The sequence below is a fragment of the Gadus morhua genome, chromosome 12 (assembly GCF_902167405.1).
Source record: "Gadus morhua chromosome 12, gadMor3.0, whole genome shotgun sequence".
NCBI classification, from domain to species: domain Eukaryota; kingdom Metazoa; phylum Chordata; class Actinopteri; order Gadiformes; family Gadidae; genus Gadus; species Gadus morhua.
In genome coordinates, this window is record NC_044059.1 from 14,654,852 (window position 1) to 14,943,209 (window position 288,358).

A 288,358-nucleotide genomic window follows, 5' to 3' on the forward strand; every position below is an offset into this window, starting at 1 on the left:
GCGTGATTTGAGTCCTCCTGGTAGAACTACCAGCAAGCTTACATTTCTCCCATAAAGACTCGATCACTGATAAGTATGAACAGGATTTATTTAAATAACGACATGGGAATATTTTGCATGGTAAATCTTTGGCATGAGCCCCGTCACTGATCCAGGGTGACGTGCGGACTCGGCGTATCCTGCCAGGACTAGCAGGGGCGGAGCCTTCCCCAAAAGAGAGGACGTAGGCCTACGCCGGAAATAGGTGATTACTCGGCATGTCCTGCCGGGACTGGCAGGGGCGGAGCCGACCCCAAAAATAGAATAGCGAAAGGGGGTAATGAGACCATACATACCCGCGTAGAAGAAGTGGACAAGGATCTATACTGCTTCTGGAAGATAAAAGGCATACCCAATATACGACATATTAAGAGTCAATCATACATACCGTAAAACGATAAGCTTAAGACCGTCAGCAAGATCGATGAATCACGTAAAAGCAGTTGACTTAAAATACCTCAGCGAGATCAATTAAAATTTAGAGCACTCTGCAGCTGTTACGCAGCGAGCCACGAGTGCTTTCGTGCTGTACCAACTGCCGTGGTCGATTCACTCTCCGGGGTCGCTGCGTGACCTGAGTGCTTTCGCGTTGAACCACCGATGTGGTCAACGAACTCACGAGTGCCCTTGATGTGCCACCGACGTGGTCACGCACTCACCGGTATTGCTGCAGCAAATATTGTGAACTTCCATGTTGAACACCGACGTGATCAATGAACTCACGAGTGCCCTTGCTGTGCCACTGACGTGGTCACGCACTCACCGGTGTTGCTGCAGCAAATATTGTGTACTTCCGTGTTAAACACTGACGTGTTCAATGAACTCCGAGTGCCCTGCACTTGAGTGTTTGATATTATGCCACCGACGTGGTAATTAAAGGTGCATGTGCCCGAGTTGTGCCCACCGACGTGGTCAACGCACTACCGGGGTTGCTGCAGCGAACGTGGAGTTCTGTGTTGTACCGCACCGACGTGCGCAACGAACTCACGAGTGCTTGAGTTGTTCCCACCGACGTGGGCAACGCACTCACCGGGGTTGCTGCAACGAACGTAGAGTTCTGTGTTGTGCCGCACCGACGTGCGCAACAAACTCACGAGTGCTTGAGTTGTTCCCACCGACGTGAGCAACGCACTCACCGGGGTTACTGCAGTCAAACCATGAGTATTAGATAACGTTCCACCGACGTGGTCATACTCACGAGTGCCCGAGTTGTTACCACCGACGTGGTCAACGCACTCACCGGGGTTGCCGCTGCAACCTTGAGTTTTATTTTCCTATGTTACGCCACTGACGTGACAGCGAACTCAAGAGTGTTTTCTAGATGATCCACCGACGTGGTCACACTCGCCGGGGTTGCTGCAGGTTAACCTGAGTTATGAAACCGAATTTGCTTTATCAATTTAGTACCTGATAACCAACACCGCCGGTAGTTGCAAATAGTGTTGCTTTTGGCAATGAAAATTATGACTAAGAGTCGTCATCAACAAACCTTTATCGCGTGAGAAAAACGAGACTGGACGCAACGTGGATGCTGGGCATGTGACAATAGCAGTGATTAAATGCATAGTACAATATAGTTGGCGAATAAAACAAGACTAAAAGTGTTTTACGAAAATAAGACTGCTAAAATGTCTCTTCATTTTCGTTGACCTAATCTAGGCGATAAAGACTTATAACGTTATTTTGTTCAACTGGAACTTCAACTGTTCCAGACATAACATCAATTTTCAACCATTTACCTTATTTAACAAAATTACGCACTTGTAACTTCGATAATATCTAAATGGAATTACAATAACACTGGAAAGAGTATGAATGCAACTAAAACTAATAAAAACTAAAATGACAGCTTGACACAAGACTAGACCAACACTAGAAAGGAAACAGGCCACCAAAAACAGCTATGGTTGCAAACGTGTAAAACCTGTCTTAACCGACGTTAGAGAGCATCGTGTGCGCTTGAAGAAAGAACCTTGAATTCGACCGGATGTAGGACGTCGAGTTCTGTGTTGTACCACACAGACGTGTGCAACGAACTCACGACTAGTGCCCGAGTTGTGCCCCAGTTGTGCGTTGACGTGGTCAACGCACTCACCGGGGTTACTACAGTCAACCATGAGTAATAGATAACGTGCCGCCGACGTGGTCATAGTCACGAGTGCCCGAGTTGTTACCGCTGCGCTTTGGTCAACGCACTCACCGGGGTCGCCGCTGCGAACCTTGAGTTTTATTTTTTCCATGATATGCCACCAACGTGACACCGAACTCAAAGAGTGTTTTCTAGATGATCCACCGACGTGGTCGAACTTGCCGGGGTTGCTGCAGGTTAACCTTGAGCTATATAGCCGAATTTTGCTTTATGAGTTTAGTACCTGATAACCACCACCACCAGTAGTTGCAAATAGTGTTGCTTTTGACACCGAAAATTATGACTAAATGTCGTCATCAACAAACCTTTATCGCGTTAGGAAAACAATGCTGGTCATATGACAATAACTATAATTAAATACGTAGTGCAATGTTGTTGGCGAATACAAACGAGACTGAAAGTGTTTTACAAAATAAGACTGCTAAAATGTCTTCATTTCCGTTGACCTAAACTAGGCGATAAACTGTAATAACGTTTTGTCCAAACGGAACCTCAACTGTTTAAGACATAACATCAATTTTCGACCGTTTACCTTATTTAACAAATCTACGCACTTGTATCTTTGATAATACCTAAACGGAATTTCAATATGTTGCATATTCTTGAAGAAAGTTGTCCAATCCCGGGATGCTTTTAACTGACTTCATTTATTATAAAGTCGGCATGTTTCGGTATGGTAACTGAAGCTTAACGGAGGGACTTGTATCTAACGCGTGTGAGGAAAATACCGTGATCTACTTCAAGCCCCCGGGCTTAGGCCCGGGGTGGCTCTCTGCCGTCTACCTATTGATCTCTGGCCTCTCGAGTTCGAAACCACCCGCTAGAGAGGACGTCAAGTGGGCGTGGCCGGGGTGACGTAAAGGCTTCGGCTCCTTCTGTGATGGAGCAGCCTTCAATAAGGTCTTGCTCCCCTTGTGGCTATGTGAGAGAAATGCAGCTTCTTAAAATACTTATCACATATCACTAGAAAGAGTATGAACGTGTCTAAACTAATAAAAACAAAAGTGACACCTTGACACAAAGACTAAAACTAGAATGGAAACAGGCCGCCAAAAACAGCTGTAGTAGCAAACGTGATAAACCTGCCTTAACCGACGTTAGAGCATCGTGTGCGCTTGAAGGAAGAACCATGAATTCGACCGGATGTAGGATTCGTAAGCTGTGGAAGACCGCCTTCCCAGCCGTTTGATAGACGCGACCGGCAACCCTTGTTCAGCGGCTGTGGTTGCCGCTCCAATCCGGAAGGAGTGGCCAATGTAGAGGGGAGATGGTGGGCCGCACCCTTCTACCACCGTCGCGAGATTGACTCTGAACCACCCTTTAGTCATTGGCAGGCCGCAAATAAACAGGTGATTCGGGGACGTGCGTTGCCGAAGCTTGAGATAAAGGAACATGGAAGCGTAAGGACAGAGAGTTGTTGATTCTTGAAATGATAATAGTAACAGCTGCTCCTAGGCTATCGCTTTTAGATGAAAAATGCCTTGCAGAGAAGGTGACATCAGCGAAAGTCAGGCCCCGTGTAGGGGAAAAAGTCTGAGTAGGAGACGTGTACGCATTTGCGCATAAACCCGAGAACGCCTAAACCCGTAGAACGCATGAACCCGTAGAACGCATGACCCGGTAGAACACATGAACCCGTAGAACGCTGTGAGAAACACTGACTCGAGTAATATGTTAAAATAAGGATGAAAAACTCCCAGAGAGAGCACGCCAATCTATTCAAAATATCGAGTGAGTTGGAGTGGCCAACACACATAAATAATTGTAATACACCAAAATTGTTAACTGACATACATGGCTAAACAAGCAAATGAAAAATTAAATACCCCGTGTAGGGGAAAAAGTCTGAGTAGGAGACGTGTACGCATGAACCCGAGAACGCATGAACCCGTAGAACTGAGAAAACACCGTCTCGAGTAATATGTTAAAATAAGGATGAAATCTCCCAGCTCTGAGAGAGAACACTAATCTTTTTGAAATATCGAGTGAGTTGGAGTGGCCTACACGCGTAAATAATTGTAATAGGCCTACACCAACATTGTTAACTGTCATACGTAGCTAAACGAGCAAATGAAAAATTAAATACCAACGCGACTGAAGCTATTAACAATAAGACTATAAATAATTTATAAAATGATACCATAATGTACCTGTTCTTTGTCTTTGGATCTTTTGATAAATTGAACGATATGTGAATCGCATTGCGAGCAGAGGAACCTGAGCGTTAGTGAGCAGCAGCTGAACCAATCTAAAAGGCCCTTCGTCAATAAAAACCTTTTAGTAATAATCAGTTACCACAGTGCCTAAAACCCATCAACTTCATTCATGTTAAAGTGAAGGGAAAAACCTCAGACACAAGGAGTTAACCGAACAGTGCACGGTATAAAGATAATTATGAACCTTTGATTGCGAACGTAGAGTTCTGTGTTGTACCACACCGACGTGTGCAACGAACTCAACGAATTCAACCGGATGTAAAATCCGTATGCTGTGGAAGACCACCTTCCCAGCCGTTTTGACGCCGCTTTGTTATCGCAAAACATGGTTATACGTTAACGCCGCCATGCTTTGCCCCACAGAACGCTAGCTGCTACGATAGGGTAAAGCTCGAACAGCGCAGACGACTCTGACCCGAGGTCGAACGTACCAGCTTCGACTGGCCATCCCTCAGCAACCATTGCCCTTGGAAGAAACCCCCTAACCCAACCGAGGGAGCCGCATCCTGAAGCTGGACTGGTAGAGCTGTAAGAGAAAATACGCTGCGGGGGCTAACGCGGGGACTGCAGTAGCCATGGTAGCAGGGCACGTGCCAGGTGCGTAGCCTGTGAAGGCGGAGGAAGCCGAGCCTGATGGTTGCTGGAAGTAGAAAGGCGCCGTGGCGACCGACGACAGCGGGTTGGGGGCCTGGACCCGTCCGGGAGTTCCGCATGGCGTTTCGACGGCGTCCATCCTGGCGCCAATGCTTTGCACCAACTCGGCGAGGGTTTGTGGAACCAGGCGGATGTCCGTGTTGGGAACTTGTTGGTGGTGTTGTTGAGGATACCGGGGACCGAAAAGAACGGCTTTCTGCGCTCGCTTGCCGGGACCAGAAGTAGTAGGCCGACCAGCACGAATCCGAAGTTATGACCTCTTGGTGTGTATTAACCGACGTAGCAACTAAGCGACGAGATATTCGAGATAATCAGAAGCACAGTAAAGCAGCAGCATGCGTCGAACGAAGACCTGAGCAGCAAAGACATATGTTAGACTACTCTTTATAGAGCAGGTGTAGGCAGGTGATTGGTAGCTGGTGATTGGTGATTGGCGGCCAGCCGCGCGTGATTTGAGTCCTCCTGGTAGAACTACCAGCAAGCTTACATCTCTGACTACTCTTGTATTGCAATTCAATATGGATGGTCTACCTTTATTCAAAAGTTCAAAGCTTCAGTTCTGGCCCATACTTGGGTGTCTGAATTGTGATCACACTAATTCGCCTTTTCTTGTTGGTATCTTTTGTGGTGAAGGCAAGCCAAAGATTCTTTCTCAGTACCTTGAACAATTTGTTGGAGATCTTAAGAATGTACTGAGTACTGGCATTATGTATCTTGACAAGCAGTTCGAAGTTCTGGTTTCCTCTTTTATTTGTGATGCTCCAGCCAGAGCCTTCATTAAACAGACTAAGTCACATAATGGATATGCAGGATGTGACAAGTGTTTTCAAGAGGGAGTATGGCGAAAGAAAATGACATATCCAGAAACCAAAGTGAGGCTAAGGACAGACGTCAGTTTCAAGGATAGGGTTGATGAGGAGCACCACATTGGAACCAGTCCTTTATCTGGGGTGGTTAATATGGTGTCCACGTTTCCGATAGACTATATGCATCTCAGCTGTCTCGGGGTCACTCGAAAACTTTTGAATATGTGGTTAAAGGGGAAGAAGACAACAAGGCTTCCGTCACAAACTGTAGGGACAATTTCTGAGAAACTCCTTAAGCTGCGCTCCCACATGCCCTGTGAATTTAATCGAAAACCAAGGGCACTAGCTGAACTGGATCGGTGGAAAGCCACTGAGTTACGTTCATTTATGCTTTATTGGGGCCCAATTGTTTTGAAGGACTGTGTTCCAAGTGACATATATGACATGCTGATATGCTTTCCCCAGGTATTTCTGAGGAAATGCTATCTTTTGCAGAGAGGTTAATGGTGTCTTTTGTTCAGCACTATGGGCAGTTATACGGAACGGATGAAATTGTTTACAATGTACACCAGCACATTCATTTGGCTGAGGAATACAAGAACTTTGGCTCTCTTGATAGTATTTCAGGATTCCCCTTTGAAAACTATCTGGGACAAATTAAAAGACTTGTGCGCAAACCACACCAGCCTCTACAGCAAATAGTTAAAAGGTTATCGGAAATTCCATATATTGAGGCACCACATCCCAAAAATGAACCAATATTACACAAACTCCACACTGATGGTCCTTTACCCCACCAGTTCACATCCTCTCAACAGCACAAGAAGGTATCCACTGATCAGTTTACTTTATCAACAAAGGTGGGAGACAATTGTATTGAAGTGGGAGATTGCTTTGCGTTAGTGGTGAATATTCTGAAGTCAGATAATGATGTTTATATCATTTACAGAAGATTCAGAAACAAACAGCCATACTATATGTACCCCTGTGATTCAACTTACATTGGAACACACAAGGTCAGTAGGCTTGAAGAAAACACAGGGATAGGCAAACTAAGCTGTATCAAGCGAAAATGTCTTCTTCTTCCAGACGGAGATGGTGGCATAACAATACCACTGCTTCATCATGGAATGATGCATTCATAGGGGTTCTCAAGGCAGGGGGGGGGGGGGGTTAACTAGTTCCATTTAGTTTAGTTAATTTAGTTCCTTTTTATATAGTTGTTAGGGGAGATGGAGTAGGGTAATTCTTCTTAATTTTTCTTTAAAGATGGATCAGGTGCTGTACAATTCTCTAATGGTGGGACGGCCATAGTTCTGCAGAGCTGGCTGAGAGAGAACACATTGTTATGGCCACCCAAAAAAATCCCAATTGCAAAAGCTCTTCAGCACAAGATGGAGCCAGATATCACATGGGTCACCTACAATGATGTCCGCCAACTGATTACATGTCGTGAGTATAGTGCAACCCATATGAAAATGTATGGAAAAACTTGTAGGATACACACTACAATTTACTCTTGAAAGTGTCCCATTTTTCATTTCTGTCATACATAATGTACATACATTTAGGTATGGTATAAGATGTATAGGTTTTGCAAGAGCCAAAATGTATGTATATGATGTATGCTAGATGTATGACAAATGTGTGACAGAAATGAGAAATGGGCTTGCTGACTGGAAACTTCTCAAGTACTAGTGACTGGAGTTTTAAGAGCTAGCTGAGAAAATGCTGTTTCTTTCTTCTGCATTCTCCAGAAACGTACGAAGAAGCTAGAAGAGGTGAACATAAGTACAACTCGACCATGTGTGCAACAACTGAAATTGAATCCCAGGAGGAAAAAGAAGGTCGAGAAAAAAGAAAAACAAAGTAAGTGATGTGCACTGAAAGTTACTTCTGTCCCCTCATAATTGAACTAGTTATCTATTATTATTTATTATAATTAATAATAAGGAGGTCACAGCATCATTATTTTATCTTGACTTTGGCTTGATATAAAATGGACTGAATTTTTTAATTGATTATTTTTATTCAGGCAAAATCCACTGTATAGGGACTCGGACTCTGATGAGCCATCTGGTGAACCGAAGAAACCACGTCTTTCACGCCCGCCTGCTGTGAGAGTTCCAGCAGCATGGTCCTCACACCTGGCAAGAAATGGTAAGTCACATGTATTGTATGCCCCTTTTGCAGATATGTTTGCAGGGCCCAGTGCGCGATTTCACCATGGTAAGCTCTCAAATAATGGTCAGTAGTCACATAAACCTCTGTATGTCTTTTGTAAAATAATTTCATTCACTGACTTTTACATTTCTTATTATGTGATTCAGAAACAATGGCAGCATCCACCAGCGGCACTGGGCGGTCCCACAGAGAGAGGGTATGATGTCATACTTCCAGCAACACTTTTAGTACAGCCGTGGACACAGAACTCCACAATGAAACTGACACATTAGCATGACATAAAATTACTTTCTTTGTTATGACACCAGCTGCAGGTCCCACAGAGAGAGGGTATGATGTCATACTTCCAGCAACACTTTTAGTACAGCCGTGGACACAGAACTCCACAATGAAACTGACATATTAGCAAGACATAAAATTACTTTCTTTGTTATGACCTCCCCCTCTCAAAGTTTTGTTGATGCTTCCAAATATACAAATTAATATCTCTGTTTTTGCAGGTACCAGTACATCACCATACGGTTCCATGCACACCCCATTTCGTGACCCACAATATGCACAAAACGGTAATGGTTATTTGGTCTTGTTGTAATACCACCGGAAAGGATTTCTGTGTATGTCTTTATAGTAGAGAAATGCATTAAATTAACATACTGTAAATTACTTATATTTATAGATGTGACCATGCAAGGTGACAACGGGCAGCTTTTGAAAGACAAGTCTATTAGAAAATGTTGTGCTATGTAACCACAGAAGTATTTTGCACATTTTTATCTCAATTTGTTTGACGATTTGTTTTTATCCTTGTTTAAGACCTTGCCATCCAAAAGATGACAAAAATGCTTGCCGAAGTGCTGGTGGTTGTCAATGAACTGTAAAGGGATGTGCAGTTCATCAAGGGTGAATTGGCAGAGGCTAGAATGACCCCATCTTGTGGCCCAGGGCCAGCCGCAAGCCAAGAAATGTTCCCCATCCAGCTGCCGATCACCAACGAAGAAGACTTCAATGAGGCCGAAACGTTGTTGGGAACTGAGCCAGTCCGACAAAGATGGTAATTTGTTTGATAAACTGAGCTGCATAATGAGACATTCTCCATATTAGGCGGGGCCTTACCGGGCTTTACTGGGCCTTACCGCGCACCCCACCTCCCCCCCCTTAATCCAACAAAAAAAACTTTTTTTGAAAGGTCTGACCATGCTGAACATTGATCAGAATGGTAAGTAAGGGATAATGTAAAGAACGCCAGTCATTATCGGGATTTGCCCTGTGAATCAAGTAGAAAGACTTTACATTTTGGTCTCTACTATTTAGGGAAAGCCAATATACCTCTCAAACCATACATTTTCTGAAAGCTTGTGTCCTCTAGAAGTAATTAAACATGCAAAGACAGATGTCACACCTGCCCCTAGCTCATGGAGAGTCATGTTCCTGTAATGCATTTCCAATGTATTCCAATGAAACATGTAGTGCAACCCAACATTTTCACTGTTAACATTTTTTATCCATGTTCCGCATGGTTGGACCTTTAACACCGGTGTTCCAATTGAGTCACATCAACAGGCAAACTGGCATTGTATTCATGTCTTTCAGTTGCTTCTCGGCAGTGTGACCGCAAACTCACACAGCAGGCCTTCAGCGACATTGTGAAAAATTGGCTACGTTACGCCCCTTGGCGTGCAGGAGGCATCAACAAAAAGTAGATGTAGGTGAATTTGATATTCCTAATATTCCTAAAAAGCTGTTGCATAAGTTGCTCTGCAAAGCTTTTCATCATGAGTCTTGACATGTTGTCTCTGCTTCTCTCCCACAGTGTCCTCTTCAAATGGGCTATGGCCCTTGTTGGTCTGTGATTACACATGTGATTACACTAATTCGCCTTTTCTTGTTGGTATCTTTTGTGGTGAAGGCAAGCCAAAGATTCTTTCAGTACCTTCAACAATTTGATTATTAGGGGTCCAAGCCAACAGGTTGGATCCCTATTGTTTTTGTAAGGATTTTTTTAGGGGTCCAAGCCAACAGGTTGGATCCCTATTGTTTTTGTAAGGATTTTTATTATTATACTTCCCGCGCTAAAAGTGGGCCCACAGCCCAAACCGTAAATGGTGCCGACACGCCAATTGCATGACTAGATCCAGGTCCGGCACCGCTACTCAGATAACAAAATCCAGACACGCCGGCCACTAGGTGGCGCTATACCAAGGAAAGACGCGTTTGGGGCTATAACTCCCACACCGAACCTCCCACATTCAAAACCTTGTACACGCATGTTCACTGGAGTCTGCTGCATCTTTTGGCATAGGCCACGCCCATTTGCGTCTAGATTTTTTTTTCGCAAAATCGCGAAAACCGCAAAACTGTTTTTTCCCTACTCCTCCCACATTTCTTGACCAATCGACACCAAACTTTGCACACCACATCTTCACACGCACACGCAAAGAATGCATGAAAACACTTTTTTGATCCGTCCTTCGATAACGAAACGGTAGCGTTTTGAATATTGGTATATTAGCTAAATTACACGTGGAATATCAAAAATCCAAAGAAATCCAAAATTAGCCATCGGATCGAGTCCACATTTTACACACATGTTGGTGCTAACCTTAATGTCGTTCGATACAAATTTCGGAAATTTGGCCATTAGGGGGCGCAATAAACGAGGAAATTGTATATCTTCTACAAAATTTCGCCACGAAAACGCCACACTGACTTCTCGCTACTCCTACCACAGTCAAATCCTTTGTATCCACATGTTCAGGGTAGCGTTTTGAACACATGCTTCGCGTCGTGCCGGCGAAACGCACATTTCTTGTCGCGTTGTGCCGGCGAAATGCACACTTCTTGGACCCCTGCATAACTGCTTGCAGTTCTAGTTAGGGGTCCAAGCCAACAGGTTGGATCCCTATTGTTTTTGTAAGGATTTTTCCTATTATTATTATTCTTCCCCCCGTACTTGTGGGACTACAGCCCAAACCGTAAATGGTGCACACGCGCCAATTGCATGACTAGATCCAGGTCCGGCACCGCTACTCAGATAACCAAATCCAGACGCGCCGGCCACTAGGTGGCGCTATACCAAGGACAGACGCGTTTGGGGCTATAACTCCCACACCGAATCTCCCACATTCAAAAACTTGTACGCACAGATTCACTGGAGTCTGCTGCATCTTTTGGCATAGGCCACGCCCATTTGCGTCTATAATTTTTTTTCGCAAAATCGCGAAAACCGCAAAACTGCTTTTTCCATACTCCTCCCACATTTCTTGACCAATCGACAGCAAACTTTGCACACGACATCTTCAGACGCACGCGCAGAGAATGCATGGAACACTTTTTTGATGCGACCTTTGACGACGAAACGGTAGCGTTTTGAATATTGGTTTATAAGCTAAATTAGACGTGGAATATCAAAAATCCAAAGAAATCCAAAATTAGACATCGGATCGAGTCCAAATTTTACACACATGTTGGTGTTAACCTTAACGTCGTTCGATAAAAAAATCAGAAAAATTCGCCATTAGGGGGCGCAATAAACGAGGAAATTGTATATCGTCTACAAAATTTCGCCGCGAAAACGCTACACTGACTTCTCGCTGCTCCTACCATGGTCAAATCCTTTGTATCCACAGGTTCAGGGTAGCGTTTTCAACACATGCTTCACGTTGTGCCGGCGAAACGCACATTTCTTGTCGCGTTGTGCCGGCGAAATGCACACTTCTTGGACCCCTGCATAACTGCTTGCAGTTCTAGTTTATTATTATTTTTCCCCCCTAGAAGTGGGTCCACAGCCCAAACCGTAAATGGTGCCGACACGCCAATTGCATGACTAGATCCAGGTCCCTGAGTTCTACGCAGACGACAAAATCCAGACACGCCGGCCACTAGGTGGCGCTATACCAAGGAAAGACGCGTTTGGGGCTATAACTCCCACACCGAACCTCCCACATTCAAAACCTTGTACACACATGTTCACTGGAGTCTGCTGCATCTTTTGGCATAGGCCACGCCCATTTGCGTCTAGAATTTTTTTTCGCAAAATCGCGAAAACCGCAAAACTGTTTTTTCCCTACTCCTCCCACATTTCTTGACCAATCGACACCAAACTTTGCACACCACATCTTCACACGCACACGCAAAGAATGCATGAAAACACTTTTTTGATCCGTCCTTCGATAACGAAACGGTAGCGTTTTGAATATTGGTATATTAGCTAAATTACACGTGGAATATCAAAAATCCAAAGAAATCCAAAATTAGCCATCGGATCGAGTCCACATTTTACACACATGTTGGTGCTAACCTTAATGTCGTTCGATAAAAATTTCGGAAAATTTCGCCATTAGGGGGCGCAATAAACGAGGAAATTGTATATCTTCTACAAAATTTCGCCGCGAAAACGCTACACTGACTTCTCGCTACTCCTACCACAGTCAAATCCTTTGTATCCACAGGTTCAGGGTAGCGTTTTGAACACATGCTTCGCGTTGTGCCGGCGAAACGCACATTTCTTGTCGTGTTGTGCCGGCGAAATGCACACTTCTTGGACCCCTGCATAACTGCTTGCAGTTCTAGTTAGGGGTCCAAGCCAACAGGTTGGATCCCTATTGTTTTTGTAAGGATTTTTCTTATTATTCCAGCAGCTAAAAGTGGTACTACAGCCCAAACCGTAAATGGTGCACACACGCCAATTACATGACTAGATCCAGGTCCGTGAGGTGACGGCAGACGACAAAAACCAGACACGCCGGCCACTAGGTGGCGCTATACCAAGGAATACGCGTTTGGGGCTATAACTCCCACACCGAAACTCCCACATTCAAAAACTTGTACACACAGATGCACTGGAGTCTGCTGCATCTTTTGGCCTAGGCCACGCCCATTTGCGTCTAGAATTTTTTTTCGCAAAATCGCGAAAACCGTAAAACTGTTTTTTCGCTACTCCTCCCACATTTCTCGCCCGATCAACACCAAACTTTGCACACAACATCGTCAGATGCACACGCAAAGAATGCATGAAACACTTTTTTGATCCGTCCTTCGACGACGAAACGGTAGCGTTTTGAATATTGGTTTATTAGCTAAATTAGACGTGGAATATCAAAAATCCAAAGAAATCCAAAATTAGACATCGGATCGAGTCCAAATTTTACACACATGTTGGTGTTAATCTTAATGTCGTTCGATAAAAATTTCGGAAAAATTCGCCATTAGGGGGCGCAATAAACGAGGAAATTGTATATCTTCTACAAAATTTCGCCGCGAAAACGCTACCCTGACTTCTTGCTACTCCTACCACAGTCAAATCCTTTGTATCCACAGGTTCAGGGTAGCGTTTCGAACACATGCTTCACGTTGTGCCGGCAAAACGCACATTTCTTGTCGCGTTGTGCCGGCGAAATGCACACTTCTTGGACCCCTGCATAACTGCTTGCAGTTCTAGTTAGGGGTCCAAGCCAACAGGTTGGATCCCTATTGTTTTTGTAAGGATTTTTATTATTAGGGGTCCAAGCCAACAGGTTGGATCCCTATTGTTTTTGTAAGGATTTTTATTATTAGGGGTCCAAGCCAACAGGTTGGATCCCTATTGTTTTTGTAAGGATTTTTCCTATTATTATTATTCTTCCCCCCGTACTTGTGGGACTACAGCCCAAACCGTAAATGGTGCACACGCGCCAATTGCATGACTAGATCCAGGTCCGGCACCGCTACTCAGATAACCAAATCCAGACGCGCTGGCCACTAGGTGGCGCTATACCAAGGACAGACGCGTTTGGGGCTATAACTCCCACACCGAATCTCCCACATTCAAAAACTTGTACGCACAGATTCACTGGAGTCTGCTGCATCTTTTGGCATAGGCCACGCCCATTTGCGTCTATAATTTTTTTTCGCAAAATCGCGAAAACCGCAAAAATGCTTATTCCCTACTCCTCCCACATTTCTTGACCAATCGACACCAAACTTTGCACACGACATCTTCAGACGCACGCGCAAAGAATGCAGGAAACACTTTTTTGATGCGACCTTTGACGACGAAACGGTAGCGTTTTGAATATTGGTTTATTAGCTAAATTAGACGTGGAATATCCAAAATCCCGAAAAATTCAAAATTACACATCGGATCGACTCCAAGTTTTACACACATGTTGGTGCTAACCTTTACGTCGTTCGATAAAAATTTCGGAAAATTTCGCCATTAGGGGGCGCAATAAACGAGGAAATTGTATATCTTCTACAAAATTTCGCCGCGAAAACGCTACACTAACTTCTCGCTACTCCTACCACAGTCAAATCCTTTGTATCCACAGGTTCAGGGTAGCGTTTTGAACACATGCTTCGCTTTGTGCCGGCGAAACGCACATTTCTTGTCGCGTTGTGCCGGCGAAATGCACACTTCTTGGACCCCTGCATAACTGCTTGCAGTTCTAGTTATTATACTTCCCGCGCTAAAAGTGGGTCCACAGCCCAAACCGTAAATGGTGCCGACACGCCAATTGCATGACTAGATCCAGGTCCGGCACCGCTACTCAGATAACAAAATCCAGACACGCCGGCCACTAGGTGGCGCTATACCAAGGAAAGACGCGTTTGGGGCTATAACTCCCACACCGAACCTCCCACATTCAAAACCTTGTACACGCATATTCACTGGAGTCTGCTGCATCTTTTGGCATAGGCCACGCCCATTTGCGTCCAGAATTTTTTTTCGCAAAATCGCGAAAACCGCAAAACTGTATTTTCGCTACTCCTCCCACATTTCTTGACCAATCGACACCAAACTTTGTACACGTCATCTTCAGACACACACGCAAAGAATGCATGAAAACACTTTTTTGATCCGACCTTCGACGACGAAACGGTAGCGTTTTGAATATTGGTTTATGAGCTAAATTAGACGTGGAATAGCAAAAATCCAAAGAAATCCAAAATGAGACATCGGATCGAGTCCAAATTTTACACACATGTTGGTGCTAACCTTAATGTCGTTCGATAAAAAATTCGGAAAATTTCGCCATTAGGGGGCGCAATAAACGAGGAAATTGTATATCTTCTAATTGGCAGAAGGAATGTTCTTCAAACTCAAGGGAAACCATCAAGGGGCAAACCCGAGTCTATATAGAAAATATGGCCAAGAATTATTAATGTGGGCGGGAGTTATTTGGCAAAGGAAAATTGTCTTTGCAAAATTTCGCCACAGGGCGGCGCCAAAAAACCACGACATTGTCTATCTCCTATTTGGCCAATGTTCTGAAAACGCGTTTTAGGCTATAACTCCCACACCGAAGCTCCCACAGTCAAAACCTTTATATCCACATGTTGTTCACGGTAGCGTTTTGAATACTTGCTTCGCGTTGTGCCGGCGAAATGCACATTTCTTGTCGCGTTGTGCCGGCGAAATGCACACTTCTTGGACCCCTGCATAACTGCTTGCAGTTCTAGTTAGGGGTCCAAGCCAACAGGTTGGATCCCTATTGTTTTTGTAAGGATTTTTTTTTTATTATTATTATTATTCCCCCCTAGAAGTGGGCCCACAGCCCAAACCGTAAATGGTGACGACACGCCAATTGCATGACTAGATCCAGGTCCCTGAGTTCTAGGCAGACGACAAAATCCAGACACGCCGGCCACTAGGTGGCGCTATACCAAGGAATACGCGTTTGGGGCTATAACTCCCACACCGAACCACCCACATTCAAAACCTTGTACACACATATTCACTGGAGTCTGCTGCATCTTTTGGCATAGGCCACGCCCATTTGCGTCTAGAATTTTTTTTCGCAAAATCGCGAAAACCGCAAAACTGTTTTTTCCCTAGTCCTCCCACATTTCTTGACCAATCGACACCAAACTTTGCACACAACATCCTCAGAAGCACACGCAAAGAATGCATCAAACACTTTTTTGATCCGTCCTTCGATATCGAAACGGTAGCGTTTTGAATATTGGTTTATGAGCTAAATTAGACGTGGAATATCAAAAATCCAAAGAAATCCAAAATTAGACATCGGAACGAGTCCAAATTGTACACACATGTTGGTGCTAACCTTAATGCCGTACGATAAAAATTTCGGAAAATTTCGCCATTAGGGGGCGCCATAAACGAGGAAATTGTATATCTTCTACAAAATTTAGCCGCGAAAACGCTACACTGACTTCTCGCTACTCCTACCACAGTCAAATCCTTTGTATCCACAGGTTCAGGGTAGCGTTTTGAACACATGCTTCGCGTTGTGCCGGCGAAACGCACATTTCTTGTCGCGTTGTGCCGGCGAAATGCACACTTCTTGGACCCCTGCATAACTGCTTGCAGTTCTAGTTATTATACTTCCCGCGCTAAAAGTGGGCCCACAGCCCAAACCGTAAATGGTGCCGACACGCCAATTGCATGACTAGATCCAGGTCCGGCACCGCTACTCAGATAACAAAATCCAGACACGCCGGCCACTAGGTGGCGCTATACCAAGGAAAGACGCGTTTGGGGCTATAACTCACACACCGAACCTCCAACATTCAAAACCTTGTACACACATATTCACTGGAGTCTGCTGCATCTTTTGGCATAGGCCACGCCCATTTGCGTCTAGAATTTTTTTTCGCAAAATCGCGAAAACCGCAAAACTGTTTTTTCCCTACTCCTCCCACATTTCTTGACCAATCGACACCAAACTTTGCACACGACATCTTCAGACACACACGCAAAGAATGCATGAAACACTTTTTTGATCCGACCTTCGACGACGAAACGGTAGCGTTTTGAATATTGGTTTATTAGCTAAATTAGACGTGGAATAGCAAAAATCCAAAGAAATCCAAAATGAGACATCGGATCGAGTCCAAATTTTACAAACATGTTGGTGCTAACCTTAATGTCGTTCGATAAAAATTTCGGAAAATTTCGCCATTAGGGGGCGCAATAAACGAGTAAATTGTATATCTTCTAATTGGCCAAAGGAATGTTCTTCAAACTCAAGGGAAACCATCAAGGGGCAAACCCGAGTCTATATAGAAAATATGGCCAAGAATTATTAATGTGGGCGGGAGTTATTTGGCAAAGGAAAATTGTCCTTGGAAAATTTCGCCACAGGGCGGCGCCAAAAAACGACGACATTGTCCATCTCCTATTTGGCCAATGTTCTGAAAACGCGTTTTAGGCTATAACTCCCACACCGAAGCTCCCACAGTCAAAACCTTTATATCCACAGGTTCAGGGTAGCGTTTTCAACACATGCTTCGCGTTGTGCCGGCGAAACGCACATTTCTTGTCGCGTTGTGCCGGCGAAATGCACACTTCTTGGACCCCTGCATAACTGCTTGCAGTTCTAGTTAGGGGTCCAAGCCAACAGGTTGGATCCCTATTGTTTTTGTAAGGATTATTATTTTTATACTTACCTCCCTAAAAGTGTGCCCACAGCCCAAACCGTAAATGGTGCCGACACGCCAATTGCATGACTAGATCCAGGTCTCTTCGGACTATGCAGACGACAAAATCCAGACATGCCGGCCACTAGGTGGCGCTATACCAAGGAATACGCGTTTGGGGCTATAACTCCCACACCGAACCTTCCACAGTCAAAAACTTGTACCCACATATTCACTGGAGTCTGCTGCATCTTTTGACATAGGCCACGCCCATTTGCGTCTATAATTTTTGTTCGCAAAATCGCGAAAACCGCAAAACTGTTTTTTCCCTACTCCTCCCACATTTCTTGACCAATCGACACCAAACTTTGCACACGACATCGTCAGACGAACACGAAAAGAAAAACTCAAACACTTTTTGATCCGACCTTCGACGACGAAACGGTAGCGTTTTGAATATTGGTTTATAAGCTCAATTAGACGTGGAATATCAAAAATCCCAGAAATACCAAAATTAGACATCGGATCAAGTCCAAATTTTTGACACATGTCGATGCTGCCCTTTATGGCGTTCAATAAAAAATTCGGAAATTTTCGCCATAAGGGGGCTTAATAAACGAGGAAATTGTATATTTTCTAATTTGCCAGAAGAATGTTCTTCAAACTCGGGGGAAACCATCCCGAGTCTATATAGAAAATATGGCCAAGAATTATTAATGTGGGCGGGAGTTATTTGGCAAAGGAAAATTGTCTTTGGAAAATGTCGCCACAGGGCGGCGCCAAAAAACGACGACATTGTCTATCTCCTATTTGGCCAATGGAACGTTCTGAAAACGCGTTTTAGGCTATAACTCCCACACCGAAGCTCCCACAGTCAAAACCTTTATATCCACATGTTCACGGTAGCGTTTTGAATACTTGCTTCGCGTTGTGCCGGCGAAATGCACATTTCTTGTCGCGTTGTGCCGGCGAAATGCACACTTCTTGGACCCCTGCATAACTGCTTGCAGTTCTAGTTATTATTATTATTATACTACCTCCCCGTGAAAATGGAACCACAGCCCAAACCGTAAATGGTGCACACGCGCCAATTGCATGACTAGAACCAGGTACGGCACCGCTACTCAGATAACCAAATTCTGACACGCCGGCCACTAGGTGGCGCTATACCAAGGAAAGATGCGTTTGGGGCTATAACTCCCACACCGAACCTCCCACAGTCAAAAACTTGTACGCACATATTCACTGGAGTCTGCTGCATCTTTTGGCATAGGCCACGCCCATTTGCGTCTATAATTTTTTTTCGCAAAATCGCGAAAACCGCAAAACTGTTTTTTCCCTACTCCTCCCACATTTCTTGACCAATCGACACCAAACTTTGCACACGACATCTTCAGACGCACACGCAAAGAATGCATGAAACACTTTTTTGATCCGTCCTTCGATCACGAAACGGTAGCGTTTTGAATATTGGTTTATGAGCTAAATTAGACGTGGAATATCAAAAATCCAAAGAAATACAAAATTAGACATCGGATCGAGTCCACATTTTACACACATGTTGGTGCTAACCTTAATGTCGTTCGATAAAAATTTCGGAAAATTTCGCCATTAGGGGGCGCAATAAACGAGGAAATTGTATATCTTCTACAAAATTTCGCCGCGAAAACGCTACACTGACTTCTCGCTACTCCTACCACAGTCAAATCCTTTGTATCCACAGGTTCAGGGTAGCGTTTTGAACACATGCTTCGCGTTGTGCCGGCGAAACGCACATTTCTTGTCGTGTTGTGCCGGCGAAATGCACACTTCTTGGACCCCTGCATAACTGCTTGCAGTTCTAGTTAGGGGTCCAAGCCAACAGGTTGGATCCCTATTGTTTTTGTAAGGATTTTTCTTATTATTCCAGCAGCTAAAAGTGGTACTACAGCCCAAACCGTAAATGGTGCACACACGCCAATTACATGACTAGATCCAGGTCCGTGAGGTGACGGCAGACGACAAAAACCAGACACGCCGGCCACTAGGTGGCGCTATACCAAGGAATACGCGTTTGGGGCTATAACTCCCACACCGAAACTCCCACATTCAAAAACTTGTACACACAGATGCACTGGAGTCTGCTGCATCTTTTGGCCTAGGCCACGCCCATTTGCGTCTAGAATTTTTTTTCGCAAAATCGCGAAAACCGTAAAACTGTTTTTTCGCTACTCCTCCCACATTTCTCGCCCGATCAACACCAAACTTTGCACACAACATCGTCAGATGCACACGCAAAGAATGCATGAAACACTTTTTTGATCCGTCCTTCGACGACGAAACGGTAGCGTTTTGAATATTGGTTTATTAGCTAAATTAGACGTGGAATATCAAAAATCCAAAGAAATCCAAAATTAGACATCGGATCGAGTCCAAATTTTACACACATGTTGGTGTTAATCTTAATGTCGTTCGATAAAAATTTCGGAAAAATTCGCCATTAGGGGGCGCAATAAACGAGGAAATTGTATATCTTCTACAAAATTTCGCCGCGAAAACGCTACCCTGACTTCTTGCTACTCCTACCACAGTCAAATCCTTTGTATCCACAGGTTCAGGGTAGCGTTTCGAACACATGCTTCACGTTGTGCCGGCAAAACGCACATTTCTTGTCGCGTTGTGCCGGCGAAATGCACACTTCTTGGACCCCTGCATAACTGCTTGCAGTTCTAGTTAGGGGTCCAAGCCAACAGGTTGGATCCCTATTGTTTTTGTAAGGATTTTTATTATTATTATTATTATTATACTACCTCCCCGTGAAAATGGAACCACAGCCCAAACCGTAAATGGTGCACACGCGCCAATTGCATGACTAGAACCAGGTACGGCACCGCTACTCAGATAACCAAATTCTGACACGCCGGCCACTAGGTGGCGCTATACCAAGGAAAGATGCGTTTGGGGCTATAACTCCCACACCGAACCTCCCACAGTCAAAAACTTGTACGCACATATTCACTGGAGTCTGCTGCATCTTTTGGCATAGGCCACGCCCATTTGCGTCTATAATTTTTTTTCGCAAAATCGCGAAAACCGCAAAACTGTTTTTTCCCTACTCCTCCCACATTTCTTGACCAATCGACACCAAACTTTGCACACGACATCTTCAGACGCACACGCAAAGAATGCATGAAACACTTTTTTGATCCGTCCTTCGATCACGAAACGGTAGCGTTTTGAATATTGGTTTATGAGCTAAATTAGACGTGGAATATCAAAAATCCAAAGAAATACAAAATTAGACATCGGATCGAGTCCACATTTTACACACATGTTGGTGCTAACCTTAATGTCGTTCGATAAAAATTTCGGAAAATTTCGCCATTAGGGGGCGCAATAAACGAGGAAATTGTATATCTTCTACAAAATTTCGCCGCGAAAACGCTAGACTGACTTCTCGCTACTCCTACCACAGTCAAATCCTTTGTATCCACAGGTTCAGGGTAGCGTTTTGAACACATGCTTCGCTTTGTGCCGGCGAAACGCACATTTCTTGTCGCGTTGTGCCGGCGAAATGCACACTTCTTGGACCCCTGCATAACTGCTTGCAGTTCTAGTTAGGGGTCCAAGCCAACAGGTTGGATCCCTATTGTTTTTGTAAGGATTTTTCTTATTATTCCAGCAGCTAAAAGTGGTACTACAGCCCAAACCGTAAATGGTGCACACACGCCAATTACATGACTAGATCCAGGTCCGTGAGGTGACGGCAGACGACAAAAACCAGACACGCCGGCCACTAGGTGGCGCTATACCAAGGAATACGCGTTTGGGGCTATAACTCCCACACCGAAACTCCCACATTCAAAAACTTGTACACACAGATGCACTGGAGTCTGCTGCATCTTTTGGCCTAGGCCACGCCCATTTGCGTCTAGAATTTTTTTTCGCAAAATCGCGAAAACCGTAAAACTGTTTTTTTCGCTACTCCTCCCACATTTCTCGCCCGATCAACACCAAACTTTGCACACAACATCGTCAGATGCACACGCAAAGAATGCATGAAACACTTTTTTGATCCGTCCTTCGACGACGAAACGGTAGCGTTTTGAATATTGGTTTATTAGCTAAATTAGACGTGGAATATCAAAAATCCAAAGAAATCCAAAATTAGACATCGGATCGAGTCCAAATTTTACACACATGTTGGTGTTAATCTTAATGTCGTTCGATAAAAATTTCGGAAAAATTCGCCATTAGGGGGCGCAATAAACGAGGAAATTGTATATCTTCTACAAAATTTCGCCGCGAAAACGCTACCCTGACTTCTTGCTACTCCTACCACAGTCAAATCCTTTGTATCCACAGGTTCAGGGTAGCGTTTCGAACACATGCTTCACGTTGTGCCGGCAAAACGCACATTTCTTGTCGCGTTGTGCCGGCGAAATGCACACTTCTTGGACCCCTGCATAACTGCTTGCAGTTCTAGTTAGGGGTCCAAGCCAACAGGTTGGATCCCTATTGTTTTTGTAAGGATTTTTAGGGGTCCAAGCCAACAGGTTGGATCCCTATTGTTTTTGTAAGGATTATTATTCTTATACTTCCTACCAAGAAAGTGGTACTACAGCCCAAACCGTAAATGGTGCACACACGCCAATTACATGACTAGATCCAGGTACGTGAAGACTATGCAGTCGACCAAATCCAGACATGCCGGCCACTAGGTGGCGCTATACCAGGGAATACGCGTTTGGGGCTATAACTCCCACACCGAACGTACCAGAGTCCAAAAACTTGTACACACAGATGCACTGGAGTCTGCTGCATCTTTTGGCATAGGCCACGCCCATTTGCGTCTAGAATTTTTTTTCGCAAAATCGCTAAAACCGCAAAACTGTTTTTTCGCTACTCCTCCAGCATTTCTTGACCAATCAACACCAAACTTTGCACACGACATCTTCAGACGCACACGCAAAGAAACCCTCTGACAGTTTTTTGATCCGACCTTCGACGACGAAACGGTAGCGTTTTGAATATTGGTTTATTAGCTAAATTAGACGTGGAAAATCAAAAATCCAAAGAAATCCAAAATTAGACATCGGAACGAGTCCAAATTTTACACACATGTTGGTGCTAACCTTAATGTCGTTCGATAAAAATTCCGGAATTTTTCGCCATTAGGGGGCGCAATAAACGAGGAAATTGTATATCTTCTAATTGGCCCAAGGAATGTTCTTCAAACTATAAGGAAACCATCAAGGGGCAAACCCGAGTCTATATAAAAAATATGGCCAAGAATTATTAATGTGGGCGGGTGTTATTTGGAAAAGGAAAATTGTCTTTGGAAAAATTCGCCACAAGGGGGTGCAAAAAAACGACGACATTGTCTATCTCCTATTTGGCCAATGGAATGTTCTGAAAACGCGTTTTAGGCTATAACTCCCACACCGAAGCTCCCACAGTCAAAACCTTTATATCCACATGTTGTTCACGGTAGCGTTTTGAATACTTGCTTCGCGTTGTGCCGGCGAAATGCACATTTCTTGTCGCGTTGTGCCGGCGAAATGCACACTTCTTGGACCCCTGCATAACTGCTTGCAGTTCTAGTTATTATTAGGGGTCCAAGCCAACAGGTTGGATCCCTATTGTTTTTGTAAGGATTTTTCCTATTATACTTACCTCCCTAAAAGTGGGACCACAGCCCAAACCGTAAATGGTGCCGACACGCCAATTGCATGACTAGATCCAGATCTCTTCGGACTATGCAGACGACAAAATCCAGACACGCCGGTCACTAGGTGGCGCTATACCAAGGAATACGCGTTTGGGGCTATAACTCCCACACCGAACCTCCCACATTCAAAACCATATACACACAGATTCACTGAAGTCTGCTGCATCTTTTGGCATAGGCCACGCCCATTTGCGTCTAGAATTTTTTTTCGCAAAATCGCGAAGACCGCAAAACTGTTTTTTCCCTACTTCTCCCACATTTCTTGACCAATCGACACCAAACTTTGCACACGGCATCTTCAGACGCACACGCATAGAAACCCTCTGACAGTTTTTTTATCCGACTTTCGACGACGAAACGGTAGCGTTTTGAATATTGGTTTATTAGCTAAATTTGACGTGGAAAATCCAAAATCCCAAAAAATCCAAAATTACAGACCGGATCGACTCCAAGTTTTACACACATGTTGGTGCTAACCTTAATGTCGTACGATAACAATTTCGGAAAATTTCGCCATTAGGGGGCGCCATAAACGAGGAAATTGTATATCTTCTAATTGGCCAAAGGAATGTTCTTCAAACTCGAGGGAAACCATCAAGGGGCAATCCCGAGACTATACAGAAAATATGGCCAAGAATTATTAATGTGGGCGGCGGCGAAATGCACATTTCTTGTCGCGTTGTGCCGGCGAAATGCACACTTCTTGGACCCCTGCATAACTGCTTGCAGTTCTAGTTATTATTATTATTATACTACCTCCCCGTGAAAATGGAACCACAGCCCAAACCGTAAATGGTGCACACGCGCCAATTGCATGACTAGAACCAGGTACGGCACCGCTACTCAGATAACCAAATTCTGACACGCCGGCCACTAGGTGGCGCTATACCAAGGAAAGATGCGTTTGGGGCTATAACTCCCACACCGAACCTCCCACAGTCAAAAACTTGTACGCACATATTCACTGGAGTCTGCTGCATCTTTTGGCATAGGCCACGCCCATTTGCGTCTATAATTTTTTTTCGCAAAATCGCGAAAACCGCAAAACTGTTTTTTCCCTACTCCTCCCACATTTCTTGACCAATCGACACCAAACTTTGCACACGACATCTTCAGACGCACACGCAAAGAATGCATGAAACACTTTTTTGATCCGTCCTTCGATCACGAAACGGTAGCGTTTTGAATATTGGTTTATGAGCTAAATTAGACGTGGAATATCAAAAATCCAAAGAAATACAAAATTAGACATCGGATCGAGTCCACATTTTACACACATGTTGGTGCTAACCTTAATGTCGTTCGATAAAAATTTCGGAAAATTTCGCCATTAGGGGGCGCAATAAACGAGGAAATTGTATATCTTCTACAAAATTTCGCCGCGAAAACGCTAGACTGACTTCTCGCTACTCCTACCACAGTCAAATCCTTTGTATCCACAGGTTCAGGGTAGCGTTTTGAACACATGCTTCGCTTTGTGCCGGCGAAACGCACATTTCTTGTCGCGTTGTGCCGGCGAAATGCACACTTCTTGGACCCCTGCATAACTGCTTGCAGTTCTAGTTCTTATTATTCCAGCAGCTAAAAGTGGTACTACAGCCCAAACCGTAAATGGTGCACACAAGCCAATTACATGACTAGATCCAGGTCCGTGAGGTGACGGCAGACGACAAAATCCAGACATGCCGGCCACTAGGTGGCGCTATACCAAGGAATACGCGTTTGCGGCTATAACTCCCAAACCGAACCTCCCAGAGTCCAAAAACTTGTACACACAGATGCACTGGAGTCTGCTGCATCTTTTGGCCTAGGCCACGCCCATTTGCGTCTGGGAATATTTTTCGCTAACTCGCGAGAACCGCAAAACTGTATTTTCGCTACTCCTCCCACATTTCTTGACCAATCGACACCAAACTTTGCACACGACATCTTCAGACGCACCTGCAAAGAATGCATTAAACACTTTTTTGATGCGACCTTTGACGACGAAACGGTAGCGTTTTGAATATTGGTTTATTAGCTAAATTAGACGTGGAATATCAAAAATCCAAAGAAATCCAAAATTACACATCGGATCGAGTCCAAATTTTACACACATGTTGGTGTTAACCTTAACATCGTTCGATAAAAAATTCGGAAAAATTCGCCGTTAGGGGGCGCAATAAACGAGGAAATTGTATATCGTCTACAAAATTTCGCCGCCAAAACGCTACACTGACTTCTTGCTACTCCTACCACAGTCAAATCCTTTGTATCCACAGGTTCAGGGTAGCGTTTTGAACACATGCTTCGCGTTGTGCCGGCGAAACGCACATTTCTTGTCGCGTTGTGCCGGCGAAATGCACACTTCTTGGACCCCTGCATAACTGCTTGCAGTTCTAGTTAGGGGTCCAAGCCAACAGGTTGGATCCCTATTGTTTTTGTAGTGTTTTTATTATTCCCCCCTAGAAGTGGGTCCACAGCCCAAACCGTAAATGGTGCCGACACGCCAATTGCATGACTAGATCCAGGTCCCTGAGTTCTAAGCAGACGACAAAATCCAGACACGCCGGCCACTAGGTGGCGCTATACCAAGGAATACGCGTTTGGGGCTATAACTCCCACACCGAACCTCCCACATTCAAAAACTTGTACCCACATATTCACTGGAGTCTGCTGCATCTTTTGACATAGGCCACGCCCATTTGCGTCTACAATTTTTTTTCGCAAAATCGCGAAAACCGCAAAACAGTTTTTTCCCTACTCCTCCCACATTTCTTGACCAATCGACACCAAACTTTGCACACGACATCTTCAGACGCACACGCAAAGGAATCGTAAGACAGTTTTTTGATCCGACCTTCGACGACGAAACGTTAGCGTTTTGAATATTGGTTTATGAGCTAAATTAGACGTGGAAAATCAAAAATCCAAAGAAATCCAAAATTAGACATCGGATCGAGTCCAAATTTGACACACATGTTGGTGTTAACCTTAATGTCGTTCGATAAAAATTTCGGAAAAATTCGCCATTAGGGGGCGCAATAAACGAGGAAATTGTATATCTTCTACAAAATTTCGCCGCGAAAACGCTACACTGACTTCTCGCTACTCCTACCACAGTCAAATCCTTTGTATCCACAGGTTCAGGGTAGCGTTTTGAACACATGCTCCGCGTTGTGCCGGCGAAACGCACATTTCTTGTCGCGTTGTGCCGGCGAAATGCACACTTCTTGGACCCCTGCATAACTGCTTGCAGTTCTAGTTATTATGCTTCCCGCGCTAAAAGTGGGTCCACAGCCCAAACCGTAAATGGTGCCGACACGCCAATTGCATGACTAGATCCAGGTCCGGCACCGCTACTCAGATAACAAAATCCAGACACGCCGGCCACTAGGTGGCGCTATACCAAGGAAAGACGCGTTTGGGGCTATAACTCCCACACCGAACCTCCCACATTCAAAACCTTGTACACGCATATTCACTGGAGTCTGCTGCATCTTTTGGCATAGGCCACGCCCATTTGCGTCTAGAATTTTTTTTCGCAAAATTGTAAGGATTTTTATTATTATACTTCCCGCGCTAAAAGTGGGTCCACAGCCCAAACCGTAAATGGTGCCGACACGCCAATTGCATGACTAGATCCAGGTCCGGCACCGCTACTCAGATAACAAAATCCAGACACGCCGGCCACTAGGTGGCGCTATACCAAGGAAAGACGCGTTTGGGGCTATAACTCCCACACCGAACCTCCCACATTCAAAACCTTGTACACGCATATTCACTGGAGTCTGCTGCATCTTTTGGCATAGGCCACGCCCATTTGCGTCTAGAATTTTTTTTCGCAAAATCGCGAAAACCGCAAAACTGTTTTTTCCCTACTCCTCCCACATTTCTTGACCAATCGACACCAAACTTTGCACACCACATCTTCACACGCACACGCAAAGAATGCATGAAAACACTTTTTTGATCCGTCCTTCGATAACGAAACGGTAGCGTTTTGAATATTGGTATATTAGCTAAATTACACGTGGAATATCAAAAATCCAAAGAAATCCAAAATTAGCCATCGGATCGAGTCCACATTTTACACACATGTTGGTGCTAACCTTAATGTCGTTCGATACAAATTTCGGAAATTTGGCCATTAGGGGGCGCAATAAACGAGGAAATTGTATATCTTCTACAAAATTTCGCCACGAAAACGCCACACTGACTTCTCGCTACTCCTACCACAGTCAAATCCTTTGTATCCACATGTTCAGGGTAGCGTTTTGAACACATGCTTCGCGTCGTGCCGGCGAAACGCACATTTCTTGTCGCGTTGTGCCGGCGAAATGCACACTTCTTGGACCCCTGCATAACTGCTTGCAGTTCTAGTTAGGGGTCCAAGCCAACAGGTTGGATCCCTATTGTTTTTGTAAGGATTTTTATTATTATTATTATTTCCTGCTAGAAGTGGGCCCACAGCCCAAACCGTAAATGGTGCCGACACGCCAATTGCATGACTAGATCCAGGTCCGTGAACATTACGCAGACCACAAAAATACAGACACGCCGGCCACTAGGTGGCGCTATACCAAGGGAAAACGCGTTTGGGACTATAACTCCCACACCGAACCTCCCACAGTCAAAAACTTGTACCCACTTATTCACTGGAGTCTGCTGCATCTTTTGGCATAGGCCACGCCCATTTGCGTCTATAATTTTTTTCCGCAAAATCGCGAAAACCGCAAAACAGTTTTTCCCCTACTCCTCCCACATTTCTTGACCAATCGACACCAATCTTTGCACACGGCATCTTCAGACCTACACGAAAAGAAATGCTGCATTACTTTTTTGATCCGACCTTCGACGACGAAACGGTAGCGTTTTGAATATTTGTTTATTAGCTATGTTTTACGTCGAAACGCAAAAGTTCGAAAAATACCAAAATTAGGCATCGGATCAAGTCCAGATTTTAGACACATGTCGGTGCTACCCTTAATGGCGTTCAATAAAAACTTCGGAATATTTCACCATTAGGGGGCGCAATAAACGAGGAAATTGTATATTTTCTAATTTGCCAAAGGAATGTTCTTCAAACTCAAGGGAAACCATCAAGGGGCAATCCAGAGTCTATATAGAAAATAGGGCCAAGAATTATTAATGTGGGCGGGAGTTATTTGGCAAAGGAAAATTGTCCTTGGAAAATTTCGCCACAGGGCGGCGCCAAAAAACGACGACATTGTCTATCTCCTATTTGGCCAATGTTCTGAAAACGCGTTTTAGGCTATAACTCCCACACCGAAGCTCCCACAGTCAAAACCTTTATATCCACAGGTTCAGGGTAGCGTTTTGAACACATGCTTCGCGTTGTGCCGGCGAAACGCACATTTCTTGTCGCGTTGTGCCGGCGAAATGCACACTTCTTGGACCCCTGCATAACTGCTTGCAGTTCTAGTTTATTATTATTTTTCCCCCCTAGAAGTGGGTCCACAGCCCAAACCGTAAATGGTGCCGACACGCCAATTGCATGACTAGATCCAGGTCCCTGAGTTCTACGCAGACGACAAAATCCAGACACGCCGGCCACTAGGTGGCGCTATACCAAGGAAAGACGCGTTTGGGGCTATAACTCCCACACCGAACCTCCCACATTCAAAACCTTGTACACACATGTTCACTGGAGTCTGCTGCATCTTTTGGCATAGGCCACGCCCATTTGCGTCTAGAATTTTTTTTCGCAAAATCGCGAAAACCGCAAAACTGTTTTTTCCCTACTCCTCCCACATTTCTTGACCAATCGACACCAAACTTTGCACACGACATCTTCAGACGCACGCGCAAAGAATGCAGGAAACACTTTTTTGATGCGACCTTTGACGACGAAACGGTAGCGTTTTGAATATTGGTTTATTAGCTAAATTAGACGTGGAATATCCAAAATCCCGAAAAATTCAAAATTACACATCGGATCGACTCCAAGTTTTACACACATGTTGGTGCTAACCTTTACGTCGTTCGATAAAAATTTCGGAAAATTTCGCCATTAGGGGGCGCAATAAACGAGGAAATTGTATATCTTCTACAAAATTTCGCCGCGAAAACGCTACACTAACTTCTCGCTACTCCTACCACAGTCAAATCCTTTGTATCCACAGGTTCAGGGTAGCGTTTTGAACACATGCTTCGCTTTGTGCCGGCGAAACGCACATTTCTTGTCGCGTTGTGCCGGCGAAATGCACACTTCTTGGACCCCTGCATAACTGCTTGCAGTTCTAGTTATTATACTTCCCGCGCTAAAAGTGGGTCCACAGCCCAAACCGTAAATGGTGCCGACACGCCAATTGCATGACTAGATCCAGGTCCGGCACCGCTACTCAGATAACAAAATCCAGACACGCCGGCCACTAGGTGGCGCTATACCAAGGAAAGACGCGTTTGGGGCTATAACTCCCACACCGAACCTCCCACATTCAAAACCTTGTACACACATGTTCACTGGAATCTGCTGCATCTTTTGGCATAGGCCACGCCCATTTGCGTCTAGAATTTTTTTTCGCAAAATCGCGAAAACCGCAAAACTGTTTTTTCCCTACTCCTCCCACATTTCTTGACCAATCGACACCAAACTTTGCACACCACATCTTCACACGCACACGCAAAGAATGCATGAAAACACTTTTTTGATCCGTCCTTCGATAACGAAACGGTAGCGTTTTGAATATTGGTATATTAGCTAAATTACACGTGGAATATCAAAAATCCAAAGAAATCCAAAATTAGCCATCGGATCGAGTCCACATTTTACACACATGTTGGTGCTAACCTTAATGTCGTTCGATAAAAATTTCGGAAAATTTCGCCATTAGGGGGCGCAATAAACGAGGAAATTGTATATCTTCTACAAAATTTCGCCGCGAAAACGCTACACTGACTTCTCGCTACTCCTACCACAGTCAAATCCTTTGTATCCACAGGTTCAGGGTAGCGTTTTGAACACATGCTTCGCGTTGTGCCGGCGAAACGCACATTTCTTGTCGTGTTGTGCCGGCGAAATGCACACTTCTTGGACCCCTGCATAACTGCTTGCAGTTCTAGTTAGGGGTCCAAGCCAACAGGTTGGATCCCTATTGTTTTTGTAAGGATTTTTATACTTCCCGCGGTGAAAGTGATACTACAGCCCAAACCGTAAATGGTGCACACGCGCCAATTGCATGACTAGATCCAGAATCGGCACCGCTACTCAGATAACCAAATCCAGACACGCCGGTCCCTAGGTGGCGCTATACCAAGGAATACGCGTTTGGGGCTATAACTCCCACACCGAACCTCCCACATTCAAAAACTTGTACCCAAATATTCACTGGAGTCTGCTGCATCTTTTGACATAGGCCACGCCCATTTGCGTCCACAATTTTTTTTCGCAAAATCGCGAAAACCGCAAAACAGTTTTTTCCCTACTCCTCCCACATTTCTTGACCAATCGACACCAAACTTTGCACACCACATCTTCACACGCACACGCAAAGAATGCATGAAAACACTTTTTTGATCCGTCCTTCGATAACGAAACGGTAGCGTTTTGAATATTGGTATATTAGCTAAATTACACGTGGAATATCAAAAATCCAAAGAAATCCAAAATTAGCCATCGGATCGAGTCCACATTTTACACACATGTTGGTGCTAACCTTAATGTCGTTCGATAAAAATTTCGGAAAATTTCGCCATTAGGGGGCGCAATAAACGAGGAAATTGTATATCTTCTACAAAATTTCGCCGCGAAAACGCTACACTGACTTCTCGCTACTCCTACCACAGTCAAATCCTTTGTATCCACAGGTTCAGGGTAGCGTTTTGAACACATGCTTCGCGTTGTGCCGGCGAAACGCACATTTCTTGTCGTGTTGTGCCGGCGAAATGCACACTTCTTGGACCCCTGCATAACTGCTTGCAGTTCTAGTTAGGGGTCCAAGCCAACAGGTTGGATCCCTATTGTTTTTGTAAGGATTTTTATACTTCCCGCGGTGAAAGTGATACTACAGCCCAAACCGTAAATGGTGCACACGCGCCAATTGCATGACTAGATCCAGAATCGGCACCGCTACTCAGATAACCAAATCCAGACACGCCGGTCCCTAGGTGGCGCTATACCAAGGAATACGCGTTTGGGGCTATAACTCCCACACCGAACCTCCCACATTCAAAAACTTGTACCCAAATATTCACTGGAGTCTGCTGCATCTTTTGACATAGGCCACGCCCATTTGCGTCCACAATTTTTTTTCGCAAAATCGCGAAAACCGCAAAACAGTTTTTTCCCTACTCCTCCCACATTTCTTGACCAATCGACACCAAACTTTGCACACGACATCTTCAGACGCACAAGCAAAGAATGCATGAAACACTTTTTTGATGCGACCTTTGACGACGAAACTGTAGCGTTTTGAATATTGGTTTATGAGCTAAATTAGACGTGGAAAATCAAAAATCCAAAGAAATCCAAAATTAGACATCGGAACGAGTCCAAATTGTGCACACATGTTGGTGCTAACCTTAATGTCGTACGATAAAAATTTCGGAAAATTTCGCCATTAGGGGGCGCAATAAACGAGGAAATTGTATATCTTCTACAAAATTTCGCCGCGAAAACGCCACACTGACTTCTCGCTACTCCTACCACAGTCAAATCCTTTGAATCCACAGGTTCAGGGTAGCGTTTCGAACACATGCTTCGCGTTGTGCCGGCGAAACGCACATTTCTTGTCGCGTTGTGCCGGCGAAATGCACACTTCTTGGACCCCTGCATAACTGCTTGCAGTTCTAGTTTATTATTATTTTTCCCCCCTAGAAGTGGGTCCACAGCCCAAACCGTAAATGGTGCCGACACGCCAATTGCATGACTAGATCCAGGTCCCTGAGTTCTACGCAGACGACAAAATCCAGACACGCCGGCCACTAGGTGGCGCTATACCAAGGAAAGACGCGTTTGGGGCTATAACTCCCACACCGAACCTCCCACATTCAAAACCTTGTACACACATGTTCACTGGAGTCTGCTGCATCTTTTGGCATAGGCCACGCCCATTTGCGTCTAGAATTTTTTTTCGCAAAATCGCGAAAACCGCAAAACTGTTTTTTCCCTACTCCTCCCACATTTCTTGACCAATCGACACCAAACTTTGCACACGACATCTTCAGACGCACGCGCAAAGAATGCAGGAAACACTTTTTGATGCGACCTTTGACGACGAAACGGTAGCGTTTTGAATATTGGTTTATTAGCTAAATTAGACGTGGAATATCCAAAATCCCGAAAAATTCAAAATTACACATCGGATCGACTCCAAGTTTTACACACATGTTGGTGCTAACCTTTACGTCGTTCGATAAAAATTTCGGAAAATTTCGCCATTAGGGGGCGCAATAAACGAGGAAATTGTATATCTTCTACAAAATTTCGCCGCGAAAACGCTACACTAACTTCTCGCTACTCCTACCACAGTCAAATCCTTTGTATCCACAGGTTCAGGGTAGCGTTTTGAACACATGCTTCGCTTTGTGCCGGCGAAACGCACATTTCTTGTCGCGTTGTGCCGGCGAAATGCACACTTCTTGGACCCCTGCATAACTGCTTGCAGTTCTAGTTATTATACTTCCCGCGCTAAAAGTGGGTCCACAGCCCAAACCGTAAATGGTGCCGACACGCCAATTGCATGACTAGATCCAGGTCCGGCACCGCTACTCAGATAACAAAATCCAGACACGCCGGCCACTAGGTGGCGCTATACCAAGGAAAGACGCGTTTGGGGCTATAACTCCCACACCGAACCTCCCACATTCAAAACCTTGTACACACATGTTCACTGGAATCTGCTGCATCTTTTGGCATAGGCCACGCCCATTTGCGTCTAGAATTTTTTTTCGCAAAATCGCGAAAACCGCAAAACTGTTTTTTCCCTACTCCTCCCACATTTCTTGACCAATCGACACCAAACTTTGCACACCACATCTTCACACGCACACGCAAAGAATGCATGAAAACACTTTTTTGATCCGTCCTTCGATAACGAAACGGTAGCGTTTTGAATATTGGTATATTAGCTAAATTACACGTGGAATATCAAAAATCCAAAGAAATCCAAAATTAGCCATCGGATCGAGTCCACATTTTACACACATGTTGGTGCTAACCTTAATGTCGTTCGATAAAAATTTCGGAAAATTTCGCCATTAGGGGGCGCAATAAACGAGGAAATTGTATATCTTCTACAAAATTTCGCCGCGAAAACGCTACACTGACTTCTCGCTACTCCTACCACAGTCAAATCCTTTGTATCCACAGGTTCAGGGTAGCGTTTTGAACACATGCTTCGCGTTGTGCCGGCGAAACGCACATTTCTTGTCGTGTTGTGCCGGCGAAATGCACACTTCTTGGACCCCTGCATAACTGCTTGCAGTTCTAGTTAGGGGTCCAAGCCAACAGGTTGGATCCCTATTGTTTTTGTAAGGATTTTTATACTTCCCGCGGTGAAAGTGATACTACAGCCCAAACCGTAAATGGTGCACACGCGCCAATTGCATGACTAGATCCAGAATCGGCACCGCTACTCAGATAACCAAATCCAGACACGCCGGTCCCTAGGTGGCGCTATACCAAGGAATACGCGTTTGGGGCTATAACTCCCACACCGAACCTCCCACATTCAAAAACTTGTACCCAAATATTCACTGGAGTCTGCTGCATCTTTTGACATAGGCCACGCCCATTTGCGTCCACAATTTTTTTTCGCAAATCGCGAAAACCGCAAAACAGTTTTTTCCCTACTCCTCCCACATTTCTTGACCAATCGACACCAAACTTTGCACACCACATCTTCACACGCACACGCAAAGAATGCATGAAAACACTTTTTTGATCCGTCCTTCGATAACGAAACGGTAGCGTTTTGAATATTGGTATATTAGCTAAATTACACGTGGAATATCAAAAATCCAAAGAAATCCAAAATTAGCCATCGGATCGAGTCCACATTTTACACACATGTTGGTGCTAACCTTAATGTCGTTCGATAAAAATTTCGGAAAATTTCGCCATTAGGGGGCGCAATAAACGAGGAAATTGTATATCTTCTACAAAATTTCGCCGCGAAAACGCTACACTGACTTCTCGCTACTCCTACCACAGTCAAATCCTTTGTATCCACAGGTTCAGGGTAGCGTTTTGAACACATGCTTCGCGTTGTGCCGGCGAAACGCACATTTCTTGTCGTGTTGTGCCGGCGAAATGCACACTTCTTGGACCCCTGCATAACTGCTTGCAGTTCTAGTTAGGGGTCCAAGCCAACAGGTTGGATCCCTATTGTTTTTGTAAGGATTTTTATACTTCCCGCGGTGAAAGTGATACTACAGCCCAAACCGTAAATGGTGCACACGCGCCAATTGCATGACTAGATCCAGAATCGGCACCGCTACTCAGATAACCAAATCCAGACACGCCGGTCCCTAGGTGGCGCTATACCAAGGAATACGCGTTTGGGGCTATAACTCCCACACCGAACCTCCCACATTCAAAAACTTGTACCCAAATATTCACTGGAGTCTGCTGCATCTTTTGACATAGGCCACGCCCATTTGCGTCCACAATTTTTTTTCGCAAAATCGCGAAAACCGCAAAACAGTTTTTTCCCTACTCCTCCCACATTTCTTGACCAATCGACACCAAACTTTGCACACGACATCTTCAGACGCACAAGCAAAGAATGCATGAAACACTTTTTTGATGCGACCTTTGACGACGAAACTGTAGCGTTTTGAATATTGGTTTATGAGCTAAATTAGACGTGGAAAATCAAAATCCAAAGAAATCCAAAATTAGACATCGGAACGAGTCCAAATTGTGCACACATGTTGGTGCTAACCTTAATGTCGTACGATAAAAAATTTCGGAAAATTTCGCCATTAGGGGGCGCAATAAACGAGGAAATTGTATATCTTCTACAAAATTTCGCCGCGAAAAACGCCACACTGACTTCTCGCTACTCCTACCACAGTCAAATCCTTTGAATCCACAGGTTCAGGGTAGCGTTTCGAACACATGCTTCGCGTTGTGCCGGCGAAACGCACATTTCTTGTCGCGTTGTGCCGGCGAAATGCACACTTCTTGGACCCCTGCATAACTGCTTGCAGTTCTAGTTAGGGGTCCAAGCCAACAGGTTGGATCCCTATTGTTTTTGTAAGGTTTTTTTTTCCTATTATTATTATTTTTCCCCCCTAGAAGTGGGTCCACAGCCCAAACCGTAAATGGTGCCGACACGCCAATTGCATGACTAGATCCAGGTCCCTGAGTTCTAGGCAGACGACAAAATCCAGACACGCCGGCCACTAGGTGGCGCTATACCAAGGAAAGACACGTTTGGGGCTATAACTCCCACACCGAACCTCCCACATTCAAAACCTTACACGCACAGATTCACTGGAGTCTGCTGCATCTTTTGGCATAGGCCACGCCCATTTGCGTCTATAATTTTTTTTCGCTAAATCGCGAAAACCGCAAAACTGTTTTTTTCCCTACTCCTCCCACATTTCTTGACCAATCGACACCAAACTTTGCACACGATATCTTCAGACGCACACGCAAAGAATGCATGAAACACTTTTTTGATGCGACCTTTGACGACGAAACGGTAGCGTTTTGAATATTGGTTTATTAGCTAAATTAGACGTGGAATTTCAAAAATCCAAAGAAATCCAAAATTAGGCATCGGAACGAGTCCAAATTCTACACACATGTTGGTGTTAACCTTAACGTCATTCGATAAAAAATTCGGAAAATTCGCCATTAGGGGGCGCAATAAACGAGGAAATTGTATATCATCTACAAAATTTCGCCGCGAAAACGCTACACTGACTTCTCGCTACTCCTACCACAGTCAAATCCTTTGTATCCGCAGGTTCAGGGTAGCGTTTTGAACACATGCTTCGCGTTGTGCCGGCGAAACGCACATTTCTTGTCGCGTTGTGCCGGCGAAATGCACACTTCTTGGACCCCTGCATAACTGCTTGCAGTTCTAGTTAGGGGTCCAAGCCAACAGGTTGGATCCCTATTGTTTTTGTAGTGTTTGTTATTATTCCCCCTGAAAGTGGGTCCACAGCCCAAACCGTAAATGGTGCACACGCGCCAATTACATGACTAGAACCAGGTCCGGCACCGCTACTCAGATAACCAAATCCAGACATGCCGGCCTCTAGGTGGCGCTATACCAAGGAGAAACACGTTTGGGGCTATAACTCCCACACCGAACCTCCCAGAGTCCAAAAACTTGTACACACAGATTCACTGGAGTCTGCTGCATCTTTTGGCATAGGCCACGCCCATTTGCGTCTAGAATTTTTTTTCGCAAAATCGCGAAAACCGCAAAACTGTTTTTTCGCTACTCCTCCCACATTTCTCGACCAATCAACACCAAACTTTGCACACGGCATCTTCAGACGCACACGCAAAGAAACCCTTAGACAGTTTTTTGATCCGACTTTCGACGACGAAACGGTAGCGTTTTGAATATTGGTTTATTAGCTAAATTAGACGTGGAATAACAAAAATCCAAAGAAATCCAAAATTAGACATCGGATCGAGTCCAAATTTTACACACATGTTGGTGTTAACCTTAACGTCGTTCGATAAAAAATTCGGAAAAATTCGCCATTAGGGGGCGCAATAAACGAGGAAATTGTATATCGTCTACAAAATTTCGCCGCGAAAACGCTACACTGACTTCTCGCTACTCCTACCACAGTCAAATCCTTTGTATCCACAGGTTCAGGGTAGCGTTTTGAACACATGCTTCGCGTTGTGCCGGCGAAACGCACATTTCTTGTCGCGTTGTGCCGGCGAAATGCACACTTCTTGGACCCCTGCATAACTGCTTGCAGTTCTAGTTAGGGGTCCAAGCCAACAGGTTGGATCCCTATTGTTTTTGTAAGGATTTTTCCTATTATTATTATTCTTCCCCCCGTACTTGTGGGACTACAGCCCAAACCGTAAATGGTGCACACGCGCCAATTGCATGACTAGATCCAGGTCCGGCACCGCTACTCAGATAACCAAATCCAGACGCGCTGGCCACTAGGTGGCGCTATACCAAGGACAGACGCGTTTGGGGCTATAACTCCCACACCGAATCTCCCACATTCAAAAACTTGTACGCACAGATTCACTGGAGTCTGCTGCATCTTTTGGCATAGGCCACGCCCATTTGCGTCTATAATTTTTTTTCGCAAAATCGCGAAAACCGCAAAATGCTTATTCCCTACTCCTCCCACATTTCTTGACCAATCGACACCAAACTTTGCACACGACATCTTCAGACGCACGCGCAAAGAATGCAGGAAACACTTTTTTGATGCGACCTTTGACGACGAAACGGTAGCGTTTTGAATATTGGTTTATTAGCTAAATTAGACGTGGAATATCCAAAATCCCGAAAAATTCAAAATTACACATCGGATCGACTCCAAGTTTTACACACATGTTGGTGCTAACCTTTACGTCGTTCGATAAAAATTTCGGAAAATTTCGCCATTAGGGGGCGCAATAAACGAGGAAATTGTATATCTTCTACAAAATTTCGCCGCGAAAACGCTACACTAACTTCTCGCTACTCCTACCACAGTCAAATCCTTTGTATCCACAGGTTCAGGGTAGCGTTTTGAACACATGCTTCGCTTTGTGCCGGCGAAACGCACATTTCTTGTCGCGTTGTGCCGGCGAAATGCACACTTCTTGGACCCCTGCATAACTGCTTGCAGTTCTAGTTATTATACTTCCCCGCGCTAAAAGTGGGTCCACAGCCCAAACCGTAAATGGTTTTGACACGCCAATTGCATGACTAGATCCAGGTCCGGCACCGCTACTCAGATAACAAAATCCAGACACGCCGGCCACTAGGTGGCGCTATACCAAGGAAAGACGCGTTTGGGGCTATAACTCCCACACCGAACCTCCCACAGTCAAAAACTTGTACGCACATATTCACTGGAGTCTGCTGCATCTTTTGGCATAGGCCACGCCCATTTGCGTCTATAATTTTTTTTCGCAAAATCGCGAAAACCGCAAAACTGTTTTTTCCCTACTCCTCCCACATTTCTTGACCAATCGACACCAAACTTTGCACACGACATCTTCAGACACACACGCAAAGAATGCATGAAACACTTTTTGATCCGTACCTTGACGAACGAAACTGTAGCATTTTGAATATTGGTATATGAGCTAAATTAGACGTGGAAATATCAAAAATCCAAAGAAATTCAAAATTAGCCATCGGATCGAGTCCACATTTTACACACATGTTGGTGCTAACCTTAATGTCGTCGATAAAAATTTCGGAAAATTCGCCATTAGGGGGCGCAATAAACGAGGAAATTGTATATCTTCTACAAAATTTCGCCGCGAAAAACGCTACACTGACTTCTCGCTACTCCTACCACAGTCAAATCCTTTGTAATCCACAGGTTCAGGGTAGCGTTTTGAACACATGCTTCGCGTTGTGCCGGCGAAACGCACATTTCTTGTCGTGTTTGTGCCGGCGAAATGCACACTTCTTGGACCCCCTGCATAACTGCTTGCAGTTCTAGTTTATTATTATTTTTCCCCCCTAGAAGTGGGTCCACAGCCCAAACCGTAAATGGTGCCGACACGCCAATTGCATGACTAGATCCAGGTCCCTGAGTTCTACGCAGACGACAAAATCCAGACACGCCGGCCACTAGGTGGCGCTATACCAAGGAAAGACGCGTTTGGGCTATAACTCCCACACCGAACCTCCCACATTCAAAACCTTGTACACACATGTTCACTGGAGTCTGCTGCATCTTTTGGCATAGGCCACGCCCATTTGCGTCTAGAATTTTTTTTCGCAAAATCGCGAAAACCGCAAAACTGTTTTTTTCCCTACTCCTCCCACATTTCTTGACCAATCGACATCAAACTTTGCACACCACATCTTCACACGCACACGCAAAGAATGCATGAAAACACTTTTTTGATCCGTCCTTCGATAACGAAACGGTAGCGTTTTGAATATTGGTATATTAGCTAAATTACACGTGGAATATCAAAAATCCAAAGAAATCCAAAATTAGCCATCGGATCGAGTCCACATTTTACACACATGTTGGTGCTAACCTTAATGTCGTTCGATAAAATTTCGGAAAATTTCGCCATTAGGGGGCGCAATAAACGAGGAAATTGTATATCTTCTACAAAATTTCGCCGCGAAAACGCTACACTGACTTCTCGCTACTCCTACCACAGTCAAATCCTTTGTATCCACAGGTTCAGGGTAGCGTTTTGAACACATGCTTCGCGTTGTGCCGGCGAAACGCACATTTCTTGTCGTGTTGTGCCGGCGAAATGCACACTTCTTGGACCCCTGCATAACTGCTTGCAGTTCTAGTTATACTTACCCCCCTAAAAGTGGTACCACAGCCCAAACCGTAAATGGTGCACACACGCCAATTACATGACTAGATCCAGATCTCTTCGGACTACGCAGACGACAAAATCCAGACACGCCGGTCACTAGGTGGCGCTATACCAAGGAATACGCGTTTGGGGCTATAAGTCCCACACCGAACCTCCCACATTCAAAACCTTGTACACACTGCTTCACTGGAGTCTGCTGCATCTTTTGGCATAGGCCACGCCCATTTGCGTCCATAATTTTTTTTCGCAAAATCGCGAAAACCGCAAAACTGTATTTTCGCTACTCCTCCCACATTTCTTGGGCAATCGACACCAAACTTTGCACACGGCATCTTCAGACCTACACGAAAAGAATTCCTGCATTACTTTTTTGATCCGACCTTCGACGACGAAACGGTAGCGTTTTGAATATTGGTTTATTAGCTAAATTAGACGTGGAAAATCCAAAATCCCAAAAAATTCAAAATAACACATCGGATCGACTCCAAGTTTTACACAAATGTTGGTGCTAACCTTAATGTCGTACGATAAAAATTTCGGAAAATTTCGCCATTAGGGGGCGCCATAAACGAGGAAATTGTATATCTTCTACAAAATTTCGCCGCAAAAACGCTACACTGACTTCTCGCTACTCCTACCACAGTCAAATCCTTTGTATCCACAGGTTCAGGGTAGCGTTTTGAACACATGCTTCGCTTTGTGCCGGCGAAACGCACATTTCTTGTCGCGTTGTGCCGGCGAAATGCACACTTCTTGTTTTTATACTTCCCGCCATAGAAGTGGTACCACAGCCCAAACCGTAAATGGTGCCCACGCGCCAATTGCATCACTAGATCCAGGTACGGCACCGCTACTCAGATAACCAAATCCAGACACGCCGGCCACTAGGTGGCGCTATACCAAGGACAGACGCGTTTGGGGCTATAACTCCCACACCGAATCTCCCACATTCAAAAACTTGTACGCACTTATTCACTGGAGTCTGCCGCATCTTTTGGCATAGGCCACGCCCATTTGCGTCAATAATTTTTTTTCGCAAAATCGCGAAAACCGCAAAACAGTTTTTTCGCTACTCCTCCCACATTTCTGGACCAATTGACACCAAACTTTGCACACGACATCTTCAGACGCACACGAAAAGAAAAACTATATACTTTTTTGATCCGACCTTCGACTACGAAACGGTATTGTTTTGAATATTGCTTTATTAGCTACGTTTTACGTTGATACGCAAAAATTCAGAAAATACCAAAATTAGACATCGGATCAAGTCCAAATTTAAGACACATGTCGGTGCTACCCTTAATGGCGTTCAATAAAGAATTCGGAATATTTCGCCATTAGGGGGCGCAATAAACGAGGAAATTGTATATCTTCTAATTGGCCAAAGGAATGTTCTTCAAACTCAAGGGAAACCATCAAGGGGCAAACCCGAATCTATATAGAAAATATGGCCAAGAATTATTAATTTGGGCGGGAGTTTTTGGCAAAGGAAAATTGTCTTGGGAAAATTTCGCCAACAGGGCGGCGCCAAAAAACGACGACATTGTCTATCTCCTATTTGGCCATGGAATGTTCTGAAAACGCGTTTTAGGCTATAACTCCCACACCGAAGCTCCCACAGTCAAAACCTTTATATCCACATGTTGTTCACGGTATGGTTTCGAATACTTGCTTCGCGTTGTGCCGGCGAAACGCACATTTCTTATCGCGTTGTGCCGGCGAAATGCACACTTCTTGGACCCCTGCATAACTGCTTGCAGTTCTAGTTATTCTTCCCCCCGTGCTTTTGGGACTACAGCCCAAACCGTAAATGTTGCACACGCGCCAATTGCATGACTAGATCCACGTACGGCACCGCTACTCAGATAACCAAATCCAGACACGCCGGTCACTAGGTGGCGCTATTCCAAGGAAAGACGCGTTTGGGGCTATAACTCCCACACCGAACCTCCCACATTCAAAACCTTGTACATACAGATTCACTGGAGTCTGCTGCATCTTTTGGCATAGGCCACGCCCATTTGCATCCACAATTTTTTTTCGCAAAATCGCGAAAACCGCAAAACTGTTTTTTCCCTACTCCTCCCACAGTTCTTGACCAGTCGACACCAAACTTTGCACACGACATCTTCAGACGCACACGCAAAGGAATCGTGAGACAGTTTTTTGATCCGACCTTCGACGACGAAACGGTAGCGTTTTCAATATTGGTTTATGAGCTAAATTAGACGTGGAAAATAAAAAATCCAAAGAAATCCAAAATTAGACATCGGATCGAGTCCACATTTTACACACATGTTGGTGCTAACCTTAATGTCGTTCGATAAAAATTTTGGAAAATTTCGCCATTAGGGGGCGCAATAAACGAGGAAATTGTATATCTTCTACAAAATTTCGCCGCGAAAACGCTACACTGACTTCTCGCTACTCCTACCACAGTCAAATCCTTTGTATCCACAGGTTCAGGGTAGCGTTTTGAACACATGCTTCGCTTTGTGCCGGCGAAACGCACATTTCTTGTCGCGTTGTGCCGGCGAAATGCACACTTCTTGGACCCCTGCATAACTGCTTGCAGTTCTAGTTATTAGGGGTCCAAGCCAACAGGTTGGATCCCTATTGTTTTTGTAAGGATTCTTCTTTTTAGGGGTCCAAGCCAACAGGTTGGATCCCTATTGTTTTTGTAAGGATTATTATTATTTCGTACGCCTTAGAAGTGGTACCACAGCCCAAACCGTAAATGGTGCACACGCGCCAATTGCATGACTAGATCCAGAATCGGCACCGCTACTCAGATAACAAAATCCAGACACGCCGGTCCCTAGGTGGCGCTATACCAAGGAATACGCGTTTGGGGCTATAACTCCCACATCGAACCTCCCACAGTCCAAAAACTTGTACACACAGATGCACTGGAGTCTGCTGCATCTTTTGGCCTAGGCCACGCCCATTTGCGTCGATGAATATTTTTCGCTAAATCGCGAAAACCGCAAAACTGTTTTTTCGCTACTCCTCCCACATTTCTCGCCCGATCAACACCAAACTTTGCACACGGCATCTTCAGACGCACACGCAAAGAAATCGTAGAACAGTTTTTTGATCCGACCTTCGACGATGAAACGGTTAGCGTTTTGAATATTGGTTTATATAGCTAAATTAGACGTGGAATATTCAAAAATCCAAAGAAATCCAAAATTAGACATCGGATCGAGGTCCACATTTTACACACATGTTGGTGCTAACCTTAATGTCGTTCGATAAAAATTTCGGAAAATTTCGCCATTAGGGGGCGCAATAAACGAGGAAATTGTATATCTTCTACAAAATTTCGCAGCGAAAACGCTACACTGACTTCTCGCTACTCCTACCACAGTCAAATCCTTTGTATCCACAGGTTCAGGGTAGCGTTTTTGAACACATGCTTCGCTTTGTGCCGGCGAAAACGCACATTTCTTGTCGCGTTGTGCCGGCGAAATGCACACTTCTTGGACCCCTGCATAACTGCTTGCAGTTCTAGTTATTATTTCTTATTATACTTACCCCCCTTAAAACTGGTACTACAGCCCGAAACCGTAAATGGGTGCAGACACGCCAATTGCATGACTATATCCAGGTCTCTTCGGACTACGCTGGTCCAAGCCAACAGGTTGGATCCCTATTGTTTTTGTAAGGATTTTTCTTTTTATTATTATTCCCAGCTAGAAGTGGTACCACACCCCAAACCGTGAATGGTGCCGACACGCCAATTGCATGACTAGATCCAGGTCTGTGATGTGTACGCAGACGACAAAATCCAGACACGCCGAACACTAGGTGGCGCTATACCAAGGAATACGCGTTTGGGGCTATAACTCCCACACCGAACCTCCCCCATTCAAAACCTTTTACACACAGATTCACTGGAGTCTGCTGCATCTTTTGGCATAGGCCACGCCCATTTGCGTCTAGAATTTTTTTTCGCAAAATCGCGAAAACCGCAAAACTGTTTTTTCCCTACTCCTCCCACATTTCTTGACCAATCGACACCAAACTTTGCACACGACATCTTCAGACGCACATGCAAAGGAATCGTGAGACAGTTTTTTGATCCGACCTTCGACGACGAAACGGTAGCGTTTTGAATATTGGTTTATGAGCTAAATTAGACGTGGAAAATCAAAAATCCAAAGAGATCCAAAATTAGACATCGGAACGAGTCCAAATTGTACACACATGTTGGTGCCAACCTTCATGTCGTACGATAAAAATTTCGGATAATTTCGCCATTAGGGGGCGCATAAACGAGGAAATTGTATATCTTCTAATTGGCCAAAGGAATGTTCTTCAAACTCAAGGGAAACCATCAAGGGGCAAACCCGAGTCTATATAGAAAATATGGCCAAGAATTATTAATATGGGCGGGAGTTATTTGGCAAAGGAAAATTGTCTTTGGGAAATTTCGCCACAGGGCGGCGCCAAAAAACGACGACATTGTCTATCTCCTATTTGGCCAATGGAATGTTCTGAAAACGCGTTTTAGGCTATAACTCCCACACCGAAGCTCCCACAGTCAAAACCTTTATATCCACATGTTGTTCACGGTAGCGTTTTGAATACTTGCTTCGCGTTGTGCCGGCGAAATGCACATTTCTTGTCGCGTTGTGCCGGCGAAATGCACACTTCTTGGACCCCTGCATAACTGCTTGCAGTTCTAGTTATACTTCCCGCGCTAAAAGTGGGCCCACAGCCCAAACCGTAAATGGTGCACACGCGCCAATCACATGACTAGAACCAGGTCCGGCACCGCTACTCAGATAACCAAATCCAGACATGCCGGCCACTAGGTGGCGCTATACCAAGGAGAAACACGTTTGGGGCAATAGCTCCCACACCGAACCTCCCAGAGTCCAAAAACTTGTACACACAGATGCACTGGAGTCTGCTGCATCTTTTGGCCTAGGCCACGCCCATTTGCGTCTAGAATTTTTTTTCGCAAAATCGCGAAAACCGCAAAACTGTTTTTTCCCTACTCCTCCCACATTTCTTGACCAATCGACACCAAACTTTGCACACGACATCTTCAGACGCACACGCAAAGAATGCATGAGACACTTTTTTGATGCGACCTTTGACGACGAAACGGTAGCGTTTTGAATATTGGTTTATTAGCTAAATTAGACGTGGAATATCAAAAATCCAAAGAAATCCAAAATTAGACATCGGATCGAGTCCAAATGTAACACACATGTTAGCGCCACCCTTAACAACGTTCGATAAAAAAATCGGAAAGTTTCGCCATTAGGGGGCGCAATAAACGAGGAAATTGTATATCTTATACAAAATTTCGCCGCGAAAACGCTACACTGACTTCTCGCTACTCCTACCACAGTCAAATCCTTTGTATCCACAGGTTCAGGGTAGCGTTTTGAACACATGCTTCGCGTTGTGCCGGCGAAACGCACATTTCTTGTCGCGTTGTGCCGGCGAAATGCACACTTCTTGGACCCCTGCATAACTGCTTGCAGTTCTAGTTATTATTTTTATTATACTTACCCCCCTAAAACTGGTACTACAGCCCGAACCGTAAATGGTGCAGACACGCCAATTGCATGACTAGATCCAGGTCTCTTCGGACTACGCTGACGACCAAATCCAGACACGCCGGTCACTAGGTGGCGCTATACCAAGGAATACGCGTTTGGGGCTATAACTCCCACACCGAACCTCCCACAGTCAAAAACTTGTACGCACATATTCACTGGAGTCTGCTGCATCTTTTGGCATAGGCCACGCCCATTTGCGTCTATCATTTTTTTTCGCAAAATCGCAAAAACCGCAAAACTGTTTTTTCGCTACTCCTCCCACATATCTTGACCAATTGACACCAAACTTTGCACACGACATCTTCAGACGCACACAACAATTTTTATACTTACCTCCCTGAAAGTGGTACCACAGCCCAAACCGTAAATGGTGCACACACGCCAATTGCATGACTAGATCCAGATCCGTGTAGACTACGCAGACGACAAAATCCAGACCTGCCGGCCACTAGGTGGCGCTATAACAAGAAAATCGCGTTTGGGGCTATAACTCCCACACCGAACCTCCCACAGTCCAAAACCTTATACCCACAGATGCACTGGAGTCTGTTGCATCTTTTGGCATAGGCCACGCCCATTTGCGTCCATGAATATTTTTCGCTAAATCGCGAAAACCGCAAAACAGTTTTTTCCCTACTCCTCCCACATTTCTTGACCAATCGACACCAAACTTTGCACACGACATCTTCAGACGCACACGCAAAGGAATCGTGAGACAGTTTTTTGATCCGACCTTCGACGACGAAACGGTAGCGTTTTAAATATTGGTTTATGAGCTAAATTAGACGTGGAAAATCAAAAATCCAAAGAAATCCAAAATTAGACATCGGAATGAGTCCAAATTGTACACACATGTTGGTGCTAACCTTAATGTCGTAGGATAAAAATTTCGGAAAATTTCGCCATTAGGGGGCGCCATAAACGAGGAAATTGTATATCTTCTACAAAATTTAGCCGCGAAAACGCTACACTGACTTCTCGCTACTCCTACCACAGTCAAATCCTTTGTATCCACAGGTTCAGGGTAGCGTTTTGAACACATGCTTCGCGTTGTGCCGGCGAAACGCACATTTCTTGTCGCGTTGTGCCGGCGAAATGCACACTTCTTGGACCCCTGCATAACTGCTTGCAGTTCTAGTTATACTTCCTACCAAGAAAGTGCTACTACAGCCCAAACCGTAAATGGTGCACACACGCCAATTACATGACTAGATCCAGGTACGTGAAGACTATGCAGACGACAAAACCCAGACACGCCGGCCACTAGGTGGCGCTATACCAAGGAAAGACGCGTTTGGGGCTATAACTCCCACACCGAACCTCCCACAGTCAAAAACTTGTACCCATATATTCACTGGAGTCTGCTGCATCTTTTGGCCTAGGCCACGCCCATTTGCGTCCATAATTTTTTTTCGCAAAATCGCAAAAACCGCAAAACAGTTTTTTCCCTACTCCTCCCACATTTCTTGACCAATCGACACCAAACTTTGCACACGACATCTTCAGACGCACACGCAAAGAAGGCATGAAACACTTTTTTGATGCGACCTTTGACGACGAAACGGTAGCGTTTTGAATATTGGTTTATTAGCTAAATTAGACGTGGAAAATCAAAAATCCAAAGAAATCCAAAATTAGACATCGGATGAAGTCCAAGTTTTAGACACATGTCGGTGCTACCCTTAATGGCGTTCAATAAAAATATCGGAAAATTTCGCCCTAAGGGGGCGCAATAAACGAGGAAATTGTATATCCTCTAATTGGCCCGAGGAATGTTCTTCAAACTATAAGGGAACCATCAAGAGGCAAACCCGAGTCTATGTAAAAAATATGGCCAAGAATTATTAATGTGGGCGGGAGTTATTTGGCAAAGGAAAATTGTCTTTGGAAAATTTCGCCACAGGGCGGCGCCAAAAAACGACGACATTGTCTGTCTCCTATTTGGCCAATGTTCTGAAAACGCGTTTTAGGATATAACTCCCACACCGAAGCTCCCACAGTCAAAACCTTTCTATCCACATGTTGTTCACGGTAGCGTCTTGAATACTTGCTTCGCGTTGTGCCGGTGAAACGCACATTTCTTGTCGCGTTGTGCCGGCGAAATGCACACTTCTTGGACCCCTGCATAACTGCTTGCAGTTCTAGTTATTATACTTACCTCCTTGAAAGTGGTACCACAGCCCAAACCGTAAATGGTGCCGACACGCCAATTGCATGACTAGATCCAGATCCGTGGGGACTACGCAGACGCCAAAATCCAGACATGCCGGCCACTAGGCTGACTTCTCGCTACTCCTACCACAGTCAAATCCTTTGTATCCACAGGTTCAGGGTAGCGTTTTAAACACATGCTTCGCGTTGTGCCGGCGAAACGCACATTTCTTGTCGCGTTGTGCCGGCGAAATGCACACTTCTTGGACCCCTGCATAACTGCTTGCAGTTCTAGTTTCCATAATCTTTGTTCAGTGAACGCATAAACCCGTTTGTTAGTTAGCAGTTAAACAAAATGCGATCTCTTTGTTTACAGTTACCAACGACCAACTGATTATTGGGGGTTCGATTCCCTAGTGATGCAAGGTTTTTCTAGACAACCGAAGTTTAAAGATTGTCAAGTGGTTAACTCTTGAATCGCATGTACTAAGACCTGATGGGTTAGTGGTCAGAGAACAACTCATTAATGCGGGGATAAGGGGTTCGATTCCTTAATGAAGCTAGCTTTTTTCTTTCATATTGGACTGGATGTTTGTATGCCATTTTGCGTAACTTGTAGTTTATGATGAAGAAATGTTACTGGGGTTAAGGTTAGGGTAACGCTAAGGGTAAGACACAAAGTGTTTTTGCAACACAATATTATAATAACAAAGTCTTGATGACTCCAGTAGGAAACTTAAGATACCTAGAGAAATGCGTGAGTGCTCACAAAACATCAACAAGTCAGCAGTGTGGTACAGGGTGATCATTTCTGATATACAGTACAAAAGCTGAAACGATTAGCCAGGAGTGGGAAAGATGCAGACGCAGACGCAGACGTGGGAAGCAATAAGACGCACCAACACACAGTTGCCTGTTGCAAAATGGTTCAGAGTTTAATATAAATAGTTAGGGTTAGCTGGTATGGCGTTATCTGGTATGGCTATAGTCTAATGTTAGCTTAGTTTGTGTTGTTTCGTCATGTTAATCGCTAGTAATAGTAAGTCATTTGTAGAAATATAGCCTACCATCACAGACTGTAGGAGTGTCACCCACCCTCCATCGCGTACGACACTGACGCTCGTAATCTGTAGTGCAAGGGAGTTCGTGCACAGATCCCTGAGACAAACGGCTACGCGCACACATGCAAACCCATAGCGAGTGACGTAGGACGTAAAGTCCCGCCCAGGTCGAAGTGGCGTCGATTTAGAGAGTCCGTCTTCTCCAGACCTAGCCTGGCTCCGCCCGCCTAAGTACTTCCGCTCAATTTGAATTTCCCTTCAGTACTAGTACTATCTGTACAAATGAAATGAAATGAAGTGAAGTACGAGAGTCTGGTAGAACCAGGCTACTCCAGACCCTTGGGCGAACTGAAATCGCCGGCAGAATGGGCGGGGCTACCCAGTCTAGTTCTGCCCAATATCAACCTGACAGTCTAACCCTAGTCTAACCCCAATCCGTGTATGGTTCGTTCTTTGACTATTCCGATTTAAAACAAAATCAGAAAGACCAAATAACAGAGTCGTATTTTGGTTTTTCTGATTTGGTTTTGAAACGGAAAAAGGGCAAAAGGAATAAACAAATAAACTGCATTTTTCTGTTTTTTAAATCAAAACGGGAATACTGAATAATCCAGTTGCTTGTTTTGTTTGCGTGATATTTAGATAAAATGAATGCCGGGAAAAGGGGACACGGATTAAAAAAAAAAAACATATAAAGACGTTTCAAACGTTCCATCCAGTCTCGCATTCTACAATGGCCAGCTTTATTGTTTTCCGTGGGAGCCGGCAACTTATGCCGCTTTTCCACCGCACATGTAGCTCGACTCGACTCGACTCGACTCGACACGACTCGACACGGCAGCAGCACGGGTCTTTTTCCACCGCAAATAGTACCTCCTGGACGTGGGCGGGGTCGGCTGCGCGAAAGGGCCGTGACGTATTTTTGTACGCGACGCAAACAACACCTACGCAACCCACACATGGGGTGTGTTCGAAACCGCATACTTGCTTACTACGCTTACTAACTATGACGTCAAATTGAGTAAGCATAACGTAGTAAGCGAGTTTTAGGTAAGCGAGTAGTATCCGAATGTCTTCTACTTCCGGAAAGATTTTGTGTAAGCATCGCTAGCTTACTAGACGTACTCAACTGCCCCAGAATGCAGTGCGTCTATTCAAAAGAACAGTGGAAGCAATGGCGCTAAACGGGGAGCCGCAGCAGCAGAGCCCACAGCCATACCGATGTAATTGTTTAATAATTGTTTTTAACACATCACCGCAAATCCTTAGGTTGAAGATGTACTGTGACGTTACATGTGACGTTTATATATTTATTTATAATATTTATTAACGGCGCCCGGCCGGTAGGTTATTGACACGTCATTTGATTCACGTCATCTGAGGTGGTTAAGTAAGGACGGTCTTCTGAACGTCGATTACTCAAATGGATTACTCAATCATTATTTAAGGATTCGAGAAGTAAGCCAAATATTTAGTAGGTAGTAAGCAGTAAGCAAGTAGGCGGTTTCGAACACACCCATGGAGAGAACCCACATAACAACAATGGAGGACATCGATAACATTACTATTATTAGCTGGCATGTTGAAGAAGTTGAAGAAGTGGAATATGTTGGCTGGTAACAGCTGCTATGGCTGTTACCAGCATGGTTGCCATGTCGCTCTCGTGACTTCGTCACACTCTCTGGCCAATCAGTGGCCGGCCATCTGCCGACGTCACCTTTTAGCATCGGCTCAGCCGCTTGGAACCTAGAGCGAGGCGGTACTAGAAAAAGCAGCCACTTCAGGTACCAGATACCATGTTTTCGCGGTGGAAACGCAAAAAATGCGAGCTGAGTCGAGTCGAGTCGAGTCGTGTCGAGCTGGTACCATGCAGTGGAAAAGCAGCATTAGTCTGCGAGTGGACAATCTGAAACTAAATTGGAAACTAGATTTCTTGTGCTCCACACAGAACCTCCTCACTGTCATAACGGAGCACATCGGGGCACCAGATTACTTTAGAGCGGTACTGAACGCGTTGTGTGTCTTTCCAGTGTCAAATAGTTCACGAATAAAATCACCATAAGGTTCAAGTGCGGCCATAACTAAGGCTAAATATAATTAGACAATCTATTGCTGGTTTAGGTGGTTGGCTCTTTTTTCTTCGCTGCGTTCTGCCTTCTGGTGTAGCCTATAGCTATAAATGTATCTATTTTTGTTTTTCTGTTTCGGGTTTAAAAAACCGGTAACCCTTCCTTTTACAGTCCCCTAATTACTAGGTATTTACCCGGTACATACATGGTAAATCATAGTGTATTACTGGGTAATTACCACTGGTAATAAGAAGGTAAATACAGAGGTAGTTACCCAGCAAATACATGATAAATCATAGTGTATTACTGGGTAATTACCACTGGTAATAAGAAGGTAAATACAGAGGAATTATCCGGTAAATTATAGTGTATTACTGTGTAATTACCACTGGTAATAAGAAGGTAAATACAGAGGAATTACAGGTGAAGTACTAAGTAAAACCTCCACTATTACCCCTCAACTCAACTAGGTAGGGTGTAGTTGTATCTGTTTTAGGTTGGTAATAACTCTGTACTTCCTAGGAAATTAGGCAACCAATTCTTATAAACACCCATTATCCAAGGTTTATGTTGGTAACAGCCCAAATTTAATGATGTACTATCTAGAAATTAGAATAGTGCTTTCCAATAAAATACTTTATCTTAGTTATTATTCATAGCTACACCCATTTAGAAAGGGTTCATTCGATTTACCACTATGGAATTACTTACCTGGTAACAACCTCAGCAGGAACAGTTTTCCTCTAGTGTCATGGTACATCTTCTTAAATACTGGGTACGAAGCCGTTTGTTTCCATGGTATTACCAGGTTCTTACCATATAATTTATAATAGATTCCATTATCCATGCAGTCAACACAAACATGTACCATGTACGTTCTGCGACGTTACCAAGTAAAACACTACAATTTACCCAGTAATTAAGCTGAAACTGTACTGTAAAGGGAAGCCTCTTTTGTTTCCATGGTATTACCAGGTTCTTACCATATAATTTGTAATACATTATTCCCTTTTCCATGCAGTCAACACAAACTTGTACCATGTACGTTCTGCGACGTTACCAAGTAAAACACGACAATTTACCCAGTAATTAAGCTGAAACTGTACTGTAAAAGGAAGCCTCGTTTATTTCCATGGTATTACCAGGTTCTTATATAATTTGTAATACATTATTCCCTTTTCCATGCAGTCAACACAAACTTGTACCATGTACGTTCTGCAACGTTACCAAGTAAAACACGACAATTTACCCAGTAAGTAAGCTGAAACTGTACTGTAAAAGGAAGCCTAGTTTGTTTCCATGGTATTACCAGGCTCTTACCATATAAGTTGTAACTGGTTATTCCCTTTTCCATGCAATCAACACAAACCATATATGTTCTGCAAAATCGTTCACCAGTAGTTAAGCACTTTAATTGTTGTTACCCCAAACCACTGTTGATGAAAGGCATATTAAAATTAAACAAAATCAAAGGCTTATCTTTCAAACAATGCATATCTCACAAACAGGCACTGAACACTGAAGAAATCTGACAAAAAAAAGAGCCGTCCACATCAACTCAATTTAAATGTTACTGATGGTGTTTTCATAAAACACATGACATTGTTATGGCAAGTGACCACAAGGAAGACTGCTTCAACCTCTTCAATTTGAATAAGCGGTGAATGCCATGCAGCAATCTGCCTATGGGAGCATCTTTGTGGTCATTCGCAAACCAATGAGTACACTCGATGAATGAGAGATGACTCTTTAGTGTCTTCTCTGTGAGGTATCCCTGCAGTCTCCACATCTGGGATTTGAAGGCTGACCAAGACCTGACCAGGTACATCCAAATCTCCCCTTCCATACTGTAATAAAGAATCAGAAGACAAGAAAATAAACATTAGGACTGTCAATTAATGAACATTTCTAGAACATGTAGAACTCAAAGATTATTTTGTTTATTAGTTAAAAAAGGATGCTGGTCCTCTGGCCATTGTGTTTGGTCATATTGAAAAGAGAAAAAGGCATAGCCATAAATACAGTTAATAGGACGGGAGGGGACAGGCTGTTAGCTCCGGTTAGCACTTTAGCATCGAGCTAGTGGAGCTTCTGTCATTCAAATAACTCGGACATGTTGTTTAAAACCTATAACACCCAATTTATTAAAATATCCGGATTTAATCGGGCTCTCTCCCATAAGTACAGTTAATAGGACGGGAAGAGACAGGCTGTTAGCCCCGGTTAGCGCGATGCTAAAGAGCAGCTCTACCGGAGCATGCCACCTCAACAGGTGCAAGTTAGCCTCCGGTTAGATATTCGCCGGATATTCGGTTTACCACCCAATCGGATTCATCAACATAAGTGCAATACATTACGGGCTTAGTATGTTGAGGACGGTTTAGGACACCGTATCGCGAAAAATCACAAATACATGTTGGCGCCATCGATGTCTGTGCAACAACGTCATTTACGTTCTGGCTGCTACCTGTTTTAGGGACCGTCAGCAAATTACACTCACCGACTGGTGGCAGAGACGTTACCATGGAATTGTTTCAGGAAATTAATTACACAAATATATTGCAATATAGTTAATCATAATGCAGTTAATAGTTTAATATTCGACAAAAATCGACTAAACTATATTTGAAATTATTAATTGCATCCCGTTTAACAATAATGCAATATATTAGCAAAGTTACCTGCAGTAAGTAGCAGCCCACCATTGGCAACTACTACTACAATCAGGTGACAAAATGTATTTTTTAGTGATTTTTATGTTATTTTATATGATTTATTTCCAGAAACAATGGTAACGTCTCTGCCACCAGTCGGTGAGTGTAACTTGTTGACGGTCCCTAAAACAGGTAGCAGCCAGAACGTAAATGACGTTGTTGCACAGACATCGATGGCGACAACATGTGTTTGTGATTTTCGCGATACGCCGTCCTAAACCGTCCTCAACATACTAAGCCCGTAATGTATTGCACTTATGTTGATGAATCCGATTGGGTGGTAAACCGAATATCTGGCGAATATCAAACCGGAGGCTAACTTGCACCTGTTGAGGTGGCATGCTCCGGTAGAGCTGCTCTTTAGCATCGCGCTAACCGGGGCTAACAGAGCCTGTCTCTTCCCGTCCTATTAACTGTACTTATGGGAGAGAGCCCGATTAAATCCGGTTATTTTAATAAATTGGGTGTTATAGGTTTTAAACAACATGTCCGAGTTATTTGAATGACAGAATCTCCGCTAGCTCGATGCTAAAGGGCTAACCGGAGCTAACAGCCTGTCCCCTCCCGTCCTATTAACTGTATTTATGGCTATGCCTTTTTCTCTTTTCAATATGACCAAACACAATGGCCAGAGGACCAGCATCCTTTTTTAACTGATAAACAAAATAATCTTTGAGTTCTACATGTTCTGGAAATGTTCATTAATTGACAGTCCTAATGTTTATTTTCTTGTCTTCTGATTCTTTATTAAAGTATGGAAGGGGAGATTTGGAGGTACCTGGTCAGGTCTTGGTCAGCCTTCAAATCCCAGATGTGGAGACTGCAGGGATACCTCACAGAGAAGACACTAAAGAGTCATCTCTCATTCATCGAGTGGACTCATTGGTTTGCGAATGACCACAAAGATTCTCCCATAGGCAGATTGCTGCATTCACCGCTTATTCAAATTGAAGAGGTTGAAGCAGTCTTCCTTGTGGTCACTTGCCATAACAATGTCATGTGTTTTAAGAAAACACCATCAGTAACATTTAAATTGAGTTGATGTGGACGGCTCTTTTTTTTGTCGGATTTCTTCAGTGTTCAGTGCCTGTTTGTGAGATATGCATTGTTTGAAAGATAAGCCTTTGATTTTGTTTAATTTTAATATGCCTTTCATCAACAGTGGTTTGGGGTTTTATAACAACAATTAAAGTGCTTAACTACTGGCGAACGATGTTGCAGAACATATATGGTTTGTGTTGATTGCATGGAAAAGGGAATAACCAGTTACAACTTATATGGTAAGAGCCTGGTAATACCATGGAAACAAACTAGGCTTCCTTTTACAGTACAGTTTCAGCTTACTTACTGGGTAAATTGTCGTGTTTTACTTGGTAACGTCGCAGAACGTACATGGTAAAAGTTTGTGTTGACTGCATGGAAAAGGGAATAATGTATTACAAATTATATGGTAAGAACCTGGTAATACCATGGAAATAAACGAGGCTTCCTTTTACAGTACAGTTTCAGCTTAATTACTGGGTCAATTGTCGTGTTTTACTTGGTAACGTCGCAGAACGTACATGGTACAAGTTTGTGTTGACTGCATGGAAAAGGGAATAATGTATTACAAATTATATGGTAAGAACCTGGTAATACCATGGAAACAAACGAGGCTTCCTTTTACAGTACAGTTTCAGCTTAATTACTGGGTAAATTGTCGTGTTTTACTTCGTAACGTCGCAGAACGTGCATGGTAAAACTTTGTGTTGACTGCATGGAAAAGGGAATAATGTATTACAAATTATATGGTAAGAACCTGGTAATACCATGGAAATAAACAAGGCTTCCTTTTACAGTACAGTTTCAGCTTAATTACTGGGTAAATTGTCGTGTTTTACTTGGTAACGTCGCAGAACGTACATGGTACAAGTTTGTGTTGACTGCATGGAAAAGGGAATAATGTATTACAAATTATATGGTAAGAACCTGGTAATACCATGGAAACAAACGAGGCTTCCTTTTACAGTACAGTTTCAGCTTAATTACTGGGTAAATTGTCGTGTTTTACTTGGTAACGTCGCAGAACGTACATAGTACAAGTTTGTGTTGACTGCATGGAAAAGGGAATAATGTATTACAAATTATATGGTAAGAACCTGGTAATACCATGGAAACAAACGAGGCTTCCTTTTACAGTACAGTTTCAGCTTAATTACTGGGTAAATTGTCGTGTTTTACTTGGTAACGTCGCAGAACGTACATGGTACAAGTTTGTGTTGACTGCATGGAAAAGGGAATAATGTATTACAAATTATATGGTAAGAACCTGGTAATACCATGGAAACAAACGAGGCTTCCTTTTACAGTACAGTTTCAGCTTAATTACTGGGTAAATGGTCATGTTTTACTTGGTAACGTCGCAGAACGTACATGGTACATGTTTGTGTTGACTGCATGGATAATGGAATCTATTATAAATTATATGGTAAGAACCTGGTAATACCATGGAAACAAACGGCTTCGTACCCAGTATTTAAGAAGATGTACCATGACACTAGAGGAAAACTGTTCCTGCAGAGGTTGTTACCAGGTAAGTAATTCCATAGTGGTAAATCGAATAAACCCTTTCTAAATTGGTGTAGCTATGAATAATGACATAGCTAAGAAGAAAAAGTATTTTATTGGAAAGCACTATGCTAATTTCTAGATAGTACATCATTAAATGTGGGCTGTTACCAACATAAACCTTGGATAATAGGTGTAAGAATTGGTTGTGTAGTAGGTAATAGTGGAGGTTTTACTTAGTACTTCAGCTGTAATTCCTCTGTATTTACCTTCTTATTACCAGTGGTAATTACACAGTAATACACTATAATTTACCGGATAATTCCTCTGTATTTACCTTCTTATTACCAGTGGTAATTACCCAGTAATACACTATGATTTATCATGTATTTGCTGGGTAACTACCTCTGTATTTACCTTCTTATTACCAGTGGTAATTACCCAGTAATACACTATGATTTACCATGCATGTACCGGGTAAATACCTAGTAATTAGGGGACTGTAAAAGGAAGGGTTACCAAAAAACCAACACACAAACACAAATACAATGCCGTTTACTTGTTTATTCCTTTTGCCCTTTTTCCGATTCAAAACCAAATCAGAAAAAACAAAAAACGACTCTGTTATTTGGTTTTTCTGATTTTGTTTTAAATCTGAATATTCAACGAATGAACCATACACGGATTTAACCCCGACCCCCAGCTCTAATTGTGGTTCACAGCGCTCTGTTATCAGAAGAACATTTTAGAACATTGCTAGGGTTCTTTAAGAGTTGATATCTTTTAGATATCATCTTCGGTGTAAAAGTGACTGTCGGATGGATGGAATGCAAACTGTTAAAATACGACAGGGATGAACGTCACTTTCACATTTGAGCCTGCAGCGTGAGCTGAACTTCCAAGCTGTATCCTGTGCTTCTAATGATAAACTTGTGTACTTGTGAATCGTATACATAATGCACACAATGATGCAAGATCACAGTAACACAAAGCACTAACCATTCCTGCCATGCTTGTGCATTAAGCTATCTTTCAAATGCCAAAAAATAAAAATAGAACACATAATTGTTGGCCGGAGTTAATTTACCACAACTGCATTACATATCAGGTCCAAATAACCACAAAGTACCATTCCACATGAGAATATTCATGGTTCATTGTTCGCCTTCGCCAGGAAGTGTTACTTTCACAGGAGTTTTCATATTTTTCCATTTCAAACTTAAGGCCTCTCCTTTTGCAATTGTATATCAAAACAAATGCCAGTGTAGACTAAATCTGGGCGATATGCAACACAGCATTATACCAACTAGGCATCTGACGTACAGACCTACGTCACTGTGTGTGTGTGTGTGTGTGTGTGTGTGTGTGTGTGTGTGTGTGTGTGTGTGTGTGTGTGTGTGTGTGTGTGTGTGTGTGTGTGTGTGTGTGTTTGTGTGTGTGTGTGTGGGGGGGTCTGGCAAACAACATGGCAAATGCATGCATTTGCTTGCTTTCAACATTAATCTAAGTTGGAATTGGAAAATCATAATGTCTTGCCTCTTTGGCGAATACGGTCTTTCAGTGATGTCCTTTTCATAACAGCAGCCATTCTTGAAGATGATTGAAACCCTTTTCCTCACGTTTCCTCATCCCAGAAGTCTTTTTTCACAGGTCTATTGACCTCTAATCGAACTACATCTGCCACTTAAACATTGTGATAATTCTCATACCGACCAGCAGGTGTCTCTTTCTTATTGCAAGCGGCTCTGCTCTCTGTTTGGAATGCCAGTCTCTAAACCTCCTACATGCCCCTGTGTTCCCTATAACAGTGGATAATAAACTGTGGTTATGGACAAGGGGCCTGTAAATTAGCTGACATCAGTGTTAGATGGCTTCCAGAATGCTGCAATGGTTGCTTGCTCTCTCACACGTTAGCTTTTAGGTACACTGCATAACGTAATGCTTAATTATGTCTTAATGCTTATGTCTTCATATCAACACATGCTGGGTTCAGAAAATGAGGTAGTCGTCAGTCGCTCAGTGATGTAATCAGCTTTTGCAAGATCAAAACAATGCATTTCCTTTTAACTTGAGGCAGAAAGTTGCTCAAGCTACCTTTGCTTCCCTTCGCTTCTACATCCCAGGGGAATTCTATGGATGAACAAAAACCCTGCTCATGTAACACATCCATTACATAACCAACTTAGCTGCATTGCGACAGATCAAATGCCTGATGATTGCACTGTATTTTCCAAACTTAGATGGACCAACAGTTAACCCCACCCCATCTCACCTCACCACTTTGGAGTCAATAAATGAGCTCCTTGAAAGGGTCATGACTTAATCCAGACAAGAGGGGCAGCCACACATCTTTCTGATTAGGTAAACCCCAGAAGCCTTTCAACTAAGCGATCTGTAAAACCTCAGTGAGCACATTCTATGCGGGATGCAGGTCAATCAAAGGCAAGATGTCCAATTCAACCTTCTCTGAAATGCACACGATGAAGCTTTATTTCAAGCAGCCCGGTTTGGCTGCACTAACACTGGTGCCTACTGTCTTGGGCAGGCCTAATTTTGTGTTGCATGCATATTCTTCATTCTTTGGGAAGCGTTAAATCACACATTTTTAGATGGATGCAAGTGAGTACTTGTGAATGTTTGTGTACACTTTGAAAGGCTCCTGCACTCAAGTGAACATCTCTGAAATATTTTCCAACATCTGCTGCCCATCAGGATGTGTGCTCTCCAAGCCACAGCTGCATTCCTCTGCTGCTCCCTCTACCTGCATCGAAAACACCCTCACTAGCACTGCCTCACCTCTCTCCCTCTCTTTGAAACACATCCTCAAACTTTAGCTTCTGAGTAATTGAGTCATTAAGTTTTCCGTTTAATTATCTTAAAATAACCCCTTTTATCAAAAAAAGCTAAAAGAAGATGAATATGTTGTATGTACCTTTGTTACATGGGTCTACTTACCTAATAGGTTTTAAATGATCTAATTGGCCATGATGTCATGAAAATACGAGATATATGAAAGAGGCATTAATAGTAAAATCAGTGTAACATAGTGTGGTCTTTCATGAGAGGGCAGCGAACCTTCTCTGTAGCGGCTGTGTTTGAACATTCAGTAGCCATGGAGACAACTATGTCACCTTGGTTCCCTGCCCCAACCAGTTTTTCACCATATAACAGTTTTTCAGCAATATTTCACCATGCCTGCTATGGTTGAACATGGAAAGGCAACCTTTAGACCTTCCTCAAATTAGTGGGACTACATACAACACTTGGAAGATCCCATTCAGTTCAAGCAGCCTAGAAGGCCAATGCAACTAATACATTCTTAAAGAAAACAGTTAATGAATTTGGTCAAACTGGGATTTTGCTCCTATTGTGTGAAAAAGTGGACTCCCGGTTACATTCATTGTATGCAAACCATTGTGTGCAATAATACTCATTGTCCATGCTGCAGGGTCTAATCCAGGCACATTCAGAGCAGCATTTAAGATTCTTAGCATTCTCCAATACTCTGTGTGCTTTGGAATGCCCCTCTGTAGCGGGGTAACTTGCTTTCACTAAATCTGGCTAAGCCAGTAGCAAAAATTCAGCCCGAGATGCTATAAAAGTTATATTATATAAGCGCAAGTCTGTTGTTTCCACACAATATTATAACTATCAGATCCTTATGCTGAAAATAACAGCTTTGAATAACCTCAAATGCGTGGATCGCAATATGCTTAATGGTGCTTCAAGGTAAAAATAAGATGTTTAAAGGTATTCAGAATCAAAGTAATATATATCAGTGTTATATTTCATAAATAAGTCAGTTTTATTTCATAACATATCAAATATAATAATTTCACTATTTATTCCAGTACAACACATGTTATTCATTAGCTACATTTTTGATAAATAATATTGATGACATTAACAAAATAAAACATTCATTGTTTTGACATGTTTTGCTTCTCTTTTTCTAATAAAGAGAGTTCAATAGCTGCCACAAAACAAGAACACTACTGCCCACGTCAGGAAGGAATGCCACCACACACTTGTGGTTGGCATATGGTTGGTTTCTTCTGGTATCTTGTTCTTGAGTTACATTATAGTATACTTTTCAGTTTCTTAAGTGCATAGGTCCTATATGCACACACAGGTCTACCCTCTGAAGTTAAAGGTCAAAATATACATAGCACATTGATATCAACAACTTACATCGATTTGCAAATTTAAATTACACGTTGCTTCTTAACGAAGCTACTAAAGGATGCTCCAGTAATATGAAGCGGTTTATAAGTTAAGTATGCTGATGTAGTCACAGCAAACAGTGCACTTCATTAAGTCCTCATGATGTAAGCACACAATTCCTTGGGAATCTTGTTACAACAAGAAGTTTGTAATTGTTCGGTTTTTTTAACCACCCCAATATTTGAATAGAATGCAAATGGCTGCCCATTCACCCAACGGCCTACAGCGCATTTGGACTTCCTTAGCCTATGGGATTTAGTCTCTGAACTTGTGGATGTCGTTGGAGAGGCGGTAGAAGGGGTAGGAGGCTTCGCTGGCGTGGGGGCAGTTGTAGGTGCACTTGCATGACTCGATCATCATGATGTTCTTGTTGAAGGTCTCGCCGTCATCACAGCGGAATTTGACACGGATGGTCCGGGTGTTGTGTGGGCTGCAGCAGCGGCCGTCCACGCAACCACCGCAGTACTTGGGCCTGTACTTCTTTAGACTGGAGCAGCCGGCATAGGTGAACTTGACCGGCTGGCTGGACTTCTTGGTTCTACTGCACTTCTTTCCTTTCTATATGACAGGAAGAGAGTTTTAGTGATTTACATATCAAAGAAACACGACAATATGTTGTTTTTCAAAATGTTTAAATGTTTGTATTGTTTTGGGGTTTCCCTCTTGTGCGGCGATGCTAATTCAAGCTCACCTTAAGACTGGAGTTAGTGGACTGGGTGCATGGTCGCACATCACAGATCCTTGACTCTTTGGCCAGCCTGCAGTCACTGTTGTTGTTGGTGACTCTGGTGGAGATGCCAGTCCCACAAGTCTTGGAGCACTGGGACCAGGCAGTGGTTTGGACGATGCACTTCTGGTTGTCAAACATTTCGCCCTCAGGCTGCAATCTAAATGCTTTATGAAGAAGAAATGAAAGGGAAAAACTTTAGAATCTAGGATCATGAGGTAATCCAATCATAATTTAAGTTTAAAGAAATGACTACTGGTAAACAAAAATGACTTCCTCACCTGGTAGGGATTTAAGGCCGCCCTTGACAATTTCAATGAGCTCGTTCCTGTTGATGAGTTCTCTCTCTGACTCATCCGTCGGCGTGTCTTTGGCAAAGAGCTTCTCAAGGATGTCTGTCTCCTTGCCGTCTTCACACACCCACTCCTCACAGCACTGGCCTTTCACCTTCACCAGTCTGGGATTGGCACAGCCAAGGTTGGGAAGGGAGAGCTCCTGATGGCACAGCGGGACGCAGCCCACAGCCCCGTCGATGCACGTGCACTGGTGTTTACAGTTGGGCTGGAAGCTCTCGCCGTTCTGGTAGATCCTGCTGTTGTACTCACATGGCCTGCCATCCGACTTAGCTACAAAGAAGAAAGAGGTAAAGAAAGGATGTTATTCTGCTCTGCAAAAATAAACATCTGATGACATCACATTCATCCAGATATAGATTGGTCCAACTAAAATTCTTCAGCATGCATATTGAGGGTCGTTTTTCACCAAAGAGGGTTACTGTTATTCAAGGGTACGATAACGTTTTCCCCAAGCTATATTTTTTCTTCACGTAAGACTATTAGGAAGAGAGTATTGTTTAAATACATACCTCGGCAGATTCCACGGCTAATAGCAGCAAAACTGGCCCCAAAGTTGCACTCCAGTCCTTTGGTGGGATCACAAGGTTGGGTCAGGCTACAGTCTTCATTCAGCTGCCTTGCACACACTTTAAAGCAGCCGCAGCCATCAAGCGCTAGACTAACTCCAGGCGCGCACTTGGGGATGTCCTGCTGGCGCTCACACACGGAGGGGCAAGAAGTAGAGAGGACCTGTACAGCCCAAAGCAAAATAAGATATGTTTAGACTTTACCCTACTAGATTTTTTACACACTGTTGATCCCAGTATCGTACAACTGTATGCCTTGTATTAAAAAGCTATGCATAATATGTGGATAGCCTGTGTTCCCCATGCCTTAAATTGGCTTAAATCAAGCCGATAATTTTACGTCGAATATGCTACTCACCAAGTCAAAAGTCCCCACGAAGATAACGATGACGGTAAGCATCAGCATCTTGAATCTTAAATCTTAAATCAGATAACAACGTCCGAAAGTCAATCTTTCTTCCTAGGAAAAAGTGTTCCAAGCAGTCGTCGATGTTAGTGCCGTAGATTGTGATTTGTTTTGAAGTATGTGGTATAAAGAGGCTTCTTAGTTAGGACTTCAAGCTCCCGTAGCAATTGCAGTCTACTGGGGTCCGGGCACCTCCGGACTTATATACCGTAGTGAGCTGACGTCGTTCTTGGCTGCCTGCTGAACTGTTCCAAAACTATGCAAGGAATGTTTCTTGGCGCGTTTTCCATCCACGACTTCGCTCCTCCCTGTCTAACTTTCTTTTTTTTTCTCAGTGTTTCTCGAATCAATTTTCCCCCCATGGATCCCTTCTGAACACACTTTTCCGCATCACATTTTCCATTCTTGTCCCTCTGTATTTTTCCCATGCTGACTTTTCATGTCTACCCACGGAGTTCACTCCGGTTTTATTTTAAAATAAAAACAATAATAATCTAATAAAAGTCAGCATTTAATTTTCATCTCACCATATAAATACAAATCTATGGTATCTGCGTTTAAGTAGGCCCATTAGTTGAGCAAATTATGTGAACGATATGGATGGTTCCGTTTGTTGCTGTTCACTCTTAAACCTACCCCCCCCCCCCCCCCCCCCCCCCCCCCCCCCCCTAGGAGTAGGAGAAATAGGCCTACAGTGTCTATTTCTGGCTCGCCATTCCCTTGATTCAGGAGAGCTACGCATATCCAGATGCGTACCAGACCTCAGACGTAACAATATTGCCATATTTGGTATGGTAGTAGGCTACATTATTTACATATTTCCTCCATGGTCAGCCAACCACAAAGCATTCCTATCAGTTTAAAGCGTTGTTAAATATGTTTTTGCAGGAAATTATTTTGAATTCGGTGAGTTAATTTACTTTTCACGTTATCTGTCCATCACAGTTCAGAAAGAAGTGGAAATAGTAGTGGTCCTATTTTCCACAAGACAAATTAGTATCGCCTTCTTTTCTTCAGGGTCAGGGTCAAAATGATACCCATTATTACAGACTTGATTTTGTCCAAAGAGTAGCCTAAAGAAATGTTTCAATGAAGAACAAGCGATTCTATTTTTATAAACGTTATTTTTTGGATAGCCTTCGGATTGCTTAGGTATTTACAGTTAAACAATGTTTGGCAATAACTAGGCCTACCTCATTTTTTAACCTTATATGTTGGGTTAGGGAGGTATTTAGCCAACAACCCAAAACAATAGCACGAGTAACGAGAGACCGCAGTGAAGTGCTTCAATGAGTCTCCTATTTCAAACGCTCTTATGTGTTACGCAGATCGACTTTAATCCTTTTCGTATTTCCGTGACAGTGAGTTTGCAATGTCATGAAAAGATTGCTTATAAATCACCACTTTCAAAATACATAGTAGTTTTCTTTATTTGACATTTAAGAAACTAGACGAAGATAAGCCCCATTCTGGCTTGAGTGAGATAACATGAGCATATTATATATACAATTGAGTGTGATATTGAAGTAGACTACGCACATTTATATTAGTTTTTTTGTGTGGCTTAGTGTGTCTTTAGAGTTCCCCTACAATGTTTACACACATGTATTGCACTCTTTGCAATACATTGCATTAAATACAATTTGTATTACGACATCAAAACACAGCATACGTATGTGAAAAGACAATACAACATGGATTATGATTTTGTACACTACTTTTACACTTTGTTTGTTGTTATGACCTCTCTTGTTTTTCAGGATTCGCTAAATGAATGAACGCAGTTTAGTATTTGGCATTTAAAGTTGTTTGTAAGGTATGTAACAGCGTGTGGGCCGTTCACTCCTGTGCTAATATAGGAAACAATGTTGTCATCGCACGTCAATGGAGAAAATATGTAGTAATATTCCTTCCGTAATTACACATTCAGTACAGGAAACAGTCCCCAAGCTGGACATGTGTCTATAGTAATTGCACTGGCACTCATAATATTTTCCACAAAGGCTGTCTGAGAAGCCCCCAATCCTTACTTCCTTTACACACACACACACACACACACACACACACACACACACACACACACACACACACACACACACACACACACACACACACACACACAAACTTACTTTAAGGGAGGGATTCCTTTACATAACTTGTTATTGCACTTTTATGGGAAGAAAGGGAAGACTTTATTTTATTCACTGTTGGCAGTAAACGTGTGTGTGTGTGTGTGTGTGTGTGTGTGTGTGTGTGAGTGTGTGTCTGTGTGTGTGTGTGTGAGTGTGTGTCTGTGTGTGTGTGTGTGTGTGTGTGTGTGTGTGTGTGTGTGTGTGTGTGTGTGTGTGTGTGTGTTTGAAAACAAATAGGCCTGTTATCGGCAGTGGGGACTCATTGTAACATAAACGTAACAACATAAAGAACAGGGACACATACACTGGAAACATAACTCCTCCCCTCTGCCATTGGCGTTCCAATTGACGCTGTGTATCCAAAAAATATGTTAGAACACGTTTGCAGTGTGTACAAGCCATGCATCCTCCCTGTGTCAGCTTTAGGGAGTTCTATAGAGCTAGATGAGATAATCGTTCGATTTTTGGGGGATAAATATTCTCTACAATAGGTGTATCTTATGTAATACACCTATACAGGTGTATTATAAAAATGTAGCCCATGCTGCTGATGAGGTATGGGTCTCTTTGAACCCTGTTGCCATTTGACAATGACACATTACATCAGACTTTTCAATTGTAAACAATATAACTAATGCAAAATCATTTCAAAGGAAACATCCACCACGCACACAACGATTTTTCTTGCTCAATGTTTTTCTAAGATATTCACAGAAAACACTACCTTCAAGATAGACAAATGGTTATGTGAAATTCAGACTAGGTTGGATCTGGGGTATAATTGAAGAGCGAGAACGTGAAGAAACCCCTCTTGAGGTAAGGCAGGCATTTATAGGATGGATATATTGGCATGTTCAACCATGGTAAGTGAACTCAAAAAAGGGATTTTGGATGCACTCCAACACAGAGATCAGAGAAGCAGGAAAGAAGTCTTTCCTTTTCTGGTGGAAGAATGTGTCCTTTCCAGAGTTGTATGCCCTGAAAACCACTCAGGGTAGAAACTCAGTACATAAATAATAATTATAAAAATAATTCTAAGAGCAAATAGCAGAAAGACAGTGGTATTATAGGCATCACCTCCTGTATTCCTCCTCCAGATCATTCAGCATATAAGGGCAAAATCAGACACAATGAAATCAGAAATCAGAATAACAGGAAGCCCTGAAATATTTTCAAATAAAGAGCATGAGTTATTTAAGTAGCGAGCTGTTAGTCTATTCCATTTTACTGCTACATAAAGGAAAGTGGTCTCTGGCCTAAAAGGGTTTTATGTGGAAGAACATTACCTTGTTGTGAATAATTAGAAGTCAGCCACCCCCTACAAAATGATTTGAAGGGAATAGTACAAAATACTTTACTAGCAATAATTGGGTACACAGTGCACTTAATATGCTTTTTACTAACCGCATCAATGTTAGCACTTCTGTCCCACTTATTCTTTTCAGATTCCGACTGTTTACCAGAGTGCGAGTTTAACAGACAAATAAGAGGTGTGGCTTTTAGTTCTCCTTTCATAGAGGAGATGGATGGAGATCTCTGCTTTCACTCATTTTGTTTGTGGCCACAGGATGTACCAGCCAGGTGTGCATATGAGGGTTTTCCTTCATCTAAACTAACCCAAATTCCTAAGAACAGAGCACGAGACAGAAAAGGGAAAAGAAGGGAGGGTCACGGGTATAGTCTCCTTCAAACCAGACATCCATCCACTATGTGAAATTATGGAAAATCGTCTGGGATGGGGGCGCAGGTGGGGAACTAGATCCTTGCTGAAGTGGAAAATGGAATGTGGAGCTTGTGGAATGTTTAAAGCAGTCAGGGATAATTGAGTGAATCTGGGACAAGAAATGACTAACGTTAAAGGGTGTGGAAGAATGTGCCTCTGGGATGTCTGACGAATAATTCCATCCGGGCTTTCTTTCGAGCTAGAGCCTCAGATTGGACTGTAGGAGGATAAACACTGTTGGCTCCGTCAACTTTTTTAAACATTCGCTTCTCATTTGGGCTTATTTATCACTCGGGAAATATTAAGAAAACGTTGTTAATTCCATCATAACATATGCCTTTTATTACAAATGCATCTAATCCACATCATGTCATAAAACAACACAAAACAATGAGGTTGGTTAAAAAGTAAATTTTGCCAATTATTATGTTACAAACCCCATTTATTTGTAATCTTGACAAAATGAATGAACTCGATTACACATGTCTGTTGTGAATCGTCACCTCGTTGACAATATTTTTGTTCGGATAAAGCTTGGGGTCTGGAAGAATGTGTCTCTGGGATGACTGGATAGCTTCTGAGATGCCTATTTGCGACTAAATAAAAACGCATCGATTAAATTCAACTGTTAGCCTGCCTGCCTGTATTGCTGCTCAGGGCTACACCATGGGCTACACTGGGAGCTCATACAATTCTTACACGTGACGATTTATGCGCGTCATCAACAGAGGGCCGTCGCTTTCCTAAATATTGGATTTGTAGCACGCTGCTGTAAAAAATCACAACAAATCTAAGAAAAAAACACACAAAAGGATGCCAATCATCAATTCGTAATCGGGTTAACTTATAGAAGGCATTTCCATTCATCCGCGGTTCGTAGTGTTTCTTTCTTTTGGAAATAGGCCTATAGATAGAAAAACATGGCAGGTTTTGGTAAGTTCACCCACGCTGTCGTCCGGGGTATCCCAACATCGCTTGCGAAAGAAGCACTCAGGACGGACCAGTTGGACGTGGTGGACCTCGAGAAGGCTCAGAAGGAGCATGAAGTGTATGTGGATGTCCTGAGGGAGAAACTCGGTCTGCAAGTGATCCAACTCCCCGCGGACGAGTCCCTTCCCGATTGCGTGTTTGTTGAAGATGCAGCCGTGGTTTGCGGTGACACCGCGCTCATTACCAGACCCGGAGCACAGAGCAGGAGGAACGAGGTAAAGTGTCAGAACATTTTCCCTGCCGATGACATAGGCTACGTCAAAACAGAATGAATAATATGTTGATTTAATCTGGGAGGATCTAATCATTTCCGTGCCTATAGGCGCTTAGTGTCCATTCTTCTGATATCGAGATTACAGTTAAACCAAAACAATGTGGATAAAGGGATATGGTCAAGGGCCAAGGCACCTGATAACCACCAGTCGATGACATACAGTGATGTGGGTTAATATAAGCTACATGTATAAGCTTTAAGACGTCGTACTCTACGCCCTTAAACTAAGGCTAACAATTGCATTAAAGGGGTGGTTCGGAATTTTGGACATAGGGCCTGATTCCCAAGTGAGCATTGGTATTCTTTATCATTGGAGACAGTTTTCAACACATTTCATTCCGTCCTTCTAGTTACAGAGTTCGCTCGTGCTAGGCTAGCGCACGTCAACGGGCAATGCTAGCCTGCTATTAAAGGTCCCATGACATGAAAACCTCACTTTATGAGGTTTTCTAACCCTAACCCTTACTCTGCCTGGCCCGCCCAGAGACGTTGGCCCGCCAATGAGACTCGGCCGTGTGTGTGTGTGTGTGTGTGTGTGTGTGTGTGTGTGTGTGTGTGTGTGTGTGTGTGTGTGTGTGTGTGTGTGTGTGTGTGAATACACACACTTTAACGCAAGTGTTTCTTGTCGGTTCTTTGACGTGTCTTGTATTTCCACAACAAGACTGTTGTGGGGGTTATCTGAGCCATAGTTGAGAAGAAATTGGGGGAAAGGAACTTTGGCTTTGACTCGCTGAAGTACATGAACTGCGTCATGCCGCCGGTTACCGCGAGGCACCATCGCCCGGCAGCGGGCAGCCGGCAGCAGGCAGCGCCCGGTTCAGTCGACTTCAGGTTGATGTGAAAGTGGAAGAACCAGAGGCGTCGCAGAACCCGACAAAGTCGTTTGTGATTCATAATATCGTCTGGAGGCGCACACAGCTTTTGGCCGTGATAATATGTATTAAATGATATAGATTTCTATGTATTATATGATATTATTTAGATATAGAGCTCCACGACTGTAACGCAAGTGTTGTACACTTCCTTATTATTTGGATAACCGTTCTGCTTTTGGTGTTATGGCGCATAACACGTCGGACTCTCGTCTCTGGTATTTCTACAACGAGACTCGTATTGGGGGTTATCTCAGCCATGGTTGAGAAGGAATTGGGGGAAAGGAACTTTGGCTTTGACTGGCTGAAGTAGGCCTACATGAACTGCGTCATGCCGCCGGTTGCCGCGAGGCACCATCGCCCGGCAGCGGGCATCCGGCAGCAGGCAGCGCGCGGTTCAGTCGACTTCAGGTTGATGTGAAAGTGGAAGAACCAGAGTCGTCGCAGAACCCGACAAAGTCGTTTATGTTTCATAATATCGTCTGGAGGTGCACACAGCTTTTGGCCGTGATAATATGTATCAAATTATATAGATTTCTATGTATTATATGATATTATTTAGATATAGAGCTCCAGGACTGTAACGCAAGTTGTTATCCTTGTTATTTGGATAACCGTTCTGTCGGACTCTCGTTTCTGGTATTTCTACAACGAGACTCGTATTGGGGGTTATCTCAGCCAAGGTTGAGAATGAATTGGGGGGAAGGAACTTTGGCTTTGGCTCCCTCAAGAACATGAACCACGACATGGAGGAGAAAGGGATTGTTGGCGGCGAATGTCTCCCGCTTGAGACCCGCTGAGGGACCACCGCCGGAGGCGGAGGTGCCTAAGCGCTGCCCCTCCTTGTCGCGGTTCAGTCTACTTCACATTGATGAGGACGTTGAAGAACCATGAACGTCGGAGAACCCAACGCGGTCGTTTGAGATTCATAATATCGGCTCACACAGCTTTTGGCCGTTATAATATATATTATATGATATAGATATCTATGTAGGCTATATGATAATATTTAGATATAGAGCTCCAGGACTCGCGTGTGTTCTAGAATATTTACAGAACACGGCTAAAGGCTGTGTGCGCCTCGCCATTGCGATACATCCACTGTAAACAGAGCGCATGGTACCGTGGCTGCAAGCTGCACAGGGCCACACCCCCACCCTCCTCCTTGACCCGCCTCGCTCCTCCTCATTTGCATTATAGCTACAGACACCAAAACAGCGCATTTGGGGGAAGCTCAATGTGCGACTGGCTCGGAGTGGCTGTAACTCTGCACCACGGCTGGATTTCGGGAACGTCTTTGAATACTGTGTTAGTTGCCCACTAATACCTATATTAAAGAATACATAAAATAGCATGTCATGGGACCTTTAAAAACAGTGTTACCCACTCCACAGTACACCCGAGGTAAATCAATTATAACGACAGACTATAAATTTAAATGTCTGTTTATAGAATAATGTTAGAAATAAAACCAACCTTGCATTGCATTTTGAGGGTATTGCTGGGTCACAGCAGCAGTGTTATATTCCTGGTACTACGCTACGGCAGCGGCGGACTGATACCTAGGTTACCGGCTCTAGTTTGTTTACCTGCCGCTGTCATTGCTACAAACGCAGAGTTCAGTGAACGAAGGAATTCTATTAGCGTATTCAATTAACAACAAGATATGGCCACGTTTGGAGGACTTAGCGATGCATCTGCTTTTGAAGACGATTATGAGGAATTTGTTGTATTCAACGAACAGTACATGTACGAGCCGGTGTTTTGATGTCCAAGCCAGCAGCAACAAGCCACAGTTGAGTCCTTTCTGGATCTTGCACTGGAAATTGGTGGAAACTTTGTGGTGCCCATCTGTAGCGTATATTTCCACAATTTCTAAAAGCACATCTAACCACCATGTTGCCTAGTCGTTCAATTGCGCTTCTGTCCCACGCTTCTCTGTTTACGTTCTTCTGTCGTGATTCGGTTACAAAACTAACCGGCGCATAGTAAAATTCCGCTTCTGCTGAGCAAGTAGTCCCTCGATGATTCATGCGATGCAAGGTAAGTTTTATTTCTAACATTATTCTATCAACACAGACATTTAAATCTATAGTCTGGCGTTATAATTGATTTAACTCGGGTGTACTGTGGAGTGGGTAAGACTGTTTTTAATAGCAGGCTAGCATTGCCCGTTGCCGTGCGCTAGCATTGCCCGTTGCCGTGCGCTAGCCTAGCACGAGCGAACTCTGCAACTAGAAGGACTGAATGAAATGTGTTAAACTGTCCAATGATAAAGAATACCAATGCTCACTTGGGAATCAGGCCCTATGTCCAAAATTCCGAACTACCCCTTTAAGCACACCTTACATGCATAATTAATAAATTATTAAAAACACTTGGGTGAGTCGTGTTTGACACTTATGGGAAAGAGCTGGAGTAACGGAATACGATGCAGCTGGGCAGGGCGCTGAGAAGTGATGCATGGGGCATGATGGTGGCACAGCAGACAAGTAGGGGAGCATCATGGACTGGGATCTGATGAGGAAGCAAAGATTTTCTAATTTAAGATAAAATATGCTCTGAAGTTTCCAGTTTCTGAAAACAGAAGAGAAGGGGTTTAGTTAAGGCATTGTATCATTAATAAGCTAGACTGTGACAATCAATAACAAACAAAAAAATAAAACTAAGTCTTAGTTTAAAGCCCACTCACCACATCAAGGTGCAGGCCAAGAGAGGGAACATAGAACAAAGACTCACATCACAAACTCAGTCACAACATGAACAAAACATATAAATACATGAAACATGTACATAAATACGAGACCATAAGATATGTTTGGGTTTCTCTTGTTTTATCTTAAAAACGAAATACACATAAGATTAAGAAAAGGGAAGAAAATAAAAGTAATAATAGATAAATCTAAATCTAAATCTAGTTAGTGATGGGCATACATTTAAATGTACAAAAATCACAGAGGTCATGGATCGGATGTGCTGTTCAAAAAGAAATGCACTATTAAACTATGCCTTGTGCTCCGTTATGCAAGCTCCAAGTCTTCAATTGAACAATGTGTTTTTGCAGTTTTGAGTGCTTTGTGCCAACTTGTGCTCCGTCATGCAAGCTCCAAGTGTCACACTGCTTAAGAAACAGATTCCTTCCAACTAACTATTTACGAAAAATGCAATCAATAACTTATGTACAAATAATTGGTTACATTTCAACCAGCAACGAAGTTGGAGTGGCCTACACACATAAATAATTGTAATACACCAACATTGTTAACTGTCATACATAGGTAGCTACACAAGCTAATGAAAAATTAAATACCAACGCTGAAATGTTGGACTATTAACAATAATATAAATGATACCGTAATGCACCCGTTCTTTGTCTTTGGATCTTTTGAATAAATGGATCTATATATGGTGAATCACAATGATCTGTCACGGTAAGCGGGTGGCAGGCAGGCAGGTAGGACAGTTCGGGTAAAAGGATAATTTATTAACTCAAAAGGCAAGGAACACGGGGGATGCGGGTTACGCGGGTAACACAGGGAACACCGGGAACACAGGTAACACACAGGACACAACTCACCACAAACTAAAATGATCCAACAAGGAACAAAGGAAAGAGAAGGGCTTAAATACAAAACACACACGGGGCACGCAACGAGTAACAGCTGAAACACATTAGGGGAGGGAGCAGTAATCACACAGGAGGGAAACCTGACGTGGAGAAACCGATACCCAAGTAAAACAGGTAAAACACCAAAACAAGACAAGGAAACCGACAGACCATGACATGATCGCAAGCAGAGGACCGTGAGAGTTATTGAGCAGCAGCTGAACCAGTCTAAAAATCGGACACGTTAACGGAGCACTGAACTAGGCCTTCTCGGATGCCATTTGTTTCACTACGACTCCTTTCAGCTGCACATCCCTCTTCTCCAGCAAAAAATAATTAGAGATAACGGCTAATAAAACGCTTGAGGTGGCGTTTTGAAAAGAAAAAACGTACATTTTTTTAGGACGTGGCATGAAGGTAATTATGAGCCTTTGATTGATATCCAGGCATTTTTTGCGGGGACACATTCCTGTACCCCACTTGTATTGGAGTGAACGGAGATATCTACTTCTGGGTCCCATGATTTGAGGGACCCGTCCACAGCCCGCTTAAACAGCTGCAATACCAGGCTTGGCCGCTGAGCACTGGTGGATTGCGGAAGTATGCAGTGTTCCTGGGGGCTTGGTTTATATCGAGCCGGTTCCGTGTTTGGGGGTCTGTGCCGTAAAGCAATTCGTTACTTCGCGAGACCCGAGACTCCTGCGAGAGTGGGCGGCGGGTCGCCGGCAGAAACGTATTCCTTTTCTCCAGCAAGATTCGAAAGGGGGTAGGGGTGTGACGATACACTCAGCTCACGAGACGAGACACGATATTGGGTTCACGAGAACGAGACGAGACGAGATTTTACGAAAACTACAATGACAAATTATATGACTGGACCAACAGACTTTTATTTAACCAAGTCGCGCATGCATTTTGAAATGTTTTATTATAACTCTTTACATGCATGAAATTGAAACTAAAACTAAAATTTATAAAAGTTGAATTAAAATCAATTAAATCAAATAATTCTCTTTTTTTCAAGTGCAAACAATATTATGTGCAAAACCAAATCAAAGTATCCAAATTGTACCTTGATTAAATGTATTCGTTTTCGCGGTTATTCAGCCTCTTCTCCTCCGGAAAAACACGAACGCATTGCATTGTGGTATACGGGAGTAACATGTAGGCTATGTACGTATGTACACTCAAATTTTGGGTATTTTAAGTGCACTATATAGTGCATGAAATTAACCACTGAGAATTCGAACACCACTACAAAATGGCGAGCACCCTATGTAGTACACTATATTCGTAATAGGGAACGATTTCGAACACACCTTATGGCTGCTTTCGATGCTTCCCCTGCTTCCCCTCCTTCTCCTCTTCTTTTCCTTCTCCTTCTTTAGGTTCTGGCAGGCTAGATGTAGCAAAGGCGCATTACTGCCCCCACAGGCGACAAATAGAAGTTTGGATAAATCACAAATCTCGCGAGACAGATTTTTAACGCAACGGGTAATATCGTCGCGAGATCTCGTGGCACCCCTACAAGGGGGAGTCGAAAAAACGAACAATCAAACAAAAATATATAATAGAGCCATCGCAATGACTCTTAGCCTGTTATGACTCTTGCATAGTTCCCCTTTCACTCGTGTCTGATCTCTTTTCTGGTCCATTCTTCTTTTGTTCCACCGACAGTCGCCTCTTGGGTCCCTTATCAGTCGATTGATCCATGATGAATCCAACAATTGCCTCGCAACTGGCTGTTTATATCTAGCCGGTGCCATGTTTGGGTGTGTGTCTGTGCCGTAAGCATTTTCGAAACTACAATCTGACTACATTTTCGAGGCGCGATTGGATACTTCCGCTGCGTCAAATCCGGATTGTGTCGGTCCGAACAGAGCAAGTTGCATGTGCGCTTTTTCCTTGGAGAGGCGACATGGGGCAATGACACACCCACCAAACGACCCAGAAATGGTTGCAGAACCATCAGAATAACTCTCAACCAGTATAATTAATGTAATTTTGGCTAAAAAAGTTGCATAGTGGGCCTCTAAGCTTGGTAACAGTGCTACCACCTAATTTAGTAAGCCTACAGCAATTCTAAGACATTGCAGATATTTCTGACTCGCTCTGCTTCGATCCTGGTACTACCAAGTGGCAATTGATGAGATCCTGGTCAGTATTCCAAAATAAGCAAATATGGCCCCAATGTTAATGATCCTTAATCGAAGTTGCAATTTATTAATTCTATACAACTGACCATATTTTGTAAGAAGTCTTTAGTAAGTGGGCCTGATGTTTATTGAGAATGGAGTGGTACCAGCAGCTACTATGGAAATTATAGTATCTAATTAACCAGCCTATAGTAATCTGCTTGACCAGTTCGTAAATTAACTTTTCTGTGTGATAAGTACATTTGTCAGAAGAAAGAGGAACAATATATCGCTGTCGGTACAGTAGTACAGTCATATAGTAAGATATTCATAGAAACTATTGCTAAGCATTTACAATTTATAGGTGAACCCATTCCCTGTATACAACAATATGGCTAGGATAAGATGCTGCACAATGCTTAATACTATTTTTAAGTGTTGTGACCCTGAGCAGAGAAGAGTTGTGACCCTGTTCGACCTTTGGTTGCTCTTAGCGATTGCTGTACCAGGCGTCCAGCTGAGGTATTTGAGCAGAGCTGTTGAGCATGGGTGTGTGGCCTGACTAAGGCCTGGAGGCAGGCAGGTGCCGTTCAATTGACCGCCCTGTAGGCCACTACAATCGTCTTGAATCTGATGCAAGCTACTAAAGGGAGCCAGGGGAGCTCACGGAATAGGGGGGTCACATGGGAGAATTTTGGTAGGTTGAACACCAGGCATGCTGCAATGATATGGATTAGCTGCAAAGGATTGAGGCAGGGAGTCCAGAGGATTGATTTGGAGAAGTCTAGTCGGGAGATTACGAGCGCTTTGACCAGGACCTGAGTTGCTCCCTTCCGAATCCTGCTAATGTTGTAGAGAGCACAGTGTTTGCCCTAGGATGGAGTTGCAGCGGCGGAGGTGAAATGTTTTTTTTCTGCTCCCAATTTCTTTTGTGTGCTCGCAAAGCGCACCCTGCCGGGAGGTTACTATGTATCTGCCGGCAACAGAAGGATGTACATACTGTAAATGTGTGCACAGTAATGAGCAGGGGAGATATGGAGCGATTGAATATATTACAAGTATAATCTTTAAAACCATTATTTACATTTATTTCGCAAAAAATATATTGTATCAACAACCACCCCATACAATAAAATCACATAACACAAATACTACAACAATCGAAAAGGTCTGTGCCTCAAACCAATTCATCTTCCCACTCGATCCCCTCTCCCCATCACAAAGGTTGTAGTAGAGTAGTTGTAATAAAGAGGCCATGCCTCTATTGAACAACTTTCGGGGCTCTAGAATCAATAATGGCGACGCTTCTGAAATTGTTGCTAAAAATTTATATTGACATTTTGCTAAAAATAAATTCCTTAAAAATAAGAAGAGATATAATTTTCAAAACTTTAAGGGAAACTTCACCAATTTCCATTAAGCTTTGTATCGTTAGAAACCCACTCATATTTTTTAATGGTCGTGAATAGGGCTGCAACAACGAATCGATAAAATCGATAAAAATCGATCGTCGATTCGTTGTGTCGCGCGATTAATAAGTTACTCATAGGCGCAGCACTGTTTACAGCCAGCCACCGACAGGTTGGTTCACGGTTCATGCACGCCCACAGCAAGCTTTAGTGTGAGCGACCACAGCTTGTATTTTGGTCATATCTTAAAACTGGACTGTAGGCCTTACATAAAAGTGTTGTACCTTCACTGTCTTTGGGTTAAAAAAACTCCTTCAACTCAGTATCCATCTAGTCCAACCGAAAACTCTGTCAGCTGCTGCTGCTGCAGACGTTGTGCAGACGGGCTCGGAGTCGGCACCGCGTGTATCAAGTCATTCAAAGCAGCGGTATTAATCACACAACCGGACGGTGTAGAAAGTCCCGTCAGTTAATAATAGTAATGCAGTTTTTAAATCCATGTTATAATCGGCAGGATATAGAGCTAGTTAGCTTAAAAAAACCAACTAACCAATGATCACAAACAGTGTCAAATGTGATGTGTTCAGGTCGGCTCAGTAATATGATTGATGCGTAACGCGTTCAAAAGCAGCAGTAAAAAAATAAAAAAAATCTGATTTTGGTGAAAACTTGTTTTCCCAGTAATATAAAATAGATAGTAAAGATAGAATTATGACCTGTTTAATGTCCTATCTTGAACTATCATCATCTTATCATGATGATAGTTCTATTTCAAGGAGTCTGGAAAATGGTATCAATAGGTTTGACCGGTTAACCATGGACATCCCTTATATACATATAAAAGTATATCATACATTGTATGTTTTTTTTTTTTGTGTTATCCCAGTTATGTTTTTTTAATCTTTTTATTATTTAATATTACTTTTAATAGTTCCGGGACGTTGGAGCAATAACCTGGTGTTTTTACACTTCAGTCTGCACTGTGAATTTGAAGTAATGTTCAGTTCTTGAATAAAGATGCGGCAATTCCAATTTTTTTATTTTATTTTTTCTATCCGATTCATCGATTAATCTGAAAAATAATCGACAGATTAATCGATTATTAAAATAATCGTTAGTTGCAGCCCTAGTCGTGCATCATTCCCTTATTTTCTCGAGAGACTGGAGAGATCCGTATCGATCTCCAACACTTCCTGTTTAAGATGACGCAATATGACGATTTTTGCGTAGAAGTAAATAGGAAGTGTAAGAGGGGAGGATCCTCGTAAGACTACAAGCACTAGTCCCACCCCCCTTTAGGTGGTGGGACCCACTGACGCTACAGACCTATTAGAGCACTGCCAGTGGGTGGGACTTCACCAGCAGAAACTAACATCCACAGCGACTGAAGCTAAGCTAACAGAGGCTGTTGATAAAACTGAAGTACAATGGCGGAAGGTACTGGATCTGACATAGAAGATGGGGATTTTGAAGATCTGATGCTCGAATCAGATGTTCGTGGCTACCTCTACGAGCCGTTAAGGAACAGCAAGGTGTTGAATAGGCGGAGATCTAGATCAGCGGGAGTGGCCAGCGAAGCTGTGCATCATGGTGCATGGTGGGAGTTGTCTTCAATCCACAAGCGCCAAAAAGTCACTTTATGCCTTTTCTCGGTCAAGACGGCACCAAATTTGAATTTTATTTTATTATTCGACTACATATAGGACCCAATTTCAATACATATTCATGCCTCCACCGGTGAAATGCTCCTTTAAGGTTGCAGTAAGACCATAAAGAGCCCATGCCTATTTGGAAAACGTTTTGGGGAACTAGAGTCAATAATGGCAAAGCTATTGAAATTGTTCCTAAATAAAAAATCCTCAAAAATAAGAAGAGATATATTTTTAAAAACTAAAGGTTGTATTAGGACCATAAAAAGGCCATACCTCTATAGAATTAGTTTTGGGGCTCTAGAGTCAATAATGGCGACGCTATTGAAATCTTAACATTGTGGTCGTTACCAGTTTTGCAGACTAAGCTCGGGCTGAAAGCGGGCAGCTCATAGAAGCCAATGCAAATCACCGTTCGCTAAAGACGGCTTGTTTGGATGAAAACAATGTTGTAGCTGGTTCTCTGGGTTACTACACTCAATTGTGTCTGATCAATGTTTCACTGATGATCTATTGAACCACAAACTCAGAATCTGCCAATTCATTTCCAACTTTACGGAATTCCTCTCCGTTTATATGCTTTACTCACAGAGTGAATTGACCTGGATGGGATGCATCCGTAGCGCAAAATAACATTTGTTTCTAAAGAGAAGACAGAGCTCTCCTCTCCGTTTATATGCTTTACTCAGGTGTGTGAATTGACCTTGATATGAAGCGTCCGTAGTGCAAAATAATATAACATTAGTTTTTTAAAGAGATAAGAAGGAGCTCTCCTCTCCTCTCCGTTTACATACTTTAATCACAAGTGTGTGAATTGACCTCGATATGAAGCGCATATCCAGCGTCCGTAGCGCACGGAATGCCATATTATTTTGCATAGCGCAAAATAATATAACATTCGTAATTTAAAGAGATAAGTTGAAACTCTCCTCTCCTCTCGTCAAAAAAAAGAAATTCAGCAGCGGCGGTCCTATGCGTACCGCCGCTGCTAGGTGCATATAGGGGAAACACTGGAGCAAATCTGCAGGATTGGGCCAATGCGCTGATGTTTGCGGTGCAGCATAACTGATTGTCCAGTACCACACCAAAGTTTCCGCAGTTGGCGATGGAGATACCGCAATGTCCTCAACAGTGACCTATAAGTCCATGTGAGGGCTGTCTTTCGCTGGCACGAGGAGGTTAATCTTTAAGTGATGGGCAGTCGTCTAAGTCTGGATGTCAGCCAGACATTCTGAGATGCGTGTTGCAATCAGGGTGCTGTCAGAGTAGGGGAAAATTAGGAATAGTTTTTGAAGAGTGTCGTCAGTTTTTGAAGAGCGTCGTCAGCGTAGCAGTGATGGGAGAAACCTTGTGATTTGATTACAGAGCCCAAGGATCTGGTATATATGGGGAACAGTAGAGGGGACACCGGTGTGCAGAGGGCATGGTTAGGACAAGGAGCCATTCCATGGGACCTGATAGTTGCGTTTTGTTAGGTAGGATGTGAACCAGAATAGCGTAGTCAGAAATGGCAAGTTCAGCGAGAGTGGCAAGGAAGATCTGGTGGTTCATGGTGTTGAATGTCGCGGACAGGTCGAGGAGAATGAGAACCGAAGAGAGGGACAAGGCTCTGGCAGCACGGAGTTACTCTGTCCCCGCGAGGAGGGCCGTCTAAGTGGAGTGTCCAGTCTCTTGAAGCCTGACTGATGAGGGTCAAGCCGATTGTTTTGTGAGAGATAGGAGGACAATTGGTTAAAGATAGCTTGTCCAGTGTTTTAGAAAGGTATGAAAGAAGAGATACAAGTCTGAGTTCCGGATGTCATTGGTGTTAAGGGTCAGTTTCTTAAGGATCGGCTTGATTCTAGCAGTCTTAAAGGAGGTGAAATATATTAATTATTTGCCGTTGATCATCACTGTTTGTGTGTGAAACACACACACACACATACTTTTGAAGTTGATCTCTGCTTCCCAATACACTGACATCCATTAGATTTTACAGGCAACCAAACATATTCAGAATTACCACAATCAGGTTCTGTACTACCATCACAGCTAATTGTTTGTTAAAACCATATTGTGTCACACCTTTGATGTTCCAACAAACTGCTTGAGTTCAACTTCAGCATTATTTAGTTGATACTAGTTAAGACATTACTTGCGTATTGGTTGTGCAAACGAATAAAGTAAACTGCTGGTTGAAAACAAACTAATGGTTACTCAAAGTTTAAGAGTGACGGTTCGCTACTGACTTATATGTATCTCTTCATAATATAGTTTTTCTTCTTTATTAAATATAATGAATAAGAGGAATCTTGTTTTTATCAAGACTGAAAACTGAATGCATTAATGTCGTCTGGTTTGTAGGGCTGGCCCGAATTATTCGAATATTCGAATGCTCTTTTTTTTTTTTTTTTTTTCTTTTTTTTTTTTTTTTCACGTACGTGGCGTTACCAGAGCGAGGGAGGCAAACTATAAGCGTCAGCGACACCGAGCAGAGAAGCGAGAGAGGTGGAGGAAGAATAGATATCTTGTTTCCCTTTACTTTATAACACAACATTAGCGGGATCTCTGGAGGAAAAGTAATACTTAAAACCTTAGTTTAGTTTTTTGTTTACGTTCGCTGTACAGCGCCGCGCCAATCAACTGTGACTGGCTTGCTGCAGAGCGTGAGTGTCTTGGGAATACCCGGTCAATATAATGGATATAATATGGACACATAAGACAATCAATATTCGGTATTTGTTATGGATTTATTGTACAAATTCCCTGAAAAGATGCACGTTCCAGGATGAATTGAAAAGCTCCCGTAAGGGCTGAGATGGCAGAGAACAGCTGATTTGGAACGGAGCAACAGCTGTTCGCTTTCACAGGGAAAAACTAAGCAACTTCAACCTACTTAGGCCTACTAATTAACGTTCAAAAGCTATTAAATCTTCAACAAAATATGCAGATACTGTCAAAATCGGTTTCAGGGAGTATATAGGGATTATTAATGTTGTTTTTGATGGTGTTTTTTTCTGGAACGAGTATTCGAATATTCACTCGGAAAAACCAACGAGTATTCGAAGCCTGAAAAATGGCATTCGGGCCAGCCCTACTGGTTTGACAACATTCTGTCCTTCGTAAAAAAAACTATGACTTAATGCGTAAAAAAACTATGACTTAATGCTTAACTCAGATAGCTTGCTGCTTAAAGGAGAACTCCGGTGTAAAATGGATCTGGGATATGTTTAGTATGATAACGAGTTGGAGTGTTCGTTTGGTAGCAAAAAAGCGCATGTAGACGCATTCTTACGTTGGCTTTTTTGGGCCATTCTACCAAAACGCTATAAACCGGGAACGATGGGGGTATGTGTTATGGTAGATTGGCAAACACAGAGCTTGCGTGTTGTTCACGGATGTCACAAGCTCTGTGTTCGTCAATCTACCTATTGAGTCTTAAAGACAAGATGGCGTCGCCGGGTGAACTACTGATGGTATTGTTTGTTTAAAATGTCCTTTATAATAAACAAGTGCCGGGCTAATCCTAACCTTTTAAGATTTAGTTTTTACCATAACACATGCCCCCATCGTTCCAAGTTTATAGCGTTTTGGTAGAATCTGCTAAAATAAGCCAACTTAAGAATGCGTCTACACGCGCCTTTTTGCTCCCAAACGATCATCCCAACACGTTATCATATTAAACATATCCCAGATCCATTTCACACCGGATTTGTCCTTTAAGCCCAGGCTTTTTTTTCACGAAAAAATAATGATAGGGCCTTTTTCGGAAAATATAATTCCAATGTTAATGTTTAAAAAAAAATAACTCGACAATATAAATTCCCAGGTGGTACTATTTAGCGTCAAAACAGGAGGGAATTCTGCTCCAAAGACACAAAGTTTATGACACATTCTCACAGTCGTAATATTTTGGTCGAAGTTCATGCTGTTTATTTGCCCTTGCCGGGCCCCCCTTACGGTCACGCCTCGCAAGGCCTGCCCCAAACTAATGCCAGACAAGCACGGAAGTAGTGTTTTGACTAGACAGGGCGGCAGATGCAGATTCTTCAGCGCCCACACTCCAAACCTTCCTTTCCATCTTCATCGGGTTTTCCACACGGAACCAGCCTGGCTTCCTTCAGGGTAGCTTGACATCCAAATGTGAAGGAAGAAAAGCAGGAGGCGTGAAAGTGCGGGGGTTGGGGGGCAGTGTTAGCCTGCAAGTTCGATTTTAGGCAGAGGTCAATGATCAATCTCCAACCGTCTGTCACATTCCTGCGACTTCTAGCCTGAACTGTCTGTCTGTTTGACAATCTTTCGGAGAAAGGGATTGCACTCCCGGAGCTGAGCTGCCGGGCTGCCGCTGAGCAGAGGGGGGTGGGGAAGTGGTTGGTAATATTCAAATGTGCCCCCTACCTACGTAGGAGGGGGCGTCAAAACTGACTCGCTTGTTTGGTAACTGTAGGAGCAAGGTACGTTTTATTACTCGGTTTTCTGGGAATAATTGACATAAGCAGAAACCAAAAACCAGCCGTTTTTTCGTTTTGTCAAAAAAAACGAAAATCAAAATTTCAGTTTGTTTATTCGTTTTTTGGTTCTTCTTAACAAAACAAATTTACCACTCAATATCTGGTTTCCGCCGGTGGGCGGGTCCTCTTATTGGCTAGTGTGCTTCGTTGCCCTGCAGCTCTTCAAAATAAAAGTTATTCTGTTTGATAATGTCTACAAAAATATTACTGTATTATAGACACTAGCAGACACAGAGGACCACACCACCCACAGTCAAGACTGACACGGCTTCAAATAACAAAGTATTCATAATCATTTGAAAATGAGAACTTCTGAAGTTATGATGACTTCAGTGCAGTTGATGTTTAGCCACAGTTAATACATGCAGAGTAGACCTGAGGGCTTTACTACGACATCATGGTCCGGCTTTGAGCTTTGCGCTCTGTGCGCGTTCACATCAAAGGAGCTGCGATCGCGGGCTGCTGATTTCCTCACAGCCTGAGTGCTATGAGGAATACAAGTGATCACAACACATTTCTGACAGCTGAAAATTGCGTATCTGTTGACCTTTAGCCATTTACAGTAAACAAATTATTTTTTCTTGTTGAAAGATATTATTTTATATTGTTTTCATATTATTATTTACTAATGGTGTTTACAGAATGCGAGTGTGTGTTATATTGAAAGCGAGGCTGGGTGTGCCTATGAATATAGGCTACAGTGAGTTTTTTAAGGTGCTGTACAAGCAAATCATATCGTCTACTCTGTACAGTGACAAAGAGTACAGTAACCTACTTCATTCAATATTGAATAGGCTACTGTAGCCTACACTATAAACAAATGGTTTTGCTCATGGCAGTTGTGACAGTCATTTTAACATGTCAGCAGGCAAGCTTCACTCATTCCAGGATGCATTATGCTTTGTACTATAGCCTTCTTGGAACATGTTTTGAAATGGATCTATAGTAGCCTATAGAAATGTGCTCATAACAGGCCAGCTGGAATACAAAGCAAACTCTTTGTATTCCAGCTGTTTTTTTTGTGATGTTTTATGATGTTTTAATGTTGCGTTGGCAATGTGTTAGACGGCTTAGATGTTCTTAGATGTTTTGTTAACCTGATTCCTATCCCATTCTGTTTAAGTAAAAGTGTGCTACTGCTGCAAAATCTCTTTGCTTTTGTTTTTTTCTTTTCTTTAACGTGTTTGGAAATGACTTTTAATGATGTTAACTAGATCTCATAAATGGCCCAAACACATGAAATTTGTATATACCCTATACCGTTTGACTATAAGACCTCTATAAGAATCTCCGCTGTGCAACTATTCATGTAGACAGTCAATGATCAAACTAGTAGCATGAATATGAATTACAGTCCAAGCAGGTTAAGCAAGGCAAGGCAGTTTTATTTTTATAGCCCGTTTTTACAAACAGTTTGTTTCAAAGGGCTTTACATAGCATGAGCATCATAACAACATCCTCTTCCCTTCAACCCTCACATCCACTGAGTAAAAACTCCCAGGAAAATCCTTTTAACAGGGGAAAAATTGCAGTTGGTTCAGAGGGATGGAGCTGTGGAGAATATGTGGAAACACAGAGAGACTGCGAGATGCCAAGGCCAAACTACAAGGTGCGAAAGGTGAGGGGGGGGGGGGGGCTGTACTTACATTTAGTTAGAGTGTCTGCCTATCTGATCCATGGGGAGAGCTGGTTCCACAGTAAAGGGGCCCAGTAACTGAATGCTCTACTTCCCAGTCTGTTTTTAGAGATACTGGGAGTCACTAACAGACCTGCATTCTGGGGGCCAATAAAAATATTTGATAAGTCATAATAATAATAATGACTCATTATTGTGCATTTAAAGATGTATATTATTACATTGCAGCATTATTTGGGGATGACATTACAAGACTTGAATGTGCATTTGAGGGAGAGTTTGCTTTGTATTCCAGCTGGCAAATTTCTATAGGCTACTATAGATCCATTTCAAAACACGTTCCAAGTAGGCTATAGGACAAAGCATGGACAAAGCATGATACATCCTGGAATGAGTGAAGGTTGCCTGCTGACATGTTAAAATGACAGTCACAACTGCCATGAGCAAAGAGCAAAACCATTTGTACATAGTGTAGGCTACAGTAGCCTATTCGATATTGAATGAAGTAGGTTACTGTACACTCTTTGTCACTGTACAGAGTAGACAATATGATTTGCTTGTACAGCACCTTAAAAAACTCACTGTAGCCTATATTCATAGGCACACCCAGCCTCGCTTTCAATATAACACACAATCGCATTCTGTAATCACTGTCAATAAATAATAATATGAAAACAATATAAAATATCTTCCAGCAAGAAAAAATAATTTGTTTACTGTAAATGTATAAAGGTCAACAGATGCGCAATGCTGGGCTCTCCAGTTTTGAACTGAGTTCAGAGTTTTTGTTGGCGGGGGGGATATATTATATGTGACTGCATACAAATTGCATACAAATTTGTCCACAGACATGGTGACTAATGTATGATAGCAGGCATTATTGGCCCTTAACACTAGGGGACCTATTATGCTTTTTCGACTTTTATGACCTATAAACGACCTATAAACGTAGTTATAATGATTGATAGTCATGTTTAAAGGGGACCTATTATGCTTTTCGACTTTTATGACGTATAAACGTTGTTCTAATGATTGATAGTCATGTTTAACCATACACAAAAAACGATGTAGATTTTCGGGAAACTCTTCCTCTCATCTGGGCGCTTTCAGCATTCTCTGTCAACGATCGGTTTCGTCCTATTCCGCCCCCTCGCCACCCTCCTGCCAACCCAACTCCGTTGTGATCGGTTACCTTCCTTGAAGCGCGCGCGGGCAGATTTGACCAGGCATATGGGGGCGCGGCAGGAGTGCATCTACGTAGATGATTTCCCGGAAATGTGAACAAGTGAATGCAAACGTTGTCCCGAGTGTTTAGCGCCCTGCACAGCCACCCCAGACTGTCAGCAGGGAATACGTCGAAATGCATGTACGTCATTATTCAAGTATGGTTAAACATGACTATCAATCATTATAACATCGTTATAGGTCATGAAAGTCGAAAAAGCATAATAGGTCCCCTTTAACCATACTAAAGTGTCAAATAATGACGTACATGCATTTCAACGTATTCCCAGCTGACAGTCTGGGGTGGCTGTGCAGAGCGCTAAACACTCGGGACAGCGTTTGCATTCACTTGTTGCTTCAAGGAAGGTAACCAATCACAACAGGAGGGGGGCGGAGAAGGACGAAACCGAGCGATGACAGAGAATGCTGAAAGCGCCCAGATGAGAGGAAGAGTTTCCCGAAAATCTATATCGTTTTTTGTGTATGGTTAAATATGACTATCAATCATTATAACAACGTTTTTAGGTCATCAAAGTCGAAAAAGCATTATAGGTCCCCTTTAACACTAATATTCAGAAACAACACTGCCTCAAAAGGATATTGGCCTAAGCAACACCAGTAGAGGCATATACCTTTCCCTGAACTTTTAAACGTTGCAAACGTGCAAAAAACATAATTATATATTTAAGTGGCATTCAGTCCAATGCTTAAAATTATATCTGTGGCATTCAGTAGGCCAATGCTGTGGTAAAGTGTGCAAAGTATGAGTATGAATATTTGATGGAGTATGAGTAAGTGTTTCTTTCTGTTACATAGATAGAACTTTATCAATCCCCTGTAGGAGAAATGTGTTAATGTTTGTCCCTATAAAACAATAATGATAAAGAAATGTATACAAAACATGATGGCTCTAAAGTCAAACCTTCCAATCTGAAGGCTCTACTTAACCACTCCCCCTACTCACTTCCACCAATGCAAAGCGAACAGAACTGAGTAGGGGAGGGCGTAGCCCAACTAGTTTGTGACCGACCCAGAGGAACGCAACGCAAATTAAGTGTGAACATGTATTGAGGCTTTAGTAAAATCCCGGGCAATTATGAAATTTCACCCGGACGCATTTGATTACTACCCTTATACTGTTAAATAGCGGCGCAAGTTGTTGGGCGCTATCCTGGTAATTTCTCTGCGTGAGAAATACGAAGTTTGACGTGTGAGCGTGTGCATGGGTTGAATTGCGTGTGTCTCACGGAGAGCCCTGCGCAATGTTCAGCTGTCAGAAATGCAGTGGCGGCTCGCCTAATAGAGGGCGCCGCCCTCCCGCCGACCGGACATCTTTTCTTTTTTAAATATATTTATATATATTTTTTTAAATAATCTTCTCATTTTGAGAATTAATCTATTTTAATTGCATTCGAATAATGCATTTACTTTAGAATATCTTTTGAATCCCCCATCATTAAATATTCATTCACTTACATGTTCAACGTTCATTTTGGTGAAGTAGATGGCTTCCGTGGGGCGCAGTTCGCTCAGCCCCACATGCCTGAATTATTAGCCAATGGTTCCCCCGTTGCTAGGCAGAATAGTACATAATTTCGCCAATCAGGGTCGTCGAATTTGGGCGCTCAAGATATAGCCCCAAGCGCAGTGCACTGTCCACTGCGCGTAACCGCGCATTTGCCATTACCTCAGAGATCAGCAAGATGGCGACTTTCAGTACTGCTACTGCTACTTGTGAGGGTTGCAGACCCTCACAACCTCCCCCCACCCCTTTCAAGTTTACTGTATATAGTTATCTGCAAACCTATGGTGGTACCAGGCCTTCATTGTGCATATTGTATATAGTCCTCTGCAAACCTATTCAGTGTACATAATGTATATAGTTCTCTGCAAACCTATGGTTGCTTCAGGCCTTCAGTGTTCATATTGTATATAGTCCTTTGCAAACCTATTCAGTGTACTACATACAACCACACAGAAAAGTTTGCACATTTACATGAATTTTGTGGAATTCATATTTCATTTTATTTGTCTAAATGCATACTAATGCAGACTGTAGATATATTTATGACGTTTACCAACACAATGGCTTGGCCACACTCACCCATTCTCACACACACACACACACACACACACACACACACACACACACACACACACACACACACACACACACACACACACACACACACACACACACACACAGAGAGAGAGAATGTTACCTTGTGTGTAATTCAAAGTTATTGTTGATGTATCTGCACTCTTAATGTTGCTGATTTCTACAAGGCAAAAAATTAACTTAAAACTTAGATCCCTGGCCCCATTCGTCTTTGTAAGTAAATGTTCTTTTTTTGCCTTTACTATTTTGTCAGAATGCACCAGAATGCTTCGTTTGTTTGTGAAAATCACAAAAAAATCTTGTGGGGGAGGATGCCCCCAGACCCCCCCTACAGGGGTTTGGAATGCAAACGTTCAGCCCCCCCTCAAATAAATTCCACCAGCCGCCGCTGCAGAAATGTGTTGTAATCACTTGTATTCCTCATAGCTCTCAGGCTGTGAGGAAATCAGCAGCTCGCGATCGCAGCTCCTCTGATGGGAACACGCACAGAGCGCATAGTTCAGAGCCGGACAATGATGTCGTAGTAAGGCTTTCTTGGGAAACCTGGCTCGACAGAGCCGCAACTCACAATCAGAGTTAAATGGTACCACGAAGCTCACTTTAGATTCAATTAGTTGAACCAGGTTTTCCACTTTAGGTTCAATGCGCATTCACATAAAAGGGGAGTTTCTCGCGTCATTTGACTCACCCTTATGCAAAGTAAATCGCGCGAGAGCGGTGTATTTCATCCAAGGCGAGCAGTGTATTATTATGAACTCCTACGAGGAATTCAAAGTTCTAATCACAGCCAAGGGGAACACGGTTGCCCATAATATGGCTAGGGTGGCGTGCTGGCAAAAAATAGCCGACCGTGTTAATTCGTAAGTGAAAAGATTCTGCATATTGTCTAAAAAATATTATGCATCATCCCTTGAAATCCCTTTTACCCCCATATATGTGGGGTTAGGGTTAGGGTTAACCCTAACCAATTCTCACAGCTATAATATGAATTTGTAGAATAAAAAATGCCTAGGCCTAATTGTGTCACTGACATAGCGGTTATATAAGGGATAATGGACAACACGGCACTTGACTATAGGTTAATGTACGTTGAACGTGTGGGGCCACCTTCGAACTTGAAACACAGACAAACTGCGCAACACTAGCCGTGTTTACATGGCACATCTGATCCGCATAGATTTCTATGCGGAATAGATCTGTTCCTAAAATGTGATCCCCTACTGTATACATGGCAGTAACAAAAGTGTCCGTTATGTCTCTCGCGCACACCTGACACATCTCTGGACCGGCGGCGACATAATGGACGTCTTACCACTATTTGGCATTGTGAATTTGATTTTAATGAAAGCACAGCAGGAGAAACTTTTCTCTGCCTGCTCCTTAAATTAAGTAGGAGGACAGCACAGCTACGTCCGATCTTTATATTTACCCCCACCTCCGCCGCAAACAAGAGGAATTTGAATGCGAGTCTGCAGCCAAGACTGGTGGGAGAGAGTGGTCTCTCTAAGTTAAGAAGTATTTTAACGTTCAGCCTCATTTACAGTTATCTCGGACGCGCGCGGACACTATGATACGCGAACACGTCATTAATTAACACCCATGTCCCGTCGCTTAGCAACCGGACCCGCTTACCGGACTACTTATGAAGAAAGACGTGAATCAGGCAATAAATCCACTTTCTTTGACAGCGGTCAAGTTCGGTCTGCATAAAAGTACCAACGGACCTCAGTGGACCAATTGCGAACTACTGCAGCTGCTCTAAATTAAACCCCAATCTGTTCGGAATAAGTGTATACATGTCGATTAAAACGGACTACACCACCTCTTCTATTCGGCATAGAATGCCGAACAGATAATTGTATTCCGAATGAGGCGTATATATGATAATTTTCTATTCCACATAGAAATCTATGCAGATCAGATGTGTCCATGTAAACGCGGCTAGTAAGTGCACGGCTTCTTTGTGTAGCATTGACTACATACGGTTGATCAGATAACGAATACCCTCTGATGAGAATCTGTATCTCTCATAAAGAATTTGGTCAGAAAATGCCAAGGGATCAGTTCTGTCCCGAAAAACCCTCTGTCTCCGGAGAGACGCCTGTACAGTGCGCCGAGGTCCACGGTAACACCCAAAAATGGTGACGCCATTGTAGGAGGAGGGGCTAGGAAGCTGCGCACGCCGATTTAAGTAGCCGATCTCCGGCAAGACTAAGCCGAAAAGCTGCTCCCGACCAGGTTTGGTTGTGAGCATAAGTCACCATGGTGATACAGCGACGCTTAGAGATCGACTTTCGTGGTACAACTAACCCAGGCTTTCAGCTCAACATACCTCGCTAACCCTCTAATCGAGCTTCGTAGTACAGGCCCCAGGTCTACTCTGCATCTATTAACTGTGGCTAAACATCAACAATGAAGTCATCATAACTTCATAAGTTCTCATTTTCAAATGATTATGAATGCTATTATTGTTATTTGAAGCCGTGTCAGTCTTGACTGTGGGTGGTGTGGTCCTGCTACTGTCTATAATGCAGTAATATTTTTGTCGACATTATCAAACGGAAGAACTTTTATTTTGAAGAGCACAGGGCAACGAAGCACACTAGCCAATAAGAGGACCCGCCGAATAGGAACGAAAAAACGAATAAACGAACTAGAGCCCGACCGATATAGAATTTTTAAGGCCGATACCGATACAAATATTTTGTGATTAAAATTCCGAAATGCCGATATATCGGCCGATATATATATATGAAAAAAAATCCAGAAACGCGCAACAAAACAAACACATTTCCCTAACATTGGTTATTTGTAGTTATCCTTTAAATCCTTTTCACTCTCAGCTAACACGTAACAACAGCAAAACTGGACATGGTAGTCATGAATTAAGTCATGCTTATCGTCGTTAGAGAATTGATGGGGATGTTTTTTTAATTGTTATTCAAGCAATGTATGTCTCGTGACAGTTGCCAACTTACCATGAACACACTTGCACACATGAACAACACCGATGATCTCCGTCGATCTCCGTCATTCAGTCTGCCTAAATCAGCGGGTTTGGGGTGTTAGAGCGCCCTCTGGTGGACAAACTTTATCTTTTATTTTTTTATATTCATTTATCGGCCATTATAAATGCCGATACCGAATAGTTTGAAAAATGCCTAATATTGGCCGATAATATCGGCCTGCCGATGTATCGGTCGGGCTCTAAAACAAACTGAAATCTTGATTTTCTTTTTTTTGACAAAACGAAAAAACGGCTTGTTTTCTGATTTCTGCTTGTGTCAATTATTCCCAGAAAACGGAGTCATAAATCATACCTTGCTCCTGTAGGCGGGGTACTTTGAGAAATGCATATCTCACTCAAAAAAATCATGTACAGAATTTTTTCAAAGTTTATATGCATGTGGGAGCACCAGAGACCCAAAACAACACCCCAAATCCCAGGCAGTGATGTTGATAGGTTTTCAATGTAGTGAGTCCCCGGGACCCACAGGTGGCGAGTTGGGTGGGTCCCTGAGAAATTCAATGGGTCCCGACTCCCCAGTTTAAAAAATGTGTTTCTTTTTTATTATTATTCTATTTCTTAAATTAAATTAATAGTGTTAAACACGGTTAAACAGTGTCGACACGAATGAGCACAGCATCGAGCAGTGGAAATGTGGGTTTATTTACTATGAAGTTCGTATTTTTAATTGTTGAAATGAAATCAGCGGCGACGAGCTAGTTGTTTTGGTAGCGGCTAAATTAGCATGTCGCGATACTTTGTACAGGGGATCACGTCTGCGCCGAGTAGATGCGCAGAGGGTGGAAACAGCGCTTGTCCGGTCTGCTCACAAGAAGGTTTCTTTGGCCTGTTACTGTGATTAAACACGAGTTGTTTAATGTTCACAATGTATCGTTTTTCATGGGGAAAATGAGATGCGTCCCCGGGACGCATGGATAGTGAGATTAGTGCGTCCTTTCAGATTTTAATGCGTCAGGGACACAGGACGTGTACCTAGCAACATCACTGCCCAGGAAAAGTGTTGTTTTCATAATATGTCCCCTTTTAATGAGTTTTAATTTTGCATTTGTTTTACATGGTAAGCCCCCTGATCTATTTTTCAGAGAAGCCTTCCTTGCCCAGTATGCACCAGGACATTAAGTAAAAACATTGAAGTAGAAAGAAGTACTATCACGATTATATATTGAATGACATGGAAGAAGAGGGAAGATAAGCTGTCGCAGTCACTTATTTATTATTAGGCCGAAAGATTAATTTTTTTTGAATGTTTATGAAATGTTGTGCTGCTGTGTGAGGCACATGCTGCACTGCCCTCCTCTTCATGTGTGCAGTGCAGGCTGTTTTGTAAAGAGGTTTGCCACGTGATCAAATGACACAACCCTCTCCTCCTCACTCACCATGACCTTAACCCCACATACACACTCGCACCAAGACACTATCCCCTTAACCACCTCCTTCAAGTTCGGTTTCCCCAAACACAACGGGCGAACTGCCGGTCTGCCACATAGCTACAGAACAGCTTGCATACAGGAAGTCCCCTCAGCCGAATAGGACTCAGGACAGAGGGGTCACAGACAGGTCATAGGGCGGTTTGTGAGAAAGGAAAGGAAGGAAAGTGGGGATTTGAGAGCTGGTGACTTGGCTGGGAGAGCTAGCCTAGTAACGCTAACGTTAATCCCATCTGAGCTCGACGTGGCTAGCTTTAGCCTAGCTGTGCATTCTAGAACAGTCAATGTTTTTTCGTTGCTGGATTTCAATCGGGTACCTCTGGCTTTTCCAAAACCAAACCTTTCACAGAGTATCAGGTAGGGTGAAACTTGTTTTTGTTGTATTTCTAAGTTGGAAAGGTGTTGTTTATTCAACAGATATTCACGCTATGAAATAAAGCCATGCGACAGGAAACTAAATCCTATTTCTAGCCCTTACCCCTTCCCCTTACCCCTCCCCCTTACCCCTCACCCTTACCCCTTCCCATTACCCCTTCCTCTTGCCCCTCAATACAGAGGGGTAAAACTTTCCCCTAAGAAATGAGACGCCCCTCCATTACGTGGCTTCATCGTCGCTGACTGTGGACAGCTGACTGCTATTTCAACAGAGGCCAAGAGTAGGCATGTTTCAGATCAAGCATACGTTGCGTTGCCTCACATAACATAATGAATTAGTGGATAAAAACGTCAGAAATGCTGGCGTTAACTTCCCTATGTGATGTGACGCGTCACATTGCTTTAAAAACTCGCAGGATCTCCATTGTAACTCCGTCCGTCTCCTTTTCTGTGCATATGCTCTTTCAAATAAATGCAGACATAAGACACTCCCCTCAACATATCAAAACATTGCCATAGTTGGTTGGAATGAAATCTAACCAAGCTCCTTCAATCGATAGTGTACACACACATCGCTAGGAGGAGCTATGCAAAAGAAGACGTGTCTTGTCTTGAATAATTAGTTGATAGGCTACAAAAATCCATGTCTTACACGCACAAACACATTATGGTCACTGGAATGTGATTTGATCTTCACTCTAACTGACCACTATATCAAAGCACAACAGTACAAGAACATATTGCATTTGGTTTCTTTATTAAAAGTAGACAATAACCGATGAAAACACGCAAAATGTGCCGGTGGAAGAGCATGAAGATCCTAAATGATGTTAAAACGTTAATTTCTATTAGTTACGATCAGTGGGTGTTCAGAAGGAAAAACACAAAAAACATCCAATTACGTAACAGAACATTACACTACCTTGATATAGGGTATGTCTACAGTTGAGTTCCACGCGCACAGACCCCTCTCAAAGGCGGCAATTGAGTCGCATTAATTATTAATTCATGATACCGTCCTCACCGTTTATAATGTTGGTTGCCTTGGCCATTTTTCTGTTTTTACGCCTGTCTGTTGCTAAAGAAAGACACCGGAGGCGACGAATGTATCACCGACGCATACGTCTGCTGACTAATCAAATGATGGTACGTATAACTTCTTTATTATTTCCCGCGATATGAAAATCTTAGCCAAATGATTTATGAATTCTCAAATGATTTGATCGAACCACTTTGGTGGTTCATCTGGCTGAGAGGCTTTGACATTTCATGAGGCATCAACTCGACCCCAGTTTGAACATCAGTCTTTTTTTTTCTCCAGGTGGATCGTCCACCTATGTATTGAAGGGTGGATGCGACTGTGCCCATCCTGCGGATATGGCGCGATGAGGGGGCTGAACTGTGGAAAGACTTTCGCCTGTCCAGACGTGCCATGAACAGCCTGCAGAGGCTCCTGGACAGGGGGCAAGATCATGGTTGGGGGAATCAATTTGAAATCCTGATCTACACATATTGGCTTGCCAATGGTTTGTCATACCGGGTGGTATCCAGTGTGTTCAGTGTACCGAAGGCAACTGTGCACAGAGTTATACACCGGGTGGCACAAAGTATCTGGAACAATTTGAACAGGGTGAACTCCTTCCCACAGGCCTATGTGGAAAGCAGTAGGGCAAGGGTTTGCTGATCTATCAGGGACCCCTGCTTTTGCAAATGTTGTCGGGGCAATCGATGGAACACATATTCGGATCAAGCCACCACAACTACATCGATTAGACTATCTAAATTACAACAACTTTTATTCAATTAACATGCAGGCCATATGCGATGCAAAGGGGACATTTTTGGACATTTTTGTGGGCTACCCAGGGTCTGTCCATGACACAAGGGTAATGAAAAACAGTTATTTTTATTTGACTGCCAGGTATCCACCGCGGGGTTACATGCTTTTAGGTGATGGTGGGTACCCCTGCCTCCAGACGCCCGTATGTCTGTTGACTCCCTATAAAGAGCCGGTGATTGGGCGGGTGCAGCAGCGCTTTAATTACCGCCAATCCAAGGCGCGTTCTGTGATAGAGCGGGCCTTCGGGATGATGAAGACAAGGTGGAGGTCAACCCTTTTCCGGGCACTAGAAGTCAAGCCTACCTTTGCCCCCCAGGTCATTGCTTCCTGTGCCTTCTTGCACAATGTTTGCTTAAATAATGGAGACACACTGGATCCTGATGAAGACATTGCCAGGGATGACCTTGACCCCCATCCCCCTCAAGAACAAATTGGACTCAATGAAACACCAGGATTTGTTATCCGAGACTCACTGGCTGCCCAAGTCTCATATGAATTTTAAATGTTATTACGCTTATTTATCACTTGTAAATCGTTTTTCTACAGTTCCCTGTTGGTTTTTATGTTCCCTTACAAGTTTATCCTGATGATTATGTTCATACCTTGTTATTTATTTGTTGATTGATTGTTAGAAAAAAAATGTTTGAAATCTATCTGCTAGTAGATAGTTACTATAATAGTTACTATCTAAACTATCTACTAACTATTTTAAATGTAATTACGCTTACTAATCACTTGTAAATAGTTTTTCTACAGTTACCTGTTGGTATTTATGTTCCCATACAAGTTTATCCTGATGATTATGTTCATACTTTGTTATTTACGTATTTGTTGATTGATAGTTAAAAAAAGAACGTTTTAAAACGATCTGCTTCTTGTAGCATTTATCACACATAGAAAAAACCTTTTTAAACAAGAATATTTATTTGTTCAACAAGTAACATTAAAATTAGAAATATATATAACAATAATAAATAGGAATAATAAATAGCATAAATTAATAAATAGCAAGAATAAAAAACATAGGAACAACAATAATCAATAATTATAATTTGTTGACCATCCTCTCAAAGAGATCCAGAAAGCGATCCGTCTTGGCCTCACTTTCTTTATGGCGCCTCTGCTCCTGAAGGGCCTCCTCAGCCAGGAGTTCTGCCACTGTTTTTGACCTCCTTCGTGGTGGTATGATGGATGTGGTAGGGTGTACTGGGGTGCTGGCTGCTGTCGGGGGTGCTTGGGTGTAGGGCTCCACCATCTCCTAAAGAAATGGGGTCTTGAATAGATGACACAAGGACTGGTGGGTCAATTGCTGGCCGGGCACCAAGAACCTTGTGCATCAAATCAAAATACTGCCAAGTCGCCACAGTCACCTCTCCACTTTCAGTCCCCGACCCAGTTTTGGGAGTCCTCAAATCCTGACAAAACAAACACACACACACACACACACACACACACACACACACACACACACACACACACACACACACACACACACACACACACACACACACACACACACACACACAGCAAATACTCAATTACAACAAAAACAATGGTCTCGTTTGGTTGATACATTCATTAGGCAATTGGTAATTGTTTATTTCAAACTAGACACATACCTTGTACTTCTTTTTAAGATTCTCCCACTTCTTAGAAGCCTGTTGCCTGGTCACTTTCCCCTCCATCCCCATTTCTTCCAGAAAAAGCCTACATCACAGCCAACGTACAGTATAACGACACAGACATTCAGTGGGCTGAGCTCAACACAGAAATACCAAAGTAGAAAACAGACGCAAGAATGAAAAGATTGAACAACGTAAGACTCACTCCCACTGTTTTCTGGCGATCATTTTTGATTTTAGGAACTAATTTTCCCTGGTCGCTCTGAAATTAATGAGCCTGGTCTGGTCTGGTCTCCTGTGGTGTCCCTGAGGTAAAAGTGGAAAGGAAATCTTCAGTTTGACAGGAGAGTGACGTAGCCTAGGTGGCAGCTTTAACGATATCAAAGCAGTGCGACGGTATAATCAACCAAGGAATAGTAGTAGTAAGCAAATCCACTGCACACAAATTTTACTTGAAACCTTAACATGTCATGTCATGTCAAGGGTTATCGGATATCTATCTCAGCAAATAGCGATAGCGGAACACATTAGCATCGGCTTCTAGTGATTCAAAACAAACTTGACTAGTGAATCAAAACAAACTTGACTAGTGATTCAAAACTAACTTCACAATTAAAAACCACTCGAAAATAGTATTATTACACCAGCCTGCCGTAATTAAAGTGCTGAAAACACTTACATTTGTGCGTGTCCTTCGCTTGAGACATCGCTGCTGTTTGTTTATTTGGCGATTTCGGTTGGCCACTAGAGAGCGCCAAAGTCTTGTATGTATAGTTCAACGGTTATTTACCGTTATGTCATGTTTTATATCGAGCTCAGAGATCGCAGTGTCCGTGTATGACTTTGAGCCGAATATACAGTCAACTTTACAGCACAGGTCTGAATGATAACAACTAGTAAAAATGCATTTTCGGCTGGATTTTCCTCGAAGCCCTCCCTTTAAAGTGTGGTCCTTGGAAAGCTTCGTTTCAAGGGCTACGTAGCCTTTTGTCTTCGCCCTACCCCTTAACCCAAATGAGAATTGGGACACCCTTACCCCTTCAAAACAAGGGGGAGGGGTAAGGGGTAGAAATGGGACGCACCCTTAGTGTCTCTTACTTTTCTAAATGTTCCCAATGGATGTAAATGACTTTTAAGAAGTGTATCCCACTAGCTCAACAACAGTAATAAGCAGGTAAAGCACTGCATGGCCAATGGACCTCTAGTGTAACGCAAGTATGTATACAATACCAATTAAACTGACTTTACATATGTGACATTGGTGGAAACTATCTGAGACTTTCACACCAAAAAAATCACCTATATAATGTTTGTATGGGAAGCAGTATAGATCACTGATGGTGTCGTTCTCTCAGAAGCGAAAATTATATACACGCCAAAGTTAAATGTATGTGTGGGAAAGGAATGAGCAACTTGGTAAATAAGTACATTGTAGTAAGATAGATCAATCTTGAAATATCATGTCTCTACTGGATTTATGTTTTCGAATGTTTCCCCCGATACTAGGGGGTAAAAGGTATATGACGCCATTTACATGACAAAATGACAGACCCTTACCATGAATATTAAGACCGTTATCTGGGTTAGAGCATTGTTGGAAACAATTTAAATGAATGGAGGTACACATTCATTTAAAAGTATTTTTATCGAACAGAGAATCTTTTTTAATGGGGACATATTATGTAAACAACACTTTTCCAGCGGATTTTGGCTGTTGTTTTGGGTCTCTGGTGCTCCCACACGCATACAAACTTTGAGTTTGTACATAATTTTTTGACAGACATTTTTGGAAAGTACCCAACCTACAGTTACCAAACGAGTGAGTCCGTTTTGGCGGGGGGCATTTGAATATTACCACCCACTTCCCCACCCCCCTCCAATCAGAGCTTGGATAAGACTTTGTGATCCAGCGGACAAGCGCTGGGCAGAGATGTTTGCGCATTTCAGTAGCGGGGAGATTCCATTCAAAAATTGATGTCTAACTTCAATTTGCCATGTGACTGCCGGGCAGGGAGTCCGGCAGCTCCAGCGGGGGGAGCTCGACGGCAGTCCGGCAGCTAAGCTCCGGGAGTACAATCCCTTTCTCTTCAATGTCACGGTTTGATCTTGACTTCTGATGAAGAGAAAGTTCTCTCACGGACACGTCGGACAGCGAAATATTTGATTTAATCTTAATTCATGATCATGGGAAAAGTACTGGCAACAAAGGTTATCAAGAACACATTTGACGAGACAATATGTGAACAAGATTCTTATAGCCAAACGTTTTCATTGTGGGTAGGGAGTGGGAGTGACCTTAGGCCAAGTAAATTTGTAATACAATGGGTGGATATTGGACATGTCTGCAGGTTTGTAAGACATGGCTGTAAACAGTTTACACAACAAAGAAGTCAGTTGATTGGCCTGATCTCAATACCAGACTGGCTGGCTCCAGTGGAGGAAGGGATGTGTTTTAAGATACAGGGAGAATGAATACAGTTCTTTCTAATGTAATAATTATATAAACAAGGTTAATATAATTTGTATGTGATTGTATATTTATAGTTATGATTGATATTTCCACGACAGTTCCTCCCTTTTTGATCATAAGATCAACACTTATTACAGGTGATATATTATGGCACAGGATTACAAATGATGGTAAAACAAGTTAAAACACAGAATAATAGGAACAAAATTCAAAGAAATTAGTAAAAATCAATCGTTAATAAAGTAATCAATATGTACATTAGTAAAATTGCAAATTCAAAGAAATTAGTAAAAGTAATCATTAAAAAGAAATAAAATGAATTTCAAAGAAATTAGTCAAAATAAACAATAAAGCAATAAATATGTACATTAGTAAAATTTGTAAATAGAGAGCTTAAAGATTAACTATGTGTCAATCAATAATAAGGCCATAAAAATGTACAATAGTAAAAATTATGTTTGGTATGTTAGGTCACTCATTTTCCATTTGGTTTCCTTCATTGGAGTAAGGGGCCTATTCTGATTTGTAGTAGGAGTAGAAAGCGTCTGCCATAGCGCATGGGGATAGCGCTACGGCCATCAAGGGTAATTCTGAGGATACAGAGTGGGGTCTGATTCCACAGACCTTGGTGGTGTTGAAGTGGGTTTGAATTGCAGCAAGTGGGCTTGTAAACTGATGATGTGTGATGATGTGGTTAGCTGGGGTTCCGCTATGGTCGGGAGTCGGTCGTTGTTACTGGTGGTTGCGTTGCATCGGTCTGCTGGGCTCATCAGGAGTATTATGCAGATCAGGGTAGGGGTGGTCCATCCGAGGCGTTGGTGCTTTCCTCTTCCGGAGGTGTGGTCCATCCGAGGCGTTGATGCTTTCCTCTTCCGGAGGTGCTGGTCGGCATCGGCTTGCATGGATCCATTCTGGTTTTCCTTGGAGTTTGACTGCAGTCCTCGTGGTCAGTAACACCTGGATTGGTCCTTGCCATCTGGGGAGGAGAACATTTGGGTTAAGTGACTTTAACATGATCATATCACCAGGATGAATGCCATGGGTAGGGCTGTCAGATGGTATTGGAATAGAGAAAAACGCTGAGCACAGATCAATTACTGTGTAATGTGTGGAATCTGAAGGGATTGATGACAGTATTGTATGTGTGTCTGGTACTATGGGTGTGATAGGAACAATGCAATTGTGGACTGCTCTCAAATCTTGTACAAATCTCCCTTCATCTGGTCTCCCTGGCTTCGGGAGGGGCAATATGGGTGTGTTACAAGGACTAGTGGTTGTTTCCTTGAGAATACCTTGAGATAAAAGAGAAGTTATTACCGGCTGAATTCTATCTAAAGCTTCGGGGACAAATGATACTGTCGAATACAAGTCAAAGTAGCATCTGACTTTAATGTAACTTTAAGAGATGGTGAAGAGGTTACAAATCCTGCATGATTTTTATGCATGGCCCATAGTTTAGATGGTACCTGGGATAAACTCTGGCGTGAACTGTAATCAGGAGACGGTGCTGGAGAGTGTTTTTCGAATGCACAACTCGAATTCGCAAACAACAGGGTTTTCAAATCTAGTCTCCAACCGTCAGACTGGAGTGTGTGCAGTATACCTGTAGAGTTCGCTGATGAACTAATGGGTTTTGTGTTGTGTATGGTTTTAATCATGTTTTCTAATTCTTGGGGTGTATGTGTTGGTGAAATAGCTAGTATGATGTGTGGTACAGTTGTATTGTCGTGAAGGAGAAAAAAATTTGTCTTTTGTGTGAGACATAACTGCAGAACAACCGGCCGGACCAATGTATAGTTGCGTGATAGGATTAAATGCATCAGTGTGATTTAGAAACAAGCGCGGATTCTCTTGATATTCTATTGGTATGACGTTGTTAAACAATGTAGCGTTACAATGAAAGGTTTCAAGAGGCAACATTTGCATTAGACCAACGGCGAGAGATGGGGACGTTTTAGACAAACTTTGAATGTTTTCGATATTGCAGATATCAACACTAGGTTTTCCTAACAATCTCCACAAGTAAGCAGTAGTTACTTCGGTATGCGTTAACAATTGGGAAGCCTGAATAAACGTATCATTGGGTATTCGCATAAACAAACCATCCGGAGTGCAAACGATTACTGCATTTAGTTTGCACAACATATCTCGTCCCATTAAATTAGGAGAGGAGGGAGAGATTAAAAACTTCTGTTCCAACGGGACATGTGATACGATAGTAGGAACCGGCTTTGATATTGTTTCACTCATCGCAATGCCAGCAATACCAACCGTTTTCAATGTTTGGTTACTTTCTTGTAAAATACCAGTTTTGTTAATAGCTGATACTGTAGCACCAGAATCGACAAGAAATTCAAAATGGTTTTGTCCTACCTGCACGGAGCATTTTGGATTTTCGGTGGGGGTGGAAGACAGTTGAAGAAGCGTTGCCTGGATCGTTGTTTCCTTCTCCAAGGGGTCCTAGTAATGATTATACTCACCTGGGCGTTGGAGCGGGTTCTTCATGGTGTGGGGGGCGCAGACCGGTTCCATATTTGTCTAAAACGTTGAGAAAAATCTACGGGGGCTTCATCTGGTTTCTGTATGGTCTGAGTAACAATGGAAAAGTCAGCTTGACCTGATGCTTCGGCTTTTACCACTCTTTCACAGACTGTGTCCAACCAAATGTCTAGGGAGATGTTGTTTCCCCTTTCTTCTGATCCCCATTCGGCTCATTGAGGGACATGAAACAATTCTCGAACTAACTGCCATTTTGAACCGTATGCCAATTTTAGAATGATTAACACGTCTCCTGGTAATGGACTGTAAATTGTACACATTTGATTCAACCAATGTAAAAAAGGTGTTGGCGCGCGAAGGGGATCTGGAGCATCTTTGGCCATTGATTGCGCTTCACTTGGTGACCAACGTTTCAATATTGCGGTGTCGCCTATTGTTATTTTCGGACATTGCTCAATTTGACACGGCTGTGAAGAGGTTGTAATGGGTATTGTTGGTGCAGCGTTAGACACTGTACCTGAAGCACCGAGTTGATTCGATTCTATGGATTTTCGGGTGGCGATTGCTATTGCGGCGAGTTCGGTGTCGTCTTGTCCGTTATCTGTGGTCAGTTTGGGAAACAATCCTGTACAGTCTTGGTTAACGGAAAGTCCTACTTTACGCGCTAGTTTCTGCAATCTGTTTAGGTCTATAACGAGTTGACGTTGGCTCCATACACAAAGTGTAGCGAGGACGGTTTTGTCTTTTATGTTGTTTTGCGCTGTTTTAATAGCGTCTACTTCGGCGGCTGTTAACTCTATTTCAGTCATTAATTTATCAACATGTTCTGCATTACTAGTTGCAGTTATGTTTAACAGAGCTGTTCTATACACTTCTGGCCAATCTGGGTTGATTTGCATCGTTTTTTTGAAAATGTTAGACGCGATTTCTGGAGTTACTTCTTGTTTAGCTGGTTTCGGTATTGGGTGACGTTATTGTTTCTTTTAATTCTTGTAGTTTGCACAAATCAAAAGAACCACCTATTGGCCAACAGCCATCTGTCCATTCGTACACATCATAAGTAAATGGAAAGACCGAGTATATGCCTTCTTCTCTCAAGACTATATCTGCGGGGGATCTTGGTGGCACTATAGGATCGTTTTTTTTCTTACCATAGCGGGTTCTTACCACTTCCGCTCTTTTTTTAATTTGCTTAGATACCGTTATTGTCATCTTAGCATCCCCTTTTGATGAATGGGCGCCCATTTTACTCTTCCTTATGATTGTGGAAGTCAGACATTCTTTTGGAAAGAATACACAAACAAATTAATACAAATAAAGGAATACACACACAGCTGATACAACAGATAGGGATATACGAAACAAAACACAATCACTTTTGTTATAGTTTTACGTCATGAATTCTTTAATGCTAAAAATAGGCTATGTTAATGTTATTTATTAATAATTATTAATTATTATTAATTAAAACATGTGGAACTCAACGTAAATGGAGACCACAGATCTGTTTGATAAAGAAACAAAGAAATGTTACCCAACTGAATGATATGAATATATTTTGTACAAATTTGTAAATCAGAGTAAAGTCAATGTCTCAAAGGAGCCCGATTTATTTATTTCTATGTTAGTTTCAGGGTACTCACTCGTGGTTTGTCAATCAAACCTGTTTTAAGAATAAACTTCTGTGGAGTTGAATTGTCCTCTGGCTCTGGATCAGTGTCCTGAACTGCTACGTTTTTTCAGGCATTCGTTCCTTGGACATTGCTATTTATCTGAAAAAAAATCTATACGATCTCTCAGATCATTTTAATACAACTCAGCAGTAAATCTATTACAATCGCATTCAAATACATTTAGAATTTCGGGACGGCGTAAAACTGCTTCTCCAGCGCTGTGGAGAGAAGAAGGGTCTACAAGAGGTTGTAGACAACATGAAAGCAAAGCATGGAAAGAAAGGATAGAAATACGGCGCGAAAAATACATAACATAACAATTGGGATGAGACACAACGATATTCTTTATTAGGGGTCCAAGCCAACAGGTTGGATCCCTATTGTTTTTGTAAGGATTCTTTTTATTAGGGGTCCAAGCCAACAGGTTGGATCCCTATTGTTTTTGTAAGGATTTTTATTATTATTCCCAGCTAGAAGTGGTACCACAGCCCAAACCGTAAATGGTGCACACAAGCCAATTACATGACTAGATCCAGGTCCGTGAGGTGACGGCAGACGACAAAAACCAGACACGCCGGCCACTAGGTGGCGCTATTCCAAGGAATACGCGTTTGCGGCTATAACTCCCACACCGAACCTCCCAGAGTCCAAAAACTTGTACACACAGATGCACTGGAGGCTGCTGCATCTTTTGGCCTAGGCCACGCCCATTTGCGTCTATGAATATTTTTCGCTAAATCGCGAAAACCGCAAAACTGTTTTTTCGCTACTCCTCCCACATTTCTCGCCCGATCAACACCAAACTTTGCACACGCTACTCCTCCCACATTTCTCGCCCGATCAAAACCAAACTTTGCACACGACATCTTCAGACACACACAAAAAGGAATCGTATACACTTTTTTGATCCGACCGTCGATGACGAAACAGTAGCGTTTTAAATATTGGTTTATTAGCTAAATTAGACGTGGAAAATAAAAAATCCCAAAAAATAAAGAATTTGACATCGGATCGAGTCCACATTTTCCACACATGTGATACTACAGCCCAAACCGTAAATGGTGCACACGCGCCAATTGCATGACTTGATCCAGAATCGGCACCGCTACTCAGATAACAAAATCCTGACACGCCGGCCCCTAGGTGGCGCTATACCAAAGAATACGCGTTTGGGGCTATAACTCCCACACCGAACCTCCCACAGTCAAAAACATGTACCCACATATTCACTGGAGTCTGCTGCATCTTTTGGCATAGGCCACGCCCATTTGCGTCCATAATTTTTTTTCGCAAAATCGCGAAAACCGCAAAACTGTTTTTTCGCTACTCCTCCCACATTTCCAGACCAATTGACACAAAACTTTGCGCACGACATCTTCAGACGCACACGCAAAGAATGCACGAAACACTTTTTTGATGCGACCTTTGACGACGAAACGGTAGCATTTTGAATATTGGTTTATGAGCTAAATTAGACGTGGAAAATCAATAATCCAAAGAAATCCAAAATTAGACATCGGAACGAGTCCAAATTTTACACACATGTTGGTGCTAACCTTAACGGCGTTCGATAAAAAATTCGGAAAATTACGCCCTCAGGGGGCGCAATAAACGAGGAAATTGTATATCTTCTAATTGGCCAAAGGAATGTTCTTCAAACTCAAGGGAAACCATCAAGGGGCAATCCCGAGCCTATATAGAAAATATGGCCAAGAATTATTAATGTGGGCGGGAGTTATTTGGCAAAGGATAATTCTCTTTGGAAAATTTCGCCACAGGGCGGCGCCAAAAAACGACGACATTGTCTATCTCCTATTTGGCCATGGAATGTTCTGAAAACGCGTTTTAGGCTATAACTCCCACACCGAAGCTCCCACAGTCAAAACCTTTATATCCACATGTTGTTCACGGTAGCATTTTGAATACTTGCTTCGCGTTTTGCCGGCGAAATGCACATTTCTTGTCGCGTTGTGCCGGCGAAATGCACACTTCTTGGACCCCTGCATAACTGCTTGCAGTTCTAGTTAGGGGTCCAAGCCAACAGGTTGGATCCCTATTGTTTTTGTAAGGATTTTTATTAGGGGTCCAAGCCAACAGGTTGGATCCCTATTGTTTTTGTAAGGATTTTTAGGGGTCCAAGCCAACAGGTTGGATCCCTATTGTTTTTGTAAGGATTTTTATTATTATACTTCCCGCGCTAAAAGTGGGCCCACAGCCCAAACCGTAAATGGTGCCGACACGCCAATTGCATGACTAGATCCAGGTCCGGCACCGCTACTCAGATAACAAAATCCAGACACGCCGGCCACTAGGTGGCGCTATACCAAGGAAAGACGCGTTTGGGGCTATAACTCCCACACCGAACCTCCCACATTCAAAACCTTGTACACACATATTCACTGGAGTCTGCTGCATCTTTTGGCATAGGCCACGCCCATTTGCGTCTAGAATTTTTTTTCGCAAAATCGCGAAAACCGCAAAACTGTTTTTTCGCTACTCCTCCCACATTTCTCGACCAATCAACACCAAACTTTGCACACGACATCTTCAGACGCACACGCAAAGAATGCACGAAACACTCTTTTGATGCGACCTTTGACGACGAAACGGTAGCGTTTTGAATATTGGTATATTAGCTAAATTAGACGTGGAATATCAAAAATCCAAAGAAATCCAAAATTAGACATCGGATCGAGTCCAAATTTTACACACATGTTGGTGCTAACGTTAATGTCGTTCGATAAAAATTTCGGAAAATTTCGCCATTAGGGGGCGCAATAAACGAGGAAATTGTATATCTTCTAATTGGCTGAAGGAATGTTCTTCAAACTCAAGGGAAACCATCAAGGGGCAAACCCGAGTCTATATAGAAAATATGGCCAAGAATTATTAATGTGGGCGGGAGTTATTTGGCAAAGGAAAATTGTCTTTGGAAGATTTCGCCACAGGGCGGCGCCAGAAAACTACAACATTGTCTATCTCCTATTTGGCCAATGTTCTGAAAACGCGTTTTAGGCTATAACTCCCACACCGAAGCTCCCACAGTCAAAACCTTTATATCCACATGTTGTTCACGGTAGCGTTTTGAATACTTGCTTCGCGTTGTGCCGGCGAAACGCACATTTCTTGTCGCGTTGTGCCGGCGAAATGCACACTTCTTGGACCCCTGCATAACTGCTTGCAGTTCTAGTTCCTATTATTATTATTAGGGGTCCAAGCCAACAGGTTGGATCCCTATTGTTTTTGTAAGGATTTTTATTATTAGGGGTCCAAGCCAACAGGTTGGATCCCTATTGTTTTTGTAAGGATTTTTATTATTAGGGGTCCAAGCCAACAGGTTGGATCCCTATTGTTTTTGTAAGGATTTTTATTATACTTCCCATCTAGAAGTGGTACCACAGCCCAAACCGTAAATGGTGCACACGCGCCAATTGCATCACTAGATCCAGGTCCGTGAACACTACGCAGACGACAAAATCCAGACATGCCGGCCACTAGGTGGCGCTATACCAAGGAATACTTGTTTTGGGCTATAACTCCCACACCGAACCTCTCAGAGTCCAAAAACTTGTACACACAGATGCACTGGAGTCTGCTGCATCTTTTGGCCTAGGCCACGCCCATTTGCGTCTAGAATTTTTTTTCGCAAAATCGCGAAAACCGTAAAACTGTTTTTTCGCTACTCCTCCCACATTTCTCGCCCGATCAACACCAAACTTTGCACACAACATCGTCAGACGCACACGCGAAGAATGCACGAAACACTTTTTTGATCCGTCCTCCGACGACGAAACTGTAGCGTTTTGAATATTGGTTTATTAGCTAAATTAGACGTGGAATATCAAAAATCCAAAGAAATCCAAAATTAGACATCGGATCGAGTCCACATTTTACACACATGTTGGTGCTAACGTTAATGTCGTTCGATAAAAATTTCGGAAAATTTCGCCATTAGGGGGCGCAATAAACGAGGAAATTGTATATCTTCTAATTGGCCAAAGGAATGTTCTTCAAACTCAAGGGAAACCATCAAGGGGCAAACCCGAGTCTATTTAGAAAATATGGCCAAGAATTATTAATGTGGGCGGGAGTTATTTGGCAAAGGAAAATTGTCTTTGGAAAATTTCGCCACAAGGGGGTGCAAAAAAACGACGACATTGTCTATCACCTATTTGGCCAATGGAATGTTCTGAAAACGCGTTTTAGGCTGTAACTCCCACACCGAAGCTCCCACAGTCAAAACCTTTATATCCACATGTTGTTCACGGTAGCGTTTTGAACACTTGCTTCGCGTTGTGCCGGCGAAAAGCACATTTCTTGTCGCGTTGTGCCGGCGAAATGCACACTTCTTGGACCCCTGCATAACTGCTTGCAGTTCTAGTTAGGGGTCCAAGCCAACAGGTTGGATCCCTATTGTTTTTGTAAGGATTATTATTATTAGGGGTCCAAGCCAACAGGTTGGATCCCTATTGTTTTTGTAAGGATTTTTATTATACTTCCCGCGGTGAAAGTGGAACCACAGCCCAAACCGTAAATGGTGCACACGCGCCAATTGCATGACTAGATCCAGAATCGGCACCGCTACTCAGATAACAAAATCCAGACACGCCGGCCACTAGGTGGCGCTATACCAAGGAATACGCGTTTGCGGCTATAACTCCCACACCGAACCTCCCAGAGTCCAAAAACTTGTACACACAGATGCACTGGAGTCTGCTGCATCTTTTGGCCTAGGCCACGCCCATTTTCGTCTAGGAATATTTTTCGCTAAATCGCGAAAACCGCAAAACTGTTTTTTCGCTACTCCTCCCACATTTCTTGACCAATTGACACCAAACTTTGCACACGACATCTTCAGACGCACACGCAAAGAATGCACGGAACACTTTTTTGATGCGACCTTTGACGACGAAACGGTAGCGTTTTGAATATTGGTTTATTAGCTAAATTAGACGTGGAATATCAAAAATCGAAAGAAATCCAAAATTAGACATCGGATCGAGTCCAAATTTTACACACATGTTGGTGCTAACATTTATGTCGTCCGATAAAAAAATCGGAAAATTTCGCCATTAGGGGGCGCAATAAACAAGGAAATTGTATATCTTCTACAAAATTTCACCGCGAATACGCTACACTGACTTCTCGCTACTCCTACCACAGTCAAATCCTTTGTATCCACAGGTTCAGGGTAGCGTTTTGAACACATGCTTCGCGTTGTGCCGGCGAAACGCACATTTCTTGTCGCGTTGTGCCGGCGAAATGCACACTTCTTGGACCCCTGCATAACTGCTTGCAGTTCTAGTTCTTATACTTCCTACCAAGAAAGTGGTACCACAGCCCTGACCGTAAATGGTGCCGAAATGCCAATTGCATGACTAGATCCAGGTCCGTGAAGACTATTCAGACGACAAAATCCAGACACGCCGGCCACTAGGTGGCGCTATACCAAGGAATACGCGTTTGCGGCTATAACTCCCACACCGAACCTCCCAGAGTCCAAAAACTTGTACACACAGATGCACTGGAGTCTGCTGCATCTTTTGGCCTAGGCCACGCCCATTTGCGTCTGGGAATATTTTTTGCTAAATCGCGAAAACCCCAAAACTGTTTTTTCGCTACTCCTCCCACATTTCTTGACCAATCGACACCAAACTTTGCACACGACATCTTCAGACACACACGCAAAGAATGCATGAAAACACTTTTTTGATCCGACCTTCGACGACGAAACGGTAGCGTTTTGAATATTGGTTTATTAGCTAAATTAGACGTGGAATAGCAAAAATCCAAAGAAATCCAAAATGAGACATCGGATCGAGTCCAAATTTTACACACATGTTGGTACTAACCTTAAAGTCGTCCGATAAAAAATTCGGAAAAATTCGCCATTAGGGGGCGCAATAAACGAGGAAATTGTATATCTTCTAATTGGCAGAAGGAATGTTCTTCAAACTCAAGGGAAACCATCAAGGGGCAAACCCGAGTCTATATAGAAAATATGGCCAAGAATTATTAATGTGGGCGGGAGTTATTTGGCAAAGGAAAATTGTCTTTGGAAAATTTCGCCGCAGGGCGGCGCCAAAAAACCACAACATTGTCTATCTCCTATTTGGCCAATGTTCTGAAAACGCGTTTTAGGTTATAACTCCCACACCGAAGCTCCCACAGTCAAAACCTTTATATCCACATGTTGTTCACGGTAGCGTTTTGAATACTTGCTTCGCGTTGTGCCGGCGAAACGCACATTTCTTGTCGCGTTGTGCCGGCGAAATGCACACTTCTTGGACCCCTGCATAACTGCTTGCAGTTCTAGTTAGGGGTCCAAGCCAACAGGTTGGATCCCTATTGTTTTTGTAAGGATTTTTCTTCCTATTATTATTATACTTACCCCCCTAAAAGTGGTACCACAGCCCAAACCGTAAATGGTGCACACACGCCAATTACATGACTAGATCCCGATCTCTTCGGACTACGCAGACGACAAAATCCAGACACGCCGGTCACTAGGTGGCGCTATACCAAGGAATACGCGTTTGGGGCTATAACTCCCACACCGAACCTCCCACAGTCAAAAACTTGTACGCACATATTCACTGGAGTCTGCTGCATCTTTTGGCATAGGCCACGCCCATTTGCGTCCATAATTTTTTTTCGCAAAATCGCGAAAACCGCAAAACTGTATATTCCCTACTCCTCCCACATTTCTTGACCAATCGACACCAAACTTTGCACACGACATCTTCAGACACTCACGCAAAGAATGCATGAAACACTTTTTTGATCCGACCTTCGACGACGAAACGGTAGCATTTGGAATATTGGTTTATTAGCTAAATTAGACGTGGAATAGCAAAGATCCAAAGAAATCCAAAATGAGACATCGGATCGAGTCCAAATTTTACACACATGTTGGTGCTAACCTTAATGTCGTTCGACAAAAAATTCGGAAAAATTCGCCATTAGGGGGCGCAATAAACGAGGAAATTGTATATCTTCTAATTGGCCAAAGGAATGTTCTTCAAACTCAAGGGAAACCATCAAGGGGCAAACCCAAGTCTATATAGAAAATATGGCCAAGAATTATTAATGTGGGCGGGAGTTATTTGGCAAAGGAAAATTGTCTTTGGAAAATTAAAAATTTCGCCACAGGGCGGCGCCAAAAAACAACGACATTGTCTATCTCCTATTTGGCCAATGGAATGTTCTGAAAACGCGTTTTGGGCTTTAACTCCCACACCGAAGCTCCCACAGTCAAAACCTTTGTATCCACATGTTGTTCACGGTAGCGTTTTGAATACTTGCTTCGCGTTGTGCCGGCGAAATGCACACTTCTTGGACCCCTGCATAACTGCTTGCAGTTCTAGTTATACTTCCTTCGTTAGAAGTGGTACTACAGCCCAAACCGTAAATGGTGCACACAAGCCAATTACATGACTAGATCCAGGTCCGTGAGGTGACGGCAGACGACAAAATCCAGACATGCCGGCCACTAGGTGGCGCTATACCAAAGAAAACTTGTTTGGGGCTATAACTCCCACACCGAACCTCCCACAGTCAGAAGAGTTAGACACACAGATTCACTGGAGTCTGCCGCATCTTTTGGCATAGGCCACGCCCATTTGCGTCTAGGAATATTTTTCGCAAAATCGCGAAAACCGCAAAACTGTTTTTTCCCTACTCCTCCCACATTTTTTGACCAATCGACACCAAACTTTGCACACGACATCTTCAGACGCACACGCAAAGAATGCATGAAACACTTTTTTGATCCGTCCTTCGATAACGAAACGGTAGCGTTTTGAATATTGGTTTATTAGCTAAATTAGACGTGGAATATCAAAAATCCAAAGAAATCCAAAATTAGAAATCGGATCGAGTTCACATTTTACACACATGTTGGTGCTAACCTTAATGTCGTTCGATAAAAATTTCGGAAAATTTCGCCATTAGGGGGCGCAATAAACGAGGAAATTGTATATCTTCTACAAAATTTCGCCGCGAAAACGCTACACTGACTTCTCGCTTCTCCTACCACAGTCAAATCCTTTGTATCCACAGGTTCAGGGTAGCGTTTTTAACATATGCTTCGCGCTGTGCCGGCGAAACGCACATTTCTTGTCGCATTGTGCCGGCGAAATGCACACTTCTTGGACCCCTGCATAACTGCTTGCAGTTCTAGTTAGGGGTCCAAGCCAACAGGTTGGATCCCTATTGTTTTTGTAAGGATTTTTCTTATTATTATTCCCAGCTAGAAGTGGTACCACAGCCCAGACCGTAAATGGTGCACACGCGCCAATTGCATCACTAGATCCAGGTCCGTGAACACTACGCAGACGACAAAATCCAGACATGCCGGCCACTAGGTGGCGCTATACCAAGGAATACGCGTTTTGGGCTATAACTCCCACACCGAACCTCCAAGAGTCCAAAAACTTGTACACACAGATGCACTGGAGTCTGCTGCATCTTTTGGCCTAGGCCACGCCCATTTGCGTCTAGAAATATTTTTCGCAAAATCGCGAAAACCGCAAAACAGTTTTTTCCCTACTCCTCCCACATTTCTTTACCAATCGACACCAAACTTTGCACACGACATCTTCAGACGCACACGCAAAGAATGCATGAGACACTTTTTTGATGCGACCTTTGACGACGAAACGGTAGCGTTTTGAATTTTGGTTTATTAGCTAAATTAGACGTGGAAAAACCAAAATCCCAAAAAATCAAAAAATTACACATCGGACCGACTCCAAGTTTTACACACATGTTGGTGCTAACCTTAATGTCGTACTATAAAAATTTCGAATTGATGCGACCTTTGACGACGAAACGGTAGCGTTTTGAATTTTGGTTTATTAGCTAAATTAGACGTGGAAAAACCAAAATCCCAAAAAATCAAAAAATTACACATCGGATCGACTCCAAGTTTTACACACATGTTGGTGCTAACCTTAATGTCGTACTATAAAAATTTCGGAAAATTTTGCCATTAGGGGGCGCCATAAACGAGGAAATTGTATATCTTCTACAAAATTTAGCCGCGAAAACGCTACACTGACTTCTCGCTACTCCTACCACAGTCAAATCCTTTGTATCCACAGGTTCAGGGTAGCGTTTTGAACACATGCTTCGCGTTGTGCCGGCGAAACGCACATTTCTTGTCGCGTTGTTCCGGCGAAATGCACACTTCTTGGACCCCTGCATAACTGCTTGCAGTTCTAGTTAGGGGTCCAAGCCAACAGGTTGGATCCCTATTGTTTTTGTAAGGATTATTATTGTTATACTTACCTCACTAGAAGTGGTACCACAGCCCAAACCGTAAATGGTGCCGACACGCCAATTGCATGACTAGATCCAGATCTCTTCGGACAATGCAGACGACCAAATCCAGACCCGCCGGCCCCTAGGTGGCGCTATACCAAGGAATACGCGTTTGGGGCTATAACTCCCACACCGAAACTCCCACATTCAAATCCTTGTACACACAGATTCACTGGAGTCTGCTGCATCTTTTGGCATAGGCCACGCCCATTTGCGTCCACAATTTTTTTTCGCAAAATCGCGAAAACCGCAAAACTGTTTTTTCGCTACTCCTCCCACATTTCTCGTCCAATCAACACCAAACTTTGCACACGGCATCTCTAGACGCACACGCAAAGAAACCCTAAGACAGTTTTTTGATCCGACTTTCGACGACGAAACGGAAGCGTTTTGAATATTTGTTTATTAGCTAAATTAGACATGGAAAATTAAAAATCCAAAAAAATCCAAAATTAGACATCGGATCGAGTCCAAATTCTACACACATGTTGGTGCTAACCTTATTGACGTTCGATAAAAAAATCGGAAAATTTCGCCATTAGGGGGCGCAATAAACGAGGAAATTGTATATCTTCTAATTGGCCAAAGGAATGTTCTTCAAACTCAATGGAAACCATCAAGGGGCAAACCCGAGTCTATATAGAAAATATGGCCAAGAATTATTAATGTGGGCGGGAGTTATTTGGCAAAGGAAAATTGTCTATGGAAAATGTCGCCACAGGGCGGCGCCAAAAAATGACGACATTGTCTATCTCCTATTTGGCCAATGTTCTGAAAACGCGTTTTAGGCTATAACTCCCACACCGAGGCTCCCACAGTCAAAACCTTTATATCCACATGTTCACGGTAGCGTTTTGAATACTTGCTTCGTGTTGTGCCGGCGAAACACACATTTCTTGTCGCGTTGTGCCGGCGAAATGCACACTTCTTGGACCCCTGCATAACTGCTTGCAGTTCTAGTTAGGGGTCCAAGCCAACAGGTTGGATCCCTATTGTTTTTGTAAGGATTTTTCTTATTATTATTCCTGCGCTAAATGTGCTACCACAGCCCAAACCGTAAATGGTGCCGACACGCCAATTGCATGACTTGATCCAGGTCCGGCACCGCTACTCAGATAACAAAATCCAGACACGCCGGCCACTAGGTGGCGCTATACCAAGGAAAGACGCGTTTGGGGCTATAACCCCCACACCGAACCTCCCACATTCAAAACCTTGTACACACATATTCACTGGAGTCTGCTGCATCTTTTGGCATAGGCCACGCCCATTTGCGTCTGGAATTGTTTTTCGCAAAATCGCGAAAACCGCAAAACTGTTTTTTCCCTACTCCTCCCACATTTCTTGACCAATCGACACCACACTTTGCACACGACATCTTCAGACAAACACGCAAAGAATGCATGAAACACTTTTTGGATCCGTCTTTCGATAACGAAACGGTAGCGTTTTGAATATTGGTTTATTAGCTAAATTAGACGTGGAATATCAAAAATCCAAAGAAATCCAAAATTAGACATCGGATCGAGTCCACATTTTACACACATGTTGGTGCTAACCTTAATGTCGTTCGAAAAAATTTCGGAAAATTTCGCCATTAGGGGGCGCAATAAACGAGGAAATTGTATATCTTCTACAAAATTTCGCCGCGAAAACGCTACACTGACTTCTCGCTACTCCTACCACAGTCAAATCCTTTGTATCCACAGGTTCAGGGTAGCGTTTTGAACACATGCTTCGCTTTCTGCCGGCGAAACGCACATTTCTTGTCGCGTTGTGCCGGCGAAATGCACAGTTCTTGGACCCCTGCATAACTGCTTGCAGTTCTAGTTATTATACTTACCCCCCTAAAAGTGGTACCACAGCCCAAACCGTAAATGGTGCACACACGCCAATTACATGAATAGATCCAGATCTCTTCGGACTATGCAGACGACAAAATCCAGACACGCCGGCCACTAGGTGGCGCTATACCAAGGAAAGACGCGTTTGGGGCTATAACTCCCACACCGAACCTCCCACAGTCAAAAACTTGTACGCACATATTCACTGGAGTCTGCTGCATCTTTTGGCATAGGCCACGCCCATTTGCGTCTAGAATTTTTTTTCGCAAAATCGCGAAAACCGCAAAACTGTTTTTTCCCTACTCCTCCCACATTTCTTGACCAATCGACACCAAACTTTGCACACGACATCTTCAGACACACACGCAAAGAATGCATGAAACACTTTTTTGATCCGACCTTCGACGACGAAACGGTAGCGTTTTGAATATTGGTTTATGAGCTAAATTAGACGTGGAAAATCAAAAATCAAAAAAAATCAAAAATTACACATCGGATCGAGTCCAAATTTAACACACATGTTAGCGCCACCCTTAACAACGTTCGAATAAAAATTCGGAAAATTACGCCCTAAGGGGGCGCTATAAACGACAAAATTGTATATCTTCTAATTGGCCAAAGGAATGTTCTTCAAACTCAAGCGAAACCATCAAGGGGCAAACCCGAGTCTATATAGAGAATATGGCCAAGAATTATTAATGTGGGCGGGAGTTATTTGGCAAAGGAAAATTGTCTTTGGAAAATTTCGCCACAGGGCGGCGCCAAAAAACGACTCCTATTTGGCCAATGTTCTGAAAACGCGTTTTAGGCTATAACTCCCACACCGAAGCTCCCACAGTCAAAACCTTTATATCCACATGTTGTTCACGGTAGCGTTTTCAATACTTGCTTCGCGTTGTGCCGGCGAAATGCACATTTCTTGTCGCGTTGTGCCGGCGAAATGCACACTTCTTGGACCCCTGCATAACTGCTTGCAGTTCTAGTTATTCTTCCCCCCGTACTTTTGGGACTACAGCCCAAACCGTAAATGTTGCACACGCGCCAATTGCATGACTAGATCCAGGTACGGCACCGCTACTCAGATAACCAAATCCAGACACGCCGGTCACTAGGTGGCGCTATTCCAAGGAAAGACGCGTTTGGGGCTATAACTCCCACACCGAACCTCCCACATTCAAAACCTTGTACATACAGATTCACTGGAGTCTGCTGCATCTTTTGGCATAGGCCACGCCCATTTGCGTCCTCAATTTTTTTTCGCAAAATCGCGAAAACCGCAAAACTGTTTCTTCCCTACTCCTCCCACATTTCTTGACCAGTCGACACCAAACTTTGCACACGACATCTTCAGACGCACACGCAAAGGAATCGTGAGACAGTTTTTTGATCCGACCTTCGACGACGAAACGGTAGCGTTTTCAATATTGGTTTATGAGCTAAATTAGACGTGGAAAATCAGAAATCCAAAGAAATCCAAAATTAGACATCAGAACGAGTCCAAATTGTACACACATGTTGGTGCTAACCTTAACGTCGTACGATAAAAATTTCGGAAAATTTCGCCATTAGGGGGCGCCATAAACGAGGAAATTGTATATCTTCTACAAAATTTAGCCGCGAAAACGCTACACTGACTTCTCGCTACTCCTACCACAGTCAAATCCTTTGTATCCACAGGTTCAGGGTAGCGTTTTGAACACATGCTTCGCGTTGTGCCGGCGAAACGCACATTTCTTGTCGCGTTGTGCCGGCGAAATGCACACTTCTTGTATTTTTTTTCTTTTCACAACTGAGGGGGGCCTATTCCCTCAGTTGTTTCAGTGCCATACTTACCCGCTGGCACTGTTTGCGTCCGTAAAGGCCGGACGTTATTTCTCTATTATATTTAGTTTTACCACTCGTCCACTTTTCTGAAAAAAGATACGTTTAGTAACATGACAAGAAAAGTTGAACAGTGGTTAAATCAAATTCTCCGCCGTCGTTGGTGTCTTTAGGTTGGGAGGCTCCTCTATTTTGTGTACATTCATTCAGGTTCAAACAACATGAGGCCGCTCAATTCATCCTACTTGGTCTTCCCGTGGGTGCAATCATCAGCCCTATTTGAAATAGATCTCTGTCTATTCATCATACCAGTGAAAGGTCTGTCAGTGCAAAACGGTGTTCAAAGGTCCGGGTCAGAATTGCATAACTTCCGAGGGACATACACTACCCATTCATCTGAGGTCCAAGACTGGTTGGCCGTATGTGGGGTCCCAAACTGTTTTATTACTGGACTTACTGAATGGGCTTTACTTGGGATGCACAGTTTTTCACACCAACGTAACTCTTGTAATGTACGTAGTTCTTTGGAGGGTTATTACCCTTACTGAGAGTAATCAAAACGTCCTCCGCCAACATTCCTGCATTCGTCACATAACAAGAGTTAGTCTGCAGTGCGAAATCTTGCTAATGATTCACAAAGCACAAGCTTTCCATTCGTAGGAACAAACAGTCTACTACCGGCCAATCCTTGATGCCTACTTAGTACGGACTAGCAATTCGTAGGGATTCCTAATTCTTGGATATTTTAGCAAAAAATATCAGACAGAGCCTCCGCCTAAATAAGAATTTAAATGAAACCTCATGCTTTTAGATCGATCTTCCCGAGGGCGTTATCTTAACCCTTATATAAAATAAACCACTAGTTTACATTCATCATACCAGAGGCAGGCAACTATTTCCACTTATCCCCTCTTTAGCTGAATAGTTGTTATAGTGCTAATCGCCTCCAAAGGTCCGGGTCAGATCCTACTCGCATGCGTTTATCTATTTTCCAAATTCCGGATCCCGTCAGAGGGTCAGAATGGCAAGATAGTCATTTAAAAAAACATAACTTACCAGTCTGATGATCTCATATTGGGATCCTGCCGACAACGCCATTTGATAAAGAGAAAGTTCTCTCACAGACACGTCGGACAGCGAAATATTTGATTTAATCTTAAGGCATGATCATGGGAAAAGTACTGGCAACAAAGGTTATCAAGAACACATTCGACGAGACAATAGGTGAACAAGATTCTTATAGCCAAACGTTTTCATTGTGGGTAGGGAGTGGGAGTGACCTTAGGCCAAGTAAATTTGTAATACAATGGGTGGATATTGGACATGTCTGCAGGTTTGTAAGACATGGCTGTAAACAGTTTACACAACAAAGAAGTCAGTTGATTGGCCTGATCTCAATACCAGACTGGCTGGCTCCAGTGGAGGAAGGGATGTGTTTTAAGATACAGGGAGAATGAATACAGTTCTTTCTAATGTAATAATTATATAAACAAGGTTAATATAATTTGTATGTGATTGTATATTTATAGTTATGATTGATATTTCCACAACAACTTCCGAGAGTCAAAGCCAAAATTCTCTCCCCCTTTATTTGCATTTAAGCTTCAGGGTGCACTCACACTGGGCCATCTGGCCGTGGCCGTTGGCCGTTTTCACACCTAACCGTGCTCAACTGGCCCTATTGTTCTCTGGCCTGAACTCACACTAGGCCATCTGACCGTGGCCGTTGGCCGTCGTAACTGTGGCCTGGCCACGGTAGGTTCTTGTAAATACGTCATCACTACGTAACACGTCATCACCAAGCGTCCGCTGCATGGATATTTGACACTGTTTGCAACTTTCTTTTAAGCTAACTAGCACTATATCCTGCCGATTTTAACATTGATTTAAAAACTGGATTACTATTTTTAACTGACGGGACTTTCTACACCGTCCGGTTGTGTGATTACTTCTGCTGCTTTGAATGACTGTTGATGCACACATTGCTGACTCCGAGCCCGTCTGCACACCGTCTGCAGCAGCAGCAGCAGCTTACAGAGTTTTCCGTTGGACTAGACGGATACTGAGTTGAAGGAGGTTTTTTAACCCGAAGACAGTGAAGGTACAACACTTTTATATAGGCCCATAGTCTGTGGTCCAGTGTTAAGATATGACCAAAATACAAGCTGTGGTCGCTCACACTAAAGCTCGCTGTGGGCGTGCATGAACCATGAACCAACCTGTCGGCGGCTGGCTGTAAACAGTGCCGCGCCTACGAGTGACGAATTAATCGTGCGACTCTACGAATCGATGACCAAATTCGTTGCCATCGCTTTTAATAATAGATTTTTATCGATTCGTTGTTGCAGCCCTAGAAAACACCATAATATGTCTCCTTTAAGAATTCCAACAACACCACAAACAGGATTTACGCAAACTTAATGGCTTAACCTAAATATCTGAAGTACAATGTTGACATTCACAAAGACAACCTGTGTTTAAGCGTAATCTGAAAGTACAATGAGCTCAAGTGAGTTATTAGCCATAGAATCTTCTAGCACCTTGGAGATATTTGTCAAACCAAAATTTCTTAAGTTGCCCCAGAAGACCCACACCGCACACCTTTCTCTAACAATTTTTTTAAATTTCACTAGGAGTTACTGTATTATGAGGCCCTGAAGATCAACTCCACTCTGGGGGCTTCTCTGGGATTATGATGCCTCCTAGCAGACAGTTGTGCACATTGGCCTAGTAATGGGGACGCTGGCGAGTCTAACGCCGCTCTTTCTGGCTTGTTTTTATTCAGTATTTTTATTGTTTTTCGTGAATACTTTGAACATTTTGTTGATTTTTTTTTGTCTGTAGTGGATTGGCTAGGTTTTCTAGTTGTATGTGGTGGCTTTTCCCTGTTGTCGGTGCGGCAGTTTTCGTTTTTGCGTGTTTTTGTGCGTTGAGCCGTGCAGTTGGTGGACGCTGGCGTGTTGTGGTCGCCGTTGCTCGCCGAGTCTCGCCGAGTCTGCCCTCGTCTGGATACATTTTTGATCAGGCATGCAAACTAGTCACCTTTCGGCGAAATTCGCCGTTTTGAAGACAAAATTGACCACTTGTGTGATTCGTGGAGATCCGTTGAGAAAACATTTTGGGGGGGGGGGGGGGGGTCCTTGTAGCGCCTGCTAATACATTCTCAATGGAGAGGCGAGCGGACAGAGAGAAGGCGCAGCATTCTGTCAGGCGGCACGACAAGTGGGCGCACTCCCGTGGAACTGTCGCTTCCGTGCTCGTCGAACGCATGCGCGCGCTCTTGAAGCCGCGTGGCCAACCGACAGCGCCAGCGGAAAGTCGCCTACCATCTGAAACGGCCAAGCGTGAGTCCAGCGGAGCCTTTAAATGCCTCGTTTCCACCGCCGACAGTACTCTCATGGTAGGCCGGATGTCGATCGCCGCGGCAGCTACGTAAACATCCCGAAGGTGAACGACGAGAACTGATTCCCAAAACAAACATAACAAAAATATGGTCACGTAAATAAAATATACAAACGAACAGAGCTTCGTCTCCCCGCGACCTTATATTATCTAAAACGTTCTCATCGATTCAGCCAATGGGAGTGAAGGGTAAACAAATGATAAGGCACCACCACACAAGTTAAGTAACGATCGCTGTAGGCTTCAATATCATGCAAGCACTTTGTTTTCTTTTTATTTTGTTCTACATCACAATTGCATGCTTTAATAAAGTATTGTCTTCTTTAATAGGTCCATGCTCCACCTGCTTGTTCGCCCAAGCTAACGTTTTACGCGACACGTCCATTGTCGAGAATAATACCTCGCGGTTTGTTTTTATCCCCATGTCACGCCCACTTTTGGCAGTGGAAACGCGAACCGTGCCGCAACTTTGCGAACCGAACGCACCCTCAGGTGGAAACGCGCTGAAAGATAATTTTTTAGCGGGGTCACCAGTTGTGTTGATACATACTAGTCGATATAGGTGAGAGAAGTCGCTGTTTTGCATGCTGCAAAACAGCGAAAGCGGGAGACACTGGTCCAGGCCAAGAAGAAAATAAATAATGGCATACTCCTATTGCCCTGTCCTCCCACCTCTTTTTATTCTTCTCAATATTCTTCCTTAATTTTGTAATAAGTTATGTACCTATTGGGGCTGCCCTTGCACATTATAAATTAATGCTTTGTTCGTAATTGTGCGCAGTCCTGTAATTTTTTTTTAGCTTGTGAATAACCCTAATACAATAAAAAATGTAAAAGAAAACTCCCCGGAGTATAAACCTGGAACCCTATAGTGGGTCTGTGTTTTTCTCAGCTCACGCATCATTCTCACCTTTTTCACCCCGAGCCAGTTTGCATGCCTGTTTGATACACTTGGACTTCTGCTGCGGGATCCATCGCCGTGGCCTGATCGAGGGGCTCGCCTGTTGGGATTCCTGTGGCTCCTCTCCGCATTCTGTGGCCGGATAGCCACCATGGATGCATCTCTGCCGCTTCGTTACTCGGCAACGGAGTTGTTACGTCTCCGGCTGCGCTGTCACCTGCCCGGACCTGCGCCTGAGGCTCTCCACCTTCACCCGGACATCACCTTCCAGCCCCGCGGGAAATACATCCACCGAGGGTCCCGCCGGATTAGTAGTACACGCAGAAACTTTGTTTACCACCAGCAGCCTGAGCAGTGCATTCCCTCCATCTGGACGCCCGTCGCACAACTGGTACGTGGTACGTTCAGAGCACTGCCACCAAGAGGCAATTTCATTCTAAGCAGGATAGAAAACGTGGAGTGGATTACAGCCTACTCCGGCCCCTACAGAGACACTCCGCTACCACCACCCTAGCACCCCCTGTTAAAATTGAACTTTTAAATGCACAATCCCTCAATAAGGCATATTTTATTCATGACCACATCATCAATGAGGAGATACACTTCATGTGCCTGGTTGAGACCTGGCAACAACCAGAGGTCTTCTCTAGTCTTAGGGTGCACTCACACTAGGCCATCTGGCCGTGGCCGTGGCCGTTTTCACACCTAACCGTGCTCAAATCTGCCAGTGTGAGTGTGACCAGTCTGGCCAGGCCAGGCCAATTTGGCCACTTGGGAGAGGTGTGCTGCTTCGGTACGGGCCGCTACGGTACAGATGCTAATGAGCCGACACGCGCACACGCACGGCTACGCAACCTGAGCTGGATGATGTATAGTCCATGCGACGACCACGGACATAATAAAGGCGACGAGCCTTCTTTCCCATTAAACGGTAAACGTATATCCAAATAAGCAACAGACTCAGCAAAGTGCGAACTGTGTTTTCTGTGTTGTTGTCCATTGTTGTTAGAACTCTGACTGGCGGCAGACTTTATTATGGTCCATGCAGCGGACGCTTGGTGATGACGTGTCACTTACGACGTGATGACGTATGTACAAGAGCCTACCGTGGCCAGGCCACAGTTGCGACCGCCAACGGCCACGGCCAGATGGCCTAGTGTGAGTGCAGGCCAGAGAACAATGGGGCCATTTGAGCACGGTTAGGTGGGAAAACGGCCAACGGCCACGGCCAGATGGCCTAGTGTGAGTGCACCCTTAATGAAGCTGGCTACACCTACCTCAGCAAAGCCCGCACCACTGGCCGCGGTGGTGGCCTTGCCGTTGTTCACCGGGGAGACTTTGAGTTATCCCCCCTGTTCCTGCCTGTCCTGTTCCTGACTCCTCATTTGAATGTCTTGCATTTAAATGCAAACCGCCACTTTCCACTACAATTCTCCTGATTTACTGGCCACCTAAACCAAACCCAGCTTTCATCCCCGAGATACATCACCTCCTCACCACACTCTACACAACCCCAGGGAATATCATCATACTCCCAACAACCTCCCTTCCTACTCTGCATCTGAAACCCCCACCTGCTCCCCGGGCGCTGCACCGCGGCAGCCCACTGCTCCGCTAGTGCTGGTTTGCCCCCATGTGTGTGCCCCCATGTGTGTGGACCTCTGTGTGTGTATGTGTTCACCGGCTACCCGGATGGGTCAAAAGCAGAGAAAAAATTTCCCCCTAAAAAGGGATGAATAAAGGACTTAAATTAACTTAACTTAACTAACTTAACTTAACTGTGTTCTGAATTCTGAATTCCTCTGAATTCCTTAATCTTCTTGACAGTCTCAACCTCACCCAACACGTCAATGTCCCAACACACTCCAGAGGCCACACTCTTGATTTGTTGATCACCAAGTCCACCTCCATCAGCAATCTTTCGCTGCACGATCTGGGAGTGTCCGACCATAAGGCCATCTCAATGGAGCTACCCACCCTGTCCCCCCTCAATAAGCCTAACAGACAAATCTGTTTCAGGAACCTTAAAAATATCAACCCAGTCACCATGACTACTGACCTCCTCCATCTCTCCGATGCCAACCCCCCTTCAGTCACTGAATCTGTGGATCTCTACAATTCATCACTCAGCACCCTCCTGGACCGCCATGCCCCAGTCAAGCTCAGAACCGTCACCTTCACATGCTCAGCCCCCTGGTACACCAGTGAGCTAAGACTACTGAAGAGAACGGGGCGTGTCCTTGAACGGCGTTTCATGGACTCAGGACTTGCTGTTCACAAACTAGCCTACCGGAAACATCAGAAGGACTACAGCAAGTCCCTCAGTGACACACGGTCCCGGTTCTACTCCCAGATAATCAATAATAGCCCTGGTAACTCCAAGCAGCTTTTCTGAACTATAAATCATCTCCTCAAACCTCAGATCCCCTACACTCAGACATCACGCAAGAGCGGTGCAACAGCTTCATCTCCTTCTTAAAATCAAAAGTTGACAACATCCGCTCCCTTCTCTCCCGCCCCCCCGCCCCTCCACCCTCCCCTCTCTCTAGCCCCACTGCCCCCCCCCCCCCCCCCCCCCCCCCCCCTCCCCTCTCTCCAGCCCCCCTGATCTCTCTTCTCACCCGCCCCCGCCCTCTCTTCTCCCCAGCCCCTCTGCCCCTCCTTCATCTCCGGTCACATCCGCCAATCCTCAGTCCGGGACTACTCGGCTCCTCTGCTGTTTCACCGACATCACTCAGCATGAGATTGAAGACATCCTAAGGAAGATGAAGCCCTCCACCTGTGACCTGGACCCATTTCCCTCAACCCTGATAAAAGGTCACTCCTCTGCAATTAGTCCCATGATCACCAAAATTATCAATCAGTCCCTCCGGTCCGACCATGTCCCCACGTCTCTGAAAACTATCATCAAGCCACTACTCAAGAAGCCCAGCCTTGACCCCGAAGCACCTGCCAACTACCGCCCCATCTCCAACCTCCCTTTCCTATCAAAGGTGTTGGAAAAGGTAGTTTCTGCCCAACTCCACAACCACCTCATAACAGACAGTCTATATGAGAAGTTCCAGTCTGGTTTCCGCTCTGGTCACAGTACGGAAACTGCCCTGGTCAGGGTCACCAATGACCTGCTGATGTCTGCTGATGCTGGCTCTCCATCAATTCTCATCCTTCTCGACCTCACCGCAGCTTTTGACACCGTCGACCACCACATCCTTCTACACCACCTTCACTCCTCCATCGGACTCTCTGACACTACCCTGGCCTGGTTCACATCATATCTCACGGACAAAACAGAGTATGTATCCCTGGGTGATGCTAAATCGTACTCGCACTCTGTCACCTGTGGTGTCCCTCAAGGTTCAGTCCTTGGCCCCACCCTCTTCACGCTATACATGCTCCCCCTTGGTCGTGGCATCAGCCGGCATGGAATACCTTTCCACTGCTACGCTGATGACGCCCAACTCTACATCAAAACAAACCCAACCCCCTCTGCAGCTCTATCCACACTTTCCACCTGCCTGGAGGAGATAAAGGTGTGGATGGCGGCTAACTTCCTGCAGCTCAATGGCTCAAAAACGGAAGCCATTCTTGTTGGCACTCCACACCAGACCCGGTCATCCAGTATCGTCAACATCAACTTCTCCGGCCATGACATCCACCTCTCATCCTTAGTCACTAACCTTGGTGTCAAAGTGGATCCTCACCTGACCTTTGAGGCCCACATTCAATATCTCTGCAAAACCTCCTTCATCCACCTCAGGAACATTGCAAAACTCCGCCCCATACTCACTCTCCCCGATTCCGAAAAACTTGTCCACGCCTTTGTCTCCTCCAGGCTGGACTACTGCAACGCACTCTTCATCAGGATCCCCAGAAAGAACATCCAGCGTCTGCAGTACATCCAGAATTGTGCTGCCAGGATCCTGATGGGGGTGCGGAAGTACCACCACATCACACCCATCCTCAAACCCCTCCACTGGCTTCCAATTCAAGATTTCCCTTCTGTCCCACCAGTGCCTCCATGGCACTGCCCCCCTATACCTCAAAGAACTCATCATCCCCCATTCCTCCTCACGCCATCTCCGCTCTGGACAGGCCAACCTCCTCCAGCTTCCGAGGACAAGGCTCCGAATTATGGGCGACCACGCCTTCTGCTCAGCTGCACCCAGTCTGTGGAATGCTCTCCCTGACCATCAAAGAGCCCCACAGACTAGGGATGTCCCGATCCAGATCCCCGGATCGGATCGGGCCCGATACTGGGTTTTTAAGGTAAATCGGGATCGGCCGATCTCATTCAATTTCATGGCCGATACATATTTATCTATATATCTATATATAGATATATATATATATGTGGAAATTGCGTTGAATGAGATACAATTTCGCACGTTGTAATGTTGTTTTTGGCGGCCTGTTTTAATTTTAGTTTTAGTCTAGTCATTTTAGTTTTTATTAGTTTTAGTCACGTTCATACTCTTTTCAGTCTAGTCAAGTTTCAGTCGACTAAAAGTCTGAGCATTTTAGTCTTATTTTAGTCAGAAATATCCATGACTATTTTAGTCTAGTTTTAGTCAAAGCAGATTGTATCAGTCACTTTTTTGTAATGCAATTCTATTTAACTCAGTCAATATAGGCCTTGTATAAGTAGGCTACCTAGTAGTATTGACAAAACCAACATTTTATTTTTGCCGAACCCATTTCACAATTCAAACAAGATAATCGTATTATTATATTATTGTTACCTTATAGACTCAAAAATACATCCATTCCAGACATGGAAGACACTCTGATATGAATTTACAACGTATTTATTTGACCAACCAAACATGTTCCGTCCACATTAGAACGGCGAATTCCGACACTGAAAGCGACACTTTTCAAAAACGATCGCTGAGGTGGAAAAATATGAAAACGCTGGGTTTGCGTTGTAGTGTGGTCAGGGTAGACGGAGGCTTTCAGATACGATGGCGTTCGGTTGCCATGACACTTCCATAACGCTGCCACAAGCTTGCGCTCATCTAAAAAAAAATGGCAGGGGAAATGGAAACGATGATTTCTCTGTGCAATGTACTATGTATCTTCAGTTACAAGTTGTACATTTTTATATTTACCCGGATTAGTGTGGACAGGGCCTTAGGTTTTCATTAACGCTACCACCACAGCTGCGTCTTGTGAATCTAAATAATGCCGCGACGAGCGGGGATTCAGGAAGTAACTGAACCTGATACAGCCCCAGAAATAAATCAAATAAAAAAAAAATCTCGACTAGTTTTGGTCAACGAAAATGAAGACATTTTCGCAGAGCATTATTTTGAAAAACACATTTAGTCTCGTTTTTATTCGTCAACAATGTTGCATTATGTAGTTAATTATAGTTATTGTCACATGACCAGCCTTTACGTTGCGTCTCGTCTCGTTTTCCTCGCGTGATAAAGGGTCGTTGACGACGATATTTAGTCAAAATTTTCGTTGACGAAAGCAACACTAGCACGTTGAGCACACAGTTGTGTGACTCGTTTATTGAGTTAGAGAAACCAGGAAATCAAAAAGTGCTGCAAGTAAACAAATCCCGCATCGGGCTCTGACGTCATGAGACGCTCGTAATCCTTAAAGGGACAGCGATCCCTGAACCACCAAGACAGTAAACGACATGCCTAACACAGTGGAAAGAACAACACAACAAAATACTGTAGGTGAATTATGTTACACTCACTACACATATATATATATATATATATATATATATATATATATATATATCCAGGAAATGTTTGAGCAGGCAGGGCACTTAAAATGTGTGAGAGAAAGTGGGGGGGAATGTGCAGACTGACAGGCTACTCATAAAACGTAGCATAAAATAATGTAAAAAAAAAATATATACTTTTTTATAAAAAACTAGCAAAGGAGCAGGCAAAAGGCTGGGATATGGTGGGGATTGGCTACGTTGACGGGAATGTTTAGTGACATGTGGCAGGGTGGAGGGGGTTAAAAAAAAGTCTCAATCACTCTTCGACGTGCATGAAAACCAGCCGCGTAGTTATGAGGGAGGCCGTCCTCACACCGATCTTCCTCGTCGTCATCGTCCTCAATGTCCTCCGGTTCAACCAAAGCTACCCCAGCCTTAGCTGCAATTGTTTTGCAACATAGCTTTCACACATATCACAGCGCATGACTTGGCCGGCGAAAACTGGAGCCCTCCGCTGGACTTGTGAAGGCATCTAAAGCGCAACTTCCACCTCCCGATCGTGCGCTCAGGATTAGGACTGCTATATATGTCGGCCTAGGCTTAATCAATTGTGTTTTAATATCTTTAGCATTCATATTATTGCAATCTATTCTTTTCGTAGGCTACTCTGCGGTTGGCCTTGATGGGGAGATATTTTAACCCTTTTTAACCCCATTTTCCTCCGACATTCCTGCGTCTCCCCCTGCGTCATAGCCCGTTTCAGCACCATATCAGTGGACAGGTACAATCCTAAGATCGTCTTGAGTGCAGCGAATGCGCGTTCACGTTAAGAGGAGTTTCGGGAAACGCTCCAAAGAAATTATCGATGGTTCGAAAGCTCCCTCTTTCGAACCATCTTACGAGCGAAGATCCATCGATATCGGGAAACGGGGCCCAGGACGGTTCGGTTCATAGTTATGGTGAAAAAACTGATTGCTTGACAGAACGAACATAAGTTTAATTAGTAACGAATTAACAGTTTTAGCTGTCAGTATGAAACATACAAATAAAATGTGTAACAAATATAAAAAAAATACTGCTGCAATTCTCCAATAACCCTAACATAAAATTAATGAAAAATCCAGTGTTAATGCTCAGTCTAGGCTCTTTAAGCTCGTATGTAAACAAAGAGTATGTAAACTTTAAGGGTTTAAAGAAAATATTCCTGCAGCTCTCTAAAGCTCTGAAGTTCTCATAAATATAAATATCAATCATTCAATAAAAGTGCAACTGCAGCCTTAACTTAAATTACAGCTTATGTATTTTATTATCTATTGGTGTTTTCATTGCCTCTCGTAGGTCAGAGGCAATGAAAACACCAATAGACCTGGTGATGGCATTTGCCCGTTCTGAATTCCCAGACAGGTGTAGGGGTTGATTAAATAGTGTAGGGAGCTGGGTTTGAACGGTTTGAACAACTTTTTTTCATTTCGCAGCGGTGACAGTAACACCTGGATGGTGCTGTCACGTTAAAATTGTACCGGGGGCGAAAATTTTGTGCATGTTCGATGTGTTTCCATTTGCATAGACGATCGCTGTTGAACAATGTATGCACACAGCTTTCGACTTGTCCACTCGTCTTTCCCCATTGTGATAATTAACCTGGAATCCAAAGTTCTCCCACACTTGTGATTTAAATGACAGGGGGGCATCTTCAAGCTCCGGTTTTCTGTTGTCGCTCGCCATGCAGTTCGCTCTCAGTTCGCTAGTAGAAATCAATCCACACACAGTCGCGATCACGCTCTGCTACTGCTACTGCTACTACGCGGAGTTCGCGCACGTGCGAGCCGAGCCTAATAAGGCTAAACGGTCCGGGGGGAACTCCGACTTCAAGTTTTAAGTTCCGCACCGCAAAACAAGCCTTTACATTCGCCATATTAACGCTATGTACGCCACATTTACGGACCGCGGTACACCTCTGTAACCGCACCGAAGTGCCTGTACCGTGACGGTTCGGTTCATATACGTGTACCGTTACACCCCTAATATATATATATATATATATATATATATATATATATATATATTAGTGGTGGGCCGTTGACGCGAAACTATTTTCAAATACTTCCTTGTTCGGACCCATCACGTGACTGAACTAACCAATCAGAAGCTAGAATTAAGACTGAGGTAAACATGAGGGAATCAGAGAGGCAGATTCAACAGAGTATCCTGACTGTGTTAAATATGTAAACATGTAAATATGTAAGTAATAATTGTGTGACATAAATATGTGAATGATTAACTGACTAAACATTGTAAGTACATTTCTAGAAAAATTAACTCAATATAAATGATATTAATTTATTCTACAACTTTCAAATATTTAACTTCTAAACCTTACATTATTATGGATTATTCCACGGCTCTTCTCAATGCTGGCTGAACAAACCATCCCAAGGTCAGAGAATCCTCTACACTACTGGCGGGCACATGCTACACAGCGACCCGCACTTGCTGATACAGCCACAAAGTTTATTTGTGCACCTTGTACATCGGTGGACAGTGAGAGACGGTTTAGTGCAGTGCGAATGTCCTTAATTGAGAAAAGGAACCGGTTGTCAGCCGAGATGGAGCAGATGTTGGTTTTCATTAAACAAAACCTGCACTGAACTGAAGAAGTCAGTGCAGTAGATTAAGATGGAGGAAATAAGAAGCTCTATTACACTTTTATTACCCACCCACATTGTAAAAAATAATAAGCTTACCCGAAAAAAGGATGGAAGCCTCAAATAAGTTAAGTAACCAAAACTTTACTTCATGTTATGTTTACAAGTGATGCTTATGTTATGTTATGTTAACGTGAGAAAATAAAAGCTATTGAGCGCAGCTTGGATGCCTGTCTATTTCTTAATGTACAGGAAATTAAATGTTGTTTGTCAACACAAAAAGTGATATCGGAAATCGGTATCGAAAAAACACTATCGGGAAATATCGGGATCGGATCGGGAGCAACATGAAAATATCGGAATCGGATCGGGAGCTAAAAAATAAGATCGGGACATCTCTACCACAGACTGTGGATTATTTTAAAAAAGGCCTAAAAACTAGGGATAGGCACGAGTAGTAAATTCCAAACTCGAGTGATCGACGGAATTCCTCGATCAATCGAGTACTCGTTAATTCAAATCTATTTTTAGAATGCAACGCATCTGCAACAGGAATAGGCCTAATGATGAACGGCAATATTACCAACCAAACATGTAATGCTTATTCTCCATCAAAACAGTCAGAGTTATCAGAGTAATCATTATTTATGACGTTCAAAACACATCTTCCTTACAAAAATAAATATGCGTCTCACAATTTAAATCATGTCGAACCAAGGCCTGTAACGGTTTTAAAAAAACAAAAACATAACAAGTAGCCTAACAATTGCAAATAATTTAAAGCTGCAAATAAAACGGCAGCAAATGGACTATGGAAATACTCAGCGTTGTGACCTTCTCTACACGGCCGGGATTATAGACGTGTCTTGCGGCGGTGAAAATAGCCGACACTTGCTGCGGGTCTGCTTTCCCGAACTAACCGTTGTGTTTCAGGAGCATATGTTGCCGCATAGTATTTGTAGTACTCTGGAAGCTCGATTTTGCTTGGCATATTTTACATTTCACCTTATGATCCCCTATTTCTTTAAAGTATTTCAATTCAAGGTCAAGGTCGAGGTTCAACTTTATTGTCCCCGTGTGGAATTTTGTCTTGGGCACAGTGCATCATTGCTTTCTTAACATACACAAGAGTACAACAGAACAAAAACACAACCACAAACACAATCAGACAAACCAACATTTTAACATCGAGAACATTGGGCTTGATAGACTTAAACTGCACCTTGCTGTATTGCATAGAAATCGACAGTATGGGGATCAAGTGCAAGTGTTTATTGCACTAGAACTTATGGATAAAGTGCTATGTGCTAGAGTGCTTAGTTCTAAAGTGCTATGTGCTAAAGTGCTATGTGCTAAAGTACTATGTGCTAAAGTGCTAACCTATTTATTGCACATCATACTATTGCACATTGTTCATCAGCTTAATGGAGGCTGGGACAAATGATCATTTAAGGCGGTTGGATTTTGCGGCACACAGAGTCTTCTCCCTGATGGCAGGGTTTCATATTCAGGGAAGAGTGGGTGTTGGGAGTTGGAAATAATTTTCTTTGCTTTTTTCCTAACTAACTGCTCATATATGCTCTGCATAGGCTCATATTCTTTCCTCCCTACGATTTTCATTGCTGTTTTGTGCATGCCGGCCAGTTTGCTTTTCAGCTTAACGGTTAGGTTGCCAAACCATGAGGAGATCCCATATCTAAGGATGCTCTCTACAATGGCACGGTAGAAAATCATCATGATGTGGCTGCTTACGCCGTACAATCTTAATCTTCGCAAAAAGTATAGCCTCTGTTGCAGTCTATTGCACAGGTTGTCAATATGTGTCTTCCAGCAGAGAAGATTATCAATTTGAACCCCTAAATTCTTGTATGAGGATACCCGGGTGGTGATTTTCTGATTTTTGATGACCACTGGCTCATGGTCAGTCACTTGCCTCGGATCCAGAAATAGAATAGATAGAATATAGAATAGAATAGAAAGCCTTTTATTGTCATTGCATGAGTCAAGTACAACAACATTTTTAGTAAGCTTTCCCAATTGGTGCATTCGAGAAAATAAATAAATATATAAATAGAACAAGAACAACAGTATACCAAATAGAAATGTAAATAATGTAAAATAAATAATAAAGTAAAGTACAATACAGCTATCCAAAACCATTTCCTGTGTTTTGGTCACATTTAGAATAAGATGGTTGGTGTCACACCACTTAATAAATAGGTCTATCTAATAATAATTCTTCGCTGCGCTTTGCTTTAACCGCCATCTCTTAACTTTTTGAATTCTGGAAACTTCTTGAATTCACAGAAATTTGATACATTTCATTTGCTTTGTGCCCCCGGCATGCGTTAGTGGCGCTGCACAGAAAATTTATACATTTGCTTCAGAAAACTTTGTTTGTGTGTGTGTATATGCAAACTCGAGTTTGCCTGTCCACCAACCGAGTTAATTTGTAACGAGGAGTACTCGAGTAATCGATTCCTCATGCCCATCCCTACTAAAAACCCATATTTTTAGAAAAGCCTTTGGCTAAACTGCTATTTATTTATTTTTTGTTGCATTTTTCTCTTTTCTTTTAATGTGCATTGTAGCACTTTGAGATCATTGAATTGATATAAAGTGCGTTATAAATAAAATGTATTATTATTATTATAAAACCTTCCATTAGTCACAGGGCTAGGTTATTTGTGTCAAGACCAAGCTACTGTGAAGGAGATATCCTGCACAATGGCCAAAACCATTTCAGTGTTCAACCTTAAAAATAAAAAGCCAAACCATTATTTCCACCCTTCCTCCCTTTAAACACCCAATCTTTCACAGGATTTGTCAGAAACAGTATTGTGTGGATTGACCTTGGTTGGAAAAACGTATGCCTGTTGGACACACAGCAGGGAGGAAAAAGGACTTCTGATAATGCAAATCAGCATTGGTTTGATAATATGATGTCTCCTCTCCTCCATCGCTATCTTCCTTATTCACTCTCAAGTAAAGTCAGAACACTTGCTGTCAGTCTGGGGCATGTGTGTATAGGGATGGGAATTTATAAGAATTTCATGATTCCGATTCCGCTTAACGATCCGATTCCTTATCGATTCTCTTATCGATTCTCATTGGGTGAGGAAATAAGTACAAATGCGTTTGTTTGTATTAAATCTCTAACAGTGCTCATTTGCATTCAAGTAACAAAATTCAACTGATATAAACAAAACAAATACGTTTTCTGTAAAGATAAGAACACAACTAACAACAAATTTGGCAAATTAACAATTTTTGTGCAGAAAAATGATCATGTTTGCCCTCTCAGGAAGGAAACAAGATCTTTCTGGACTTAGGGTGTCTCCAGCACTCCAACAAAATTCAACTGATATAAACAAAACAAATAAGTCTTCTGTAAAGATAAGAACACAACTAACAACAAATTTGGCAAATTAACAATTTTTGTGCAGAAAAATGATCATGTTTGCCCTCTCAGGAAGGATACGAGATCTTTCTGGACTTAGGATGTCTCCAGCAGTGGAGAACACCCTTTCAGAAGGGGTGGAGGACGCTTGGACACAGAGATACTTTTCAGCAAGAGCTGACAACACTGGCAATGTGTCACTCTTTTTCCACCACCAGAGACTGGCACTGTCTTTGGTTGGAATGGGAGGAAGGCTTCTATAAAGCTGGATTTCTTGATCCACTCTCTGGGCTGTGGAAACGGGGGGCAGCTGCTGTGTAGAAAGCAGCTTGCCGTCCTTCTTCAAAAAGTTCCTCTAGGGTCGTCATCTTTTTCTGCTTTACAGGTGGCTTTTGAAATGATGACATAACAAGGTTTAGTTTTAAACTAAATAGTGTGATAAGCCATTCATCACAATTAGCTACATTAAACTTACGTAGTCCTCCTCTTCTTCTTCTTCTTCTTCATCCTCTTCTTCTGCCTGCCCCTGTGTCTCTCTTGACTCTGACAGCTTGAGAAGAAATGTACAGTAAGAACCACAGAGCAAGAAGAAAAGGTCTCACAACAGAAATGTGCTAAAGGCATTGTCAAATTCAAATACAGTACCTTCTCCACTGCCTCTGTGTTTGCTGCCACTGCTGATGCCCTGACCCTGTCCCAGATGTCATCCATGTCCATTTTAGATTTAAATCTGGGATCCAACACAGTGGCTTCCTCCAGGAATGCCTGGATATCACCATCCTTAAGTTTAAAATGGTGGACAAACACCAATTTAGGAGAAAATGTGACTGACAATAAATAACCATTAGTCTATCTGATTTATTGTCATATAGTAATTAATCGTGACATGTCAGTAACTGTACCTGGTAACGTTTGGAAAGATCATTCCAGATGTTCTACTGACAAATGCTGAGTCATCTGTCTGCACAGTGTAATGTTTTCGCAGTTTCTGAAGAATGGGCAATATCTGGCCACAGGTTGGAACTTTTTCGCTGGAGACAGCGAGTGTGGATGTGTAATGCATCCTCATCAGCTGCACAAATTCCTCTGCTTTCCTCAGGTCCTCATTGCCGATTCTGGCCAGTCTGTAACATAAACAAAACAAAAGAAACAATATTGCATAAACGACAAACATAACCTTTTTAATGTGGCTTTAGTCAACCAAGTTTTATATAAGTCAATTACATTTTTTACTTCTCCTTCTCCATGGGCTTTCTAAGCCGCTGGTCTATGGCTGCAGCTTGGCTGGCAGGGAACTGTTAACAAAATCTCTCCATCATCAAATACAGTGAGTTCCATCTTGTCCTCTCATCTAGAAGGAGCATGTGCTGGGGCAGCTCTGCAGACACACACACACACACACACACACACACACACACACACACACATTGAACAATGTAATATTACCATTACTTTATAATTTTTAAATTGATCCTAATCTGTTCATTTATGTTAGAATTTGTAGCTCGTTAGCTTGCTATTAAAGTATTTACACATCTATTACTTACTGAGAAGTTGCTGCTTTTCCTTTAGGACGACTTCAGCCATGTGGGATCTCCTCATCCATACGATAACAGAACGAATCCTTGCTGCCCAGTTGGAAACTGTATTGCAGTTGTACAGCTTCTGAGCACCAAGGTTAAGTGTCTGCGCAAAACATGGAAACTTAATGATGTTTAGCTTTTTGACAGCTACATCCATGTTCGCTGCGTTATCCACAGTTGCTGCCACCACCTTCTTTTTCACTCCAAATTCCTCCAGGATCCCCTCAATCTCCTCCGCAACAGCTATCCCTGTTTGAGCTTGGTACACTGCTTTGGTTTTAAGGACTTTTTCTTTACTCTGACCTTCCCTGACGTAGTGCAATGTGACAGTAAGGTAGTGGTCTTGACTGAAACTCGTCCAACCATCTGCTGTGATTGCTGCATTTGTGACATGTTTCAGGTCTGTGATCAGATTGCTCTTTTCAGCCCCATACCAAGCGGGAATCAGATGATTAGTTAAACTGTCTCTGTTTGGGGCCTTGTATTTAGAGTTGAGAGTCTTTATCATCTCCCTACAGAAAATATAAGGTAGGACTAGGAATGAATGCAACAGAACTATACTATAAAAACTTTGAAATGTGTTATTTTCATTAGAAAAGAAAATCTGGACAATATACAGCATATTAACCTAACGAAATTCCAAGGACTCTACTGTGGTAAATGGGTGCAAACCCTTTACCACAAAATTAGTCACTGCTCGGTGACATTCGTTTATCCTCGCCTCAGTCATTCTATTTCTCCCTGCCTCTGTGAACGGAGTAGCTAGAGGTGCACGTGAGCTACTTGCTGTAGACTCTGAGCCGGTGTAAGAGCCAGCCTCTGAGCGAGCCAGACTCTGGCCATCATACTCGTCTAAATTTGATGGATAATGGAGATTATTCGTACAGTATACGTTTCCACAAAGGAATGGCACTCACATTAATTAATTAGGAGTAGGAGTTTAAAGTTACCTTCGGCCTTAGATGGCGTCCCGATAGCTCCGCTGCTGATTGATTACCTTGCATCGCTTGTTAGGACTCGGAGTGTGTCAAACACGCGACATTCCTGGATGTGAATTGCATGCTGTGTAGCCAAATGTTTAAGCATATTGGAGGTAGTTCCCCCCTTTGCTGAAATTGACATTTTGCAATTGTTGCAAGTGGCAATTTTGTTGTTTATACGCGTGAAATATAGCCATACTTTAGAGCGCTTCTTCCTCGGAGACGCCATGCTGCGTTCTGAATCAAAACAAAGCAGCGTATGTGTGACGTCATGACGCATTTGCCGCGACCGGAACCGATAAGCGGAATCGTCAAGCAGGCTTGCTAAAGATTCCAAGGAATCGGTAGACTCGGCACCGGTTCTGAACAAGAACCGGTTCTCGATTCCCATCCCTATGTGTGTATGTAGTATATATTTATATGTGTGTGTGTTTGTATTTGGAAGCTTTCCTGGAAAGACAGGCTAATCTCTCTCTGACATGACTGATTGATTTTGGAGCAGCAGCATCTTGCCAGCCAATTCTTCATCATCCCTGTCTCTCCCCAGCCATTCTGCCAGCTAAAAACAACAATATGCACTCTTATGAGCTAGTAAGTTAGATTATACAGTTTGTCATGCTCTGGAACGTTAAGGGTCTATCTTAAGACTGCTTAGCTTTCTTGGGCTTTTAGTTACAGTTACACCAACCTTAACCTGTTAAGCCCTAGGCCTATTTCACAGGCCTCCTGCCAGAAATGAAATACCCAAAATGATTAGAGTATTCCTCCACAAATACAAGGGCTATATGAATAAAGTTGGTTTAATAAAAAAAGGTGGCTGCAGAAGTGTCAGAATCAATATAGATGTAACTGTGTCAGATTAAATTCAGCTAGAACATAGTAAAAAAGGTCAATTTTCAATTTTCACATTATTTAGAGTGAATACCACCTTGGAACTATGTGATAGTAGCCCAGAACCTTTAGGCCAGGCATCTCCAAACGGCGGACCACGGTCCGGGTCCTATTATTTTTTTTATTTTTTTTTTTATTTTACGATTTCACTATACAAAGCATGATTATGTTAGTAAAATCATTTCTCACTGAAATACAAATTGAAAGGCAGAATAGTCTGTAGTGCAGCATAAAAACAGCAAAAAGCAATGATCTTCACAGAGCGAAGATCATGCACTCACCTAACTCCCCCCCTCCCTCCGTCTGTCATGGCATGTGCGTAATAGCGTCACTCAGAAAATAGCATATCAAATATTTTGTTTACCGGAAGAGCGATTTGGAATGAGAAAATGGCTTGCTCGAAAATAAGGAAAGTTTACCCCGAAAAACAGACATTTTAAAGATGAATGGACTGACCAATACTTGTTCATTTTCCCGCAAGGCAGTACAAAACCTTCGTTGTGTCTTTTATGTGTTGAAACCGTGGCGCTGATAAAAAGCGGGAATATTAAGCTGCATAACGAATCCAATAACAGATCCTTCGAGGAAAAGAATCCCCAGAAGTAAGAGCGTGGAAAATATCCGAGCTGAGAGCTCAGTATGAGAGGTCTACGCGTGTCTTCACACACTCATTTACAGGCCAGCAACGTGCAAATGAATGGTCACTTAAGATTGCATGGATTATGGGGCAACATAAAAAAAAATTCAGTGCCACGACTGTTAAATGTGAATGAGTGCTTGAACGCCGCTCCAGAGACGTTACTTGAAGGTAAACATGCTTTACCTTCAAGTAACGTGTCCTGCCCCACAAGCGCCGGCTATTACGGGGCAAGGGAGAAGCGAGTGACAGCGAGAAACACCTCTTCAATAAAGCCGGCTGTTTTCTCCCCACACAGTTAACGCCGGAGCCTGCCGGCCCGGCCATAACTGTTTCACACACATCTCCCACCACATATAGGCAGGCCGTCAATAAACCTTGTATTATTGAACGAGCCAGCCCTTCATTACTTTTACAAAGGCAGCCTCGCCCGTCTTACCAGCCCCGCCCGCCTCCATCGCAGGCTGCGGCGAGTGGCCAGCAAAGGCCTCGGGCAGTGGGCTCATGGGGTGATGTCCCGCCCCACGAGCGCCGGCTATTACGGGGCGAGGGAGAAACATGTGACAGCGAGAAACACCTCTTTACTAAAGACGGCTGTTTCTCCCCACACAGTTAACGCCGGAGCCTACCGGCCCGGCCAGAACACACGCATCTCCCACCACATATAGGCACGCCGTCAATAAACCTTGTATTATTGATCGAGCCAGCCCTACATTACTTTCCCCTCACCACATCATGCTTGGCATGACATTTGGCGAGACGGCCGCTAAAACAAGCTCTCTGTCTACGAATGACATGCAGCTCGCTCACAGTGTCAGCAGTCTGCTGCCCAGTCACAGTGTTATTCCTCCTCGCGTCCCAACGCTCAGGAGACAGGAAGCTACACTCTTGTCACAAGCTGAGCAGGCAGGTCATGCCTCTGCTAATGACACACACACCCAGCCCTTTTGGGCAGAGCTCCCCATGGGCTGCGAGGAGGACTCCTCCCCTCGCAGCGGTGGCAGGGGCTCAAGCATGGCTCGTTTCCAGACAGCCGTCAACAGCTGTCACTTTTGGCGGAGCTCCAGCAGCTTCTAGCGAAAAAAGTGATTTCCACGGTGCCGAAGGGAGAGGAAATTCAGGGATTCTATTCCCGTTATTTCCTGGTACCCAAGAAAACAGGAGGGCTGAGACCGATTTTCGATCTAGCCCTATTCAACAAATGCATCGTGGAGAAGCCGTTTCACATGTTAACAATCAGACGAGTGTTACAGTGTGTAAAACCGGGCGACTGGTTCACCTCAATAGATTTGAAGGACGCCTAGTTCCACGTCATGGTGATCCCCAAACACAGGAAATTCCTGCGTTTCTCATTCCTAGGGTCACACTACCAGTACAACCGTCTCCCGTTCGGCTATTCTCTAGCCCCACAAACGTTTTCCAAGTGCGTGTAGACGGCTCTCCGGACGCTTCACGCAACAGGAATGAGAGTACTGTTCTACTTGGACGATCGGCTTTTGATGGCTCGCTCCAAGGAGGAAGCAGCTATTCAAACAAAAAAGCTGATGATTCACCTGTCGAATTTAGGCTTCGCCGTAAATTGGAAGAAAAGCTCCCCCCTCCCCTCACAGAGTGTGATGTATTTGGGGGTAGAGCTGGATTCAGCTGTAATGAGAGCACGGCTCTCACAGCAGAGGATGGAGACGTTGTGGTCTCTCCTCCGCCGCTGTTCCCCGGGCAGCGTCGTGACAGCCCTCTCTGTCATGAGGCTGTTGGGCATGATGTCTGCCGCTCACACGTTGGTGCCGCTGGGGCTGCTTCACATGAGGCGGCTGCAGAGATGGTTTTCTCGCCTGCGCATCGACCCGGTGCGCCAACGGCGGCGCAAAGTGACCATTCCCCATCAGTGGGCCCCGATTTGACCCACTGGGGCGATCCCTGAACTCTCGCGAGTGGGGTGCCGTTTGGCAGAGCAACGTCACACAACTCGGTGTTCACGGATGCTTCTCTGTCGGGCTGGGGAGGAACATGCGAGTTTCACGAAGTGGGCGGCATTTGGCCGCCCCCCGTGACCATGCATATAAACGCATTGGAGCTCCTCACTGTGTTGAAAGTGGTCCAACACTTAATTGGCCAAGGCCAATTAAGGAGATTCAGAGCACCTGAGGAACAGGTGGAGAAGCGGGGCTTAAATAGCCCGCTTCTCCACTCATTCGGGTCTCTCCCAGCCCTGGAGCTCCTGCACGGAGAGACCGGTCCTCGTGGGGGACGGGATTCCACCCACACAATACCATCAGTAGATCACCCGTCGACGCCATTTTGTTTTCAAGACTCGATAGATAGATTGACGAACACAGAGATTGTGACAGCCGTCAGCAACACGCAAGCTCTGTGTTCGAGGCTAGTTGATGCACTTCTCTTCTATGTTGATAAGAGCATTAAAATGAGAACAATTAATGGGACAAAGAAATCAAGGGATATTTAGCATAGAAAAAAGATTTGCGATTTTTCGCGATAATCATGAGTTAACTATGACATTAATGAGATTAATCGCCATTAAATATTTTAATCGCTTGACAGCACTAATATATACATATAACATATAGTTGTCATATTTAAGGAAAGATGTTCCACTTATAAACCTGAACTGCAGCCTCATTCACATGGTCATAATGTCTATTGATAAGCACACAACATCCAGAAAACTCCAAGCAAACATTTCTCAAATGAATTAAGGGCTTTCTTAAAAGCAAATACCTGAAAAATCTTTGCTGTTCTTGAAAACAAATGTTTTCAAGAACACTAACGGAAGAAATATTAGAGAGTTTATTATGAAGGAAAAACGGTTAACGAAGAAGTTCCCCTTAATGCCATACTGTGTCTCTTCAGTCCGATTCTTGGAAACTAATGAGCCGGAATGTTGATTGCCTGATAAATTTACGGTACTGTTCAATGTTTTGTTTCTTAAATGAGTGGCAAAGACAGAATGTCATATTCAGCTTTTTCATAATGGTCTTATAGGGATTCATACACTCAACCTTAGGATCACCAGAACAAGGCATTATCCCATTGAGCCACTGACATTCCTGAACTGCATGAAGCCTCATTCACATCATGAAAATGTAAATTGATAATCACACAACATCAAGAAAACTCCAAGCATACATTTAAAAGAGAATTAAGGGATTTCTTAAAAGAGTATAGATTTGAAAATGTGCAATGTTAATGGTATCCACCTAATGATAGCCGTATGGTAGTTATAGAATAACAAAATGGTCGTATAGGCAAAATGGGTTGAGATTTTGGACGTTTGGCTTTTCTATGAAATTGTGGGAAAAGTAAATATTTTTAGAGCAGAAGACCAGGTTGAAAAAGATGCATCTGATTTTAGAGATTAATATGATGAAAGAATTTTGAGTCCAGGTCAATCTGGTAAGGAGATATAAGGCTAGTTCATATTTTTTTTAAATAGCGCCACCTTTGGGCGGAGTACCACTATTTGGGTTTATGGGTAGTGGGGGGTATTGATATCCAACTTTTAATAGTTGTATGTTTTTTTTTATACAATGACAAAATGGGCTAACTGCTCCAACTTTATTGGCCAATATTACTCAAATGGAACTAAATAAAACAAATTCTGTTTGCAATCTAAATAATCCCTCACTCCAGCTTACACTCTGTGCTTAGTATCTGTAAAGTTAAGGAGAACAGACTGAAAAGTACATTAGGGAGTTATACAAACAATGTTTGACTTGGGCACTAAATTAACCTTGGCAAGGAACTACAAATTCCATTTACCTTACTAACTTAAACAGTTTTGTACTATGGGTTTCAAGATAAGTTAAAATCGTTTTCTTTTGTCCAAAAATGTGCTCTTATTTGTTTACTACAGATAAAGTCCAAAGCAATAATTCAATAGTAATTTTAGTTTGTGTAAAGAATTCTTACCTCACACCGTCGCCATGTTACCCTCAGTTTTCCTGTCTCTGTGGGTTTATATTTAAGCCTGTCATGTAATCATCTGAGTGGGCCTTCTGGTAGCTGCTCTTACGGCAGGCAGGTTAAGGTCATAGGGAGACAGGGCTCTGTGGAAACACTGATGGCCTCTGAACCCCATCACACAGGACACTAATGAATGCACTGGACGATTTATAAAAGGTTGGATCATGCCTTCCCTTATTGTCCCTCCCCCTCTTCAACTACCTCTTAGCACATATACAACCGAAGACTCGGGCCTTAATTATATACTTTTTTAAGTGCTGCAGTTTGTGGTGGTCCTCTCCTTTACTTCTCTGCAGCACCACGGCCTCATCAACATTTAACATACTTCCTGGAGCATGACCCTCTTATATCGTGACACCATGATCTCCATTTTGGGCAGATTTTGTTTCATCAAAGGCAACCTCAGAAATGTAGATCTCATCCACAGGGCCTCCCTGTTCACAAGTTCAGGTCTGATACTGTTACTCTTCTGCTTCCTTTTGAAGGGTATCGATTGGCTAATATTGAATTATAATAACAAAATTATTTAGTTATTTTCGGAGTTTTATGTATTTTGGTATTCTTTGTTTACTCTGTTTACTTGTTTACTTATATTGCTACTTTCCAGAACTTTACATGTCATACCAATCCTTTCTCACTCTTTTATGTCTTTGATGCCCTCTGGTGCACTATAGTTAATGCACTTATTGAGTTATTGAGAAGGATCTATTCATCTTTGATGCTAATAAATATTATATGTGGATTAAAGTCTTTATGTGGTTGTGTGTATTTTTCTAGACTGTGGCAATGAAATCTGCCCTCAAGGAGATGGATCTGAACATTGTGGAAATGACGGACGATAATGCAACTCTGGATGGAGGCGACGTTCTTTTCACAGGTCCGCCCATACACACACAAACGCACATGCATACCCACGCACACACAAGTACAAATACACTGTCAATAACCTTTACACTAGTTGTTCTCAAACTTTTTTATCTGCAGGCACCCCTTCAGCACATATATATATATATTATTTGGACAAACCCCCCCTCCAAATCAAAACAATCATATTGCATACAATTTAATAAATAATGGATATGACAGATAATCATATTTTCAGCTTTTCTTGAATGTTTGGCCTTACATTACGGCACCTGACCCTGCTAACTCTCCCCTTAATTAACTATTGAGATATACCTTCTGAAATCTGATGATGTCTTCCGGCCAGCCCTCTTCTCATGGCTGGAAGAATTATACATTTACGGGTCACAGACTTGCATTCATTCTTTATGGTTAATGTATCGGTTAATAGTGTCATAAAATTCATCTACAAAGCATTTTCTACCCTTAATTGATCCTATGATGTAGTGAAATCAGCAGGAACCTCTCTCCCTCATCCTGTTACTACTCAAACTCATCAGATGTTGACACTGTTGAGTTCTAGTTTGGTGAGGCAGAAAACTGGCACGTCTTCTTTGATTTGCTGTAGATTCTGTTAGTTCTGTGCAGTGAGCTCAAAATGTTAGTTGGGATCTTCAACACTGTACAGGCCAATAGGAAAACGTTAAAGCAGCCATACACCTTTTTATGACTTAAAGACTTTAAGAAGGCTGTTGAATTTATCCACTGCTGGTGAGTATAGATGCGTATAACTCTTTTGCTTAACATTTGGTTGGTTTTGCGAATCCTAACTGTGTTATTAGTGTTATGTTGTGTACCTCAAGGCTGGTCATTGTTTGTGTCAGCTGTAGCGTCAGGACCCTCCAAACGAAGAACACGGGAAAACATAGGCTAAGGAAGTCTCTCTGCGGGAGTCCCTTGAGGAAGACCAAGGAAGACCAGCAACTACTTCTCCTGCCACCCATTGTAGCTATATGCCGTACCTCGATCATCGTCAGGATATCCCCCCTGAGTAGACGCCACCCTAGGATGGCGCTGCTCGGCGCAGCAACCCTTCCAATCTGTGCCACCCACCGCTCTCCACATACACTGACCTCGAACTGATGGGAGGACTCTGGAACTGCCAATCGGCGGTCAAGAAGGCAGAATCCATCTCGGCCTACCCATCCCTCATTACTCTCCCCTTCCTAGCCTTTACAGAGACTTGGATCACTCGAGAGAACTCTGCCGCTCCAGCTGGCCTATCCACTGCATACTCGTTCTCACAAAACACTAGACCATCGGAGCGAGAAGGAGGGACTGGACTCCTCATTTCGCCAAAGTGGTCCTACCAGGTCCTACCACTAGAACACATAACCAGATCTGAATTTGAACTCCACGCTGTCCTCCAGTCCCTCTTTGCGACTTCTACGATGAACATGGATGTCCTTCTCAGCTGCCCACCTGAAAATGGTACACCACTCCTGGTTGTCCTGGACGACTTCAACATCCTGCCAAAGAAGTTGCACCCACCTGAATTAACCAAGTTTTTCGCCACCTTTGACTTAACACTCACCCCTTCTCCTCCCAAACACAGGGCTGGGAAACAACCCAACCTGATATTCATGAGGTCCTGCGGTACCTTGGCTCTCTCCGTTACCCCGCTCCCTGTGTCTGACCACCAATTTGTTTTTTTTTCTCTTCCCAAGTAATCCTTGCCCTCCCTCCTCTCTACTACTCACATTGCAACTACCTGCTGATACCTGAAATCTCTCTTTCCCACTACGTTTGCATCAACTTTCCTGTCTTCACTACAATCTCTCAAACGATTATCTCAACTGTCCACAGAGGAAGCCTCTGACACCATGCTATCCTCCTTCCCTCTCCTCCTCCTTGACTCCCTCTGTCCCTTCCAGTCCAGACCAGTGCGATCCTCGCCCCTCCCTCCTTGGCTGTCTAATCTTTGTGGGCTCATAGAGCAGAGTTCCGGGCAGCTGAGAGGAAATGGAAGAGATCAGACTGTTCTAATGATCTATCGCAGTACCTTCACCTCCTCTCAGACTTCACCTCCACTGTGTCAACAGCCAAATCTACCTTATAACAGACCAAAATCAACTCCTACGCCTCCAACCCCAGGAAACTTTTCCATGTTCTCTTCCCTCCTCGACCCTCCCCCCCCTCCCCTTTCTATCTCCCTGACGGCTGATGAATTTGTTACCTACTTTACCAAGAAGGGGAAGGACATCAGGTCCTCTTTTACCCCTGCCACAATCCTCCCTATCCCCACCTCTGTTTTTACCCACTTTATCCCTCTCTCCTCCGAAGATGTCCACAGAATTGTTACGTCTAAGCACGCCACCAACTGCCCTCTTGACCCGATCCCCTCCTCAATCCTCCACCCCGTCTTGAGCAACACCCTGGCATTTCCCACCTCCCTAATGAACTCCTCCCTCACTTCAGGCCTCGTTCCAGCGTCCTTCAAGACTGCCAGAATAAAGCCGCTCCTCGAGAAACCGACCCTTGACACTAACGACATCCAGAACTACAGACCGATTTCTCTTCTTTCATTCCTTTCTAAAACACTGGAATGTGCCATCTCAAAGCAACTGTCCTAGCACTCACACAATAATCTGTTTGACCCTCATCAGTCAGACCACACACTCCACTGAGACAGCTCTCCTCATGGTGACTGAGTTACTGCGGGCTGAGCCTTGTCCCTCTCATTGGTTCTCATTCTCCTCGAACTGTCCGTTGCGTTCGACACTGAACTGCCAGATCCTCCTCGCTACTCTCGGCGAACTCGGCATAGCTGACTCTGCGCTATCCTGGTTCAAATCCTACCTGACGAATCACACTTATCAGGTCACATCGAATGGCTCCTTGTCCAAACCCTGCACTCTTGACGACACTGGTGTCCCACAATGCTCTGTACTGGGACCACTTCTGTTCTCCCTATATACCAGATCATTGGGCTCTGTAATCACATCACAAAGTTTTTCCTATCACTGCTACGCTGACGACACAGCTGTTCCTCTCTTCCCCCCCCCTCCCCCTCCTCTGGCAACACCCTTATTGCCACACGCATCTCAGAATATCTGGCAGATGTCAGCACTTCGACGACTCCCCATCACCTGAAGCTTAACCTCAACAAGACTTAGCTCCTCCTAATGCCAGGGAAAGATTGCCCTCACATGGACCTACTGGTCACTGTTGAGAACATCGCTGTATCTCCATCACCAATTGCCAGAAACCTTGGTGTGGTACTGAATAATCATTTGTGCTGCACCGCGAACGTCACCTAGGTGGCCCGATCCTGCAGATTTGCCCTTTACAACATCAGCAGGATCCGGCACTTCCTCACGAGGGAAGCAGCTCGGCTCCTGGTCCAAATGCTCGTCAACTCTCTGCCTGCGAGATTAAACCTTGGCAGTGTATCCAGAACACTGCAGCGCGCTGTTCAACCTACCTAAATTCTCCCATGGGACCCCCCTCTTCAGGGACCTCCACTGGCTCCCTGTAGTAACTCGTGTCAGATTAAAGATGATGATACTGGCATACAAGGAGGTCGCAGCCTGGGAAACACTAATTTGTGCAATCTCTTGTTACTATATGATTATTACAATCAGCAGGCCATTATCTGTATATTTAAATTGCTCGGCCATTACCCGAGCAATTTAATAGATGACGATGCCGAAACGCCACAGACACTCGGCCCCATCGGGGACTGCACTGTCAATCGCATCAATCAACATTGAAGGTTTTTCCAGTTGCAAGGAGGACATACTAGCGATAGCGGCCAAACGCTTTGACATAGTGTGCATGCAGGAAAGAAACATCGGCCCTGCACAACACCGACCAGCCATCCCTGGAATGAAGCTGGTGGCCGAGATCCGACACAGACAGTGTGGGTCAGCTGTATTCAGCAGACCAAACCTCGCGATCGAAGAGGTCTCCTTTTGCATCTGCCAGACGGATGCAAAAGGAGATACCACAGCCACCATCAGCATTGGGGACTTAAACGCCCATAGCACATTGTGGGGTTGTGCAATGAACAACCAAGATGGAGAGGAAGTCAAAACCTGGCTCGAGTCGAAACACCTGACCCACGACGCCAAACTGCCTTTCCGCAGTGCCAGATGGAAACAAGGATGTAACCCAGACCTTGTCTGTGTGAGCAGCGAACTAACATCCAGAGCTGTGAAAGAGGTCCTGGACTCTATCCCCCACACGCAACACCGGACAATCACCATAACCATCCGATCCTTCCGCAGAAGGTTCAATCTGTGGATGTCATTCTAACACCCCATCCCAGGCATTCCACCACACCCCAACAACTTCACAGAGTTCACAGAGCTGCTGAAAAGGTCGGCCAGGCGACACATACCAAGAGGATGCCAGACTGAGTACATCCCCGGGCTGTCAGAAACATCCAGGGATCTACTGGAAGCCTACCAAACTCAGTTGCAGCACAGCTGGTGGCAAACGGTCGCAGCCAAAACCGGCGCAGACACACAGGAGAATACCGCCGGACAGTGGTACCAGACTGCCAACAACCAGCCAGTGCTCTCACCAAGCCCTTTGACGTAGAAGAATTCGAAGCTGCAATGAGCATGCTGAAACCTGGGAAAGCAGCAGGAATCGATGATGTACTGGTTGATATGATACAGCACCTGGGACCTTAAGCGAACACCAGGCTGCTAGAAATGCTGAACTCATGCATGGCACAGAAAGCAATCCCACCTGTATTGAGAAAGGTCGCAATTCCCAAACCTGGAAAGGACCCATCATCCCCAAAGAGCTACAGACCCATTTCCCTCCTCTGCATCACCTACAAGCTCTACGAGAGGCTATTACTCCAACGCCTATTGCTACTTATAGACACCACGCTTACTTGAGATCAAGCTGGCTTCCGCCCTTGCCGCTCCTTTGCTGGACAGCTATTTAACCTCAACCAACACATTGAGGGCGGTTTTGAGCGCAAACTCATCACCGGAGCAGCTTTCTTAGACCTCACCACTTCCTACAACACTGTCCAGCACCGCAACATGATCAGGAAACTTTATGATATGACTGGTGACCTCTACCTGTGCCAAGTCATCAAAAGCCTCCTCAACAACAGGCGCTTCTTCATTCAACTAAATGATAAGAAGAGCAAATGGAAAGCCCAAAAGAACGGCCTACCAAAAGGATGCGTATTGGCCCCCCTCCTCTTCAACATCTACACCAACGAACAACTACTCCCCCCACAATGCTGCCGCTTCATCTATGCTGACGACCTCTGTGTCACCACCCAAAAGGAGAGCTTCCAGAAGATCGAGTATGTCCTGGAAAGCGCCCTCCAAGAGATGACTACCTACTACAATAACAACCACCTGAAACCCAACCCATCAAAAACCCAACTATGCAGCTTCCATCTTAAAAATCGAGATGCAGGTAAAGAACTGAGCATCTCATGGGATGGTCACAAACTCTCAAACCTCTCCCAACCCGTGGACCTCGGAGTCACACTCGACAGGACACTCTCTTTCAAAACCCACCTCCAGAACACCAAAGCCAAGGTCAACACCCGCAACAACATCCTGCGCAAACTGGTAAACTCAAGGTGGGGCGCTGATCTGTCAACTATCCGTGCAACTGCCCTAGCCCTGTGCTTATCCACAGCCGAATACGTGTGCTCCCCCCCCCAGAACAGACAATCCATTGTCGCCCAAGACGAGCGGAGAGCACAGGAGACCGATACTAGGGGCACCCCCTGAACGGACACACAGCATCTCCACCCAGGAGCGTCGCTAGCAATTGAAAACATTTGGGGCTGTAGCCCAGATGTTAGTCCTTTTAAATCTGGGGTTCGGGGTTTTTCCACCGGGAAAATTTGAAAATTGGGCTGATGAACATGCAATTGTAACGTAGTTTGAGAAGTAAAGGAAAGACCAATCGTCATGTCGGACTCACGTGGGGGCAGGCCTACTGAGTAGGTTAATGTTTTCGTTAAGGATAGGAAATTGCACCACATACACCAGCAGTCAAAATGAGACAAGCCTGTAGCCAAATAAACACTGTCATGCAGCTACCCGATGTCAAGTGGACCGGGTTGAATTCACTAAGGGGCTCCAGAATCTGTGCAAACTAGAGCATTACTAAACAGCAATATTGACGTGATGCGCTATGCTTAGAGAATCAAATTTGCAACATTTTGCAACAAATGATTCTAAATCTGCCCATAAATTCTCAACGTCAGAATTTTGCCGGTTTCACCTGGCTACAATATTGCCGCAGTCTGTTGTCAAATTTGCTGAGCAAAATGTTAAACATCTACAATTGTTCATGGTCAACTTATAAAGTCCATTTATTTAAGCCCTCAACAGCATAACCATACAGCTTCGCCACATCGGCGGGAAAACACGGCACACTCAAAGTACATCCATGGAATCAGCCGTTCAAAGCCAGTCTGCATAAATCGTATGACAACTGGATGGCAGGGGATGCGGACAAGGAATACACAGCAGGGGGGAACATGAGAGCCCCAGCACGCCGCAAACTATTACCCTGGGTGCTTAAAGCGTGGAACAAGCTGGATACGGAGCAGGTGAAAAACTCTAAAAGTGTGTGTGTGTTTGTGTGTCTCTCTGTTCGAGCCTGCACAAGGGTTCAATGTTGTCATTAGCTGTTAGTCTTTCTGACCAATCGCAGTTCAAGGCCCACTTGGGCTGTTCCACTTCGGGAGGGGGTGCTCAGTTACTCCCCTCTAGACAAAATCGAATTGGTTGCGACGTTAACAAATTGTATGTGTTGCCTGTGTTGAGTGAGTGAGAGGTTGCGGTTGCACAGCTCAGGCTGCCGGACGGCGCTGCAAGGAACTTTTATAAACGCAATATTGTTATCCCGCGGTAAACAGCCCGGCGGTCCCGAAACGTTATCAGCCCACAGGGAATTCTCTCAACTCTCCCGATTACCTGTGTGTGTGTGTGTGTGTGTGTGTGTGTGTGTGTGTGTGTGTGTGTGTGTGTGTGTGTGTGTGTGTGTGTGTGTGTGTGTGTGTGTGGTACTGGTTTAAATAATACATTTGATAGAATTTCCCATCTTTGCTGAGCAACAGTTTTGTTCGAAAGTTCAGTGATGGAAACAAATAAAAGCCCGGGCTATTGAAGTTTTACGCTACCACTGTCATGCAGCTACTCTGATGGTGTGTGTGTGTGTGTGTGTGTGTGTGTGTGTGTGTGTGTGTGTGTGTGTGTGTGTGTGTGTGTGTGCTTAACAGCGACGATCAGGCAGTCAGAGAGATCGCCAGAGCCTCGCTCATTCTCGACCTGGAGCGGCGCAAGGTCCCGAAAACGAGCGACCTCCCCAGCTTCCTTGGGTTTAAAAAGAAGCCCAGTGGTAAACTGGACACCAATGCACCAGGGTTTGGCGTAAACTCTGACTGGCCCGATCTGAACGACCTGTGTGACTGGACTGGTGTTTCCCTGGAGTGGAAAAGAGCGGACAACGAGATGGTGAGCGTCTCCAAGTCTGTGATCACGGACCTGTCAATAAATGTGCGCGCAACAGTGAGCCGCGACGGAACATCCAGCGTGCTCCCCACCATCGGCGCACGCGCGCACCTTCTAACGCTCAGAGAGCAAGAGAGAAAGGAGCGCTGGACAGGACTGAGGCTGCAAGGGAAGCTTGCCTGCCTCCAGTCAGCTGATCACTCTGTGTCCCACTCAATTCTAAAAAATGCAGCTATCGATGAGGAAATCCTAATCTTTACGATAAGGGCTTGCCTCCAGGTGCCGCCAACTAAACTGAATCTGTCCATCTGGTATCCCAATAATCATGACTCTCACTGTCTACACCATGGACAGCGTCGGACCATAGAGTCTATGTCCCACATTTTAAACGGTTGTAATGTTTACCAAGGACTATACATAGCCAGGCATGACAGGATTGTTGACATTATCACCAAAGATGTGTCACCCGTGTTTTATTCCTCTGTTTTGTTCTACAAACATTCATGTGTGAAACCAGAAATGTTCCAATGCAATGACCCCCATGTATTTAAAGGTATAACAGCAAATACATCGGATGTCATTGTGATTGATGAGAATAACAGAGAGGTTTTCCTATGGGAAGTTGGTTGCACTTTTGACTCAAGTTTAGAGGAAGCTTTCCTTACTAAACAAGTTAAATACCAACCATTAGTGCAAGCTATCATACATTTAGGCTATAAATGCCAGCTTATCGTTTTTATTTTCGGCAGCCTAGGTCATGTCCACAGGCTGGTGGTCAGAGGCTTGAGAATTATGAGGTTGTCCAAATGTAAAGCCAAGCAGCTTGCAACATATTGCTCAATCTCCTCCATTATAGGCAGCCGAGCTATTTGGAGGAGGAGGTGTTTTCTGTACCCATAGATTTTCTCTGTCTGTTAACAGACTGTGTGCAGAATAAGCTCATGTGTCAACACATTCTCACTCCGAGCGCGTCGATTTCTGACAAACGGTCAGTGACTTTGGCTTCAGTTTCTGACGCAAAAGGGAACCCTTGCGCTTTTTTCGACGCATGGGGTTTTCAACTCCCTACAATATAACAACTTCACGGTGGAGCCGATGGCTGCACATAGAGATGCTATGAGCATTCATCCCATTGGCTAACGGAGGACCTTTGCGCTTCTTTTTTCGACGCAGGGGGTTTTCCACTCATTACAATGTAATCCCTCCACGGCAATATATGAAGCTATGAGCATTCATCCCATTGGCTAACGGAAGAGCCGATGGCTGCACATAGAGACGCAATGAGCATTCATCCCATTGGCTAACGCAGGACCATGTGCTTCTTTTTTCGACGCAGGGGGTTTTCCACTCATTGCAATGTAATCCCTCCACGGCAATGTATGAAGCTATGAGCATTCATTCATCCCATTGGCTAACGGAAGACCCGATGGCTGCACATTAACGGCGATTTTACAGTGAAATCTGTGACATTCCTCAACACAACTACACCAACGTGTCCTTGTTAATTACAAAACATGTATGGGTTAAGCAGGGGTGGGTAGTAACGCGTTACAAGTAACGCAAATGAGTAAAAAAGTACTTTTTTCGGATAAAAAGTACTTTTCACGTTCCTTTTTTAAGTCTGTAATTTTACTCTTACTCGAGTAAATATTTGATTTAGAATTCTACTCTTTACTCAATTACATTTTCCATCGTGCCTTCATTAAAATGAGTATTTTGATAAACATATTATCTAATTATCACAATTACGTTGGGGCTGAGGACTCGAGCCAGACCATGCTATGCATAGGCTGAATCGCAATTGCGTCAAAACAAATCTGTGTGGAAATTGCAATAAGTGAAAGATACAATTTCGCACGTTGAGCACACAGTGGTGTGACTCGTTTATTTAGTCAAAGAGAAAAGCCGGAAATCAAAACATGCTGCAGGTAAACAAATCCCGCATGGGCTCTGACGTCATGAGACGCCGTAATCCTTAAAGGGACAGCGATCCCTGAACCACCAAAACAGTAAATGGCATGCAGTAAACGACAACACAATTGAAAGAACAACACATAACAAAATACTGTAGGTGAATTATGTTACACTCACTACATCTGATTCATTACCACTCTCTTCATCCCACACCACAAACATGACATACAAAATGTCGTGGAACAGAAACAACAACCAGAGCTATTTATAATTAAGCAATAGATCACGACAGTATGTGCATGTGCTCATTATACCACTGTTAAGGGGTATCCTATTCTCTCTCTCTCTCTCTCTCTCTCTCTCTCTCTCTCTCTCTCTCTCTCTCTCTCTCTCTCTCTCTCTCTCTCTCTCTCTTCCCCCCCCCCCCCAGCCAGGTTAGTGTTTAATTGGTAATTGTTCCTACAATGCTTTTGTCAAAGCTGAAGTTAAATTACATGTTTAGTGTAAATTTGTTTGATGGCCTATGTTTGTTTAATGAACAATACACAATGAAGCAACTTGTGATGAAATGTTTGAGAGTGCATCTTTCTCACACATACACACGTTAGGTCTTTTTCACTGATCCGAGCACTGCAATACAAAAATGTAAAGTAACTTGTAATTTGAGTAACTTTAAAACAAAGTACTTTTTTACTCTTACTCAAGTAGGTTTTTACAATTGGAATATTTACTTTTACTCAAGCACATTTGAAGGAAGTAATTGTACATTTACTTGAGTATAGATTTTCAGTACTCTACCCACCTCTGGGGTTAAGTTTATGGGCATCAGTTGTCCTGTTTTATGCTTTGATTGAGAGAAACAATCGTTTTTTTGATCAGTGCTGGGTAGCTGAGGTCGTTGCTATAGAGACCAAGACAGACAGCGCTACCCTTTCTCATTAAAATTACGTTCCCAGAGAACTATTCGGCATTCTCAATTACGTTTGTCTAAAAAACGTATTTGGTCCGTGATTACGTTTTATTGAACATATTGTAGTGCCGGAATAAGGAGGACGTAGGCAACTTAATTATAACCGTTTAATCCAATAAAACAGATCAGAACAATCAGTCACAGTGCATGGTTAGATCTCGCGTGCAACCGCCTAACGCGTCCCCCTAGCCCCCGTAACTCCTGACCAGTTCCCTCCCACCCCTACTGTCCACAAGCATTCCCCCCCCCTCCCCATATGGATTTGGAGAATTGTTGCCACGTCCCAGTGGTGGAGGTATCATATATATGAAAGAGGGCATTCAATTATACTACAATGATCAATTAGGAGGCCGAAGCCCTAAAGGAAGTGATGCAATAGGTGACTGAGTCGACAACATTTAAGTAAGCTGTATAGGGTCTCTTATATATCAAAGGGGGTCTCAAAGGACGCATACGCTTCCACCTGTGGCTCCAGCACTACAGGAAATGACTCAGCAAGTGCTCCATCTCGTTGCAACTCACCCAGCGGCTCGCTTGCAAGATTTTGGCCTGAAGTTCTTCCCAGACCTACACCCTAGCCATCCAACATGCATATCTGAGAATCAGGGATCTCTTTAATTATGACAAAAAGTTATGAGAGAAACACACATTAACTTTTTGTTATCTCATAAGCGGCGTGGTGCCGGCTCCTTTTTGTGTTGTCACGGGGGCTAGGGGGACGCGTTAGGCGGTTGCACGCGAGATCTAACCATGCACTGTGACTGATTGTTCTGATCTGTTTTATTGGATTAAACAGTTATAATTAAGTTGCCTACGTCCTCCTTATTCCGGCACTACAATATGTTCAATAAAACGTAATCACGGACAAAATACGTTTTTTAGACAAACGTAATTGAGAATGCCGAATAGTTCTCTGGGAACGTAATTTTAATGAGAAAGGGTTGCGCTGTCTGTCTTGGTCTCTATAGCAACGACCTCAGCTACCCAGCACTGATCAAAAAAACGATTGTTTCTCTCAATCAAAGCACAAAACAGGACAAGTGATGCCCATAAACTTAACCCATACATGTTTTGTAATTAACAAGGACACGTTGGTGTAGTTGTGTTGAGGAATGTCACCGATTTAACTGTAAAATCGCCGTTAATGTGCAGCCATCGGGTCTTCCGTTGGCCAATGGGATGAATGAATGCTCATAGCTTCATACATTGCCGTGGAGGGATTACATTGCATGAGTGGAAAACCCCCTGCGTCGAAAAAAGAAGCACGTGGTCCTGCGTTAGCCAATGGGATGAATGCTCATTGCGTCTCTATGTGCAGCCATCGGCTCTTCCGTTAGCCAATGGGATGAATGCTCATAGCTTCATATATTGCCGTGGAGGGATTACATTGTAATGAGTGGAAAACCCCCTGCATCGAAAAAAGAAGCGCAAAGGTCCTCCGTTAGCCAATGGGATGAATGCTCATAGCGTCTCTGTGCAGCCATCGGCTCCCCCGTGAAGTTGTTACATTGTAAGGAGTTGAAAACCCCATGCGTCGAAAAAAGAAGCGCAAGGGTACCCTTTTGCGTCAGAAACTGAAGCCAAAGTCACTGACCGTTCGTCAGAAATCGACGCGCTCGGAGTGAGAATGTGTTGCATGTGTACGTATTGTCTATTCTGTGCATGTTTGACTCAAGTACTGCAACATGTTGTTTCGAGGATGTAGGGCATCAAAAGCAACTGAAAATATTTGTGCCCTTGCAATGTATTTTATAAATGCGGACACAAATAAAGACATTGAAATGTGTGTGTCTCTCTGTTCGAGCCTGCACAAGGGTTCAATGTTGTCATTAGCTGTTACGTCTTTCTGTCCAATCGCAGTTCAAGGCCCACCTGGGCTGTACCACTTTGGGAGGGGGTGCTCAGTTACTCCCCTCTAGACAAAATGGAATTGGTTGCGACGTCAAATTGTATGTGTTGTATGTATACCGGGCGGCAGTAGCTCAAGAGGTAGAGCGGGTTAGCTGGTAACCTGAGGGTTGTTGGTTCAATCCCCGGCTCGGAGAGTCGAGGTGTCCTTGAGCAAGGCACCTAACCCTAACTCAGGGATGGGCAACTTTCATGATAAAGAGGGCCACATTTTTCATCATAACCATCGGAGGGCCACATGACTGCACACTTCAACTAAACGTGAGCTGAGAGAAGCTACAAATTTTTGAATTTGGTAGATATGATTTGCTGTATTCTGGTGCATTTTGGGGATGGCTACTACCTAAAAAATCATCCAGAATCATAACCTATGTACGGTATGTTAATGAACCAACATACATTCATTTCATGTTTTCCATGCTCAAACAGCTACATGAATGGTCAGTATTTGTATCAGTGCAAAGGGCTCACATCCATCATCATTCAATGAAGTAAAAAAACTGAAAAAACAGTGGCCCAACATTAAGTGCAACAACTCAATGAACTCAAACCCAAGCACACAAGCAGTTGTAGTAGTTGTAGTGGCGACTTAAGTGGATATCTTTAATGACTGATATCGCTTCTAAGCAAACTAGACGCATGGGTTTGCCTTCGAATTCTATGAATTCTTCTCATCTTTCTTGACCGAGTTTTCTGTAACTCGATCAATTGTTATTATTCTTTTTTTTATTATGTGCGGGCCTGACTGAGTGAGGATGCGGGCCGCACTGAGTGAGGATGCGGGCCGCCAGTTGCCCATCCCTGCCCTAACTGCTCCCGACAAGCTGGCTGTCGCCTTGCATGGCTGACTCCGCCGTCGGTGTGTGAATGTGTGCGTGAATGGTGAATGTGAGGCAATATTATAAAGTGCTTTGGGTGGCCAATGGTTAGAAAAGCGCTATATAAATACAGCCCATTTACTCAACACTCTCTGATCTCACTAAAAGGCTAGCAGAACGAAACAGCAATATCAACAAGATGCTCTATGCATAGAGTAGAAAGAATACTTTGAATTTGCAACATTTTGCAACAAATTATTCTAAATCTGCCCATAGATGGACACGTCAGAATTTTGCGGTTTTCACTTGCTACAATGTTGCATCTGTGGCTGCTGGTAATGCAACCACAAAGAAGTAAACTCTGCGGGGCTATTTTCATAATTTTTTTGACGGCACAGCATTTCATTCCATTTCACAGAACATAACACATAGTGTAGTCATCTTAATGTGTGATCTTATATTATCTTAGATTGCAATGCATATCTGGATGACTAACTTGTAATGGAATAGCAATAGATATCTATAGCAAAAAGCAGACGGTGAGTAAGCACATATAGAAAAGTTTCTATGTTCATGTCATCTTGGGAGGACAGTGTATTTATTACAGGGATTTGGCTCTCCACCCAGGTCTGGAGTTTTTCGTGGGTTTATCCAAAAGGACCAATCAGAAAGGAGCAGATATTCTGGCAGATGCCTTCAAGGTGAGTGGGAGCAGTGGGGGCTGATGGAGCAGAAAAGGCCAATGTTTTTTTTTGTTGCTCATCATGTGAAATCTATCATATAGTAATCGTATCTGAACATTGATCAGTCCTGTGATCAATTCATACCTATATTAAATGTATGGCCTTGATTACATAAGGGTATATGAATCTCTTCCAAATTGAAAATGCTTGTGAGGTTGCGATTCAAACAGGCTCATAAAAAACTAACAACTGTAGTGTAGAATAAGAATAACCTTTATTGTCATTGCACAAGAAAACTACATTTTGTTGGAGCATTCCTCCAGTTGCACAGTTATATAAAAAACAACAATATTAGCTATATATATATATATATATATATATATATATATAAACACATACAATATCTGCCTCCGTCGTCACCGGAGGCAGAGAGCACTACATCCCTCACCCTCATCAGCTAGATGGGGAACACCTGAGGGAGGAAAGGAGCGGGCGGACATCTTAAAAGGCAGCCGAGGACTCATTCCAGGGCAGAGACAGTCAGACCTACAAGGAGGAGGCCATCGACACGACCCAGGCTACGAGGCTCACGGAGACCCTAGCCCAGTGATAAATACCTTGTTCTTTTGCCTATTCTTTTGAATAAACGTCGACTGCGGCTTAAACCAGTATCCCGAGCGTGGTACTTGCCGTGACGAACAGTCTCTTACGGAACCGGGTTGCCACAATATATATATAAATAAAAAATATATATAAATAAAATGTTTTCAAAAGTCCAAGTCCTTAAAGGAGCATTTCACCGGTGGAGGCATGAATATGTATTGAAATTGGGTCCTATATGTAGTCGAATAATAAAATAAAATTCTAATTTGGTGCCGTATTGACCAAGAAAAGGCAGAAAGTGACTTTTTGGCGCTGGTGGATTGAAGACAACAACTCCCAGCATGCACCACGATGCACAGCTTCGCTGGCCACTCCCGCTGATCTAGATCTCCGCCTATCGGACACCTCGCTGTTCCATCTACCAAGCTGATACCGCAAGACTGCTTGAAAATCATTTCACACAACATTTCTAGTGAAGAGTATTAGTTGGTGAACTCAGTGAATTAGTCCTCGTTGGTATTTCTTTCGAAATGGTGAACTTTGCATGGTGCAATCTTATTTGTCAGATCAAGTACCTTACAAAAATTGTCATATGGCGTCATCTTAAACAGGAAGTGTTGGAGATCGATACGGATTTCTCCAGAAAATAAGGCAATGATGCAAGACCATTCAAAAATATGAGTTTTTCGGCGACAATCGCCGTTTTCTTGGTCAATTTGGTCATTCACGTGAATCATGTAGAACCGGAGAGTTTTCTTTTGGGGGGGGGGGGCCAGAATTGCGAAAAAATATTGGACTTTTCTCTGGGCCAATCGGAATCTCAGCACTTGCTTCAGAATCTTTCTTATAATTGACATTTCTCTGCGCCAATCGGAATCTTGAAGCACACAGCGCCAACTGAGCTCGCCATTGGATGAGACGCCTGGCTACCGCGCGAGATTGATGGAAACTCTTTGCGCTTGCGCAATAGTCCCTTCACGAGCTCTCATTCCACGGGACTCTCTAAATCAGTGGTTCTCAACCTTTTTTGAGCAAACGCCCCCCTGACCTTACCCTGATCCTCTGGCGCCCCCCCCCCCAATAAAAACAACAAAAAAAAACAACAACCCTACTCACACTCGTGTTATATTGCTTAAAGTTGTCAATGCATCGCTTTTCATTAATTTTGCGTTGGTCACTAATAGCAATGAATGCCCTCTGAGTCGGTTTTGGTGCAAAATTATAAAAATATTAATAAATATTCATGACATGCAAATGTCTAACCTCTGATTGGCTAACAGTACTGTCCATCATTGTAATAAACCCAATTAAACTTCCAGAGAGAGAGAAATCTATTGGCCAAGAAAGAAGAGTTGAGGAAGAAATGGTTGGATTGAACATCCATTCACCGTGACCGCGGTGCGGGGCGGGGTCTCCCGTCGTGCCCCGGCCGTGGCACCCCGCGGCCCGGGCACCGTGACCTTGGGCACCGCGACCACTCCCTCGTCTCCCGCGACTCCCGCCGTGCCCCGTGAACGAATGAATGAATGGCCCGGGAACCACGGTCACCGCGACCCGGGCAACGCGGACACCGCGAAAACAGATTGCGCGCAGAGGCCTAATTAGGCCTATATATTTTGTGTTTGAAATGCAAGGCCCTTTCATGGTGACTATGCTCAGAACAGCTGGAACTGAACAACAGCAAGAGGAAGGAGGAAAACGGGCTATGAAACAAAATTTGATATTTTTTTCTTGCTATCGGCCATGTTTGATTGTGTTGGTTATTGAACTGTTAACCCGGGAACTTGGGTTATGTTTATCAGCGTTACTATAGAGATCATGACGATAGCTGATGTAACGGGAGTCCGGGCGTAAAAACAATGAAAGTCAAAAAATGGAATCACATTCCCAGCGCCCCCCCTAGGTTGTGCGAATGCCCCCGTTGAGAAACCATGCTCTAAATCGACGCCACTTCGCCCTGGGCGGGACTTTACGTCCTACGTCACTCGCTATGGGTGTGCATGTGTGCGCGTAGCCGTCACTCGCGATGGGTGTGCATGTGAGAAAGGTTTCGGCTTTTAGTGTCTATGGGTTGTTAATAACGGTTCTGATGATTTTTCTGATGGAAAAGTGGTCTTTTATTTCCATAATCTTTGTTCAGTGAACGCATAAACCCGTTTGTTAGTTAGCAGTTAAACAAAATGCGATCTCTTTGTTTACAGTTACCAACGACCAACGTTTAAAGACTGATGATTGGGGGTTCGATTACCTAGTGATGCAAGGTTTTTTCTTTCATTTTGGACTGCACACACATCGCGAGTGACGGATACTCGCTCAATGTACACACATCACTGTCTTTACAATTTCTAAGCAACCGAAGTTTAAAGATTGTCAAGTGGTTAACTCTTGAATCGCATGTCCTGATGGGTTAGTGGTCAGAGAACAACTCATTAACGCGGGGATAAGGGGTTCGATTCCTTAATGAAGCTAGCTTTTTTCTTTCATATTGGACTCGATGTTTGTATGCAATTTTGCGTAACTTGTCGTTTATGATGAAGAAATGTTACTGGGGTTAAGGTTAGGGTAACGGTATGGGTAAGACACAAAGTGTTTTTGCAACACAATATCTCTTACAATAACAAAGTCCAAAGTTTTGATGACTCCAGTAGGAAACATAAGATACCTAGAGAAATGCGTGAGTGCTCACAAAACATCAACAAGTCAGCAGTGTGGTACAGGGTGATCATTTCTGATATACAGTACAAAAGCTGAAACTATTAGCCAGGAGTAGGAAAGATGCAGACGCAGACGTGGGAAGCAATAAGACACACCAACACACAGTTGCCTGTTTGCAAATGGTTCAGAGTTTAATAGAAATAGTTAGGGTTAGCTGGTATGGCGTTATCTGGTATGGCTATAGTCTAATGTTAGCTTAGTTTGTGTTGTTTCGTCATGTTAATCGCTAGTAATAGTAAGTCATTTGTAGAAATATAGCCTATCATCACAGACTGTATGAATGTCTATGAATGACACGTAGGACGTAAAGTCCCGCCCAGGGCGAAGTGGCGTCGATTTAGAGAGTCCCCTCATTCCACACCGACCGACCGTACGAGACAGAAGCTGGTAGCGTGAAGCTGTCTCTGCAATCAGACATTGCTTCCGCAGGCATTTTGAAAGCCAGTCCTTACGTCAAAATGCCAGCGGTGGAACGAGATAACAAACGCTGTCACTGTTTACCTGTCTAAGGACATGGTTCCCTTTCAAAATGTCGATAGAAAGGGCTTTAAAGAGATGGTCAAAACACTCGATCCCAGGTACGCGTTACATGCCCGCACACACTTCAGCCAAATTGAGATGCCAAAACTATACGGCAAGGTCCGCAAGCAAGTGGAGAAACTAATCCATACTATTAAACATTGGTGTTTTTCAGAGATGGAAGTAACTTGAGAAAAGATTTTAAAAAATTGCATGCAGTTTTGCTGCCTTTTCAGTATTTGACCCCTTCAGAGGCATTTATATCGAAATTAGAAGATAAAATTAACATACCGTGATATGATACCGTTACTGTCATACCGTGATAAACGTTTTAGTCCATACCGTACAGCCCTAATTTGAAGGAACTATCTTGTGTTAAATTCGAGGTAAGTCAAGCTTTTTGGAGCAAGAACAACAGCTATTTGTTTGCTTGATTCAACTAACGTTGATTCAACTAACCCCCCCGCCCCCCGACACTGTCACCTTTTTTACTCTGAGGAGTTTGCAGGTCTGTTAATGGAAATGGTGAAGTTTCCCTTTAAGTGTCGATAGTGCAATAGTGTTATCATGTGTGTATGAGATAGGGATGGCAGTAGAGTGGGAGTAGAGTTCAGTAGTCTCACAGCTCTATGGTAGAAGCTGTTTTGCAGTCTTGTTGTGCGGACGCTCAGTGTCCTGTAACTTCTTCCTGAGGGCAGGAGGGTGAAGAGGCAGTGTCCAGGATTTGTGCTGTCTCTAAGGATGCCCTTGACCCTCCGAGTACAGCGGGTCTGGTAGATGTCCTCCAGTCTGGGGAGCTGGGGGCCGGTGATATGTGAGAACTGACTCGATGGCTGACATGTAGAAGCTCACCAGCAGCTTTTGTGGGAGACGTGCCCTCTTCAAGCACCTCAGAAAATTAAGCCTTTGAAGTCCTTTTTCTGGCCGTCGCAGTGATGTTGACGGTCTAAGTCAGGTCATGGCTGATGTTGACCCCGAGGTACCTGATGTTCTGCACAACCTCCAGTGTCTCACCGTCGATGGTGATGGGGTGATGGACGAAGGGCTTCGTCTTCCTCCTGAAGTCCAGGATCATCTCCTTTGTTTTTGCCGCGTTGAGGATCAGGTTGTTCTCTTAGCTAGCTATACTATGTGTATTAGATTAGAATATTAAATTAGATGCAACTTTATTGTCACTGGCAGAATACAGATACAGAACCAAGGAAATGCAGTTGACGTCTAATCAGAAGTGCAAAGGGAGCATTTAAATACCAAAGTGCTGTTTGAGTACAGTGTAAGGTTATAAATATAGGTTTGTCAGAAGTATAGGGGGATTATGTACAGAGAGAATAAATAGACATATATAAATACTATATATATGTACATGCAGTAGTATATCTATGTATATTGTAGTAGTGAAAGGGCAATTGGTGAAACAGTGCAGTAATGAATGTAAACAGTTATATAGCACAAAGCAGTAAATGTTAACAGGTAAACATTGCAGAGAGGGAAATGCAACAGGTAAGCAGGTAGCCATTTAAAAGTCAAGTGCTAGACAGTGCAGTTCAGTGCAGTAATGAGCGTTAACAGTTACACAGTGCAAGGCAGTAAATGTAAACAGGTTGAACATTGCATAAAGTGAGATGCAACAGGTAAGCAGGTAACCATTTAAAAGTCCAGTGCTAGACGGGGGGTGGGGGTTTGTTCAACAGTGTTACATTCTCTGGAAAGAAGCTATACTAGTGCCTGCTGGTGCGGGAGCGCAGACTCTTGTATCGCTTGCCAGATGGGAGAAGGGTGAAAAGTCCACGGTTTGGGTGGGTGTCTTCCTTGACAATGGATTTGGCTTTGTTTAAGCAGCGGTCATGGAATTTGTTGTGGATGGGGGGGAGTGGACAGCCAATAGTCCTCTGGGCAGAGTTGAGTACTCTTTGTAGTGCCTTCCGGTCGGCAGCGTTGCAGTTGCCGTACCAAACAGAGATGCAGTTTGTAATTTGCTCTGGTACAGCGGTAGAAGTCTGATAGAATCCTAGGACAAACCTTTGCTTTCTTAAGGGTCCGTAGGAAGTGAAGGCGCAGACTGGAGGAGTTGAGGGACCAAGAAAGATTTTCTTTGAGGGGGACCCCAAGGAACTTGAAGCTAGACACACCTCAGCGCCGCTGATATGGAGGGTGCCCTGCCCCTGGTCCACAATGATCTCCTTGATCTTCTTGGTGCTGAGTTCCAGGTTATTTTGTTTTTACACCACGTAGTTAGATGTTGAACCTCGTCCCTATATGCTGTTTTGTCCTCATCTCTGATCAGGCCCACCACAGTGGTGTCATCTGCAAACTTGATTATGGCATTGGAGCCATAAACAGGGGCGCAGTCGTGGGTGAGAAGAGAGTAGAGCAGAGGGCTCAGCACACAACCCTGCGGCACGCCAGTGTTCAGGGTGATAGTGGAGGAGGAGAGACTCCCCAATTCAACAGCCTGGGGTCTCTTAGTAAGGAAGTCCATAATCCAGTTGCATAGAGAGTTGCTGATGCCAAACTGGCTGAGCTGGGAGATCAGCTTGGAGGGGATCACAGTGTTGAATGCGGAACTAAAGTCAAAAAACAGCATTCTAACATGTGTTTTGGGGCTATCCAGGTTGGTGAGTGCTAGATGAGGCACTGTGGAGATAGCATCTTCTGTTGATCGGTTGCTTCGGAAGGCTAATTAGTACGGATCCAGTAAAGTGCGCAGGCAGGATTTCAGATGTGGGAGGACCAGCTTCTCAAAAAATGTGGCAATGATGAGTGTCTGTGCAACAGGGCGGAAATCTGGTTAGTGAATAGTTTCACTGTTTTGTGTGTAGTCACTCCCTCTGCACACATGTTGAGGTAATCCATGACAGATTTGGCTGCTTTGTGAATGTTGTTATGGGAGCCCTTGGTTGCATCAGCAAAAAAAAAGTCCAGTCAGTGTGTTGAAGTTGGTCTTGTAGAGTGGGATCTGCATCTTCCATCCAGACCTTAACGGTCTTTGTTGTTGGTTTCACACGTTTAATGAGTGGGGAGTATTTTAGCGTAAGAAACAGAGAAATGTGGTCAGACTGACCAAGGTGAGGGGTGTGACTTTGTAGGCAGCAGCAACGTTGGTATAACAATGGTCTAGAGTTGTACTGCCTCCTGTGAAGCAAGTAACATTTTGGTGAAATTTAGGGTGAACAGTTCTCAGGTTGCAATGGTTAAAGTCTCCAGTGACAATAAAAGCCCCATCTGGATGTTTAGTTTGAAGCTTATTAGTGGCAATGGAAAGTTCCTTCATTGCCACTTTACTGTTGGCATCAGGTGGAACATACACAGCAATAGCGACAATGCAGCTGAACTCACGTGGAAGGTAGAAGGGCCTGCATCTCCTGATTAAATACTCCAGATCAGCAGAGCAATGGGCATCAACAGTGACACAGTCTGTGCACCAAGTTTTATTTACATAAATGCATAAGCCGCCTCCTCTGCTCTTACCCGTAGTGTCTGCAGTCTTTTCCGCTCTGAAGATAGAGCGTCCTTCTAGTTCCACCACGCTTGTTGGGATGTCGTTGTTATGCCACGTTTCAGTGAAAATCCATAAGGATTTTCTGTGTGAGGGTCCATATTTGAGTGTGTCCAGCTTGTTGAACAAAGAACGCACGTTGGCAAGGAAGATGCTAGGCAGCGCAGTTCGGTGCGGGTTTAGCCTTAGCTTCGCACGCACTCCACCTCACTTACCCCGTCTCTGCCTGAGGTTGCGTCTCCGTCTACGAGTCTTTGAGGTCGGTAAGAATTGTCCATCTGGCCACGGTGATCTGATCAGCTCCGGAGGGAGCTGATCGAAGTTGAACGGGTAATCCAAAACTAAGTTTTTTGCAGCTTTGATGTATATCCAATAGTGAGTTTCTGTTGTATTTTCGGTGTGAGTGTTTAGAGTGAAAAAAAGTAGGATTCGCAAAAAATGGAGAGACGCCAAGCCACGCGTTGTGCACGCGCCGCCCTCTTGACTCTGCGGTCCCTGTGTATGCTACATTCAATGTAGATTTATTGTTGATTGATTGTTAAGTCATGTTCTTCGCTTATAGGTCATTGTTCGTAAGCCAATATAGCGCAAGGGGCCACATAGAACCTGATAATGTAATAAATTCCCGATAATGTAATAACCCCAATAATATTTATGACGATTATTCAACTTTTGACCCATTTATCAGTTTTTCACAAACAAAGTATCTTTGGAACCCTTGAGCCAAGCCGAGGTCAACACGTCCGATGACACGTCATTTATTCCCCACATTGGATTTTCCGCCATGTTGGACTTGATCAAAAACCTTTAAAAGGCCAAAGTAATGGCTGTTAAATTATTACAGAATTGGGGAATTATTACATTATAAGGTTCTGAGAAATAAAGGCTAACCTGATAATGTAATAACCTCCCATTAATGTAACACTTTATTACATTATTGGTAAAGAGTTATTACATTATTGGGAAATGCAATTAATGACATTATCTGGAATTTATTACATTATCAGGTTCTACAGGCCATCATATGAAAATCTACGGCAATGTTTCAAATCTGACACATTGCCGTGCTGTGCTTGGATTTCATTCTATAATTCCTAGACTTTGCATTTCTATTATTTCATAATTTGTTGGATTATCCCAAGCGAAGTCAACCGGTTCACCACAGATGGGATATTTCCACTAGGGCTGCTCGATTATGGCCAAAATGATTACCAGGATTATTTTGATCAATATTGATGTCACCATTATTTACGACGATTATTCATTTGATTGACGTAAATCTGACACATTGCCGTGCTGTGCTTGGATTTCATTCTATAATTCCTAGACTTTGCATTTCTATTATTTCATAATTTGTTGGATTATCCCAAGCGAAGTCAACCGGTTCACCACAGATGGGATATTTCCACTAGGGCTGCTCGATTATGGCCAAAATGATTACCAGGACTATTTTGATCAATATTGATATCACCATTATTTACGACGATTATTCATTTGATTGACGTAAACATAACACTGCTTTAACATCCGTGATCCATTGTGCTACATTCCCGCTAATGTACAAATCTTTGCATACATAACACCAATTAAATCAACAGGGCACAAATTTTACAATGTTTAAATTGTAAAAGATTTCTGTTAAACTTGTGAATAAGGTGTTTATTCATGTGACCTCATAGAAGTAAAGTAAAAATGATTCCACTTTATTCATTGTACCCATATGATGAGTTGAGTGTAAACAAGGCCTGGAGGTTCAGCATTTCAACAGGCCAATCACCCAGAAGGTTCAGTATGTATGAAACTTGTTTTACATGCACCATTTGTCATGATCAACAACTCTCAATTTGCAAACCATACGGTCTGACCATTTTTACTTAATGCAAAGGCTAAAACTTGACCAAACACCAACCGATAAACTGCTTTGGTGCTGGAAGAGGTAAAAGCTGCAAACTCGTCACAAATGTTAGCCCATACCCATTAGGCAACCACCATACTCGTACGCCATACAGTCATACAGTAGGACATGGTTGCTTGCAATATATTTATCTTTAGTTTTGTTTTAAACTTCTTAGTTTTCTATGATCTTCAACATCTTCAACTTTTTGCTTCTGTTACTAAAATAATAGCATAATTCAGTTAAAATCTATAAATCCAATGTTTTTTCAGTTTCACCAACCTTTTTATGAACATTCTATTCTGTTCTGAACTCAAGTCCCGTAAAAGTCCCTCGGATGATTTTAGGTCGTTGCTGTTTTCAATTTGCACCACAAATCTAGATTCTGCAGTTTACTTTAATATCATATGAAGGGATAATTTAATAGTAACCAATGTTTAGAGCTCTGCTATGAAATACAGATGTTGAGTGGTTGATATGTCTGATTGAACATTTCCTGAGCTCTTTAGCCTGGTGCAGCTGGAAATAAAAAACACCTTGAATGGCTCTTATGCTGCTTGGCTTCTGCTTCTAGTTTTGGATGTAAATTAACAGGATTGTGATGCCGGACACTGCAACGATAGCCACTTGGGATCACAGTGTTCAAGATATGTATGCTCTGATGCACAAAATAGCTTCCGTATCGTGAAAATTGTGTTTAAATAAATGGCAATCAAAAGATATATTGTACAACTGTTTATATTATTACTCAAGTTATAAAAGTTACCAACAACATCAGAAAAATAGCAATTTCTTTTTGGTTTTTGATTTGATATGAAAATTCAACTAAATTACCTTGCTAAACCCAAGGGATTAATAACATCATGCACCAGAAATAAATGGGCTTGTTAGTTTTTCTCCTGCAGGCCTGTTATGTTTTTAAAGGTAACACAGCTTGTTTTATACCCCAGAATATGTTGGTTTACAATTAAATGATGACTTTTCCCATATGTCAAATATGTCAAAAAAGAATGCATTCGTCTGGTGGCGCATGACCCGCATAATCCTGAGATTTTAAACAAGAAACAAAACTGTACATGCTCTACAGGACTATGTTGTGTCCACCGTGCCAGTGCTGGAGGGGTTGCACCTCAAGAGCTTCTGCAGCATGGGGGGGCCAGGACTCATCATCATCGGCTCCAGTGAACTAGCCCAAAAAACCCTCAAGGTAAGTCAACCTGAGTGTGTGGGTTGTCTTTCGTATCCCAAACTAATTGTTTCCATGGTAACCAATATCCACGGTCGTTTTTGATTGTCCAATTATTCTTTTTTTCTCCCCTGATGCGAGGTATTCAGCATGTCGATGCATAGCAGATTCAACAGTGCAACCACTGATTGGCTACTTCAACAAGTGCAGAAAAACAAATCTGCCTACCTGTCTGTGATCTTACCATTTGAATCACTTCTCGTCCCCCGGTCACATACACACTCACAAGTCCAACGTCAATTATTGGCAACCAATTGTACCAAAGAATGCCTTACTATTGTGTTACACGATGGTGCCAGTCTCATGTCGAACCCTATGGGAGTGAGAGTGAGTCGTCGAAGGTCATATGGGTGGGGCAGCCTGCGCTCTTGCTCTTGGTTGTTGCATTGTAAGGCCCAATCCCAATTCACCCATTGGCCCTACCACTTAGCCCTAAATTTTGCGCTTTCACATGGAGGGGTGGGGCTGTCCCGGTAGTTGTTTCATTGAGGGGTAGGGCTAAAGGGTAGGGCTACATTTTCGATGGGCAGACTGGTAAACTAGGGTTATGATCTTGCTCCCGCAATACATCACAGAAAATATTTGTCTCCCCAAGTACCACCATTATGACAGATGTTATAAAATGTAACAACATACAGTAGCGTAGGCCTGCAGCCCTATTCAGCTACGCACATCTCATGCAGGAGGCACATTTATTCTTAAAAATAATATTATTTATTTTTAGCTGTTGTCAGCTGTACAAAGTGGTAGCACTAGAACAGAGACATGGAGACGCATACACATACACACACAGCAAGTGAGAACATGGTCTCATTGTAAATGTATTTACATTCGTACAGTGGCGGCTGGTGGTTTTTAAAGTGAGGGAGGAAGGACTGCGTGCTTGGTTGCCATTTGCCTGCATGCACTTTTAGTGGTATATGGTGGCATATGTATGTGAGACACAAGTTGTTTCAGGGTGTTTTGGGGAACCACAAAATAGCAGGGAGGGATAATTATGTGAATTGATACAAATCCACCAGTGGCAGCATTGTACTTTGAAAGCTGGTGGGCAGCATGTCTTGGACTACAAGGGGAGAAGGAAAGGATGCAAAGCCAATCAGTCAAATCAGGCCTACTCTTGATTTGTAAAACTAAATAAAGAAATCTGGGCCTAGCTTCTGGTTTATTTTCAGCTACAATTGTTTTAAGAAAAATGAAGATACAAGACCAAAAATGATGCCATTGAAAGTGCATCATGTTCTGAATCATTCACTAACCTACCTATCCTTTCCACATGTCGAACGGAATGGTAAAAGTATCACTTAAAAGAACAACAAGAACATTACTTCACAACTATTTGCATGGGCTGCAAGCATAACATTGTTTGAGGCAAATGTGGATGTTAATGGATGTTTCGGATGGTTGGTCACGGTGTTAAGCCAATTAAGATTGAGTGACTTCATTTATAGATCAAATCAATCCTCCCCGCGGGCTCCGCATCTCGGCCGCAGGCAGCCCGGCCACAGGCTCCGCTGCTCGGCCGTGGGCTTCGCAGCTCGGCCGCGGGCAGCCCGGCCGCAGGCTCCGAAGCCCGTCCACGGGCAGCCCGGCCACATGCAGCCCGGCCGCACAGTAGCACACTGCTCGGTGGAAACGAGTCATATGACTTAGCGGGTTTGTTGGTTCTCGTAGCCTAGACTTGAGGGGATAACCCCTCCCTCCAGGCTGGTCCACAGCCAGGGCTCCTGCTTATTGGTTCATAGTGCATCCATGCGCTATGAACAGGCGTAGGCGGGATCCAGATCCCTTAGCTAGTCACACCCACTCAGAGGAGGACTTTCCTCCTCTCTCCCATTGAACCCCATGTTATTCACTGGTCGCCAAAACTTTTGGGGAAATGAATGGGAGTCAATGGATGCTGAGGGAGGAACGTCCTCCCTGAAGTAATGTCAATAGGCGATAGGAGGTGCTAATGTCCCTTTACCGAGGGAAATGAACATTAGGGCATTAAGGCATTAAAGAAGTCATATTTAAGGGCATTTATTCATTATTAGACTGGGCAATCTACATTTTTTATTCTCAACAATGTTAAGGAGGATTTTTCTCCCTTTCCTCACTGGAGAAGCCTCCAGATGCATGCATACTAGTATTTTGATAGTATTGTTTTTTATCTAACGATTTTTGTATATTTTACTAATTCCACTGCTTACCACTTGATAGTGCATCGCGTACCACCAGTGGTACACGTAACATAGTTTGCGAACCACTGGTCTAGGATATCTTATACAATCGTAGAATGATTGTTTTCATTATTAATCCTCTTCGTCCCAGGTGGGACATAAGGCCTCGACAATCTGCCTCCATCGGGACCTGTCTTGCGCTGCATGATGTGCCTCGCCCCATGTCAGGTTAATCTCCTTCAGTTCAGCGGTCACGGTTCGTCGCCAGGTTGTTTTTGGTCGACCTTGTCTCAGGTTTTGGTCAACAACAGACTCAATTCTGCCGAGTAGAATCTTACAAAAGACTTTCGATGGTATCGACAGCAGCGATACCATCGCTGCTATCCCCCTCCAGTTGTCACAGTTTTGGAGGTTCCCTTTGCGTTTGGCGGAAAATGTAATATTGGCTTATCAATAGTGACAAAATACAGTACTGATTTGGCGCTTATCGCGTTTTGGAATAAAACCCCTGGCTTGAACGGGTTACAAAAGGTATCTTGCACATAGCTTAAACATATACTGGCTTCATGTTAATCAGCATTTGTATGTCATTTCACCCTGGTTACATACACCCCTCCTGAAAATTAACAACATCCTGATTAAAGGATTTCTTCTCAGGCTTACAAAAAGTCTATCACTGACACAACCTGGCACAAATGAAAGATGGACCTAGTCCACATAGTCAATTTGAAAGTTACCTATACGAAAATTACAGTGGCATCACTGTAATTTGAGAAGGAAAGGATGCAAAGCATATTAGTCAAATCAGGCCTACTATTGATTTGTAAAAGTAAATAAAAAAATCTGGGCCTATTATTGGGCCTATTTTTGCCCACACTGACTGAAGTTATTTAGCTATGTTTATTTTCAGTTACAATTGCTTGTAATGCTACCAGTAAGTCATGCGTACCTAGCAAACCATGTAGCACTCACAACACTGACGTTGCCATTACTTCTGATGAACTTGATTTTGGGAAGTGGTCTACCTCTTTCTGAATGAATGGAATGGTTTTTGTAATAAGACGTTAACAATGTCCTCCGTTTCCAATGTTTCCATTGTGCATTTAGGATCTCGCTATCGCAGATTTCACTTACTCTGCGTCTCTCAGACTGAGCACCTCGGCAATGCAGACCGGGTTTTTTATCGACAGCGTTGCCAGATTGGGCAGATTTCCCGCCCAATGATAATTTTTCCAGCCTAACATGGTCAAAAGTAGCCCAATTGGGTGGGAAATCGGACCAATCTGGCAACGCTGCTCAACATCCAGGGATCCTGCTTATTGGTTCATAGCGCAGACGGATAGATTTTTGCGCGAATCAGACCCCTTAAGGTCCCACCCATTCAGAGGAGGATTTTCCTCCTCTCTCCCATTGAAACCCATGTTATCCACCGGCCGCCAGTACTTTCGGGAAAATGAATGGGAGTGGACGGCGGCGGAGGGAGTACGTTCCTCCCTGAAGTAATTGTCAATAGGCGATAGGGGTTGCTAATGTCCCTTTACCCAGGGAAACAAACATTATATATTCAAAGGCAATAAAGTAGTCCTATTTAAGGGCATTAATTCATTACAATAGTCGGGGCAATCTACATTTTTTATTCTCAACAATGTTAGGGAGGATCTTCCTCCCTCTCCTCAATGGAGAAGCCTCCACTGGTATGTATAGGTATACTGTGTATACACGCTGTTGTGTCACATTCATACTGTTACTTGTTAAATGTATGTTGTAGATATATATATGTACATACTTACATATGTATATTTATTTATATAACATAACATTTTTATATACATTTATTATTATTATTATCATTATTATTATTATTATTATTATTATTAAACATACAAAGTAAGTAATAAGAGGGGTGGGAGTAAATACGTTTTTACTTCTTCTCACTCCTTTTCGGATCTGTTTACATTAATGTTTCTTTTTATTTCTTGTTTCTTTTTGCTTTTTATTTTACTATTGCTATTATTATTTTTTGTTTTGTTATTCATTCTTGAATGGCTTTATTGTTGTTTTTTGCAAAATTTGTTGTTTTTGTTTTGTCTACATATTCGAAATAAACATGAAAGAAAGAAGAAAGAAAGGTTCAGGAAAGAAAGAGGTAGATCAAAATCTCTATATTTCCCTTAGTTTAGGCCCCGTCCACATGAAGCCGAAACGGGCGAAACCGTTACGGTTTCGATCTATCCGGTTTCGAAGTATCTCCGTAAAGACGAAGCCAAGCGAAACCGGGTAGACCTGTAGAAACGCTGTAGTACACAAGCCAGGCCCATAAGGGGCGCTGCTTCTGCTACAGAAACCCAGAAGGAAAATAAATAAGAAAAGAGGCGAGCATGCGCATAAAGGGTGAGACTCCGCGGGCTTAACAGTCATTGGCTAGAGGATCGAAGGGGGGGGGTGATGACGTCATGGTTTGCGGTTTCAGTCGGTTTCAGGCGTCCACACGAATCCAAAACGAAACCGGGTAGATTTGAAACCACCTCCGAGGGTGGTTTCAGAAGTTTGCGGTTTCGGTCAGCGGATTCGCCGGCTTCGTATGGACGGAAGGCCGAACCGTACAAGACCTTTGCGGTTTCGCCATGAAATCGGCTTCGTGTGGACGGGGCCTTAATGTGACGCCTTGTATGTGACACAAACTTTGGTCCAAAATACTTAGTCCATAGACATTTTGAATTGCCTAATTCATTACAATTTATTTATTATTTATTACCATCAATGTATTACCATGTTACCAACGAATTGGTCTGTAACCTTGTACATCTAATTATAATAATCATTATGTCAACATTTCATGAATACAAAACGAGGTGCATTTTCTGTTCATTTCAAGTTGTCATGACAGGGACATGCTCTGGTAATGCCATCCTGGTGAAGTTGTCATTATAAAGTCATCCCAAACAAATTTAATGTTAGCTTGTCATGACCAAGACAACTTCTGGTAATGTCACTTTGATTAATGTCAAATTGTCATAATCAAGACAACCCAAACAATCCTTGTCATAACAAAAACCGAATGACACTTAATGACAGAAGTCATAAACGTTTATGACATGTTCATGAGTGTCATGTCATAGTTATGACAGTGACATGTCACTTATGTAGATACCCTCAAATAAAGTGTTACCGTTTCTAGTAACACATAATCCAATAATATCATTGAAAGTAAAAAAAGTACTTTCTCAAGGGGGTAAAAACTGTATTTATAATACATCACTAAAAACACCTTTCAAACCTTCTCTAATGTGCAGAGACTATCAGCACCTATATTTTCCTTATACACTTTTGTTTGGATGGTGATCATTACAACTCATTACAGTTGGTGAAAATGCAAGATTTAATATACAACATTGACCCTAGTTTGTCATGTTCTAAGTTTTTTGGCTGTGATCTAGGGCTAAACAATATGGAGAAATAATCTAATTGCGATTATTTTGACCAATATTGTGATTGCGATTTAATATGCAATTTTTTTACTTTGTTTTTTTTACTCATGTTTTGTATTATTCACTAAAAAAGCAAATCATTCTTTAGCATGACCAACACAACATTGGAAGCAGTCAACATATAAACTGTTATTTTCTTTAGGCCAGGCCGATGTGTTGAGATTGATTGATATAACATCTTTAATTAACTATTGAATTGTTAAATTAAAATAAATATACATTTTACTGATCTCCAGACAGTAACGGTAACAAATCACAAAATAAAATAAATAAAAGAAAAAGTTTTGTTTTTCGTGTTTCACTCTACACTATAACTATCACTTCTTATTTTGTGTGTGTGTGTGTGTGTGTGTGTGTGTGTGTGTGTGTGTGTGTGTGTGTGTGTGTGTGTGTGTGTGTGTGTGTGTGTGTGTGTGTGTGTGTGGCCAAATGGGTCACAACTATGCCTCATTATAGAATAGAATAGAAAGCGTTTTATTGTCATTTCCCAATTGGTGCATTCGAGAAAATACATAAATATATAAATAGAACAAGAACAACAGTATACCAAATAGAAATGTAAATAATGTAAAATAAATAATAAAGTAAAATAAAGTAAAGTACAATACAGCAGTGGGAGGTTAGGGGGGGGTCAGTCAGTCGGGGGTCAGTGCATGTGTGTGTTCAGGGTGGATACAGCTTTTGGGAAGAAGCTGTCTCTGAACCGTGAAGACCTAGTTCTGATGGACCTATAGCGCCTGCCAGAGGGCATCAGGTCGAACAGGTGAAAGCCAGGGTGGGAGCTGTCATTCTCTCCGCTCTGCTTAGGCAGCGGGAGATGTATATGTCCTTCAGGGAGGGGAGGGGGCAGCCAGTGATCCTCTGTGCGGTGTTTACCACTCCCTGGAGTTTCTTCCGCTCTGCCTCAGTGCACTGTGAAAACCAAACTGAGATACAGAACGTCAGAAGACTCTCGATGGTGGAGCGGTAGAAGGTCACCAGCAGCTTCTCTCCCACGTTGTTCCTCCTGAGCACCCTGAGGAAGTGAAGCCGCTGCTGAGCCTTCTTGACGTCCGCCGCCGTGTTGGCAGTCCAGGAGAGGCCAGCAGAGATCATGGTGCCCAGGAAGCGGAAGGTGTGGACTCTCTCTACACAGTCACCGTTGATGTAGAGGGAAGCCGGGTCTGCTCTGCTTTTCCTGAAGTCCAGGATGATCTCCTTAGTTTTTGTGATGTTCAATGCCAGGTTGTTGTCTGAACACCACGATGTTAACTTCAGGATCTCATCCCTGTAGGCAGACTCGTCTCCCTCTGAGATCAGTCCCACCACCGTTGTGTCGTCCGCGAACTTCACTATGGTGTTGCTGGGGTGGGTGGGACTGCAGTCGAAGGTGTACAGAGAGTACAGGAGTGGGCTCAGCACACACCCCTGTGGAGAGCCTGTGCTGAGGGTGCGGGTGGAGGAGAAGTGGGGACTGAGTTTCACCTTCTGGGGTCGATTTGTGAGGAAGTCACTAATCCAGGAACAGGTGAGCGGGTCGAGACCCAGAGCTGACAGTTTGCAGACCAGGATAGCCGGGATGATGGTGTTGAAGGCTGAGCTGTAGTCAATGAAGAGCATCCTGACGTAGCTCTCCCGGTGTTTCAGGTGACTCAGCGCAGCATGAAGGGCTATGGCAATGGCGTCCTCGTGGATCTGTTCGCTCTGTAAGCGAACTGGTGAGGATCTAATGTCGGGGGGAGGTTGGCTTTTATGTGGTGTAGGAACAGCCGCTCGAAGCACTTCATAATGATGGGTGTGAGTGCTACTGGGCGGCAGGGCCGTGTCTAACGAATGGGCTGACCGGGCTGTAGCCCCAGGCCTCGCCGCTAGGGGGGCCTCCGGTCGCTGAAGGTCAAATGACAAAAATCCATAAAAAAAAAAAAAGAAACGAGCGAAAATGCCGGGCCAAAGGAAACATGAGAGCGGAGCAAAAAAACGAAAATTAGATGAAATAAAAAAGGAAAGAGCGAAAGAATTATTACAGAAAACACCCAAATTAACCAATATGTGGAGGAGTAATCAGCCCGCTGTAGCAGCTACCACAGCAGTACACTGTGACTCGACAGGTGAAGCGCACCACCCCGGCCGATGACACAGACAAACCCACCCTTGTGTCCAATGCGGTGGATGGTGCGCCCCCCCAGCTGTACGGCTGCGTCCGGGATCGACGGGTAAAGCCATGTCTCAGATATTACAGACACGCAACAGTCTCGTACATAGCGGTTACCGTTGGCGAGTAGTTCCAGCTAGTCCATTTTGTGGGTCAGAGATCTTGCATTGGAGAGGAACATACTCGGTAGAGGAGGCTTATGTGGGTCTTTGTGTGTAGGCGTTGAAGCCTTCGTAACGCCACATTGTACGCTTATGTTCTAAATCATCACAAAGTTTGATGACATTGTGAATTAATGTGGGATCATGGGAGTTGTTGTCATTACCCATCCTGGTATCACTTGATTTCATGCTCATAGTCACAAAAATGAATCTATTGAATCTTGTGTCCCAGAGCACGATTGTCTGACTTTTCGTGCTACACAGAACAAAATGAAATCCCATGCATTTTGAATAGGAGCATTTCTCAGACTTTTTCTTTCCACACAGAATTACATTTAAACCCATGCATTTAGAATGGGAGCGTTTGTCGGACTTTTTTTCATGCTGGTCTGAACAACATTTAAAGCAATGCATTTCTAATTTGCTTCGACTTCAGAAGGGGGGGTCTGCGTAGATAGTACAGTGCACCCTCTTGTTATGTACAGTCAAAACAACAAATGCAACAAAGGGTAAATGCCGCGTATTTTGGATACGATTTTTCAGATTTTTGCAGTAGACCTCCTCAAAAACTGAAACTAACCACGCCCCTCCACCCGGTCTCACACCGAAATGTAGTATAACTACGTTGGTCCACAGCGGATAAAGTAGTCTTTTTACAATAACGTCCCTAAATAGGTGACATTAATTATGTTTTTTGTCGTTGCTATGGTGGTTGCTATGGACAGTGCTATCCCTGAAAACCAACAAATAGTGGACATCATTTGATTATCAATGGAAAATGCAATATCAACATTGTGTCAGCATTAAAATGCGTTTCGATAACAGTTCTAGTTAGAAATGTGCCTTTTCTTGTCCTAATCAATCAATCTTGTGTATAATGTATAGTTGAAAGACCAGTTTAGACCCCAAGCAAGCATGAGAAATGCCACTGGTTGTGGCGTTTCTCATTATTGTTTTGTGGTTTTGAAAGACTATAATCGAGGTTGGCTCGATTATAGTTGGCTATTTAAGATGTAACCAAAATTACATACTTATTATGTAAAAATATAATTTATTAGAATGAGCTACATTTGTGTAGCATGTATGTATCCATGGGCAGATGTTCTGGCCATTAAACATCAAGGGCGCATGCACCCACGCTGTGGTTATAACAAAAATAATGTTTGGTCGGCCGCTGGGGTCCTGGGTCCTCCATTAACCCCAGCTAGCTAACCCTCACCTTTCTGTTGTATGCAGATTATGCAGCAGATGAGTGACCACCGCTATGACAAGCTGACGGTGCCCGACGATATTGCCGCCAACTGCATCTACATGAACCTGCCCGACAAGGGACACGTACTGCTTCACTGCACACCAGAGGAGTTTCCAGAGAGCTCCAAAGTAATCACTCGCCTGCATACACTTCTATCATAACCGTTTCCTCTATAAAAATGTGAATTCTTATTACCAACCAATTACACAGATCGCTGCCTTATTGATTAATTTAATTAATTAAAACAAAGACTCTGTCTCTATGTGTGTGTGTGTGTGTGTGTGTGTGTGTGTGTGTGTGTGTGTGTGTGGCCAAATTGGTCACAACTATGCCTCATTGTAGGCGTTGAAGCCTTCGTAACACCACATTGTACGCTGATGTTATAAATCACTGTAATCACTGTATTAAAAGAGGAACGTGAGAAGGAGAGGAAACAGAAGAGACGAGAAAACAATAAAGCACATTATGTTGTGTGTTGTGTTGTGTTCACATGTTGTGTGTTCCTAATTGTACTCCATGAACGTGACATTTCTTGGCCCCCAAAGCCTCAATCTGACACACTACCTAACTCCAGAGGAATCTGTTTAGATGATCCCACTGGCCTTCATAATGCTATATACCGTGTCACAGCGAGATTGAAGTCGGAGTTTAGAGTTTTGTGAGTGAAAAATGTCAGACAATGTTGTAACAACATAAAAATACAGTATTCTTCAAAATAGTTGTAAGAGAATGTACAACCTGACGTGTGAAGACACTAATCTACAACCTGATGTGTGAAGACGCTAATCTAAAAACTGATTTACGACCTTGATGGGCCAGGAGGACCCATCAGGGTCGTAGCAGGAAGGAGGAAGATAGAAGCATAGATGATTGAATGAGGAATACTGTATTTTATTTATCACACATTTTATTATTTATTTATTATGTGTAGAGAATGATCACACTTTTATGAAATGGTAATCATGATGCAACCAGGTGGGTCCTGAAGTAAAATCGTGGCATGGTAAAATATCCAAAGTAATATACATAGTTTGCTGAAGTGAGAGACTGTGCCTCTCCTCACTCATATGATTACTACAACTACCGTTTTTTGTGTCTTGCAGGCGTTTGAGAAGCTGAAAGACTACATTCTGATCCCGGTGTCCAACATGGAGAAGGGCAAAGTTGACGGGGCACTCACATGCTGCTCGGTGCTGATCAACAAGAAGGCCCACGTCTGAGCTTACTGACTAAATTACTCAAAGTTGGAAAATTGTTTCATCCAACGCCTAATCGAGTTTCAGATTACAACCATAATCACTGTTAATGGATATATAAATAAATAAATAAAAAGTGATTAAGAAAATGGCCTGCTGGTGAAAAAACTTGGTTGCTTCCCATAATACTACTGATATGAAGTACATTACTTTTTTTTAATAACAAATGGTCCTACTCAAGGGTTTCCGCTCTTAAAGCTATCATCTACGACAGGAATGGGGAGGATGCGGGCAGCATGCGGCCCGCATCCTCACTCAGTGCGGCCCGCATCCTCACTCAGTCAGGCCCGCACATAATAAAAAAAAAGAAAAAAAAAAGAATAATAATAATTGATCGAGTTACAGAAAACTCAGTCAAGAAAGATGAGAAGAATTCATAGAATGCGAAGGCAAACCCATGCGTCTAGTTTGCTTAGAAGCGATATCAGTCATTAAAGTTATCCACTTAAAGGAGCATTTCACCGGTGGAGGCATGAATATGTATTCAAATTGGGTCCTATATGTAGTCGAATAATAAAATAAAATTCTAATTTGGTGCCGTCTTGACCGAGAAAAGGCAGAAAGTGACTTTTTGGCGCTTGTGGATTGAAGACAACAACTCCCACCATGCACAGCTTCGCTGGCGGCCACTCCCGCTGATCATCTCCGCCTATCGGACACCTCCTTGTTCCATCTACTAATGGAACAAATCAGCGTGGAGCTTGACCCGACGTCACTGGCAGAGAGTAGAGACGCTTGCACAGAAGCATACGGCCGACATCTTTCTTTATTCTGGGTGGAAATAGTAACATAGTTACGCCATTAAATGCGTTTATGTAAACATTTTTAGCGAGAAATGTGCATTTTACTTTCATAATGTTCGCTCGTTGAATGTGAAGGATGTTTGGTTTGATAGTTATGACGAAGAGGGAACGCTCCATTCACTTGCATGGACAGCGTCTCTGGTTGCTAAGCAACCTCAACGTCTTGGCGGACTATCTGCTGATCAACACTACGAATGCTGGAAACACACCAGACACATCATGTGAAGTTATTTAACCCGATTATTGTTATTTATATCCGAGATTATTTAATCTAACCCGATCTAAACTCTATCATGCACCCAAACACGGCGGCGTTTGGGTTTCCTACCTCAGACTCCTAAATCCAGCGCAGCCACAGGCGCGTTGAACCATTTTTGTGACACACAATGATCAAGCGTCAAGTTAGGCACGTTACACGCGTTTGGTGTGGCCGTAGCATTATGCGGTTTCACCCAAAAAATCGGCTTCGTGTGGACGGGGCCAAGAAGGCGAACATCACGTCACCAAGTCACCAAGACGGGGAGACAGCGCCAGGCGACTTACGCCACTATCTGCCAATGGATCGTGGATGCCTGGGCTGATATAACAGTCTCAACTGTGGTCCAAGCTTTCACGAAGGCAGGAATAATCACTGAACTGCCAGGCAACAGCAGCGACACTGACTCGGATAATGACGAGAGGGATCCGGGCATGTTGGATGCCATACTTGCCCAACTGTTGAATTCGGACACACAAGAATTCGAGGGATTCGTAGACGGGGAATGAACTGAAAAAGTGAGCTTATTGTTGAGATATTGATATTGATCAGATATTGATGAGATATTGTTAATATGCACATTAACGTTTGAACATCGTTACCATGGGAGTGACCGGAGTTGTCAGAACGCTTAATAAAGTTTGACTTTATCTGACTGTTTTGTTGACATTCCCTTTAGCACAGCTCGGTCTAGTCGATGCATAACGCAACCCCAGTCAAACGTTTGACTGCAGTATCTTCTATTCTATGCGCCTTATAATCCGGTGCGCCCTATATATGAAAACAGTTCTAAAATAGTCCATTCATTAAAGGTGCGCCTTATAATCCGGTGTGCCTTATAATGCGGAAAATACGGTAGTCCTCGTTTGTATTTCTTTCGAAATGGTGAACTTTTGCATGGAGCCATCTTCTATGTCAGATCCAGTACCCTCCGCCAATGTACTTCAGTTTTATCAACAGCCTCTGTTATCTTAGCTACAGACGCTGTGGATGTTAGTTTCTGCTGGTGAAGTCCCACCCACTGGCACTGCTCTAATAGGTCTGTAGCGTCAGTGGGTCCCACCCCCTAGAGGGGGGTGGGACTAGTGGTTGTAGTCTTACGAGAATCATCCCTGTAGAACTGCACTGGTCAGATCAATAGTTTCAAAGCAGGAGTCAGGCAAATCAGAGGAAGGCTCGAGATGATTCAAAACATCATCATCACTTGAATCAGTATCCTGCCCCTGGCCGATGGGGGCTTTTGTATTGTCTTTTGGAGTTGAATGAGTGCGATGGGATTTTGTTGAACCTTGTGCAGTCACAATCTCGGATGTGCCCCTATGTTTTTTGGACTTTGGTTGCATCTGGAAAAGCAGGTTCTGTAATGGAAGAAATCATGTTTAATTTTTTTGAAAGCGGTTATTTCAAATATGGCAGGGTGAAACACGTTTTCACAATGTATATTCAATAGTGATAAAAAAAAATATTGCACAAGAAAGCTCCATTACTCTATTAAGCATAATATTTGAAGATTTTTCTGATGTAATTCATACACACACACACCCACATATATATCACAGGTACAACAATCTATTTCCATCGGCCTCTGTCATTATTACTACTTTATTTTTTGCAAATATTTTTTAGGGCCACAAACCTGATCAGTGATGTCGCTGCGTGATGAAGGCACAGGCTCCAGGTCATCAGTAAATGCTTCATCTGCATCAATGGGAGTGATGGCAGATACAGCCTCATCTGAAGTGGATAAACACTGTTGAGAATCCTCATCTAAGGACTGATCTGTTAAAGCTGCTTGTTCTTTGGTGCAGATGTAAAATCTAAGCAGCTTTAACTTAGTTTGTTGGTAAAGACTGCCGATAGATTCATTTAAAGCAATCTCCTTTCTTTTGAAATCACAGACAACAAAGTCAAAGTCTTCTGCTCGGCCCTTTGTCGAGGCTCCGTCTGGGAAAAACAGCTGCTTTCCCAGTTCGAGGATCAGAGACACCGTTGAAGCTTTCCCCCCCCATTTTGGGTCCTGACTTGATGGTAATCGATGCCAGTAAAATGAAGCCATCCGATTTCGATCTTTCTAGTTGTCTTTTCTGCTGCATTGTTCTTTGGTCTCGTCATCCCCTCTGCTTTCCTCTCCACCACACCTGATTGTGACACTCCTTTTTTCTTTGATTTCATTTTCCGTGCTCCTATTTTAGCTCTTAATTTCTGTAGAAGCGTCTCTTTATCGGTGGTGCTGGTGTTTGATTGTTGACAGAAGGAGAGGACAGCTATTCTGTCACCATATGAAGTGATGTATTTAGCCATTTGCTCATCACTCATGATGGATAGCACTGCCTTGTCAACCTGCAAATATAAGAAGAAATACTTAATATTCTTATTTTAAACATACCAAAGCTAGGTAAACTTGAGATTGATTGCTTAGTCATTCATATTGTATACACACACACGCACACGCACACGCGCACACACACACGCGAGAAGGAGGGGCACGGCCCGCCAACTAACGTGCAGAGAGATGCAGGGGCAACAACTTTGCGATATCTCGCAAAGTCTTTTGTGTTACGTATTTTAAGAATCTAAGCTACCCACACATAGACCCAATGAAGCAGGACCAAACATATAAGCCGTAAATACTATACATAGCCACAAGGGGAGCAAGACCTTATTGGAGGCTGCTCCAGCCACAGATAGCAGCACCTTTATATCTACGAAGAAGCCGCAGCCATTACGGCACCCCGGCCACGCCCACTAGGCCACGCCCACTTGACGGTCTCTACCTGAGCACAAGGGGTGGAGAAGGCCAGAGATCAATAGGTAGACGGCGCAGAGAGCCCCCGGGGGCTTGAAGTAGATCACGGTATTTTCCTCTCCACGTGTTAGATACAATTCCCTCCGTATAGCTTCAGTTACCATGCCGAAACATGCCTACTTTATAACGAATAAAGTCAGTTGGAAGCAACCCGGGATTGGACAACTTTCTTCAAGAATATGCAACATATTTGGTGACCCACGACGTTTGGAAGAAAGTCCCGAAAATCCCGGCGGGCGCGACGCTAAAACAACTTCAACAGGCCACACACGTCTGAGGTAAGTAGAACTCATTGTTTTAAATCTGAAATAGGATTGGTTATAAGAACATTTAGGTGTAAGTTTGTTTTAGCCACCGTCCGGTCGTGCTGCTCCAGAGGCCTAGACCTTGATCATAACAACACGTGTAGTTCAACGGTTGCAAGGAACAATGAAGGCCTCCCTCCCCCCTTCTTTCTTGAGTTGTTTTGAGTGCTCGTCGTTAACAATCGTTCTTGGTACTGGTTGAGAGGTAATCCTCCACTATCGGTCTCTGTATAGATCGGGCCAAAATAGTATATTAACGAGTTATCTTTCACTTCTCCGCTGAGGCCGGCACGGTCTGTGTTCCTAAGCAGTAGCATCATAGCGGACGTTCGGAGTGTATACTATCTTATCTGCCGATCCACTAAATGCCACCCTAAACTGCATGCTTCATTTTACATTCAAGTCTGTTGGTATATTGTTATTAAAGACGATGAATTATTAAGGTAAAAGACCCCCTGACCCCCTACACAAGTAAAGTCCCCACCGCCCCCCCTCCAGGCCCCCTACACACGTGTACCCCCCCACTCCCTTTGTCCCAGTCTTCACAGGTCCAGTAGTCAGACCCCCCCCCCCCCCCCCCCCATCCTTTTGTCCACAGGTCCAGTCGTCAGATCCCCCCCTCCCCACCCTTTGTCCCTGCAAACATTCTCTTCCCCTACCCTTCCTTATTCATATTGCTTAAAGAAGATCGGGAACGGTGGGACGGGGGCTTCGATTTAACTAACAATAGAGAGGCAAGTGGCCTCGCTGTTGTTGGTTGGGTTGAGGTTCTTGTCTTATTGTTCTTTCTTCCCCTTGCCCCCTCCCACCCTCACACCTAGCCATGTGTTGGAACCAGGATGTAAATTTAGTTAAGTGTTTGTATATTTGAGGGTCTGTGTGTCTGGGTGCTGAAATACAGAGAGCCACTCCCTAGTTGATATCGGCAAAACACGCAAATATTTGTGTAGGTTGTAATCAATGTTTTTTGATTCACCAACATTAATAGTTTAAACGATCTGTAAATGTTCACATTTGTACTAAATTTGTTCTTCCTCTTCAGGCCTTTGCAACCCAAGCAGTGATGGATGCCCGGCATTCATGGTTTTAACCGGTGCCCAAGGCGGGAGTTAGCTCAACTGCTGTAGTTCAATTACAATAACATTTGTTTCATCCGATAACTTCTGAATTTTTCTTCTAGGTTGTTTTTGTTTTGTTTGTAGAATATCACCATATATTTAATACCCAGATGTGCATAATTGTTGTAGGTTTGGATGACTCTTTATTCTACCTAGTTTAGACGGTTTTGATTGACCTAGCTCAAGATTCACCGGGTGTCAGCCGTAGGATTGTGGCACTTCCTGGGAGCCTCCGAGCCACACGTTAATCGACTAATCGTTCCTGCAGTGTTCTGAGGTGGTAACGGTGGGGCTCATGGGGAGGCCCCGGGAGAGTTGTCATTCACGGGCTCACACAGGGAGAAATCGGGTAGGTCAGTAAGTCAGAAGGTTGAATTAATGTATCGATTTGATGTTGACCAACAAAAAACTAGATAATTATAATAATAAATACTGTTCATGTAATGGTATAGTTAGGTCTGGGACCTGCGTAGCTAAAAAAACTGTTTTGGAAATAGTAATGAACGTGTCCGGGACATATAAAATATAAAATAAGTAAAGATAAAACTGGGTTTTACTTTACTTCACTTTGCTAAGACATATTCATGTTTGATGTGGTATGCAGAAAGTGGCGCAATAGGATGTTGTGCAGAGAATAAGGCGTATTCACGTTTGATGTGGTATGCGATGTACATAGGAGTGAATCAAAGTGTGGACAACATCAAATGCGAGCAATAGGTAGAATAAATGAAGATTAGGTCATCCAATATACACTAATATAGTTAGTGTAGGACAATCAGGTAGTATGATGAAGGTAACTGTTATTATGAGATACGGTTAACACAGAAGTGATATTGAACATGCACATTTTAACATTGTTATTTCCCTTTTACATCTTTTTGGTTATAGGAACTTGGTTGCACTACGGTGTTGTTAGCTTTGGTTGTCATTCAATGCGCATGGCTGAAGCAATGCGCAAGGAGGGATGTAGTGTGCAATTACATCAAAGTAGATACTGTAAAACAATTAAAATTAGAATTCATGGAAATATGTTTTTGAACAACTAACTGCTGTACATGAGTTTGTATTTCTGCAATAGAAACAAAAGTTCCAGAACCAGATGCAGACACACCCGGAGCCTACAAACTACCACCGCCGAGCAAGGACTAACAGTCACATGAGGAGATCAAATAACAGCAGGATTTGAATCGCTCCGGATGGGTTGGTGGCCAGGGCGCTGGTATGATTACAATCCCTCAGGTTAGAATTGGCAGAGAACTCCGGCATTAATGACCCTTTCACAGGATGGATGGAGAATATGTTTGGGAGGTGGAAAGGCATGATCCAGTAAGTGCCCGTCGCGGGAATAAATGCAGAGACCGTGTTAATTGTCACCGTCATGCCGTTGTATTCCCTGCGCATGAGGGCTACTGCATCTGCTGATCACCACAGCAGTGGGCGCTACAGAAGCGCCAAGTGCCATTCAGGCTTACATGGGGATCAGATATGATCCGATGAAAGTGAACGATACATCACCTGAGGGGCCCGACCCTATCCAGCTGTAATATCTAGAATAGTCAACACCTATACTATTCTAGTAGAATCGACTGTATTTAAGATAATCAATATCCCGGATTTACTTGAATAACACATTTTAAAACAAACATACCAGACTATGTTTGTTATTGTGTAGTGTTGCGAGTGCAACCCGTTATTTCTGAATCGCTGCATTGATAATGGTACTGTTGATCTTCTTTGAGACGGTTGTTTACAGGCCACCTGTTGCCGACACGACGACGACGGAGAACCTGTTTGGAGGCGCCCATGATGTAAAAGTAACCTCTCTGAGCTGAACCCTTGACAAGGAGGGACGAGTCTTGGGTTCATGAATTACAGGCCCGACGGCGACAGAAGAAACAATGGCTATGATAATAACAACGCCCAAAACCACCCACATGCAACAGCGAACCAATGCACGAAGATCACCTGAACCACCCGAATCCATGCTAGGCTATCAATAATCTTGAATTTTTAAAATTGTATTATGACTACCAATTTTTACATTACTTTTGCACATGTTGAAAATTGTATGACCTTGTAGCACATAACTGAAGGGTATTGGCTTAGGATTTCTATGGATACTTTTGTTTGTGTGCTGTTTGATCATGTGATTGTATGATAACAAGATATATGTTCATTGTTGTATTGTTAAACAATGACCTGTATTTCCAATGAGACCCACAATGTGAATACCGTTTCAGTATTATGGAAGCGCAGAGTGGTTTTTCTCTATTCGAGAGTCGTTCCCACACGGTTGATGGTGTTGATGATTGATCCTACTTTGACTATGTTTTCGGTGTGGTAAATGGTGTTTAGGATTTAAAATATTTTTGTATGGTCATCTGAGATGACCAAGGAGGGATTGTTACGTATTTTAAGAATCTAAGCTACCCACACATAGACCCAATGAAGCAGGACCAAACATATAAGCCGTAAATACTATACATAGCCACAAGGGGAGCAAGACCTTATTGGAGGCTGCTCCAGCCACAGATAGCAGCACCTTTATATCTACGAAGAAGCCGCAGCCATTACGGCACCCCGGCCACGCCCACTAGGCCACGCCCACTTGACGGTCTCTACCTGAGCACAAGGGGTGGAGAAGGCCAGAGATCAATAGGTAGACGGCGCAGAGAGCCCCCGGGGGCTTGAAGTAGATCACGGTATTTTCCTCTCCACGTGTTAGATACAATTCCCTCCGTATAGCTTCAGTTACCATGCCGAAACATGCCTACTTTATAACGAATAAAGTCAGTTGGAAGCAACCCGGGATTGGACAACTTTCTTCAAGAATATGCAACATTTGCGAGATTGATTGCTTAGTCAAAATAACCCTTTTTCAAGGGTTATTTTGCCACACTCCACCATTTGGAAGTGGAATACATTAGTTTTGAGCAAAATAAACAATGTAAGGTCAAAAACACATTTCTGGTCAGAAACTGATTCTCTCGCTCTGAAAAGCATTTGCACGCATAAAAACAAGAATTGTTGATAATTCTGTTAATTTCAATGCAAACGTGTAACTAAGCTTACCATAGGATTATTTTGCCTTACTCCACCATTTGGGAGTGGAATACATTAGTTTTGAGCAAAATCAACAATATAAGGTCAAAAACACATTGTTGGTCAAAAAGTGATTCTATCGCTCTGAAAAGCATTTTGCACGCATAAAAACAAGAAATGTTGATATTTCTATTGATTTCAATGCAAATGTGTTACTAAACTTACCGAAGGGTTATTACTCCACCATTTGGAGGTAGAATACATTCGTTTTGAGCAAAATCAACAATGTAAGGTCAAAAACACATTGTTGGTCAAAAAGTGATTCAATCGCTCTGAAAAGCATTTTGCACGCATAAAAACAAGAAATGTTGATATTTCTGTCGATTTCAATGCAAATGTGTTGCTAAGCTTACCGAAGGGTTATTACTCCACCATTTCGAGGTAGAATACATTCGTATTGAGCAAAATCAACAATGTAAGGTCAAAAACACATTGTTGGTCAAAAAGTGATTCTATCGCTCTGAATAGCATTTTGCATGCATAAAAAACAGAAACGTCGATATTTCTGTTAATTTCAGAAAAACAAGTAAAAAACACATTGTTGGTCAAAAAGTGATTCTCTCGCGCTGAAAAGCATTTTGAACGCATAAAAACAAGAATTGTTGATAATTCTGTTAATTTCAATGCAAACGTGTAACTAAGCTTACCATAGGATTATTTTGCCATACTCCACCATTTGGAAGTGGAATACATTATTTTTTAGCAAAATCAACAACGTGAGGTCAAAAACACATACTTGGTCAAAAAGTGATACTCTCGCTCTGAAAAGCATTTTGCACGCATAACAACAAGAAATGTTGATATTTCTGTTAATTTCAATTCAAACGTGTAACTGAGCTTACCATAGTGTTATTTTGCCATACTCCACCATTTGGAAGTGGAATACATTAGTTTGGAGCGAAATCAACAATGTAAGGTCAACAACACATATTTGGTCAAAAAGTGATTTTCTCGCTCCGAAAAGTATTTTACACGCTCAAAAACGAGAAATGTTGATAATTAGTTTTGAGCGAAATCAACAATGTAATGTCAAAAACACATTGTTGGTCAAAAAGTGATTCTATCGCTCTGAAAAGCATTTTGCACGCATAATGCTTTTCAGAAATGTTGATATTTCTATCGATTTCAATGCAAATGTGTTACTAAGCTTACCGAAGGGTTATCACTCCACCATTTGGAGGTAGAATACATTTGTTTTGAGCAAAATCAACAATGTAAGGTCAAAAACACATTGTTGGTCAAAAAGTGATTCTATCGCTCTGAATAGCATTTTGCAGGCATCAAAACCAGAAATGTTGATATTTCTGTTAATTTCAGAAAAACAAGTCAAAAACAAATTGTTGGTCAAAAAGTGATTCTCTCGCTCTGAAAAGCATTTTGCACGCATAAAACAAGAAATGTTGATAATTCTGTTAATTTCAATGCAAACGTGTAACTAAGCTTACCATAGGATTATTTTGCCATACTCCACCATTTGGAAGTGGAATACATTATTTTTGAGCAAAATCAACAACGTGAGGTCAAAAACACATACTTGGTCAAAAAGTGATACTCTCGCTCTGAAAAGCATTTTGCACGCATAACAACAAGAAATGTTGATATTTCTGTTAATTTCAATTCAAACGTGTAACTGAGCTTACCATAGTGTTATTTTGCCATACTCCACCATTTGGAAGTGGAATACATTAGTTTGGAGCGAAATCAACAATGTAAGGTCAACAACACATATTTAGTCAAAAAGTGATTTTCTCGCTCCGAAAAGTATTTTGCACGCTCAAAAACGAGAAATGTTGATAATTCTGTTAATTTCAATGCAAACGTGTAACTAATCTTACCAATGGGTTATTATGCAATACTCTAACATTTGGGAGTGGAATACATTAGTTTTGAGCGAAATCAACAATGTAATGTCAAAAACACATTGTTGGTCAAAAAGTGATTATATCGCTCTGAAAAGCATTTTGCACGCATAATGCTTTTCAGAAATGTTGATATTTCTATCGATTTCAATGCAAATGTGTTACTAAGCTTACCGAAGGGTTATTACTCCACCATTTGGAGGTAGAATACATTTGTTTTGAGCAAAATCAACAATGTAAGGTCAAAAACACATTGTTGGTCAAAAAGTGATTCTATCGCTCTGAATAGCATTTTGCAGGCATCAAAACCAGAAATGTTGATATTTCTGTTAATTTCAGAAAAACAAGTCAAAAACAAATTGTTGGTCAAAAAGTGATTCTCTCGCTCTGAAAAGCATTTTGCACGCATAAAACAAGAAATGTTGATAATTCTGTTAATTTCAATGCAAACGTGTAACTAAGCTTACCATAGCGTTATTTTGCTATTCTCCACCATTTGGAAGTGGAATACATTATTTTTGAGCAAAATCAACAATGTAAGGTGAAAAACACATATTTGGTCAAAAAGTGATTCTCTCGCTCTGAAAAGCATTTTGCACGCATAAAAAGAAGAAATGTTGATATTTCTGTTAATTTATATTCAAACGCGTAACTAAGCTTACCATAGGGTTATTTTGCCATACTCCACCATTTGGAAGTGGAATACATTAGTTTTGAGCAAAATAAACAATGTAAGGTCAAAAACACATTTTTGGTCAGAAAGTGATTCTCTCGCTCTGAAAAGCATTTGCAATCATAAAAACAAGAATTGTTGATAATTCTGTTAATTTCAATGCAAACGTGTAACTAAGCTTACCATAGGATTATTTTGCCATACTCCACCATTTGGAAGTGGCATACAATATTTTTGAGCAAAATCATTAACGTGAGGTCAAAAACACATACTTGGTCAATAAGTGATACTCTCGCTCTGAAAAGCATTTTGCACGCATAAAAACCAGAAATGTTGATATTTCTGTTCATTTCAGAAAAACAAGTCAAAAACACATTGTTGGTCAAAAAGTGATTCTAGCTCTCTGAAATGCATTTTACACACATAAATACAAGAAATGTTGATATCTCTTTCAATTTAAATGCAAACGTGTTACTAAGCTTACCAAAGGGTTATAGGGCCATACTCCACCATTTGGAAGTGGAATACATTAGTTTGATTATATGGTGCTTTTCAAGTGATTATAGCGCTCTGAAAAGCATTTTGCATGCATAAAAATCAGAAATGTTGATATTTTTGTTAATTTCGGAAAAACAAGTCAAAAACACATTGTTGGTCAAAAAGTGTTTCTAAGCGCTCTGAAAACCATTTTGCACAAATAAAAAGAAGAAATGTTGATATCTCGGTCGATTTCAATGCAAACGTGTTACTAAGCATACAAAAGCGTTATAGGGCCGTGCTCCACTATTTGGAAGTGGAACACAATAGTTTTGAGCAAAATCAACAATGTAAGGTCAAAAACACATTGTTGGTCAAAAAGTGATTCTAGCGCTCTGAAAAGAATTTTGCACGTATAAAAACAAGAAATGTTGGTATCTCTGTCAATTTCAATGCAAACGTGTTACAAAGCATACAAAAGGGTTATAGGGCCATGCTCCACTATTTGGAAGTGGAATACATTAGTTTTGAGCAAAATCAACACGTATAAAAAATAGAAATGTTGATATTTCTGTTCATTTCAGAAGAACAAGTCAAAAACACAGTGTTGGTCAAAAAGTGATTCTAGCGCTCTGAAAAGCATTTTGCACGCATAAAAAAATCGAAACGTTGATATTTCTGTTCATTTCGGAAAAACAAGTCAAAAACACATTGTTGGTCAAAAAGTGACTCTAGCGCTCTGAAAAGCATTTTGTACGCATAAAAACAAGAAATGTTGATACCTCTGTCAATTTCAATGCAAACTTGTTACTAAGCTTATCAAAGGGTTTATAGGGCCATACTCCACCATTTGGAAGTGGAATACATTAGTTTTGAGCAAAATCAACATTGTAAAGTCAAAAACACATTGTTGGTCAAAAAGTGATTCTAGCGGTCTGAAAAGCATTTTGCACGCATAAAAAGTAGAAATGTTGATGTCTCTGGCAATTTAAATGCAAACGTGTTACTAAGCTTACCAAAGGGTTATAGGGCCATACTCCACCATTTGGAAGTGGAATACATTAGTTTTGAGCAAAATCAACAATGTAAGGTCAAAAACACATTGTTGGTCAAAAAGTGATTCTAGCGCTCTGAAAAGCACTTTGCACGCATAAAAACCAGAAATGTTGATATTTCTGTTCATTTCAGAAAAATAAGTCAAAAACACATTGTTGTTCAAAAAGTTATTCTAGCGCTCTGAAAAGCATTTTGCACACATAAAAACAAGGAATGTTGATAATTCTGTTAATTTCAATGCAAACTTGTAACTAAGCTTACCTTAGCGTTATTTTGCTATTCTTCACCATTTGGAAGTGGAATACATTATTTTTCAGCAAAATCAACAATGTAAGGTGAAAAACACATATTAGGTCAAAAAGTGATTCTCTCGCTCTGAAAAGCATTTTGCACGCATAAAACGAAGAAATGTTGATATTTCTGTTAATTTCAATTCAAACGTGTAACTAAGCTTACCATAGGGTTATTTTGCCATACTCCACCATTTGGAAGTGGAATACATTAGTTTTGAGCAAAATAAACAATGCAAGGTCAAAAACACATTTTTGGTCAGAAAGTGATTCTCTCGCTCTGAAAAGCATTTGCAATCATAAAAACAAGAATTGTTGATAATTCTGTTAATTTCAATGCAAACGTGTAACTAAGCTTACCATAGGATTATTTTTCCATACTCCACCATTTGGAAGTGGAATACATTATTTTTGAGCAAAATCATTAACGTGAAGTCAAAAACACATACTTGGTCAATAAGTGATACTCTCGCTCTGAAAAGCATTTGGCACGCATAAAAACAAGAAATGTTGATATTTCTGTTAATTTCAATTCAAACGTGTAACTGAGCTTACCATAGGGTTATTTTGCCGTACTCAACCATTTGGAAGTGGAGCACATTAGTATTGAGCAAAATCAACAATGTAAGGTCAAAAACACATTGTTGGTGGTCAAAAAGCGATTCTATGGCTCTGAAAAGCATTTTGCACGCATAAAAAACAGAAATGTTGATATTTCTGTTCATTTCAGAAAAACAAGTCAAAAACACATTGTTGGTCAAAAAGTGATTCTAGCTCTCTGAAATGCATTTTGCACACATAAATACATGAAATGTTGATATCTCTTTCAATTTAAATGCAAACGTGTTACTATGCTTACCAAAGGGTTATAGGGCCATGCTCCACCATTTGGAAGTTGAATACATTAGTTTTGAGCAAAATCCACAATTTAAGGTAAAAAACACATTGTTGGTCAAAAAGTGAATATAGCGCTCTGAAAAGCATTTTGCATGCATAAAAATCAGAAATGTTGATATTTCTGTTAATTTCAGAAGAACAAGTCAAAAACACATTGTTGTTCAAAAAGTGATTCTAGCGCTCTGAAAATAATTTTGCACGTATAAAAACAAGAAATGTTGGTATCTCTGTCAATTTCAATGCGAAAGTGTTATTAAGCTTACCAAAGGGTTATAGGGCCATACTCCACCATTTGGAAGGGGAATACATTAGTTTTGAGCAAAATCAACAATGTAAGGTCAAAAACACATTGTTGGTCAAAAAGTGATTCTAGCGCTCTGAAAAGAATTTTGCACGTATAAAAACAAGAAATGTTGGTATCTCTGTCAATTTCAATGCAAAAGTGTTACTAAGCTTACCAAAGGGTTATAGGGCCATACTCCACCATTGGGAAGGGGAATACATTAGTTTTGAGCAAAATCAACAATGCAAGGTCGAAAACACATTGTTGGTCAAAAACTGATTCTAGCGCTCTGTAAAGCATTTTGCACGCATAAAAAATAAAAATGTTGATATTTCTGTTCATTTCAGAAAAACAAGTCAAAAACAAATTGTTGGTCAAAAAGTGTTTCTAAGCGCTCTGAAAACCATTTTGCACGAATAAAAACAAGAAATTTAGATATCTCTGTCAATTTCAATGCAAACGTGTTACTAAGCAAACAAAAGGGTTATAGGGCCATTCTCCACTATTTGGAAGTGGAATACAATAGTTTTGAGCAAAATCAACAATGTAAGGTCAAAAACACATCGTAGGTCAAAAAGTGATTCTAGCGCTCTGAAAATAATTTTGCACGTATAAAAACAAGAAATGTTGATATCTCTGTCAATTTCAATGCAAACGTGTTACTAAGCATACAGAAGGGTTATAGGGCCATGCTCCACTATTTGGAAGTGGAATAAAATAGTTTTGAGCAAAATCAACAATGTAAGGTCAAAAACACATTGTTGGTCAAAAAGTTATTCTAGCACTCTGAAAAGAATTTTGCACGTATAAAAAATAGAAATGTTGATATTTCTGTTCATTTCAGAAGAACAAGTCAAAAACACATTGTTGGTCAAAAAGTGATTCTAGCGCTCTGAAAAGCATTTTGCACGCATAAAAAAATAGAAATGTTGATATTTCTGTTAATTTCAGAAAAACAAGTCAAAAACACTTTGTTGGTCAATAAGTGATTCTAAGCGCTCTGAAAACCATTTTGCACGCATAAAAACAAGAAATGTTGATATCTCTGTCAATTTCAATGCAAACGTGTTACTAAGCATACAAAAGGGTTATAGGGCCATGCTCCACTATTTGGAAGTGGAACACAATAGTTTTGAGCAAAATCAACAATGTAAGGTCAAAAACACATTGTTGGTCAAAAAGTGATTCTAGCGGTCTGAAAAGAATTTTGCACGTATAAAAACAAGAAATGTTGGTATCTCTGTAAATTTCAATGCGAAAGTGTTACTAAGCTTACCAAAGGGTTATAGGTTCATACTCCACCATTTGGAAGGGGAACACATTAGTTTTGAGCAAAATTAACAATGCAAGGTCGAAAACACATTGTTTGTCAAAAAGTGATTCTAGCGCTCTGTAAAGCATTTTGCACGCATAAAAAATAAAAATGTTGATATTTCTGTTCATTTCAGAAAAACAAGTCAAAAACTAATTGTTGGTCAAAAAGTGATTCTCAGCGCTCTGAAAACCATTTTGCACGAATAAAAACAAGAAATGTTGATATCTCTGTCAATTTCAATGCAAACGTGTTACTAAGCATACAAAAGGGTTATAAGGCCATTCTCCACTATTTGGAAGTGGAATACAATATTTTTGAGCAAAATCAACAATGTAATGTCAAAAACACATTGTAGGTCAAAAAGTGATTCTAGCGCTCTGAAAAGAATTTTGCACGTATAAAAACAAGAAATGTTGATACCTCTGTCAATTTCAATGCAAACGTGTTACTAAGCATACAAAAGGGTTATAGGGCCATGCTCCACTATTTGGAAGTGGAACACAATAGTTTTGAGCAAAAAATCAACAATGTAAGGTCAAAATCACATTGTTGGTCAAAAAGTGATTCTAGCGCTCTGTAAATAATTTTGCACGTATAAAAACAAGAAATGTTAGTATCTCTGTAAATTTCAATGCGAAAGTGTTACTAAGCTTACCAAAGGGTTATAGGGCCATGCTCCATCATTTGGAAGGGGAATACATTAGTTTTGAGCAAAATCAACAATGTAATGTCAAAAACAAATTGTTGGTCAAAAAGTGATTCTAAGCGCTCTGAAAACCATTTTGCACGAATAAAAACAAGAAATTTTGATATCTCTGTGAATTTCAATGCAAACGTGTTACTAAGCATACAAAAGGGTTATAGGGCCATTCTCCACTATTTGGAAGTGGAATACAATAGTTTTGAGCAAAATCAACAATGTAAGGTCAAAAACACATTGTTGGTCAAAAAGTTATTCTGGCACTCTGAAAAGAATTTTGCACGTATAAAATATAGAAATGTTGATATTTCTGTTCATTTCAGAAGAACAAGTCAAAAACACATTGTTGGTCAAAAAGTGATTCTAGCGCTCTGAAAAGCATTTTGCACTTATAAAAAAATAGAAATGTTAATATTTCTGTTCATTTCAGAAAAAGAAGTCAAAAACAAATTGTTGGTCAAAAAGTGATTCTAGCGCTCTGAAAAGCATTTTGTATGCATAAAAACAAGAAATGTTGATATCTCTGTCAATTTCAATGCAACCATGTTACTAACCTTACCAAAGGGTTTATAGGGCCATACTCCATCATTTGGAAGTGGAATACATTAGTTTTTAGCAAAATCAACATTGTAAGGTCAAAAACACATTGTTGGTCAAAAAGTTATTCTAGCGGTCTGAAAAGCATTTTGCACTCATAAAAAGTAGAAATGTTGATGTCTCTGTCAATTTAAATGCAAACGTGTTACTAAGCTTACCAAAGGGTTATGGGGCCATACTCCACCATTTGGAAGTGGAATGCATTAGTTTTGAGCAAAATCAACGATGTAAGGTCAAAAACACATTGTCGGTCAAAAAGTGATTCTAGCGCTCTGAAAAGCATTTTGCAAGCATAAAAACCAGAAATGTTGATATTTCTGTTAATTTCAGAAAAACAAGTCAAAAACACATTGTTGGTCAAAATGTGACTCTAGCGCTCTGAAAAGCATTTTGTACGCATAAAAACCAGAAATGTTGATATCTCTTTCAATTTAAATGCAAACGTGTCACTAAGCTTACCAAAGGGTTATAGGCCATGCTCCACCATTTGGAAGTTGAATACATTAGTTTTGAGCAAAATCAACAATTTAAGGTAAAAAACACATTGTTGGTCAAAAAGTGATTATAGCGCTCTGAAAAGCATTTTGCATGCATAAAAATCAGAAATGTTGATATTTCTGTTAATTTCAGAAAAACAAGTCAAAAACACATTGTTGGTCAAAAAGTGATTCTAAGCGCTCTGAAAACCATTTTGCACGCATAAAAACAAGAAATGTTGGCTTCCGGTTTGGCAAATGAGTGGATGGACGTAAAATCAGGAGCTCCCGGCAGATGAAGTCTTAAACATTGAAAAGCCAAAATTCAAATGCGCAAACAGAGAGGGGATCTACTAAAAGGGAATCCATCAAAAATAAAACGGAAAAGAAGCAAAAAGAGCGAGAGAAAATGGGAGATAGAAAGGGAGATGATAAGTCTGAAGCTGCTAACGAAGACATGCTAGCTAACATGAAGGCTGGCTTTGACAACGTGACTAGGCAGATTGGGTCCAATAGCGAGGAAAACCGCAAAGAAATGAAGGACATTCGAGAGAGTATTCAAAATTTGGGAAGTATGCTGAGTCTAGAACTAGCCACTTTTCAGGTGGAGATGAACAACAGATTCGAGGCCTTCGACAGGGGAATTGAAGCGCAGGGCAGAGATATCATAGACATTCAAGAGCGCGTCGTGGAGAACGAGGAATGGAACGCAGAGCTGAAGGGGATTCTCGCCTCTTCGCTCAAGCAGCAAAGGAGACTACAGGAAAAAGTAGCTGACTTAGAAAGGAGATCAAGAAGAAATAATATTCGAGTTTGGGGAGTACCAGAGGGCACAGAGAAGGATTCGGTACCCGAGTTTATAGAGAAGTTGATACGCGAGAAACTTAAGTTGGGGGAAGATCCCGACCTGCAAATACAACGTGCTCACAGAGCGTTGGCACCGAAACCTGCCTCGAATAAGAATCCCAGAGCTATCATTGTCAACTTCCTGCAGTACCAAATGAAGGATGACATCCTCAGAAAGGCCTGGCAGACAAAAATTGCGATTTGAGAAAAGATGGTGACGTTCGACCACGATTACCCAGCGGAGGTGGCTGCAAAGCGCCGTGGCTATGCGGGTCTGAAGAGAGCTCTGAAGGGAAAAGGGATTAAGTTCCAGTCACCTCTAACATCATTGAGAGTCCACTGGCAAGGAGGCGTTCAGACCTACGGCAGTCCACAAGAAGCTGCACGGGCGATGGAGGAGAGGGGAATGAAGGTGGAAGGTCTGGTCGAGAAGGAACAACCGCCGCTGGAGCAGCAGCTTGAAGCCGCTTATAAATGGCGCAGAGTTGGGGACCAGGAGACCGACGTCGCTGGGAGAGCAAGGAAGGAGCTGATGCGGTTTTCTCGGAAGGAGTAGACTTGAATAAATTATCCTTGTAGCCGTTAACATGGAACAGGCACGAACTTTCGCATTTCCTATTTTATTTTTATTTTTTCTCTAAAGCTCGTTGGTTCTGAAAGTTACGTAAGTAGCCTGTAGGCATATACTTTCCTATATGCCTAGCGTTTGGTTGGCTTTATAAGAATTGCAAGGTTAATGCCGGGAGTGACGGTTGGAATATGTTGGACATGTTTAGCGTGAACGGAGGACTTTGGCTGGGAGAGTTCTTCTTCGCTAAGGGGGGCCCTCTTACGAGAGGATTTCCCCTCTCCCCACCAACAGGGGAAATGGGGAGAGATAATGAACCCCAGTCTACCATGGGAGATCACTTTTTTCTTTACTGTTTAGTTAGAATAGCTGTTGATGAGGTTTTTTATGTGTCCATGTTTAGCTTATGGGTAATGAAAGTGCACTGGGGAACTGATGTATAATGCAGCATGAAGGTGTCAAAGTGGTATCAGTGAATGTGAATGGGCTGAGTAGTCCAATTAAAAGGGCAAAGTTCATGGCCAAATTCAAAAAAGAAAAATTACAAGTGGTGTTTCTACAAGAGACACATTTGTCTACAGAGGAACATGAGAAACTAAAGAGGTTTGGGTACAACAATACGTTTTATAGCACTTTCCACAAACAAAACAATAGGAGAGGGGTAGCCATATTAATAACAAATTGTACCAAATTTGAACTTGTAAAAGAAATATGTGACAAGGAGGGAAGATATATAATGATAAAGGGTAAATTAGAGGGACAAAGAGTAACATTGATCAATGTATATGCACCCCCAGATAGCAAGAAAACCTTCTTTAAATCATTATTTGACATCATTAATGAAGAACTAGAGGGGATCTTAATATGTGGAGGGGACTTCACATATACAATATGGTGATGAACTACCATCTAGATACAACTAGCACAAAGAAGAATAGGACATGGCTTAATATGAATATACAACTGGTTGACTTGGGAATAGCAGACGTTTGGAGAGAACTACATCCCTTGGAGAGAGACTACACACACCACTCAGTCCCACACCAAATGTATTCAAGGTTGGACTATTTCTTCATGACAAAAGGAGACATGCATAGGGTTGAGGAATGTAGGATTGGGGCAGCAGATTTATCAGACCATAACACAGTCTACATGACAATACATTTAAACAAGAGAAGGAGAACTACAGTGTGGAGGATGAATGTGGGGATTCTGAATGATAAAGACCTGGTAGAAAGAATAAAAAAAGATATAAATAGGTATATAGAGGAAAATGATAATGGGGAGGTAGATCCAAACATTCTTTGGGATGCGCTTAAGGCCGTCATTAGGGGGAACTTGATAGCTCAGACAACTCTGCTGAAGAAATCCAGACTAGTAAATTACCAGACACTAATTGGACGTTTAAAGGACTTGGAGAGAAAACATAATGCCACAAGTGACCCAGAGATACTTAGACAAGTGAAAGAAACAAAGAATAAAATTGATAATATACTACTGACAGAAGTGGAAAAGCTAGATTTGTTAAACAAACCTATTATGAGGGAGGTTCCAAAGCAAGCAGATTATTGGCTAGACGCATAAGAAAACAACAAGCATTGAATACCATATACAAAATTAGAGATCCACAAACTAATGATTTGCTTACCGAACCGGACGAAATTGAGAGAGTATTCAGAGAATATTATCAAAACGTATACACACAACCAGCAGCGGCAGACGAACAAGATATGGAAAACTTCCTAGACAGGTTGGATCTACCGTCAATAGGGGAAGAGCAGAATACATTATTGACGGCAGACATCACAGAGGAGGAGATGGAAAGGGCCATCTCTAGATTGAAGAACAATACCAGTCCGGGAAGTGACGGGCTTCCTTCACTGTTCTACCGTATATTTAGAAAAGAGTTGACCCCGGTGTTGTTGGCCTCATTTAGGTACACAATTAAGGAAGGGAAAATCCCTCCTTCATGGAAGGAGGCCATTATCACAACCATACCCAAAGAGGGCAAAGATAAAGAGCACTGTAGTAGTTATAGACCAATATCAGTAATGAACGTGGACTACAAGATGTTTACATCAATTATCTCCAAAAGATTTGAGACATTCATGACTGACATTATAGATGAAGACCAGACCGGCTTTATTTCAGGAAGACAGACACAGGACAATATTAGGAGGATGATACACATTGTAGAAGAGACTCAACGAACAAAGAATAGTGTAATTTTAGTTAGTGTAGACGCGGAGAAAGCATTTGATAGTGTCAACTGGATTTACCTATATAAGGTGTTGGAAAGATTTGGTCTCAATAAGGAATCTGTCAAGTGTATTAAAACATTATATCAAGAGCCGACTGCTAGGATCAAGGTGAATGGTAGTCTCACAGACTCTTTTGGTCTGGGAAGATCTACTAGACAGGGGTGTTGTCTCTCTCCAACTCTCTTTGCAATATTCATAGAGCCATTGGCACAGGCGATTAGGCAGAACCAGGATATCAGAGGGGTGAAGGTGAATGGTACTGAACATAAGATAGGGCTATTTGCGGATGATGTGGTAGCCTACTTGGAGCGACCAAGTGAATCCTTCCCTGCATTGATGAACCTGTTGGAGGAGTATGGGTATTACTCAGGATATAAACTTAATGTTACCAAAACACAGATCTTGACCATAAACTATACCCCTACACCAGAGTTAAAAAAGAAGTATAAAATTAAATGGAATTCAGAAACAATTAGATATCTGGGAGTGAACATCACGAAGGGAGCGTGGAAGTTATATACTGCCAATTACATTCAGATCAAGAACTCAGACGGGATATAGAAAGATGGTCAACACTACAATTTGATCTTAGTTCAAGGATAGAAATAATTAAGATGAATGTATTACCGAGGCTATTGTACCTCTTCCAAACTCTGCCAGTAATGAAACCACCGAAACAGTTCATGGAGTGGGATAGATGGATATCCAGGTTCATATGGGGGGGTAGGAGGCCAAGAATTAGATTTAGCACCATGCAGCTCCACAAGGACAAAGGGGGCATGGCTGTACCGAAACTACAAGACTACTTCTATGCTGCTCAACTCAGGGCTGTAACATGCTGGTGTAATAGAGAATATGTAGCTAGATGGAAGGATATAGAAATGAAGGTTGAGGCTAGCCCCATACAAATATTAATGACCGATAGGGAATTGTTTAAAAGGGAAGAGAGATTGTTAGACCCGATAACTAAATTCACATTGTGGACTTGGCACTTGGTAGTGAGAAAGTATGGAATAGAGAATGAAATAAGGCCTCTGAGGTGGATAACCCATGACAAAAGATTCAAACCAGGAAAAAGTGATTTGGGCTTTGAGAGATGGGCAAATAGGGGTATTACAGCAATATGCACACTATTAGAGAAGGGTAAATTGCAGAGTTTTCAGGCTATAAGGGAGAAATTTGATTTGGAAGCAAATGACCTCTTTCGGTATTTTCAGGTGAGGGATTATTATTTAAAGGAAATAAAGTTAAAAGAACCCAAAGAACAGATCATGATTATTACAATAATGATAAATGCATATGAAGGGAGAAAATGTAGAGGGATCTCAGCCCTATACCAAGCTCTAGGGTCCAGTGGGGGAAATTCAACTGTTTATATTGAAGAAAAATGGGAAAAATAAATTGGAATAGAAATAACAGAAGATGACTGGTATACTGTGTACAAGGGCCAACACTTAGCCACCAGCTCTAGGATATGGCGAGAATTTGGATGGAAAAACATTATGAGGTATTTCATTCATAGGCGTCGATTACGCCGGGGACGCGTCCCCACCAGTTTTCGTAAAGACTAATTTTGTCCCCACCAGAAAAAAAAAAAAAAAAAGTATCTGGATACGGCACACAGCCGTCAACAATTTGCAACACTTGGATAGTTCTAGAATGGGGGAGGGGTGGGTGGTACGGTGGGCGGCTCCTTCTCTGTGTAATCTGAACCTGACTGCTTGCCGCGCAGCGCGCACTTCCATGGACAATCTGCTGCGGTTGCAGCCTCATGCATTTGAGGAGAGGAGGTCCGGAGGAGGTAACGTAACGTATCTACAGTATATTTATTCATGATGATGACAATCTGTACAAACTCCTTTGTCGTAGTTTGACCAAGGGCGGCGAACGATTTATCTTGATCGTTTCTAAGTTCTATCATTGACGTTGAAGCTAATAGCCAACATTAGCTTCTAGAAGCCAAGTAGGCCTAGCTCGCTGCCACAGTGAAGTTGGATCTGACCGCTGTTAGCGATAGTATTACATAATTGTATCATCTTAGATGCAGTTAGAGTTTAGATGAGGTAACATTAATGCTACGCTACCCTCGGCCAGTCTTCCCATGTGGTGACATTTTATTTTACCAAAGTTAAGCTTATCTAAGCTTGTTATTGATGGGCTAGCCTAGTGTAACACAATTCCAACTGTGTAGGCCTAGTGGTTATATTTCTGACACTGATGCAATCCATTTTATTATCCTTCTCCAGACCAGACCTGCTGCAAGTGCCTTGCGTGGACTGAAAAAAGGTGGTTGCATATGCAATACGTTGTGAAAATACCGAAGTAAGAACTGTGACCAGATATGGATGTGAGTTCAGCATTTGGTTTTTTAATTGATTGGCAAAAAAAACAGAAAAGCTTTTTGATTGCACAGCAATTCAAGCAGAACACAAAGGGTGTGTGGGTGTGTGGGTGTGTATGTGTGGGTGTTTTTGTTACACAATATATACAATAATAACCCAGAAAAACAGCTGGGCAACTACTAAATACTATTTATTACAAGAAGAACCCTGAAGAACACAAAACTGGGGTGTGTGTGTAAATTATGCCACGCTGGACAACTACTAAATGCAAACAAACGTAAGCCTATTGCATATTCTGTGTTTTAAAATGCCCCAAACAAATGTTCACGCCTCTCCGATGTGCCAATGAAGGCAGTGGCTATTTTCTGTCTCGTTATTTTCTCCAGCTTCTCCTTGTGGACATGGCAGACAGACACACTGTTGAGTCGTGACTGCTCCATCGTGGAGCGGAGCCAATTCTTCAAACGACGCAGGGCACTGAAGCTCCGCTCCGCTTCGCAAGAAGAGACTGGGACCACAAGCAACAGCCTAACAAAAGCCTCCACCTGGGTAAACAGCCGCCTAACTTCTGGTACCATGGTCTTCAAGACATTAGTGACTTCCTGACAAGAGTTGAACTTGTAATTTGCCTTCAGCATAGCTAGTTGCATTTGCAGCAGCTGTGCATCCAATTCTGGGTAGAGCTCTACTACCTCGCTAATTTCTCCCAACACTAGGTGTTGCTCCAACGTGGCCAAACGGCCAAGGCCCTCTTGGTTGAACCTCTCATCCAGCTGCGTGCTTGCTGTGTCGATGGCAGAGAAAATTTGCACCCTGAAAAAGTCCTCTGCCGAAGAGGGGGTGTGGCTTTTTGCAGGCCCACCATATCGGTTAGCTGGTTTCCGTACTTGTGGAAGATTTATTGGCTGAAGATCAAGAGATGTGGTGAGTTCTACAGCTCTTGAGTAAAGCCTCATAAATTTCTCGCTTGTTCTCTGTGCCACAAACGCTTTCCTTGTGCAATCAACAGCCTCTAACATCCCGCCAATTGTTACTGCCCTCCCTTGCAAGCTTTTATTGAGACCTTCAAGCTGCAGGAGAATATCCTGCCCAAGGATAAGGCCAAGTACCGTGTTGCCTTTTTGGAGATGGTCAAGAAGGCCACTTGCTCGAGGAGCTGTGACCCCATTCGAGGAAGCCAACTCCTCTAATGCAGCCAAGATCACCTCGTATTGGGTGAGGACCGACTTGATCGCTGGTGTTCGCACAGTCCACCTGGTAGCACACAATGGCTTGATTGTGGTGAATGAGCCATTTTCAGTCATGGCTATCTGTTTAAAGATTGTTTTGAATTTCCCAGACTGGCCAAACAAACATCCCAGGTCATGGATCCATTGGAGGGCATCTCGCACAACTGGTGTGGATAAGCAGGCTTTTTGCGTGACCAGATTCACACAGTGAGGACCACAGTGGACAAAAGTGGCAAGCGGCTGTTCTCTGCGGACCAAAGCTTGCATCCCAGATAGGTGCCCTGACATGTTTGCTGCTCCATCATAGGTTTGGCCACGAAGACCCGAGAGTGGAAGATTGAGACGGAGCAGCACATCAGAGGCAATTTTCCAAAGATGCTCGCCAGTTGTGGAAGAGGCCTCGTACAACCCTACAAACTCCTCCCTTGGTTCCAGATCTTGGTCCACATAGCGGAGGCAGATGGAGATCTGCTCTGTTCCACTGACGTCCTGTGTTCCGTCCATTATGAGGGAATACTGCAGCATTTTTGTGGAGTAGTCCAGTAGGATTTAGGACTGCATATTTGGCAAACAGAATGCAGATTTCAATGTTGACTTGTTTTAAGATCATTGTTGCTGCCTGTCTGTATGTTTATTTGAATACGATCAGGTCTTTCTCAAGACATTTGAGGGCCTCACCTCGACATGCTCATCTGCCTGTTCCTGCATTTCTTGGTTTATCTCAGATGGACCTAGGTCCTGTTCCTGACACAGACCATGTAAAAATTGAATGTAACTTGTTTCAATGTATTGAATCATACTTTAATTTCACAGGGTGAAATATTGTTGTTCATGTAGTGTTCCCTGTTTAAATGGAAATCTGTCAATTGACACACAGGTTTGTTTTTCTAGGTTGACTGAGTACTGTGAGCGGCCAATAATGGGAAAATGTCCTTGTGACGAGTCCATCCAGGCAAGTTACAATGCTAATCTATATTTTAAGCCATGCTCTTGGCCACTTAACATGCTCAAAATGTCATTACAAGCAAAAAATATAATTTTTTTCTTCAGTTACGTGTTGACCTCACCTCTCCATTGTCCTCATCCACAATTTCCTGCCATTCACTAAGTTCTGATTGACTTAGTTCCTCTCCCTGATCAAATGTAAACAAAGACAGAAGATTGATAACTTAATTGATTTAGCTCTGTCTTATTTATTTATTTTAAAATGCAGTGTTTTCTCCCTTTAGGAACTTGTTTCTGCCAACTCACCTCTTCATTGCCATCTACCAGTTCCTGCCTTTCATTAAGCTCTGATGCACTTGGTTCCTGTTCCTTATAAATAAATAAAAATGTGTTCACTCAATTGATTATGCCCTCTATTTTATGTGATTTATGTGGTGTGCAAACAAAAGTCTTGTAACCTTTATTGTAATGATATGACCACTATGACGGTTTGTTGGTTGTGGTATGTTATTGTTACTTGGTCGTAAATCATCCATATTGTACCATCTAGTGGGGAGTCTGAAAACTGCTAACGAAACGTCATTGAAGTGAAAATAAAATAAATCATTCGTACTGTTGTAAATTCAAAATTAATTTAAATAGGAAAGCTAAACGTTAAAGCACATAGGGCAAAACACTCCAGCACTAGGCATGCTAGCCAACAGTGTCGCGCTGGTAGAGGCTAGCTAGCTACAAAAAACTCAAGAATTACAATATATTTCTAGAATAAATATTAATTTAGCTGAGCTCATAAGACACTAGCACACTTACAGTGCATGTCGCTTCAATTGCTTGGCTTTAAAAAATGCTCTGATGTCCGGTCCACTCCTTTTTGACATTTTTCTGTATTTTTAACTAGGTAGGATCAGAGAATGTCGGGCTCTGGTTGTATCGCTATCTCGTCTTTTTTTAGTAGTGACTAGATGTCCCCTCTGCGGCACCGTAGTTGTGGATTATTTTCGTATGAGGTGCCAGCCTGACTTGGACAATGAATGAGATATTAATATACCAATACTCTATGGCTGGTATGCAATGATGAGGCATCAAACAGTCAATTAATTTTAGCCTGAATACATAGGTAAAAAGCACCAGACTGCTAGTACCATGGATGGACAGTGTCAGAGCGAAAACCTGTTGAACTAAATGGATGTGGTTAGGCAGCAGGCACGCAGGCTACACCGCGGGATACATCTGCAGACCACTGGCACGTTGATAAAGGTAAGATGCGATATTTATTGCTTAAGATTTGCTGGTACTTTGGCGAGATCTTTTGTGTTTTTTGCCCTCATGTGGTCAGCTGTTTTAACTTGAAATAGTACTAGCAGGGGCGCTGCCAGGAATTTTGGGCCCTATGAAAGATTCTAATTTTGGGCCCCCCCCAACATCTATCGACTGTTTTGGTAAACATGGCCCAGCATCACAATAGCACTTCAGTTAGACTTTTCGTTGCCCCTTCATGGAGTATGGGTTTGTGTGACTTTAAATAAGGGTATGAACTTACTTATTAAACGTATTTCATTCAGTTAGTGACATCATGTAATTCAAGTAATAAACTAAGTATTTATAGCCTACTGTCTTTTAGGCAGCAGTCTTATACATATTGTCCAATAGCTGCTTAAACACAATTTTACAACAATGTCCTTCTCTCATGCTAAAATTGGACTTGACCCAGTTTGGTTTCAACACATCAACTTTTCAGCAAATCCAAACACACTGTTTTCCACACAACACAAATACCTATGGAAATCCAATGGAATTTTGTGTTGAAAATAAAGCTGTGTGTACAGATTCACAAATACAGAAATTTGATTGTTATGCTAAAATTGTCTGTAAGCAGCTTGAAACTGTACTACAATTGTCAGTTTGATTATTGATTACCCATTCATGTAGTTAGTGACCTTGCTTTGTAATTGAGAGTACATTACAATGTTAAACCAGTACATGGCAGCATAAGCCTGTGGATGCTTCACAGCCAGAGCCCCAAGAAACCATAAGAGTACTCACAATTTCATACCTTGTATAACTGCAATAGTCTTTTCAGAAGACATGATGCACTGCAAAAAAATCCACCGTTTCTGCTTACTTTAAACACATATTTATTATGCAAGTACAATTTCAAATTCCATAAATAGTACATAAAAAAGATACATTAAAAAGATAGACTCTTATAGGAACTGAATTAACATTACAATTGCTTGACATCAACACAAATATTTACACTTCAGCTTCAAACAATATGAAAAAAAATCTCAATTTACACTGTTCATGAATAAAAAGTTTAATTGCTGAAGTCTAAAGTGCAAAAAATAGCTCCAAGTAACAATCAAAATGTAAACAAAGAACATAATTTACAGTGCAATTGCATACAATATCAATGGATCCACATTGTAGACATCAATACAAATATACAAGTAACAAGAGTTACAGTAAAAGAAAGAAAAACATTCTGTTTTCTCGAACCTAACGACTGACCGTTAAATACTGAAATATGATCTAGCCTAGAAGGCACCCTCATTCAAAACTTTCATCCTAAAGCAACTAACATCCTACCAAACTAATGTTGCTTACCTCCTTCTCCGAAATGGAATCCAGTCGTGGTGGCCGTGGGCGGATCTTGTCCTCCTCCTGAAGTTGAAAATGCACATATTTAAGACACGTTAGGTTCTTTTGAAAAAAACCTCTTAAGACCCATTCGCCCACCGGTGGGCGATTTGTGTTTGTTGACCACATGTTTCCACTACGCAGCGACATAACCCGCTTCAACTTTCATCATTACAGACATTCTATACATCGTTAGAAAGGGTAGAATCTCCACAATTTATTCATCCGGTTTTTTTTTTTTTATAAATCATGAGCACAAAACCTTTAATATTGATATTAACCAGCATGGTAAACCGGAAATGCCAGAAAACAGAGTGACTCCCTACCTTTGAAGCAATCTGAGAACCGTAATATGTGTCCATTCCTCAATTATTTATATTCTAATTGTCCGTGAGAATCCACTGATCAAAAGTATCCAAATGGTTTTTCATAAAATTATTCCAGCTTGTGAATATCGTCGTGTAAAGTCCATTTGTTTACCATCTCCAAACTTTGTTCGTCAACTAACATACAGACGTTCGCAGCCGTATCGATATTTTTTCTAGCTCCAGCATGCAGTTGTTGGATATGCTTGTTTTCATCACTTTGCTGGCTACAAAATAAAAGTGTCCCCGTCTTTTTCTGTTCAGTTTTTACTCCGGTACAGCCCGTGAAGTAGATGGAGCGCTCCCAGTTCGAAGGGCCAATGGGCTTTGTTTACTTTGTTACGCGGCTTTAGTATAGGGACAGCGTATTGGCTATTGATATCTCAATCACTTGGGCTTCTAGCCAATGAGTTTACCTTTCCAACGCTGCTAGGCGTGTCCAGCTGTGATACGTATGAGCCGAGATATAAAGCTGCGTCAACACGGAAAACGACTCACTTTGCGCATATTTTGCGCATATATTGTTCATATTTAGTTCTTGTCATATTTTCATGATATGGCCAATATCTCAATATGAATGTGTGAAAGAATTTTAGTTTTGAATCACGGAGAAAGGTTTTATAGTCACCAAAATGCTTCAGTAATGTTTCCAGTGTCACAGAAGTAGAGTAAATGCATTTGGCACAATTTGGCCATTTGGAGACATTTTGGAGAGGTTTGTGCCGCCAGTGACAACACACCATAAAAACTCCATTAACTCCCCAAGGTTTAGGCCTAGAACTCCAAAATTTCTTCCAGGTGTAGTTGGCATGATGTAGAAGGTATTTGGCATATTGCCATATGCCTTACATATAAAGCACATCCTAGTTATTGTAGTTCAATTATGACCTATTATTTTCGAAGACAAAAAAAATTGCTTTAGAGCCATGTCTGAACTGATGTCATTTAGGTTGTGTGTATGATACATGCCAAATACATATCTACAGAAACTAGAGCTTGTCAGCTTTCAAATGAAGTATCATACATCCATCTAGGACTTAGGGTTACTGTGTTATAAGCTTTTCCATTTGGGTATGTGTATAGGCGAAAAAACCCAAAATACTGCCGGGTCTTAAGAAAGACTAGTTTATCACGGTCGTTCGTCCACATTTGCCGTTTGTTCGCTGTGACAATAAAGGTGGAGTTTTTAAATAGGAAACTATGCTAACTAGCATGCTCTCTTGGAGGCTAATCCAAGAATTCTGCTTGTTAGCCTACCATTTGATAAAGTTTGAAAACGCAAGGTCATTGAGTGAGCATACCTTCTTTATTGGCGAATAATTGAGTGACCAGTTGCCTGCCTCTTTTGGCCCTCTCCTCTTTCTCCCGTCTTTCCTTCAGTTTTTGCCAACCTGACTTCATTTCTGTAGCTGTCACCACCAGCTCACCATCATGTGGTTAAGACCTGACCTCAGCCAGCCCAGCCGCTCTGTACACCTGCTGCCAGTGCCAGCATCTCACATTTCGGATGCTGTTCGATTCAACGCATCGTGCGTTGCGGCTGAACCATTTCGCAAGAGCTCAGGGGGAAGGCCAAATGACAATATGTTAATTAACTAACGAAAACGTTATGGAAATCGACAGTTGTGAGTTTAATACGTTTATTTCCAATTACCATTTCTTTGTAATGAGACATTTAAAAAAAAAAAAAAAGGCAAGAATATTAATATTATATTATTAATTGCCATCCGCGGGCCGTGGGCCGTGCTGCGTTGGGCTGGGCCCTTAGAATCAGTACCACTTTTCCCCGCCAGGCAACGCCCCTGAGTACTAGCCTACTAGCCATAGCCTCCAAGTAGCCTAACTTAAATTATCCAGTGTTAGCGTTCTTACGGTGTTGGGTATAGACTAGTGGAGATTACGATAGTGGAGTCGGTGGAGTCAGTCTCTTGTTGACTCAAAGTGACTTTTGGTCATTCGCTTTGCTTGAATTATGGAATGATTGTGTGTGTGTGTGTGGGGGGGGGGGGGGGGGGGGGGGACTGCATGGGTTTTGGTCAGATGCCATGTAGATTGGATGGATGTGTGTTGTGAATTGAGAACAGCCAGCTCCATTGGCGTCAGTTTGGTTTGAAATGTGCTGGGGACAGAGACGCATTCGGAAGTGCATTTTTAGAAGTGCTGTGTACAATGAGGATGCACTCCTTTTTCTCTCTTTAGTGCCGGTAATGAACGTTTCTGAAAGACGGCATAACCATGTAGCTAATTACTAAGGAATAAAATGTATACAAAATCTGTCTGGCACGTTTTATGAAGAAAACGTTTTCAAAAAGCATCGGACATATTACCCACTATGTTCTGCTCCATGTATCCAATGTTGACAACGTGACATGATATGGCTAAGCTAACAACATAAACAAGAGGAGCTAGGAAAGGAATTTAACTGCGTGTATAAGTTCAGAAGGGCAAAGGTGTGGCTACACACAGCACTACAAAAATCGTCAAGATTGAAAAAGAAAAAAATATTTGTTGCACAGCTGAACGCTGTATCACATCAGGAGCTGGCTGTTCTCAATTCACAACACGCATTCCATCAAAACTAGCCTTTCTGACCAAAACCCATGAACTCCCCCCCTCAATTATTCCAGAATTCAAGAATGACCAAAAGTCACTTTGTGTCAACAAGAGACTGACTCCACCGACTATCAATTGCAAGTTAAAACAGCCGACCACTTGAGTGCAAAAAACACAAAAGACCTCGCCACAGCACCAGCAAATCTTAAGCAATAAATATCGCGTCTTACCTTTATTTATGTGGCAGTGGTCTGATGCATCCCGTGGTGTAGCCTACCACAAATCCATTTGGTTCAACAGGTTATCGTTCTGATACTGTCCATGGTACGAGCAACCTGCTCTGGTGCTTCTTACCTATGTATTCAGGCTAAAATGACTTGATTGCCTGATGCCTCATCATCCCAGCCAAAGAGTATTGGTATTATTAGTAATGGCTACTTGCCAAATCGAAAAAATAACTTCACACAGTGAGTCTTTTTCCAATGTATTTGTTATCATTCGTAGCGTTGATCAGCAGAGAAATAATTTGCCAAAGTCGTTGACGCCGCTTAGCAACCGAATACGAATGTAGTCTACAGCATTGAGAAGAGCCGTGTAATAAGTAAGGGATAATGTATAGAATGCCGGTCATTATCGGGAAAATAAGCCCCGACAGGGCGAACCGGACACCGACGCGCAGCGAGGGTAATTGCTTCGGGGTCATCCCTATGTTCCACGGGTTCTATGATCCCCGTTTTTCCCAAAAAGGGTCCTATGTAGTGATGTTACGTTTTGCGTCGAGGCATCGAGGCGTGTGTCGAGTATCTCGGCTCCTCCCCCAGCGAAGCTCCGCTTCGAGTAGGATTCACTTTGGCGAAATGACGTAGGGTGTGACGTTCGAGGCTTCGCCTCGGGCTTCTGCTTCGAAATATGGGTTCAGTATTGGCGGGAGATTTCGACTATAAAGATGTCCCGTATACGATCACAACCTTGTGGTATATTCAATATACCACTAGTCTGTGATCGTAGTAGTTTGAGCATTGCATTTTCTGTAGTATCAATCGAAACATCACGTTCATTATTCATCATGGAGTATGCCAAAAAGAGAAGGTTTTCCCCTGTTTGGGAGCATTTTCATCTAGTTGCTCCCAATAAGGTTTCAATAACCACTGTCCAGAACACTTTAATGGCTATTAAATTAATTAGTCCTTCTCAGTTACCATACAGTGTGGGTCGGCTTAGCTAAGGAGGTAGAGCAGTTGACTTGTAACCAGTAGGTTGCTAGTTCAATCCCCAGCTCCACCTAGCTCAGTGTTGTTGTGACCCTGTCACTTTGCACCTGACAGCTGACTGTCGCCTTGCATGGTTGACTCCGCCGTCGGTGTTTCAATGTGTGTATTTCCCGAAGTAAGTCGCTTTGGTTAAAAGCGTCTGTTAAGACACACTTTTGCCAAATGATTTATTTTCTAGCATGAGCTCTGTGCCATTTTATGAATGTCGCACTCACACACATGTATCATTGAAATGACTTCAATTCTCAAATGATTTAATGTTGTATCGGCACGCGAAGCAAAAGTCACATTTTGGGTTGGGTTGTCATAATTTCATTCACCACTAGATGTCCCTAGCGTACTCATTTGAAGCTTCGAGCACGAACCACTTTGGTGGTTCATCTGGCTTTGAGGCTTTGACGTTTCATGAGGCATCGTCTCGGCACCACTAGTCCTATGTTCCCCTGTAGCCGTACATACCGGGGAGCATAGGACCCTTTTGGGGAAAAGCGGGGAACATAGAACTCTTTTCTGGGAAAAGGGTCCTATGTTCCCCGCAATCTATCAATCTTTAAAGATATTTAAACTTTGACGCGACATTCGCGTGATGACAGCCAATCGGCGTTCAACAGCCTGGCCACTGAGTGACATGTGTAACGTAACAGCCAATCAGCGTTCAACCGGCCAACTCAGTGCAGTGCAGTCCGGGGTGAACTGCAGCATGGAGGAGAAAGTGATTGTTACCGTTTGCGACTCCCGGAGCACTTTATATGATAGTATATACCAATATAATATAGACCCCAATAAAGACCCTTTTTTAAAAAAGGGGTCCGATGTTCCCAGTCTCATACAAAGAGGGGAACATAGGACCCGGGGAACATAGGACCCGGGGAACATAGACACGCTCCCATTGCTTCCCACTGAAGGGGTTTAAATTCGACCGGCGACGTTCTATATATTATCCCGCTTATTACACGGCTACTTGCCAAAACGAAAAAATGACTTCACATGGTGTGGCTTGTTACAATTTATTTGTTACCATCATTCGTAGTGTTGATCAGCAGAGAAATAGTCCGCCAAAGACGTTGACGTCGCTTAGCAACCGAAGACGTTGGGGTTGAAAAGTTACCGGACCTCTTGAGGAGTGATACCAAAGACGTCATTATAGGCAAAAGATCCTTTGTTTTCCTTGACAGCGGTCAATTTATGTCTATCTATCACAAGCTAACGAAGTTGTGAAGAGCCCATGCAAGTGAAAGGAACGTTCCACGGCATTGAGAAGACCCGTGTAATAATCCATAATAATTAAACTCGATTTATTTTTTTATTTTTTAATTTATTTTTTTGTTTTAAAGTGGTGGGTACAAAATGATTCATGACGAAATCTGGTGGGGACGCGTCCCCGGCGTAATCGACGCCTATGGCCAGCTCATGATGTGATATGAAGCGTTCAGCCATAATTATTTTTAGCTTTTTCGATCTTGACATTTGTAGTGCTGTGTGTATACGTTTGCCCCTTCTGAACTTAAACACGTAGGTAATAAGCCCCTCTTTGTTTATTTTGGTATAGCTCATGTCATGTCACGTCATCATTGAGTGCATCACGGAGCAGAACATTGTGGGTCATCATGTCCAATGCTTTTTGAAAACGCTTTCTTCATAAAACGTGTCAGACATAATTCTTTTGTAAAAATCGTATATTAATTAGTAAGCTACACAGGTATCCCGTCTTTCAGAACCTTTCATGACCTGCGCTAAAGAAAAATAAGGTGCATCCCCAGCACTTATAAAAATGCATTCCAGATTGCATCTCTGTCCCCACCACATTTCAAACCAAACTGACGCCAATGATTTCATTACACCAAAGATTAAGGGGAGATACGCACCAGACCAGAAACCATGTTGGAGGTTGTGTGGTCAAATGGAGGCAGACCATGCACATGTGTTTCGGAAATGTCAGAAGATGAAAGGATACTGGGAGGGAGTGTGGAGTGAACACTCCACACTCACTCCACAGAGTGAACACACTGGAGTTGAAAATGCACATATTTAAGACACGTTAGGTTCTTTTGAAAAAAACCTCTTAAGACCCATTCGCCCACCGGTGGGCGATTTGTGTTTGTTGACCACATGTTTCCACTACGCAGCGACATAACCCGCTTCAACTTTCATCATTACAGACATTCTATACATCGTTAGAAAGGGTAGAATCTCCACAATTTATTCATCCGGTTTTTTTTTTTTATAAATCATGAGCACAAAACCTTTAATATTGATATTAACCAGCATGGTAAACCGGAAATGCCAGAAAACAGAGTGACTCCCTACCTTTGAAGCAATCTGAGAACCGTAATATGTGTCCATTCCTCAATTATTTATATTCTAATTGTCCGTGAGAATCCACTGATCAAAAGTATCCAAATGGTTTTTCATAAAATTATTCCAGCTTGTGAATATCGTCGTGTAAAGTCCATTTGTTTACCATCTCCAAACTTTGTTCGTCAACTAACATACAGACGTTCGCAGCCGTATCGATATTTTTTCTAGCTCCAGCATGCAGTTGTTGGATATGCTTGTTTTCATCACTTTGCTGGCTACAAAATAAAAGTGTCCCCGTCTTTTTCTGTTCAGTTTTTACTCCGGTACAGCCCGTGAAGTAGATGGAGCGCTCCCAGTTCGAAGGGCCAATGGGCTTTGTTTACTTTGTTACGCGGCTTTAGTATAGGGACAGCGTATTGGCTATTGATATCTCAATCACTTGGGCTTCTAGCCAATGAGTTTACCTTTCCAACGCTGCTAGGCGTGTCCAGCTGTGATACGTATGAGCCGAGATATAAAGCTGCGTCAACACGGAAAACGACTCACTTTGCGCATATTTTGCGCATATATTGTTCATATTTAGTTCTTGTCATATTTTCATGATATGGCCAATATCTCAATATGAATGTGTGAAAGAATTTTAGTTTTGAATCACGGAGAAAGGTTTTATAGTCACCAAAATGCTTCAGTAATGTTTCCAGTGTCACAGAAGTAGAGTAAATGCATTTGGCACAATTTGGCCATTTGGAGACATTTTGGAGAGGTTTGTGCCGCCAGTGACAACACACCATAAAAACTCCATTAACTCCCCAAGGTTTAGGCCTAGAACTCCAAAATTTCTTCCAGGTGTAGTTGGCATGATGTAGAAGGTATTTGGCATATTGCCATATGCCTTACATATAAAGCACATCCTAGTTATTGTAGTTCAATTATGACCTATTATTTTCGAAGACAAAAAAAATTGCTTTAGAGCCATGTCTGAACTGATGTCATTTAGGTTGTGTGTATGATACATGCCAAATACATATCTACAGAAACTAGAGCTTGTCAGCTTTCAAATGAAGTATCATACATCCATCTAGGACTTAGGGTTACTGTGTTATAAGCTTTTCCATTTGGGTATGTGTATAGGCGAAAAAACCCAAAATACTGCCGGGTCTTAAGAAAGACTAGTTTATCACGGTCGTTCGTCCACATTTGCCGTTTGTTCGCTGTGACAATAAAGGTGGAGTTTTTAAATAGGAAACTATGCTAACTAGCATGCTCTCTTGGAGGCTAATCCAAGAATTCTGCTTGTTAGCCTACCATTTGATAAAGTTTGAAAACGCAAGGTCATTGAGTGAGCATACCTTCTTTATTGGCGAATAATTGAGTGACCAGTTGCCTGCCTCTTTTGGCCCTCTCCTCTTTCTCCCGTCTTTCCTTCAGTTTTTGCCAACCTGACTTCATTTCTGTAGCTGTCACCACCAGCTCACCATCATGTGGTTAAGACCTGACCTCAGCCAGCCCAGCCGCTCTGTACACCTGCTGCCAGTGCCAGCATCTCACATTTCGGATGCTGTTCGATTCAACGCATCGTGCGTTGCGGCTGAACCATTTCGCAAGAGCTCAGGGGGAAGGCCAAATGACAATATGTTAATTAACTAACGAAAACGTTATGGAAATCGACAGTTGTGAGTTTAATACGTTTATTTCCAATTACCATTTCTTTGTAATGAGACATTTAAAAAAAAAAAAAAAGGCAAGAATATTAATATTATATTATTAATTGCCATCCGCGGGCCGTGGGCCGTGCTGCGTTGGGCTGGGCCCTTAGAATCAGTACCACTTTTCCCCGCCAGGCAACGCCCCTGAGTACTAGCCTACTAGCCATAGCCTCCAAGTAGCCTAACTTAAATCATCCAGTGTTAGCGTTCTTACGGTGTTGGGTATAGACTAGTGGAGATTACGATAGTGGAGTCGGTGGAGTCAGTCTCTTGTTGACTCAAAGTGACTTTTGGTCATTCGCTTTGCTTGAATTATGGAATGATTGTGTGTGTGTGTGTGGGGGGGGGGGGGGGGGGGGGGGGGACTGCATGGGTTTTGGTCAGATGCCATGTAGATTGGATGGATGTGTGTTGTGAATTGAGAACAGCCAGCTCCATTGGCGTCAGTTTGGTTTGAAATGTGCTGGGGACAGAGACGCATTCGGAAGTGCATTTTTAGAAGTGCTGTGTACAATGAGGATGCACTCCTTTTTCTCTCTTTAGTGCCGGTAATGAACGTTTCTGAAAGACGGCATAACCATGTAGCTAATTACTAAGGAATAAAATGTATACAAAATCTGTCTGGCACGTTTTATGAAGAAAACGTTTTCAAAAAGCATCGGACATATTACCCACTATGTTCTGCTCCATGTATCCAATGTTGACAACGTGACATGATATGGCTAAGCTAACAACATAAACAAGAGGAGCTAGGAAAGGAATTTAACTGCGTGTATAAGTTCAGAAGGGCAAAGGTGTGGCTACACACAGCACTACAAAAATCGTCAAGATTGAAAAAGAAAAAAATATTTGTTGCACAGCTGAACGCTGTATCACATCAGGAGCTGGCTGTTCTCAATTCACAACACGCATTCCATCAAAACTAGCCTTTCTGACCAAAACCCATGAACTCCCCCCCTCAATTATTCCAGAATTCAAGAATGACCAAAAGTCACTTTGTGTCAACAAGAGACTGACTCCACCGACTATCAATTGCAAGTTAAAACAGCCGACCACTTGAGTGCAAAAAACACAAAAGACCTCGCCACAGCACCAGCAAATCTTAAGCAATAAATATCGCGTCTTACCTTTATTTATGTGGCAGTGGTCTGATGCATCCCGTGGTGTAGCCTACCACAAATCCATTTGGTTCAACAGGTTATCGTTCTGATACTGTCCATGGTACGAGCAACCTGCTCTGGTGCTTCTTACCTATGTATTCAGGCTAAAATGACTTGATTGCCTGATGCCTCATCATCCCAGCCAAAGAGTATTGGTATTATTAGTAATGGCTACTTGCCAAATCGAAAAAATAACTTCACACAGTGAGTCTTTTTCCAATGTATTTGTTATCATTCGTAGCGTTGATCAGCAGAGAAATAATTCGCCAAAGTCGTTGACGCCGCTTAGCAACCGAATACGAATGTAGTCTACAGCATTGAGAAGAGCCGTGTAATAAGTAAGGGATAATGTATAGAATGCCGGTCATTATCGGGAAAATAAGCCCCGACAGGGCGAACCGGACACCGACGCGCAGCGAGGGTAATTGCTTCGGGGTCATCCCTATGTTCCACGGGTTCTATGATCCCCGTTTTTCCCAAAAAGGGTCCTATGTAGTGATGTTACGTTTTGCGTCGAGGCATCGAGGCGTGTGTCGAGTATCTCGGCTCCTCCCCCAGCGAAGCTCCGCTTCGAGTAGGATTCACTTTGGCGAAATGACGTAGGGTGTGACGTTCGAGGCTTCGCCTCGGGCTTCTGCTTCGAAATATGGGTTCAGTATTGGCGGGAGATTTCGACTATAAAGATGTCCCGTATACGATCACAACCTTGTGGTATATTCAATATACCACTAGTCTGTGATCGTAGTAGTTTGAGCATTGCATTTTCTGTAGTATCAATCGAAACATCACGTTCATTATTCATCATGGAGTATGCCAAAAAGAGAAGGTTTTCCCCTGTTTGGGAGCATTTTCATCTAGTTGCTCCCAATAAGGTTTCAATAACCACTGTCCAGAACACTTTAATGGCTATTAAATTAATTAGTCCTTCTCAGTTACCATACAGTGTGGGTCGGCTTAGCTAAGGAGGTAGAGCAGTTGACTTGTAACCAGTAGGTTGCTAGTTCAATCCCCAGCTCCACCTAGCTCAGTGTTGTTGTGACCCTGTCACTTTGCACCTGACAGCTGACTGTCGCCTTGCATGGTTGACTCCGCCGTCGGTGTTTCAATGTGTGTATTTCCCGAAGTAAGTCGCTTTGGTTAAAAGCGTCTGTTAAGACACACTTTTGCCAAATGATTTATTTTCTAGCATGAGCTCTGTGCCATTTTATGAATGTCGCACTCACACACATGTATCATTGAAATGACTTCAATTCTCAAATGATTTAATGTTGTATCGGCACGCGAAGCAAAAGTCACATTTTGGGTTGGGTTGTCATAATTTCATTCACCACTAGATGTCCCTAGCGTACTCATTTGAAGCTTCGAGCACGAACCACTTTGGTGGTTCATCTGGCTTTGAGGCTTTGACGTTTCATGAGGCATCGTCTCGGCACCACTAGTCCTATGTTCCCCTGTAGCCGTACATACCGGGGAGCATAGGACCCTTTTGGGGAAAAGCGGGGAACATAGAACTCTTTTCTGGGAAAAGGGTCCTATGTTCCCCGCAATCTATCAATCTTTAAAGATATTTAAACTTTGACGCGACATTCGCGTGATGACAGCCAATCGGCGTTCAACAGCCTGGCCACTGAGTGACATGTGTAACGTAACAGCCAATCAGCGTTCAACCGGCCAACTCAGTGCAGTGCAGTCCGGGGTGAACTGCAGCATGGAGGAGAAAGTGATTGTTACCGTTTGCGACTCCCGGAGCACTTTATATGATAGTATATACCAATATAATATAGACCCCAATAAAGACCCTTTTTTAAAAAAGGGGTCCGATGTTCCCAGTCTCATACAAAGAGGGGAACATAGGACCCGGGGAACATAGGACCCGGGGAACATAGACACGCTCCCATTGCTTCCCACTGAAGGGGTTTAAATTCGACCGGCGACGTTCTATATATTATCCCGCTTATTACACGGCTACTTGCCAAAACGAAAAAATGACTTCACATGGTGTGGCTTGTTACAATTTATTTGTTACCATCATTCGTAGTGTTGATCAGCAGAGAAATAGTCCGCCAAAGACGTTGACGTCGCTTAGCAACCGAAGACGTTGGGGTTGAAAAGTTACCGGACCTCTTGAGGAGTGATACCAAAGACGTCATTATAGGCAAAAGATCCTTTGTTTTCCTTGACAGCGGTCAATTTATGTCTATCTATCACAAGCTAACGAAGTTGTGAAGAGCCCATGCAAGTGAAAGGAACGTTCCACGGCATTGAGAAGACCCGTGTAATAATCCATAATAATTAAACTCGATTTATTTTTTTATTTTTTAATTTATTTTTTTGTTTTAAAGTGGTGGGTACAAAATGATTCATGACGAAATCTGGTGGGGACGCGTCCCCGGCGTAATCGACGCCTATGGCCAGCTCATGATGTGATATGAAGCGTTCAGCCATAATTATTTTTAGCTTTTTCGATCTTGACATTTGTAGTGCTGTGTGTATACGTTTGCCCCTTCTGAACTTAAACACGTAGGTAATAAGCCCCTCTTTGTTTATTTTGGTATAGCTCATGTCATGTCACGTCATCATTGAGTGCATCACGGAGCAGAACATTGTGGGTCATCATGTCCAATGCTTTTTGAAAACGCTTTCTTCATAAAACGTGTCAGACATAATTCTTTTGTAAAAATCGTATATTAATTAGTAAGCTACACAGGTATCCCGTCTTTCAGAACCTTTCATGACCTGCGCTAAAGAAAAATAAGGTGCATCCCCAGCACTTATAAAAATGCATTCCAGATTGCATCTCTGTCCCCACCACATTTCAAACCAAACTGACGCCAATGATTTCATTACACCAAAGATTAAGGGGAGATACGCACCAGACCAGAAACCATGTTGGAGGTTGTGTGGTCAAATGGAGGCAGACCATGCACATGTGTTTCGGAAATGTCAGAAGATGAAAGGATACTGGGAGGGAGTGTGGAGTGTGCTGAGGGAGATATTGGGATATGAGATACCAAAAACTTGTCTGGTATTATACTTGGGGAACATTCCACAAGAGGAGGTGCAAGGAGGGGATAAATACCTGGTGAAAGTATTATTATTGGCTAGCAGGAAGGCAATTACAAGGGCCTGGTATAAAGTAGACCCCCCTACTAAAGAACAGTGGCTGAGTATTGTGGAGGAGATCTATGACATGGAGAGATTTACACATACCCTTAGAATGCAGGTTGAACAGTTTGAAGGAAAATGGGAGTAATGGAATTATTACAGAAGGGGTGAGGGTGATACCACTACTATTCATAGTAATGACATCTGAATAAGACAGAATTGTTGCATTGTGACTGAATGGAAGGACCTATAAGCTTTGTGTGTTTTTTGTTTTGTTTTTTTGTGTTTTGCTTTGATCCTTGTTTTTGGTGTGAGTGTTTTGACTTGATTTGTATGGTTTGTTTGCATATTTTTTGTGTATCATTGTTGGAAAATCCATATAGAAATAAAAGTAAAAAAAAAAAAAATGTTGATATCTCTGTCAATTTCAATGCAAACGTGTTACTAAGCTTACCAAAGGGTTATAGGGCCATACTCCACCATTTGGAAGGGGAATACATTAGTTTTGAGCAAAATCAACAATGTAAGGTCAAAAATACATTGTTGGTCAAAAAGTGATTCTAGCGCTCTGAAAAGAATTTTGCACGTATAAAAACAAGAAATGTTGGTATCTCTGTCAATTTCAATGCAAAAGTGTTACTAAGCTTACCAAAGGGTTATAGGGCCATACTCCACCATTGGGAAGGGGAATACATTAGTTCTGAGCAAAATCAACAATGGAAGGTCGAAAACACATTGTTGGTCAAAAAGTGATTCTAGCGCTCTGAAAGGCATTTTGCACGCATCAAAACAAGAAATGTTGATATCTCTGTAAATTTCAGAAAAACAAGTCAAAAACACATTGTTGGTCAAAAATTGACTCTGGTGCTCTGTAAAGCATTTTGCACGCATAAAAACAAGAAATGTTGATAACTCTGTCAATTTCAATGCAAACGTGTTACTCATCTTACCAAATGGTTATAGGGCCATACTCCACCATTTGGAAGTGGAATGCATTAGTTTTGAGCAAAATCGAAAATGTAAGGTCAAAAACACATTGTCGGTCAAAAAGTGATTCTAGCGCTCTGAAAAGCATTTTGCACGCATAAAAACCAGAAATGTTGATATTTCTGTTAATTTCAGAAAAACAAGTCAAAAACACATTGTTGGTCAAAAAGTGATTCTAGCGATCTGTAACGCATTTTGCACGCATCAAAACAAGAAATGTTGATATCTCTGTCAATTTCAATGCAAACGTTTTACTCAGCTTACCAAAGGGTTATGGGGCCATACTCCACCATTTGGAAGTGAAATACATTAGTTTCGAGCAAAATCACCAATGTAAGGTCAAAAACACATTATTGTACAAAAAGTGATTCTAGGGCTCTGAAAGGCATTTTGCACGCATCAAAACAAGAAATGTTGATATCCCTGTCAATTTCAATGCAAACGTGTTACTCATCTTACCAAAGGGTTATAGGGCCATACTCCACCATTTGGAAGTGGAATACATTAGTTTTGAGCAAAATTGAAAATGCAAGGTCAAAAACGCATTGTCGGTCAAAAAGTTACTCTGGCGCTCTGAAAAGCATTTTGCACGCAAAAAAATAGAAATGTTGATATCTCTGTCAATTTCAGAAAAACAAGTCAAAAACACATTGTTGGTCAGAAAGTGACTCTAGCACTCTGAAATGCATTTTGCACGCATAAAAACAACGTGTTACTAAGCTTACCAAAGGGTTATAGGGCCATACTCCACCATTTGGAAGTGGAATACATTAGTTTTGAGCAAAATCAAAAATGTAAGGTGAAAAACACATTGTTGGTCAAAAAGTGATTCTAGCGCTCTGAAATGCATTTTGCATGCAAAAAAATAGAAATGTTGATATCTCTGTCAATTTCAATGCAAACATGTTACTAACTACTATCCCTGTCAATTTCAGAAAAACAAGTCAAAAACACATTGTTGGTCAAAAAGTGATTCTAGCGCTCTGAAAAGCATTTTGCACGCATTAAAACCAGAAATGTTGATATTTCTGTTAATTTCAGAAAAACAAGTCAAAAACACATTGTTGGTCAAAAAGTGATTCTAGCGCTCTGAAATGCAAACGTGTTACAAAGCTTACCAAAGGGTTATAGGGCCATACTCCACCATTTGGAAGTGGAATACATTATTTTTGAGCAAAATCAACAATGTAAAGTCAAAAACACATTGTTGGTCAAAAAGTGATTCTAGCGCTCTGAAAAGCATTTTGCACGCATAAAAACCAGAACTGTTGATATTTCTGTTCATTTCAGAAAAATAAGTCAAAAACACATTGTTGGTCAAAAAGTTATTCTAGCGCTCTGAAAGGCTTTTTGCACGCATTAAAACAAGAAATGTTGATATCTCTGTCAATTTCAATGCAAACGTGTTACTAAGCTTACCAAAGGGTTATAGGGCCATACTCCACCATTTGGAAGGGGAATTAATTAGTTTTGAGCAAAATCAACAATACAAGGTCAAAAACACATTGTTGGTCAAAAAGGGATTCTAGCGCTCTGAAAAGCATTTTGCACGCATAAAAACAACGTGTTACTAAGCTTACCAAAGGGTTATAGGGCCATACTCCACCATTTGGAAGTGGAATACATTCGTTTTGAGCAAAATCAAAAATGTAAGGTGAAAAACACATTGTTGGTCAAAAAGTGGTTGTAGCGCTCTGAAATGCATTTTGCACGCAAAAAAAATAGAAATGTTGATATCTCTGTAAATTTCAATGCAAACGTGTTACTAAGCTTACCAATGGGTTGAAGGGCCAAACTCCACCATTTGGAAGTGGTCAAAAAGTGATTCTAACGCTCTGAAAAGCATTTTGCGCTCATAAAACCAAGAAATGTTGATATCTCTGTCAATTTCAATGCAAACGTGTTACTAAGCTCACCAAAGGGTTATAGGGCCATACTCCACCATTTGGAAGTAGTTTTGAGCAAAATCAACAATGTAAAGTCAAGAACACATTGTTGGTCAAAAAGTGATTCTAACGCTCTGAAAAGCATTTTGCGCTCATGAAAACAAGAAATGTTGATATCTCTGTCAATTTCAATGCAAACGTGTTACTAAGCTCACCAAAGGGTTATAGGGCCATACTCCACCATTTGGAAGTAGTTTTGAGCTAAATCAACAATGTAAAGTCAAAAACACATTGTTGGTCAAAAAGTGATTCTTACGCTCTGAAAAGCATTTTGCGCTCATAAAAACAGGAAATGTTGATATCTCCGTCAATTTTAATGCAAACGTGTTACGAAGCTTACCAAGGGGTTGAAGGGCCAAACTCCACCATTTGGAAGTGATCAAAAAATGATTCTAATGCTCTGAAAAGCATTTTGCGCTCATAAAAACAAGAAATGTTGATATCTCTGTCAATTTCAATGCAAAACTGTTACTAATTTCACCAAAGGGTTATAGGGCCAAACTCCACCATTTGAAGTGATCAAAAAGTGATTCTAATGCACTGAAAAGCATTTTGCGCTCATAAAAACAAGAAATGTCGATATATCTGTCAATTTTAATGCAAACGTGTTACGAAGCTTACCAAGGGGTTGAAGGGCCAAACTCCACCATTTGGAAGTGATCAAAAAGTGATTCTAACGCTCTGAGAAGCATTTTGCGCTCATAAAAACAAGAAATGTTGATATCTCTGTCAATTTCAATGCAAAACTGTTACTAATTTCACCAAAGGGTTATAGGGCCAAACTCCACCATTTGGAAGTGGTCAAAAAGTGATTCTAACGCTCTGAAAAGCATTTCATAAAAACAAGAAATGTCGATATATCTGTCAATTTTAATGCAAACGTGTTACGAAGCTTACCAAGGGGTTGAAGGGCCAAACTCCACCATTTGGAAGTGATCAAAAAGTGATTCTAACGCTCTGAGAAGCATTTTGCGCTCATAAAAACAAGAAATGTCGATATATCTGTCAATTTTAATGCAAACGTGTTACGAAGCTTACCAAGGGGTTGAAGGGCCAAACTCCACCATTTGGAAGTGATCAAAAAGTGATTCTAACGCTCTGAGAAGCATTTTGCGCTCATAAAAACAAGAAATGTTGATATCTCTGTCAATTTCAATGCAAAACTCTTACTAATTTCACCAAAGGGTTATAGGGCCAAACTCCACCATTTGAAGTGATCAAAAAGTGATTCTAACGCTCTGAAAAGCATTTTGCGCTCATAAAAACTAGTAATGTTGATATCTCTGTCAATTTCAATGCAAACTTGTTACTAAGCTCACCAAAGAGTTATAGGGCCATACTCCACCATTTGGAAGTAGTTTTGAACAAAATCATCAATGTAAAGTCAAGAACACATTGTTGGTCAAAAAGTGATTCTTACGCTCTGAAAAGCATTTTGCGCTCATAAAAACATGAAATGTCGATATCTCTGTCAATTTTAATGCAAACGTGTTACTAAGCTTAACAATGGGCTGAAGGGCCAAACTCCACCATTTGGAAGTGGTCAAAAAGTGATTCTAACGCTCTGAAAAGCATTTTGCGCCCATAAAAACAAGAAATGTTGATGTCTCTGTCAATTTCAATGCGAACGTGTTACTAAGCTCACCAAAGGGTTATAGGGCCATACTCTAACATTTGAAAGTAGTTTTGAGCAAAATCAACAATGTAAAGTCAAGAACACATTGATGGTCAAAAAGTGATTCTTGCGCTCTGAAAAGCATTTTGCGCTCATAAAAACAAGAAATGTCGATATCTCTGTCAATTTTAATGCAAACGTGTTACTAAGCTTACCAATGGGTTGAAGGGCCAAACTCCACCATTTGGAAGTGGTCAAAAAGTGATTCTAACGCTCTGAAAAGCATTTTGCGCTCATAAAAACAAGAAATGTCGATATCTCTTTCAATTTTAATGCAAACGTGTTACGAAGCTTACCAAGGTGTTGAAGGGCCAAACTCCACCATTTGGAAGTGATCAAAAAGTGATTCTAACGCTCTGAAAAGCATTTTGCGCTCATAAAAACAAGAAATGTTGATATCTCTGTCTATTTCAATGCAAACGTGTTACTAAGCTCACCAAAGGGTTATAGGGCCAAACTCCACCATTTGAAGTTATCAAAAAGTGATTCTAACGCTCTGAAAAGCATTTTGCGCTCATAAAAACAAGAAATGTTGATATCTCTGTCAATTTCAATGCAAACGTGTTACTAAGTTCACCAAAGGGTTATAGGGCCAAACTCCACCATTTGAAGTGATCAAAAAGTGATTCTAACGCTCTGAAAAGCATTTTGCGCTCATAAAAACAAGAAATGTTGATATCTCTGTCAGTTTCAATGCAAACGTGTTACTAGGCTCACCAAAGGGTTATAGGGCCATACTCTACCATTTGGAAGTAGTTTTGAGCAAAATCAACAATGTACAGTCAGGAACAGATTGATGGTCAAAAAGTTATCCTTACGCTCTGAAAAGCATTTTGCGCTCATAAAAACAAGAAATGTCGATATCTCTGTCAATTTTAATGCAAACGTGTTCCTAAGCTTACCAATGGGTTGAAGGGCCAAACTCCACCATTTGGAAGTGGTCAAAAAGTGATTCTAACGCCCTGAAAAGCATTTTGCGCTCATAAAAACAAGAAATGTTGATGTCACTGTCAATTTCAATGCAAACGTGTTACTAAGCTCACCAAAGGGTTATAGGGCCATACTCTACCATTTGGAAGTAGTTTTGAGCAAAATCAACAATGTAAAGTCAAGAACACATTGATGGTCAAAAAGTGATTCTTACGCTCTGAAAAGCATTTTGCGCTCATAAAAACAAGAATTGTCGACATCTCTGTCAATTTTAATGCAAACGTGTTACTAAGCTTACCAATGGGTTGATGGGCCAAACTCCACCATTTGGAAGTGGTCAAAAAGTGATTCTAACGCTCTGAAAAGCATTTTGCGCTCATAAAAACAAGAAATGTCGATATATCTGTCAATTTTAATGCAAACGTGTTACGAAGCTTACCAAGGGGTTGAAGGGCCAAACTCCACCATTTGGAAGTGATCAAAAAGTGATTCTAACGCTCTGAGAAGCATTTTGCGCTCATAAAAACAAGAAATGTCGATATATCTGTCAATTTTAATGCAAACGTGTTACGAAGCTTACCAAGGGGTTGAAGGGCCAAACTCCACCATTTGGAAGTGATCAAAAAGTGATTCTAACGCTCTGAGAAGCATTTTGCGCTCATAAAAACAAGAAATGTCGATATATCTGTCAATTTTAATGCAAACGTGTTACGAAGCTTACCAAGGGGTTGAAGGGCCAAACTCCACCATTTGGAAGTGATCAAAAAGTGATTCTAACGCTCTGAGAAGCATTTTGCGCTCATAAAAACAAGAAATGTTGATATCTCTGTCAATTTCAATGCAAAACTCTTACTAATTTCACCAAAGGGTTATAGGGCCAAACTCCACCATTTGAAGTGATCAAAAAGTGATTCTAACGCTCTGAAAAGCATTTTGCGCTCATAAAAACAAGAAATGTTGATATCTCTGTCAATTTCAATGCAAACGTGTTACTAGGCTCACCAAAGGGTTATAGGGCCATACTCTACCATTTGGAAGTAGTTTTGAGCAAAATCAACAATGTAAAGTCAGGAACAGATTGATGGTCAAAAAGTGATCCTTACGCTCTGAAAAGCATTTTGCGCTCATAAAAACAAGAAATGTCGATATCTCTGTCAATTTTAATGCAAACGTGTTCCTAAGCTTACCAATGGGTTGAAGGGCCAAACTCCACCATTTGGAAGGTGTCAAAAAGTGATTCTAACGCCCTGAAAAGCATTTTGCGCTCATAAAAACAAGAAATGTTGATGTCTCTGTCAATTTCAATGCAAACGTGTTACTAAGCTCACCAAAGGGTTATAGGGCCATACTCTACCATTTGGAAGTAGTTTTGAGCAAAATCAACAATGTAAAGTCAAGAACACATTGATGGTTAAAAAGTGATTCTTACGCTCTTGAAAAGCATTTTGCGCTCATAAAAACAAGAAATGTCGTCATCTCTGTCAATTTTAATGCAAACGTGTTACTAAGCTGACCAATGGGTTGAAGGGCCAAACTCCACCATTTGGAAGTGGTCAAAAAGTGATTCTAACGCTCTGAAAAGCATTTTGCGCTCATAAAAACAAGAAATGTCGATATATCTGTCAATTTTAATGCAAACGTGTTACGAAGCTTACCAAGGGGTTGAAGGGCCAAACTCCACCATTTGGAAGTGATCAAAAAGTGATTCTAACGCTCTGAGAAGCATTTTGCGCTCATAAAAACAAGAAATGTCGATATATCTGTCAATTTTAATGCAAACGTGTTACGAAGCTTACCAAGGGGTTGAAGGGCCAAACTCCACCATTTGGAAGTGATCAAAAAGTGATTCTAACGCTCTGAGAAGCATTTTGCGCTCATAAAAACAAGAAATGTTGATATCTCTGTCAATTTCAATGCAAAACTCTTACTAATTTCACCAAAGGGTTATGGGGCCAAACTCCACCATTTGAAGGGATCAAAAAGTGATTCTAACGCTCTGAAAAGCATTTTGCGCTCATAAAAACAAGTAATGTTGATATCTCTGTCAATTTCAATGCAAACTTGTTACTAAGCTCACCAAAGGGTTATAGGGCCATACTCTACCATTTGGAAGTAGTTTTGAGCAAAATCATCAATGTAAAGTCAAGAACACATTGTTGGTCAAAAAGTGATTCTTACGCTCTGAAAAGCATTTTGCGCTCATAAAAACATGAAATGTCGATATCTCTGTCAATTTTGATGCAAACGTGTTACTGAGCTTATCAAAGGGTTATTGGGCCATAGTAAACCATTTGGAAGTGGAATACATTCGTTTTGTGCAAAATCAAAAATGTAAGTTCAAAAACACGTTTATGGTCGAAAAGTGATTCTAGCGCTCTGAAAAGCATTTTGCAGGCATAAAAACAAGAAATGTTGATAGGCCTATCTGTCAATTTTAATGCAAACGTGTTCCTAAGCTCACCAAAGGGTAATAGGGCCATACTCTACCATTTGGAAGTAGTTTTGAGCAAAATCAACAATGTAAAGTCAAGAACACATTGTAGGTCAAAAAGTGATTCTTACGCTCTGAAAAGCATTTTGCGCTCATAAAAACATGAAATGTCGATATCTCTGTCAATTTTGATGCAAACGTGTTACCGAGCTTATCAAAGGGTTATTGGGCCATAGTAAACCATTTGGAAGTGGAATACATTCGTTTTGTGCAAAATCAAAAATGTAAGTTCAAAAACACGTTTATGGTCGAAAAGTGATTCTAACGCTCTGAAAAGCATTTTGCAGGCATAAAAACAAGAAATGTTGATAGGCCTATCTGTCAATTTTAATGCAAACGTGTTCCTAAGCTTACCAATGGGTTGAAGGGCCAAACTCCACCATTTGGAAGTGGTCAAAAAGTGATTCTAACGCCCTGAAAAGCATTTTGCGCTCATAAAAACAAGAAATGTTGATGTCTCTGTCAATTTCAATGCAAACGTGTTACTAAGCTCACCAAAGGGTTATAGGGCCATACTCTACCATTTGGAAGTAGTTTTGAGCAAAATCAACAATGTAAAGTCAAGAAAACATTGATGGTCAAAAAGTGATTCTTACGCTCTGAAAAGCATTTTGCGCTCATAAAAACAAGAAATGTCGATATCTCTGTCAATTTTAATGCAAACGTGTTACTAAGCTTACCAATGGGTTGAAGGGCCAAACTCCACCATTTGGAAGTGGTCAAAAAGTGATTCTAACGCTCTGAAAAGCATTTCATAAAAACAAGAAATGTCGATATATCTGTCAATTTTAATGCAAACGTGTTACGAAGCTTACCAAGGGGTTGAAGGGCCAAACTCCACCATTTGGAAGTGATCAAAAAGTGATTCTAACGCTCTGAGAAGCATTTTGCGCTCATAAAAACAAGAAATGTCGATATATCTGTCAATTTTAATGCAAACGTGTTACGAAGCTTACCAAGGGGTTGAAGGGCCAAACTCCACCATTTGGAAGTGATCAAAAAGTGATTCTAACGCTCTGAGAAGCATTTTGCGCTCATAAAAACAAGAAATGTTGATATCTCTGTCAATTTCAATGCAAAACTCTTACTAATTTCACCAAAGGGTTATGGGGCCAAACTCCACCATTTGAAGGGATCAAAAAGTGATTCTAACGCTCTGAAAAGCATTTTGCGCTCATAAAAACAAGTAATGTTGATATCTCTGTCAATTTCAATGCAAACTTGTTACTAAGCTCACCAAAGGGTTATAGGGCCATACTCTACCATTTGGAAGTAGTTTTGAGCAAAATCATCAATGTAAAGTCAAGAACACATTGTTGGTCAAAAAGTGATTCTTACGCTCTGAAAAGCATTTTGCGCTCATAAAAACATGAAATGTCGATATCTCTGTCAATTTTGATGCAAACGTGTTACTGAGCTTATCAAAGGGTTATTGGGCCATAGTAAACCATTTGGAAGTGGAATACATTCGTTTTGTGCAAAATCAAAAATGTAAGTTCAAAAACACGTTTATGGTCGAAAAGTGATTCTAGCGCTCTGAAAAGCATTTTGCAGGCATAAAAACAAGAAATGTTGATAGGCCTATCTGTCAATTTTAATGCAAACGTGTTCCTAAGCTCACCAAAGGGTAATAGGGCCATACTCTACCATTTGGAAGTAGTTTTGAGCAAAATCAACAATGTAAAGTCAAGAACACATTGTAGGTCAAAAAGTGATTCTTACGCTCTGAAAAGCATTTTGCGCTCATAAAAACATGAAATGTCGATATCTCTGTCAATTTTGATGCAAACGTGTTACCGAGCTTATCAAAGGGTTATTGGGCCATAGTAAACCATTTGGAAGTGGAATACATTCGTTTTGTGCAAAATCAAAAATGTAAGTTCAAAAACACGTTTATGGTCGAAAAGTGATTCTAACGCTCTGAAAAGCATTTTGCAGGCATAAAAACAAGAAATGTTGATAGGCCTATCTGTCAATTTTAATGCAAACGTGTTCCTAAGCTTACCAATGGGTTGAAGGGCCAAACTCCACCATTTGGAAGTGGTCAAAAAGTGATTCTAACGCCCTGAAAAGCATTTTGCGCTCATAAAAACAAGAAATGTTGATGTCTCTGTCAATTTCAATGCAAACGTGTTACTAAGCTCACCAAAGGGTTATAGGGCCATACTCTACCATTTGGAAGTAGTTTTGAGCAAAATCAACAATGTAAAGTCAAGAAAACATTGATGGTCAAAAAGTGATTCTTACGCTCTGAAAAGCATTTTGCGCTCATAAAAACAAGAAATGTCGATATCTCTGTCAATTTTAATGCAAACGTGTTACTAAGCTTACCAATGGGTTGAAGGGCCAAACTCCACCATTTGGAAGTGGTCAAAAAGTGATTCTAACGCTCTGAAAAGCATTTCATAAAAACAAGAAATGTCGATATATCTGTCAATTTTAATGCAAACGTGTTACGAAGCTTACCAAGGGGTTGAAGGGCCAAACTCCACCATTTGGAAGTGATCAAAAAGTGATTCTAACGCTCTGAGAAGCATTTTGCGCTCATAAAAACAAGAAATGTCGATATATCTGTCAATTTTAATGCAAACGTGTTACGAAGCTTACCAAGGGGTTGAAGGGCCAAACTCCACCATTTGGAAGTGATCAAAAAGTGATTCTAACGCTCTGAGAAGCATTTTGCGCTCATAAAAACAAGAAATGTTGATATCTCTGTCAATTTCAATGCAAAACTCTTACTAATTTCACCAAAGGGTTATAGGGCCAAACTCCACCATTTGAAGTGATCAAAAAGTGATTCTAACGCTCTGAAAAGCATTTTGCGCTCATAAAAACTAGTAATGTTGATATCTCTGTCAATTTCAATGCAAACTTGTTACTAAGCTCACCAAAGAGTTATAGGGCCATACTCCACCATTTGGAAGTAGTTTTGAACAAAATCATCAATGTAAAGTCAAGAACACATTGTTGGTCAAAAAGTGATTCTTACGCTCTGAAAAGCATTTTGCGCTCATAAAAACATGAAATGTCGATATCTCTGTCAATTTTAATGCAAACGTGTTACTAAGCTTACCAATGGGTTGAAGGGCCAAACTCCACCATTTGGAAGTGGTCAAAAAGTGATTCTAACGCTCTGAAAAGCATTTTGCGCCCATAAAAACAAGAAATGTTGAGGTCTCTGTCAATTTCAATGCGAACGTGTTACTAAGCTCACCAAAGGGTTATAGGGCCATACTCTAACATTTGAAAGTAGTTTTGAGCAAAATCAACAATGTAAAGTCAAGAACACATTGATGGTCAAAAAGTGATTCTTGCGCTCTGAAAAGCATTTTGCGCTCATAAAAACAAGAAATGTTGATATCTCTGTCAATTTCAATGCAAACGTGTTACTAAGCTCACCAAAGGGTTATAGGGCCAAACTCCACCATTTGAAGTGATTAAAAAGTGATTCTAACGCTCTGAAAAGCATTTTGCGCTCATAAAAACAAGAAATCTTGATATCTCCGTCAATTTCAATGCAAACGTGTTACTAGGCTCACCAAAGGGTTATAGGGCCATACTCTACCATTTGGAAGTAGTTTTGAGCAAAATCAACAATGTAAAGTCAGGAACACATTGATGGTCAAAAAGTGATCCTTACGCTCTGAAAAGCATTTTGCGCTCATAAAAACAAGAAATGTCGATATCTCTGTCAATTTTAATGCAAACGTGTTCCTAAGCTTACCAATGGGTTGAAGGGCCAAACTCCACCATTTGGAAGTGGTCAAAAAGTGATTCTAACGCCCTGAAAAGCATTTTGCGCTCATAAAAACAAGAAATGTTGATGTCTCTGTCAATTTCAATGCAAACGTGTTACTAAGCTCACCAAAGGGTTATAGGGCCATACTCTACCATTTGGAAGTAGTTTTGAGCAAAATCAACAATGTAAAGTCAAGAAAACATTGATGGTCAAAAAGTGATTCTTACGCTCTGAAAAGCATTTTGCGCTCATAAAAACAAGAAATGTCGATATCTCTGTCAATTTGAATGCAAACGTGTTACTAAGCTTACCAATGGGTTGAAGGGCCAAACTCCACCATTTGGAAGTGGTCAAAAAGTGATTCTAACGCTCTGAAAAGCATTTCATAAAAACAAGAAATGTCGATATATCTGTCAATTTTAATGCAAACGTGTTACGAAGCTTACCAAGGGGTTGAAGGGCCAAACTCCACCATTTGGAAGTGATCAAAAAGTGATTCTAACGCTCTGAGAAGCATTTTGCGCTCATAAAAACAAGAAATGTTGATATCTCTGTCAATTTCAATGCAAAACTCTTACTAATTTCACCAAAGGGTTATAGGGCCAAACTCCACCATTTGAAGTGATCAAAAAGTGATTCTAACGCTCTGAAAAGCATTTTGCGCTCATAAAAACAAGTAATGTTGATATCTCTGTCAATTTCAATGCAAACTTGTTACTAAGCTCACCAAAGGGTTATCGGGCCATACTCCACCATTTGGAAGTAGTTTTGAACAAAATCATCAATGTAAAGTCAAGAACACATTGTTGGTCAAAAAGTGATTCTTACGCTCTGAAAAGCATTTTGCGCTCATAAAAACATGAAATGTCGATATCTCTGTCAATTTTGATGCAAACGTGTTACTGAGCTTACCAAAGGGTTATTGGGCCATAGTAAACCATTTGGAAGTGGAATACATTCGTTTCGTGCAAAATCAAAAATGTAAGTTCAAAAACACGTTTATGGTCGAAAAGTGATTCTAGCGCTCTGAAAAGCATTTTGCAGGCATAAAAACAAGAAATGTTGATAGGCCTATCTGTCAATTTCAATTCAAACGTGTCACTAAGCTTACCAAAGGGTTATTGGGCCATACTTAACCATTTGGAAGTGGAATACATTAGTTTTGAGCGACATCAACAATGTAAGGTGAAAAACACATTGTTGGTTGAAAAGTGATTCTAGCGCTCTGAAAAGCATTTTGCAGGCATAAAAACAAGAAATGTTGACAGGCCTATCCGTCAATTTCAATGCAAACGTGTTACTAAGCTCACCAAAGGGTTATAGGGCCATACTCCACCATTTGGAAGTAGTTTTGAGCAAAATCAACAATGTAAAGCCAAGAACACATTGTTGGTCAAAAAGTGATTCTTACGGTCTGAAAAGCATTTTGCGCTCATAAAAACAAGAAATGTCGATATCTCTTTCAATTTTAATGCAAACGTGTTACGAAGCTTACCAAGGGGTTGAAGGGCCAAACTCCACCATTTGGAAGTGATCAAAAAGTGATTTTAACGCTCTGAAAAGCATTTTTCGCTCATAAAAACAAGAAATGTTGATATCTCTGTCAATTTTAATGCAAACGTGTTACGAAGCTTACCAAGGGGTTGAAGGGCCAAACTCCACCATTTGGAAGTGATCAAAAAGTGATTCTAACGCTCTGAGAAGCATTTTGCGCTCATAAAAACAAGAAATGTTGATATCTCTGTCAATTTCAATGCAAAACTCTTACTAATTTCACCAAAGGGTTATAGGGCCAAACTCCACCATTTGAAGTGATCAAAAAGTGATTCGAACGCTCTGAAAAGCATTTTGCGCTCATAAAAACAAGTAATGTTGATATCTCTGTCAATTTCAATGCAAACTTGTTACTAAGCTCACCAAAGGGTTATCGGGCCATACTCCACCATTTGGAAGTAGTTTTGAACAAAATCATCAATGTAAAGTCAAGAACACATTGTTGGTCAAAAAGTGATTCTTATGCTCTGAAAAGTATTTTGCGCTCATAAAAACATGAAATGTCGATATCTCTGTCAATTTTAATGCAAACGTGTTACTAAGCTTACCAATGGGTTGAAGGGCCAAACTCCACCATTTGGAAGTGGTCAAAAAGTGATTCTAACGCTCTGAAAAGCATTTTGCGCCCATAAAAACAAGAAATGTTGAGGTCTCTGTCAATTTCAATGCGAACGTGTTACTAAGCTCACCAAAGGGTTATAGGGCCATACTCTAACATTTGAAAGTAGTTTTGAGCAAAATCAACAATGTAAAGTCAAGAACACATTGATGGTCAAAAAGTGATTCTTGCGCTCTGAAAAGCATTTTGCGCTCATAAAAACAAGAAATGTTGATATCTCTGTCAATTTCAATGCAAACGTGTTACTAAGCTCACCAAAGTGTTATAGGGCCAAACTCCACCATTTGAAGTGATTAAAAAGTGATTCTAACGCTCTGAAAAGCATTTTGCGCTCATAAAAACAAGAAATCTTGATATCTCTGTCAATTTCAATGCAAACGTGTTACTAGGCTCACCAAAGGGTTATAGGGCCATACTCTACCATTTGGAAGTAGTTTTGAGCAAAATCAACAATGTAAAGTCAGGAACACATTGATGGTCAAAAAGTGATCCTTACTCTCTGAAAAGCATTTTGCGCTCATAAAAACAAGAAATGTCGATATCTCTGTCAATTTTAATGCAAACGTGTTCCTAAGCTTACCAATGGGTTGAAGGGCCAAACTCCACCATTTGGAAGTGGTCAAAAAGTGATTCTAACGCCCTGAAAAGCATTTTGCGCTCATAAAAACAAGAAATGTTGATGTCTCTGTCAATTTCAATGCAAACGTGTTACTAAGCTCACCAAAGGGTTATAGGGCCATACTCTACCATTTGGAAGTAGTTTTGAGCAAAATCAACAATGTAAAGTCAAGAACACATTGTTGGTCAAAAAGTGATTCTTACGCTCTGAAAAGCATTTTGCGCTCATAAAAACATGAAATGTCGATATCTCTGTCAATTTTTATGCAAACGTGTTACTGAGCTTACCAAAGGGTTATTGGGCCATAGTAAACCATTTGGAAGTGGAATACATTCGTTTTGTGCAAAATCAAAAATGTAAGTTCAAAAACACGTTTATGGTCGAAAAGTGATTCTAGCGCTCTGAAAAGCATTTTGCAGGCATAAAAACAAGAAATGTTGATAGGCCTATCTGTCAATTTTAATGCAAACGTGTTCCTAAGCTTACCAATGGGTTGAAGGGCCAAACTCCACCATTTGGAAGTAGTCAAAAAGTGATTCTAACGCCCTGAAAAGCATTTTGCGCTCATAAAAAGAAGAAATGTTGATGTCTCTGTCAATTTCAATGCAAACGTGTTACTAAGCTCACCAAAGGGTTATAGGGCCACACTCTACCATTTGGAAGTAGTTTTGAGCAAAATCAACAATGTAAAGTCAAGAACACATTGATGGTCAAAAAGTGATTCTTACGCTCTGAAAAGCATTTTGCGCTCATAAAAACAAGAAATGTCGATATCTCTGTCAATTTTAATGCAAACGTGTTACTAAGCTTACCAATGGGTTGAAGGGCCAAACTCCACCATTTGGAAGTGGTCAAAAAGTGATTCTAACGCTCTGAAAAGCATTTTGCGCTCATAAAAACAAGAAATGTCGATATATCTGTCAATTTTAATGCAAACGTGTTACGAAGCTTACCAAGGCGTTGAAGGGCCAAACTCCACCATTTGGAAGTGATCAAAAAGTGATTCTAACGCTCTGAGAAGCATTTTGCGCTCATAAAAACAAGAAATGTCGATATATCTGTCAATTTTAATGCAAATGTGTTACGAAGCTTACCAAGGGGTTGAAGGGCCAAACTCCACCATTTGGAAGTGATCAAAAAGTGATTCTAACGCTCTGAGAAGCATTTTGCGCTCATAAAAACAAGAAATGTTGATATCTCTGTCAATTTCAATGCAAAACTCTTACTAATTTCACCAAAGGGTTATAGGGCCAAACTCCACCATTTGAAGTGATCAAAAAGTGATTCTAACGCTCTGAAAAGCATTTTGCGCTCATAAAAACAAGTAATGTTGATATCTCTGTCAATTTCAATGCAAACTTGTTACTAAGCTCACCAAAGGGTTATCGGGCCATACTCCACCATTTGGAAGTAGTTTTGAACAAAATCATCAATGTAAAGTCAAGAACACATTGTTGGTCAAAAAGTGATTCTTACGCTCTGAAAAGCATTTTGCGCTCATAAAAACATGAAATGTCGATATCTCTGTCAATTTTGATGCAAACGTGTTACTGAGCTTACCAAAGGGTTATTGGGCCATAGTAAACCATTTGGAAGTGGAATACATTCGTTTCGTGCAAAATCAAAAATGTAAGTTCAAAAACACGTTTATGGTCGAAAAGTGATTCTAGCGCTCTGAAAAGCATTTTGCAGGCATAAAAACAAGAAATGTTGATAGGCCTATCTGTCAATTTCAATTCAAACGTGTCACTAAGCTTACCAAAGGGTTATTGGGCCATACTTAACCATTTGGAAGTGGAATACATTAGTTTTGAGCGACATCAACAATGTAAGGTGAAAAACACATTGTTGGTTGAAAAGTGATTCTAGCGCTCTGAAAAGCATTTTGCAGGCATAAAAACAAGAAATGTTGACAGGCCTATCCGTCAATTTCAATGCAAACGTGTTACTAAGCTCACCAAAGGGTTATAGGGCCATACTCCACCATTTGGAAGTAGTTTTGAGCAAAATCAACAATGTAAAGCCAAGAACACATTGTTGGTCAAAAAGTGATTCCTACGGTCTGAAAAGCATTTTGCGCTCATAAAAACAAGAAATGTCGATATCTCTTTCAATTTTAATGCAAACGTGTTACGAAGCTTACCAAGGGGTTGAAGGGCCAAACTCCACCATTTGGAAGTGATCAAAAAGTGATTTTAACGCTCTGAAAAGCATTTTTCGCTCATAAAAACAAGAAATGTTGATATCTCTGTCAATTTTAATGCAAACGTGTTACGAAGCTTACCAAGGGGTTGAAGGGCCAAACTCCACCATTTGGAAGTGATCAAAAAGTGATTCTAACGCTCTGAGAAGCATTTTGCGCTCATAAAAACAAGAAATGTTGATATCTCTGTCAATTTCAATGCAAAACTCTTACTAATTTCACCAAAGGGTTATAGGGCCAAACTCCACCATTTGAAGTGATCAAAAAGTGATTCTAACGCTCTGAAAAGCATTTTGCGCTCATAAAAACAAGTAATGTTGATATCTCTGTCAATTTCAATGCAAACGTGTCACTAAGCTTACCAAAGGGTTATTGGGCCATACTTAACCATTTGGAAGTGGAATACATTAGTTTTGAGCGACATCAACAATGTAAGGTGAAAAACACATTGTTGGTTGAAAAGTGATTCTAGCGCTCTGAAAAGCATTTTGCAGGCATAAAAACAAGAAATGTTGACAGGCCTATCCGTCAATTTCAATGCAAACGTGTTACTAAGCTCACCAAAGGGTTATAGGGCCATACTCCACCATTTGGAAGTAGTTTTGAGCAAAATCAACAATGTAAAGCCAAGAACACATTGTTGGTCAAAAAGTGATTCCTACGGTCTGAAAAGCATTTTGCGCTCATAAAAACAAGAAATGTCGATATCTCTTTCAATTTTAATGCAAACGTGTTACGAAGCTTACCAAGGGGTTGAAGGGCCAAACTCCACCATTTGGAAGTGATCAAAAAGTGATTTTAACGCTCTGAAAAGCATTTTTCGCTCATAAAAACAAGAAATGTTGATATCTCTGTCAATTTTAATGCAAACGTGTTACGAAGCTTACCAAGGGGTTGAAGGGCCAAACTCCACCATTTGGAAGTGATCAAAAAGTGATTCTAACGCTCTGAGAAGCATTTTGCGCTCATAAAAACAAGAAATGTTGATATCTCTGTCAATTTCAATGCAAAACTCTTACTAATTTCACCAAAGGGTTATAGGGCCAAACTCCACCATTTGAAGTGATCAAAAAGTGATTCTAACGCTCTGAAAAGCATTTTGCGCTCATAAAAACAAGTAATGTTGATATCTCTGTCAATTTCAATGCAAACTTGTTACTAAGCTCACCAAAGGGTTATCGGGCCATACTCCACCATTTGGAAGTAGTTTTGAACAAAATCATCAATGTATAGTCAAGAACACATTGTTGGTCAAAAAGTGATTCTTACGCTCTGAAAAGCATTTTGCGCTCATAAAAACATGAAATGTCGATATCTCTGTCAATTTTGATGCAAACGTGTTACTGAGCTTACCAAAGGGTTATTGGGCCATAGTAAACCATTTGGAAGTGGCATACATTCGTTTTGTGCAAAATCAAAAATGTAAGTTCAAAAACACGTTTATGGTCGAAAAGTGATTCTAGCGCTCTGAAAAGCATTTTGCAGGCATAAAAACAAGAAATGTTGATAGGCCTATCTGTCAATTTCAATTCAAACGTGTCACTAAGCTTACCAAAGGGTTATTGGGCCATACTTAACCATTTGGAAGTGGAATACATTAGTTTTGAGCGACATCAACAATGTAAGGTGATAAACACATTGTTGGTTGAAAAGCGATTCTAGCGCTCTGAAAAGCATTTTGCAGGCATAAAAACAAGAAATGTTGATAGGCCTATCTGTCAATTTCAATGCAAACGTGTTACTAAGCTCACCAAAGGGTTATAGGGCCATACTCCACCATTTGGAAGTAGTTTTGAGCAAAATCAACAATGTAAAGCCAAGAACACATTGTTGGTCAAAAAGTGATTCTTACGGTCTGAAAAGCATTTTGCGCTCATAAAAACAAGAAATGTCGATATCTCTTTCAATTTTAATGCAAACGTTTTACGAAGCTTACCAAGGGGTTGAAGGGCCAAACTCCACCATTTGGAAGTGATCAAAAAGTGATTCTAACGCTCTGAAAAGCATTTTGCGCTCATAAAAACAAGAAATGTTGATATCTCTGTCTATTTCAATGCAAACGTGTTACTAAGCTCACCAAAGGGTTATAGGGCCAAACTCCACCATTTGAAGCGATCAAAAAGTGATTCTAACGCTCTGAAAAGCATTTTGTGCTCATAAAAACAAGAAATGTTGATATCTCTGTCAATTTCAATGCAAACGTGTTACTAAGCTCACCAAAGGGTTATAGGGCCAAACTCCACCATTTGAAGTGATTAAAAAGTGATTCTAACGCTCTGAAAAGCATTTTGCGCTCATAAAAACAAGAAATCTTGATATCTCTGTCAATTTCAATGCAAACGTGTTACTAGGCTCACCAAAGGGTTATAGGGCCATACTCTACCATTTGGAAGTAGTTTTGAGCAAAATCAACAATGTAAAGTCAGGAACACATTGATGGTCAAAAAGTGATCCTTACGCTCTGAAAAGCATTTTGCGCTCATAAAAACAAGAAATGTCGATATCTCTGTCAATTTTAATGCAAACGTGTTCCTAAGCTTACCAATGGGTTGAAGGGCCAAACTCCACCATTTGGAAGTGGTCAAAAAGTGATTCTAACGCTCTGAAAAGCATTTTGCGCTCATAAAAACAAGAAATGTCGATATATCTGTCAATTTTAATGCAAACGTGTTACGAAGCCTACCAAGGGGTTGAAGGGCCAAACTCCACCATTTGGAAGTGATCAAAAAGTGATTCTAACGCTCTGAGAAGCATTTTGCGCTCATAAAAACAAGAAATGTCGATATATCTGTCAATTTTAATGCAAACGTGTTACGAAGCTTACCAAGGGGTTGAAGGGCCAAACTCCACCATTTGGAAGTGATCAAAAAGTGATTCTAACGCTCTGAGAAGCATTTTGAGCTCATAAAAACAAGAAATGTTGATATCTCTGTCAATTTCAATGCAAAACTCTTACTAATTTCACCAAAGGGTTATAGGGCCAAACTCCACCATTTGAAGTGATCAAAAAGTGATTCTAACGCTCTGAAAAGCATTTTGCGCTCATAAAAACAAGTAATGTTGATATCTCTGTCAATTTCAATGCAAACTTGTTACTAAGCTCACCAAAGGGTTATCGGGCCATACTCCACCATTTGGAAGTAGTTTTGAACAAAATCATCAATGTAAAGTCAAGAACACATTGTTGGTCAAAAAGTGATTCTTACGCTCTGAAAAGCATTTTGCGCTCATAAAAACATGAAATGTCGATATCTCTGTCAATTTTGATGCAAACGTGTTACTGAGCTTACCAAAGGGTTATTGGGCCATAGTAAACCATTTGGAAGTGGAATACATTCGTTTCGTGCAAAATCAAAAATGTAAGTTCAAAAACACGTTTATGGTCGAAAAGTGATTCTAGCGCTCTGAAAAGCATTTTGCAGGCATAAAAACAAGAAATGTTGATAGGCCTATCTGTCAATTTCAATTCAAACGTGTCACTAAGCTTACCAAAGGGTTATTGGGCCATACTTAACCATTTGGAAGTGGAATACATTAGTTTTGAGCGACATCAACAATGTAAGGTGAAAAACACATTGTTGGTTGAAAAGTGATTCTAGCGCTCTGAAAAGCATTTTGCAGGCATAAAAACAAGAAATGTTGACAGGCCTATCCGTCAATTTCAATGCAAACGTGTTACTAAGCTCACCAAAGGGTTATAGGGCCATACTCCACCATTTGGAAGTAGTTTTGAGCAAAATCAACAATGTAAAGCCAAGAACACATTGTTGGTCAAAAAGTGATTCTTACGGTCTGAAAAGCATTTTGCGCTCATAAAAACAAGAAATGTCGATATCTCTTTCAATTTTAATGCAAACGTGTTACGAAGCTTACCAAGGGGTTGAAGGGCCAAACTCCACCATTTGGAAGTGGTCAAAAAGTGATTCTAACGCTCTGAAAAGCATTTTGCGCTCATAAAAACAAGAAATGTCGATATATCTGTCAATTTTAATGCAAACGTGTTACGAAGCTTACCAAGGGGTTGAAGGGCCAAACTCCACCATTTGGAAGTGATCAAAAAGTGATTCTAACGCTCTGAGAAGCATTTTGCGCTCATAAAAACAAGAAATGTTGATATCTCTGTCAATTTCAATGCAAAACTCTTACTAATTTCACCAAAGGGTTATAGGGCCAAACTCCACCATTTGAGGTGATCAAAAAGTGATTCTAACGCTCTGAAAAGCATTTTGCGCTCATAAAAACAAGTAATGTTGATATCTCTGTCAATTTTAATGCAAACGTGTTACGAAGCTTACCAAGGGGTTGAAGGGCCAAACTCCACCATTTGGAAGTGATCAAAAAGTGATTTTAACGCTCTGAAAAGCATTTTTCGCTCATAAAAACAAGAAATGTTGATATCTCTGTCAATTTTAATGCAAACGTGTTACGAAGCTTACCAAGGGGTTGAAGGGCCAAACTCCACCATTTGGAAGTGATCAAAAAGTGATTCTAACGCTCTGAGAAGCATTTTGCGCTCATAAAAACAAGAAATGTTGATATCTCTGTCAATTTCAATGCAAAACTCTTACTAATTTCACCAAAGGGTTATAGGGCCAAACTCCACCATTTTAAGTGATCAAAAAGTGATTCTAACGCTCTGAAAAGCATTTTGCGCTCATAAAAACAAGTAATGTTGATATCTCTGTCAATTTCAATGCAAACTTGTTACTAAGCTCACCAAAGGGTTATCGGGCCATACTCCACCATTTGGAAGTAGTTTTGAACAAAATCATCAATGTATAGTCAAGAACACATTGTTGGTCAAAAAGTGATTCTTACGCTCTGAAAAGCATTTTGCGCTCATAAAAACATGAAATGTCGATATCTCTGTCAATTTTGATGCAAACGTGTTACTGAGCTTACCAAAGGGTTATTGGGCCATAGTAAACCATTTGGAAGTGGCATACATTCGTTTTGTGCAAAATCAAAAATGTAAGTTCAAAAACACGTTTATGGTCGAAAAGTGATTCTAGCGCTCTGAAAAGCATTTTGCAGGCATAAAAACAAGAAATGTTGATAGGCCTATCTGTCAATTTCAATTCAAACGTGTCACTAAGCTTACCAAAGGGTTATTGGGCCATACTTAACCATTTGGAAGTGGAATACATTAGTTTTGAGCGACATCAACAATGTAAGGTGATAAACACATTGTTGGTTGAAAAGCGATTCTAGCGCTCTGAAAAGCATTTTGCAGGCATAAAAACAAGAAATGTTGATAGGCCTATCTGTCAATTTCAATGCAAACGTGTTACTAAGCTCACCAAAGGGTTATAGGGCCATACTCCACCATTTGGAAGTAGTTTTGAGCAAAATCAACAATGTAAAGCCAAGAACACATTGTTGGTCAAAAAGTGATTCTTACGGTCTGAAAAGCATTTTGCGCTCATAAAAACAAGAAATGTCGATATCTCTTTCAATTTTAATGCAAACGTTTTACGAAGCTTACCAAGGGGTTGAAGGGCCAAACTCCACCATTTGGAAGTGATCAAAAAGTGATTCTAACGCTCTGAAAAGCATTTTGCGCTCATAAAAACAAGAAATGTTGATATCTCTGTCTATTTCAATGCAAACGTGTTACTAAGCTCACCAAAGGGTTATAGGGCCAAACTCCACCATTTGAAGCGATCAAAAAGTGATTCTAACGCTCTGAAAAGCATTTTGTGCTCATAAAAACAAGAAATGTTGATATCTCTGTCAATTTCAATGCAAACGTGTTACTAAGCTCACCAAAGGGTTATAGGGCCAAACTCCACCATTTGAAGTGATTAAAAAGTGATTCTAACGCTCTGAAAAGCATTTTGCGCTCATAAAAACAAGAAATCTTGATATCTCTGTCAATTTCAATGCAAACGTGTTACTAGGCTCACCAAAGGGTTATAGGGCCATACTCTACCATTTGGAAGTAGTTTTGAGCAAAATCAACAATGTAAAGTCAGGAACACATTGATGGTCAAAAAGTGATCCTTACGCTCTGAAAAGCATTTTGCGCTCATAAAAACAAGAAATGTCGATATCTCTGTCAATTTTAATGCAAACGTGTTCCTAAGCTTACCAATGGGTTGAAGGGCCAAACTCCACCATTTGGAAGTGGTCAAAAAGTGATTCTAACGCCCTGAAAAGCATTTTGCGCTCATAAAAACAAGAAATGTTGATGTCTCTGTCAATTTCAATGCAAACGTGTTACTAAGCTCACCAAAGGGTTATAGGGCCATACTCTACCATTTGGAAGTAGTTTTGAGCAAAATCAACAATGTAAAGTCAAGAACACATTGATGGTCAAAAAGTGATTCTTACGCTCTGAAAAGCATTTTGCGCTCATAAAAACAAGAAATGTCGATATCTCTGTCAATTTTAATGCAAACGTGTTACTAAGCTTACCAATGGGTTGAAGGGCCAAACTCCACCATTTGGAAGTGGTCAAAAAGTGATTCTAACGCTCTGAAAAGCATTTTGCGCTCATAAAAACAAGAAATGTCGATATATCTGTCAATTTTAATGCAAAACTCTTACTAATTTCACCAAAGGGTTATAGGGCCAAACTCCACCATTTGAAGTGATCAAAAAGTGATTCTAACGCTCTGAAAAGCATTTTGCGCTCATAAAAACAAGTAATGTTGATATCTCTGTCAATTTCAATGCAAACTTGTTACTAAGCTCACCAAAGGGTTATCGGGCCATACTCCACCATTTGGAAGTAGTTTTGAACAAAATCATCAATGTAAAGTCAAGAACACATTGTTGGTCAAAAAGTGATTCTTACGCTCTGAAAAGCATTTTGCGCTCATAAAAACATGAAATGTCGATATCTCTGTCAATTTTGATGCAAACGTGTTACTGAGCTTACCAAAGGGTTATTGGGCCATAGTAAACCATTTGGAAGTGGAATACATTCGTTTCGTGCAAAATCAAAAATGTAAGTTCAAAAACACGTTTATGGTCGAAAAGTGATTCTAGCGCTCTGAAAAGCATTTTGCAGGCATAAAAACAAGAAATGTTGATAGGCCTATCTGTCAATTTCAATTCAAACGTGTCACTAAGCTTACCAAAGGGTTATTGGGCCATACTTAACCATTTGGAAGTGGAATACATTAGTTTTGAGCGACATCAACAATGTAAGGTGAAAAACACATTGTTGGTTGAAAAGTGATTCTAGCGCTCTGAAAAGCATTTTGCAGGCATAAAAACAAGAAATGTTGACAGGCCTATCCGTCAATTTCAATGCAAACGTGTTACTAAGCTCACCAAAGGGTTATAGGGCCATACTCCACCATTTGGAAGTAGTTTTGAGCAAAATCAACAATGTAAAGCCAAGAACACATTGTTGGTCAAAAAGTGATTCTTACGGTCTGAAAAGCATTTTGCGCTCATAAAAACAAGAAATGTCGATATCTCTTTCAATTTTAATGCAAACGTGTTACGAAGCTTACCAAGGGGTTGAAGGGCCAAACTCCACCATTTGGAAGTGGTCAAAAAGTGATTCTAACGCTCTGAAAAGCATTTTGCGCTCATAAAAACAAGAAATGTCGATATATCTGTCAATTTTAATGCAAACGTGTTACGAAGCTTACCAAGGGGTTGAAGGGCCAAACTCCACCATTTGGAAGTGATCAAAAAGTGATTCTAACGCTCTGAGAAGCATTTTGCGCTCATAAAAACAAGAAATGTTGATATCTCTGTCAATTTCAATGCAAAACTCTTACTAATTTCACCAAAGGGTTATAGGGCCAAACTCCACCATTTGAAGTGATCAAAAAGTGATTCTAACGCTCTGAAAAGCATTTTGCGCTCATAAAAACAAGTAATGTTGATATCTCTGTCAATTTCAATGCAAACTTGTTACTAAGCTCACCAAAGGGTTATAGGGCCATACTCCACCATTTGGAAATAGTTTTGAACAAAATCATCAATGTAAAGTCAAGAACACATTGTTGGTCAAAAAGTGATTCTTACGCTCTGAAAAGCATTTTGCGCTCATAAAAACATGAAATGTCGATATCTCTGTCAATTTTGATGCAAACGTGTTACTGAGCTTACCAAAGGGTTATTGGGCCATAGTAAACCATTTGGAAGTGGCATACATTCGTTTTGTGCAAAATCAAAAATGTAAGTTCAAAAACACGTTTATGGTCGAAAAGTGATTCTAGCGCTCTGAAAAGCATTTTGCAGGCATAAAAACAAGAAATGTTGATAGGCCTATCTGTCAATTTCAATTCAAACGTGTCACTAAGCTTACCAAAGGGTTATTGGGCCATACTTAACCATTTGGAAGTGGAATACATTAGTTTTGAGCGACATCAACAATGTAAGGTGATAAACACATTGTTGGTTGAAAAGTGATTCTAGCGCTCTGAAAAGCATTTTGCAGGCATAAAAACAAGAAATGTTGATAGGCCTATCTGTCAATTTCAATGCAAACGTGTTACTAAGCTCACCAAAGGGTTATAGGGCCATACTCCACCATTTGGAAGTAGTTTTGAGCAAAATCAACAATGTAAAGCCAAGAACACATTGTTGGTCAAAAAGTGATTCTTACGGTCTGAAAAGCATTTTTCGCTCATAAAAACAAGAAATGTTGATATCTCTGTCTATTTCAATGCAAACGTGTTACTAAGCTCACCAAAGGGTTATAGGGCCAAACTCCACCATTTGAAGTGATCAAAAAGTGATTCTAACGCTCTGAAAAGCATTTTGCGCTCATAAAAACAAGAAATGTTGATATCTGTGTCAATTTCAATACAAACGTGTTACTAAGCTCACCAAAGGGTTATAGGGCCAAACTCCACCATTTGAAGTGATCAAAAAGTGATTCTAACGCTCTGAAAAGCATTTTGCGCTCATAAAAACAAGAAATGTTGATATCTCTGTCAATTTCAATGCAAACGTGTTACTAGGCTCACCAATGGGTTATAGGGCCATTGTGAAGTCAACTTGGAAAATCCCCGCTGGATATGAAGGGGTTAATAAGCAGCGCCGACTGACAGCTGGGGGAATCCCTCCTCAGAGCGTTACCTGGGAAATCCGCGTCATTGCGTCACCTGACCGGAAAGGACAGAAAGGGGAAGAGAGACTCTTTCAGGAAACGCCAGTTGCAAACAAATCAGACAGCGTTCTGTCCAGCAGCAGCAAAGCTGCGCTAGAAAGCGCTGAAAAAGCAGCGCTGGTACAGCCATAAAAAGCCTGGAGAAACGGCCGGTAAGAGAAAGATTTTGTTAGTGTAAGGATTGTAATGTTGCGCAACCGCTTGTAGCGCACGTTAAAACGTGCGCTTAAGCATGGACAATTGTTTGGTGTTTGATGCCACATGATTGTTTGACTGCAAATTGTTTCAAAACAAATGGGGTTTATGTTTTGATCTGTAGATTGATAGAAATGATCTGAATACTGCTAAAGTTATTTCTATTTGACTTTATTGATCTATTTATATTTACATTTCAAATGAGTGATTATATATATATAAAAAAAAAACAGTTAAGATTAATTTGTGCATTTAAAAATGAATTGATATTTAAAGCAGTTAAAAATGGAAATGGTTTCATATATTTAAAACAGAATTCATGAAAATATGCTTAGACATTAAAAACTATTAATAATATTTATATTTATATATTTATATTTATAAGTATTTAAATGCATATATGGAAAACATGTTTGTATTTACTATTTCATTCTGCACTGCATTTACTGTAGTTATTTTTGGTTTTCTTTAAAGGTTTTTTACCTTGCAGTATACCTAGCAGTTTACCACTTGCAACCCACTTACAACTGTACCCACAATACCTACCTGCTACAACTTACCTGTACCTGTGAAAATACAAAAAGAAAAGTAAAGAGGAGTTAAAGAAGGAAAACGGTGTGGTCATTGCATGAGTGGAACCCAGTTAAACCTCCTATGGTCTGTACCAATCCCTTTCAAGCAGGGAAGCTGCACAAACACTAGATAGCTTGACAGTAAAAAAACGCTGTAAGCTGGAACAGTGAGACAGTAAAAAAAAAACGGGACTGTAAGCTGGAACAGTGAAAACAGTGACCTGGAAAAAATAAAAGCACCCTGCAAACAGCAGGTGGACCCAAAACATCCAAAATGGCTGAAACCATTGAGCAGCTCAAAAGTGAGCGGACAGTAGCCAAACGATCCTTCACACGACTAAGGAACAATATCATCAGAACTCACGACAGCATGTCAGAAGACCAGCTCCGAGATAGCTTCAGTAAAATCACCATTGCAGCCGAGAAAGTCATGGAAACCAATGACGAAGTCATGGCAGGTGTCATTGAAGCAGAGGAGGCAAAGCTGGATGAAGGAGGATCAGTTAAGCTGACCGAACAGCAAAGCGCTGATAGCTAAGACCATCAGTGAAGGTAATCAGAAGCTGAAGGAAGTTGAAGAGCTACTTGGAAAAGCACTCTGGACAAAGTTTGGAGATGAACTGCGCACAGCTGTAGAACTAGCAGAAGCTGAAGCTGATCGTGTTGGAAGAGTACGTACCGACAGCAACCTTGACGCCTATGAATTTAGGCTCACTCACCTGAAAACACTTGTGGTTTCCGCAAAGAAAGCGCACTGCAAATGGCAGCAGTGGGTTCCGGTGGAAGACCAACGAGAGTTCCGTGGTCGGCTGTTAGAGCTGGAACACCAGTCAACCAGGCTGGTTTCTAGAAAGGCTGACTTCATAACGGCAAGACTACCGGAAAACACAACTAACACTGCCAGCAATCACAACTTTACTCCAACCATTAAGCTGAAACCCACAGCTCTCCCGAGATTCTCTGGCTACAAGCGTGATTTTCACAGGTGGAGAAGGGACTGGGAGTCGCTCCAAAAACAGGGAGAAGTAACCGGCTCCAAAGAAGTGAAAAAGATACAGTTACTCGACAGTCTCGATGACAAGTTCAAAAAAGACTTTCGCCTGACCACCTATAACACTGCAGATGACATTCTCCGCGTCTTAGAGAACCGCTATGGAAATCGAACGACTATCGCCATTGAAATAGTGGAAGACCTACAGAAGATGCCATCTGTCAAAAGTAGTCAACCAAGGAAAATTGTGGAGTTGATTCAAGCCGTGGAGAAAGCACTCAGGGACCTGAGTGACCTCGGAGACACAGGCGCCATAAAGAATCCCCTTGTAACAAAATCAATCGAGAGTAAACTCCCTGAATCCCTCAAAAAAGAGTGGCTTGTCTATGTAGCCGATCCAAATAATGGAGTAACGCCAGACAAACGGTTTGATCATCTCTTGGCATTCCTCCAGAAGCAAGAAGCTATCTATGAGGAGCTTGAGCAGCTACGAGATGAGGAGCCAAGTAAGCCAAGTTGGAGAGACAACAGGATTGAGCAGAAAAGTGCAAGAACCAAGTCTACAAAGTCAGCTGATGACCAAGGCTGTGTAGTCTGTGGTGATGCCAAACACAAGAGAAAACTCTACTTCTGCAAGCAATTCAAGGCTCTGACTGCAGCCGAAAGGAAGTCTTCAGTAAAGAAGTTGGGAGCGTGTACAAGATGCCTTGAGGTTCACGATGACCGGTCATCCTGCAAACCTGGCTTTCTATGCAAAAATCAAGACTGCAGAGAAGAACAGGCTGAGCATCACTTCTACCTCTGTCCTAAATCTATGTCAAAGAAGTCTGACAAGTCGGAAAAGGATAAAGGCAGAAGGAAGTACACAGAGGGTCAAGAGGATTTCATCAAAAATCTCCCACCCGACCTAGCAAAGCAGTTCAGGGAGGTCTTCTCAAACGTTGCCTCCAGAGTCTTCACAACTTCAAATGACCAGCAAGGTCTACTTGAAAAAAGCGGGATGCAGGAGCTTCCAGTGATCATGATGCTACTCGTCGTCACAGCTAACGCCGGAGAGAAAGTCGGAACACTCATCGACTTAGCATCTGACACCAATTACATCACTCACAGAGCAGCAAGCCGTCTGAATCTGAAGAGTGAAGACATCATACTCATTGTCCATGGAGTAGCCGGAATGAAGGTCCAAGTAAAGACAAAGCGCTATCTCCTCAAAATCCGTGTATCCACTTCCAAGGACACACTGAGAGCACATCAATTGGTTTGCTATGGGCTTGAGAACATCGCAGATGTCCACAAAAGTGTAACACCTGGACAACTGCAGCCATTCTTCCCAGATGTACCTCTTGATGAGCTTGTGAGGCCCAAAGAGGTGGAGCTTCTCATTAGCCACAGAGAAGGCCGACTAGCTCCACAGAGAGTCAAAGTTGTGGGGGACCTTGTACTGTGGGATGGACCCCTCGGGAAAACGGTTGGAGGAACCCACCCCAAACTGTTCGAGGAGGTTGAAGTGTCAGCCCACATGTCAAAGACGCATTTTGCAAGGTCAATGAGAGCGGCAGCTGTGAAATATGAAGAGCTCACGTACAGTCCAGAACAGAACATCTCAAACATAGAAGTATTCGAAATACAAGGATCAACCGCTTCAACCAGCAAACAAAGCTTCCTGGAGTGGTGGCACTGGGATAGCATTGGCGCCGCATGCAAGCCCAGATGCGGCGGCTGTTGTTGCGGAAATTGCCAGCCCGGTGGCAAAGAAATGACCCTTGCAGAAGAAAGGGAGCTTGAGGTGGTAAAAGAAGGACTCACGTATGTCATGAGCGATGATCACAGCAGACAACCACATTGGCACGCAAAGTATCCCTGGCTAGAGGATCCAGCCTCACTGCCGAACAACAGAGGAGCAGTGGAAGCAACATTCCTGAGGACAGAGAAGCAGCTAGCCAAAGCACCAGAGTGGAAGTCTGCTTACAAAGCTCAGGTGCATGACATGGTGGAGAGAGGAGCTGCAGTCAAGTTGACTGAAGAACAGATCATTACCTGGAAGGGACCAGTATGGTTTGTAAGTCACCTTATAGCACCAAACCCACACTCTGTAACAACCCCTGTAAGACTCGTCTGGAATAGCAGTCAAAAGTTCAAAGGAACCAGCATGAACGACCTACTGATGAAGGGGCCAGACGTCCTCAACCAGATACGTGCTGTCCTCCTGAGGTTCAGAGGGGGAACCAACGCTGCCTTAGGGGACATCACAAAAATGTACAACTCAGTATGGTTGGAAGACCGTGAGATGCACCTCCACAGGTTCCTCTGGCGAGACTCAGAAGAGGAGGAGATGGAGGAGTACGCTATCACCAGAGTCAACATTGGTGATAAACCGACAGGCTGCATTGCACAGCTCGCAATGCGAGAAACAGCCAACCTACCTTCCTTTGCCCACCTCGAAGAGGAGCGAGGAGTACTTCATAATGACAGCTATGTCGACGACATCCTAACATCTCACAATGACCTTGAGAAACTAAAAACCATCACAGCGAATGTGGAGCTAATCCTGAAAGCTGGAGGTTTCCTGTTGAAGCCTTGGGTCTTCTCAGGCCAAAGTGGGAGGAAGATGAAAGACGATGCGAGCAAGACCAAAGGTAACAACATGGTTCTCCCGAATCAAATGAGGGATGACGAGAACAAAGCACTTGGTCTAGGTTACCTCGTGGAAGAGGATAAGCTCCACGTCATGTCATCCATAAACTTCTCAAAGAGAAAGCAGAAGATGCGACTTGGCCAAGACCTTCTACTAGACCAAGTAAGAGCGCAGACCCCCAACCCTTTGACAAGAAGGGACCTCCTGAGTCAAGTCTCAGGGTTATATGATCCAGTTGGCCTGGTGACTCCTGCCAAGCAAAAGGGTGCCATCCTTGTGCGGAGAGCATTCCAGGAGGCAAAGAGTGTCAACTGCCCTGTCAAAGACACCTGGGACACAGCATTGTCAGACAGCCTCAGAGAAGATGCAGTCCGGCTCTTCGAAGAGTATGTGCAACTCGGGTGGATTACATTCACCAGGGCCATAATGCCTCCAAGCTTCAGTGGAGAACCTTGGGCAATAACATTCTCAGATGGAAGCGAGCAGGCCTACGGCGCAGTGATGTACCTCCGGTGGAACACTGAGCAGGGCCCAGTCGTCACTCTAGTGGAGTCCAAGGCAAAGCTAACTCCTTTAGACCACAAAGGTGATGCTGTCAAAGCAGAGATGTGCGGAGCAGTGTTTGCCTCACGGCTCAAAAAGTACTTCGAACAGCACAGCAAGATCCGAGTTGACAAGTGGTTCCATATCATTGACAGCCAAACAGTTCTCGGTGCAATCCAAAGGGAGAGCTATGGTTATCAAACCTTCTTTGCAAACAGGATCGGCGAGATCCAGAACACAACAGCAATCCGAGATAGGTGGTGGATTCCTGGTCCTCTCAATATTGCTGATATCATAACCAGAGGGGCCAGTCCTCAAGACCTGGATGAAAGTTCAGAATGGCAGAACGGACCAACATTCTTGAAGCTACCAGTGGAGGAGTGGCCAGTTAAATCTGCCAAAGAGTTGGTGATGGCTGCCAGAGACGGTGTCAACAGATTACAGAAGAAAGCCTTTGTTGCTGCACTGACCCGAGCACAAGCCAAGGCACAACTGCTGCCGGATCCAAAGGATACTGACACGCAGAAGCCTTCTGAATTAAAGCAAGACCAGGAACCAACTCAGACCCAAACACAACCAAAGAGGCCACCAGCAGGATCAACTGTCCAAGAACTGGTGGATGTCAAGCGGTTCAGTAACCTAAGCCGACTTGTCAAAACAGTCGCCTGGATCCGGAGAGCAGCAAGGATGTTCATGAAAGGGAACAAGCGAACTGCAAACAATCCAAAGTGGGAGGCAGTGTCGTTTTCAAAAGTCATCTCAGTGACAGAGAGGGAAGACGCCCTAAAAGACATCTTCCTTGCGGCACAGCAAAGTGCATTCTTCCCAAGCACAACCACAGACAGGCTGGTGGTGTACAGAGACCAAGAGACTGGATTGTTGGTCTGTGGGGGTCGTGTGCAGATCTTCAATGAAGATAAAGTTGCTGTCCCCATCTTGCCTTACGAAGCCTGGGTGTCGACACTGTTAGCACGAGAAGCCCACGAGGAGAACCACGATGGAGTGGCCGGGACCTTGCTCAAGATGAGAAGAAGAGCATGGGTCGTGAAAGGTCGGAGAATTGCTCAAAAAGCGGTCGAAAACTGCATGTTCTGCAGGAAAACTAAAGCAAAAAGATGCCAGCAAATAATGGGTGATCTACCTCCAGAGAGGACAGAACCAGCTGCCCCATTCCACTACACAACAGTCGACCTCTTCGGACCCTACCAAGTCAGGGATGATGTGAAGAAAAGAGTGTCACTGAAGGTTTGGGGAATTGTGTTTTGTTGCATGGCCTCCAGAGCTATTCACACCGATCTGGTGAACTCTCAGTCCACAGAGAGTTTTCTGTTTGCCTACCAGAGGTTCACAGCACTAAGAGGTCATCCAAAGAAAATCTGGTCAGATCCTGGGACCAACTTCACTGGGGCTAAGCCAGTCCTAGAAGAACAGTACCGATTCCTTGCCAATCTTGACAAAGCTACCCTGGAGGAGAGAGCTGCCAAGGATGGCACAGAATGGTCGTGGAAGATTCATCCAGCCGATTCTCCACACCGGAATGGTGCCGCAGAAGCTGCTGTGCGCATTGTCAAGAGAGCACTGCAGAGTCTTGGAGGAGAGTCCGGCCTAAGGTGGAGTGAATTCCAAACAACTCTCTACACGGCTGCCAATCTTGCAAATGAAAGACCAATTGACGCCAGGACACAGAGCCGAGAAGACAGCGTCCAGTTCATCACTCCTAACTGTCTCCTGCTCGGACGAGCATCACAGGGTGGAGATGTCAGAACATTCGATTTCAGTGACTATCCCTACAAAAGGCTTAAAGAAATGCAAGCGCAAGTTAACAAGTTCTGGAGGAACTGGAGTCAACTTGCTGGTCCTAACTTATTCGTAAGGAACAAATGGCATACCGCCAAGAGAAATGTCGCAGTCGGGGACATCGTCTGGATGGCGGACCAAAACGCCCTTAGGGGTCAGTTCAGGATTGCAAGAGTGGTTAGCGTCAACTCGGACAGCAAAGGAGTTGTGAGGGACGTCAATGTCAGAACCTTCCCAAGCTACCCCGTTCCTGTCACAAGGCCTACCGGAGCAAAAGTAAGTCACCGAACATCTAAGAAATTCAAAGAAAAGATCCCAGCAGCAGTTCTTCACAGAGACGTAAGGCGACTAGTGGTCTTGCTTCCCACCGAAGAACAGAACTAAACATCTGACCCAAGTTATACCTGTAACATGCGACCTCCCAGGTGTCTCCACTGGAAGGTCGAGTGGGAGGTGTGAAGTCAACTTGGAAAATCCCCGCTGGATATGAAGGGGTTAATAAGCAGCGCCGACTGACAGCTGGGGGAATCCCTCCTCAGAGCGTTACCTGGGAAATCCGCGTCATTGCGTCACCTGACCGGAAAGGACAGAAAGGGGAAGAGAGACTCTTTCAGGAAACGCCAGTTGCAAACAAATCAGACAGCGTTCTGTCCAGCAGCAGCAAAGCTGCGCTAGAAAGCGCTGAAAAAGCAGCGCTGGTACAGCCATAAAAAGCCTGGAGAAACGGCCGGTAAGAGAAAGATTTTGTTAGTGTAAGGATTGTAATGTTGCGCAACCGCTTGTAGCGCACGATAAAACGTGCGCTTAAGCATGGACAATTGTTTGGTGTTTGATGCCACATGATTGTTTGACTGCAAATTGTTTCAAAACAAATGGGGTTTATGTTTTGATCTGTAGATTGATAGAAATGATCTGAATACTGCTAAAGTTATTTCTATTTGACTTTATTGATCTATTTATATTTACATTTCAAATGAGTGATTATATATATATTAAAAAAAACAGTTAAGATTAATTTGTGCATTTAAAAATGAATTGATATTTAAAGCAGTTAAAAATGGAAATGGTTTCATATATTTAAAACAGAATTCATGAAAATATGCTTAGACATTAAAAACTATTAATAATATTTATATTTATAAGTATTTAAATGCATATATGGAAAACATGTTTGTATTTACTATTTCATTCTGCACTGCATTTACTGTAGTTATTTTTGGTTTTCTTTAAAGGTTTTTTACCTTGCAGTATACCTAGCAGTTTACCACTTGCAACCCACTTACAACTGTACCCACAATACCTACCTGCTACAACTTACCTGTACCTGTGAAAATACAAAAAGAGAAGTAAAGAGGAGTTAAAGAAGGAAAACGGTGTGGTCATTGCATGAGTGGAACCCAGTTAAACCTCCTATGGTCTGTACCAATCCCTTTCAAGCAGGGAAGCTGCACAAACACTAGATAGCTTGACAGCCATACTCTACCATTTGGAAGTAGTTTTGAGCAAAATCAACAATGTAAAGTCAGGAACACATTGATGGTCAAAAAGTGATCCTTACGCTCTGAAAAGCATTTTGCGCTCATAAAAACAAGAAATGTCGATATCTCTGTCAATTTTAATGCAAACGTGTTCCTAAGCTTACCAATGGGTTGAAGGGCCAAACTCCACCATTTGGAAGTGGTCAAAAAGTGATTCTAACGCTCTGAAAAGCATTTTGCGCTCATAAAATCAAGAAATGTTGATGTCTCTGTCAATTTCAATGCAAACGTGTTACTAAGCTCACCAAAGGGTTATAGGGCCAAACTCCACCATTTGAAGTGATCAAAAAGTGATTCTAACGCTCTGAAAAGCATTTTGCGCTCATAAAAACAAGTAATGTTGATATCTCTGTCAATTTCAATGCAAACTTGTTACTAAGCTCACCAAAGGGTTATAGGGCCATACTCCACCATTTGGAAGTAGTTTTGAGCAAAATCATCAATGTAAAGTCAAGAACACATTGTTGGTCAAAAAGTGATTCTTACGCTCTGAAAAGCATTTTGCGCTCATAAAAACAGGAAATGTCGATATCTCTGTCAATTTTGATGCAAACGTGTTACTGAGCTTACCAAAGGGTTATTGGGCCATAGTAAACCATTTGGAAGTGGAATACATTCGTTTTTCTGCAAAATCAAAAATGTAAGTTCAAAAACACGTTTATGGTCGAAAAGTGATTCTAGGGCTCTGAAAAGCATTTTGCAGGCATAAAAACAAGAAATGTTGATAGGCCTATCTGTCAATTTCAATTCAAACGTGTCACTAAGCTTACCAAAGGGTTATTGGGCCAAACTCCACCATTTGAAGTGATCAAAAAGTGATTCTAACGCTCTGAAAAGCAATTTGCGCTCATAAAAACAAGAAATGTTGATATCTCTGTCAATTTCAATGCAAACGTGTTACTAAGCTCACCAAAGGGTTATAGGGCCAAACTCCACCATTTGAAGTGATCAAAAAGTGATTCTAACGCTCTGAAAAGCATTTTGCGCTCATAAAAACAAGAAATGTTGATATCTCTGTCAATTTCAATGCAAACGTGTTACTAGGCTCACCAAAGGGTTATAGGGCCATACTCTACCATTTGGAAGTAGTTTTGAGCAAAATCAACAATGTAAAGTCAGGAACACATTGATGGTCAAAAAGTGATCCTTACGCTCTGAAAAGCATTTTGCGCTCATAAAAACAAGAAATGTCGATATCTCTGTCAATTTTAATGCTACTGGTTCCTAAGAATACCAATGGGTTGAAGGGCCAAACTCCACCATTTGGAAATGGTCAAAAAGTGATTCTAACGCTCTGAAAAGCATTTTGCGCTCATAAAAACAAGAAATGTTGATGTCTCTGTCAATTTCAATGCAAACGTGTTGCTAAGCTCACCAAAGGGTTATAGGGCCATACTCGACCATTTGGAAGTAGTTTTGAGCAAAATCAACAATGTAAAGTCAAGAACACATTGTTGGTCAAAAAGTGATTCTAGCGCTCTGAAAAGCATTTTGCACGCATAAAAACCAGAAATGTTGATAATTCTGTTAATTTCAGAAAAACAAGTCAAAAACACATTGTTGGTCAAAAAGTGACTCTAGCGCTCTGAAAAGCATTTTGCACGCATAAAAACCAGAAATGTTGATATTTCTGTTAATTTCAGAAAAACAAGTCAAAAACACATTGTTGGTCAGAAAGTGACTCTAGCGCTCTGAAATGCATTTTGCACGCATAAAAACAACGTGTTACTAAGCTTACCAAAGGGTTATAGGGCCATACTCCACCATTTGGAAGTGGAATACATTCGTTTTGAGCAAAATCAAAAATGTAAGGTGAAAAACACGTTGTTGGTCAAAAAGTGACTCTGAAATGCATTTTGCACGCATAAAAACAAGAAATGTTGATATCTCTGTTAATTTCGGAAAAACAAGTCAAAAACACATTGTTGGCCAAAAAGTGACTCTAGCGCTCTGAAATGCATTTTGCACGAATAAAAACAAGAATTGTTGATATCTTTGTCAATTTCAATGCAAACGTGTTACTCACCATGCCAAAGGGTTATAGGGCCATACTCCACCATTTGGAAAAGGAATACATTAGTTTTGAGCAAAATCACCAATGTAAGGTCAAAAACACATTGTTGGTCAAAAAGTTATTCTAGCGCTCTGAAAAGCATTTTGCAGGCATAAAAACAAGAAATGTTGATATCTCTGTCAATTTTGATGCAAACGTGTTACTAAGCTTACCAAAGGGTTATTGGGCAATTCTAAACCATTTGGAAGTGGAATACATTTGTTTTGAGCGAAATCAACAATGTAAGTTCAAAAACACGTTTATGGTCGAAAAGTGATTCTAGCGCTCTGAAAAGCATTTTGCAGGCATAAAAACAAAAAATGTTGATATCTGTCAATTTCAATTCAAACGTGTTACTGAGCTTACCATAGGGTTATTGGGCCATAGTAAACCATTTGGAAGTGGAATACATTAGTTTTGAGCTAAATCAACAATGTAAGGTCAAAAACACGTTGTTGGTCGAAAAGTTATTCTAGCGCTCTGAAAAGCATTTTGCAGGCATCAAAACAAGAAATGTTGATATCTCTGTCAATTTTGATGCAAACGTGTTACTAAGCTTACCATAGGGTTATTGGGCAATTCTAAACCATTTGGAAGTGGAATACATTAGTTTTGAGCAAAATCAACAATGTAAGGTGAAAAACACATTGTGGTTGAAAAGTGATTCTAGCGCTCTGAAAAGCATTTTGCAGGCATAAAAACAAGAAATGTTGATATCTCGGTCAATTTTGATGCAAACGTGTTACTAAGCTTACCAAAGGGTTATTGGTCAATTCTAAACCATTTGAAAGTGGAATACATTCGTTTTGAGCGAAATCAACAATGTAAGTTTAAAAACACGTTTATGGTCGAAAAGTGATTCTAGCACTCTGAAAAGCATTTTGCAGGCATAAAAACAAGAAATGTTGATATCTCTGTCAATTTTGACTCAAACGTGTTACTAAGCTTACCAAAGGGTTATTGGGCAATTCTAAACCATTTGGAAGTGGAATACATTAGTTTTGAGCAAAATTGAAAATGTAAGGTAAAAAACGCATTGTCGGTCAAAAAGTTACTCTGGCGCTCTGAAAAGCATTTTGCACGCATAAAAACCAGAAATGTTGATATTTCTGTTAATTTCAGAAAAACAAGTCAAAAACACATTGTTGGTCAAAAAGTGACTCTAGCGCTCTGAAAGCATTTTGCACGAATAAAAACCAGAAATGTTGATATTTCTGTTAATTTCAGAAAAACAAGTCAAAAACACATTGTTGGTCAGAAAGTGACTCTAGCACTCTGAAATGCATTTTGCACGCATAAAAACAACGTGTTACTAAGCTTACCAAAGGGTTATAGGGCCATACTCCACCATTTGGAAGTGGAATACATTAGTTTTGAGCAAAATCAAAAATGTAAGGTGAAAAACACATTGTTGGTCAAAAAGTGATTCTAGCGCTCTGAAATGCATTTTGCATGCAAAAAAATAGAAATGTTGATATCTCTGTCAATTTCAATGCAAACATGTTACTAACTACTATCTCTGTCAATTTCAGAAAAACAAGTCAAAAACACATTGTTGGTCAAAAAGTGATTCTAGCGCTCTGAGAAGCATTTTGCACGCATTAAAACCAGAAATGTTGATATTTCTGTTAATTTCAGAAAAACAAGTCAAAAACACATTGTTGGTCAAAAAGTGATTCTAGCGCTCTGAAATGCAAACGTGTTACTAAGCTTACCAAAGGGTTATAGGGCCATACTCCACCATTTGGAAGTGGAATACATTAGTTTTGAGCAAAATCAACAATGTAAGGTCAAAAACACATTGTTGGTCAAAAAGTGATTCTAGCGCTCTGAAAAGCATTTTGCACGCATAAAAACCAGAACTGTTGATATTTCTGTTCATTTCTGAAAAATAAGTCAAAAACACATTGTTGGTCAAAAAGTTATTCTAGCGCTCTGAAAAGCATTTTGCACGCATTAAAACAAGAAATGTTGATATCTCTGTCAATTTCAATGCAAACGTGTTACTAAGCTTACCAAAGGGTTATAGGGCCATACTCCACCATTTGGAAGGGGAATACATTAGTTTTGAGCAAAATCAACAATACAAGGTCAAAAACACATTGTTGGTCAAAAAGGGATTCTAGCGCTCTGAAAAGCATTTTGCACGCATAAAAACAACGTGTTACTAAGCTTACCGAAGGGTTATAGGGCCATACTCCACCATTTGGAACTGGAATACATTAGCTTTGAGCAAAATCAACAATACAAGGTCAAAAACACATTGTTGGTCAAAAAGGGATTCTAGCGCTCTTAAAAGCATTTTGCACGCATAAAAAATAGAAATGTTGATCTTTCTGTTCATTTAAAAAAAACAAGTCAAAAACACATTGTTGGTCAAAAAGTGATTCTAGCGCTCTGAAAAGAATTGTGCACGCATAAAAAAATAGAAATGTTGATATTTCTGTTCATTTCAGAAAAACAAGTCAAAAACACATTGTTGGTCAAAAAGTGATTCTAGCGCTCTGAAAAGCATTTTGTACGCATAAAAACAAGAAATGTTGATATCTCTGTCAATTTCAATGCAAACGTGTTACTAAGCTTATAGGGCCATACTCCACCATTTGGAAGTGGAATACATTAGTTTTGAGCAAAATGAACATTGTAAGGTCAAAAACACATTGTTGGTCAAAAAGTTATTCTAGCGGTCTGAAAAGCATTTTGCACTCATAAAAAGTAGAAATGTTGATGTCTCTGTCAATTTAAATGCAAACGTGTTAATCAGCTTACCAAAGGGTTATAGGGCCATACTCCACCATTTGGAAGTGGAATGCATTAGTTTGAGCAAAATCAACGATGTGAGGTCAAAAACACATTGTCGGTCAAAAATTGATTCTAGCGCTCTGAAATGCATTTTGCACGCATAAAAAAAAAGAAATGTTGATATCTCTGTCAATTTCAATGCAAACGTGTTATTAAGCTTACCAAAGGGTTATAGGGCCATACTCCACCATTTGGAAGTGGGACACATTAGTTTTGAGCAAAATCAACAATGTAAGGTCAAAAACACATTGTTGGTCAAAAAGTGATTCTAGCGCTCTGAAAAGCATTTTGCACGCATAAAAAATAGAAATGTTGATATTTCTGTTCATTTCAGAAAAACAAGTCAAAAACACATTGTTGGTCAAAAATTGATTCTAGCGCTTCGAAAAGCATTTTGCACGCATAAAAAAATAGAAATGTTGATATTTCTGTTCATTTCAGAAAAACAAGTCAAAAACACATTGTTGGTCAAAAAGTGATTCTAGCGCTCTGTAATGCATTTGGCACGCATCAAAACAAGAAATGTTGATATCTCTGTCAATTTCAATGCAAAAGTTTTACTCAGCTTACCAAAGGGTTATGGGGCCATACTCCACCATTTGGAAGTGGAATACATTAGTTTCGAGCAAAATCACCAATGTAAGGTCAAAAACACATTGTTGGTCAAAAAGTTATTCTCGTGCTCTGAAAGGCATTTTGCACGCATCAAAACAAGAAATGTTGATATCTCTGTCAATTTCAATGCAAACGTGTTACTCATCTTACCAAAGGGTTATAGGGCCATACTCCACCATTTGGAAGTGGAATACATTAGTTTCGAGCAAAATTGAAAATGTAAGGTCAAAAACGCATTGTCGGTCAAAAAGTTACTCTGGCGCTCGGAAAAGCATTTTGCACGCATAAAAACCAGAAATGTTGATATTTCTGTTAATTTCAGAAAAACAAGTCAAAAACACATTGTTGGTCAAAAAGTGACTCTAGCGCTCTGAAAAGCATTTTGCACGCATAAAAACCAGAAATGTTGATATTTCTGTTAATTTCAGAAAAACAAGTCAAAAACACATTGTTGGTCAGAAAGTGACTCTAGCGCTCTGAAATGCATTTTGCACGCATAAAAACAACGTGTTACTAAGCTTACCAAAGGGTTATAGGGCCATACTCCACCATTTGGAAGTGGAATACATTCGTTTTGAGCAAAATCAAAAATGTAAGGTGAAAAACACGTTGTTGGTCAAAAAGTGACTCTGAAATGCATTTTGCATGCATAAAAACAAGAATTGTTGATATCTCTGTCAATTTCAATGCAAACGTGTTACTCAGCATGCCAAAGGGTTATAGGGCCATACTCCACCATTTGGAAAAGGAATACATTAGTTTTGAGCAAAATCACCAATGTAAGGTCAAAAACACATTGTTGGTCAAAAAGTTATTCTGGCGCTCTGAAAGGCATTTTGTACGCATCAAAACAAGAAATGTTGATATCTCTGTCAATTTCAATGCAAACGTGTTACTCATCTTACCAAAGGGTATAAATGACTTTATAATAACTACACACAATTCATCATTTATTAAGCATTTGTTACCTATTAGGTAATGGTTTGTTCACCATTAATTATTTAGTGTTCATACATAACGTATCATTAGTAAAGCATTTCTTCACACAGTTATAAATGGGTTTGTTCATAGTAAATAAGCCTTCTAAAAAACTATCAAATAATGGTTTGTTCACCATTAGTTATTTATTGTTCATACATAACGTATCATTAGTAAAGCATTTTTCCACACAGTTATAAATGGTTTGTTCATAGTAAATAAGCCTTCTAAAAAAGTAATTTTACCATTATTATCTAGGTACTTAGTGTATAAGGCCGGATAAAACCTGGAAGTTGATGATTAACAGACTATCTAGACCTACATTTGTTCATGCCTTAAGTAAAATGTTATGATTTAGAAATAGGCCTCAACTAATAGCTGGGGTGTTAATACATATGCTACAAATACTTACCAATTAGGTTACCGATGATTAATTCATGAGTTACTACGGATTAGTTGACTACATGGTGTGAGCCCATCTAAAGTGAGCACTTTCTATGCTTTACAAAGCATTTATAAATGAATTGCAAACATAACCTGGACACAAATATCTATTATTCTATTTGGACATGCCTACAGAACTATGCCTACGGATAGTTAGTGTTACTGCATCTTTAACAAGCACTTAACAACACTTCAATTCATGATTAACTCATGAGTTACTACTGATTAGTTGACTATATGGTGTGAGCCCATCTAAAGTGAGGACTTGCTATGCTTTTCAAAGTATTTATAAATGAGTGGCAAAAGCTAGCAGATACCAAAGAGACACAAGTAAAATAAGTATTATTTTAAGAAAAGGGAAAGAAATGTCAAAGTGTTGAAAACGTACAAATATTTATTTAAAACTAAATACAGTATAATTATTATTTTCAACACAAATTGTGTTTTTAAACAGTGACTAAGATCACACACCCCAGGGGGAAAAAAAGAAAATGAAAATAAGCTATTAACAATGGTATTAAATATTAAAAAAAGGCAAATTACAATAAATAAAAAAATACAATTAATGCATACTTATGTTGTCATAAAACAAACAAACAACAATATAAACATATGTATTTACAATTAATTAACACTACCTAGGCCTACTTATATTTTTTTGAGATGTCGTGCATTAGCCGACCAAATGCACCATGGTGGTGCTTTTTCGCCAGCCACTCGTTCCACTCTATGGGGGACAAATGGTCAGAGAGCAGACTTTCTGACCGATTTCCCCTCAGTCTCCATATCTGCTCCTTGTAAGAGCGCCAGGCCCTCTCCACGTGCTGAGTATGAGCCCCAGTACGCGGATCAACATACCACCTACTGTGATTCACAGTATGATGGTGGTACCCAAGCCCTGAGAGTACACGGTAGGAACGCCATTCATCACTTATAATTGATGTCCCTGGTCTGACATGGTGAACTGTTAAAGGCACGAGGTGCCCCCTGGATCTCTTCTCCACAAGGCGCAAAACTGGCCTCCTTGCCTCTCCATTCACGCCAAGCATCCCAAATACCCACTTCCGCCGTCTCCACCCACCAGCCATCCTTCCTCTTCCATACTTATACAGGAAAAAAACAATACAGATATAATCAGTTATATATTTTACTATTATACAATCATATTACTATAAAAAAATAACTTGATTAACTACTGTTTTTCAAAATGTATCAAAAAATGTTGTAAACTAAAGCTAAAAACATACCTTTCACTTGTGTCGAAAGTGGCTCTCATCAATAGCTACAAACTCCCTTCTCCCACCAATCTGCTGACGTGTCCGCCTCCTCAACCTCTCCATCGCAAACACACATACCTCCCTTATTTTTTTGGCCATTTTGGTCAGAGTGGCTGAACTGGCTGCAACGCTGTCTTCCATCATGTCAATTTGTCTAAGTCTAAGACCCTGTGAAAATCTTCAAAGGTAAATACAAAAAATGTTGTACTGTTGGTCCTTGCTCACTTAACTGCTGAACTTCAAAGGCTCTCTGTCTCCACTACCTAGCAGCCACCATGTCTAGCAACACAACAGTCTTTCTACGCATTATCTGTTTTAGCTTTCAATGACATGTTAAGTCACTTTTGCATTGTCATGCACTGGTAATTCCTTGGAATAACATTTGTAGTTATTTTTGCTAATAGGGTTGTATAAAGGTGGTTATATTATATACCTAGTGTTAACCTTACACATAACGCATAACACTAAAAAGTACCAACATAGCCAATAATAACAAGCAATGACAAATATAATGTTAACTCAACAATAGCACATACATTACAATAATACGAATAATAATGCAATCATAATACATTGAGTGTAGGCTTAAACATGTTCAGCTACAAAACAAATAGTAATCAATTAAAATAAAAAGGTAAAACTATAACAAGTTAATAAAAGTATGGCTCCATAATCAATTACATTAACAGAATGGCGAGGTGATTTCTTAAAACTCAAATGTATTGCTTACCTACCTGTACATGAATTGCATCCAATTTTTCAGAGAGACCTTTGAATGACTGAACATTGACTTATGCCGCACAGATTTTTGTGTGGGCTTTCTGTAATGTGCAGCCCGTCGACAGATCCTAACAAACAGTAACATACCGTTGTTGTTATTTAGAGATTTTAGTTATTTTTTTGTTATTTAGTGCATCATACAATTAAAATACAATCAGAACAATTGTACATGTCCCCATATTTTACTATAAACTACAAAATACATGATAAGGAAAAGCCCACATATCGAGAACTATGAATGGAAATGTCATGCATATTACTGAAAAGCGCCAAAAGATGTAGTTGGCATAAATAGGCTAAATTCACGAGAAGAGAGTGTGCGGCTGTGCGCGCTTTAGTTCAAATGTGTGTGGCATACCCCCCATTTTGTTTTTTCTTTGGTCCCTCTTCCATGATTTTGTGGCCTTTTATTTTATTTAATTACGATGCTGTTGCATGTTTTGCCCTATAGATGGCGCTGTTAAACCAGAGTTAATGCAGCTTGCATGACGGTTAGGATGAAAAAGAGCTAACAGAGACGAAGTTGTCGAGTTGTCGAGAGAGAGAAAAGGGAAGCAGTCGTTGCTTATGAAGTGAGCTGAAATATGTGTAAATGTGTAAATAAATGAAGGCAATCTTTCCCAGCACACTGTTAAGAGTTACTTTCTTCAAGTGTGCAACATGTGCACCCCAAGTAGGCTCAGTCTAGTCCCATATGAAGTTGAAGAAATAAATTACTTCGTTTTTTTACAATAAAAAATTGCAGCATATCATGCTATTCAAACTGAATGTATCTCATCTCAGCTATCCATTTCTTACCAAGCATATTGGTCCACACAGTTTCCTCTTCTCTTCAGCTCCATGCCATGATAGCATTTACTGCATTTCATTTTTCTTCTCAAAAGTTTCTTCCTCTGAAACCACTTAATAAGCTTCCAAGCATTTTGTTTAGAGACATCCTGATGTAGAAGGTTTCTCACACTCCTGAATCTTGTCATTGCACTGGTGAATGATGCCGCCAGGATCGTGCTGCCACAGAATCTAACGCCTGCGTTCAGTAGGGATCGCGTCATCAACATGGGACAAAGAAAGGTTTCGCGCTTATTCTATAGTGATATAGCCACCTGTTCCAGTTGGTGGACAGTAGCAGTAATAATGGCAAACAGAAAACGGATACAGACTAGAGGAAGAAAATATGTAGAGGAGACAGAAGCGGAAGGCAGCAGTGTTGGTGAGTATAAATATGTATTTTTGTCGTTTTTTTAAACTTACATTGATTGACAATGAGGTAGATTGCTTGCTAGCTTGCTAGCTACTTATACAGTACAGCCACATATAGTAGCTAGCTACTCATATGCGGGGGCACTGAACTGCATAAGCAGTTTAATGAATAAGAAGTGAGAGTTTACTGTAGCCTAACTACCATGGAACGTCAACAAATTAATTCAGCATGTTTCTCCTGATTTCAGCAAAGCAAATTAATCTTGTGAACGTATTATAAAGACAGTATAAGATAACCGAATGAAAACCTCTGAATGCAGTCTGTAATGAACTAATTGTATAGTATTTCACACTGCATACCTGAACAATAAGCTATACAGGCGTTAGAAAAGGAAATTGACTGAAATCCATTAGTTTAATTTCTTTCTGTCAGATGAGGTTACTTTAATAGGCTAACAGTTAATGTTTTATAGGCTACTTTATGAAACCCGTGCTTGAATAGAAGAAACACATTTTACTGAATTCCTGTGATTTGTCCAGTGTCCAGTGATTTGACTTTAATTAGATTTTCTACATTCATTGAATAATGACATATGTATTTCTTTTAGGTGTGTCAGCAGCCCCCACAGTACAGCTGGCACTAAACAATAAAGCACATGAGTTGCAGATGTGCAAAAAGAAAATGGAATGGCAGAATGAGAAAATAGAGGAGTTGACCAAGGAGAGAGATTTCCTCAAGGAACAACTAGTATCCGGCAAGTCTCCCAACACAATGTTTAGTCAAAGTGTTGGTTTGTTTTTAGTAGGGTAGAAGGAAGGCATTGCGTGTCCTCTTCGCCTCCAGTCCGCCACAGTCATCTGCCGAGTGGTCCAAGAATGTACAGATCCATATTAGCAGATTCGCACATTCCCTTTCCACAGTCCATCAGGTTATTGAACTGCTGTTATTAACACACAACCGCAAACTCATGATGTTAAAGTCTTCGCTTAGTAAGGTTCTGGTTTAAGAGGCAGTCTTTGCTATCATCGGAAATAGTACTACTATTGCTTGGCAGCAGGCTACATCTATCAATTAATGACAGGAACGTCTGTCTCTCAGTCTGCGTGTGTTTGTGTACCTGTTATTCGCATATCTCCCGAATACAATTTACATTAGTATTGTGATTGTTGTTTTAACATTCACATTAGTATTAAAATTACTTTAAAAAGTAGTGGGGGAAAAAGTGTGACCATGAACTTGCAGGATCTGGCTGTGCATTGTATGCGTGCAGTAGGGCTGGGGGTTAACGATTATTTATTAAACGATTAATCGGGCGATTATTTCATCGATTAGTCGACTAATCTAATGACTAATTGGATGGTTATCTATTTCTGTTGCTCGATTAAAAAAAACCATAATGAATCTCAAATAAATACCAAAAAATTCTTAATATACTTTATTTAACAACAGTTTTGAGCAGCAAAAAACCTTCTGCATTACACAAAATAAAATAAATAAAATAATTTCACTGTTATACAAAATGAAAGGCCAGCCGTGCTCAAATCTGCCAGTGTGAGTGTGGCCAGTCTGGCCAGGCCAGGCCAATTTGGCCACTTGGGAGAGGTGTGCTGCTACGGTACGGGCCGCTACGGTACAGATGCTAATGAGCCGAAACTCGCAGTCGCGCACACGCACGGCTACGCAACCTGAGCTGGATGACGTATAGTCCATGCGACGACCACGGACATAATAAAGGCGACGAGCCTTCTTTCCCATTAAACGGCAAACATATATCCAAATAAGCAACTAACTCAGCAAAGTGTGAACTGTGTTCTCTGTGTTGTTGTCCATTGCCCTCGAAAATCGTCGACGAAGAAATTTGACGTAGACGAATTTTCGACGACGTCAAAGCCGACGAATTCGACGGAGCCATATGTGTTGTTATGTATTATGTGTTGTGACTCTTATGTTTGTATTTTAATCTTTTTAAACAGCTCTTAAAAAAGATGAGCCCAAAGCAACTGCCGGTTCCAGTAGTGTCTCTACACTGGACTCATCTTCCTCCGAGATGAGTTCAAAGAGTACCGACTCAGAGTCATCCAACAGCTCATCCTCAGAGGACAAAAAGAGGAAGAAGAAGGGGAAAGGGAGAAAGAAGGCATCCAAGATGGTTAAAATGGAAAAAACACTGCAAAGAGGTTAGAAATACTAATTTCACCACTTTCCACTCACCTGGGTGCTAGATCACTCCTGCTTCGCTGTGTTGTGTTCTCCAGGCTGGCTCTTCCCATATGAATTGACATTGCATGTGTGATTGTTTCTAGCACTCACACAGTGAATTTTAGAGGAATAGCTTGTGGTCATCTCATATTCTAGATTGAAATCAGATTTAAGTGTATAGCTGACAAGCCACACTAGATTCGTAGTGTAGTGTGTGTGTGTGTGTGTGTGTGTGTGTGTGTGTGTGTGTGTGTGTGTGTTAAAGATGAGTACAGTATGAGTACAGTAATATAAATGACAAAACTACTACTATAGATAGCACTAATTGTATGTTCTCTTAATTGCAGCCCGGAATCCCGAGCAGGCTTTGGCCCGGTACAAAAAGATTCTTAAATACTACAAGAGGCTTGGAACCATGTCTGGGGCATTTCGAAAGGTCGGTGTTGACCGTAATACAGTGGTGGTCAATGCACCAATCGCCGAGCTTTCCATTGCTGCCCCAGACCAGTACAAGGAAGCTTTGAAAACGTATACCCATTCCACAAAATTGAAAGCATTTGCGGAACACTGTGCCTTGACAATTCTAGGCGATGTAGAAATAGTTGACACAGTCAACACGCTTAAAGCCAGTGGTAAGCTGCTACCACTGAAAAATAAATAATTATGTGCATTTTGTATTATGCTTTACATGTGTTCCTGTAAAGTAATTTTTACATTTTCTGTACAATACCACTGTTCATATTTTATCTGTATTTTTTTGTTGTGTGTTCTTTGTTGAAAAGAAGAATTTATGTAGTTTAAAATAAATATTTGTACGTTATCAGCACTTCAGCACATAGCTTCTTTCCCTTTTCTTAAAATAATATTTTGTTTTAACTTGTGTCTCTTTGGTATCTGCTAGCCACTCATTTATAAATACTTTGTAAAGCATAGCAAGTCCTCACTTTAGATGGGCTCACACCATGTAGTCAACTAATCCGTAGTAACTCATGAGTTAATCATGAATTGAAGTGTTATTAAGTGCTTGTTAAAGATGCAGTAACACTAACTATCCGTAGGCATGTTTCTGAAGGCATGTCCAAATAGAATAATACATATTTGTGTCCAGGTTATGTTTGCCACTCATTTATAAATGCTTTGTAAAGCATAGCAAGTCCTCACTTTAGATGGGCTCACACCATATAGTCAACTAATCAGTAGTAACTCATGAGTTAATCATGAATTGAAGTGTTGTTAAGTGCTTGTTAAAGATGCAGTAACACTAACTATCCGTAGGCATAGTTCTGAAGGCATGTCCAAATAGAATAATACATATTTGTGTCCAGGTTATGTTTGCAATTCATTTATAAATGCTTTGTAAAGCATAGAAAGTGCTCACTTTAGATGGGCTCACACCATGTAGTCAACTAATCCGTAGTAACTCATGAATTAATCATGGGTAACCTAATTGGTAAGTATTTGTAACATATGTATTAAAGGCACCCAGTGCAACTTTCGAGGCAAAAATGAACATTCAATTTCTAGTTTTTTTTACACGTAGTATATTTCAATATCTCTCTACCATTACATATCGACATTCAAGGAGCGAAGATGAGACGTCGTTGTGTGGTGAGAACTGATAGAAAATCGTAAACAAAAACAATGGGCGCCATGTTCTTTATTTATTGTAACCTACAAAAAATAAACAGGATTCCAGTCGGCAAGCCTCAGAGTTTTCCGAAGTTCGAACACGTGACGTCGCTATTTACAAGATGGCGGATCTAAGTTGTTCAGCGACGATGGCGAACCCAAATAGAAAGCGTGGTCGACCTCGTCTTTTCACTACACCAGAGAAAAAAAAGAAGTTTTATAAGATGCTTGGGCGTCGTGTGTTCTTGGGCGACACATTTGTCGAATGGAGGAATTTAAGAAAGAAGCTCGGGATGAACAGGGACAGCGAACTTGCGCGTGTGCTGTTGGACAGGTTTGTAATTACTGAAAACTATTCAATTACAGGCATGTAAGTACTAACGAAACAAAACTAACTAAAGAAACGAATGTATGGTTTATGAACAGTTTTCAGGCGACAGGTCAGCCCACCGCCATCAACAGTGTTCCAAGCTCGTCCAGTCCACAGGCCACATGGCAGCCCCCGCGTTTTGACGATGTGTCCAGTGTGAGTGGACACTCAGAAAGTGGTACAGCTTTGTAAGTAATAAGTGCTGTATTCAATGTTGTATTTGTAACAATGCTTTAGCCTAGGTTTATGATGAAATTGTTGCTGATTTAGGATTCCTTACCAATTGCAAACATTAATCAGATACAATAGTACATTATAATATGATGCACATGTAGATCATGCATAGAGCATGCATGTGGTCCTTTTTTCTGAAATCACTTGTACCATACAGCATCTCCCAACCTCTCTTCAATGAACCTGGAAATGAAAAGGAGAGCAATGTGCTGGAAAACACCCAGTAAGTGGATAGCATCTTTTACTTCTCCTGTTACTGTTATTATCGTGATATATAAAGTATTTGGCACAGTCAGAGATGAGCTTTGTAGATTTTGATTTTAACTTACTAGTAATAACAACATCTGTGTTGCAGGGAAGACTTGACAATATCATGTATAGAGCCAGAGCTGCAGTCTGTGGAGAGCAGGTACTATTTCTTTCTTTTTGAAGATGACATAATATCAGTATACTAGTATTTTACTATAAAGTCTAACCATAACCATAACACAATCTGTTTTTTTGCAGGGAAGACTTGACATTGTCATGCATAGAGCCAGAGCTGCAGTCTGTAGAGAGCAGGTACTATTTCTTTCTTTGTGAAGATGACATAATATCAGTATACTAGTATTTTACTATAAAGTCTAACCATAACCATAACACAATCTGTTTTCTTGCAGGGAAGACTTGACATTGTCATGCATAGAGCCAGAGCTGCAGTCTGTAGAGAGCAGGTACTATTTCTTTCTTTTTGAAGATGACATAATATCAGTATACTAGTATTTTACTATAAAGTCTAACCATAACCATAACACAATCTGTTTTCTTGCAGGGAAGACTTGACATTGTCATGCATAGAGCCAGAGCTGCAGTCTGTAGAGAGCAGGTACTATTTCTTTCTTTGTGAAGATGACATAATATCAGTATACTAGTATTTTACTATAAAGTCTAACCATAACCATAACACAATCTGTTTTCTTGCAGGGAAGACTTGACATTGTCATGCATAGAGCCAGAGCTGCAGTCTGTAGAGAGCAGGTACTATTTCTTTCTTTTTGAAGATGACATAATATCAGTATACTAGTATTTTACTATAAAGTCATGTCTGACATCTATTTTCAGATTTCATTGTTCACATAACACAATCTGTTGTCTTGCAGGGAAGACTGGTCAATATCAGGCATAGAGCCAGAGCTGCAGTCTGTAGAGAGCAGGTACTATTTCTTTCTTTTTGAAGATGACATAATATCAGTATACTAGTATTTTACTATAAAGTCATGTCTGACATCTATTTTCAGATTTCATTGTTCACATAACACAATCTGTTGTCTTGCAGGGAAGACTGGTCAATATCAGGCATAGAGCCAGAGCTGCAGTCTGTAGAGAGCAGGTACTATTTCTTTCTTTTTGAAGATGACATAATATCAGTATACTAGTATTTTACTATAAAGTCATGTCTGACATCTATTTTCAGATTTCATTGTTCACATAACACAATCTGTTTTCTAATAGCATTATTGTTTGTGTATTAGAGCATGCAGACATTTCTTAATCATCACAAATAAGACCATAATGTTTGTAATTGTCAAAAAAAAATGTTGAAAAAAAATATGTGGTCCTTTTTTTCTAAAATCACTTGTACCATACAGCATCTCCCATCTTCTCGTGAATGACCCTGACAATGAAAAGGAGATCAATGCGCTGGAAAACACCCAGTAAGTGGATAGCATCTTTTACTTCTCCTGTTACTGTTATTGTTATTATCATGATGTATAAAGTATTTTGCATGGTCTGTTATCAACATTTGCTTTATGCCATGTTTTGATTCAGATGTAGATACTTGAATCAAACACACAGCCTCACTTTGATCATTTGACATTATTGCTTTCCAGGATTTCGACTGTCGACTTTGACTTTGAGGATGAGGAGTGGACAGAGGATGAGGAGGAATACACTGACAACGTAGTGAAAGACCCTGACTTTACAATCAGGTAAGGTTCTTTTGTGCCTGTGTGTGTGAAGTAAATTATAGTATTCTTTCATGAGAAATAGGGTTGAATGTTTCAGATATGATGACTAAATGCAACAGAACTCAGCCTGTCCATTGTGTTCATTCAAGGGCATGTACATTTGTACTTAAAATCAAAAGGTAATTAAGATAATTTGCCTTGATCAATTTTCTTTCAAACATATCTTATCTCCGGTATATTCCAGGACTACATCCACCCTTTTGGGTAGGGATGTGGAAACATATGGAGTCATCACACCTGGGGAGGAGGTGTTTGATCATGACATGCAGGGAGGAGAGGAGGATGATGATGACAACATCGAGTTTCCGGATGAGGTCAAGGTCAACCACTCTGGAGACATCAAGGATGAGCAGTGTTTCATCGTTTACAAAAAAAACCTGCTGCAACTCGTCACCTTCCTGCTGCACCTTCCAGAAGAGATGAAGTGCAGAGAGCCAGAATGTACAAGTACCGTACGCCTTGGCCCTGACCCAGTGACCAAATCTGTTGGCAGCGGAATGGTCCTTAAATGGGTAGGCCACACTTTTTGTCAGTCAATGAACAACTTGCTTTTTATGTTCAATTGTTATGTCTCACTGGTTTTGCTGCACCTGCATTACTTTTTCCCATTATTAGAAAGCTGAATTTACAACCTCTTATCTATACCTGTTTTGTTAACTCTTTTTCTGCAGTACTGCAGTGATGGACACCTTCTCTGGAGGTGGTGCAGTCAGCCCACATTCAAATATGGTTTGCAGGGGGGGGATTTCATGCTGTCTTCCAGTTTATTGTTGTCAGGCAACAATTACAGCAAGATAAGCCTAATGTTCAAGTTCATGAACTTAGGTTGTGTGTGCGACTCAACTTTTCGCAAGATCCAGTTGCAGTACTGTGTGCCGGTAATCGACAGATTCTGGAAAAGACAACTGAATGCCCTCATTCCCGAGATGAAGAGGAGGAACAGTGTTGTTCTGCTTGGTATGTAAAGAAGTCCAGAATTATGTTATTTTCCTTGTGCATGACTGTGGACAAGATGTTGTAATAGAAGGTAAAACTGTTACATGTCAAAAAGTGGCAATGAAGATTGAAATGATTCCTTTTTTTCTCCATGCCATTTTTTAAGGATAACTATTGTAATAATGTATTGCCTGATATCTGTATTTTGTTTTATTACTGGGAGAAATTAATTATACCTAAAAGATGCGTAACCATTAATCTCTGTCTGTATAGAATTATCTTTTGCCATTATTCAAATACATGTAATTCAAAGTCTTGTGCCTTAACATATTTAATTTCTTGCATGATTGATACACAGGAGACGGAAGGATGGATTCCCCTGGCCATTCTGCACAATACTGCACTTACACTGTCATGGATGAAAAGACGAGAGCCATCGTCGCCCTCGAAGTTGTTGATAAGAGGGAAACGGAAAGAAAGTCTGCAATAATGGAGAAGAAGGGCTTCGAAAAAGCGATGGACTCTCTGCTTGAAGCAGATGTGCCGGTCAGAGGAGGTGTGCACTGACGCACACCCACAGATTGGTGCACTGATGAGTAAGTGCAGTGAAACTGTAGAATGTGAACCAAATTACCCAGGACATTTCTTGATATGGTGCAATACAGATTTCTATTGACTGTCCCATTTCATTGAATATCTAAAATTAGAAGAATTCAACCTGTCAATCTAAAGTGTAGGAATTATGTTTCTTAGGAATCTTAGGATGTCAACCTTAAAAAATTCCAAAAGATCAGAAATGATTCAAAGGGAACATTATTTTTATTTCTCATTAACAGACGCTGACAAGGGGAAGTATGGCATGAAGGACATCTTCCATTCACTGGATGTCTGGCACGGAGCAAAAAACCTGATGAAAAAACTATTGGCAGTAAGTATACATCACAAGAATATCATACATCATTCATAGTTTCAATACCTAGCAGACAGACATAGACACTTCTTCATTATAGCAATCTAAGCAGCCTTTACATGCTTAAAATGTTGAAAGGGAAAAATTCGTGATACTCATAGCAAGAAAGACAGATGCTATCTTCCAAGCACTGATTCAAGTATTAAAAAAATAATAATCTGTTATCACTAGTATACTAAATGCAGTTAAAGATGTGCTGACCTTTTACGTGTGTATCATTTTCATGTGTAACTGTACTCAATTCAAGTATTCATGGGTTGTTTTATTTGCTACTAGGCACTGTGGACTGGTGTCTTGCACCATGTGTGTGATGAACACCAATGGGCTCTTGGAGCTTGTGACCATGACCCGATCACAGAGGAGACCCCTCGGACCAAAACCTGGCTTGTGCCTGGTTCTCCAGCCCACAAGAAGCTAACCGCCATCATCATGAAGCCGAGATGGCTGAAGACAATTTACAAGTACCTGCGCTTCCGGTGAGAGTGATTGCATATCTTGATGCAAGATATGCCCTTTTCCATACGCAACAAAGAGAGTCACATGAAATACCTCACTCTCAAACACATATGCTCTCACATGCTAAGTTACCCAATATTTGACTTATACTTACAGAACAACCTCTGATCTGGAGTCGTTCCAAAACCACATCCTGATGTATGCCTCAAAGAGGTATGGTTTCAGCCCCCCAGTCTACGAAGCCCGTTGCAAGTTGGCAGCCCTAGATTACTACGAGCACAAAGACAGGGCAGTGTGGAAGACAAAAGATGGGGATATCAAGTAAGTACATATGTTTTCTCTTGCCTATGTCACTCCGCTGACTCAATGGTTAAAGCAGTTATGTGCAGAACACCTATTATTTACTTTTCAATGTTGCCCCCTTAAAACTGACATAGAAATGAGGTACACTGTTTATGTCTTTAGGTACAAGAGACGCTTCCAGAAGAAGTCAGATAGGTGGTCTATCTACGTTTCGAGGGAGCCAAAGAAATACACATACATCACAGACCTGCAGTCCCAAATCTTGGATGAAAGGATTGACTTGGGAAAGGGAATGAGCAGGAAGCAGCCAATGTCAGAGACTGATCCTAGGAGGCTCGGTCTTCTGCCCAGAGTGCCACCAGTCCCAACCAATGTGCTGGTCCTGGAGCACAGGTCCAGGATAGATGAGTCTGCAGGGGAGTCTTCAACTTTTATGGGATTGTCATAGTTTTCTGTTATTGTAGGGTAGGTAGGTAGATATTACAGTCGGGTTTGTCGGTAACCTTTGTATTGGCCTTGTGGGTCAGGAAAAGTGTTTCTGATCCTCCACACACAACAACTGGGTATCACAACTCTATTGCCCTCTCCCAGGCGCCCATACTGCCACAGCACAAACTGTCTGTAGGCAGCATGCCGGAACTCTCTGTTGTCTTCCCCAGGCTCCTGGACGTCCTGCAAGGCCAGAATGTCATTCCTGTACATTCTGGTCAACACTGTGCTTTTTTTATGATATGTACTGACTTATATGACATGTACTGCCAAATATTAAATTGCCTACTGTTCAAGTTTTCATACTGTCTTGTCAAGTAATTGTCAACATGAGTAATGATAATAACACATGTGATGTATGTAATCAAAAAGAATAGAACAACAGATGTTTACAACTAGTGTCACTTACTGGAAGTCTAGATAGGCATGACCTTGGCCCTCCACCACAACACTTCCTCTCAAGGTCGGTCGGCATGTCCTGACATTGATGGCATGTGCACCATTCAGGTCCATCCCCACCACCCTCAGCTCCAGCCCCTCCACCCTCAGCTCCAGCCCCTCCACCCTCAGCTCCAGCCCCTCCACCCTCAGCTCCAGCCCCTCCACCCTCAGCTCCAGCCCCTCCACCCTCAGCTCCATCCCCACCGCCCTCAGCTCCAGCCCCTCCACCCTCAGCTCCAGCCCCTCCACCCTCAGCTCCAGCAGCCCTGCCAGCACGCCTCCTCTCCACCCCAACATCAACGATGTCGAAAATGACAGCAGGCTGCTTCTCAACTACCTTCAGTAGTAGTGCCTTGGCCTCCTCCTCTCTCATCTCATCTATTAGCTCCTAAGAGAAAATAATCTATTAGTACCAATGATATTGGAAATGACAAGTATGATCAATGCAATTATATGTTCCAAATGATACATGTTTAAATGTTTTTTAGCCAGCATCACCTTTATTCTATTGACTCTGCCGTCCCTTAGTCTTTGGACCCTGTGCCTTTCCTCCACCGATGCTAGTGGGGGGTTGTATTGCCTTCTTCCTCCTCTCCTTGCCCCTCGTCCCCTTGCGCCACTTCTTGCACCTCTTCCCCTTGCTCCTCTGCTGGCTCCTCTTTCACTTTCTCCTCCACTTCTGGCACTGTCGAGATTACTCTCATCACTGTCCATCTCAAAGGACATATCTGCAGAGGACATGTCCATGTCTATAAGTGGTTCAGTGGCCGGACCTGATGATACACTCTCTGCCATGTGTCGGGCAAATGCCCTTTGTGGCCCCAGATTGTCCTAGACCAGACAGTAAAAGAAGAATGAGAAAGGGTACTAGAATGATTCAAGATGAAAAGTAAGGCCCGCTTTACACTTTGAAATTGCTGTACGATGTGTAGAACAGTAATGTAAATCGGGCCTAATAAGTGATTATCATGTTTATAGGTTTTCATCTATAGTTACTAAGTTTGGCGGTCGGATAAAGGGCAATATGCATTCGCTTGTTTTTATATTGGTGTGGTTCAGATCTTCCATAATTAGCACTCGACCGAGAAAGGTGACAGGGTCATTGAAATGCTAAACTCCACTGTTGTTTACATTAGGTTCGAAGCGTAGACTTTAGGGAATATTGGCGGGTAAATTGCTGCCTGGCTTCTATTTTCCACGGTAGATGCTATAAATCCCCCCCCAAAAATGGCTTGCTGGACGCAAAATTCATCAAATCGGTACTTCCATGAAAACAAAGTTATACAAATGGGAAAACTTATCAAATCGGAACTGAAGGTGGTTGACAGGTAAGTAATCTACTTTATCTACTCATATCTATTAGAGAATACTAAGTGAGACCGGTGATCGATGACAACACATAACGTTACGGTCCACGCAAAAGTTAGAAAACAAAACTTTTCTACATACCTCGTTGCTGGAATCTTCCTCCATCAGGTGAAAACCCTCCAGGGCTTTCTGCTTTGTTGCTCGGGGAGGACGATGTGCCATCCTTACAGAAATGAGAAAACCACGGGCGCAGAAAAAGCAGCACAAAACGGAACAAAACTGAACAAAATTGTACAAAATTTGAATGTGGGTGCGTATCGTAAAGTATGTACACACTTAGAAAACAATTCGCACATTGGCAAACAGAACCAGTGACTGACTGACAGGATCACATTTTAGAATCTCCGGAAACGTTCGGGACTCTTGTTCCGAGGATTGCCGACTGGAATCCTGTTTATTTTTGTGAGATCGCAATAAACAAAGAAAATGGCGTCCATTGTTTTTGTTTACGATTTTCTATCAATTCTCACCACACAACGACGTCTCATCTTCGCTCCTTGAATGTCGATATGTAATGGTAGGGAGTTATTGAAATATACTACGTGTAAAAAAAACTAGAAATTTAATGTTCATTTTTGCCTCGAAAGTTGCACTGGGTGCCTTTAACACCCCAGCTATTAGTTGAGGCCTATTTCTAAATCATAACATTTTATTTAAGGCATGAACAAATGTAGGTCTAGATAGTCTGTTAATCATCAACTTCCAGGTTTTAACAGGTCTTATACATTCCTAAGTACCTAGATAATAATGGTAAAATTACTTTTTTAGAAGGCTTATTTACTATGAACAAACCCATTTATAACTGTGTGAAGAAATGCTTTACTAATGATACAACCTGGTCTCACAGGAATCCGTGAAATGACTACGGACGAATAACTCGAAATCCGTGGACACATCACGGAAACACGCCGATTTCCGTGATGTGGCCACGGAATTCGCTCCAATGCAAGTTAATGACGCTGATGTTGCGTGGCTCACACACGGATCCCCGTGTCAACGAGCGAGTCGACCACGGGGGCTTAACTCAAAACCCGGGGTGGTCTCACTGAAACACTTAAATTGTCCTTGTTGTGTCCACGGAAGTTGCTCCAATGCAAGTAAATGACAATGATATTCCTTGGCACACACACACAGATTCCCGTTTCAATCTGTGCGTGTGCTCCCGTTTCAATCTGTGTGTGCCACATTTGACCACAGCGGGGGCTTAACTCAAAATCCGTGGTGGTCTGACGGAATCACTTCAATTGTCCGTGATGTGGCCACGGAATTCGCTCCAATGCAAGTTAATGACACTGTTGTTCCGTGGCTCACACACGGATATCGGCTTGTTTCCGTGATGTGGCCACGGATTTCGAGTTAAGTGTCCGACCGTAGTCATTTCACGGATTCCTGTGAGACCATTGAATGATACGTTATGTATGAACAATAAATAACTAATGGTGAACAAACCATTACCTAATAGGTAACAAATGCTTAATAAATGATGAATTGTGTGTAGTTATTATAAAGTGTTACCAATTATCCTTTGACCTGAACTGTCTGCAATGGGTCCTACCTGCCTGCCTGCCACCCGCTAACCGTGACAGAATGCTAACCGTGACCATCATTGGACCCTGCGGACATCCTTTTTGTTGGAGGCTGTGTTGGGGCGTACGTGGAGCGCTGTCGCTTCAAGGCCCGGGCTGGACGGTGCCTTACGGACTATCAGATTGGGGCTGGTGAGTGCCATCCGGTTCACATTTCTCACCAGCCCCTGAGCTGACTCCGGTCCCCGAGCCCTGTCCGGTTCCTGAACCCTACTCCTTCCCGAGGGTGCCACTCTTCCAGATCTTCCAGACCTTCCAGAAGGGGCCCGCCCTCTACTTTGCCTTCCAGAGGGGTGCCGCCTTCTAAACCTTCCAGAAGGGGTCCGCCCTCTACCTTGCCTTCCAGAGGGGTGCCGCCTTCTAAACCTTCCAGAAGGGGCCCGCCCTCTACCTTGCCTTCCAGAGGGGGCCCGCCCTCTACCTTGCCTTCCAGAGGGGTGCCGCCTTCTAAACCTTCCAGAAGGGGCCCGCCCTCTACCTTGCCTTCCAGAGGGGTCCCGCCTTCTAAACCTTCCAGAAGGGGCCCGCCCTCTACCTTGCCTTCCCGAGGGGTTCTGCCTTCCATACCTTCCAGACCTTCCCGAAGGGGCCCGCCCTCTACCTCGTCTTCGTATTCGCTCCAGTATTGGTTCCCTCCTCCTGGCTCCCCTCCACCCACCCTATTTGGATTCAACCCTTTTTTTTGGATGTCGTGGGTCGCCTGGTAGTCAACCTTTGAGGGGGGGTACTGTCATGGTCTGTCTGTTTCCTGTTTCCTTCCTATCTGCCTTGTTTCTCCTCATGTCCTGTTAAGTTTCCATTCTGTGTGATTATGGTCCCTCCTCTAATGTGTTCCAGCTGTTAATCGTTGCGTGCCCTGTGTTTGGTATTTATTTATTTTGGTATTTTCTTTCCTTTGTTCCTTGTCGGATCATTTTAGTTTGTGGTTAGTTGTGTCCTGTGTGTTACCTGTGTTACATTTTAGTTTGTGGTGAGTTGTGTCCTGTGTGTTCCCTGTGTTACCCGTGTCACCCGTGTTCCTTGCCTTTTGAGTTAATAAATTATCCTTTTACCTGAACTGTCTGCAATTGGGTCCTACCTGCCTGCCTGCCACCCGCTAACCCTGACACTTTAATTGGAAATACATTCTGCGCTGTCTGTTTTTTCTCAAGTCTTCAATAGGTAGATCTTGCCTTTCACACAAGTCGAGGTCAGAGATCTTGGGCTTAAAAAGGTTGACCACTGGGCTAGATGTTTCGTCATCTTCTAACACGCCCTGGTCAATTAACCCCATATGTACTACAGCAAACACCTCCTTTTTCTTAGACCGACCCTGCATAACACCGGGGGTAAGGTTATAATGTGTGACGACCCGCCACAATTCTTCAGCTTTCAATCCTTTAAGTAACTCGAGTAGACTGGCCACAAACTCCTTAAAAAGATCCATCCTACTGTAAGCCAATCAAAACATCAACGGTCCACAAATGCTCAATCGCACAATACTGTAGAGGTATAGGATACATGGTCAAAACTGTATTCATTTAGTTTTTGTGGGCAATCTAGACGGTTAATTTAGAGCCCCCAAGTTATTTAATATAAGTTCTATAATTGTATAATTGAGTTTTCCTGTTTCATGCCAATTAATATTCTAAGGTGTAATGACTAAGTTCCGCCACTAAGCGATGCTATTGAAGTACTGAGGAGGTTTGGAGCAGAAGAAGAAAGCTCAGTTGTTGATGTGTAGAAGTTGTTATTACGATGTTATTACGGTGTAGAAGAAGAAGCTTATTGATTGACGGAGTAGATGCTTACAGCCTGAGAGAGAAGAACGCTTGCACACTGTATTGTTGGAACATATCGCTTCTTGTTCTGCTTTAAAATAAACAGAGTGTTACTCCAACGCAAGTGCAACCTCCACCTGCGTTTCTGTAAGCCTGCAACATATTTTGGCGAGCTAGCCAGGAGAGTTCAAGTTCAAATCGCACGCGGGTCGCCATTACGGGCACCCGACGAGAGAAGTGGACTTTTCCCCGGAGACAAACCTAGAACGAAAAAGCAAGAAAAGAAAAGAACTATTAAGAAATACAAGATGGATTTGGAGCTACTCTTAGACAGAGCCACCACCAGGCTAAGTCAGCTAAATCGGGACCAAGTGTTGAATGTCTGCAAACATTTGGAATTTATTGAAGGAGATGATGAAACTCTCGCTGATAAGAGTAGGCGCGCAATTATCAAAATGGCGGAAAATAAGCTGGACGAGATAGAAAACGACACAGAGACAGATGTAGCACTACAGCTAATGAAAGAACTGTTGTCGTTCATGGGGGAGGAAGCCATCCAATAGGACGAAGAAAAGTCAGAGCGTGATGAGATGCCTTAGAAGAGGAAATAAAAGAGCTGGGTGTGAAATTAAATAAAACTGAGGCTACCGCAGCAAGCTACATTCCGAAACCTGCCGCTAGCCTGAGCGCCAGAAGTGACCATCCGCCGTGAGTTTCGCATCTGTGGCCAAATCGGCGAGGGAGGACAGTGTGACAAATTGTCATACAACAATCTCCTCCACCAGATAGAGAGCGGGCTCCGTAAGGGTGATGGTGAGTCAGACGTCATAGAAGCAGTGATAAGGGCCATCAGCTCAGGCTTTAGCTTCGAGACATGCTTGAAATAAAGCATGATTTGACCCTGCCTCAGCTAAAACTAATATTAAAGGGACATTACAAAGAGGATGATGCCTCGGACCTGTACCAAAAGTTGATTACTATTTCTCAAGGATCCAAAAATGTCAGTACAGGATTTTTTGTTCAGAGCCATTGAACTTAAAGACAGACCGCTTGTTTTATTCAAAGAAAGAGAGGAACACTGTGGGGCAGAGCTGGTCAAAAAGAAGTTTCTGAGGTCAGTGAGTACAGGACTGCTAAATGACAACATCAAATTCCAGATTAAGCCATACCTTGATAATCTGGAAGTGACTGATTAACTCTTGATCAAAAAAATAAATGAAGCAGCTAATCTGGAGACAGAGAGAATAACGAAGTTGAAGAGGAACAATGCCAAGACTCCAAGAGTGGCGGAGCTACCGACGACCAGCAACACCTGGGACAGCACGCAGGGCTTCTCCTCAACCCAGAACAGACAGCCAGAGAAGAACACCAAAGGGCCCTCCAAGGAAAAAACAAAAGTCGCTCACCATCAATCTGAGCCTGAGGTGAACATCTTGGTAAGAGAGCTTCAGACGGAGGTAGCTGACATGAAGCGGATGATGCTTTCCTCCATGAGTGCGGTGAGACCAACGAACTCAAAGCAGACAACGGCAGACAACAGGGACCCGCGCCGGAGGAGAGGCTGCAGGACGTGCCAGGACAAAGGAGAAGGAGACCGCTGCAGTCACTGCTTCAAATGTGGAGAGCTGGGCCACATCCCACAGAGGATGCAGAGTTTTACAGGCGCAGGGAAACGACCAGGGGTTGCTGCTGAGGGACCGGCAGTGACCCAGCCATGATCGTCAGAGTCCCGAGGCTGCCATTTCTGTCTGCAGGAAATAGGCACGTTAGAAGGCTACAGTTATGTACAGGTCAGAAGCATCACTGGCAAGAACACAAAGCCCTGTGTAAAACAGTTAAGTTGATTGAGCAACACCTAGCTGGGGAAGAGGCACAAAAAAACAAGTTACCAGAAATCGCTAAAGTTAATTACCTCTCAGCAAAACAAGGTAAAAAGCTTATCAAACTAATTGGGGAACGTAAAATGGTAAAATGTACATTTAATAATGGGCCAGTGACAGCATTGTGGGATACAGGTGCTCAAGCAACTGTGATCCAAAAATGACAAATGGCGAGTTGAGCATCTGCCGAATAGCACTATCAGAGCAATAGATGAACTATTAGGGCCGGTACCACTAATCAGACTTGCTGCCAATCAGACAGAGATACCATTTATGGGGTGGGTACCTGTAGAATTCAAACTAAGCATGTCAGACACTGCTAGTTCTAATCTGCTAGTGCCAGTACTTGTTTCCAGCGACCCCAATGTGGCAGAAGACCCCATCATTGGCTTTAATGTCATAGAGGAGGTGGTTAAGGAACTGAAACAACAGCAATGTGTTACACATACAAACAGTGCCGTAGCGCTTTTGACATTGACTCTTGTGCAGGAAAAACATTTATCCAGCTGAAACATACTCGTCAATCCAGTAATGAGGGGATTCCAGTAAGTACTGGCAAGAGTAAAGTGATACTGCATCCAGGTAAAACCACTACAGTGAGATGTCGTACACACACAGGGGCTTAGAAAGATGCAGAAATGTTGTTCGGTCCAAAAACGAGTACAGACTTACCTGAGGGGTTACAAATACAATAATTATTGTTCACCATGAAAAGAGGTAACTGTTCAACTGTCCCTGTTTCTGTTATTAATACCACAGGACACAGTATCACTCTGGGCCCACGCGTCAGCCTGGGACACATAGAGAGTGTTAAAGCTGTGTACCCGGCGGCCATACAACCTGTGACACCAGCACAAGTAAGTTCAGTCAAAGTTAAACCAGGAGAGACAGACTGCCCGGACACAGACAGTCGGGCAGATTGGGATCCCCCTGTAACATTAGAACACTTAGCTGGTGACCAGCAGGCCCTTGCAAGAGAAATGCTTAAAGAGGAATGTGAAGCATTTGCCCAAGATGAGTATGATGTAGGCTGTATCACTTCACTCCGTATTGTTACGGCTGCCGTCTAATGTGTATGTGATGTTAAATGATTCTGTATGCAAATCCAGCTGGGTCATTCCCTTCCGATGATTGGTCCCCTCCCTACTTCCTGGATCCCATCGAAGCTACCAATCGGGAGTCTCCAATCAAGCCAGCTGCATATAAATAGCGTGTGTGTCCACAGTTCGGGGCGGCTGTGAACCAGTGATCAGTCCGCCTCTTTGTTGGTGCCTACCATTTGTGGTGGCTTAGGGAATTGGAGTTTTGATGTCGTTGTATTGCCTGGCTGTGATTGAGTGGTTTCAGCCAGTGTCTTTTGTTAACCTTGTGTAGTTTTCTTTTGTTGTAATTCTGTGTGCATGTGCACTCTTTTCAGTTGATTAAACCCCCGATTTTGACCTGAATCTGTCCATGGTCTCCCATCCATTTCATTTAACATCCCAATCACGTGTTGCGGCTCTTAAAACGAGCCGGGTCGTAACATAAATGGGGGCTCATCCGGGATCTTGAATGAAAACCATCTGAGAACCATGGCAGAAAAGTTTAATTTCGATACATTTGTTGAACATCCTACTGTTGTACAAGTGTATAATTGTAGGAAGGATGATTTAGTGGAGATAGCTATCCACTTCAACATTCCCTTTATCAGGTCCATGCTAAAAAAAGAAATCAGAGAACGAGTGATTGGTGGATTGGTGGTGTGATTACTATGACTGAGCAGTTGGAGTCCATGTCTCTTCCCAGTGCCTCAGCAGAAGCAGCGACTGATCCAAGTGCTGAGACGCCCTCAGACTCGGGGAAAGCCTACCAGGCAGGTGAGCGAGGGAAGACCCCGTTTACTATGCCTAAGTATGATCTTTCCCCACCGAGCGGTACTGGCAGTACTGGGGCACGGTTTAAAGTCCGTCTGGCTAGGCTGCAACTGGAAGCTCATGAGCGGGAGATGCAAGCCCAGCTCCAGTTCAGGTTGGAGATAAGAAAAGCTGAAATTCAGGCTGAGACGGCAGTGAGACTGAAACAGCTCGAGCTTGAGGCTTCTGAAACAGGACGGAGTGCTCCTAGAGGCTCAGGTATGTCACCACCTTCCACCACCTCCACCAGCTCACCTAAAGTGGTGTTTGACATTAGTAAGCATGTGGCTTTAGTACCTGTATTTCGGGATAGTGAAGTTGACTCCTATTTCAATGTGTTTGAGAGAATAGCTGCTGCTTTACAATGGCCACCTGAAATATGGACGCTTCTGCTTCAGTGTAAAATGCATGGTAAAGCTCAGGATGCTATGGGCGCACTCCCTGTTGAAGATAGCTTAAATTATGAAACTGTTAAGATGGCTATCCTACGAGCATACGAACTTGTCCCTGAAGCATACCGACAGAAGTTCCGAGGTCACAAGAAAACTTCTGCTCAGACCTATGTTGAGTTTGCCCGTGAGAAGGGAACGCTATTTGATAAATGGTGTGCAACATGTAAAGTTAGTGATTTCAATGCGTTGAGAGAGCTGATCCTGTTAGAGGACTTTAAGCGTTGTTTGTCTGAGCGTATTGTTGTGTACCTGAATGAGCAGAAAGCAGGAGTACTTTCTGCTGCCGCTGTACTGGCTGATGAGTATGTGTTAACTCATAAATTTGCTTTTTCTCCAGTCTCTGCTGTTTCACGTCCCCCTCCTACCAGATCATCTAACCCTCGTGGGTCGCAAGAGGAAAGGGAATGTTATTACTGCCATCAGGTTGGCCATGTCATTGCAAATAGCTTGACACTAAAACGCAGAGAGCAGCCCTCACGCTCCTTTCAAGCAAAAGGGGTAGGACTGATTAAAGCAGATCATGGGGTGAACACTAACTCATCTGATCAGAAAATTGATGACTGTTTTAAGCCATTTGTATTTGATGCATTTGTGTCACTGTCTGGTGAGGCAGCTGATAGACTCTCCATACGGATCTTGCGAGATACTGCTTGCTCTCAATCTGTTATTCTGGCATCAGCGCTGCCTTTTTCTGATAACTCTGCTTGCCATTACCAATCAGTTCTTAGGGGGGTTGAAATGGGTTACGTACCACGGCCAGTGCACCGCATCCATATTCAGTCCACTCTCGTTACTGGATTCTTCGCAGTAGCAGTTTGTACTGAACTGCCAATCCCCGGTATCGTACTCCTGATGGGGAACGATATCGCAGGGGGTAAGGTAACTCCCACACTAGAAGTTCTAGATCAACCCCAGTGTGATGGGAACCAGCCATCAGATCAGACACCTCCGAATGTATTTCCAGCCTGCGCTGTAACTCGTGCTCGCTCCCATGAGTTTAGCCCAGGTGATCGTGAAGTTTCGTTGTCTGACAGTTTATTCATGTCAGTTCTATCAGGTGACAAAGAGGAGAAAGAGGCTGAGAGTTTCTTATTCTTATTGCCTGTTCAGGGGGAGTCTGCTGCGCAGGCGCTCCCGACTGGCCCGGAACTGCCGTTAGCTGGAGGTGCGGCATTTCCAGTCAACCGAGCACGCTTGAGCCAGATGCAGAAAGAAGACCCGAACCTGCAAGGGTGTTTTGCCAAGGTGGTGGGTAACAACAAAGCAAGGGATGAAAAAGTGGCATATATTATGGATGGTGAGATGCTGTTACATAAATGGTCTTCCTTCGTAACTGATGATTCTGATTGTGATTCTGTTTACCAGATAGTCGTTGGGCAGGACAACTGGGCATAACCAAAACATATCAGGCCATCCTCCGACATTTCTATTGGCCAGGTCTAAAGTCGGACATTGCCAAACATTGCCGTGTTTGCCATGTGTGTCAGGTTGGCGGGAAACCTAACCAGATTGCCCCTCCTGCGCCATTACACCCCATTCCTGTGATAGCAGAGCCATTTGAGCGAGTGATTATTGACTGTGTTGGCCCTCTACCTCGAACTAAAAGTGGAAATCAGTATTTGTTAACTATTATGTGCGCCGCCACTCGTTACCCAGAGGCTATTCCACTCCGTTCGATAACCGCTAGTGCCGTAGTGAAGGCTTTGCTTACGTTTTTTTCTACTTTTGGATTACCGCGGGTGATCCAGACAGACCAGGGCTCTAATTTTAAGTCTGGTCTCTTCAGACAGGTACTCAAGAGCTTGAGTGTGCATCACATCGTGTCGTCTGCATACCACCCCCGATCGCAAGGAGCTTTAGAGCGCTGGCATCAGACACTAAAGTCGATGCTCAGGAAGTACTGTGTCGAGACTGAGAAGCAGTGGGATGAGGGAGCCCCCTTTGTCTTGTTGCTGCCCGTGATGCCGTGCAGGAATCGACTGGCTTTAGTCCTGTACCGCTGACGGTATTGATCATCCTGTTGCTTACTTTCCCTGCAAGTTCAACTGACACTAGGCAAATTACTCCACCATTGAGAAAGATACCCTTGCTCTGTTGTTAGCACTACAGCACCTTGAGGTCTATGTTGGGTCTACCTCTCTGCCTGTTGTAGTGTTCACTGATCATAATCCCCTTGTTTTTCTGTCCCGCATGTTTAGTCACAACCAGCGACTCATGCGGTGGGCTCTGTTGGTATAAGACTTGAACCTCGATATCCAACATAAAAAGGGGTCTGAAAATGTGGATGCTGATGCTTTGTCTAGGCGCTAGAGCTATGTGTGTTAGCTATGTTTTATGCATGAAACCTTAACGCCAAGCCGCAAGGGCTTGTAATTTAAGGGGGGGAGTGTTACGGCTGCCGTCTAATGTGTATGTGATGTTACATGATTCTGTATGCAAATCCAGCTGGGTCATTCCCTTCCGATGATTGGTCCCCTCCCTACTTCCTGGATCCCATCGAAGCTACCAATCGGGAGTCTCCAATCAAGCCAGCTGCATATAAATAGCGTGTGTGTCCACAGTTCGGGGCGGCTGTGAACCAGTGATCAGTCCGCCTCTTTGTTGGTGCCTACCATTTGTGGTGGCTTAGGGAATTGGAGTTTTGATGTCGTTGTATTGCCTGGCTGTGATTGAGTGGTTTCAGCCAGTGTCTTTTGTTAACCTTGTGTAGTTTTCTTTTGGTATAATTCTGTGTGCATGTGCACTCTTTTCAGTTGATTAAACCCCCGATTTTGACCTGAATCTGTCCATGGTCTCCCATCCATTTCATTTAACATCCCAATCACGTGTTGCGGCTCTTAAAACGAGCCGGGTCGTAACAGTATGCACATTACTCTAACTGACCAAACACCAGTCCAAAATACATACATTAGTGTGCCTAAGCCATTACATCAGGAAGTAAAGGAGTATTTACAGGACCTGATTAACCGGGGCTGGATTACAAAATCAAAATCACCATACTCATCACCCATAGTTTTTGTGAGGAAGAAATCTGGTGAATTGAGACTGTGTGGACTATCGTGAACTAAATAAGAAGTCGGTGCCGGATAGATATCATAGTTCCAGAATACAGGATATGCTAGACAGTCTCAGTGGAAGCTCTTGGTTTTCGGTGCTAGACCAAGGAAAGGCATACCACCAAGGCTTCTTAGATGAAGAAACTCAGCCACTCACTGCCATTATAACTCCGTGGGGCTTATACCAGTAGGTAAGGATCCCATTCGGACTGAGTTCAGCTCCAACTGAGTTTCAAAGAAGTATGGAGGAGTGTCTGTGGGGTCTGCTTGACGACACATGCCTGCCTTACTTAGATGACAATTTAGTCCACAGTAAGTCCTTTGAGGACCATGTAGAACAAATAAGGGAAGTGCTACATCGGTACAAGCAACATGGAATACAACTCACTGCAAAGAAATGTGAACTGGTTAAGTCTAAAGTGAGATTTTTGTGCAGAGTGGTGTCAAGCGCAGGTCATAGCATGGATCCAGCTGAAGTGGCCCCTGTACAGGCTCTAAAAGAAAAACACCCCACTACAGTAGGAGAAGTCAGGCAAATGTTGGGCTTCCTATCCTATTATAGATCATACATTCAAGGCTTTTCTCGCATTGCTAAGCCCTTGTATGAACTGTTAGCTGCCCCGCCCACTGCCTACATTCCTGAAAACAATGTCAAAGTTGCTAAAAGGGGGGAAACAAAAAAAGGGAAATCAGGACAGTTACCCTCAGGGACACACGTTTCATGGACTGACAATCACCACCAGGTGTTATCTGATTGACAAACTCTCCAACCCTCCAATTCTAGGCTACCCGGACTTTAATGAACCATTCAACCTGCACACGGATGCTTCTCAGGCAGGACTAGGAGCAGTGCTCTACCAGCGCAGTCACGGCAAGCTAAGGGTAATAGCCTATGGGTCCAGAATGCTCACCCCCCCAGAGAAAATGTATCACCGTCACTCTGGAAAGCTTGAGTTCCTAGCGCTTAAATGGGCTTCAGAGACTATCTTTTTCACGCTCCCTCGTTTTTCGTCTATACCGATAACAATCCACTCACATATGTTTTGACAACAGCAAGGTTGAATGCTACTGGACAGAGATGGGTTGCTGAGTTAGCTGACTTCAATTTCAAAATTAAATACAGGCAAAGCAAATGCTGATGCAGACGGTTCAAGAATGCCAATGGATTTTGAGAGCTACATGAATCAGTGTACCCAGTCAGTCTGTCAGGATGCCGTCAGAGCAACAGAACAGGGCATTTTAGTCCAACAAAAAGAACCAAGCCCACTCCTCAGTTCAGTGTCGTTTAATGCTCTCAAGGCACAGATGGAAGATGAGCGTTTGCTCAATACTGTTCAACCGTTATCCAGAGAAGAGATACAGGCAGCTCAGCAACAAGACCCTGTGATAGGCAGAATGTATGAATACAAAGAGAAATGAAAAGCCTACTGTACAAGAGCTGAAGGGTGAAAGTGTTGAGTTTAAGAGAGTGGGGCAAACTTGAAATCAGAGCAGATAGGACTATGTACCGGAGAACTCAAACAAAAAGTCAGCTTGTACTCCCAGAAACATACCGCCCGCTCATCCTAAATGAGCTTCACAAGGAAATGGGCCATTTGGGTACAGAAAGGACAGTAAACTCGATCAGAGACCGCTTCTTTTGGCCAAAAATGTAAAGGGACGTTGAACATTTCATAACAAATGTGTGTGAGTGCCTCAAGAGGAAAAAAACAAACAGACAGTCAAGGGCAACCATGTTGAGTATTGAAACCACACATCCATTTCAGATGGTCTCTGTAGACTTTCTGCATCTGGGAGAATGTAGAGGTGACTATGAATATATTCTTGTGATAATGGACAATTATAACAATTTACCAATTACCAACAAATCAGCCAAAACTGTAGCTGATAAACTTTTTAATGATTTCTGTCTCAAGTTTGGTTTTCCAGAAAAGCTGCACCATGACCTTGGGAGAGAATTTGAAAACAAACTGTTGCACCACCTGAAAGCTCTCTCCGGTATCAGGGGGTCTCACACTACTCCTTACCACCTGCCCCATGCAGGTAATGGGCAAACCGAGAGGTTTAACAGGACTCTCTTCTCGATGTTGAGAACACTGACAGAAGAACAGAAAAGTGACTGGAAAAACCACCTCCCTAAGGTCATTCATGCCTATAACTGCACTACTAGCGAGGCCACAGGTTATTCTCCATTCTTTCTCCTGTTTGGCAGGCCACCTCAACTGCCAGTGGATTTGTTGTTCGAGACAGAGAGTGAGAGCTGCGCCCGCTCCTCCCAAGAGTATGTGGAAAAGTGGGGATGGAGGATGGCTGAAGTGTATGACATTGCTTCCAGAAATACTTCCAAGTCAAAGGACAGAGGAAAGAGACAGTATGATAAAAAAAGGTACGGTCCCACACTCCAAGTAGGCAGCCGTGTCTTAGTGAGAAATGTGACTGAGAGAGGAGGACCAGGGAATATCCGCTCCTACTGGGAGGATAACATTTATGTCATCAAGAGTCAAAAAGGTGAGGACAGTCCTGTGTTTGAAGTGGAACCGGAATGTGGTCGAGGCAGGACAAGAATCCCTCACAGAAACATGCTCTTACCCTGTGACTTCCTCCCAGTCACCACACATGGAGAGAACACTCCCACCACAACTCGTACAAAGAGATGTAACAGGGACAAAAACAAACAAAAACATGTGACTGGACAAGCACAACAAATGGACAGTGAGGACTCTGATGATGATTTTCCTGCAGTTACATTCACTTGTTCTCCAGCTGAACCTCGAGGCCCACCATCGCTTAACCCCACAGCTGAGGAGTTGTATCCACAAGCCAAAGAGGCTGTCCCAGAAGGGTGTGAGCCTCATCATGTTGAAGACGAACAGGCCCACACAGCAGCTTTGGACAGAAGAGGCTGCTGGTGTCGATGAAGTGAGCTCAGAGGATGAAATTATTGAGACAGAGCTGCGGGACTCATATCCAAAGAGACAGAGGAGACATCCCCAAACACTGACTTATGATAGGCCAGCCGCACTTCACAGAATGAATAGTTTCCACCCAGGGGATAGATGTAAGAGGCTACTGGCGGCCCTGGTAGTGAACTAAAAGGGACTTTGTAAACTGAAAAGACACTCCTTACCTATTTTGAATTGTACCGTGATGTACCTTGTGTTTATTTTGTAGTAGGTAACACAGACTGTTGGCTGATTGATGTGCTGTGTGTTAGGGATGGGCATTCAAAGTTGTCTTAGTCGATCGTCGGGAAAATTAACGATCAATTAGTCGATTATTCGTTAATATTTTACATTAAAATACAGCAAAAGTATAACAGCACCGGGACTTTTAACTATACATGTATCACTCCGCTGTTTATGTTCTGCTAGCTAGTGTGTGTTGCTTTGCAACAGTTCAGTCCCAGTCGCGGATCCATTTGTGTTGGCGGTGCCAAATAAATCATTAAATAAACAAACAAATGTTAACTAATTAATGGTGCTTGTAGAACTGTTTTATAAAAGCAATATCACACTCGAGGTCTTGCTGTTGTAGTGAATATCAGCACGGCTGTGATTATCTTCTGCACAATCACAGTCGTGCTGACGCACTCCCTCTCGTGTGATATTGCTTAAGTATTTATATGCTAGATTCAAAATTAAATGAAAATACAAAAACAGCGTGTTTTTCTCATTGGGATCTTTATTATTAGATGAACAACTCAGTTAAACCAGATCCGTTCAATAGTTATGCGCTACTCTGCTCTAAGCAACGGAGCCTGCAGCTCGAAGCCGGTGCTCATAAACATAACTAAAAATAAACACAACCCTAGTTTCTTCCCAAAATAATAAGGCAAGGCAAGGCAAGGCAACTTTATTTATATAGCACTTTTCATACACAAGGCAGACTCAAAGTGCTTCACATAAAACATTGTCATACAATAAAATAAAATAATAGATAAGTAAAAGAAAAACATATGCAAAGAAATGGGTAAAATAGAAGTTAAAAAAGCTTTTTAGAAATTTTAGCAGAAAGCTATAGCAAACATAAAAGTCTTCAGTCTTGTTTTGAAGGTGCTCAGAGTTGGGGCAAGTCTTAAATCCTCTGGGAGTTAACAACAATAATAATAAAAAAAAAACAATCATGCAATATATTATACTTAATTTGGACAGGTTTTGCCAAATGTAACGCAAAATATAAAAAAAAAGGCAGAGAAAGAAGGCCGAGAACAATGAATTGGGCTTAGTAACAAAGCTTCTGAAAATAGAACCAGTAACTCGCACAACTTCAGCACCAGTCTACGGATTTTTGTTCAGAAAGATGAGCATGTTCACATTCAGGATTCAGACGCGACCGCAGCCTGGTGACCGTCAGTCCAGCCGCCGAAAACACCCGCTCTGAGGGGACCGACGTTGCCGTGATGCACAAATACCTCCGGGCTAACTTGGCAAGGCGGAAGAACAACTTTCCACCAGCCTGTGGGGGTGCAATCCAGGGGCTCAGAAAGTTCTTTATTTCTGCTTCGATGCCAACCTCGCCTTGAGTGGTAGGCCTATAGTGCTCCCCAAGAAGTCATTTTTAAAATCATAATGGTCCCACACCAGACTTCGCCGTGTTCTCGTCCGCTTCATGATTACTTTTGTAATACATCGCCGTGTTCCAATATCCATACTTACTAGCATAAGTTTGAGTAGGCCTACGTAGGGCGTTCCGATTCACATCGGGCGAAAATAAATGTACTGAAAGGACCCGGATGGTGTACTCAAAACGGTCAAATCCCGAAGTGTGTGGCGAGCCAGGCTGAGCCAAAGACGGCGCATTTTCCACATAGCCTGCATTAATAGTCATTTTGTAGTTTTTATAGCTTTTTATATATAAATCTTTAATAAGGACTCAGATGGTCCACTCACATCCAGCATACACACACACATATGACACATTAAAATACATACTCAAAAAATAGCTGCTAGGCGTAAAGAGTTCACCGTTCAAAGCGGGATGTTTATTGTGGGGGAGGAGCCGCAAATGTAAATATTGCCCCCGTGTGGTAAAATGTTTAATTGCACACTGCATTCGTTTAATCAATGAAAAATTTACATAATCGATGAAATTCTTTACGATCAATTAGTCTATCGTCGATTAATCATGCCCTTCCCTATTGTGTGTGTTGGGTATCAGTTATAGAGATAATAAATGACTCAACCAAATGTGCGACTTCAGGGATGTGTAATATGCATTAAATGTGTTTGGGTACGAAGACTAATGACATGACATTAGGAGTATCCCTAACTGCAGTGCACGGTAGTCTGGGTATCTCATAAACAAGTTTATGACCTTGATGTTCCCATCCAATTTTATGCATGTCGCTGTATTTGTGTGAAAGGCAAGAAGGTATACTAAGATGTCGGGATGACATTTTTTCAAGTGGGGGAGAATGGGTTGAGAATAGGTTTACATGGTCAAAACTGCATTCATTTAGTTTTTTTTTGGCAATCTAGACGGTTATTTAGAGCCCCCAAGTTATTTAATGTATGTTCTATAATTTTATAATTGAGTTTTCCTGTTTCATGCCAATTAATATTCTAAGGTGTAATGACTAAGTTCCGCCACTAACCGATGCTATTGAAGTACTGAGGAGGTTTGGAGCAGAAGTAAAAAGCTCCATTGTTGATGTGTTTTTATTACGGTGTAGAAGAAGAAGTTTTTTGATTGATGGAGTTACTTACAGCCTGAGAGAGAAGAACGCTGGCACACTGTATTGTTGGAACATATCGCTTCTTGTTCTGCTTTAAAATAAACAGAGTGTTACTCCAACGCAATTGCAGCCTCCGCCTGCATTTCTGTAAGCCTGCAACAGTACCAATAACCTGTTATCAGCTATAATGCCTTGACTCAGAACGGTGAGTAGCGTGATATATCACCAAAAAGCACAGGAGAGATAACTATCAGAGCTGCCCCGTATCTAACTGGAAGTAGAAGTCCCTATCTAGCTACCAACTAGTCTTCGATGTGTGCCCTCATGCAATTTGATTGCTTGCAACCCCAGCGTGTTCGACACACCCAAAAACAACAAACAAAACAAAACAAACAAATAAAACAAAAACAGCGATAAGCGCTCTACTCCTACACGGGGGGTTCACTTAGCTCGTATCTAACCCACTCGCTTCAGTGACATTTAACAAAACAATCCCATGCCACCGACCAGCCGAGGATCATAACCGGTAACCAGGTCACCAGAAAGGAAGGAAAACTGCCACCAATCCTTCCCACAAGCTCTCCCTTGCTGCAAGCCGCAAGCCAAACAAATCAATTCGTTAAATCAGTAGTAATGCAAACAATCAACAGGCCAACTCAATAACCCATATTCAAACAAACAAAAGATCAAAACTACCAATTAACCAAATATGCAACCAAGCAAAACAATTAACAAACTACTCAAACACTGCAAGTGTCCCAACAATATCACTCTCAAACTAACTATACAGGCTTTGGTAAGATATGAATAAAAAAAACTCAACAAATCCTATCCCGGACGAGCCCCCAATTTGTTATGACGTGTAGCGCTTGTCTGGGGCCAGTACTGGAAAAAAGCACTAAATATCTACCCAGATTCAAAGGAGAGGCAGCCTAAGAACCAAATAGAATAAGGCCCCGTTCACACGAAGCCGAAACGGGCGAAACCGTTACGGTTTCGATCTATCCGGTTTCGAAGTATCTCCGTAAAGACGAAGCCAAGCGAAACCGGGTAGATCTGTAGAAACGCTGTAGTACACAAGAGGCGAGCATGCGCATAAAGGCTGCCCTTATGCGCATGCTCGCATGTGATTTCTGAGACTCCGCGGGCTTAAGAGCCATTGGCTAGGAGGTCGAGGGGTGGGGCGATGACGTCATGGTTTGCGGTTTCAGTCGGTTTCAGGCGTACACACGAATCCAAAACGAAACCGGGTAGATTTGAAACCACCTCCGAGGGTGGTTTCAGAAGTTTGCGGTTTCGGTCAGCGGATTTGCCGGCTTCGTGTGTACGGGAGGCCGAACCGTACAAGACCTTTGCGGTTTCGCCATGAAATCGGCTTCGTGTGAACGGGGCCTAAGTTGAACAAAAGACCAGTTTATTGCTTCACAATCGGTCATGCAACAACCACAATATAAAGCGATGAATGCAACAACCACAATATAAATCAATGAAAAATAAAAAAAGAAGAGAAGATTGTTTGGAAATCGTCAATCCTTTCAGTGTGTGTAATGTTCCAGGATATAGACCATTTAGTCCAATGAAATGGGGTATGCTTGAAGGTTCCACGAGTTCCGGGTCCTTATGTGTACTGTATCTCTATCTTACTAACTGTCTACCTGACGGGCAGGACTGGGGTCTGATGTCTTCTTGATAAGCGAATCAGGTTTGTTCTGGATCATACAGTTGGCAACACTGCATCCACGATCCGGGTTTAGCTCGCCATCTCAGCATTCAGATTCACTGAGTTCTGATTCTTCTAGTGTGCACATAAAAACAATCTACACAAAGTGCAGAATAATCAGTGTCTGCTTTCTAAATCTATTTCTTACATGAAATCTCATTAACTTATTTTCTACAAGTGTAACCATTACCTGGATGCACTCAGATTACATTGAGACGATATAAAGTAACCTTATTAAGTAACCATGGCGCCACGGACGGCAGCCTCGGTGTTTCGGTGCGCATTGTTTTGTATTGTTTTGTTTGTTAATTCAGTTTTATGCAACACCCGGTGCTCTTACACCAGTCAATGAACTTTGGACATTAGAGGAACAACTCCAGAGGATTTATTTCCAACTTTTCTGCTCCCTTACATTGGATTGTTGGTTATTCTTGTCCGCAGCGCTTGCTTAACGGTTAACGGTTACGGTAACCATGGCGCCTCGGACGGCTCTTAACACCCGGTGCTCTTACACTAGTCAAGAGCTTTTGACTATTAGAGGAACG

The 288,358-nt window shown here is 42.2% G+C and overlaps 3 protein-coding genes and 3 long non-coding RNA genes across 7 annotated transcripts; 3 read left to right on the forward strand and 3 right to left on the reverse strand.

The window, feature by feature from the left end:
* Positions 1-59,476: 59,476 nt before the first annotated feature.
* Positions 59,477-62,234, reverse strand: ccn1 (cellular communication network factor 1). The gene is made up of 5 exons (XM_030373317.1): positions 61,924-62,234; positions 61,509-61,728; positions 60,925-61,269; positions 60,608-60,810; positions 59,477-60,474 (listed from the first exon to the last, which is right to left on the reverse strand). The coding sequence occupies exons 1-5, from the start codon at positions 61,969-61,971 to the stop codon at positions 60,172-60,174; spliced, it is 1,119 nt and encodes a 372-aa protein (XP_030229177.1). The 5' UTR covers positions 61,972-62,234; the 3' UTR covers positions 59,477-60,171.
* Positions 62,235-66,532: 4,298 nt separating this feature from the next.
* Positions 66,533-173,916, forward strand: ddah1 (dimethylarginine dimethylaminohydrolase 1). Its single transcript, XM_030372388.1, has 6 exons — positions 66,533-67,031; positions 139,035-139,134; positions 152,846-152,919; positions 163,216-163,335; positions 172,553-172,696; positions 173,672-173,916. Exons 1-6 carry the CDS (start codon positions 66,747-66,749, stop codon positions 173,786-173,788), a joined length of 840 nt encoding a protein of 279 aa, XP_030228248.1. The 5' UTR covers positions 66,533-66,746; the 3' UTR covers positions 173,789-173,916.
* On the forward strand, positions 90,244-94,427 carry LOC115555496 (uncharacterized). Its single transcript, XR_003978877.1, has 3 exons — positions 90,244-91,043; positions 92,146-92,207; positions 92,383-94,427. It is a non-coding gene; the product is annotated as an uncharacterized LOC115555496 (long non-coding RNA).
* LOC115555497 (uncharacterized) lies at positions 129,357-132,990 on the reverse strand. Its single transcript, XR_003978878.1, has 7 exons — positions 132,719-132,990; positions 131,733-131,871; positions 131,410-131,563; positions 131,088-131,309; positions 130,831-130,965; positions 130,661-130,735; positions 129,357-130,574 (listed from the first exon to the last, which is right to left on the reverse strand). It is a non-coding gene; the product is annotated as an uncharacterized LOC115555497 (long non-coding RNA).
* Positions 173,917-264,565: 90,649 nt separating the features above from the next.
* LOC115555888 (uncharacterized) lies at positions 264,566-266,333 on the forward strand. Its single transcript, XM_030372931.1, has 5 exons — positions 264,566-264,570; positions 264,693-264,791; positions 265,015-265,342; positions 265,502-265,787; positions 266,125-266,333. The coding sequence occupies exons 1-5, from the start codon at positions 264,566-264,568 to the stop codon at positions 266,331-266,333; spliced, it is 927 nt and encodes a 308-aa protein (XP_030228791.1).
* A 239-nt stretch (positions 266,334-266,572) lies between these two features.
* On the reverse strand, positions 266,573-268,500 carry LOC115556007 (uncharacterized). Of its 2 annotated transcripts, XR_003978929.1 has the most exons (4): positions 268,394-268,500; positions 267,734-268,167; positions 267,347-267,462; positions 266,573-266,673 (listed from the first exon to the last, which is right to left on the reverse strand). It is a non-coding gene; the product is annotated as an uncharacterized LOC115556007 (long non-coding RNA). The 2 variants fall into 2 exon arrangements; XR_003978928.1 differs by having other exon boundaries at positions 267,347-268,167.
* Positions 268,501-288,358: the final 19,858 nt, after the last annotated feature.

Coding starts and splice junctions, on each gene's coding strand:
- ccn1 (XM_030373317.1), bottom strand. CDS start 61,971: ATGCTGATGCTTACCGTCATCGTTATCTTCGTGGGGACTTTTGACTTG. Junction 61,270..61,508: donor TAGCCGTGGAATCTGCCGAG/GTATGTATTTAA, acceptor TCTTCTTTGTAG/CTAAGTCGGATGGCAGGCCA. Junction 60,811..60,924: donor CGGCCTTAAATCCCTACCAG/GTGAGGAAGTCA, acceptor TTCTTCATAAAG/CATTTAGATTGCAGCCTGAG.
- ddah1 (XM_030372388.1), top strand. CDS start 66,747: ATGGCAGGTTTTGGTAAGTTCACCCACGCTGTCGTCCGGGGTATCCCA. Junction 139,135..152,845: donor AGGCGACGTTCTTTTCACAG/GTCCGCCCATAC, acceptor CTCTCCACCCAG/GTCTGGAGTTTTTCGTGGGT. Junction 163,336..172,552: donor TAGCCCAAAAAACCCTCAAG/GTAAGTCAACCT, acceptor TGTTGTATGCAG/ATTATGCAGCAGATGAGTGA.
- LOC115555888 (XM_030372931.1), top strand. Junction 264,792..265,014: donor GACCCTGACTTTACAATCAG/GTAAGGTTCTTT, acceptor GGTATATTCCAG/GACTACATCCACCCTTTTGG. Junction 265,788..266,124: donor GAACAGTGTTGTTCTGCTTG/GTATGTAAAGAA, acceptor ATTGATACACAG/GAGACGGAAGGATGGATTCC.